General features: G+C 50.3%; 9 protein-coding genes and 1 long non-coding RNA gene across 22 annotated transcripts in view; 4 read left to right on the forward strand and 6 right to left on the reverse strand.

Annotated features, from left to right (window-relative positions):
• Positions 1 to 5,689: 5,689 nt before the first annotated feature.
• ATL1 (atlastin GTPase 1) lies at positions 5,690 to 40,067 on the forward strand. Its single transcript, XM_065686794.1, has 13 exons — positions 5,690 to 5,837; positions 18,076 to 18,323; positions 18,673 to 18,807; positions 21,799 to 21,903; positions 22,616 to 22,666; positions 24,680 to 24,736; positions 28,760 to 28,852; positions 29,784 to 29,922; positions 31,873 to 32,000; positions 32,673 to 32,729; positions 33,503 to 33,574; positions 34,573 to 35,004; positions 39,271 to 40,067. The coding sequence occupies exons 1-13, from the start codon at positions 5,804 to 5,806 to the stop codon at positions 39,379 to 39,381; spliced, it is 1,662 nt and encodes a 553-aa protein (XP_065542866.1). The 5' UTR covers positions 5,690 to 5,803; the 3' UTR covers positions 39,382 to 40,067.
• A 492-nt stretch (positions 40,068 to 40,559) lies between these two features.
• Positions 40,560 to 60,200, reverse strand: SAV1 (salvador family WW domain containing protein 1). Its single transcript, XM_065686795.1, has 5 exons — positions 59,910 to 60,200; positions 57,522 to 57,968; positions 48,324 to 48,594; positions 47,223 to 47,366; positions 40,560 to 41,740 (listed from the first exon to the last, which is right to left on the reverse strand). The coding sequence occupies exons 1-5, from the start codon at positions 60,001 to 60,003 to the stop codon at positions 41,539 to 41,541; spliced, it is 1,158 nt and encodes a 385-aa protein (XP_065542867.1). The 5' UTR covers positions 60,004 to 60,200; the 3' UTR covers positions 40,560 to 41,538.
• A 564-nt stretch (positions 60,201 to 60,764) lies between these two features.
• NIN (ninein) lies at positions 60,765 to 122,057 on the reverse strand. Of its 6 annotated transcripts, none has more exons than XM_065683834.1 (29): positions 121,862 to 122,057; positions 115,858 to 115,939; positions 108,535 to 108,704; positions 102,901 to 102,940; positions 101,327 to 101,517; positions 100,085 to 100,231; positions 99,317 to 99,484; positions 97,020 to 97,156; positions 95,481 to 95,621; positions 95,129 to 95,303; positions 94,152 to 94,262; positions 93,279 to 93,368; positions 91,827 to 91,980; positions 91,388 to 91,509; positions 89,481 to 90,007; positions 87,455 to 88,696; positions 83,133 to 83,258; positions 82,882 to 82,951; positions 81,760 to 81,975; positions 81,256 to 81,369; positions 79,567 to 79,689; positions 78,894 to 79,007; positions 76,944 to 77,090; positions 75,676 to 75,855; positions 75,014 to 75,163; positions 74,390 to 74,488; positions 70,303 to 70,494; positions 64,778 to 64,891; positions 60,765 to 64,537 (listed from the first exon to the last, which is right to left on the reverse strand). In XM_065683834.1, the coding sequence occupies exons 1-29, from the start codon at positions 122,042 to 122,044 to the stop codon at positions 64,328 to 64,330; spliced, it is 5,535 nt and encodes a 1,844-aa protein (XP_065539906.1). In that variant the 5' UTR covers positions 122,045 to 122,057; the 3' UTR covers positions 60,765 to 64,327. The 6 variants fall into 6 exon arrangements, with proteins under 6 accessions (XP_065539906.1, XP_065539905.1, XP_065539911.1 ...); XM_065683833.1 differs by having other exon boundaries at positions 87,455 to 88,768; XM_065683835.1 differs by lacking the exons at positions 60,765 to 64,537; positions 64,778 to 64,891 and adding exons at positions 66,734 to 67,179; positions 68,200 to 68,246 and having other exon boundaries at positions 87,455 to 88,768.
• A 9,697-nt stretch (positions 122,058 to 131,754) lies between these two features.
• On the reverse strand, positions 131,755 to 134,341 carry LOC136016767 (protein ABHD12B-like). Its single transcript, XM_065684411.1, has 8 exons — positions 134,263 to 134,341; positions 134,048 to 134,177; positions 133,754 to 133,794; positions 133,416 to 133,495; positions 133,156 to 133,238; positions 132,523 to 132,601; positions 132,234 to 132,358; positions 131,755 to 131,881 (listed from the first exon to the last, which is right to left on the reverse strand). Exons 1-8 carry the CDS (start codon positions 134,303 to 134,305, stop codon positions 131,860 to 131,862), a joined length of 603 nt encoding a protein of 200 aa, XP_065540483.1. The 5' UTR covers positions 134,306 to 134,341; the 3' UTR covers positions 131,755 to 131,859.
• Positions 134,342 to 144,487: 10,146 nt separating this feature from the next.
• Positions 144,488 to 157,800, forward strand: LOC136016370 (glycogen phosphorylase, liver form-like). The gene is made up of 22 exons (XM_065683444.1): positions 144,488 to 144,672; positions 144,753 to 144,838; positions 145,304 to 145,679; positions 147,328 to 147,429; positions 149,122 to 149,200; positions 149,486 to 149,589; positions 150,583 to 150,714; positions 151,288 to 151,399; positions 151,481 to 151,563; positions 152,419 to 152,562; positions 152,697 to 152,789; positions 153,041 to 153,187; positions 153,897 to 154,060; positions 154,147 to 154,261; positions 154,491 to 154,592; positions 154,666 to 154,813; positions 154,926 to 154,984; positions 155,324 to 155,465; positions 155,630 to 155,837; positions 155,917 to 156,051; positions 156,618 to 156,684; positions 156,886 to 157,800. Exons 1-22 carry the CDS (start codon positions 144,550 to 144,552, stop codon positions 157,072 to 157,074), a joined length of 2,910 nt encoding a protein of 969 aa, XP_065539516.1. The 5' UTR covers positions 144,488 to 144,549; the 3' UTR covers positions 157,075 to 157,800.
• On the reverse strand, positions 157,652 to 158,500 carry LOC136016371 (uncharacterized). The gene is made up of 3 exons (XR_010613579.1): positions 158,406 to 158,500; positions 158,113 to 158,237; positions 157,652 to 157,760 (listed from the first exon to the last, which is right to left on the reverse strand). It is a non-coding gene; the product is annotated as an uncharacterized LOC136016371 (long non-coding RNA).
• Positions 158,501 to 160,132: 1,632 nt separating this feature from the next.
• LOC136017463 (lysophosphatidylserine lipase ABHD12-like) lies at positions 160,133 to 165,845 on the forward strand. The gene is made up of 13 exons (XM_065685783.1): positions 160,133 to 160,266; positions 161,906 to 162,033; positions 162,495 to 162,597; positions 162,693 to 162,812; positions 163,116 to 163,146; positions 163,307 to 163,352; positions 163,439 to 163,568; positions 163,819 to 163,859; positions 164,118 to 164,197; positions 164,375 to 164,457; positions 165,012 to 165,090; positions 165,255 to 165,379; positions 165,720 to 165,845. The coding sequence occupies exons 1-13, from the start codon at positions 160,133 to 160,135 to the stop codon at positions 165,739 to 165,741; spliced, it is 1,122 nt and encodes a 373-aa protein (XP_065541855.1). The 3' UTR covers positions 165,742 to 165,845.
• Positions 165,680 to 178,853, reverse strand: LOC136016209 (glycogen phosphorylase, liver form). The gene is made up of 20 exons (XM_065683024.1): positions 178,068 to 178,853; positions 176,316 to 176,417; positions 174,545 to 174,623; positions 174,155 to 174,258; positions 173,030 to 173,161; positions 172,345 to 172,456; positions 172,181 to 172,263; positions 171,181 to 171,324; positions 170,954 to 171,046; positions 170,556 to 170,702; positions 169,422 to 169,585; positions 169,221 to 169,335; positions 168,890 to 168,991; positions 168,669 to 168,816; positions 168,498 to 168,556; positions 168,017 to 168,158; positions 167,645 to 167,852; positions 167,431 to 167,565; positions 166,798 to 166,864; positions 165,680 to 166,596 (listed from the first exon to the last, which is right to left on the reverse strand). The coding sequence occupies exons 1-20, from the start codon at positions 178,308 to 178,310 to the stop codon at positions 166,408 to 166,410; spliced, it is 2,568 nt and encodes an 855-aa protein (XP_065539096.1). The 5' UTR covers positions 178,311 to 178,853; the 3' UTR covers positions 165,680 to 166,407.
• A 2,770-nt stretch (positions 178,854 to 181,623) lies between these two features.
• Positions 181,624 to 240,768, reverse strand: TRIM9 (tripartite motif containing 9). Of its 8 annotated transcripts, none has more exons than XM_065685013.1 (13): positions 239,907 to 240,768; positions 207,532 to 207,627; positions 206,957 to 207,079; positions 199,312 to 199,422; positions 198,596 to 198,749; positions 197,062 to 197,207; positions 195,647 to 195,785; positions 190,156 to 190,344; positions 187,865 to 187,906; positions 187,199 to 187,222; positions 185,584 to 185,887; positions 184,656 to 184,818; positions 181,624 to 182,494 (listed from the first exon to the last, which is right to left on the reverse strand). In XM_065685013.1, exons 1-13 carry the CDS (start codon positions 240,720 to 240,722, stop codon positions 182,432 to 182,434), a joined length of 2,370 nt encoding a protein of 789 aa, XP_065541085.1. In that variant the 5' UTR covers positions 240,723 to 240,768; the 3' UTR covers positions 181,624 to 182,431. The 8 variants fall into 8 exon arrangements, with proteins under 8 accessions (XP_065541085.1, XP_065541084.1, XP_065541086.1 ...); XM_065685012.1 differs by having other exon boundaries at positions 197,062 to 197,219; XM_065685014.1 differs by lacking the exon at positions 190,156 to 190,344 and having other exon boundaries at positions 197,062 to 197,219.
• A 39,355-nt stretch (positions 240,769 to 280,123) lies between these two features.
• The window catches only part of TMX1 (thioredoxin related transmembrane protein 1), an 8,949-nt gene continuing 7,400 nt past the window's right edge, over positions 280,124 to 281,672 (forward strand). The window contains exons 1-2 of the mRNA XM_065685425.1: positions 280,124 to 280,318; positions 280,440 to 280,555. Of these exons, the coding sequence (XP_065541497.1) occupies positions 280,149 to 280,318; positions 280,440 to 280,555 (286 nt within the window). The 5' untranslated portion in view covers positions 280,124 to 280,148. The remainder of the gene's footprint in view (positions 280,319 to 280,439; positions 280,556 to 281,672) is intronic.

A 281,672-nucleotide genomic window follows, 5' to 3' on the forward strand; every position in this document is an offset into this window, starting at 1 on the left:
AGCTGTGAGCCAACAGCATGGAGAAAAAAATACTTCAGCCCTAGTTTTTATCAGATTGCTAAAATGTCTTTAATTTCACATACTCTAACAATCTCACACGGAAGGTACTCAAAAACACTTCGTGGGATTGCTTCATGTTTGTGGTGTGTTCGAATAATAAAATAGATCAGCTGCACAGCAATGCTGAGGCTGAAGACTTGTGAATCAACTTGAGGGCCTGCAGCTTTTCCCACTTACCGATTCCTGCAGTATACTGTATTTTACATCAAGCTTGGTTGAGAAGACAAAGTACGCTCTCAAGAAATGCTGCAGCATCTTCCCTATGATTTGAGATGCAGCTTTTTTCCTAAGTTTGTGGTTTGGGTTTTTCAGGCTGTTTTTTCTCCCCAGTGAAAACACACTCTGTTGCTATACCCTGTCTCTCCATGGCCACGAGCGAGGAGCCTGCAGAGGAGCTATTTCCAGGCTCTCTGTGGGCAGCTCTCTGCCACTGAGTCCAATTCTTCCTGTGACAAGCAGGATGCTGAACCTACTAAAGCTTCTTGGGGTCACCTCAGCAGCTCTTAGTGCTGTTAATGCTGCTTTACCTGCCTGGTGAGCTCTGCCTGTGGGACCCAGAATAAGAGGGGTAAGGCAAGTTTCATGGGGTCCCAAATGGTGTCTCACTGCTTGAACAGCACTTTGGGGCAGCTGGAGTGGCAGTTGCTGTGGACACATGATAGCAAATACAGAAGATGCCTGGAAGAAACTAAAGATCTTTGGTAAAGGAGCTCTGAAAGGAGCATACTATTTCTGTCACAAGAGCAGAAAGACGGAGAAGTCTTGGCAAGACAGATACAATGAATACAGCTGAGGGAGCATCTTTGGGCAAAAGAAGAAGGAGGAGATGGTGTCCAGGGCTGTTAGATGCTTCTTAATGTCCAGTGTGGGAATTCACTTGCTAAAGAAAGCATCAATATCCCATAAACTGAGGATCTCCCCAGGGGTTGTTGCTGAGATGCTCTGGGAAGACAGAAAAGACACTAAGGGGGAGCAAAGACTTTTCAGGCTCTCAGGAGACTTGTATTCCTTGCAGGCCAGGACAGTTAAATAAGACATAGCTCAGACCCTCACACTAGCCTTAACCAAGGCCCTTGTGCAAGGGTTTGTTTTTCGCGGAAGGAACAGGAGTGCTAGTGGCTATACATTATTTTTGTGTCCCCCTGTTTACATAGATGTGTCTCAGGAGACTTTGCAGCTGATTGTGCTGTTTGCATTCAAAGGAAGGAAACCAGCTGGATGCCCTTCCTTTCCACTTGCACGCGCGGGAGGGAAGAGGTGAAGCAGGCAGCTCTGCTGACAGCAACTGCTCAACACAAGGATGCAAGAAAATGTGATCGTTCAATTAAAAGCAGCATTTACAAGGACACTTGAGAGCACAGCCTGGGAACCCGGCTGCTCCCCCTTTTCCAGGGGCACAAACCTGGCTGGAACATACTGTGGGTATCTTGCTGAATCATGCAGGCAGGTGGATTCAGTTGTTTCTGCCAAGATGCAAGAGGAACTTGAACCTTTTCCCTGGATGAGGTGTATCTTCAGGGGGAAATCCTAGAAACAAACTTGGCATGTACAGATTTTGGCTTGGACTTACTAAAGCCACATTGCAAAAAACGAGACTGGCAAGGTTGTTTTGAATATTGCGTCCATCTGCCTGTCAGTGCAGGACAGAAAGAACAAATGAAAAACAATATTGGAAATAGATGGGAAGTCGAGTTTAGAGGAGATCTTACTGACATCTAAAGAGAGGTAAGAGCAAGGAAGAGAAATCTCGGAAGGTTGTAGTTAGTTGCGTAATGCTGGTATACCTGTGCCTGTGACCGAAAAGAATAACCTGGTGCTGCAAGGCAGCGAGGCTCCAGATACAGCATCAAAACACACACAGATGGGTCTGCCATATTATCTGAACCCACACCTGAGACTAGGATATTTTATTCAAATCCAGCAAAACCTTGCAAAAGCCCTGAGGATGCTGTTTGGGTGAGGAACCTACTGGAAACCGGCCTGATAACCTAACTCAGATGATGGTATTGAAGTTTTAGGCTGGTGGCTCTTTATCTATATGGCTTCTTGTATTATTAAGTAGTTCCTTCAGTTTGCAGAGCATCTTCCGGAAGGAAGGACCTTTGCACAGACTGATTAAACATGTAATTTAATTAATCACTAAGTTCTGCTTCCACTATGAGTGAAATAGGATGGCTCTGTTACAGCAATAGTGTGCAATCATGTTTACAAGACAAGCAAAGATAATTCCTTTGGCTGCAAACCCCATGTAAATGTAGGCGATCATAACACTATTCAAAGTGAGAAGTAGGAACAGCCGGAATAGAAGGATTTCCTCAGCAACAAAATTCGGCTTTACTTAAAAATATTTCAGTAAGAAAAAAAACAGAAGGATGCTAGGACAGCTTCAGCTTACAAGAAGAGTGGGGGAAAGGCTGACTCTGTTTTACCACTTTTTGGTATTTGCTAGGAATTGTGGCCTCTTCACCCATGAACAGGGATAGAAAAACTAAAACAATGACAAATCACCACCACAGAGTGCAACTGCTTGGGAGAAGTCCATGTAATGCTCTTCAAGTACAGTTGAGATCTAAAATCCTTTTACTTTCCCATGCAATTAAGCATAAGCAGTGAAAGAGTGAAGACTGAGAAGGCAGAAGTGATAATAATAACTTCACGGAAGAAGCAAACATATTCAAGAACCTTGTATAATCACCATAAGAACAGCTGTCACTCAGGGTAAGACTTGTCTGTGTCATGGCAAGAAAAACTTGTGCAGACAGCATGGTTTCCCTCAACAGCAAGTCCTGGCGAGTACTTGGTGGCACCTGAGAAAGAGCAGAGATTTTGTAGCGTCTCTTTCCCACCTCTTACATAAATATTGCACAAGGCAGCTGGTTTCTGTTTGTGAAGGGCTGAGGATATCAAAAGCAACTGTGAATGCTGCCTGGGTAAGTGGGCCAGTCAAATCAAGGTAAATTATGAAACTGCCCTGCACTCTGTGTGAGCAGTACACAGAATGGATTTAAACTCAGGTTCTCTCCTTTCAGCACTGTATCTCCTGGCACATCAGCCTGGGTGATCCCCTGCCTGCAGTCTATCTCTGTGGAGTATTATTTTTCATCAAGAATCTTTCCATTGCATGCCTCTTCAGCATGTCTGCTGTGAAATTAGCTCTTTGTGATCTGACAACTTGGGCACCAAGAATGTAAAGATACTTCCTAGGAAGTGCTGTTTGCAACTGGAAAAGTAAAAGAAGGCTCTGTCGGTGGAGTGAAGGGATGGATGGTGGGTGCAAATGAACAAATGCTGAGTCACCCCCCAGAAACAAAATCATCTGCAAAACCCCCTGACTAGGGATCAGAGGAAATAATGCAGGAAAAGGCCTCAGGAATTTATGCAGTCAATCCCCCCAGCACACCACAGGATCAAACCTCTCTGCTCTGCTTTTATTTTGATACCATGTGCCATAATGGAGAGAGAAAGGGAAAAAATGCCAGTAAATGGGGAGTACAAGCTTGACCTAAGCAGCAATTCTCAAAGGAAATGAGGAATACAAGACCTAAGCCCATCTCAGTTTAATTAGACTTTCAAATTAACAGATCTTCTTTTCCACCTTCTTTCTTTTACCCCTGTCTCCATTTCCCAGCTGCTTTTCTTTTAATCTCCTCTTTCAACCTATTTGAACCCCTCCAACAGTATCCAGCATAAGAAATCCCCCCTCTCACAATACCGCCGGTTGCTTCTCTGCCACTTCGAAGAAGCAGCAGGCACATGCAATTGCAGGGATTATTTATAAAAATCATAAGGGAGCTTCTGCAGAGGCCACGAGCGGCTGAGCTCCTCGCAGTCGCAGTGCCCAGCAGCTGTGGGTAGGAGGATTCAGCTGCCTGCCACGTGAGCCAGCACTTCAGCAAGCTGAAATTATATGTTTTGCTCTGATGCTGTAAACACAGCAAGGAAGCCAACGGGAGGCAGTCGCCGAGTATTGGAAAAGGCGCTTACAAATTAAGTACCAGCACATCAGTGGGAGCACAACAAGACATGGCTGTAGCATGGATGAGCTGCCTGGAAGAGAAAATTGATTCACTTGTGAACATTCTTCCTGCTTTCAGAAATGACGAGTGGATCCTGCTTGTTCCTGTGCACCCAGCAATGCTGGATGGCCACGGCTTTCCCTAACCGCTGGAGGTTAGCAGTGCAGAAATGAGCAGCACTCTCCCAGAATCTCTTCTTGCAGTCTTGGGCTCAGTTCCCTCTCATCCTTCCAGATTTTGGTCCACAGAATCCTCTGGTGACTGTCACATTTCCAGTTTAATCCATTGTTCCTTGAGCACTGCTGTGCTTCTGCCAAAGAGCAGCACAGGGGTGGGTGTGTGCCTTCAGAGACAGGTCAACTCCAGCAGCTTGTTGGCATCAAAAGTGTGGGCAAACTTGAGCCGAGGACAGTGTGGGTGGGAGAGGGTGAGCTCTCTGTGGCTGGCATTGCAGAGGGCTTCAACACTTTTCCTGGGTTTGCACAATGAATGCAGGCCTGGGCGGCTGCAGCTGGCAAGAAAGCACAGGAAGACAAGTTAAAATAAATGAGAACGTGCTCCTTGCATTCCTCCAGGTGGGAAGTTTTGGCTGAGGGCACAAGGGGCACTTTGAGTCAGCCAGGCATGCGGAGCCAGCATCACTGCTCCCCTGCCCATGTTTTGCACCTGGGCATTCCTGTTGCCTTGGGCTGAGTCATGGTCTTACATGGCAGAGTGCATAATCAATCCCAAATATGAGGGAACAAGCGTTTGTTGTTAAAGAGGGAAATCTGGAGGGAAGCTGCATGTTATCAATCACGCTGCAGCTAGACCTTCCCCTGGGTGCCCAAGCCTGGGTCCTCAAGCTGCATCTTTTGTGCAGCATCTGCACATGCACAGCATGTATCTCCTGCTGCCCACGGATGCTGCCAGCACAGGCAAGAATCGGGGGAGCTGGAGCTGACTTACCCCCATACGAGGGCAGGATCCATCTCAGCCCATGTGTCCCTGTGTGCTCGCTGCACACTGTAGGTAGGGTTCATGATGTGTTTGAGCTCTGTGTGTGCATGAGCTGCTGTGTGTAGCTTTCCTTTGGGTTGTGTGTCACACCTGGGTGCTGTATGTAAGTGATCCTACCTGGGTGGGTATTTGTGCAAGTGTCACCCTGGAGGGTATGAATGTGTGTGTCAGCCCCATCCCAGTCCATCACACACAGGGCAGCCCAACTGGGCTATGTGCCCAGTACCTCCCAACGGGTGGGTGCCCATGGGGGTGCCCCAGATGGGGATGCCTCCGGTGGGGGTGATGCCCATGAACGTGCTTAGTGTCCCCAGGTGTGGATGCCCCCCATGTGGGTATCCCTTTCCCCAAGCCCAGGGCTCTGGTAAGAGTGACCTGGGTGTGGGTGCACCCAGGCTGTGCTGGCTCCCCAGCCATGCCCCCATGGGTGTGTGGGTGCCCACGAGGGTGCTGGGTGTGAGGGTGTCGCAGGGTGTGGCCGCCCCGGGAGGTGGGTGTCCCTGGTCTGCATGCCTGGTGCCCGCGGGCGGGTGCGGCTTGGGCGGATGCCCCAGGGGCCGCCGTGCCGTGCCGTGCCGTGCCGTGCCGTGCCACGCCGTAGCGGCGGGCGGGGATGCTGCTGCCGGCTCCCCCGCCCGCCCCGCGCCACCGCGGCAGACGCAGCGCGGCTCGGAGCGCGCACGGAGCCTCCCGCAGCCGCCGCGGCCCGGGCAGCCCCGCGCCCCGCCATGGCCCGGAACCGCCGGGAGAGGAGCAGCTGGGGTAGGCGGCGGGGGGGCGGCGGCGGGGCGGCTCCCGCCGAGGGGCAGCGGGCCCGGGCGGGGCGGGCAGCGCCCCGGGGCCGCGAACAATGCCGGGCCTGCGGAGGCCCGTGGCCCGCTCTGCGCCGGGGCGGAGGGCGAGCGCACCCCCCCGGGCCTGGGCTGCCGGGGCGGGGCGGCGGTGCCGCCGGCAGGCGGGGGGCGGTGGGGGGCGGCTCGGCCGCCCCTGGAGGAGCTGGGCGGCCCGCGGGGGCAGAGGGCCGCCCTGTCCCCGCTCCTCCCGTGGGGACACACGGGCATCTTCCCTCCCTGTCTCCCCCTCCTTCCGGGGTCTGGAGCCGGTGGCGTGGGTGTCCGCCTGCCCCTGCCCTGCTGCCTGCGGTTGCTGCCTGCTCGCAGCGTGGCCTGGGAGGGGAGGTTTGGGCTGGGGGTGCCCGTCGCTCCGGGGGCCTCGCTGAGGTGCCGGGCGGGCCGAGGTGCCCCTGCTTTGCCACCGCCCTCAGCCTCACACGGGGTGGGCATCGCCGGCAGCCGCCCCTCCGGGGAGCCCTTCGGCTGCCCGCGCCCTCCGTGGGCCTGCCCTGACGGCCCTGTCCCCGCAGCACCTGCCCGCAGTCCCCGGGGGTGGGGTGTCACCTCAGCCACCACCCGCTCCAGCCGGGGACCAGGAGTCCTGCTCACCCCACCTATTTCAGACGGGGACGCCGGCCTTCTCCGGCAGGTCGCTCCTGCACAGGGGTGCTTCACATTTCTGGAGGCTGCAGGGCTTTCTCGGTGTGTCAGACCCTCCAGACAGGGGCCATTTCAAATCTATCCCTTCACAAACCCCACCTGAGCCAGGGGGAGCTGGCAACAGCATCGCCAGGGAGCAGAGCAGGGTCACAGGGAGGAGGAGGGTCTTCCTGCACGGCTGCCCTTCTTCTCCTGCCTGCAGTGGGCCTGGATCCACCAGCAGCTACTGCTGCTCCATTGATCCAAAGCTGGTCCTACAGGCTGCACTGAGCAAGCACAGGGGCTCCTGCTCGCTTTCGTGTTGCATCTGGTGCTTAGTTATGTACTGCTTTACCAACTTCCACTGACGTGCTGTCTTGTAGAAAATCACGTTTTATACAGCCATTTGCCGTTCTTTGAGGCTACTGAGGAGTGTAATTTGTCATTTCCTCTGAGTTGTATTCCCTTTGAACTCATCAGTGCTCATGGTATCTTGCCTCCTCAGGCAGAGCAGGTGAGCTGAGCTGCGATGTTTAGATACGCAAATTACATTATCATTTGTATAGATGAGAGTAGTATTTCCCATGGTAATGATTAACAGTTCAGGGACATGTTTGCAGAAGCGTTTGTATAATATAAAACGGAGTGTGTGATTCGAGTAAACAGAGCTGGTGGTGGTCTTACTGCAAGACAGAAGGGAGAAAATGAGCGGCACTCATTTTATTGGTGCTATTTTTAACTGTGCCTCTTGATAAAGGTCGCTAGACCCTTGGGTAAACTGAAGGGAAAACTTCCCAGTGAATATGGTGATGTTCTCAGCTTTGTCTCACAGAGCGTGTGACAGACGTGTCAGTCCTGTCTCTGTGTGTGTTGAATATCGCATACACGTACACACGCTGGTGCTTTCCCATCAGAGTTTGATAGCTTAAGAAAATGCAAATGATGCTGAAACGGATCTAAATGGAGAAAACATCGTCTTGGAAATTGTAGCCTTGGTCCAGCAAGACAATTGGGCACATCCCTCAGTCTGAACGTGGTTGCTAAGCCATACTTGAGTGAAATCTGATGTGTCACTGATTTGATGAACTCTTCCTTAGATTCTCTGTGAATTTTGCAAGAATCTGGAACCGTCCATGGATCCAAATGGATCTCTGTGGGATTAGCTGCTTTGTGCTGCAACCCATCCCCAGGTCAGAATCATACTCTGTCTTCCACAGAGGTTTACCCATTCCTAGAATGATTTCCTGCCACTTTGCCAGGGTGGGTGACACTGCAGGTAATACATTAGAGAGCAAAATGCCTGTATTTTTACTAGGAAAAAAAAAAGCCCCCTTTAATAAAAGTGTACATTTGTATAGCAGAACCTCATTGCCCTGAAAGATGTGTTTATATCCAGTGACTGCAGCATTGTCTGGTGACATCAGTCTGTGGGGTGACTATTCTACTGCTGCGTTTTTCAGCCTTGCTGGTGAAGGAGGAGTCCGAGGCTGTTACTCAAACTAAAGCAGAAAGTCCTTGCTGTGTTCTGAAAATGGGCTTATAGGTCATTAAAAATACACGCTATTTTGAAATGGATCAAACTTTGTCCTAGTTACTCTCTGGTTAGTCAGGCCTGAAAATGAGCAGCTGCTTAGTGCAACCCTCCTCCTTTGTTTCATAAATATAATTTGCCTTTTTAAAGATCACAGAGCAAATTAGGGTGACTGTATGGCACCCAGAAGAAATTGCCCCCGGTCAGCTCTCAAAGCTGGGTTACTGTCACATATGTACATCCCCGGGAGCTTGTGTAGGGGTGTGTAATGCACCAAGCATAGGGTTTAGCCTTGGGCAGAAGGTCAGCATAAGGCTGTGCATCATTTAAGGCTCTCTCACTGGGTGTGCTAAGTGGTGCATAAACCTCACAACTGCTGCTAGTTGCTGGATAAATGGCTGTGGGAGCTGCAGGTGAAAAAAAATCACGTATAGTTTCTCACTAAGAGTAGGGGGCCCTGCTTTTCCTAAAATAAGGATTGTTTGTCTCAGTCCTGATTGGCACAGTGAAGCCCAGCCAGCTCAATGCAGGCTTGGAGTACACTGATTATTTTCCTGAAATTCCTTGTGCTTGGCAGTTGCAGATACTCAGCAGCCTGCTCCCTCTGATCTAGTAAAGCCATTGGAGATCTCTGCTCCCAGTCCCTCGTTTCAACAGCACAGACTGAAACAAATTGTGTGAAATCCATCATGTTTCCCATCAGGGCCAGTGTTATAATCAGAATGACCCACTCATCAGGAATTCAGCTTTAAAACCGGAAAACGGATTAGAGAGGTTATATATACTTCTTGGTCAGGATTTTCAAACTGGACATGAGATTCATGAGAGCTCCAGAAGGGGCCTGATTGCCAGGAAGGGCTGAGCAACTGTTTAATGGAGAAAGGACTCCTCTCCAGCACGGGCCAGGCTGGGATCGTCACTGCCACACTTTTAGACTACAGAGCAGTGGGTTAAACTGGCAAGAAAAGGACGATTTTGGTAGTCTTCTTCCTTTTTTTTTTTTTTTTTTTTTGTTTTTAGCTGATAGTGCTAACATGTGTTCTGTCTTTGGTTTCCGACCTTTTATGGTAGATTTTTAATGGTGGATGTGCTTTAGGTGACCCTACTTGATCAGGGAGGTTGGACTAGATGACTTCTGGTGCTGCCTTCTAACCTCAACCATTCTGTGATTCAGTGGTTTTCAGATCCCACTTACTGGCATTTCTTTGTGACTCTGAATGCTGGGAACGTCCTGAAAAGTGAAAGCTGAGATGTTTCAGTCAGACAGACATTTACACAAAAAGCCACCGGATACGAGAAGGTTCACAACCACATTACCAGCTTGTAAATAGGAAAATAAAATGAAGTGTTAGGACTTGAAAGAAGAAACAAGACAACGTTAAAAGCTAAGCTTGGTTGTTGTACCTTTGGTTTTGAGGCAGCAGTGTTGTACAGAGGATTTGAATAGCATGGTCTGATCCATTGCAAGATAAGCAGGAGCAAGATCAGCCTGCCTTTCCCCTTTTGGGGGAAGAACGGAGATGCCCTAAACCTGCCTTGCAGCAATGGCATGGTGCTTCATGTTGCATCCATGCCATGAGAGGCTTCAGTGTTGCCTGAATAATGGACTTCTGCCTGCCTAAATAATGGAAGGGAGAAGCAGCATATGGTGCTGGTTGTATTTTGCTGCGTTTTCTCTGATAAGCCCATAAGTGAGAAACAGCACACATTAATATTGCTTAGGGCCTAGGTGATGCTCATAGGCAGCGGGCCTTATATGAACTTCCCTGCATCACTGACTGGAACCTTCTCCAGCAGGGAAGTGAGTCTGGTGCAGGTATCACCATGCTCTGGGAGGCACAAGATGTCCAGTGGGTAACCTCCGAAAGTCGCCTCAGTCCAGAGAGACCCCAGCTCCTCTGTTCCTGCCAGAAATGCTCACGTTTGCTGTAAGTTGAAGGAAGGTTAACGGTAATAAAGTAACAACACAAATCTCCCAAATGGGGTAGAGGTTCCAGAGAAGGTGCTGAACTCTGCCAGGCCAGTCAAATGTGTTTAAAGCTCTCTGCATACACGAACATTTTCTCCAGAGTATACTTGCTTTTCATGATAGATATTAAGTTTTTGTGGCACATTTACCAAATATTTTTTTTAGGCAATTGTAACAACAAAAGTGTGAAAATAATTTAATGCCAGAATTTACTAAATCAAGTACTGGTGGTGGAAGTAGGCTGGTTGCTGACTGTCCTGGGTTTACCAGGAGCCGTTTTGCTCCTTCTTAGTAACTGGTGCAAGCTCTGTGTTTTGACTTCCAGCCTGGGCAGAGAGCTGATAACACCAATTGTTTTTAGTTGTTGCTAAGTAATGTTTATTCTGGCCAAGGACTCTGTGAGTCTCATGCCCTGCTGGGGACGTGGGGAGGCCGGGAGGAAGCAGAGACAGGACACCTGACCCAAACTGGCCAAAGAGGTATTCCATACCACAGCACGTCATGCCCAGGATGTAATGAGGAGTTACCCGGAAGGGCTGGGACTGCAGGGTTGGAGGAGGGATGGGCTGAAGGAGAGGGCGAATCGAGTCAGTTTGCCGAGGTGAAAGCCATCCAGCTGGCCCTGGACATTGCTGAACGAGAGAAGTGGCCAGTACTTTATCTCAGCCCGTGGGAGTTGCATTCTTTTTGATTCTCCTCTCCGTCCCTCCAGAAGCAGGGGGAGGGCAAGAAGGGGGGGAGTGAGTGAACGAGGTTTGTGGTTGGGTTTAAACCATGACACTGACAAACAGAGCAGATGAAGGACCATGCAGAAAATGCATGCAGAAAATGCATGCTGGGAGTGAAGCCAGAGTTTTGGAGACCTATTCTTATAGAACTGCAGAATCCTAGAATGGTTTGAGTTGGAAGGCCCATTAAAGCTCATCCAGTTCCAACCTCCTTGCCATAGGCAGGGACACCTGCTAGACCAGGTTGCTCCAAGCCCTGTCCAACCTGGCCTTGAACACTGCCAGGGATGGGGCAGCCACAGCTTCTCTGGGCAACCTGTGCCAGTGCCTCACCACCCTCACAGTGGAAAACGTCTTCCTAATATCTAATCTAAACCTCCCCTCTGTCAGTTTAAAGCCATTCCCCCTTCTATCCCTACATGCCCTTCTCAAAAGCCCCTCTCCAGCTATCTTGTACCCTTTAGGCACTGAAAGCTGCTCTAAGGTCTCACCAGGGCCTTCCCTTCTCCAGGCTGAACACCCCCAGCTCTCTCAGCCTGTCTCTGTAGCAGAGGTGCTTCAGTCCTCTGAGCATCTTCGTGGCCTCCTCTGCACTGGCTCCCACAGGTCCATGTATGTCTTATGTTGGGGAGCCTCTTGCAAGATTACTTTCAGACATCCTATCACACCTGGTTCTGGCTAAGCTTAAATGTGGGTAAGTGAGCAGCACCAGGATTTGTACCTGATAAATAGATAGTGGCCTCTTGATAGCACTCTCTTACAACAGTCTTTTGACGAACACAGGTGGGAGGAAGGTTCCCTCTGAGAATTGCTCGCCTTGTGTTTGAATCAGCCAGTCTTGACACAAACTGGTGTGGACATAGCGTAACTAATGTGACCTTAAACTTCCTGAAACACTTCCTAGAAAAACCTCTGTCCGATCTGCTTTCTTCCAAAGGTAGTTGTGTGCCTGTCTCTCTGAAGCTTGTTAGTAATGAGCTCAGCCTAGGAATTTCACAGCAGTAGGCATTGCTGTTGTTTCAGAGGCACTGTAGCTTCATGTCAGTGGTGGTTTGTAGGTGTCATCGTTAAAAAGTTTCACATTGGATTTTGGCATCTGAGATGTGTCTGTTGTAACAGACAGGTTTGGTAGCTGGTAATCATCCAAGCTCTTGTTTTTGTCAGCACTTTTATGCAGGAAGCTCCCAGACCACTCTTGTTATCAGCATTATCATTCACCTCCTTGTTCTGTTTGCCAAAGGGAAGAGGGGCTGATTTGCCACGCTCAGGCTGAAGCTGCTGTGCTGCCAGTTGGATGACTCAGGGCTGGCGGGAAGGAGTGCACTCTACATCTTATCACTGCTCCAAAATAAGCAAAGGATGAGTACCAAGCCTGGCAGCACTAGCCACCCTGCTTGGCTCCCTGCAAGCATCGTGGGGTGCAGAGAAGTGGGGTGCTTGCCAGGAGTGCATGGAAGTGCAGATTGCATTGGGCAGAGGTGTTAACACTGCTGTGCAGCGGGGGTATAAGAGTTCACACTGGCATTGGAGAGGATAGTTTGGGACCTCAAAGACCCAAAATATCCATTTGGGGTTTGGAGACCCCAAATGACTACCAGCTGTGGCCTTTTACCTGCCAGGCTTGATTGTTGAAGGACAGGGCTAACTTTTTATGTGACAGTTTTCTTCACCTGTTTCTAAGCAATGCTCTGCAGCTCCCTGGGTGGAGGCCTTCATCGCAGGCTGTGTCATTTTCCTATCATTTCCACAAGCATCAGGAGCCTGCCTTGCACTGTAGTTCATGGCAGAGCTGTGACTGCATTTGTTCATCCTCTCTGGGGAGGTGCAAGTGGTTTCCCCCTTGGGCACGAGAAAGTCTGGGTCTGCCTTCCCTCCCATTCCCTGCTGTATTTCCCAGACCACTAGCCCCAAGCATAAGGACAGCATAGGAGGGCTGGGGCCTGAGGGAAGTACTGGCATGTGTACTTCTTCAGGGGTGCTCTGTCGCTCTGGTTTGTGGATGCCACCGGCTGGCACCTGGTGTTTCTCCTCCTCAGGTCTGGGGTCCTCTGACTCCATGGGGGTGTCACAAATCCCAGCAGAGGTGTGAGCAGCGTACAGGAGAGTTGCGTACCTGTGTGGTCAGCTGCGCCCTGGATGCAGATGTAGGTTATTCTGTAGGATATAGAAGGGGGTGGTAAATGTGTGAGTGTTGTTAAACCCAGGTCAGGAGGCTGTTGGCTAGGAAACTCCAGAGAGCGTGGTGCAGAGCAGGTGTCAGGGAGGGCTTTACCCAGCCGGGCTTCCCTGCTTTGTCCTCTCGAAGACACTGTCTCCCAGGAGCACCTCAGTCTAGACACCTTCTGGCAGCCCCCCACTGAGGGAATCTGCTAACTCACAGCTGTCCAGGCCAGTCTTGCACGGCAGACTCAGCGCTTTGGGATGCAGCTGGGAGCTACTGTGCATCCTTTGTGCAGGATTGATACGAGTTATTGCTCTACAACATCCCCTCTTCCCTGGCTGTCCAATATATATGCTTTGCTTCAGTGGTTTTTCATTTTTCCCTCATTAGCTGGATAAGATGCAGAGCTCTGTGCTAGCCTGTCTCAGAGAGGAGAGGATGTCTGGTGCATGTTCAAAGTGATGCTGCCTTTCCCAGCCTCCTCAGAGCTTTGCTGATGATCATTGTCTGGTTGTCGTGTGGCAGAGGTAGATCAGCATGAATAGAGGGAGCAGAACTCATGTCACAACAGCAGCCGTGTTGACTGTGATAAGTGCAGGGGTAGACTGCAGCTTGGAGAGAGATGTCTTTCTTTGCCAGTGCCGTTTGGGAGAACAGATAAGCTTCTTGGAAGCTGAAGCTCTCTGGAGAATGTGCAGAGGGATCAAGCCTGACTGTATGGTCTGTTCAGCACTTGGCTCATGGTATCATCAGTGGCACTGTGATACGTTTGTAATGTTAACAGCTGGGGTGAACACAGCTTCAGAAAAGATCCACACAGCTATCACTGCTGATCGAATTAATCCCTGGAGGGCTGCTGATAAGCAACCTAACCCGGTTGGTTCAGGGATGCTCTGTTCCAGGGAAATAACAAGTTGAAGCTTCTCATCAAATCTCTGTTTTGTCTCTTTGGTAGTTTCTGTTTTTCCACACAGTGAAGTAACTTGGTTCAAATACCCTCAGATTAGCAGCACTACATGACGTCTGTGTGTTTTAGTGGGCGGATTGGAGCCCAGGCTGCAGGCTCTGCTTTTCATGGGCAGTGCTAGGGTAGGTAAAGCTCCTGGCTCCTGCTCTCTCTTGAGACCACAAGAGCCAGGCTGGCAAATTGGCTTTCTCAGTGTCTGGTTAGGCAGCTTGTATTTGCACAGATGATGGGTCATGGCTGCATTTCATTCTCTGGAACGAAATGTACTTACTGCGCAAACTCATTTAAGGAAAAAGCTCACTTATTAGTTGGTCTCTGGAAAGAAGTCAGCATTTCTGTGACTTGTTCTTCCATAGCTAAGGAAGAACAGGCTTACACAAGCACTCACCAAAGGTACATTGCATAATTAGTGACATGTAATTTGCCTAATTTATTCTTCTGTAGGAGCTTAAATACATTAGACATTGGCTGTACACAGGCACAACATGAAATATTCTGGTTTAATTTCTTTAATTTTAACCAGAGCAGTTGAAAAATGCTTTATTTTTTCCTTAGTCTCTAATAAAGTCAGCATTATGTCCTGTGTTATCGGCTGTCTGCACAAATTGGGCTATTTCCTTGCTGCTCTCCGACAGCACAGTAGGTATGAATGCAAATTCTGACCTCCTTCACCTTTCCACTTTGAATCACCATATGGAAAAGAGATGTGGAGTCCACCCCACTTTAGAGTCATGGAAATGAGCTGTTATGAAATGGGGAAAAGGAACTGTATCCTGGCAATTTCAGAATGAGCAGCTTGAGAATTGACGTAATTGCAGGGCGCCAAGAAAGAGCCGGCAGAAAGGAGGAGTGAAGTTAGAAAATGAGTGAAAACAAGAGTGTGTTTAGGAAAGCTGAGGTCTCCTTCCTTCCCTTTTTGGCCAGATGATGTTTTGCCATTGCCAGGTACAACTTCCTTCAAAGCAGGCAACTAACTTATGCCGGAAAGGCCAATTAAAATAATTTATTTCCAGAAATGTGCAGCCATCCTATAAAATAATGTGTCTCTCCAGCGTGGCAGATAATCTGATCAGAAGAACATGGAAGTTTCATTACATGGAAATAAATATGAAAGGCAGAGTTTTGTCTGCAGGTGGCATACGTGAAAGAAGCAGAGCTAACAGGGCTGAAATTAGTTCAGAGATCTGCTTAATATAATCAGAGACCTCCTGTTGTCTCCGATGAGCTGGGAAATCAACATACCCTGCTCATAATACTTTGTGTCTTGCTGCTTGTGCTGTGCAAGCAGCTTGGTTTTCCTAGTGGTCATGTGATGGAAGCAAGGAAATCCCCTAGGAGATTATGGCCACTTTGGACTGTTACCTGTGTGTGGAGACGTTCTCCCAGAACTCTGTCAATACCTGCTAAAAAAATAGGGGTTCTCATGTTCTGAAGGGACAGCACAACCTCTTCTCCTCTGCATTGGTTGTTGCTCTTTCTGGCAGCTGAACTGGAGGGAGAACAAGACCTGAGCGATCCTGTCCAGGCATCAGGAGGGGTGATCTGGCACCAGCAGTCTCTCTCGTAGAAGGATGGGAGGGACTTTTCTCAGTCCCCTGTCATAGTTCTTGGAATGTTGACCAGGACTGTCAGTCCATTCAGCTGTGGGAGCTGGGGGCATCTGTGCTGCCTTGCCTTGTGCTTGAAGCCCACAGTCAGCAGGGTAGTTACCCATCTTGGTACCCAACTGGGTGCTTGGCTTCCTTTACTGCTAGCATGGGACGAATGAAATGCTGGTCCCTCTCTCCCTCTGTCTGTGTGCCTGGAGGTGGGATTTGTCTGGTCTGGGAAGGTGCATCAGCTATTTTACCTGTACCCCTGATGGCTTGGCTAGAGTAAGAAATGCTTAGATTTAATATGATTTACGAATGTTTTCCTGCCTCTGCCATGAATCACATCCTGTACAAGGCTCTCTCCACTGTTCTTTTCTGTGCAGCTGTAAAAAGAAAAAAAAATTGGACTCAGTTTGCTGAGAGGGTGTTGGGAAAACCACGGGAGAGGAGGTATTTCCTATTGTAGACTTTATATGGCACTTGCAGCATGGCAGTGCTTAAAAAGAGCACGTGAGTCTATGGCCCTTTGGCCCCTGTCCATACACATGTGTTGGGAAGATCAAAATGCTGGAAATGGTGTTTGGTGTGTGCAGCAAGCGGACTGACCGCTCTCAGAGGCCTTCATTTTTCAAGGCATTTGGCGAGGTGTGTCTGGATTTTGGGTCCATGTATTTGAAATGAAAAGGTTTGTTTTGTTTGTTTGTTTTTTTTTCTGGAGGCCCCTAAGCATTAACATGAGGCAGGGGTTGGTGTTTGAAGGGAGATCGGTACTGCTGGTCCTGGGCTGCTGCACTCTGGTGAGTCCAGCTTTTCAGAGTGTTTGGGACTTTTGTTTCGCTAAAAAACCTCCAAGCATTGGAAAGAAAAGATCTTTGTCTTTAAACTCTGAGCAAAGAAAGCTCGTAGTATATGTCCGAGGGCCACCAGAAATCCCCTAGCAACCAGGCTTAATGATCCTGATATTCATTGTGGGACCATAGGAAATCAGAAACTCGTACAAAAGCACTGCTGTTATTTAAAATATGAAGTTACTGCTGGAGGCTTCTTTATAAAGAGGCCCAGAATGGGCAAACCCTATGCCTCTTGGTATTTATAGCTTGTCTTTTATCATGTGCACACATATTCTTTGTGCTTTGAAATAGCTGGGACTGGCTGAAAACTGGGTCCCTGAGGTCAGGGTCTGAAACAGAGCCTGAGGAGGTTTAACTTGAGGCTACCATGTTTGGAAAGTTGCAGCCTGAGCCAACAAACCAGGAAGTTTTTGTAGAGATGTTGGGGAACTTTCCATCATACGCTTCCTTTCCTGCTGCTTAGATGTCATGCGGCTGTAGGTGAACTGACTGGCATGATTAATCACCTTCGGCATCTCTTTCCTGTGTTGGGAAGTTTGGAGACAACAAAAGGAAAATTACTGGAGCTGGCATGCTCTTTGCAAAGCCAGAGGCTGCAGTGTCTGTGGACAGCAGGTCTTAGAATGCATCCATCTCCTGTATTGTGTCAGGTATGCAAAGCAGCCCGAACAGACCATGAGGTCATTAAAAGCTGTCATCATCTCAGCTGGGTTGGCCTGGAGAATCAGGCAGGTGATACGCATGTGCCTAGCATGCTGTCGTTGCCACGCATGGGTACAGTGACCAAACACTGAGTCCTTTGCCTCCAGATGTTCCTGCTGTAGCCTCATGCTTGTCACTTCTGCCCGGTCCTGGCACGGAGATGAGACCCTCTTGTAAGGCATTATGAACACTACACAGCTTGGGCAGCAGTCACCTCTATGCCAGGGAGCAGCTCTTCAGGGAACCTTGCTTTTTCAAAGTGGGAAAGTGAGCAGTGCCCGTGCTTTGCTGCATGCTCTCCACTTGGGAGTGAAGAAGTGGCATTTATCAGGATGGGCATGTGTCTTAATGGTGTATGTGGTACCTGCTGGGGCTGTCTCAGAAGGAGTAGATTATACTTTAAGTATTAGTGCAGAATGCAGATCAAGCAGGATTCTGCTGTTGCTACAGAAACAGAAATTGCAAAGGATGCATAAAGGCAGTGTCCTTTGATACAGACATGAGGTACTTGGACACCTTGAATGTTTGAATGCTGAGATATCTTTGAGAGAGCCTTCAGGAAAGACCTGGTGGGGTGTATTTAGAGGACATCAGTCAGATGCTTAGATAGTGTGGTGGCAAGGATGACTGGGGGGCTTGGACTTCTCTTTTCTAGCAGAGAAAAATCTAATGGTGGTGTTATGGCAGTATTTGTATGTGTAAGAAGTTGTAACAGGCAAGAAAAGAGTGATCTGTCCTCCATGTCAACTCCTGTAGGACAAAAAGTAATGGATGTGTCTTGTCAAGGGATATTCCAGCAGGGAACTCTCTGCCTGTAGGCAGGCTGTGGACAGATTGCCCCAAAGTAGCATGGAGCCTCCATTGAGATGTCTGAGGACAGGTTCATCAGACATCTGCTCAGAATGGTGCTGTTTTGAGACGGGTATTTAGGCTAGTTGGCCTGTTATGACCCCATCCAGCCCTGCTGTCTGTGATTCTGCACTTTGCAGAAGGAACCTAACAGCTCTTGGTTTACTTGTTTACGCAGGCAGTTTTGCAGAGAAGACTTACGAATGGAGCTCAGAGGAGGAGGAGTCCGTGAGGAAGGCAGGACCAGTGCAAGTCCTCATTGTCAAAGATGACCATTCCTTTGAACTGGATGAAGCTGCGCTGAACCGCATCCTCCTCTCGGAGGCTGTCAGAGATAAAGAGGTTGTGGCTGTGTCTGTCGCTGGAGCTTTTAGAAAAGGAAAATCATTCCTAATGGACTTCATGCTGCGGTACATGTACAATAAGGTATGGCTCCAGCTGAGATGCCTTTTCCCAGGGGTATGGTGCTGCTGCGCATTGCTCCCATGTACCACCCAAGGATGAGCTGGACAGGACACTGGCTTGGTGCTCTAGAAATGCTCAAGCTTCTTGTTAGTGTGATTTTCACAAAATAAAGAGCAGCCACAGCCGTGTGCACCAGTGGTTCCCCAGTAGAATCTTGGCTTTGGAGCTGAGATGTGGTTGCTGCCCTGTGGGAAACCTGCCTTATAGAGGCTGCGCTGGCCCAGCACTGAGGTGAAGGCAGCACAGAATTAAAAGCATAAAACCAAGGTGTGATGAGAGCTCCAGCAACTTCTTTTGTTCCTACCTGCAGGAAGCAGTGGACTGGGTTGGAGATTACAACGAGCCTCTGACTGGTTTCTCCTGGAGGGGAGGGTCTGAGCGGGAGACAACCGGCATTCAGATATGGAGTGAAGTTTTCCTGGTGGACAAACCTGATGGTAAAAAGGTGCGTGCTTCTCTGTTGCATTGCTGTCTGTTGCTGCTCAGCTCGTTTTTCTCTTTGAGCTTTGATAAGACTCTTCTGCCTTGTCTTAGGTGGCTCAAATGCCTGTGTAAGTTTAGAGAAGGTCTTCAATACCATATCCCTAACTTAGCATAAATGGGAGTCCTGATTTCAGCTGGGATAGAGTTAATTTTCTTGCTAGTAGCTGGTATAGTGCTGTGTTTTGGATTTTGTCTGAGAATAATGTTGGTAACACACTGATCTTTTAGCTGTTGCTATGTAGTGTTTATACAAATCAAAGACTTTCCAGCTTCTCATGCCCTGAAAGTGGAAGGATGGAGTGGCACAGGAAGTTGGGAGGGGATGCAGCCAGGACAGCTGATCCTTGCTGACCAAAAGGGTATTCCATACCATAGATGTCGTGCTCAGTATATAAACTGGGGGGAGCTGGCCAGGGGTGGAAATTGGTGCTTGGGAACAGGCTGGGCATCAGTCCGTGGGTGGTGAGCAGTGGTACTGTGCATAGAATCACAGAATCATAGGTTAGGGTTGGAAAGGACCTCAAGATCATCTAATTCCAACCCCCCTGCCATGGGCAGGGACACCTCACACTAAACCATCCCACCCAAGGCTTCATCCAACCTGGCCTTGAACACCGCCAGGGATGGAGCACTCACAACCTCCCTGGGCAACCCATTCCAGTGCCTCACCACCCTAACAGGAAAGAATTTCCTCCTTATCTCCAATCTAAACTTCCCCTGTTTAAGTTTTAACCCGTTACCCATTGTCCTGTCACTACAGTCCCTGACGAAGAGTCCCTCCCCAGCATCCCTATAGGCCCCCTTCAGGTACTGGAAGGCTGCTATGAGGTCCCCACGCAGCCTTCTCTTCTCCAGGCTGAACAGCCCCAACTTCCTCAGCCTGTCTTCATACGGGAGGTGCTCCAGTCCCCTGATCATCCTCGTGGCCCTCCTCTGGACTTGTTCCAACAGTTCTATGTCCTTTTTATGTTGAGGACACCAGAACTGCACACAATACTCCAGGTGAGGTCTCCCAAGAGCAGAGTAGAGGGGCAGGATCGCCTCCTTCGACCTGCTGGTCACGCTCCTTTTGATGCAGCCCAGGATATGGTTGGCTTTCTGGGCTGTGAGCACACACTGAAGCCGGCTCATGTTGAGTTTCTCATCGACCAGCACCCCCAAGTACTTCTCGCAGGGCCGCTCTGAATCTCTTCTTTGCCCAACCTGTAGCTGTGCCTGGGATTGCTCCAACCCAGGTGTAGGACCTTGCACTTGTCGTGGTTGAACTTCATAAGGTTGGCATCAGCCCACCTCACAAGTGTGTCAGGGTCCCTCTGGATGGCACCCCCTCCCTCCAGCATATCAACCGAATCACACAGCTTGGTGTCATCGGCAAACTTGCTGAGGGCGCACTCAATCCCACTGTCCATGTCAGCGACAAAGATGTTGAACAAGACCGGTCCCAACACCGATCCCTGAGGGACACCACTCGTTACCGGTCTCCAGACGGACATCGAGCCGTTGACCACAACTCTTTGTGTGCGGCCATCCAGCCAGTTCTTTATCCACCGAATGGTCCATCCATCAAATTGATATCTCTCCAATTTAGAGAGAAGGATGTCGTGTGGGACAGTGTCAAACGCTTTGCACAAGTCCAGGTAGATGACATCAACTGCTCTACCCCTGTCCATCAGTTCTGTAGCCCCATCATAGAAGGCCACCAAATTGGTCAGGCAGGATTTCCCCTTAGTGAAGCCATGCTGGCTGTCACCAAGCACCCTGTTGTTTTTCATGTGCCTTAGCATGCCATCCAGGAGAATCTGCTCCAAGATTTTACCAGGCACAGAGGTGAGACTGACTGGTCTGTAATTCCCCGGGTCTTCCATTTTCCCCTTCTTGAAAATGGGGGTTATATTTCCCTTTTTCCAGTCATCGGGAACTTCACCTGACTGCCATGATTTTTCAAATACGATGGCCAGTGGCTTAGCAACTTAATTCGCCAGCTCCTTCAGGACCCGCGGATGGATTTCATCAGGCATCACTTGTTTTTTCTTGAGTTTTATTTATCTTTCTGTTATCCTTTTTTTAATTACAATTACTATTATTAGTAGTATTAGTATAATATTTTATTTTAATTATTAAACTATTCTTATCTCAACCTGTGGGTTTTACCTTTTTCTGATTCTCCTCATCCCACTGAGGGGAGGTGGGGGGAGGTAGGGCGAGTGAGTAAGTGGCTGTCTGGTACTTAGTTGCCAGCTGGGGTTAAACCATGACAGTGTGTTCAATGCAATGAGTTGATGTAATGTCTAGGTGCCCTGATATGCTCTCTACGTGTCCTTCTAACTCTGGGTATTCTATTCCCAAAGATCTTGAATCTAAGATCCTTGCAAACTACATCCCGTCCTTGGAGCAGTAGCTGCTATGAAATGGCATGTCTTCATTCAGGATGGCCAAACACAGTGCAGACTGGATTTTGGGACATCCTGCAAATTTGATTTACAGCAGGAATATTTGTAATCATCTACTTGTTAACAAAGAGCCCGACACCAAAGTGACGCAGAATTATTCACGGTGTGGTTTCTAATACTGGCTTAATGTGTTTTGGGTCAAGGAGTTGTGATGCTCTGCTGTGTTTGCCTTCTGTGACGTGAAGCTAATGCAGACTCCAGAAAAGACCCAGCCACACTGGCAGCAGGTATTTGAGGAGCAAAGCAGTTCCCTCCTCTGCCTTGCATAGCATTCATTTCACTGCCTGCTGGAGTCACTGCACTGTCTGGAGTGTCTGGGGCTGTTATTTTTATTTACCCTCTACCAATTTTAAGTCTGAGGCAGAAGCAGTGAGATTCCCAGTACAGAAATGCAGCTGACATTCACACCCCTAACCGCATCCCTTTGGCATTTGAGTGATTTTGCTTGGATGCAGATGATGAATGGGCGCATCCAAGCTGACATGGAGTTTTCTGCCTCTCAGGTTGCAGTGTTGCTGATGGATACGCAGGGAACCTTTGACAGCCAGTCCACCCTGCGGGATTCGGCCACTGTGTTTGCCCTAAGCACAATGATCAGCTCAATACAGGTAAGAATCACAGCAATCACTTCCTAAAAGTCAGTGGCAGAAACCCAGCAGCTTAGCACCTGCCTAACACAGCAGCTAGGCAGGGCCTTTGGTGAGCGAGCTAAAGGCCAGTGTGTTGGCTGCACTGAGTGCAGGATTCACATATAACTCCATCATCACAGGGAACAGTCTCATCTCCTCATCTTGCCTGTAGAGCAGGGCCAGCAGCAGTTCCACCCTTTGCTTCCAGCTATCAAAAAGGAAAGGACCTTGTTCTGCGGAATTGGGGGTGATTTTGTCTTGGTGCTGCTGGCACTGAGGAACCTCTGGGCTGGAGGGGCTCACACACCAGTAACCACATAGCCTGTTAGGGCTTCCCTTCCTACCGTCTGGCCTTTGCCCTTGGAGGCCAGCATGAATGTGGAAGGTGTGTCTTCATATAGAACTCAGCACATCATACCAATGGAGAAGGAATGTTATTTGAACCTGACAAGGTTCCAGGCTGGTGCTCCCATGCTGGAGTGTTTTGCTGCACAGGGAACAGCAATGCCTGTCTGACTGTGTGAGTCTGTCCAGCAGTATGACTGTGCTTGGAGCCTTGTACCAACACCACAGGCAGCTATGACATTGTGTCCCCATGGTAATGTTGTGGAATTGGACCACACGGACCCCTGTGTTGGCCCAAAGGACAGGCCATTTTGAGTGTTCTGAAGTTTTTGTTTTTTAAATGCAGGTTTATAACTTGTCCCAGAATGTGCAGGAGGATGATCTGCAGCACTTGCAGGTAAGACCCTTTACCCTGCTGCTCCGCAGAACTGGGGTGCCTGGATTACACTCTGCACTTGCAAACTGTTGCTCTGGAAAGGCATTTTCACATTTGGAGCCTCCATTTCTCAGTTCTCATATTGGTTCATGGGCATGGAGGAACAGTTGCTTGGGTTGAAACCTGTCTTGCTTATGCTTTTGTAGTGTGGCTTCTTGGGGGCCTGGGTCCTTTGGAAGGGCAGTGAGTGGAACACTTGCCAGGACTGTTCCAGGGATTGTTTTGAACCTGTGGAGCTGCAAAAGGCCCATGGCTGTGCTTTGTGCTGCAGCTGGTGGCTGAAGGGCACCGAGGTACTGAAAGAATAAAGACTGCTAAGTCAGGAGACAAAAGTGACTGCGAGTGGAGGTGGTGATGGTCTTCAGCTGTGTAAAGCTGCAAACTGGAAGGCAGTATCTTTTTATATGTATGCCCACACTGCATGGGACCAGTTGGCATGGGTGGTGCTGCAGTCAGAGGGGATTAAGTTGAGTTTTTAATGATGTGGTTAAAAGAGCATCAGACAGTGCACAGTACCCATCACAAGGCCTCTCAGTGTGGAGAACCCATCACAGTCTGCAGCAGACAGTCTGGGTATAGCCCAGACTGGCCTGTGTATCCTTCCACAGGGTTATGCTGGGGTTCCTCAGGAAGTAGAGAGCCATTAGAGGCCAGGACTGACCCATGGGACTGGAAACATGCAGTGATGTGTAGCAAGGAGCTAAAGCTACTAGTAATAGGAAAGGATCCAGATTAGTTTTAAAACCATAGAATCATTTTGGTTGGAAAAGACCTTTAAGATCATTGAGTCCATGTATTGGACTCAATTAAGACCACAGAGTCAACTCTGTATCTGTGGTACTCCTGCTGCCGAGTGTCCATCCACTGCTCTGTGGGTAGGGGCAGTGAAAGTGCTTATTTGACTTAAACGACAGGGAAACTGATGTAGAAGTTGCACTATTCATGCTGCAGACTTCATTGTTCATTCTTTGTACTGTTAGGAGAACCCAAAGAAATTAGATAGCCATTTGTAAGCCTGGATATTGACATCTGGTACTGGCTCAGTACAGGTGACCCCTAAGAGTAATTACATCCCTGACTGTTGGAGGCAAGTACCTAATGGGATTTTTGTGACACGGGTGTCCTGCCCATTTCCTGGTATTACAGAATCACAGAATCACAGAATCCCAAGGGTTGGAAGGGACCTAAAAAGATCATCTAGTCCAACCCCCCTGCAAGAGTAGCTTTCTCTTCTGTTTATGTGGTTGTTTGGCTAGGTAAGTTTTTCCAGGAGCTTAAGAAAAAGAGAAGAAAAACTTCAGCTGGAAAACTAGCATCTGAAGGCCTTCTGTATAATTTCAGTCAGTAAATGTTTAATAATAATGCCTTTTTAACACTGAACTTACCCAGTGCGACTCTGATCTTTCAGTTTGGATTTTAAGCCACTGTTGTTTAACAGCCTGACCCATTTTTAGGCATCTGTGAAATACATTATTGTGCCTTCAGTTAGAAATTACAGTCCAGAGAGACTGGAGAGCCTTCAGATTTTGCTGGGAGGCTGATCTCACGGTCTTTGCACAGTGGGGGTTTGCAGGGAAAGTACTTATTTCTGAATTAATTTCCGCTTCTTCCTGGGGTGTTTAAAGAGAGCAGGGGTTCCAGCAGTCCCCTGTAGCACGTGAAGTTCCTGGTTGGTATGAAAGCAATAGCAAGCAGCTGATTGGAGCCATTTTTCACAGATTTGGCAGCCAAAAATTCCAGGCTGAGATCTTTTGCATGAGGGCTCAGCATGGTGGCTCTCCATAACAGCTCTGTGTGCCTCTCAGATGTGAACCAAAAGCATACAGCTCACCAGTTTCTGTTCGAGCTCTGCAAATGGTGCTATTAGCGCTCAGTCAACAGCTGTCCCTTGCTGCTTGTGTGGCCCACAGCTCCCTGCCCGGCTGTGCACACTGACCTGCTAACACTCCTGTTGTTCTTTGCTTCTCCTTCCAGCTTTTCACCGAATATGGCCGGCTGGCCATGGAGGAGACATTCCTGAAACCTTTCCAGGTGAGTCTGAGGGTCCTGGCCAGCTCCTGTCTGCTGTGCCGTAGGTGGCTTGTCCCCAGGCTGGTTGGCTTCGCCACGAGGTGTCACTGCAGTTTGTAGGACGGGAGGAGATAGGAAGGCCTGGGAAGCACTTCAGCTGCCCGAAGGAAAGGCTTTGTGCTTCCTTGCCTCCAAAGAAGCTTCCAAATGTATCCAACATTTCTCTCTCCTTCCTCTCTGAATCCTTGCCATCCCAAGAGAAGAGCTCTGCCCTGTCCTGCCAGGCCTGGAAAGCAGTCAGGTTTTGCAGCAGGTTTGTCATGCCGTCTACTCAGGGACTCTGCCCAGCCTTTTCTCTGAGAGGTTTGAACCCGCCTGCCCTGGGAATCACTACGCCTGCAAAATGAAAGGATGAGGATTAGCTCAGAGCTCTCACGAGTGACAGCAGAGCTGTGGGAAAGCTTGGTTTAAGTGGGGCTTTCACTTTGAATAAGGGACATCTGTTCAGCCTGCAGCCTTCCAACCTGTGAAAAGCTGGCTTTCAAAAAAGGGAGAGTGTCAGGCAGATGCCAGCTTGCTCTGGACACGAGGGCTGTGAGCATCTCCAGGGGTGGGAGGATAGTTGGCTGTGACAGCCACTTCCAGGAAGAGAGTGAATATGAATGAAGAGACAAAGCAGAAGGTAGGGGAGCAGAAGGCACCCATGACAGGGCTGTGGCAGCTCACTGAAGCTCCAGTCCTTTGACAGATGGAGTCATGTTTTTGTGTGGCTTTGATTATGGCTGCACTAAACCCTTGTGCCCGGGAGGCTGGGAAGGTGGTTAAGTTTTGAAGCTTTCAAGGGTCTGTGGGACCAGATGTGAGCAGGGAGCTAAGGGGATGGAGGGAGCGATGCTGTGAGGTCCCCATGTGTCCTCACACTGCACTGGAGCTGCAAGGCTCATTGCATGATCAGGGTGGCAAATAGAAGGAAAACACCTTCTGTGGGGCTCTGGCCTTGTGCTGTACAAGTTGTTCCTTTAACCAGATGCTCTTCGACATTCCTAATGTCCTGGTCCAACTACAGCTGGCATCCATGATAGGTTAGGTGGTAGTTGGATGGGGGTTTGTGAGCTTCCCAAAGTGAAAAACAGCACAGAGCAAAACATACTGTAAAAAAGCAAATGGCAATTGGGAACGGGTTACAGCTATTTATTTTTGTGTTCCGACATATAAAGAGAATTGCTATCCTCACCACCATGCTGGCAGGCCTAAGGGGTTTATAGGGTGTCTGTGGTCAGGAAGTGGAAATAAAATTAAAAATTTAAAATATACAACAAATGGGTAAATCATGATTTTTTGGGAGCTTTAAGGTTATATTGAATGCTGGCATGGGCAGATGACTGATAAATGATGTGAAAGCTACCAGTAAAAATAGATGACTCGTAGCAGCAAGAGCTAGAAGTACAGAAAAAAGCCAGACATAAAATAAATATTCCTGTTCCTTATTTAAAAACTATTAGGATAATGAAGCCAAATATTTCAGTGAAAGTGAAATACTTCCTACTCCATCAATAAAAGGGAGGCTTGTAAGGGGAAACTTAAATATGCTTAAGTCATTAGGACTGGATAATAGGCTCTGATTTTACCGAAGACTGTAATTGCTGTGAAGTCACACAGTTTTGTGGATAGCAAGTCTTGTAAAACAATCCCATTATCAACTTTTAAAAGACCATGAGTTCAGTTGATAAAGGTAACTATCACCATAGTATGTTGCCTTATCTCCCTACCATGCTGATTAAAAGCAAATGAACAACATATCAAGTCAGCTTTGTGTGTTTTAATCCATTATATATGGATTAAAAACTCATTAACTGATAGATGACAGAGCACACTGAACTAATTTTAATAGGGAATCATAATACTTCAGAAGTGTTTCCTTCGGGCTTTCCCCAGGGTCTCTCTGATTCACTGTCATCTTTATTAATGATCTGGGGAAAGATATCAAATGGCTGCTGGTAACCCTTTTAGATGTGATAAAATGTGGTAGAAGGGTTGATGGGGATGTGGCCAGGTGAGTAATGGAGACCTCCTGTCCACACTGAAAAGTGGCCTTTTCCTGCAGAGCACTTTTTTAAAGGCAGCTGAGTGTTTTGTTTAGGAAGCAGGGGAAGGGCAATGGTGAATAAGCTGGGGAAGATGGGGCAGCATGCCACTCAATGAGGCTGGACAAAGTCAGACTAGCAATGAGGAGCACTGTTAATGAGGGGGCAACTTAATGGGTAGGGTGGCTTAATGAGAGATGCAGGGGCTTCTGTGGTAGCTGTAGGCTTCAAACCGAGACAGCTCTCTTTGCAGGAGAGAGTCTACAGCTTGAGTTTGTTGGTCAAGATTCAACGTGTATAAGTCAAACAAGCTGAACCTCTTTTGTCCTTAAAATATACAAATGTGTAAAGGAGGCTTTGGAAAACAACTCCTATAGGAAAATGCTGCCAAGCAGAGAGTGCAAAGAAAGTCTGGATAGTGAGGCAGTTGCATTGATCCGGCTGGAAAGGAAGTAAGACTTGGCAGTGGAAAATTAGCGTATCCCTTTGGCTCTCTCCTCTCCATGGTGTGTCCATGCACGTGCGCTGAGGTGTAACTGTGCTGCCCCAGGAGCCCTTGCCGTATGGTCATGATGCCTTTGTGAAGGCTGAACATGGTACAAGGAGTTTGCTGGGCTGAGGGTGGCTGTGAGGCATGGCAAAGTCAGCACGTCTGGAACAGTTCTGCTTCAGAAAGAAGAAAATAATTCCCAAGTCAAGCAGTGCAGGGCATGAGTTTGTGGAAAAGTCCTAAACATGGACATGCCTCCTAAGCATCTTATGGTGTCCAAAAGAACAGCGTGTCCTGAAACGCTAACTGGGTGCAGTTGCAGTGGCTTGTCATGCAGTTAGAAATGGCCAGCACACTGTTCTTTTTTTTTCAAGCTTTCCTGATGTTTTATGGAAGAATAATAAGAAGAGGAAATATTTTCCCTCCCTCCACTACATCTTTGTTCTAAACATAGCCAATTTTTAGGGGAATTCCAATGAAATAGATTCCTCTTGCTGACCTGCTTATTCATGTGTATGAGAATGGCACCTCTGCCAGGCCCTCCTGGGCTTTGGTGTTCAGGGCTTCCCCTCCTCCAAGCTGTGTATTCATTACAGGGGACATGGGTCCCTTGCACAGATGAGACACTGGAGACGTGATTTCTTCTGAAAACAGTTTAAAAAAACTTGATTTTTAAGATTGCAAGTTGACCGTGCTGGTATTTATTTATTTATTGCATAGGAACTTTGACTGCCTCAATAAAGATTACAAAAGCCAGTGATTTCTTATTCAGCCTCGTTATCCTGCATCTGTTTCTCATTAAAAGTCTGTCTGGAAGGCTGCCCAGTGGAAAAGACTGAAAAAATGAGCCTGTAAAATTCCCATAGGGTGGAACTAAATGTGGCTGGAATTAGGGAGCTCATTGCCTTTTGTCCTGGTTAGCAGAAATCTCTTTCTTGTTTTGCAGTTTAAATGATTGACGCTCTTTTTCAAGCTAGGGAATCAAACTGCCACCCAGCAAACCAGTACAGCAGTTTGCTTCCCACTTCCTCTTGTAGGACACAGCCACACATGCAGCGAGTCTGCGTGGTCTCAGTGCTGTGATGGGGTGTCCCTGCACAGGGGTGTATTTCCACCAGGAAAGGTGTGAGATGATGCTGGAGCTGGGCAGAGACTCAGGGCCAGGTCTTGCTGTGGTCTGAAGGTTGCAGCAAGGGTGCAGGGGTTTCTGCCACTGCTGTGGGCTCTGACATCTGCTGCGAGCGGTGGTGGCAGGGAGGGAAGCCCTGAAATCCTCATGAAGCTCCTTTTGATTATCAAAAGGCAGGGTTGGGCATCTCATACAGTGAGTCCTGGTGCTGTGATTAGCAGGAAACAGAGCAACGCCCTTGAAAGATGAATTTTTCTGAACTGGCTCTGGAGCAGGTGGTGACTTTGATTGAGTGGGTGCTGATTGATACTGACCCAGTTGTGTTTCTGTCTGTTTTCTAGTCCCTTATATTCCTTGTTCGTGACTGGAGTTTCCCTTATGAATTTTCCTATGGATCTGATGGTGGTGCAAGGTTTTTGGAGAAGCGGCTGAAGGTGCGTTCTTTCTGATCTGGGCTCACTTAATGGGCAGCGTTAACCTGGGGGCATGCTCGTGGGTGATGGAGAGTGAAGAGGCAAATCTGGCTTGTGACCCAGGGATGATACACTGCCATTATCTATGTGGATGGAGAGTGCACAGGGCATGAGAGTGAAACCTTGGTCTGGGGAAGAGCAGCACTGGAGGGTGTAAACCTTGGCAGGGAGCAGGCAATGGGGTGCAGAGCACTGGCACCAGTGAGGTTTCAGCTGTGTGGCCACAGCACTGCCTGTTAGGTGTGCACTGTAGTGTATAGAGATGCTGGTTATGGTCACACTTAGCCAGTGCTTTAAAATCACAGAAGAGGCATTTTCGGAGGTTGAATTTCCTTGCCATGTTCAGTGGAGGGCTTGTGCCCAGGCAGCTTGTGCCAGGCTTCTGGGCAAGCCTAGGCTCCGTGGGGCTCGTTGCTGGGAGCAGCAGGGAAGGGTGTTAGATATGGGAGTCAGCAGATTCCCAAGAGATCAGGAATGATGTTTTAGTAATAGGTAGTTGTAAAGTAAAAATGATGGGCAAGGGCTCCACTGGGATTAATCAGGAAATGCATGGGTGATTTGGTAGTGGAGAGACCTAATTAAATGTGAGACAAGAAAGGCCCTAGTGGGAAATCCCAAATGTTTTTGTATTCCTGTCATACATGGACATGCACATTTTCCAAATGATAATAACATGCCCTGGGGCATGTGGTCAGAGATATGCTAGGTCCTTGGTCACTGGAAGAGCCTTGACTTTGACCTTGCACAGCATATTCCTACTTCTGTGTTGCTTTTTCCTGCTGTAAGCAGCCACAGTGCTGAGTACCCTGTTCTACTGCCAGCCCCGCTGGCCCAGCATTACTGGTGTCCCTATCAGAAGGAAGCCCCTTGACCCCAGACTGGTCTCTTGCAGGTCTCAGGAAATCAGCATGAAGAGCTGCAGAATGTCAGAAAGCACATCCATTCCTGCTTCACCAAAATCTCCTGCTTCCTCTTGCCTCACCCAGGCCTGAAAGTTGCCACCAACCCTAATTTCGATGGAAAACTGAAAGGTATGAAGGTCAAGGTCTGGTTTTTTAAGCTGATTTCTTAGATTCTGTGCTCTGCTGGTTCCTGAAATTTTCTAGGTATTTTTCATGAAAAAACTTGCAGGAGAGGAGTTGGATCCTCCTCCCAGTGACATACATGTGGCTGGCTACTTCTTCCGAATCCAGCAGGCAGATGCGGAGGCCAAAAATGTGTGGAGGCCAAGACAGAGATGAAGGTGGATAAGGTCTGGGAGACTGAAAAGGTTTTGGAGCCACTGGCAATATGTACATTGGGGCAGATAGCTGGTAGGCAAAAAGGGAAGGGCAGGGCTGAGGGAGGAAGTTCATGGATGTGATGTTAACCCTGCAATTAACTCCTGTGCCTCACTTGGCGTTCAGCACAGATGCAGAGTGGTGCAGACTGGTTGCTGCAAGGCAGGCTGGTGCCTGTGGAGAGTGGAAGGCTGGTTACACATGCTTTCAAGGGAATGTTATTTCACTTTGAAAAGCTTTCCAAGGAGTATTTAATCTTCCTGACTTATCTGATCAGTGGTTTCCCTACAGGGCAGACTTAGTCCAACAGGTTAAAAAAAAGGGGAAGGTAAAAAAACTGTGGTAAGATTCTCCACCCTGAAAGGAGCCACGTGCTGTGGATTGTTTTAATTGTTTGTTGTGAAGCAGCTGCTTACCAGCATGTTGATTTTCCTCTGCTTTTGTCCGGCTAGTGATCAGATATGTTCTTCTGGCAATCTCTGTGCTAACCAGCAAGCAGGACAGTGAGGCAGCAGTGGGGAAGTGTGCTTGTGGAAATGGAGCCGATCTCTGTTAATTCCCTCCTTAATTTCAGGTTCTGATTAGTATTGAACAAGTGGTGTGTGCAGAACAGGTACAGGAGTTGTCAGCAGCTTCTTGACACCATCTCCTTGTTCCCTCAGAACTGTGTGCAGCTTTTTGTGGGCTGATGGAAGAGATGTAGGGAAACCTCCCCTCTCCTTACAAATACCTGGATATTGCATTGTTTTTTTGGCCTTCAGCCTCATAGAGTTTAATTTAAATGGCAATAAACAGATGTCAGCCACTGTGACTGTGGTATGGTTTAGTGTGAGATGTCCCTGCCCATGGCAGGGGGTTTGGAACTAGATGATTTTAAGGTCCTTTCCAGTCCTATGATTCTAAGAATGACTATTAGGAGGTGAGTTAGCCTCTGTTAAAGTGACACAAACAGCCCATGGCCTCCTCAAACAGTGCCTCATTCCAGCTCTGTTGTTTGGCAAAGGGAACAGGCTGCTAGGAGCAGAGGTTGTGCCTGTACCTGCACCAAGGGCTGTCTGATGGTGCAGTGTAAATGCACAGTCACTCACAGGAGTCTTTAGTATAGTTGTACTAAGCACCTAATGGTTTGCAAAGCTTTGAAATGCTTTGCAATGAGAATTTCACATATGGGTTCATAGAGGACCAAGAACTCAGGATAGAACATCTTACCTCCTGGCACAGGAGGTGGCAGGGATGAGAGCCAAAGAGCCTGAGTCCCTGCAGAACTTTTCCACTATGGGTGCCATGGAGCAGACCAAAGTGAAGGCACATCATGTATCTATGCCCTGCCCACTGAAGGTCGTGGTTTGCTAAGAGTGTATGTGTCTAGGCAAGAAGATGTTGCTCTCTGGCTGTCAGTGTTGTGTGCACATTTATCAGAGTCATCAGCAAAAGCAGGGTTTTTTTCCCCATATAGTCAAATTTGTGTTTGAGTGCGTATTTTTGAGACCATGAAGTTGGTTTGTGGATGTAGCACAACTGTATATTCTGTCTATGTAGCACAACTGTATATTCTGTCCATGGGTTAAGTAACAACTTAAATGGGGCCATGGTCATTTCTGGGTGCTCCGGCTTGACTCTACTGCTCTTTTTATGTCAGTGCACACTGAAGCACAGGTCTGACACTGGGCTGATACTGATGACATTGGGTTTTATTTCCAGAAATAGATGATGAGTTCATCAAGAACTTGAAGATTTTGATTCCCTGGCTTCTTAGTCCTGAGAACCTGGATGTTAAGGAGATCAATGGAAACCATATCACCTGCCGAGGCCTTGTGGAGTATTTTAAGGTATTGGCTTTTTCATCTGTGGCATGCTTGCACTTTGGCTGTAATTGAAGGGAAACAGCAGCAGGCAAGCCAGCACTCGATGGCTGGAGGAACTGTTCTTGGCCTAGCTAATAGTCCTGACTCTCACTGCCGCAGAAAGCAAACACCTCATGGTGGTGTATTTGACCACACAGTAAGTCCAAGAAGTGGGCAGGGCTGATTTCCTCCCCTGGAGAATTGGGGATGAGAGGGAGGCAGGCTGAGGGCTGTATTCCTGTTGCCTTTGGAAAAAGCTGATTTTTGTTGTCATGACTACTGGAACATTTTAGTGCAAGATATCAGTGAGTAATTGTCACAACCTGCTCTCCAGGGCTACCTGACTCTGGCTCCTTCTCCTTCAATGTAGGGTGGAGGTAGGTGCAAATCTGAGGGCAGAGGTACTTGGTGTAAGTGATGGAGCAAGAGCATTGAATGACTGACTCAGACCACCCAAGGAGTTGACCTTGAGCCATGTTAAGTAGCATTTTCTGACAGAGCATCCCTTGCCAAAGCCCTCTTGTGCCAGGAATGTCCTCCTCTTATGTGCTTCAACATCCAGCTTAAAGCTGTGCCTGGGACTGGGTGGGCGTGTTCGCATGTTCCTCATGTGTGCTGCATTCAATGTGATTTCATTTTCTCTGCACTGTTTTGCAGGCATACATAAAGATCTACCAAGGGGAAGAATTGCCACACCCAAAGTCAATGCTGCAGGTATGTGTCTGCGCTCAGCTGGAGGGCGTTCGTGCACCGTAATTGCTGTTGATTTCCAGTTAATTGTTAGAGGTGCCCATGTAGTGCAGTACATTGGGTCTTCCGTGATTTATTTCAAACTGCTTATTGTAACAACCTAAGGAACAGCCCTTTTGGAAGCATTTGGCAGTCATGAGTCTGAAATGGCTGAGCAGTTCCAGCAGCATGGCTCATGCACCTTGGCTGGCTGGGCACACAGCGGCAGCCAGCTTAGCTGAAATCATTCCCCTGCAGGTAAAAAGCATCATCTTTGGCTGCAGTGGGGCCACACATGGAGGTGACATGGCCCCGCACACAGGCAGCAGCTGCTGGGCTGCAGCTCTGCTCTCTGAGCCAGACAGCTTTGCGGGAGGCTGCAGCTGTAGCTGTTTACATATGACTGAGCTTTCTATCTGTTTTCTTGCTGTTTCCCACAGCTGAAGCCAAAGTTTTCGTTGCTCCGACTTGGAGGGTAGGAATCTTCTCTTCATGCAGGCTTTTGCCTGGGGATACTGAGGAGACTGGATATGTAAATAAGGGATGATCTTATTTGGCAATGGTCAGAGGCTGGGGAGAGTATACTTGGCTGAGACAGGGGAATTTAATGTGTAATTCTGTACATGAGCACTTGGGTCAGCACTCCTGGCCACATACATGCATGGACATGGGTACCCAGGCAGCCTGCTATTTGCAATTACACTTCCAAACCTGTCCTTCTGCAGCTAAACTTTGTACCCCTTTTGCCCTTCTGGCAGGCCACAGCAGAAGCCAACAATTTAGCAGCAGTTGCCACTGCCAAAGACACGTACAGCAGGAGGATGGAAGAGGTAGGTAGTGCTCAGCGTGTTGTTTCACTCAATGTCTCCTGGCTCTCCTGTCCTCGTGGGGAAGCCTCCCTGCCTGGGTTATGGTAGAAAATGTCCAGCATGGACATGCCCAGGACTGGTTTGCACATTCAGGGTCCCAAAGAGGTTCTCTGTTCGTGGTGGAAAAGGGGCTTTCTTGGAGGCCGGAGGAGAGCAATCAGGGTATCACAGCAGGACAGGGGAGGGGGATTGACAAAGAGTCTCTGTTTCACCTCATGACAGCTTTCTGCAGACCGCCTTGGCCTCTGCTGAATTTGCATCATCTTCCCAGTATTCCCCAGCATGGGTAGATGCAACCCAAAAATGTGATGTAGTGGGGTGGCAGTGCTGCGTGACTGTGCAACCCGTGCTACGGCTGGTGCTAATTAGGGGATAAAGTCATTATAACTGTCTTTTCACCTATGCCCTGCTCCATCGGCCCACCTCTCAGCTCATATGAGGTCTGGTTGTGATGTTTTAAGGTGAAGCTCAGCCCCTGCCTGTCTCCAGCCTCTTCAGGGCCCCACTCTGTTCATCAGTACTGGAGATTGCTGCCTGTTGGCAGGAGGAAGGTTTGGAGCTGCATGGCCAAACTGCCTGTGGACTGCCGTGGGCCTTAGAACCAATGCGTCCATGCTCTGAAGCAGAAGTAAAATGCTGCAGAGCTTCCAGAACTAGAAAACGCTGCGGTTTGCTCAGTGTGGCTCAGCTGTCAGTGTTGCCCAAGATCCTGGCTTGGGCTGTGAGTGAACTGAGTAGGGGAGCTGTGGGACACAGCTTCCCAGTGCAGACACGCTCTGCCCTGATTTTACCTGCACCCTGCAGAGCTGTCCCAAACACCAGGTTGTCATTCAGGATGTGGTGGTCTTTGGCAAACAGGAGCCTGTGGAGCCCTAACTCCAGTGGTTTGCGTGGCACAGCACAGGAGGACCTGTGGATGCTGAGATTTCTGGAGTGATTGGACTGTGTTTTCCACGCAGGTCTGTGGTGGGGACAAGCCCTTCCTTGCACCTAGTGACCTCCAGACCAAACACATGGAGCTGAAGGAGGAGGCTGTGAAGCTGTTTCGCGGGGTGAAGAAGATGGGTGGGGAGGAGTTCAGCCGTCGCTACCTCCAGCAGCTGGAGAATGAGATAGATGAGCTCTACATCCAGTACATCAAGCACAATGACAGCAAGAACATCTTCCACGCTGCCCGCACCCCTGCCACGCTCTTTGTGGTCATCTTCATCACTTACGTGATAGCTGGAGTGACCGGCTTCATTGGCTTGGACATCATAGCCAGTCTGTGCAACATGATCATGGGCTTGACACTTATCACACTGTGTACCTGGGCATATATCAGATACTCTGGGGAGTACAGAGAACTGGGCGCAGTAATAGACCAAGTGGCCGCAGCGTTATGGGACCAGGTAGGATAAAGAGCTTTTGATTTAAAACAAACCAAAACCAATCCCACCAATTTCTTGAGTTTCCTGGGGCTTTTCCTCCCGTACTGAAATGGCTTTTGCATTTAGGGTTGTTAGATTCTCCAGCTGGGCCTGCCTGGGCAGATCCAGCTGCTTGATCTGGTTGTGCTGTGATCAGTGAGATTAGACCTCTGCCCTGTCGTCTTCTTTAACCCATTCCTTAGACCTTTTAAATGGGAAAGCAGGGACAGAGGAAATAGTTTTAGTTGATTGTAAAGGGGAGGTGTCTTGGGGAGTGGAGATGGGCCTCACTGTGGCAAGGTAGGCAGTATGAGATGGGTTGCAGAGCAGGAGTGAACAGCAAGGCAGGAGCCGTGTACCACCCCTTCCTCTGCTTGAGGCCGAGCCTCTGAATCTTACCCAGTGTGAAAGACAAGCTGTGTAGATTGGGGTTGGGGATGAGAAAACTCACAGCAAGCTATTTTGTTCTGCCTGGTTTTTTTCTTCCCGTCTTATCCATCACCAAATACTTACATACAAATAGCTTGTGGAGCCTCAGACCTTGTGGGAATAGGCAGCTTTGCCTAGGCTCCCACTGGGAAGGTGTTCTTGGAGTCAGTGTGCGTGCATTTCATGTGCATGTCTGTGTATGTCAAAAAGGAAGATTGTATTTCTCCCCTGGTTCAGGGCAGGGATTTTGGATTTAAGCAAGAGCAGGACACAGCCAGCAGGAACCCAGAGACGTTGCCCATTTGCAACTTGCCCAGCTGGGGAAAAATAAAGAAGTGAAAGTGCCTGCGGCTGCTCCCTGGCCCAGGCTGGCCCCTGCGGTGCCCCAAGGGCGAGCTGTGCAGACGGGCAGTGCTGGCTCTGCTCCTGGCACTGGGGCTTGGGTGGCAGGACTCTATCCACCGTGATGCCCAGGGCTGGTGCCTGCCTGCCCCAGGTGGGTTCAAAGCCCTTTTAGCTCTGTGCCATGTGAGTGCTCAGTGTCCAGTTGGGACTGGCTGCAGGAGGGGTGGACAGAGCTGTGAGGGGTTTCTGCAGGAGGGGCAGCCTGTGTGGGGCAAGCCCTCTGGGAACACATGGCCATGGTGGCACCAGCAAGTGGCTGTGGCCAGGGGCGTGAGCACCATGCATGACACACAGAGATGCTATTGTTTTTCTTTCTCTGTCTTCCCCCTTCCCAACGCCTCTCCCCAGGGAAGCACAAATGAGGTAAGTGGCTCCTGTTCTCTGCATGCAACACCGCTCAGCTCCCATGGGCCAGATGGGGACAAGCGTCTTGGACCCAAATGCATGTTTCAGCCACGTTTCTTTGGGCTTATGGAGGACAGGGGGTCACAAGGGCTCTGGGCAGCATCTGGCATCCTGGCCCTGCACCAGGGCACTCGCTGGCGGCTGGACTCTGGCCTGGTTCCCTGGGATCCAGATTCCTGAGGAATGGTGTTAAAGTGGGTGCAGAGCTCCAGGCAGTGCTGGAAGCCAAGTGGGGAGAGATCTGCGTGGGGAGCATGTTTGTTGTGATGGGGATTTTCATCTTTCTCCCATCCGTCAGCTCTGTTTGGGGATTTTCCTGTTGTGCTGAGAGGTCAAACCAAAACACCAACCATGGAGGTGTCACACAGGCAGCCTCGTCAGCATCTAATGAAAACAAAAAAGACAGCCTTACTGCACACACACATTAATCCAGCATTGTAGCCAAGGACCACCCCAGTCTGACTGAGGTGTGTGACCAAAGACAGCTCCAGCTTTTACTGTGTCACCAAAGCCCGAGAGCTCCATCTGCCACTGTCAACGCACTGTTCAGCCACTGAGTTCTGCGGGGTGTTCCGTGGGGAGTTCCTCTTAAAAGAAAGCTGGAGCAGCTCTCACAGGTCCAAAAGGCCACTAAAAGATGTATGATTAAAAATCAAGCCATTCCTTCAGGCAGTGGCCAGCCCAGGCCAGCGCTGTGGTCCCTCGCTGAGCCACAGATGCTGAGCAGCTAACGGCTTTCTGCCCACTGGGTCCATGGGCTTTGCTCTGGCTCATGCAACAGCAAGAGGCAGAACAGAGTCTTTGCTACTGATGCGCTCTTGAACAAATCATGTGAAATAAAAGTCAGAGACTGGTTTAACATGAAAAAAAAGCCTAAAATACTGCAAGGTCCCTTATAGAATCATAGAATCAGGTAGGTTGGAAAAGACCTTTAAGATCATCAAGTTCAACCATTACACCAGCACTGCCAAGCCCCACTAAACCGTGTCACTGGGAGCCTCATCTACACAGTTTTTGAACGCTTCCAGGGATGGTGGTTCCGCCACTGCCCTGAGCAGCCTGTTCCAATGCCTGAGCACCCTCCCTGTGAATGTTTCCTAATATCCAGTCTAAACCTCCCCTGGCAGAGCTTGAGGCCGTTACCACTTGTTATTTGGGAGAAGAGACAGACCCCACCTCGCTACAACTTCCTTTCAGGCAGTTGTAGAGAGCGATAAGGTCCCTCCTGAGCCTTCTCTTCTCCAGATTAAGCCACCCCAGTTCCCTCAGCCTTTCCTCATCTGACATTCTCCAGAGCCTTCACCAGCTTTGTTGGCCTTTTCTGGGCCCACTGCAGCACCTCAATGTCTGTCTTGTAGGATGTGGAGGTGTATTTTCAAGAAAGAAACACAAGCTGCATGAATGTTCCTTCACCATATCCACTATGTTCCCAAACAATCCAAACACACATGCAGACAAGCTCCACTTCCATTTCCTAAGGCCCATTAGGTTAAGCACCACCCCAAACAGCCCCTACAGCCCCTACACCCTCTTCCTCCTTGCTGCAGCTTCAGCCTCTCCTGCCAGTTACCTGCTTCTTCCCATCCCATCCTGAGCTAATCCTGGCTCACCAACAGTCTTCAGGTCCCCAGCATGAGCTGGTGGAGTTTTGGTTGAGTTTCTTTTGCCTTCCCAACGAGAAGTTCATTTCAAGTTGAAATCACAGCGCCATGACAGCCAGTCACTTGAAGTCCTCTGCAGCTATACCTGGTATAGCTGCAGGTAGATTTTCTATAGAGAGAGAGGATCTTGACTTCTGTGCCATTTGCACCCAGTATAAAGCCCGTGTCAGCGTGAGAGACTGGTGTGTCACCACACAGAGTGGTGGTACTTGCCTGTCTCCACCCCTTGGGGCTGGAGCCATGTCTCAGCCCCACGACAGCTCTGATGTGAATTCTGTACAGGAAACACAACCCACATCCACGCTGGTGCAGCCACTGCAGCGGCTCCTGCTGCAACTGCTGCTGCATCCAGCTGTTGGCTGTCTCCCTGTGGAGATGGTTCTGAGGCCGTCCTGCAGGAGCCTGTGCTGCTGCTGTTTGTGAAGGCCAGGCTTCTCTGTCAAGACAGGAAAATTCTTACCTGGGGCCCCAGGGTGAGATCATGGACCTGCTGGAGTGAGTCCAGAGGAGGCCATGAAGATGCTCAGAGGACTGGAGCACCTCTGCTACAGAGACAGGCTGAGAGAGCTGGGCTTGTTCAGCCTGGAGAAGGGAAGGTCCTGGTGAGACCTTACAGCAGCTTTCAGTGCCTAAAGGGGGAGATATAAGAAGGCTGGAGAGGGGCTTTTGACAAGGACCTGTAGGGATAGGACAAGGAGGAATGGCTTTAAACTGACAGAGGGGTGATTTAGATTAGATATTAGGAAGAAGTTCTTCCCTGTGGGGGTGCTGAGGCCCTGGCACAGGTTGCCCAGAGAAGCTGTGGCTGCCCCATCCCGGCAGTGTTCAAGGCCAGGTTGGACGGGGCTTGGAGCAACCTGGTCTAGTGGAAGGTGTCCCTGCCCATGGCAGGGAGTTGGAACTGGATGAGCTTTAAGGTCTCTTCCAACCCAAGCCATGCAGAGTCTACAATCTGCAGAAAAATAATCTAGACAATCAGACATTGCATAGCAAAGCCTTTGTATGATGCAGTATGTGTCTGCCTGGTGGTGTAAAACAAAATGCTGAGGATGCAGAAATTTGAACTCCTGTGCATGAAACCTGTAGGGGAAAACCTCCTAACCCCTGCGAGTGTCTTACTCACACTCTGGGTCATCCTTGCTCCAGGGGGTTCCTCCCACAGCTGAGACACTTGAAGAATCAGTGAACGGTGATGTTTATTCTTCTCCCTGTTGGCAGTTAGATGCAATCACGAGTTAGTGCACAAAAGCAGCCGCGTGCCGCGGCTGGTTTGAACCTGCTGCTGCACAGACCCTGCTCATCGCACTCAGCAGGGCTGGGGACGCAACCGCTTTCTCTCTTTTCCCAGGCTCTGTACAAGCTGTACAGCGCGGCGGCAACGCACAGGCACCTCTACCACCACGCCTTCCCTGCACAGAAAGCAGAGCCCACAGAGGGCTCGGAGAGGAAGACGGTGTAACCCCAGCGCGTCCCTGTCAATGCATGAAGGAGGCCCGGAAACCTCATCCTCAGTCCAGCAACTCTCATCCTCATGCCCCTCACAAGCTCCTGCTGCAGAAGAGCGTGAGTGGAGAACCCATCTTGTGCAAGGTGGTTTGGTGCCGTGTGTGACAGGATGACCTCGGCATGTTTTTCATTTTGTTCATATGTACATGTGGGTACTGCCGCAACTACAAAGTGCTTTTAATTTGTAATAGCCAGCATACTCCCCAGCTCATCACAAAGCCTTATTTTCCCTTTAATTCGTTACAAGGTCACTAAAACCTCCTAAGTTACATGATACTGCAACTAAAAAAATCTTTCAGACCTTAGCTTTTCAAAAGCCAACTTATTTTCAGATACTTGAGTAAGTTATAACACGTAACCAAGTTTCTTCTTCCATTAACTGTTTAATTATAAAAACAAAAATGTATTAACTCGCTTTATCAGAAGCAGTAAGGGCACTTCTGCTACAGTATGTTAAGAGTTTGGTAGGGAAAGCATACTCTTCTGTTGGTAACCGATGCACAAAGCACCATGTTGTAGATGTACTGAGAATGTTTTGCTGTATTTCTGTATATACATTCATTATTGCGTATCGGAAGTGTGTTCAACAGTTCTATTATTTTATCGTCAGAACTATTAAAGTTTGCTGTCAGTTCCTAAGACTGGTGGTGCAGGAAGCAGTTGTTGACTAATGAGGTGAGAGCTTCTCCTCTTGGGTTCCTCACATTCTTGGTTTCCTTTCTGGTGTTTTTAATGGCAAGTTGGTGTTTGGAAGACACTCCTGGCTTGCCTTTGGCCCTGGGGTGACTGACCCCTGGAAGGTGCTTCTCTCACAAACAAGGTAGAGCCAGGTTTTACAAGTCTTGGGAATAACCAAGTCTCCAGCTGTTAGCAGAGGAAAAGCTTCTCAGGTGAAGCCAAGCTGAAGGAAGGGTTGCTGCTGAGGTCCACAGCCCCAGCCACCCTTCACCTCTCTGTCCTGATGCAAGGGACCCTACTGTTGACTCAGCACAGCCAAGCTTGGAGCCTCCAAACCCTAGATGGCTTCAGAGAGCCTGAGCTTCTGCCTGTCACCATCCTGATCAGATCCTTGCTCTGCTTGTACAGTTTGACATTCTAAAGGGCAAAACAAAAGAGTTGGACAACCCTCCATTCACTGAACAAAACAATTTTTATTGAGTTAATAGGATTTACAAGAAATGTTGGGTTGGTTTTTTTGTCTGCAACAATGTTTATTGCACTAAAAAGAATCCATAAATAACATTTCAGGACAATCAATGAACCAAATGAAAATACTGGAGAGGCTGACTGTACAATTACAAATTTTCCCCAAGTAAGGAAGTGTTACTACAAGACTAAAGCTCGTTTAAAAGTGATTTTGTGTCACGATGTGGCACAGCTGGTCAGGCAGTGCCGTTACCTTCCCATGTGACTGGGTCACATTTCATAAAACACAGTTCAGACTGGATTTAAAAAACAGAGAACAGTTTGCTTAGAGACCTTGATCTTCAGGAAGGAATTCCACCTCTAGTTTCTGTGAAAACTAGTAGTAAATCCAAAGTGGTAATGCGCTGAAGTAAAAAATAAGGCAACTTGGGCTTTGCTTTCTTGCTATGTTTCGCCTGGTTACAGCACTGGGCCTTACCGAAAGGGAACAGGGACTGTGTTCTGTCTGTTAAAGCTGTAAACAAAGAGCAGAGCTCTCGAGAGAGGGATAACATCCCAAGGGAAATACCCAGAAACAGTCACTGGGATTTTAACAACGTTTTGAACCCAGGACATTTCATGTAGTTGCATCTATTGCCCTTTAAAAGTAGACAGTCAGCTTCTAAATAATGCAGCCGGCTGCTAGGAAAAGATACCAGAATCAAGTGTCTGATTAAACCCCGCGCTGGTTTTCAGAATAATAAACTACTTCTTGTATGGAAAAAGGTTAACAAACATTTGTCATTTTTATAAACAATAGATAATACATGTAGAAAATTATTCAAGAGGATAATAACAAAGGTGCAACAACATCAACAAAAATAAGCTGCCTCTTCAACAAAAGCACTTTTTTCATAGTTTTAAGTGTGAAAACCTCTTAAAGCTCTTTGTGTCCTCATAAAAGTCTGTTTTAAAAGAGAGTTGCTTAAAAATTCTTGCCGTGCTGCTGGGCATACCACTGCTGCCTCTGCTTGCGGTGCTCCAGCTCGGTGAGGAGTGCCTGCCTGTACGCTTCATACAGCTTCACAATACGTTCCAGTTCTTTCATGAACAGCAGCTTCAGCATTCCCTGGTATGTGTCCAGGTCCGCCAGCTGGAAGAGCTCCCACTTCAGAATGTGGTCGTATCTGTTTTGATAAAAAGAAGAAAGGAGAGATTATCTGCAAACCTCTGCAAGCAACCATGCAGTGTTCCGGGTGTTTTCTTTAGAACTGGCCTCATGGTTGTACGGCCACTGACTGCAATCTACATCAGCATGTTTTATGTGAGGAAATAAAGTAATTAACACCAGAAGACAGGTAGTAGTGGCTCAAAGCAAGTCAGAAAACATCACTTACAGCTGAACTTACGAAGTTCAACCATGCCAAGTGCAAGGTCCTACACCTGGGTCGGAGCAATCCCAGGCACAGCTACAGATTGGGCAGAGAAGAGATTCAGAGCGGCCCTGCAGAGAAGGACTTGGGTTGCTGGTCGATGAGAAAATGAACATGAGAAATGAACATGAGCCGGCTGCTCTTGTGAGAGCTCACCTGGAGTATTGTGTGCAGTTCTGGTGTCCTCAACATAAAAAGGACATGGAACTGTTGGAACAAGTCCAGAGGAGGGCCATGAGGATGATCAGGGGACTGGAGCACCTCCCGTATGAAGACAGGCTGAGAAAGTTGGGGCTGTTCAGCCTGGAGAAGAGAAGGCTGCGTGGGGACCTCATAGCAGCCTTCCAGTATCTGAAGGGGGCCTATAGGGATGCTGGGGAGGGACTCTTCATCAGGGACTGTAGTGACAGGACAAGGGGTAACGGGTTAAAACTTAAACAGGGGAAGTTTAGATTGGATATAAGGAAGAAGTTCTTTACTGTGAGGGTGGTGAGGCACTGGAATGGGTTGCCCAGGGAAGCTGTGAATGCTCCACCCCTGGCAGTGTTCAAGGCCAGGTTGGACAGAGCCTTGGGTGGGATGGTTTAGTGTGAGGTGTCCCTGCCCACTAGAATGAACTAGACGATCTTAAGGTCCTTTCCAACCCTAACTATTCTATGATTCTATGATTCTAACTGCAGCATCACTATAATACAACAAGAAAAACTCCAGAAATAAAGATCCTATTAACTCACTATAATAAACAAATGCAGAAAATATCTTTTGGAAGCAATGAAACCAGCAATTCCAATCATGACAAGCCTCAAAGATTTAGCAATAAAACATCTTTTAAGAGTAACACAGAAAATAAAATTATTTCCACAGCTCACCCCAGTGCTCGCCAGCCAGTGCCTCACCACAGGCAGAATACTGAAGTCTTCCCTTGCCACCCACTGCTGTTCCCAAAGCGTTCTTGTTCCAGCCTTAACAAGTGCTCTTGGACTCTGTCCCCATCTTGGTTAATTAGCAGCAATAATCTAAGTCATGGTGTCTTAAACTGCAGGTCATGAATGCCATGGGACCCCAAAAAGGGGCAATGTTAGACAGCATCAGGGACTACTGAGTGGTGACAGAGCCAATTATGCCATAATTAACTGCTGCAAGTACTAACACCAGTGAGGGACATCCTAACAGCTCTCAGCTACAGGCAGTGATCTGTCCCCACGGGCAGGTGGCAAGGGAGCAATGCAAGGCCTAGCAACTATAAATCCTGCATGTTCTTACTCCCCATGCTGGAAAAGATAAGCTACTGTGAGCCTGGGGATGTTCCCTGGAGTTCAAAACGTCAGTGCCACCCTGAACTCCTCCCTTAGGAATATCCAGCTGAGATGGAAACAAGCTCAGCTGTTAAGTCAACCTCTTATTGTTGTATTTCTTCCCACTCCCACCATACATGAGAAGATACATTCACTTGAGTGGAGGCTGAAGCCAAAATATCAGTAAAATTAAGCAAATAAACTGCATTACATATTGCAAGGACATACTTGGAAGGCTGTGTGCGTCAGAAGCACCAAGACATGCAGGTGACTACCAAAGATGCTTCTGAGAAATTTTAAGAACTTAAATAACCACAACTTCCATAACCTTCCTAAATAACAGCTTCTATATTAATGTCATCCCAAGTTTTGACAGGGCTGCACTGCTAAAATCACTCTTCCCTAAAGTGAGAAAAAACCCCAACTTACAGCTGTTTTTTCAATATGGGGACCAAACTCCAGAGAGAGGTGGACTGCACACTGCTGCTTTGAACGTTTGCCAAGTACAGCTATCTTTGTATGCACTTAGTGAATGAGTTTACGTGAACACCATCTTTCCCTCTCTGCTCCTTTCCCACATCATGAACTCAGTTGGACCGAGTTCAGCTGCAGCAGGATTTCCCCAGGTTTGCCCTGTGCTGATGGATCCTTTCAAATGTTCAGGGCCAATGGCATATATTAAAACACATGCTGCAGCAAGGCTGATTCTTAGTGGAAGGGCTGTTTCTTGTTAAGGCAGCAACACAAGCAGAAAGGAAACCAAAACTCCATCACATGCAATAACATGTTTGCAGGTTTTCTGGGGTCTGCATCACAGATGATAATAAAACCTTGGTGTTTTTTAGCTCTTTGAAGCTCTCACTGCTGACAGTTTCTCAAGAAAAGCAGCACGTCAGGATTATTTTCCAGTGTTAGAGCTTCATTTTGCCTGCCAAGGAACAGGACAAGAAGTCTACTTAAAGACGAAGCCATCAGCAGAGCCTCAGTTGGAACTGGCTCATTCCAATCCAAAAGACTGAAGGTCTTAAGAACCACAGAGATGCGGAGGAACATGGCACAGAGTACCAATACCTGACCTAGACTCACATTTTTTGGAAGGACATCTAGTCACAGAGCCAGGAATCGAGGGGAGAAAACATGTTAGGTCATAATTCCTGCAGAGTGCAGAGCCTTCCCTCCTGAGTTAGAAAGCAGGAGCTTACTAGAGAGAACACATAGCCAGAATACCCAGTCTCCAGTGCTTTTCCCAGTAGATAGCAAGTATTTAATATAAAATAGGACACTTTTAACACAAGAGACACTGACCTGCCCTGAATATTTACAGCCAATTGGTTAGAGATAGAGGAAGAAAGTCCTGTGTTTGGATCCTGCAGTATGTAGCAGGCTTTAAACTGAAAAAGGGTAGATTTGTATTAGATATGAGGAATAAAATCTTCCCTGTGAGGGTGCTGAGGTGCTGGCACAGGGTACCCAGAGAAGCTGTGGCTGCCCCATCCCTGGCAGTGTTCAAGGCCAGGTTGGATGGGGCTTGGAGCAACCTGGTCTAGTGGAAGGTGTCCCTGCCAGTGGCAGGGGGTTGGAACCGGATGGTCTTTAAGGTCCCTTCCAACCCAAGCCATTCTGTGATACTATTATTCTTGGTTCAGAAGAGATGGGGGATGAATGTTAACCATGATCTCTCATACAAGAAAGGCATTTTTGGTCTCTTCACCCTGACAGTCCCATGCATGCAGTCCGACATACTGTGGGAACACCTACAAGACTGGGCTGCCTAACTTGGAAGGCTGGAGAAGCACCCAGTTCTAGAGTCAAGCAAAGGGTTAACTGCTAGGCAGGAATCTTAATTCCACTGCACTCAAATTCTGATAACTGCACTTCTGCTCTCAAAACTAGATGCCAGGAGAGAGGGAAAAAGGATGCTTCAAGTTATCAAAAATACCTTGATATAGGAAATTGTTACGTCAGCTAGACATCAAAGCCTCTTCACCGTCTAATGAGCCAAGTATCATCTTCTTTATCTTAACAGTTTGACCATTTTTCACTAAAATAGGATGTGTTATGGCTAACACCTACTAAACTCTCCATTAGGTTTTCTCAGCAGCCAGAATCCTTACCCTTTAGAGAAACTTGTTGAAACAAAAGCTAACATTACCTGTTTTTACTGTGATGAGCTACTTTACTCAACAAGAACTGGCCTTTGGTTGACTAAATCAAGCTACAGAGTCAGGGGTTACGTGACAAATAATAACAAAACATACCACAATGATTTCAGTGCAAAACTGCACTGATAATCAAGAGATTTTTAAAGTAAATTTCAAACAGCAGATTGCAAAAGGTATGCCTCTACTGCTGCTATGAAAGTGTTTAGCCACTTACTTCCATTTCTGCACCAGAACACGGGAGGATGTTCATACCGTTCTCATATTCAGCTTTTGGACAATACTGCTGGAGAACTTACAAGCATTACTGGATGTTCTCCTTAAGGTTTAAGCCAGTTGCTTTGGCAACAGAGAAGAGGTTCATTATTAAAATTACACTGAAAATACATAAGTGATCCTGATTTTAATAACAGTGAAAACTACTTATCAATTGTTCCTCAAGAAGCCCTCAAGATGAGGTGACACTAAGCCAGCTGCTACCACTCCTCCTCACTTTTCTAACAGAATATTAGCATAAATCAGAATTTAATTCCTCACAGAAGTGCTTGAGAATTACAATAATATTCCTATTACCACCAGCACTACTGTAATAGAAGGCTAAAAGGATACTAGAAAATACATGATTTTTGATTACTCTGAACAATGTAAATTCTATTTCAACAGCTTGAATGAATTAAATGTTTTAGGTTGTGGTTTTGCGGGTTTTTTTAATGTACCTAGTAGGCTGAAACAAATTTAAGACATTCCTGATAATGTTAAATTGTTTAAATTGTCTTAAATTTGCTTCTCAAGTTTCAGGAAAAGTACCAATGAGAGTCCATACAATACAGGCTGAAATATTTAAAACTATGTTGCCTGGACGTGCCAAAGACCTAAATAAAGAAATGCAGCTGCAGCCAAAACCTAGAAGGATTTCTAGGAAACAAGTCCTCCCATAGGTTGGAGGAACGTGTATATCGCGGGTGCCTAAGTGTACTGGTGGATTTTAGGCCAATTTAAATCTTTGTGGGCTACTGGTAAGCCCAGGAGCCACAAGAAGTAATAAAGCCCATTCAAATCATAGTTAATAGAAGCAGCTAAAAAAAGAGGATTCTTTAGTGGAAGTCACTGAAGATCACACACAGTCTGAATTTGCAACTACAGACTCACCTACTCATTGCTGTATAACTCAATTTCTTTACATTCCTCTTAGGAAAAATGTACATGATTCCATAATTAATTAAAATATTCTTTATTGCTTTTCTATTTAGTGTTACTCTTCTGCAGAACTGCACCCATTAGGAAATATAATTTGTTTCATTATGCTGATTCAAATCCTTTCTTGGAGGAGAGGCTCTGTACTAACACTTAGTTTTTAATTCAAGGGATTTCAGTCTGAATTCAAAATTCTTAATTGTGAAGGAAAATGTTTGTCTTTTTTAAAAAGGGGTAAGATATAGATTAAGAAGTTTGCACTCTAAAAATATTTCACATAGTTTATAAGCACATGGTGCCATTCTCACAAATACGCTGAAAGTAAATCACATCCTCAGCTCTCTAACATATCATTCTGCAAATCACGTGAACTGCCAGAAGTACTGTGATAATTTTAAGTAATGCCTAAACCAAAGCAAACCAATATGATGAATGTTTGGTACAACTTACTTGTGCTGTCAGCAAGAGTACCTGTGCAGTTAAGAAACAGGTACCAGCTAAAGTCAGTCATCTTAAGTCAAATTAATCTTCCTTCTAAGCAATGCATGCAGAGTGTGAAATGAAAAGGTAAAAAAAAGCGAAGCTCACTTTACAGGAGCCCTGGCATAGACCTGCAGCCAGTCCGGAATCTCTGCAGTGTGGTAAGGATTTGCAGGGACAAGGAGGGGCTGGCTTCTCTCCACTTGCTGTGGTTGATAAGTCACTGGGGGAGGCTGGTCGTAACGGGGAACACTGCACAAAAGAAGACAAAGTCCATAACCTTGAAGCAATAACTTAAACATACCGATATCATTAACTCATTAACATCAGTACACAGACTAATATATGCAAAGGCCAATGATGCAATCACAAATGGAGTGTCACCTCAGCAATGTACATTCCTCATATAGGGAGAGCAACTTTGTGCCACTATTTTTGTGCTTCATGCCAGTCACGACTGTATGTGTTGCTGCTATCTGTCAGCACACTGTAAAACTCACCTTGGACCTATTCACCTACTGCCCGTTACCTGGATACTAAAGCAGAATGTTTTTAAAGGCAAGTTTTACATTAAAAAGGCAAGTACTGATTCAGCCAAGTAATCCACCATTTAATACATCAGAATGAATGTATTCAGGCAGCAGCTGATAAGAGTTATTTCACTTGTAACAAAGGATATTTTCACATGTTTATCTTTTGTGCCACATGTTAAAAATCTTTCTTTTCCTGGGTAACAACAAAGTAGATTAAGTAGCAGAAATTAACTGTTAGATTTAGTGCATACTAATATCATTTTACCCTGAAATTCTGAGTAGCTAAAACACTGATTTTTGTTCTAGACAAGACTTAATTCATGTTTCAGACGGTATGTGCTATTTGTTCAGTCTCCTGGAACATCAGATCGAGTTTCTTTTCAGTATACAACTGAATTCTGTTCTCAGCAACTTTGTTGTTTTACTGACAGTTGAAGAGAATAGCTTCTCTGTTTTAGCGAGTTAGGAACAATATCCTGTTTCTAAACTTAAGACAGTAACACCTGAGACAGAAACCTAACAATTACAACTACTCCTAAAAATCTTAGTCAAGAGCCAGTAAAGCTTACTTCTAAAAATAAGTTTTTGGCACATTATATGAGACAAAAACAGTTCCACTTTCTTAACTGGCTTAAGAAAAAACCAACAGTCACAGAAGAGAAGGCAGATGTCTTACCTGGGAGCACAAGGGTGTTTATATTGAGCTCTTTTATTGATGTGATCTACGTAATACACTCCAAATTCTGCAGACTCAACCCTCTCCCATCCTGGAGGCAGTCCCTCACGCTCGAGTGGGTGGCTCCAGTGGGTTGTGTTAGTGTTATGATCTATATAGTATTTCCTTCCTCTAATAGTCCAGTCCACTGACCAGCCAGGAGGAAGAGGTAAATCTTCAGAACTACGATTTGTTAAGTTTCCTAGAGATGTAGCAGCAACTCTACCAATGCCTAAAAAGGAAAAAGGGAAAGCAATGTTTAGCTGAACTAGTAATACCAAACCCCGCCATTATGTGCAAAATCAACTTCCCCCCTCCAGGCACTCTATGAACACTGAACAATATCATGGCCTTTAGGGCGCATGCACTTCTATGTTAGTAAAAAAGGGCAACTGAGTCAAAATAGCTCTTCCCTTTTAAGTCTCACTTGTTTTGCTCTCCTCCAGCTCCAGATTCACTAGACATGTTCATTCAGAGACAGTTAAAGCATACTTGCTGTTTTCATTTAGAGACATACATTAGCATACATAACAGGGATGAAGCTGTTACTGCCATCTCAATTTGCTGAGCAGAGAGCTGATAATAAGATTACAAATGTTAAAGCTTTACATAAATAACAGTTTCTGTTAATGTTATTACAGCTGCATCAAAACTATTTATCTACAAAAACCCCACAGCTATCTCTTTTTTCTAGTTAGCCAGGTATTACAACTACATAAAAAATCACTGAATACCAACAAAGCTCTTCAGACTAACCAGTCAAGTAACAGGACCAGGTAAACTAATAAAGGAAGGAGATGTAAGTTAGCACTATCTTGCACTGAATGTTACTACTGAAGTGCATGCAATCATGGCTAAAAAGTGTCAGCAGTAACAAGAGAAAACAGAAGAGCTGGATCCATGGGGGATCCCACACAAGCCCTTCACTGCACACTGGGTGGGATATAACGCTGCTCAAATGCTGACCAGAGGAGATCCACAGACCTTTTCAGAGCAAGTCACAAAATCTCCCATTCTCTTCCCCTCATCCCCTTCCACCCCTTTCCTCCTTCATTCCCACAGATCTTGGAAGGAAGTTTTGTTGTCTAGTGGGCTGTATAGCTGCTTCTCTACATCTTGCTCTTCTTTCGAAGTGAGCCCCTATGGTTCAGAATGCTGAAGAGGAATGTGAAAAGAAGTCATTTCCAGTTTTTCCTGGTGCTGTGGGCTGCACTGGAAGGGCTCCTCCAGCAAAAGAACTAAATCCTAGGTTACATGTATTGGTGGTTTGAGAGCTGACAGGGATCAGTAGCTGATGAAGTTCCCACCTCTGTCCCAGAAACATAGCACATTCAGGATTTATCACTAAATAAAGATACTGTTCACCAGCATTTTAAAACATGTGATTTGCTGTAACATACACACAGGTTTTATATTTTAAAAATTAGCATGCTGGATGCTGAGAGATGTACTAAAGAAACTCAGTTCCATCTTTTCCTTTCCTCTGTACACTATGGATACTTAAGACAGCCAGTTGAAATAAAAGCCATAATAATTACAGAAAACTAAAAAACCCAAATCCAAACAAACGAAACACAAACCAACAGCAAACATCAAACCAACCAACAAAACCAACCACAAAACCCAAGTGATATAATCAAGAACTCCGCAGGTCTCTTTCCATTCCTGGGAAGCCTACTACCTACTGGAAGTGCTGGCCCAAATTCAGCTGTTTAAAATCCATTTAAGTAGTTACCTTCAGTTACCCCTAGTTACCTACAGTTAAAACAGTCCCTGGCTTTAAAGAAATACCAATTATCTTTTAATCCCACAATCAAATGCATCTATTCAACCACAGTATTCATCAGTTTGTGTGTTACTATTTCCCATCACCAGATCAAAGGGTACAGAAGACACTTTTCCTATTTTCTAATAAGTCAGAAAGTGACTCCATCACAAGCACCACACTTACTGCCTGGGGAACACACCCTTTCCCTTCCGATTTTCAGAAATAGCCTTTTTGTGTGATTATTTTTTTTGAGAGTGGAAGGAAAAGGCAAAGTCCATCTCAGCTGAAGTACTATTAAAAATAGGTTCCAAGTGTGGTCGTTAACCCCAAAAGACAACAGTAATACTGAAACTGCAGCAAAGTTCTTATATTTCTCAAGCAATTTCATGCTCTTGCTGGCTGACAAAGGCAATGGTCCTTCTCAACAACACATACACATTAGAGCACGCTAGCCAAAGGATGTCAACTATTTTAAAACCTTAATTTACATATGAAATGACAAACTGAAAACTGGATGGGCTGTCATTCTGATACAAGTCAGCAGTCATCAACAATAAAGTAATGGGGAGGCTCCAAAGCAACCAAATAATAAATAAACAAACCTCACAAACTTCCCCCTCAGTCTTTAAAACACTGGTGCTCAGCTACAGATCTTTTTCCAGCCTTTTCATGTTCTGAACTATTTGGCCTTGAAGTATTTCCTCTTGTAATAGTACTTACCTATTTTTTAGCTCTATAAAGGAAAGTTGATGGCTGTGTTCCTGTGATAGCTCCCATCTCATACTATGATTAAGCAACCTAGACCTTTACTTCGAATGAGAAAATACATCCTGGAGGCTTTCTGACCTTTGGCTAAACAAATTCAGTATTTTTTCCAATTAACTGGACCGCTGTGTTGTGGTTTTGTGTGTGTATAAACAGTGACTATTAAATCACCCCTACCAGAAGACCTGAACACACAAACTTGACTGGGGAAAGAACTTTCACAGAGGTATAAAAGTATTTTTCTGTTTACTGTTAAAACCTGCACATATCTGTATCTTTATTACAGTTCGTCCTACTTAAATTCTAGCATGATTCCAGCAGCAAATACATATATATTCATTCCCTGGGGTACAAGTTAATGCTTTCCAACATTTGGACATTGTTATTAGAAGTTGCACAAGCCATCCTCTGCACCACAAGTTCTTGACTCAACGCCTATATCTCTTCATACAATAAGCCTGATAAGATTGGAAGACGGATTCGGATAGTGAAAGCCAAAATCTAGGTTAGATAGAGAAATCACCTAGAAAGTAGGCTAAAAAGTAATGCTGTACCCAATGGAAGGGCAACACTGGCAGTTCTGTGTTTGCACAATCATTTAATTCTAGTTTCATTACATAGCTACAATGCTAGCTTATTTTTTTTTTTTTTTTAATTTTTAAAATGCAAGGAACAAAAATAACACTGGACCACAGATACATCACACATTTCTTTTGCTATTTTGACTTCACCTATGAAGGAGAGCCATACTCTTAAGATATAATTTATGCAGCTGTATCAGTTATCCGTTTTGAACAGCGTTCCAGGCTCTACAACTACCAAGCTCTAATTATGAAATCAAAAGCCAGATTTATAAACTGATGGTTGCAATATTTCAGGCTGTAATTATCATATATAGTCTTAATGGGCATTCTTCCCCTTAAAATCACAACTCATATTAAAATACTGTGCGCTGGAAGTTTGGAGACCTTAGGTAATACTTACAGGATCTCACAACCATCAACCCACTATGGCATTAAAATCAGCAATTAGGACAATTAAGCCATTTGTTTATATACCTGGAGTTACTAGAGATCAAAAAGAAATTGTATGTTGGTTTTCCATATAAAACTCAGCAGATGCTTCCTTCAAGGGAGAGTGGATACACATGCAAGAGACATAGCTCCTGCTATGATTCTGAACAGTAAGAGAACATGAAAATTGGCCTTCATATATATACACCTCTAAGTATCAGTAAGACTGAACACTTGGAAGAACACATTCTTATGTGATCTTTTCCAAAGCATGAATCAAAAAAGAAAGTTACAAGACAGCCTGAAACCATCTCCTGCGAGCACTATCTGTTGTGTATCATATTGCCAAAGCACAACACTCTTGAGTGTTTAAATTTGAGGTCTTTGCTTTAAAGCATTTTCATGGCAGCCCAAAGCTTCACACAGGATATTACTGTGTGCACCAAGGATATTTATTCCCTGCGTCATGGGCTGGTACAAGATTTACATAACACAATGCAAACTATCTACAGAAAACAAACTTAAAACATGAACCATTTTTATCAAAATACCTAGTGTAATCCCTGTGATTTTCCTGTCACTGGAGGATAAGCAAAAGCAGACTAGTCAAACCAGTTCACTGTGACTACTCGGGGTTTTCTTGTTCACGTACTGTTTTGCCTGTGTCAAGACAGAAATTCCCATTCTCCCCACTTTCCCAGGGAACAGACTTGTTTAAATTATCTGCTTTTTCTAAATGTTAAAAGTCTCCTTTCCTCTGCTTAACGATACGCACAGTTATTTACAAATTTCCCTGAGTGGCACTATCAAATCTCAAGAATGGTCCACAATGAATTTTTAATTTTTGCAATTGTGAATCTTTTCAGGTTGCCTTTTTAGACCTTGTCTAGCCTCACTTGTTCATTATGTTTCATAACGGTACATGTTTCAGGTATATTTTGGTTCAGCTGCTCCTTTTAAGTAACATCAATACTGAACACCATTTGTGAGTTTGCTTTTTCCTTCTCTTGTAAAATATAGTAACTTCAGTTTAAGGTCTTGAAATAATTTGTCAACCAGGCTGAGAGGCATTATATGCTGTCCCAAAGCAACAGAATCACAGAATAGCAAAATCCTCTTCAATGCAGTTTGCTTGCTTAGAAATATTGCTGTGTATGTTCTTGACACTTTGAACAAAAACAAGTGCAAAGGGACAGCAACCACTTATTGCTACTATTAGTAAAATTAAAAACACTCACAGTTTTAAAGTAAGGCCAGGCCCTAAATTCAGTCTTATTTTCAACTTCTTCAACAATAGGGTGTCCTAATACCAGAATCTAAACTTTAACTTTGAGCAATACAATGCAAATTCCAGTGCACTGTATTGGTGCAGAGTTCCTTCATTTAATATTCTTCTCTTTAAAAATGTATCTTAACCTAGTGACGTCACCAATATGACAAATACGTAGTATCTTCTTCAATCAAGGAAATTCTGTTTGGTTTGTTCCATTAGTATGGAACAAAAATCAGTAAGGGATACGTGTTAACGCTTTCACAACCCAGTGAAGGGGTTTCGTTGTAAAGAAACTGTGCCTGTAAAGAAGTCAAAGTTCCTAGGAGGAAAGGCTTCTAGGTTAGCAAAGGGCAGTACTTCAGGCTGCCTGGTAGAAAGCACAGGAGAAAAACCACATCACCACAGCAGGGAAAAGTGAAAAAAAAAATCCCAAAGAGAGCAGAAAGTCTCCCTTTGTTTATTAGATATAATGCTGATGTAGGCACAGAAGTTTCAGACTATGAACTCCCCACAATTAGCTTCAATGAAATTTTAAAGTGTTGAAGAACAGATTTAGCCAAACAAAAGGCCTTCAAATTCATTTCTCATTAAGTCAATTGTCTCAACAGCCTTTTTTCAGAATGCCAAAATCCTCTCCCTTCCCCTCAACAAACCAGGATGAAGAACAGGAAGAGAACATGAACCAATTGCTTAATTCTAAGGGAGTAAGTAATAAGAAAAAAAGCAACAGAAGTTCTAATAACTCTTATTTAGAAAGGTCTGTGGCTTCTAGGCCTTTCTAACTCATTCCAAAGCATCTGAAGGTACTTCCTGAGCAGAAGTATCTTGTTTGCAGAGGGAATGGGGCATTCCAAGTACACATATATTCACAAAATAGGAAATGACAGGAAGTACTTTGAAAGCTTCAAAAAGTATGCTACAAAGAAATTACTGCAAAATCAGCACATAAGAAGAAAAGGGCAGGAACTGCTATTTGTTTAAAAATTAGTTAAGTGTACACGCCTAAAAAGAAAAGCGCTGCAACTTTACCTCTAAATAGGTTTCATTTAATAATTTGTATTTCTTTATTTCGCTCTTATATTAAGCATGAATACCAGTTTGCAATTTTTAAGGGGTACATTTTAACATGAGATGACTCTACTTTCACTAAAGCACACTGGATTCTCTGCTCACAGGATTAATTGTTTTTCTCTTCCGATACCACAGTCAACTGCTTACAATGCATCATCAGAAAGTCCCTTTACACTGTGATTTTAATCTCAGCAATTTTCATATACACATAAGAATTTTTTAGCTTACCGCTCAAACAGGTACAAATAACTGAGGTCTTGGTTACAAGTTAGTTCCAATCTATACTGTAGATATAACTTCAACCACAGACCTCCCCAAACCTTTAACCTAGAAGAGAGGAAAGAGATGTCGAGGAAAGATAGGTAAAGTCTCTTAAAATTAAGCTTGAAATGGACACTATAAAAAAAAATAAAAATCAAGAAATGCCACAGAGGTAGCAAAATGTACAAAATCTGGAAATAACTCAAATACTACTTTTTTTTTTTTTTTTTGAAAACCATCTAGATTGCTAATTAAAACCAAATCTAATGAAAATAAGAGAAGGAGGACACCGTAGAACTGAAACATACTGAGACAGAAAACATGACTTCAAGGTGAAAGAACGTATCAATGCTATCAACATCAACTGCTGAAAAATCACGGGACTTTCTTAAATACTTTGCTGAATACTTTAAGTATGAAGCTCACAATAAAATCATGGTTTTAACTTCTCTCCAAATTATAAAGAATGGAATCTTTATTTTGAATGAAAGCTGAAATTCACATGCACCTCTTCACTTCCAGATCACTGCTTCTAAAATGTCATCCCAGCTGTAACCAGCACTAAATGAAGTATTACTCACCAACAGCAAGTACACCTTGTGCTCATCAGGGAATATTTCTGCAGCAATCAACCCAAACCATAACAGAACTGACTGAGGGCACTTTCTTATGCAGGGTGGGAGAAGAGGAAAAGGGCAGGAGGCAGCAGTTACACATTCCAGCTAACTAACAGAATTTACATTGAAACTGTGGGTGTTCAGCAATTCTGACGTCTCTTGAATAAGAATTTTGATTAAGTGAAATGTTTAAAAACAACAATGGAGATGGTAAGGAGAGTAATTTAGACAAAGACAACAAAAGGCCTGCCTCAGTATTTTGAAAATGCAGGGAAAAAGGCAACTAGAAATTACAGAAAAAATAGTTTATCTCTAGGAAAACACTGAAGGTTTGAAGGCAACGGATGGTTCAAACAAAAATAAGCTTAATGGTGAGATGGAAGAAGTAAGAAAATCTCAGGTTTTATTTTTGGCCACATAATTACTGTACAATTCTGGAAAAGATGTACAGAAGTTAAGTGCATTGGTCAATGTTCTTACTGCAGTGAAACTGAAAGAGGAAAAGAGCTCATATTCATGCCAAGATGAAAGCAAAAAAAAAAAAAAAAAAAAGAGGAGAAGGGAAACACTCTGCAGACAGAAGGCTCACCCTTTTTCTGTCTCTCCCTACAAATGCAGATTGAATACCCACGCATTACAAAACATGTATGGAATTTGTTCAAGATATTAAATGTAAAAGCACGAGAGCAAATGACAAAGGACCAAACAAACATCAGCAGCTCCTTTACAGTTTCAGGTAGCCAAGGGGCATGTTGACAAATGGGCAGGGGAGGAGGGCGGAAATCTGTTCAGAAAGAAATCCATGTTGCTACAATTGAGAAATACATGGCTGTTAAGCTCTACTTTCAGCTTGGTTTAAAAATTTTCTAGATTAAACTCAACTTTCAAACTAACAGCTAGAACTCCATTTCCACTTAACATCATTTGAGTTCTGCCCAGCAGCAGTACCATTCTTTTTAAGTCTTCCTCACACAGCTACTATGGTAATTTCAAATGTTAAATTGATGGACTGGTTTATGAAATCCTGCCCTCCTGTCTCTCCTCCCTACAACATCCCAGCACACAAACTATTTTTGTTTTCCAGACCAGGTAAGTGTTCAGTGACTGCTGGCTGAACAACCACTGACAGAGATGGAAGGCTTTCATGCAAAATCTAGATAGACCAGATATATTAGCATTTAGCAAAATAAACATGGATGGAAGTAGCAAGTCTTAAACTTTAGTATTTCAGAATTTACTGGCTGACAGCAGTAACAGCAGCACTACTCTTCTGTCACTTTTCATGGAAATGTGTCTGTAGTAAAAAACCCACACACCCAGGTTATAATTCCACGCACCAGGCCAGTAGCCTTAAAAATTGATGTTCTTCCTAGATTTATTTTTCTAGTCAGGTTTATTTTGCTAGAGACTATTTGCCATTTTGTTGACAGATTACAAGTAATGCTGAACTAACAACGTATTTCATACTGAGGGCACATTATTTACAGGTTTGAAATGTTTTGATTCAAACTCCTTGAACAGTTTTTGTAGTATATACAGTGCTGGAATACAGCAAAGTTTACTACATTTAAGGTCACCTTTCTGTAGCCAGCATTGTAATCCCAGACTTTTTATTCCACCAGTAGATTCACAACAGCACCAAAGAATTATTCTTCAGTGGCACCACAGATAGAATCAAATATTTCAAAAAAGTAGTATTTACTGGATTCTTCTTTCTTACGCTGTTCTTCCTTTAGAAAACAAAGCCAGGTTTCAGTGAAATTGAGGGGGGAAACAGGCATGTTTACAAACAATACTACAAGCTAAAAGAAAAAAAAGCATCAAGGACTAGGACGTCAATTTCAGCACTAATTATATGCTAATTTGCTAATTATGCAAAACATTCATGCCACCCTTTGACTACTTATAATTACTGATGTCAAATTAGCACAGTAAAACTAAACAGTAACATGGTGATAGTTAAAATACAGTAATAGTAAAATGAAACGGCAATATCACAGTTTGGAGCTGTTGGTTATTCTCTATGTCATGAAAATAGTAGATATCCCCTAATGAATAAAATCCCTTACTAGCTAGCAACTGATTCAACTTTGTGTAGAGGTGCTGCATATGTGCCTGGCATTAAAATAAGAACTTGCTTGATCTTAGCCCATATATTTCATAAATAAATCCTGGTTTAAGTATATTTTTCCTTCTGGATATGTGCACTCGAATTCCTAAGTCCACAAAATGTGAACACAGTGTACTTGGATCCCAGAAATGTAATTATTACAAAGCAGCTCTGTCCTATAGAATAAGCCCTAAAAACATGACCCCAATCGTGCAGATATAGCTCTGCACTTAAAGTCTTATCAAAAACATATTTTCAAAGAAGCAACAATTAATACTTACCTGAAGTGTGCCTCCCGTGATTCTGTGACATCCTCTGAAAGAGATCACTGTTGTGTTCATAATACCTGTAGTCCTCATGTACACGATCGTTTAAATGACGCCTCCTCTGGGCATCATAAAAATGGTCATAATAGTAACAATGGGCACCAGCACCTCCATTTTCCAAAACAGAATTAGCTTCTGTTAAAAAGGACTGTGAGGAAGAGCCATATTCCCTGGGGACATCAGCTAAACTTCTTGCAAGATAGGAAGGTGCAGATAATCTGTTGCTTTCACGTCTCATTATTTCATGAGGCGGCCTCTGCACTGGAGTTCGAAGGAAACTCTGGTTTCTGGAAACAATTCCATCTCCACCAGAAGCATACGCAGAAGTTGTTGAGTCAGGAGGACAGATATCAGTTCGTCTTGGAATGGTTGGACCATGACGGATAAATGAAGGCATCAGATCTGATATACAGCATGAAAGAGAAGAATGAACTTTGGCTGTACTTACACGTAAAGTATCTGGCTAGTCACAATACTGATTTACATAATGAAAATGAGAAGACTCAAAGGCTAGTACCCCTTTAAGGCACCCCTAATGCATATGCAAGCATAATAGTAATGCTGCAGTTTGTACTGGTGCAACAGAAACCATCACACCTTCTGCCAGCAACAAACTATTGCCAAAACAGTGCAGTTTTGCCAGTGTAACTGCATCTACAATAAACAAACAAACCAATCCATACCCCATCAAAAACCCCAAAAGCTATTCATGCTGTACTGCAGCTACACCAGGCTTCATTCCTCACTACTAAAAGGGTCAAGAAAATCTATGTGTCCTGGCCACCACTTCATCAGGACCATTGTCCTTATGAACTCGGCAGAACTAAAGATGTTAATGCCTCTAAATGCTCACAGAACCCATGACAGAATCAGGAAGAGAATATACTTTCTCCACTAATCACCAAATTCAGCCAGTAAAATGCTGTCATTCTTCATACATTATGTTCTCAAATTACCATGAAGATATTTCATTTTCTTGTTTACCTACAGGTTTTACACACCAACAGTGACACCCATTCATACAATCTCACTGTTTCTCTATTGAGGCATACATTAGTGTTCTCCCTACTACTACTTTTAATGTGATATAAACAAGTAGTTTTCTGTCAGGTGAGCTGATATAAATTATAACTTCCATTCAGAAGGAACTTATGTCTATTACTAAATACTTTTAATTTCAAAGTCTTGTAACTCAGGGTAAACATTCAGTGCATCCCAGAACGCATCATCAATAAATTTATAATGATCACTACAAAGCAGTCATATAATAGCTGGTCATTACATAATGGCAACTACCATAAATGCCTAAGAGGTGTTAACCCTTTACACATGCCCACAGTCTGCAAAAAAATGTGGATTTGTTGGTTTGTTTGGTTTTTTAAGGATTAAGCCAATGTAATCAGACTACTAAATGATACTGCCTGTTGAGTAGGGAACCAGCTGTTCATGCAGCGGACTTCCAGAAAGTTGGAGTGCCTGCTCCTGCCAGCAAATCAGTTGTTGCTGGTAGTGATCTCCAAGGTAATCTTGCAATTCTAGCACAATATGTTTCAGTGTCAGGTTGTTTTTCAAAGATTAACAGAAAGAAATCCAAATGCACTTTCGATGTGTACTGTACAGTATAACATGTATTGTATAGTTCAAGCAGACCTGTGGCATTAACGTCAGGTTAACCGTAAGAACATCAATGAAGCCCAGGTACATAGCAGTGACCTCATCAAGTTGATTCATGGTTTAAGAACCGGAGCACTTGCTTCCACAGGGATTTTATGCAACTGTCTCATACAGTTATCTCATTTTCAAAGCACACACCTTTTGGCAGTGCACACAGCCTAGATTGGGAAAACAGCCATTAACTTCTGGAAAGACAGAAATGGTCAAGGCCAGGTTGGATGGGGCTTTGAGCAACCTGGTCTAGTGGAAGGTGCCCCTGTCCACGGCAAGGGGGTGGAACTTGATGAGCTTTAAGGTCCCTTCCACCCTAAACTGTTCTGCGATTCTATGATCTGTTCCATTCACCTCAGCGGTATCTGCGCGGAGACTGTCTTAACCCCCATCTGCTGAAAGTGAGCAACTGCTGCGGAGAACCACTGAAGTTTGTTTATCGCGAACACCTATGAACACGTACATACCCTACGTGTCGGGCTCCCTTTTACATTCAGCTTTTTTCCAGGTTAAACCTCCCCCTACCAACCCTCGGGTCTCACAACAGGACACCCCATGGGAGTCCCCAGAGCCTCTAGGGCCAGCCGCAGCACACAAAGGACACGGCCCCCGCCGAAGTCCTCGCGTTTGTCCGCCCAGCCCGTCCCCCAGCCCGCCGAGCCCGTCCCTGACACTCACTGCGCAGCAGAGGGCTGGTCTCCTTCTTCACGTACTTGCCCTGTACCTCACCCGGTTTGGAGAGCTCCGTTCGCGTCTTCTTCCGCGACAGCATCCCACCTCCCGGCCCGCTACCACCGCCCGCATGCCCGGCGCCGGGCGCCGCTCCCGGCTCCGCAGGACAGGGCGGGGCAGGGCCCGGCCGCCCCGGCCCCCTCAGGCACGGCGGCGGTGGCTCCGCGCCCTCATGGCTGCGCGCCGGGGGTACACACACACCGTACACGGGGAAACGGGCCGGCGCGCAGGGGCTTCTGGGACAGCGGCCTCCGCCCTCCGGGGAAGGCCGCGGGGCAGAGGAGGGGAGCCGGTGCGCGCCGCCACAGCGCCCCCGCGCGGCAGGGAGGGCGCTTGCGCCGGTGAGGCGGCCCGGGGGACAGCGGGGGCCGGGATGCACCGGACCCACCGCCCTGCAGGCACCGGGGCTGAGGGACCCTGCCTGGCCGGGAGGGACGAGGTGGCACCGCGGGAAGCTCGGGCCCAGGCGGAGCTCCGTGACTAGCGGCCGTGCCTCCCACCCCAGTGACGAGAAGCGAGATTGAGAAGGGGAAAGGTGTGAAGCAAGAAGCACTCGGTATTTTCCCTATGAAGGCGAGGGCAGAGTGTGCCTGAAAGTGAGACGAGGTGTGTTGATTTCCTCTCAGTTTTCTACACTTTTCATACTTTCATAACAGTATAAACTACTTACAGTAGCTGCCAAACTGTCCTGTTATTATAGCCTTGTATATGCATTTGCAGACACTGCTTGAAGTACCTGAAACTTCTATGGGAAGATACTGAAGTATTCTGATGTTGGATAAAACACAAATGACACAAATATTGATAATACAGTATTTTTATATATTTATATATAATACATTCATTATAAATAATGTGTAGTTGGTTCATCTTTCAGTTTTACCTGATGTTGCAAGGACAGTATATTACACCAGAACAAAAAACTCTATAGAAAAAACAATACACAATTGTTCTCATTTACACAGAAGTCATTTGTCATGAAATGACAGCACCTGACACCAAACAGGAGACTTAACAGGTAAATGATGGAAAACCTGAGAGACAGTGATAGCATTTACTGAAAGTAAACAAAAGGATGCTTTCTCTTTGCAGAGCCAAACAGTTCCATGCTCTACCTTCCACATAATCTGGCCAAGTTAAAACATGGTAGAATCCTTCCCCCCCCCCCCTTTTTTTTTCCAATCAGGATTCAAAGAACTCAATTTTCTGTACATTTAAAGTAGTAATTACAGAACATGTGACAGTGTATCCTTTTAAATAATTCTAAATTGACAAGCAGCACTTCAACTGTGTGAATTCAGTACACATTAAACTTAACTTGGTGTCTCTCCCCTTCCCAAACTCCCAACCCGAGATATCCATGTGCCTTTATTTTCACAGTGATCCATAAAGCAAGAGTTGAAAACATTTAAAACATCTTCTGGTGACAAGGTAGGTAATATCTTAATTGACAAGACCAGTTGTAATGAGTGAGGCCTAGAAATGCAGTGATTTTCAACTGGTACAATACCAATAAATACTTTGGTATCTTTAAAAAGCCTATACTGCATAGGATACACATTCATGCACAAAAGACCACTAATGCTTAATAAATTACATGTTTCTATGGTTGTTTTCAGTAGTGTGGACTTTATAACCTAGCTGCTTATCTTCTGAGCTGACACAATGAACCAAGAAGCAATGTGATGCTTGTTTGTAAGCAGCACTACTTTTCTCTGTGTTCCCTTCTTTTGGGAAGGGATTATCCTGAATTATCGTGTAGCCACAAAACCAGTACAGTACAGAAAGGCTCTAGAATATGTAATTACAAAAGGCACTTCTGAGGATTAGTAAGTATTCCAGTGAAATTGATATTTTGTCTTAAGAAATATTTACCAAACATTTTCCTCCTCCTCTCTCCTGTGATTAGGTTAGCTTTTAGAAGCTAAGTGAAAGAAAAGTAGAGCAAGTTAGGTGAGAAAGGGAGGAGTCAAAAGTCCCTTTACTCCATTTTCCCCTCCCTATTCCAGCATCCCGGCTCCCCTTTTGCTACTGTGCTCTAGAAATGTCTGTATGTTTGGTTTAGAAAAGCCTGGTAACTACCAGGCGATTAAAAGAATTAGTTAAGTAGTCTAGCCTTTAAAACTGAGTAATGTGAAACTAATTGCACAATAGCTTAAGTGAAGTACCATTCCTTCTCACTGGCATTCAGACACCAGTCACAGGTTGAGTGTTAGAAGGTTACCTAGGTCAAGACAGGAAGTAGTGTTAAAATGTGCTAGCTAATAATATTTTTCCAAATACAGTGCTGATCATCTGAACCTACTTAAGATTGTTTCCTGGAAGTATTTTGAAATTTTGCTCAGTTACCGTATTGCTGACACACAGCAAAAAACTTTTTGCAGCCTCTGAGAAGTGGGATATATAAATCCCCGAATTTGAGATTACTTGGAAAAATGCACACTAAAAGCATTTAGAATAGCATAGCAGTGAAGTAGTTTATAGAGACTTTGTGATACTCCAATATGTTCTTCTTACATGATCATATTTCCATTTCCACTATATTCCCTGCAGAAAGGAAGGGAGGAGGAAGAGGAGGAGGTCATCATCCTGTGTGTCTAGTTCAGTCCCTCAACCCTCCAAAATTGGTAAATAACCACTTGGACATAGGTAGCATCCCCTACAGCCACATGCTGATCAGTACTGGGCTTGTAGGCAGTATTATCCCCGTTTCTGGGGGACTTTTGGCTCATTACAAGTGCAGTCAGAACTGTCACCTCACTAGTGGTCTCAGAGACAAACTATCTACTCTCCTCCTCTGTATTCTCAAGTCACGTGTATGTGAAGAGATCCCGTTTGAAGCATTGCCAGTATGGCCCCTTTCACTAGTTTTACTTACATTGTTTAAATGTCCTACTGGTCTGATGGAGTTGTAGGGCATTTGTTGTTGTAGGGCATTTAGACTATTTGCAGTAATAGGTTACATACAAGCATTTGAGCATGCAAGTTCTTATTCAGCTGCTTCCAATTCAGACCCCTCTCAGTCTTGAATGTGTTCCCAGAAAATTTGCATCTCCCCAGCCTCATGGGCTGATCAGATAGGACCTTGATGCTCTGCTACCTTCATGGCCACAGAACTTCTGCATATTTGTCTAGGAGTGCTAAGGTAATACTCATCCAAGTGCAATTTGTTTTGTCCTGCCTTTCCTACTGCATATTTATCTTCATCCACGGACATTAATATCCACATTTGTAACATTGAAGGAAACTAATTTAGGCTGTTATTCCCTGAGTTCTTCATAGTCACATTGAATATGTTTCCTCACAATTAATGACAAACTTAGATTCTATACTAGGGCCTAATGCAAAAGACAAGCCTTTCCAAATTACCACTCAGATTGAAACAAACACTGTGTTAATGGCAAAGGTCCACATCTGTGAGGCCTAATGACGTGATTTCACTGATGAAATTATTCAAATCCCCCTCTTCATTCTTCTTCCAGTTCTTTAATAAACATGTCCTGCTGCTTTACTGAATTTATAAATTATATAAGCAAAACTCCCATCTTCAGCTTAATGACTCTTCCCTTCTTTAGTAACTTATCTCCACATGCAAAAAAAAAAAAATAATTAAGGCCTCTACAATTTTTACATTGTCTGGCAGCACAGCTTAAAAAAAACCATGAAGAGTAGCAGTCTTCAGTTGCCAGCTGGGAAAATTCTTCAGATGAAGCACTGTTACACTTACTTGGAGGCAGTAGTCTATTTACATATTTTAAAGAAAACTTTGTTTTTCTCTGAGCTCTGCAGAAAAACAGCCATGAGGAATAACCCAGAAGCCCAATGGATCAAGTGGAGCATATTGCTTTACGGAAACCAAAATCAGTGCAGGACACAGACCGTATCAGGAAAGTCTTGCTTTCATTACCAGTTATACTGACAGTGTTGAAGACTCACCTATCAATATTACTGGCTTTGGAGCATGAAGTATTCTAGAAAGCCAAAAGTATTTTAAAGGTTTGAATTCAGTAATACAAGTTTGCATTAGACCTTGGCTTCAATCTAGGTATGAATAATTGATTCAGTAAATTCAGAATTTATATTTTAAATTAAAAAGAAAGTATCAAAATAAGTTAACCTAAAAAAACATATCTTGTTCTTTTTACATAGCAAAGATTAGTTTTAGACAAAACTTAGCAGAAAACCAGTTTGGGAATAAACAAAAGTTCTGTTTTGGCAGTGTCTAGTTTGGGATTTAGCTCTGTCCTCTCCTTGGAGGTACCTGTTAACTAAAATTCACCAATACAAAAAAAAGGCAACACAGTGAAAAGCTAAAAAATTATTTCAGTAAAGTGCACAAGACTGTGGCATATTGCATGTCTTTGCTATGACCTTATCTCGGATGCTGAATGAAATGATGGGGATGCCAAGTTCTTTACTATCCTATTGAGATTGGCAATTTTTTCTTCTAGTAAGTAGTTTTTCTTTTCAGCAGTTCTCTGCCGCTGCTCTGTCATCTCCAAAGCCTTCAGCAGTTGTGCATTCTCAACATAGAGATCCTTGACCATTGCATCTGCTTTAGTGTTCTTGGAAAGCTGAATTGTGAACAGAACAGAATTACTCAGCAAATTAAAAGGAAAATAAATTAAAAGCAAGAACAGTGCTGAAGAAGTAAGCCCAATTTGGAGTTTTAGGAATTTTTAGACAAATAGGCTGTACTTTAGCTCAGAAGCCTTAAATGAAAAGGGAAGTAACTTTATTCAAAGAATGACTTTGCAGCTTGTTATTTACAAAAGTAATGGGGACAAACACAGGAAGAGAGTAAGAACACCTACTTGTTCTTTCAGCTGATTTACTTTATCTTGGAGAAGCCTCTTCACAAGCCTTAGTTTCTGTTCAACATCAATCATGCGTTCTTCCATCATTTTTAGAAGCTGCTCATGACCCCCCTGTAAACCAATATTTACATGAGAATCAGTTAAAACTCATTTCACATTAATTTTTCTTTTCTTTTTTTCCCCAGTTTATGCTTAAGAAAATAGCTGGCACTCCCTATTTGAGTCTGTTTTAGAGAGTAGACTAAATGAATAAACTATTAGTGGAAGCAAAATATTATGGCAACACTTAAAGAGCACTTGCAGCATTAAAATAATTTTCTCAGGTACACTCGAGATTACCAGATCTAGGAGAAATCGATATAAAATTTAAGTTCTATCGTAACTGTGATAGTCAGATCTGGAAGTTTCCTTTTTGTGTTCTTGGGTGCTGCCATATTTCTTTTGAATGGGGGAAACAAAATGCCAATCAAAACCTTAATGATTTTAGAAAAAATTAAGGTGAAGTCATAAGGGCAAGTCTGACAGTACAACTCTCCCACACCAAAGCCCCTTTGAAATGAAGTAATATCCTAAAAAAAGTAAGATGCTGTTACTCAAACTTGATTATTTTTATTTTTTTTTTTTACAAGATTAGTTGTTCATAACCAATGTTTACCAAATAGAAACTATAAAGGTTTTCCTCTTTTTCTTCAGTGAGGTCACAGTCTAGCAACTTACTAGAGTGCCCATTACACCAATGTTTGAATGGATTTTTCCCAAATAAAACAGAAACACCAGAAACTACAAGAAAGGTTGGTTGTATCTGAGAATTTTAGACACTGACAGACAGGAAAGGGAGTCTTTAATGCTACCGTGTTACTCTAGTTCTAGGAAGTCACCTGAGAAGATTAACTTTGAGAGAGCACTAACCTACCCCAAAGGACATACCATCAAAACCAAAGCACCTTCACACATCTGGGAAGATAAATGAAAAACTGTGGGAAGATTGTTTCAGGTAGGTAGTTGCTCATCTAAACCACTGTAGAAAGATCCTCTTAGGGGACTGACTGAAGTCCACTCAACCTTTTATTTGTTATAACACCAGAAATTCCTTAAACCTATATAAGGGGCTATATGACTATTTAGCTTGTGAAAAATTGGAAAAAAGTTAGTCTACAGAAAGCAGGTTTACACTGTTGCTGGACTGGATATTTTCCTGGATTAAAAAAGTATTACTAACCAGAAATTGCAGGGGATTTAGTAACCAAGTTATCTTGAGCTATCATTCATAGTTTGACTGGAATTCAAAACCATAGCTATTACAAATTCATATGGGTTGCAAGAGCCTTGAGTGAGTAGTTAAGTGGAAACTAAGAATTCATAGTGGTCTCAACACCCATGATACCTGGGGGTTTTTTTGCCTTAAAGTTGATTTGAGAACGTTCTAACTTCATATTAGTTCACGTTTAAGGAGAGAAGCCAGCTGCAGCGTTAGCTCTAACATCATTAGAAAGTTAGAAGCAAAGAGATCTTTGAAAACAAAGAGCTGAAATGGTTCATGGCTCCCATCTAGGAAAAATCATAGGCCTTAAGGAGGTGTTTTGCTAACCTATTAAAGGATTAAAAATCTAGTTTAATTTGGTAATTTGAGACAAAGGGTAAAGAATGTTGTCCAAGAAACTGGTGTGTTAATTTTCCCTTTTCTGGCACTGCCTGTTTACTTTATGGCTACAATAAATAGAATATGCCCATGTACTATGCAAATTCTTTTCTTACATGTGCAGGTACATCTGCTAAATAGAAGCTGAATATCTGTACTTCAGTACATTCCTATTAGAAATCTTTTCCAGAAATCCTGATATGACAACCCTCAGTATCAAACACCTTGTCTAAAATTTGTTAAATCTTGTTCACAAAGCTGAAACTATTGATACTATTAAGACAAGAGACATTATGTTTAAAAAAATTTTATTTTTTTATTTACATCAAAAATGTCATCTTTCCCTGTTAAAAAGTTTATACATCTTATACAAAAATGGAGTATAAACACCTCAGGTTTTCTTCAAATCTCATATAAAATTAGTTCCATTTGAGAAAAAATAGTCTCTTTCCACACTGAACAACCCCATATTTTAAATAACATAAATAAAAAGGCTTTGCAACAAATTAAAAAAGACAGCTTATAAACTTGCACAAAATAGCTTCTAGAGAAATAAATAACACTGTGGAGACTTTTTTTTTTTTTTTTTAAGAAAAAGTACAAAATAATTTGATCCTCAAGTTTCTCAGCTTATGCCAGTTCATGTGTTTGTGTGTGTTTATCATGGTAAGGAATGAAATCATAAGCAGCCAAGCTGTCAGAGGTGCCCAATCCTCCGGTAGGAATCTGCATGCACTGCTCGCTGCTCCGGTAGCAAGGCCTAGAGAAAGAAGGCAAGTGGAATACTTCACCCTGATATCCATATTTTCTTTTAAATACTTATGTATACTTAAAGCAAACCACCAATACAAGCAAAGCAAGCAACACAAGACAAAAACACACACACAAGAAAATATGCAGAGTATTACATATTAGATTTCTCCATTAGTATTAGCACTACACATATGCAATTGAGGAGATATCCAGGATGCATTTTCTAAATGTAAGGACTCTTCAGATGGCTCATCCATGTTTTTGAGGGATTTAAAACCATCAGTGGCATTGATTAACAGCAATTAGTAGTTGTTTCTTAGAGGAAATTATCTGCCTCTCTCAATATATGTATATATAAAACCTCAGATTGCCAAATAACATTTCTGAAAAGTATAGTCCAACTGACCACCTTTGAAAGTTTATTTGTATTTAAACCTAGTAGTTAGCCTTTTCTAAGACAGGAGAACAAGCAGTTGGTCAGAGGTGATTTGAATTTTGAAACAGAGCTGAAGAAAGGGGAAGTTGAGCAACTCTAAGTACTTTGACAAAAATACAGGTTAGCAGAGGTTCTAAGAGGACTTAAGGAAAGACTGGGTCATTAACAGGTTCCCAAATCTAGTTGTTGAGCAAGGAATATGAGAACAAGTGTGTTGTTACTGTTCAGTATGTAAGAATCACAGCACTAGACAGAGCAGAAACAGTCATTGGGAATTCAGAAGAGTTCACACAGGTATACATAGCAGAAGAGGCTCGGGAGTTTTAAATTAGTGAAATTCGAACATATGACAGTAGCCTTTGGAGGACGATAGCTCAAGACTGACTGTAAAATGAATAAAAACACAGATCACCATAGCCATGATCAAAGAAGCAATGAAAATTGCAAAGCATGATGAACACAAGAATTCCAAAGTGGAAGGGGATGACTCTGAATACCTTATTACTCAGGATCTAAGAAAGCTGCAGAGTGCAAAGCAGTAGTAGCAAAACTAGGTGACTCAATTTACACATAACCTGATGTTGTACTCACTGGTGAAAAGGTGATGAAGAGGGATTAGGATGCAATTTTTCAAGATGCTAAAGGGAACATTAAAACGGACATAAGCTCAACTAAATGCTAACCCTGAACATCAGGACAATGCAGAAAAAAACAGTGAGAATTAAAGCGAACGTGCTTACAGAAATGTCAAAGTTGACACTTTGACTAAACTAAAACAAATTTGGCCTTGTTTATAGTTGTAGAATGCCTGTATTTAATAATGATTTTAGAAAGTTACTAGTAAAGCCCATAAAAAAAAAGTGTACATGTTATAAACTGGAATATTGATTCACTATAAGCACACAAAAACCCAACATGATAGGAAAAAACTAAATGGATTAAGTGCATTAGTGCATTGACACCAAATATTTGCAAAACCTCTTTGAAACTATTTTTAAATTCAAGAAGCTTCCCACAATAAAAGCTGTTACAGGAAATGTAGAAGTGATTTATCCGTAGAACTGCAAGTTCCAGGATGTGACTAGTTTGCAAATTGTTTCTCAGGCTTTCAAAGGCAAAATGATAGTCATCCCTCTTAATGCAATACACAGCACGTTCATTTACAGATGCTGCTGCTGTAATATGGCTTTTATTGATTTCAAAACTGAATGGCAGGCTTCACTTGCCACTGTCTGGCACCAAGCACATTAATCTGTGGTAAGGCACTTCTGTTAGGACTCAGCTTAAAGGCAGAGAACCTTACAATTGATTTACTTACTCTATATTAGTTGCTGTTCTTTTTTTGGGGAAACTTTTGATTTTATGCCTTTCTTAAAAAAAGAATTCTTACTCCAATTTTTAGAAACTTCAGAAACTGTTACTGTATATATGCTCTCTCCATAATACCTTTTTTTCCAGAATATCCTATAAACACATTCAGATATTTTTAGGCTTCAAAGACTTGGTCTTATGTTTTTAAAAAGTGTAACTGATATCTGAGTTTAGAAAGTAAAGTTCATATGTTGTTTGGTATTTTTTTCTTGTTAAGAGATAAATAAAAGTGTTAGTATTTTATCTAAGCTATTTAGAGCTTTATCTTTTCTCATAAATTGTAATACTATGTAAGACCTATGGCCTGAGCCAAATAGAGATTTAGACAAGGGGGAACGGTTTTAAACTGACAGAGGGAGATTAAGATTAGATATGAGGAAGAAGTTTACCCGGTGAGGGTGGTGAGGTGCTGGCACAGGTTGCCCAGAGAAGCTGTGGATGCCCCATCCCTGGCACTGTTCAAGGCCAGGCTGGACAGGGCTTGGAGCGACCTGGTATAGTGGAAGGTGTCCCTGCCCGTGGAGTTGGACCTGGATGGTCTTCAAGGTCCCTTCCAACCCAAACCATTCTGCGATGCTATGATTTGGTAAGCCTAGTCCCCAAACCTAATTTTTATATGGGAGAGACAAATTGTTCTACTTATTGCCTATAATTCAGTTTTACTTGCTAAACCCCACAAACACTACTAAAAGTGACTCTGTTCTATATGTGCAGTGGATGTAATCTCCCTTGGAATTAGATTGTTGAAGTTTCTGTATCATGGTAACATTGGCATTTCTGAGGAAAAGAGGTGTTCTCCAAACAACATCTTTTCTCATGGCCAAATAATGGAAGATAAGCTGACCTTATAAAAAGGATTAATTTGTTTGAATTCTGCTTTACTACAGCTGACAGAACTCCATGTGACAGCAACAGCCCAAACTAGTATTTTATGTGCAATGAGTATGTGCTTGTGCAATAGGTAATGTAGTGTATTTTTTAAAACGGTGGTTCCAGACATTGACATAAGGTAAAGAAAACAAAAAACCCCAACCTACATACACTTACTGAACATTGATCATAAGGAGAAAAGCCAGTTGTGTGTGGATGGGAGTGTTTTTTAGCTCAAAAACATTACAAGGATTTTAGAATGAAGCTATGGCTTAAGCTGAACATGCTAAATAAGAAAGGGTTGTTTTGTACATATGTTTGATAGAATGAATTTTAATTTTAATTTTTGAACTGGCATAAACAGAGAACGGATCTCATCAGAATTTGAAAAACCCAGGAAACTAAGCAGATACTCTTTTAAAGTTGTAACCTGTAGAGTAATGAGAACTTTACCTGTTGCATGTTTGTTTCAGAGGGTCTATTTTCAAGTTCTTCCTGAAGACGTTGACTCCTCCTCTCTGCTTGTAGTAGCTGGTGTTGGAGCTGCAGGAACTGTTCCTTGGGCACCATAGCACAGCCTTGCTGCTGGAGCTCCCGGGGGTGCGGTGAGTGGCTAAGTATCACACTGGTGTTTGAGTGGAGCATCTGAAGAGCAGAGTAAATCAGCCATCAGGAGAAAGCAGCACTGCCATACATACAAGATATCTTTTGGTGATGCTGGTTACTCTTGAACAATTTCTTGTATGAAAGAGAAACAAGCCTGAACTCGGTAACAGAAGCTAAAGAGGCAGTTTTTCTCTTTCCAATGACAAAAAAGATGCATCTTTATCTGCAATTCTGAAATCTAAAGGAATCTGAGCTTTGATTTATAATTTCAGTACCTAAATGGGCCTGCAAGAAAGCTGTGGAAGGACTTTATAGAAGAGCATGTAGTGATAGGACAAAGGGAAATGGCTTTAAAGTGAAAGGGGGTAGATTTAGATTAGATGTTAGGAAGAAGTTCTTTACCGTGAAGATGGTGAGGCAGTGGCACAGGGTGCCCAGAGAAGCTGTGACTGCCCCATCCCTGGAAACATTCAAGGCCAGGTTGGACAGGCTTTGAGCAACCTAGTCTAGTGGAAAGTGTCCCTGCCCAGGGGGGGTTGGAACTGGATTATCTTCAGTCCCTTCCAACCTAAACCATTCTAGGATTCTATGATTTCAGATTTGAACTAAAAATTCACTGAATTTCTGATAAAATCCTATCATAGTTAAATATGCCTGCGGTGAGCTTTAACTTAATAGTGCTTTTTAGTTTTAACCTTGATCTCATCAGCTCTTCTAAAAATAGCATCCACTTCCAAATAAAAACACTAGCACGAGGCAGGCTGAAGAGACTGTCCACCACTGCTGAGTATTTCTCATCTTCAATCCACAATGGAGAGAGAACATTCTCAAAAGCAAAATGAATTTTCAATGTCATGTATGATGACTTAAGTAATTTGATGCCTGCTGCTATAGTGTTCAGAATTCAGTATCTGGAACCCCATATATCGTTCCTTATGTTCACTACTAACTGTAGAAATGTTAACATATTTTATAATTTACATTTTGAGACATGCCACAAGCGGAGTTTGATACGAGTATATGTGCTACATAAGCAAAAGTATACTCAGAGGGGCCCTTGCAATACAGAGGGATGCATGTAATAATCTGAAGTAAGAAAATAAAAACTTATAAAATACATCAGAAAGTCTGTTTAATGTAAAGGCAACAGACACTAACAAATAGTTTGTGTGTAATGGTGGTTGTTAAAATTACGTTAATAAAGAAGCTTTTGTTGGTAAAACTAGGCATGTCACATGGGACAAAAGGATCACACTCTTCATAGTCCTTGCTACAGCAAAGATTACAGCTCAGGACAGACTTGTCCCAAACAGTTTAGCTTCCCCACATCATTTCATTGAATGCTGCTGCCAAGCAGTGCTGTGACAGTTACTGGGTCGAAGTGGCTACAGAAGAAGCATTTCTGACATTGCCTTACTATAGTAGCATTGCAACCATGACAGACCAAGTTAGATAACTGTCCCAGCATTAGATGATCTCTCAGAGAGTATTAAGAGCTAAGATAGTTGCGTGAAACCATTTAACATTTTTCTAGACTAAGGGGAAACCCAGGTAAGACTAGCTCACATTGTAAGAGTTAATAATACTAATAAAAGACCAGAACTGTACAGTAAACACTCCTGGTATTTCAGACAGGCTGATTTGCAGCTTGAATTTGCATAAGAGTAATACTTGCTTCCCATAAAGGTCACCAGTTGACATCCTCATAAAATTCTCACCTGTTATCTGAAAACCATTACTCTATTCCCTTAGGAAAAGGCACATAGGATTATGTTAGTGATCAAAATTTTCCTTTCACAAGTGATATAATTAAGGTGTCAATTTGTAACATATTTCAGTTACTGAGGCCATCTGTAATGTAAACAACTAAGCATTTTTCATTATGGCACTGCTCTTCTGGCCATGTTTGCCTCTACATCTCTGCTGGCCCAGGTAAACAGGAAATATGTTAAAGTAGTTTAAAATAAAACTATCTGTATTTTTTTTTAAGCTGTAAGAAGGTTCTCTTGAATCAACTTGTCTGTAAAGGAGCTATTCTTTTACTGACAATATAAACAGTGAAATTAATGAGGTTTTGATGGGGTTTGTTTAGGATTTCCCTGTAAGGTTGTGATGTACACGAGTATCTAACGAAACACCTGAAAAAACAGTCAATGTTAACACTTTTTAAAAATAAATACCATTTACTTGGCTAATGAAAACAATATAGACTTACTGCATTCTTCTGTGGAAGAAAGCAGAACAGTAACAAACTTGTTAAACTATTAGAGATGACACTAAGTGTAATCACATTTCAGTTAGTATTATTAATTAATAAGTAATTAATTAAGGAAACATTTGACAGTGGTGAAAAAGCATGCAGATCTCAGAGTAAATATGCAAACACCTTCAAGCCTCACAGTCAATGGGTTAAAAGGAAGGAGTTGAGCCACTTTTCATTTTCTTATGTTGAGTTTAATTCTCTTGGATGCAGTTGGTCATTTCTCTTCATTTTCATGGCAATGCCTTAGAAGTATGCAACTTCTTGGCATACAGAGCCAACTTGCATGATATATACTAACAACAAAGAGTAAAAATTTTACATTGAAATTGGTTGATGGGGCTTTGAGCAACCTGATCTAGTGGAAGGTGTCCCTGCCCGTGGCAGGAGGGTTGGAACTGGACAAGCTTTAGGATACCTTCCAACCCAAACCATTCTGTCATTCTATGAAAATGAATAGTGGCTTCTTTACTTCAGAGATGCACAGAAGAAAAAAAAAAAAATCCATAAAAGAAACATGTTATCTTCATGCTGTGGTAGTACATTGAAAATGATTGCTCTACCTTCGCACACTATTTCAGAAAGAGAACTGCACCCTTCTCTGCTAGTTCCAACCACTGAGTTCTAGACAGGTTAGCCACAAACAAAAGGAGAACAGGCACAAAAGAGAAAGTTAGAAGTCATAAAGTGCTAAGTGAATGTTATACACACCTGCTGGGAAAATGTTATCAGGAGTAACAAAAGTCCTGCATGTTTGAAATACAAATTTTAGGAGAAAACACAATTCCATGCTTAGTGTTTATATTGAAGAGTTTAACAATGTTTGGAGTTTTCCCAAAGCTCAATTAAGAGCATATAAACAAAAACAGATGGCACATAAACAATCTTTTCAGTAACATGTAAAAAAATCTGATTTTTTCTAATAAAGTTTTCACAATTTTATAGCTAATTACATACTATGTTCAGCATAATGTTTCCCACTTGCTCTCTTGATGAAAAACATGAAGTCTTTTAATAAACAGTGTTGTAAAATCCTCAACTAGAAGATGCTTTGATTTATGGAACAAGTCAAAATTGTGATGTTTGGGATTTTTTTTAGTATTATGTTGTAATCTCAAATTCAGGACCTCAAGTTCAGGCAAGACTGCTGAGAAGCAACACGGAGGTCTAGCCTAATCTGAAGGGATACGCTAACATAGCATAGTTAAGCTTGCTCATTCCTGTAACCAAGGCAAGTTGGGTAAATTGTTGCCCTGTCATGATCTAGATAGGGTAGCAAGGCTTAAATTCAGCAAATTATTCCTCTAGTAGGAACAGGTTTGTACATTAAGAGCAGCATTATACAAATATTAGTTAGGAAACTTGAGATGACATGTTTTAGGAAGGAAGAGGAAAGAGAGCCTCAAGCACAGCAACAAATTTCTTTGCTATTTGATTTGATATCTGAAGCCTTACATGAATTATGATAAACCACAACATGCTTCAAAGAAGCCAGTTTGCCACACTAACATCTTGATCACGAAGATGAGATTAGGCACTGGGGGAGATTAATTCTCCCGGTTTCCTTTAAGTTTTCACTTTTCCTACACATCTAAAAGTTGTTTTTAAATAAATTCATAGATTCAGGGAGATACTGAGAAAGCCCCACACTATTTAGCACTGATTGACAAGTACCTCCATTAACTGATCATCCAGTTTGACTTGCTTTTTCCTTAGCCCTTCATTTTCTGAGCTGGTTTCCAGTTCACGTTCAAGAGAATTCATCTGACTGATCTGTTAAAGACAAGAAGTTTCCTTAGGAAGGTAGTAGTTCCTTATTTTATCCACCTCCCCCCCCCCCCCCCAGTATGCAAGTCACAAACCATTGCACGTGAAGACAATTCAAGATTAAAAGACATAAGTATTTGGACAAGTCTAATGCTTTGCTGAAAGTGATGTCTAAGACAATGCTATGCAGCACCGCTGACAAGTTGCAAAGAATAAGCAGGGTTTAATCTAGAAGTGGTAAGGTAAGCACTATGTATTGCAGAGCACTTGGAACAAGCCACATTTTGTTTGTGGTTCTCGTGTTCCACCATTGAACTGTTAGAACCAACTACAAGGCATGCAGCACACTGGCAGGACTTCCACCCTGTATGCTCTGCAGAAACAGAGAAGACAATCAGCTCCTTGGGACAGGGATTCACAAGAGACAGAAAGCTAAAAGCTCAGCGAAAAAGAAAATTCACTGCTTACCACATTAGTTCTTAGAGATGGAAAGTACTGCATTGAGTCACATATTTGCCCTCTAAAACTAACCTTCCTGTTTGCAGATGACAGCTCCTTCTGAAGCTGTTCACACTCTCTCTTCAAGCTTAATTTCTCTTGCTCTATGGCTTTGATGATGCCCAACTGGCTTTGATGCTTTTGGTGCTTGAGGGAAAGGATAGTAGATTCCAACTGTCGGATCTAAAGAGACAGGCCAGAGATGAATAGATGTTGAAAGATGTTCCAGACTATTCCAAAAGTCAAATTGCATCTGCTTCATCTAAAATACTGAGTACCAGTGGACTTCAGACTCGTTACAGATTTTTTGACATTTTAGCTTTGACCATATCGTCCTTATTTCCGTTCCTCCTCCCCATAATCTGCCTAATACTGTGAGCCAAGAAACGCACAAGAAGAATGCCAGGAATATTAAGATTTTTTTTTTTTTTTTATAAATAAAAAAATTGAAGTGTGTTAACTGAAAGTCAGACCAGAAACTTAGACAGGAGTTACCAGGATTTTCTTTTAAATAAAGAGCTGTTGAAGACCATCATAAGCATGTCTGCTAATTAGGTGCAGATATAAAGAAACTCTACTCCATTACACATTCTTTCTGCAAATGTTTCTATTCAAAGCTAATGAACAACATTCCCTTCCTTTATAACCCACTGCTAAACAAGAATCACTAAAGACTGCAAGCTTGCTCTGGTTACCTTCTCTCTGGAGTGAGTCAGGTCAGTTTTAGCACTCTGCACTTCTCTCTGCAGCCTCTCATTCTCCTGCCTGAGCAGCTGCTGCTCCTGTTTCGTCAGCTGGTCCAGCTCATCCCAGTGTATTTGCCGCTGTTGGTCCTGCAGCCCTGAGGAAGGCACAGCCAGTTCTAGAACCCGATTCTTAAGACAGACAGAATTGCAGGGTTAGGCCTTAAACAAAGAACCAGACATTTTCTCTGTTCAGGTCGGTTTATAAGTAGGCTTTCAGTAACTGCAGACTCTAAAGTCATAGGATTCCAGTCTTCCTCCCAGCCTACACACCATTTTCCACTAAGAAACCCAACACGCTAATCACAGCACAAACCCAAAGTGCTTCCCATTGCTAAAATCATAGCTAATAGCTCTGCACTAGAATAGCTGATAGGAGTGCACAGAGTTCAACACTACAAAACAGCAATTTGCATTCCGTTTCACAGCCTTATCAAGCACATAATAGAACTCAGTATTATATATTATTCAGTAATAGCTGTAATTTAGTTCCTGTTGTACAATTGTGAAACAGCCTCTTTTCCAAGTGGACAAAAAATATTCCTTAATTACATGGCAAACAAGCCAAATTACTAACTGAATTTATAATACCAATCCCAACACTACTGTCTACAACCTCCTTCAGTTACAGTTCCTCATCAGTTGAGGCTGATATAATACCATGCCTTTCAAAACCAAGTGTGACTGAAAATTAAGACACCCCCCCCCCCCCCGTCAATTACTGGTTTGACTGTCAATGATTATAGCTTTGATAGGTTATATTCATACACTGTCCACAGATTCATAGCCTCAGGAGACACGCTGACCATCCCTTGTCCTTAGTTCAAAATTTAAAGTAAGGTTTCTAAAAATAAGTTTAAAATCTGCACATTATATACAATCCAACAAGACTAATTATAGTTAACTATAATTATAGATAACATAATTATAATTAGCCATTTTAAAATGGAAAACTACAAAATACAAAAACCAACATTAAAATAAGGCTTTTTTGTACCCACCTCCTTTCAGCTTTTTTTGGTAATTTATATATCACTTGTTTAGAAATAATAAGAAATCAATAGTTGCACAACTCAGTCTGCCTGCTCAAGCCTGCAGCACTATGTGTTCTTTTAGCAGATGAGCCATTGTAAAGAAGTTAGCTACAGAAAAGCAGCAGCCAGTGTCTGTAACTCTGACATGCAAAGTTGACTGACTTTGAGGCACCTGAAGTCTGTTACCTTTTCATTTGCATTTTGCAGTTGCTTGTGTAAAGACATCACTTCTTGTTTAAGAGTTTCCTTCTCCTGTTGCATCACCTGTAAGTCTGATTTTAGTCGGGACATTTGGAGGTTTGTATTTTGCAGTGTTTCATCTAGACTCTGAACCTGTAACGAGCAAGAAAGCAGCTTGGCATTTGCTGGACCAATATTTCTTGTAACCTTGGTCTGCTTGGATGTGCATGCATCACATATCACACACATTCAGGGTCTCTGATGGAAGGAGAGAAGGAAAGGAATGAATAAGTTACAAAGCTGACAGCCCTCTTTAAAAATGCCAAATGATTTTAACTTTCTGTTCCCAATCAGTAGCGATCCACTTTGAATTCAGCCACAACACTGCATTCAGAGACACATTCTTGTTCCAGCCCTGAATATTTACAGTGATGTGCTGGGAAGTGAGTATTTCTCTTGACTTATTTATTCTTCCTGGCAGCCCCTGGCCAACAAGAAAACCCAAGCGTCGTCGGCCAAGCAGATAGCCATTCGTTGCCCTCTCCTGCCCGGAGAGAGATGAGCCACTGCCAGAAAAGAAGACAGCAACCGTAGAACCTCTGCAGTATTTTAGGAATAACTGGGCAGAATGAATTGGCAAAAGTAACGTAGCCGTAGATGCAAAACAACATAGCTTATTCCTGGGGGAAAAAAGTCCCTCACTGCATTTAACAAGGTTCCTCTTGCCCTTTAAGAACATCACTTTGAAAGCCCAATCAAAGCAGCCATTCCTAGCTGCATGACATCTTTGCACACATTAGAAGATGGCTGCTTTTAAATAAATAAATAAAAAAAAAAACAGTACAAGAGATTATAAAAATGCTTTTGATCTGGGGCTATAACAAAAATCACTGTTCGTGGTGGTGCATGCCACCCCTTCCCTGCCTCCTGGACCTCTCTGCTTTCCCAGGAATTCAGCCTTTGTACAGATGTAAAGAGTTGGGCAGCTGGGCACTCCCTGACCTTACCAACAACTCTGGTTGCGTAGCAAAGGTAGGGAGCAGCACACAGAAATGTGGATGGTTGGGCATTCCCCAATCTTACCAGGAGCTCTTTTGGGATGAGCAGTCATTCCCTGACAACCTGGAACATAACTGTTGTGCGACTGGTGACACTGACATAGAACTGAGGCCAGGGTGGAAATTCACTGATGACTAAAGCCAAGGCCCTAAGAGAGAGAAACCCTTTGAGCTATCCTTGACCACAGTGGGCTGCAGCAAGGTATCTCCCTCTGACTGGAACGCCTCTCAGAGTTTGTAAACTCTCAAGTTTACAAAATAGGAGGACCATTTACCTGGGCCATTATTTCTGCTCATTGATATTCAACCCTTCACCACTTGAGGAATGCTGAGAAAGCTTGTATGAGTACTTTCACTGCATCTGAGAGAATTTTTTAACAGGATCCTTTATATACATATATATATATCTTTACATGCGTATGTATGTACATATATATGTGTGTGTGTGTTGGTTCAAGTATTTGATTACAAGTGTGTGTGTATTAGCTTTAATAATCCAGTGTTAGAAATCTTGTGATTCACTTTAAAACTGCAGACTGCTGCTTAATGACACTTGGAACCCTTTAGATGAATACCACTGACTAAGTCTGAGACTAAAATGCACCTAGGCTCTGTTAAGCAGTTGAGAAAGCAAGGGGGTCCAGTCTGAACCCCATGACTCAACAGGAGAGTCTCCCTTATCCTTTGTGCCTTCAGTCTCTGTATCAATCATCTTTAGATCGATTTTACCTCTGTTTTCCTCTGTATGCTTCATCCATGTAATAAGTAATAGAGTGAAACTTGCCATCGAATTCTTCTAAGTCGTGCCTTTATAAATCATATTAAAATTGTTCTTGCTAATACCTTTGATGGTCTTTGAGAGACCCCAAACCACTCATCTTTCACAACATCTTTATACCTTTTCTTGTGAAACTGTGAGCTGCGTTTTCAGTGTATGACTCTGCTGTTCCCAGGACTTCTGTTCCTGCTTCAAGCTGCCAACTGCATTCTCTAAGCAGCTTGCTTTAGCCACCTGAAATAAGATTACACTGGTAAACCCAAGTCTTTCAGGATATGCTTTAACTCAATTTGACTTTGAGAGATAAGCTAGAGTTACAGCTATGCAAAGAAAATGCATGAGAACAGAACCCTCTCCCTCAGCTCCCAGCCCTGAATCTCCACACAACAGGATCTTTATTTACAGTGTGCATACTAGCTATACTGCTCAAGTTCAGAGTTACAAGATGTAAGAGTTGCAATAAAAGTGCAAGAACACTGTCTTCCTTGTCCTGCTGCAATGTGTATTGCCAGGCCTGTGTCCCTTGCAATGTCTGGAATTTTCTGTGTAATCAAATTACAGTAAAGCTGCACTCCAGAATTGAAGCTTTTTCTTTAAGACCAGCTAGGGGGAAAAAGAACCAAAACAACAGAACAAGGCAGTGGCAATTAAGCCTTTATCTGGCTTGAAGGGAAATAAAAAAGAAAACAATCCAAAGCAGTTTTACAGATTAGGGTGACAGATAATGATACAAGAATTTTAACAGCCCATCACAGCACATAGATAGTGATGTGAATTTGCAGTTCTTTCTTACCTTATCAATACATCTGTTTAATTCCTCACTCAGGGCTTCCTTTTCTTTCTGCAGCTTTTCATTTTTAGAAACTAAGCTTGAAACTTCATTCTGAAGGTCAGAGAGATCAGGACATCTGGGCAGCTGTGGAAAAAAAAGCCCTCAGTTACATTTCTGTGCTGTTTCAGATTTTGCATGCAAGTGTTACACAGTCCTCTCTTAGAGACCAAGCATCCCACTCTGCATAGAGTAGAAGACAGAAGTGTACTCCAATTCAGTACAAATGACCATATGAATATCCTTCATATGATCCAAGGCATCCTTTCTGCAACAGCAGTGCTAAGGATTCCTAATTGCCCTGTGATTCCTGGAATTTGCATTAGGGCTGGTTCTTCTCTGCCTCTTCTATGAAAGGGGGAAAAAAAAAACCCTCAGACTTTACTGTTGACTTCTGATCCTTTTCCCATTTGACAAAGTGCCTTAGCGTAACACATTCCATTCTCCAGGTGAGACCTCATAGCAGCCTTCCAGTATCTAAAGGGGGCCTAAAATGATGCTGGAGAGGGACTCTTCATCAGGGACTGTAGCAATAGGACAAGGGGTAGTGGGTTTCAACTTACTCTGTTTAAGTTCAGATTAGATGTAAGGAAGAAATTCTTTACTGTGCGGGTTGTGAGGCACTAGAACAGGCTGCTCAGAGAAGTGGTAAACGCTCCATCCCTAGCAGTGTTCAAGACCAGATGGGACAGAGCCTTGGGCAACATGGTCTGCTGTGAGGTGTCCCTGCCCATGGAAAGGGGTTTGGAACTAGATGATCTTAAGGTCCTTTCCAACCCTAACTATTCTGTGATTCTACGAACACTACCTTCTCCTATGCTGTTCTGGTTTTGCCCACTCAATCTTCTGTCTTTAATTACACTCAAGCCACAATCCACTCTCTACTGAATAGGTCTCATCTGCTTTTGCTTTTTAAGACCATTATCTGTTCTAAGCATTGGATACATCAAATGAGTGCTTTACACTCTAAAGAGAATTACTTTATGAAGCCCTAATCAAGAGAGCTAACTCATTTGTAGGCTTCATTATCTGTGTTTATTAGCATATATTTACAGCCAATTGAACCATGCTTAGACAGGCGATAACCAGGCTCTCCAGGAAATTATCCTCAGAAGCTGTGAGATGTTGAAGTCTCCAGATGGGTTTAACAATAGGAATTCTCTCTGAAAGGATGTGCTGGAAGAGACCAGTCCTTAAACTGAGCTACACAGGACCAGGTTAGATGGGGCTTTGAGCAACCTGGTCTAGTGAAAGGTGTCTCTGCCTGTGGCAGGTGGCTTAGAACTAGATGCTTTTTAAGGGTTCTTACAACCCAAACCATTCTGTGACTATGTAATATGCAGTTCTATCCCATCTGCACAAACTAGAAAACCCTTATCTATTCCTTAATTAGAGCCTTAAGTCTTTGTCTTCATTATGAAAGCCTGCCTTTGTAGATCCACTACTCTGGAAGACATTCTGGCAAGGGCTAAGTGAAACCAACCTTATCTAAACAATTATGCATTGTACCCAGAGACTGTTTCAAGAGGATTTATATTGCCCTGCTGTTATGACTTCTTTAGACAAATAACTCTTTCCAACTCTGACAAGAGAGCAGGACATGTTTAAGAGGCAGCCAGCATTCTCTCATGGCACTCAAATGAGCTTCCATACCTGTTTTGTCTTCTCAAGTTCCTGCTTGAGAATGTGGTTCTCCTGCTCCAGCATGCGAGCTTGAACCTTCATTTTCGACAGCTCCGTCTCCAAGGAAGACACCATATTTGATGACTGCAAAAAGTAAAAGGCTCAGATTTCAACACAGGAGACATGCAGAGTAACAAAAATTAACCAGAGGATGCTGCAGCCACTGACATGCTTGGAGCTGGGATGGCACTGTACTGCATAGAACAAATGCTGGAAAATGCAGATAAATCTTTAGTATCACTAAGCCTCATTTTTAAGGCAAACCTGAACACTTCTGCCTCCCTGCTATTGGCTGCTGCCAGACTTTCCTTCCACCCCGACTACCACATGCATGTTATGTTTGCAGCTAGTACTTGGAAGTTTAGCTTTGAAAGAGCACAACACAGCTCAGGAATGGGATGCTAACTCCATGGCACCTGCACAGTCCTAGAAGTTCAATTATTTCATACTGTTAGAGATAGTGTAATCTTCTACCTTTACTTTGGAGTTTTCCAGTTCCTCTTTTAGTACCAGTCTTTCCTTTTCCCATTCTTCCAGGGTACACTTTCCCGATTCTCTTTCCTTTTGCTTGAGCACCCTTGCCAGCTGTTGATTAAGATCCTGCACATCCGCTTGATTTTTGGAGTTCCTCTGGCTTAGTTCTGTATTTTCAGAGTCCAGCTGCTGGTTTCTGGTCTTCAGATCTGCTACCTGAATCAGGAAAGCAGTGTCAGTTACGTCTGCTTTTACACTGGGGAGTAAATTGAATGTGACTCTGAACGGTGGTGCGGAGCTGCTACCTTTACTCTATGTAACAGTCATGAGCCCAGTAGCCCTGCTTACTTTATTTCCCTATAGCTCTTTTAACTTGCTTCATGCTCTAATTTTAGGCCAAATCAAGTAGAATCATATTTAGGAGTAGGAGTACTCCTGATGACCTGTTGCATGCATGGTCAGCCTTGCAAACAGAATTTCTCATAACTGGCCTCAATTATATCAATTATAACAGCAGTCATCTGGCTCACCACCCTGTTCCTCCTTCCCTTTGCCATGTGATGTATATTCTGAGGGTTGTGCTGGTGAGCTAGTAGATTACTCTGAGCAAGTAGAATTTTACTAAGCAATACTAAGAGGAGAGAGAATGTAAGAGCTATTTAAACTTTCTATTTTGCCTAGCATAAAAAACCAATCTCAAAATAGCAGTCTCATGGATACGAGCAAAGGGTCATGGCTGGCAGCATTCCTAGACCCAGCTAGCTGGGAAATAAGTAGAGGCTGAGTCACGTAACCTTTCTCTCTCCATGGGCTACTGCACAGTATTACCCATGGAAACTACAGAAGAAATATTTTAACATTATATTTCTATTAAATAAACTTTCCAAGTTGACCGTGGAAAGTACTCTCAAGTCTGTAAGATAGGTAGTTACAGTAGCATTGCAGTTTCCTGATCAGGTCAAACAAGCCTCACATTAATCCCACATTGTTAATGAGAACAGTTATCAGAGTTTAAATATATATTATATAATGGTCATTTCTACTGCCTCTGTGACTGTGTAAGGAACAGCTTTTCTACAGTGATAATTTCTACAGAGAAGGTTATGGGCTCAGCCTGTATACCTGCTTTTTCAGGTTGTCAACCATCTTCTGTACAGCCACTTTCTCCTTTCTCACAGCTTCTATCTTTTGCCTAAGAAAAATGAAAGCTCATTAACAGAAGCCAGATTAACTGCAGAAAATAAGGCCATTTCAAATTTCACGGTATATCCAACACATGTAGGAGCTTTGAAAGAAGGGATGTAACCACCGTGCCTGCACTGCAGCAAGAGCCCAAAGGCATACATGCAGTACATGCCCCACTGAATTCTTACCGCATTTCTTCTTGGGACCCATTTAGCTCCCTCAGTTTCAGGCTGGAAGCACTACCCTCCTCATTCAATAAAGTCACTTCATTTTTCAGAATAATATTTTCTTCCCTGAGCTTGTCAGCTTCAAATCTGTGACAGAAACGAGACAAGTGAAAACTGGTTCTGTATATCATCTAGGCTCACAGCGACAAGATTTACCAAAAGCCTAAGCTACCTGTACTATTTCAGACTAAAGCTACAACTGAATTATGTATGAACAGTATATGGATTTTATGTTTCATTTAGTAAGAGGGCTCCCTAAATCACCCAAAAAGGGGCTTTTTTTGTGCACGTTTTTGTACAGCTGAAGTTGGTTAAACTCTCAGATACCTAATAATAGTTTCACACTAATGTTGTACTATACCTTTTAGCCCTTAAGTTACAAATAACATAACTTTAAGCAACTTAACATCACAATATACAGATTGCTAGGAGAGCAATCTGTTTCAAGAGTCTAGTATGCTGGGAACAGCAGCACTGGAAAATGCCTTTTCTGTCCTGAGGCAATTGTAAGGAAGTAACTTAGCCATGGTGTAATACCTGGAAGAATTTCTTGCAGGAGACTGGTGCTGAACAATAATTAAGCTACTTATAGCTACTTTCCTGTCCTGGTTTTGGCTGGGGAGGGTTAATTTTCTTCCAAACAGCTGGCACAGTGCTGTGTTTTGGCTTCAGTCTGAGAACAATGCTGAATAACACACCGAAGTTTTAATTATGGCTCAATAGCACTTACCCTGATCAAAGACTTTTCAGTCTCTCATGCTCTGCTAGTGAGGAGGGGCACAAGAAGCGAGGAGGGAGCAGAGACAGGACACCTGACCCAAACTAGCCAAAGGGGTATTCCATACCACAGCACATCATGCCCAGTATAGAAACTGGGGGGGGAGTTACCCAGAAAGGACCGACTGCTGCTCAGGTCAGGCTGGGTATTGGTCAGTGGGTGCTGAGCAATTGTATTGTGCATCACTGCTGTTTGTTGGTTGGTTTTTAGTTTGTTTTTATTTTTTCCCTTTTAGTTTAATCTTCTCTCCCCTTGTTATTTCCTTTATAATTATTAGTAGTATAATACTGTACTGTAGTTATTAAACTGCTCTTATCTCAAAACTCACAATTTTCCTCCCCATCCCACCCAGTGGGGAAAGGCAGAGGAAGGGGTGAGCAAGGGGCTGTGTGGTGCTGGGTTACCAGCTGGGTCATTTTTGATGCCCAACATAGGGCGCAAAGGTTTGAGGTAACAACAGATCTGACCAGAGCCTGTCAAAATAAATTCACTATGAACATTCACTGCATTGGTTTAATAGTCACAGATCACAATGTTGATTTATTTGCTCTCAGAGTTGCACTATGTAACACCTTACTTCCAGTATGCGCTCCCTGCATTGATGTTTATCACCCACAGTGCCTGGGCTGAGGTTCTTGGTTTTGTTGCATTTTTTAATAATGTCTTGTAACATGATGTTATTGCTGGTCATGAAGCTAATTGCATATGTACTCAGCATTGCCATCACCTCTATACTTTGGAAGCCATCTAATGGGAACTATTAATAATTATACTGCTTGCCTTTTCTCCTTGGGAGTGCCAACCTACGGATGAGAACTTCCTCCCACACCTTCCCCACCAGCCTATTTGAGTAGCATTTGAGAATTTCAAATATTTTGAATATCCTTTGGGTACTCTTGAACCAACCTGGCCTTTTTGCTGGGAACCAGCATATTGCTTATGGTTCAGGTATTGTTTAAGGTTAAACAGCTATTTAAGAATAGTACCATAGATCTTCCTCAAGGCTGAATAGTTATGAGTGGCAGGGTGTGTGAGATAGTATGGGCAAGTACCTAGGTCTGTGGGCCCCTCCAGTGCTTTGGAGCTTCACCCCTTAGCAAATACAAAATCTTGAAAAACTAGTAAAACCTTCAGAAAAAGTACACTGTCATCCTAGCAATACCAGAGAGGTACAAATAACTGCAGCGTGCTGGTACCTGGCCCATGCCTACAGAGCCCTGCTCAATACTATCCAGCACCTCCAAGAAGAAAAGAAGGTCTCTGGATCTGATGGCAAAGCAACAGACACCACAGCTACTCCAACCCTGACAAAGACCACAGCAGCTACTCCAACCCTTTGATGAGTACTGCAGCTACTCCACTCTGGCAACAGATGCTGCAGCCACTCCAACACCAGCGGAAGACACTGCATCTGAACCAAAGAACCAATCCATGCCCATATCAGTCATTCCTGTACAGAAAAAGAAAGGGACATGGAAGTCACCTTGAATAGTGAAACAGGACAAGCAGGGCCTTCACAAGAAACAGATGAAGTGGTAGAACCAGAGGTAAACTCACAATCCCTGTCCCTAAGTGAGCTGCAGGATATACTAAAAGATTCCAGCCGTTGTCCAGGTGAGCATGTTATCACCTGGCTGCTACAATGCTGGGACAATGGAGATAGTAGCCTGGACTTAGAGGGTAGAGAATCCAAGCAGCTGGGATCACTTTCTAGGGAAGCAGGTGTTGACAAGTCAATTTGAAAAGTGACACAATCCCTCAGCCTCTGGAAGTGACTCCTATCAGCTGTGAAGGAACAGTATCCCTTCAAGGAAGATGTTGTAGGTGATAGAGAGGGGTATCCAGTACCTGAAGGAACTGGAACAGAGGCAAGCTCCAGAACACCTTCAATACATTGAGAAAAGGAAGAAAATAATCCAGGTCCTTCTGAAAGCTGGTTTGCCATAAAACAGAGTAAGATCAAGGGACCTGCGCAGGAGATCCATTTTTTGGAAATAAAATGGCTGCATGGATGTCATCACATCCCAAACTTTCAAACACTGGAATACACATTTAGCAAAGGTCACATGGTTAGTTACCAGAGGATCTGCCAACTGGGCTGTCCAAGCCGAATCAAAACTTCTACATACCATGGAAGGGGGTAAAAGTTCCTGTGGTGCACATAAAGAATTTGCTGGAGAAGAGAGTCTGGGTTATTCCTGCCTCAGGCAAAGGCAAACCCACTCATGGAATCACTTTTGCTCAAGGATGTGGGTGCACTTGAATGGTAATGCAGAGGATGGGAAGTCCGGTGTGTACCGCAAGGAGATTTTATTCTGGGTTAAAATAGCCAATTACTTAAACTGTATGATGCTGTGTAACATTAAATATTAGTGCTTTCACTGCAGCAACCCATCACTGTGCTGGACACCTTGTGGCACCCATCTCCATTGCTTCAGATTTGAGGATGTGAACCTAACTCCCCTTTGATCACCACATTAATGAAGAATGATAAAATTGGACAAGTGGAGCAGTGATGGAACTAAAACAAGCTTCAGCATGCAACAATCCAACACCACACACTATCCATACTTCCTGCCTAGAGAAAACTGTTATGACAGATGGAGCCCCAGATCATGGAACTCAGACTTTTGTAGGGATGGCCCACAGACTAAGGGAGTGATCTCTGTGTGTATATATATATATATTTATACATCTAAAGACAGTAAAGGTGATGGTGGGAAGTGTGGGACCTGGCATGATGTGAATGGGATGAAATACGGAGTGGATAGTGTCCTGGTGTCAGCTGGGATAGACTTAACTTTCTTTCTAGTAGGTAGTATAGTGCTGGGCTACAAATTAGTCTGAGAATAATGTTTAAAATATGACATGGCCTCAAAACCCCCCAAAAATAATAGAGCAGTTATAAACAAGTAGGTAAAACCTATTATATTCTCTGTATTATAATGGTATTTACCATATTACATACCTAATGGGTTCCTAACAGTAAGTGCTCCTGCTGGGGAAAAAGCTACCGTATCTCTTGAGTATTAACTTAAATATTGGAAAAAATGAAGCGTTTTCAGCATTCCAGGTAACATTCAGTACTAGCAGGGTGCAAACTGAGTGATGAAGTGATATTAGTAAAAGGTAAAAGCATTCTGGAAGTGTTACCATAGTATTTTGTACATAAAAATACAGGGGTTTCTGATGTACCATAAACTACACACCACAAAGGTGACTACGTCCACAGACAGAACAGCTGGAAGGTTGCTCCGGTTTTACCATTCGTGTTAGATCATGGTCAGAGAGGAGTAAGTCACACATTTCAACTGTCGTTATCCACTATTAAACAGCCTGCTTGCTAGTAATTAAAAGTCCAAGGCACTAATCTCTAATCAGAGTTAAACTACAGTGGTTAATGCAGCAGCCATACAGCAGGCAGGTGGCTACAAAGCAAAGAGTGGGATGCCAGGTTAGTTTCTAAGCAGCACGTTTCCCACAAAGTTTTGGAAGTGTACGTTACCTCAAAAGATCAACTTTTTGCTGCAGCTCAGTGCACGTGCTTTGTAAGCTGTGCTCCACTGTATGCCTCTCCTCTCTCTCTTTGTGGAGATGCACGTCATTTGGGTTAACCAGAGCAGCTTCCAGTGCTGCTTTCCTTCCTTGAATCTGACACACCTGCACCTTGAAGGCATGGCTGCCTGCTCTGGCTTTAACACATGCTTTCTCCAGTTCTGAATCCATCTCAGTCATTTCCTCCAGGTCTGTAGAATCAGCCTCCAAAGGTGAATGGACATTCAAATCTGTTCCCTTGTCTGCACTGTTACAATCGCTGGGCAAGCCTTCAAAGATGGGGTCCATTTCATCTGGCAGCTGAGATTGTTCTGAGCTGGAGTAGGAGCAGCCAGGACTGGGAGGCTGCACCATCTCCTGCTCCACTGCTTGCAATTTGTGCTGCAGCCTGACGATCTCAGCAGCCATTCTGACATTTTCCTTCACTGCTTGCTCATGCACTTTCTGCAGATTCAAGAGGCCATCCACATCATCTCCCAGAGGTGCCATGCCACTAAAAGCAGCAATTCTGCTCTTTGCTTTTGCATACTCATTTTCCAGGACCCTATAATGATTCTGTAGTGCAGAAAAACAACGGGTCTCACACTGCAATTTCTGTATTCTCCCTTGAAGATTTAAGATTTCTAAATTCATCTCGGCCTTTTCTGTTTCTGCTCTTACACAAATGTCCTGGTTTAAACTCTCCAAAGCAAGAAGTTTGGAATTGAGGTCTTCTTTCTCTTGCTTATATTCACTGCGAAGTCTCTCCAGCTTTTGCCTGAACAGCTTCCCATTTTCCTCCACCACAGATATACGCTCCTCTTTGCTCTTTAGCTCTTTCTCATGGTCATTTTGGAGTTGTGTTATTTCATCATTCAGCCTTTTCTCTTGCTTCTCAGCAGCACTCCTCAGGTCCCACAGCTCCTTCTGAAGCTGCTCCCTCTCACACACAAGCTTGTTCACTTCTTCTTTGAAGATTTTCTCCAGGAGATCTTTCTCCTGGGTGAGGGCAGAAGAAATGGCCTTCTCATTTGCCAGACTTTCCTTCAGTTGCTCGTGGGCTTCAGCAGCCTTCTGAGCAATTTCATCCTTTTCAAACTCCCACTGAGATTTCGCCTCTCTTTGCTGTTCAGCAAGTTCACGCAACTCTCGCTGGTAATGTCCTTCCAGATTTTGGATTGTTTCTTCATATTTATTCACAAGTGTTTGTGTGCTGGCAGAAAATGGAGTTTCTACATGAGATGCTCTTCTGTTACAGCCACTTCCCATACTTTCAATTTTTTTCCTAAACATGGTTAGCATAAGATATTACTAAACTCTGGGCTAACTCAACCAGATTCAAATGGCTTTTTAGGCTGAATAAAATAAGCTGACCAAAAAACCCCACTTTTTCACTGAGTTTTAGATGAAGTACTACGTGATGGGGGTTTCTGAGAGCCAAAGTTAAATTTGAGGCAAGTTGTTGAAACTTTCAAAAATAAAAACCTAATTGCCTTGGAAAAGTGCAACTCATGAAATATCCTCAGGAAAGCTTTTGTGTACAATATATGCCCTTCTATTCTTGCAATAAGTAGGGGCAAATGTTCTTACCCCCACCACTCCCTGTCATCTCTGGAGGTTTTCAGTTTCTTTTAACAGTTGATCTTAGCTAAAAGCATTTACAATCCAACCTGTTACCTCTTCAGAAAACAGGTCTGAAAACCCAAATGTTTTAAAAGTACAAAGCAGGGATTTGTAAAGCACAGAGGTCCTGAGCAGAGGCTCAAGTTAATAATGTCTGGTTATGCTTTAAAACTGTTGTTGCCTCTGGGTGAGTTAAAAATCAATATGAAGTATCTGCTTAAGAAAGGCTAGAAGAAAAACACATAACAGCACTGTACAGTTGGTGCACTTTAATTAAGTATCAGGAGTCAATTCTGCACTAGGTTCATGGTCACCATGCCAAGCCACTGAGGTCAGCGTACACCACCACTGTCCCTACCAGCAGTGACACTTACCTTTCCTCCTCCAGGTCCTGCTCAAGCTTCCTCAGCAGCTCTTGCTGGAGCTCTTCCTTCTCCAGGGCATGCACCTCAGCCATCCTTTTCAGCTGCTCATGAAAGCCACGTTCCAGCTCTACCTTCTCTTCCTGCAGTGTCTGCACTAAAACTCTCATCTTTTCTTCCACCCAGACACCATTTTGAATCAGTTCTTCCCGTTCTTGACTAAACTTCTCATTTATCTGATCCAGTCTGGCTCTAATGTCTTCTTCATGCTCCTGCCTCAGTAGTTCTTGCAGATTGGCTTTTTCCTCATCAAAACGCATTTGTAATTTGTTTTTCTCATCATTGTGCTTACAGTCAAGCTTTTCCTGCTGTTCTCTGAGCACTGCTGCCTCTCCTTGCAGTTCTACAATTTGATTTTTAAGACCAGTTATTTGCTTTTCCATGACATGCATCTCTTCAGTGTACTTCTTCCTCATATCCTCTTGCTCCTTTTCAGAGTGGATTTTTGTCTCATCTAGCTGCTTTTCGTAATGGCTCACCTACAAAAAGGAAACCAGATTGGATTGGCTCATTTTCAACAGAATGTTCTACAGAAATGTCTTCTCAACATTTCTGCACAAAATATTTCCATATATTCTATAGAATATTTTGATTTGCACATTAGCATCTTACATTGATTTCCCCTGCAAAGAATGCTAATGCCTAGCTTAATTGCTTACTTGGTGGGTTAAAGATGATTATTACATAGAAGTCAGTGAAATGCATGCTTTTCCATTAAATGAATTTGTGAAAAGAGAAGTCACTAACAACTCTGAAGACCTAAGTTTTGCGAATTGCAAGTGGACTATATTTCACTGCTTACTTTTGGTGCATTTTTCTGGTTTGGAGGCAGATTTTTTGCGTGTTTTTCTGTTTGCCCTTTAAAAAAAACCCAAACCAACAAACAAAACTCAAAACAATCCAAACTGATAGGAGACAAATACTTAAGTAATTATTTCAGGATGATATTTTATCAGTCCCCTTTCCCCACTCCCATCCCAGCTGCATCACAATAGTTTCAGCGTACTTGTATTACACCATATGTGAAATGAGTATTTATAGTCCTATAACAATTGTATCTGATAGACACGGGGGAAGCCTGATGGGACCCCCAACTTCTGCTCCTGGACTGACTCCCACAGAATGAGCCTGGCCACCTCTACACCAGTGCACCTCACCTGCAGAGGAACACTGTGACCCTGCCAGGGATGCCAGCACAGGCTGGCAGTGGGTGCGCTGTGCCATGTCCAGACCTGTGCCAGCTCACCCTAGCACCCCAGGCATTACACTGGGGCCTCAAAGACCACCCAGACCCAGTCTTTCTCCACACAGAACCAATTGAGATATTTCTGCAAGCATGGCAAGGATAACTGCAGATGGACACACAGGAAACAGGAAGCTGACTGCCCATTTTCAGTAGCATGCGTATCATAACAGCAGTTTCCATACTCCCACAGTACAGATCACATTTTGATGCCACCAGACTGCACAAGCATAGAATTTAGCAATGCAGACTGCAATGCAGACTCCTGCCAGAAGCCTTTCTAACCCACAATTATCCCATGCCAGCAGGAATGAAGCGGCTAATTCAGATGCAGCGGGCTTTCACTACAGGAAATGCAATACTTCCTCGGAACAGCTCCCTCCTCTCTCGTTAGCTGGTGGGTGTCATGTGTGTGTATCTACCACAGTATTCATTCAGACTTCTCCAGCACACCTCCATTGCACAGCAACGTGAAGAGGGAGGAGGGAAGCTAAAGGCTCAGCTTCACACAAAGATTATAATTTGACCAGGAATTAAAAGTCCTTCTTCAAGACCATTACACCTCTGAAGAGACTGAAAAAAGTGTGAAGTTTCATTTTAAGTTAAAATAGCTTACTGTGTCTTCAAGCTCCTGTTTGAGGTGATGCAGATCCCTGTGATGTTGCTCCTTCATTTGCTCAATAGCCATTTCTGCCTCTATGCTCATATTTAGTGGGTTGCAGTCTTCTGAACCAAGTCCTTCAAAAACAGTAATTATATATATACATTCTTGAAGGCCAAAGAGATACATTCTCAACAGAATGGTTTCATCAATTTAAATTTGTTTAGGCAGCTAACCTGCAGCTCTTATGTTCCTACTGCACACACAGACAAAAAACTGCAAACATTTATTTCAGCTTTGAAGACAGTACAACAGCCATATTCCACGTTAAACAGCAAGACAGAGGTGGTGTTTCAGTCTCACTGTGAGGGTTTGGGAAAGTTTTTACTAATTGCCTCTAAGATGTTATTGTACCTACAGCAGAGACGTTGGTTATACAGGAGATGTGCTTTACCTTGGTCAGGCTCAATACCACTATTGCCATGACTTTTCATATCAATGTCAAACTCTTCCGACAGCAAGCTCTTCAGCGAAGGCCTGAGCACTTTGCCTTGGGCACGGTACTCCTCCAGCTCTGAGTGCAGCTCATCTATCTGGTCTTGCAGCTCCTGAAAGAGGGGAACAAGAAGCCTGAGTGAAAGCAACCAAAGACAGCTCAGCAGCTGTACATCCACACACTCCCACAATGAGGCATTTAGAAGGGAATTACGGTAGGTAAAGACTTGTCAATAATCCTGCCATGATGCCAGAGTTAGTCATCCTCCTACCTGCAAAACAACACCCTTCTCCAGGTTCCAGCATGTGCAAGCAACAAATATGTTTTTTACTGAAAGAGCAGAACTTTCTTCAGACAGCCTGTGTATATTTTACCTCTAAAGTATATTGTGCTCCAGGACCTTTCACTTTATTCCTTCTTCCTATGACCTTTTTTTAAACAGCAGCTTAGGAACATTTTCAAACAGTCAAGGAGCACCCCCTCAAACTCCATCTACTTGAAAAAATCAAATCAGAAGGAAGAAGATCAAATTTGGAAAGAGATACCGTCATTACGGCATGTACCATCTGGTACTTCTGCCCTCTTGCCAATGGAATATCCTGAGTGTTTGTGCCAAATGCCATGCGCTCACCTTGATAAACAGCATTTACTGAGGAATGTGAATCCCTGAATGTGTAAACACAGTTCTGAAGATTGGAAAGGTTCAGAAAATAAACCTCAAATCCTGATTCATATCTGTCAGTACTCATGAAAATCAGTTGCATATTCAAGCAACATCTTATCAAAATGCATCAATTCAATGAATATTTATAGACAATTTTTGCCTTTAAACTGCAACTTCCTAAGAGAGCTACTGTTCTGTTTCAGATTAGAAAACCTTTCGCCAAGGCTGTCCTTTACTGAATGAAAAGGACCATGCAGAACCAATAAGCCAAATGCTGGTAACCATTGTACTCCTCAGAAAACACGTATGTAAATAGATAGCTTGCAGGCCCACCTTAAAGAAGCATTTCAGCCATACAAGATGTGGGGAGGAGAAGACAAGTTTTACCTTTTCAGTTTTAAGAAAACACTACTGTTTTGGAAACTAGCAAAACTGAACTACATCTTATTTCTACTGCAGAGTTCCTGCAACTCTGGATACAAATTAGGACAAAGATTATTTCATAAATCAAAAAAATGCCAGTGCACAACTGTGCAAGAAGTTGGGCTTGATGTACAGCTGGGGAATGAAGGAGGCTCCACAGACCCCATCCCAGCCCTCCCTTAGCAAGCCTCATCCTTTTAGCTCAGCCAGGAAAAACACTCAGCAGCATTCTATTGCTGCTCTGTGCTGATGTCTGCAGTGAGGATGTTCTTGATAAACACGGGCAGACGGGTGCCAGGTCTCCAGCCCTGGGCTTCACTTACTCTGCACTGCCGCTGGTACTCGCTTCTCATCTGTGCCAGTCTCTCCTCCTGCAGGAAAAACTCTGTGCTGCTAGGATCCAGGTCCCCAAACTGAAATGGCATAAACACAATACAGTTACTCTTATACCCATCACATCACCTGCTCATCACAACCTGGGTGCCATCCACAAACATCCCGGCAGCCTGCACCTCCTCCCCTCTGGTTTTTTAATCTTATTTTAAATACAGAAGCTCTGCTTCACTGCTGGTACGGGATAAAGAGCAACCTCCTTAGCAGATACTAGCCATAGCTCTCACGCTAACTTTGACTTCAGACCTCAACTTTCTATCTTAGCATATGCACATCTCAATTTAATAAATTATTCCAGCTTTAAAGAAGTCTGGAAGACAGCTTCTGGGTGAGAGTCCCAGTACATGAGCCTCTGCCTATAGAAGCACACACACACCAGAATGCCTTTGAAAAAGCTGTTATTCTCATGAGTTTATTGCGATACAACCATGATCAGCTGTTCTCACTTTTCACTTAGGATGCAGCAGAGATACACCTCATGTATCATCTTCCCTAGAAAGGGCCTGCATGTTGGGTCTATCCAAAACATTGGGCTGGGGAATAAAATCGCCGCAGATCTGCAGGACGATTGCTTCACTGTAAGGCTCCCTGCTGTTAATTAGTGTAAAACTACAGCTAAGATGGAGTATCTCTAATTTCCTTAACTGGAAGTGAGGCAGGCAGTCCACGTCAAAAAGCAGGCTGTGCCTTGGTACTGTCTGGATAGGGACCACAAGAGCCTCCAGCTATTAAACTGGCAGCTTGAGTGTAGTAACCAAAGAGCAATTTAATTCTGGAAGCATACTGGGAAAAGGAGGATTTACCTTCTCAGTCAGGACGTTTTCCAAGTTCCTCTGTAGTTTGCTTGCCAAACTTTCATACTTGGACAGTTTTTCTCCCATTTCCAATAGCTCGCTTTCCAGGCGGCTGTTTTTCTGCAAACAAAAAACCACCCCAACAGCCTCAGATTTTGAAGGAGGAAAAAGCCATTAGCACACTCTCCCAGTCAAGTCAGAGCACAACACTGCTACAAACTTCAGCCAAAGACAGAAATTGTGAATCCACGCACATACAACCCTCCTGCTTGCAGCAGAACAGCAAGTGTGTGTGCTCTGGCTCTTCTCACCTTTCAGCTGGCTTCTTTAGAAAGAGCACTACACAATGACCCTGATGCTCACAGGACAGCCACCCCCCCTTCCAAAAGCTGCTCACCTGAACATTAAGGGTGCATCAGCTCCCTCCTGTGTTTGTAAGACAACACCACTACTGATTACATTTTGTTTTTATACTGAGCAAAAGTTAATTACATGATCAGCAGCAGACAAAAAATCTAGAACAGGAACTGAATCTGAGAGGTCACGGGTGAGTAATACCATTGCATTAGGCAGCAGTTAAATTATCAAAAGGGACAGCAGCAAGCTTGTTTAAGAGGGGTTTTGTGGGTTTGTTTTTAAAACAATAATTTAGACTTTGTCAAGACATTAGCTCCTCGCTGGAGAGCCAAACAGCCAGCAGGGCACACAGCCCTTCTGATAACCATACACATGCACACTCCGCACTTGATGGCAGCGGAAACTTGAACTGGAACTGTATCAATCAAGGAGTAACCTATCAAGGTGACCTAAAAAACCCAGTTCTCATAGATATGACTTTATGTTGCTGCTAAAATTACTTTCAGATAGCTCAGCATGCACTGCAACACATCTCAACAAGAACCATACTGCAAATGGTGCTCCCCTTGTCTTTTGGGGGCATCCTTGTCTTTTGGGGGAAAAAGAGGGCTGCATTTAGTGCCCATTACCTTCAGGGAAAGAGCCAGGCGGTCGCGGATGTAGTTCTCATCATTTTTCAGCTTTTCTATCTCCTGCTCCAGATCCAGCCGCTGTTTGTTAGCCTGCTGCAGGATCTGCTCCCGCTCTCTCTGGAGCTCATTCTTTAGAGCTGCAATTCGTTCCTTGTACTCCTCATCCAGCTTCCTACAAAGGTATCGGAAGTAAGAAGAGCTCTTAAAAGGAGCAGTCAGCCAGTGATGCTGGAGGTGAAGCTCAGTGGTAATCAGCAGGTGTAAAGCTGCTAACCTCCATCTCTGAGTCCCTGCAACACTGTGGCAATGATACCAAAGAGAAGGAGAGGGATGAACTGGGATATCATACCTGAGATTGTACTCATTCCGGCGCTCAATTGCAGCGTGGTGGTCATCCACTTCGGAGGCCATCAGGAATTTCAACTTTTCAGCTTTTTCCAAGTCCAACCGCAGCTTCTCTTTCTCTCTGGCCACTTGGTCAGCTCTCTCCCTAGAATAAGCACAGCTGGTCTGGATTAGGTCATCCCTCACAGCTCCCCCAAAGAAGATACTTGCAAGAGGCTCATCAGAGAAAAATAGCCCAGAAAGCTCTCCAAGGGTCTTATCAAATGCATTTAGTCATTAGGTATGAACTTGCACACACAGCTCTGGACATCCCCTCCTAGGTCCACAAGACCTCAACACTTGAACTCCTCAGCTGTGGTCTAGCCCTCCAAACTGCAGTGCTATGCCATTTTGACAGGCCACTTTCTGCCCATTTATTTGTTCTCTTGTTTTATTACCTTTACCACTTCACCCTTACACTACAACCACCCAGGTTTTCATCACAAGTTGGTAAGATCTGCTACACTGAGCAGTTTTCTTGATGACAACAACACATCTCTCCACTGAGTAAACATAAGTTATTTACGCATGTAGATGCAAACACACCAAAAACCTCATCTCTTCATACAAGCAAAGCAGGCGACTTGCAAGCACAAGTGGTGAGCCAACAAGAAACAGGACTTAATGACCTTGCAGTCTTAATGACCAGTGAAAGTCATCTGTGGTGTTGCATGGAGGTGAATGCATAAGCTGATAATTATCTAAGCTATTCAAAGATTTACAGTACAAACAAAATACCACTAGCAACTGGAGTTCATGCACATGGCAAATGGATGCCACAGTTACACAAGAGGAATGAACCAATGCAAAACTGAGGGTGCAATGCTTAGAGTGGCGGTCTCCAAAGTGTGGTGGAGAAGGGGATCCATTGGTATCTCTATGAAGAAATATTTGAGTTCAGTAGCACATGCATATAATATCTACATTAAACATACAAACAGGGGAATATGCTTCTCATCTCCTATGCTGTCCTAATAGAGAGGCCTGCATGGCAAGTCCAGTGCAAATTCAAACTGTGTTGACTTTCAAAGGAAAAAAGCGGGGGTCCAAGGTGGTTTTGTACCTCATCCACCCCTTTATCACATGGCAAAACCTATGTAATGGTGCTGCAAGAAATCAGTTATTATTAAAGGTACTGCTTATCAAATTGCACCAGCCTCCATCTTCAGTTTTGCATTCCTTGGCCATCGATAACTGTAGATTGCAGTGACCATTTCCAGACCGCAGAGCAGGGCTCTGGGAACAGCTTGCTGCCTGGCTTTTATTAAGTCTATTTTTCGGCAGTACTTGGGTTTAAGTGTTCTACCCACGCAAAACAAGAGCACTGAAAGTCTCTGACCGAGCTAGCAAAGAACCTTGCCTTCCAGCGAAAGGGCAGCACCACATCAATGCCCCTCAGAGAAGTGCTGTGAACCATCATTAATCAGCTCCTACTTAAACTTCTGCTTGGCCAAAGGGAGAGGGCAGTGAGGAAGCAGCAGAGGTGGCAATGTGGGTGACTTACAGCAAGTGTCTGATCTCCATTTTGAAGCTTGCCAGGGCTGCCTGGTGGATTCCATTCTTGGTTATTAATAGCTCGTTTTCCAGAGCCAGCGTCAGCTCTGTCAGGTTCACCTTCCCATCCAAGTTGAAGTCCAAAGCCTGCAGAACACCACATCGTTAGAGCAGAACAAGCATTCTTGCCCTGCAGGAGCCTGAAGACATTTGTGTATGGAGTGACAATAAAATGAGGAGGCTCAGAAGAGACTAATCTGTCACAAATGCCTTTGGGGCAATAAACCAGACATCTCTGCCACTTTCCTATGTTAAAGAGCTGCTGACAGGTGTGGAGATGGAAAGTGTCTTGGCTCTGCTGCAAGACCAACAGGAAATTAAGCCTATGCATGATTAAAACTACTAATTCTCTAGAGGACGTAACTACACTGTCCTTCTTATGTCTTCAAATGCTGCAAGAAAGTGGTTAAAGACGTTCATGTTAAACAAAATCAGCTCTTGCAGTAGAAACACAGAAACAAACTTGTAGAAGGTATTTGATAGCAAGTATCCCACCTCTTACAGAGTAAGGAATCATACACAATCAATCATACAGAACTGCTTGGGTTAGAAAGTACCAGAAAGCTTATCCAGTTCCAACCCCTCCCACAGGCAGGGACACCTTCCACTAGACCAGGTTGCTTCAAGCCCTGTCCAGCCTGGCCTTGAACACTGCCAGGGATGGGGCAGCCACAGCTTCTCTGGGCACCCTGTACCAATGCCTCACCACCCTCACAGGGAAGAACTTCTTTCTAATATCTAATCTAAATCTACCCTATTTAAGCTTAAAGCAATTTCCTCATGTCCTATCCCTACACACCCTTGTCAAAAGTGCCTCTCCAGTTTTTGTGTCAGCCCCTTTAGGCACGGGAAGCTGCCTTAAAATCTCCCAGGAACTTTCTCTTCTTCAACTGCTTTTCATTTCCTTCAACTTAAGTCTGCAGGAACACAAAGTGAAGCACAGAAGGGCTGGCAGCAGGGCTGAAACACTGCAAATACTGATAACAAAGGAAGTTACAAGAGTAAAGCAACAAGCAGAAGGTGTATCACACAAGTCCACTGTAAGTAGTACCAAGTTATCAAACTGGTCTACAAGTGGGTTTTAAAGCCTGAGTGATGGCAGAGTTTATTACCACCTGGGTGTCAATACCCACACAGCCATTAAATGCCAAAAGAAATCTGCCATTATTGCTGCTGGGAACCCTGCGATCATCTCAGAACGACACGAGTTTATCATCTCCCAGCCACAGCTTCTAGTGAGATGGGCAGGCAGAATGACTTCAGGTGGTTGATTTGCAACCCCCGTTACCCTTTACTCTGAAAATAAAACACTACGGACTAGGCAAGGCTTCCAAGCTCTGTCCCTCCACTCAGCACAGGCAATAATTCAGGCCATCCCAGTGCTGAAAGGTTTACAGGAGCAGCTGTTCAGTGAGGTAAAGGATTTAGATTCACAGAAGCACAATCATTAGGTTTGTAAGGGGCCTCTGGAGATCACCTAGTCCAACCCCATTGCCAAAGCAGGACCACCTAAAGCAGGTTACACAGGAACGAGTCCAGGAGGGTTTTGAACTTCTTCAGAGAGACTCTTTGGGCACCCCACCACCCTCAACATAAACCAGTTCTTCCTCAGGTTGAGGTGAAACTTGTGTTTTAGTTTATGGCCACTGCTCATCCTGTTGCTGGGCACCACTGAAAAGAGTCTGGCACCATCCTCCTGGCACCTGCCTTTGAGATATTTATATGCACTAATCAGATCCCCTCTGTCTTCTCTTCCCAAGACTAAACAGGCCCAGCTCCCACAGTCTCTCCTCATAAGAAGGATGCTCCAACCCTCCCAATCATCCTTGTGACCTCCACTGCACCCTCTCCACAGCTCCTTGTCTCGTACTGAGGAGCCCAGAACTGGACACAGTACTCCAGATGTGGCCTCACCAGCATCAACTACAGGAACTCAACCTGCTGGCCACAGTCCTCCCAACGCACCCCAGGATACTATTGTCCCTTCTGACCACAATAGCACACTGCTGGTTCATAGTCAACTCATCATTTGCTTTCTACGAACATAGGTGACCTCTTCAAGCTAAGCTGGAAGTCACGTTACATTTTTATCATTAACTTCTAGCTCTCTGGGATTAGACTCTTCTCACTAGCACTGGGAGTCCTAAGAAATGTAAAAAAAAAAGTAATCTGGCTACAGTTCAGCATCCTACACTGGGGTAAGAAAACCAAGGCAAACAGAAGAGGTGAGATGCAGCTGTCAGTTACCTTCAGGATCTCCTGGCTGTTCTCTATGCCCTCCTGGTGCCAGCAGTCAAGGACACCCTCCACACAGCCATAGCCCATCCCATCATCCAGGTTGGAGAAGAGGCAGAAGCCAATGGTGCTGGACATGGCAGAGTGGGTGATCATGCGCCTCCCGCTTTCATCAAAGGACTGTGGAGAGAGGGGAGAGGATGTGATGGGGCACAGACAGAGCCAGGCATCTGCCCACCCCGTGATAAGAAAGGCTTGGAAATGTAATTTCACTAACAGTATTCTGGAGATTAAGGATTAAGTCTGCTCTTCCTCACTGCCAAGCAAATACCCAGCAGGAGTGCTGCTACTGACCTCCCAGCACCACAGCACAAGCAGGCACTTCGGATTTAAAATGAATATACGGAGGAACAGCTTCAGAGCTGTCCTCAGTGCTCCAGAAGTGTTTTGCATTCTCAGGTTTTGGTTTCAAGCATCACCTCCCCTAAAAAGGCTGCAGGAAGCATATGCACAGGTGCTTTTGCTATAGCCCTCAGCTTCAAAGCAAAGATAGGTAGAGGATTCCAAACTCTTTCCCCCCGCCCCATCCCAAAATAGTTAGAGAATATATGTGGGACCTGCATGCCCACAGTCTTCAGCCTGCCCCATCTGGGGGACAGTCACAGCTGCCCCACCACAGAGACAAATGGCGAAGAAAAGCAGGAGGCAAGCTAGGAGCTATTTCCTCAGGACTCCCCCCCTGCTCTTGCCTCTACCCTAGGATCCACCTCAGTTCCCCACCTGCATGGAAAGGTGTCGTTTCAGTTGTCTGTATGGTGTAGATGCTGAAGGTGTCAGCGGCTTTCCATTTTTAAACAAGCCATAGAAGAAGTCCTCTATGCTCATGGTGCCATCTTGCTCCAGGTTATGGAGTACCTCTTCAAGCACCTGCAAGTGGCAGGGGACAGAAATCACATCTGCTATTGCCAAAACCACCATGGTAACAATTTGGCAGAGCAGAAAACACCCTATTCCCAAGGCTCTGCCAAGGAAAAAGGCAAAGCAAGAGTTGCCCACTACACTGCATCAGTCTAACACTGGTACAGCAACCTTCATGTAGAAAATTGCAGATCCACACACACTATGAAAATCCTGCCTGTAGAATGATATAAGCTCCTGGTCCTCTTGAAGCCTCCATATCTTGTGAGGCATCATGAAGACACCTCATTTCGTTCTGCTCTTGAGACAGAGTGACCTCAGGACTCAAGTGCAAGGTGATGAGACAGACCAAACCCCCAGCAGCTTGAAGTGACTGCGCAAAGCACACAGTAAAACACTGCAAGGTCTTAATAAATCTGTTTGATGCTTCGGGGCAGTCTGCTTTCTGCAAAGCAAGACCAACCTTATTAGGACCAGAGATGTTAAGATTATTTCTTCACTTAGTTTATTCTTTCCATTTTGTGCCTTAATACCCTGAAAACATTTCGTTATGAATGCTACGAAGGAATACTTGCTCAGAAACGCGTTTCATGAAGGAAATGATTACAGTTTGTATTTTAAAATACAAATCAGTCCTTTTTCCTTTTTTTTTTTTTTTTTTTAAAGAAAACTCACCATAAATCGGCAACAAACTTCTCTGCTAAAGAAATAATTTTCTCATGAATTTTTCCTGCAGGACAGAAACAGCCTGCAGGCCCTCAACAAAGTCAAAAGCAACCAGCTATGAATATTTTAACTCATATTTACTGTCTAGCTCGAAGATTTTTGGGATTAAGGAGACACGTTTGGAATCTAGAATATGTTTTAAATTCCAGTTTACTCTGTGACTGCATGAGAAGACACGCACACTGCATAGTAAGGCTGGCAGCTGCCTTCTACCAGAGCAGCTTCCCATGTCTGGTGGTTTGACACCAACAGCCTCACTGGAAAACCATAAGCACTTGTGCTTTAGGCTTGCAGTCACCCACAGGACAGACTTTGTGGGGGCCACGGCAAACCCAGACGCACACCCTGGAGCAAGCAGGTCTGCACGTGGCCGCTCACCTCCCCAGCTGCTGCTTGGAGCCCATACTGCTCACAGATGGAGACAAGCTTTTTCCGGTTCAGGTGGCCATCCCTGGTGATGCCAAGGTGCTCACAGACCTCCTGCAGTTTCTCCTCTATCCAGTCCGGGCTGGGCAGTGAGGCACCAGGGGAGGCATTCAGGTCATCAGGGTTCCAGAAGCGGAGCTGCCCTGGAAACAGGGGAGAACTGCTCTGATTTCCATCCATCCACTGCACACAGGTGATGACCAGAAGGCCTGGGGGACTTGCTGCTGCAGTGGGCACAGCATCCCTCACTGTTTGTCAGACCCCCCCAGGACCATTTGCCTTACCCCATCCGTCTCAGAGTACACTCATTATTTTGGGGTATGGCTAGTGGACTCTATAAGAAGAAGCAGATCCTGCTCAGCACTCAACTCATGTATGCCACCACAGCTGAGGGAACCCCACATACCAGTGAGGATGGGACCATGGCCAGGAAGACTGTGGAAAAGTGCACTGTGCCAACCTGGGCTGGCAGCCAGGAGAAGCACACCCCTGCTGCCTTGGCTACTGGCATGGATGGAGAAGGGACCCAGCCCCTCCTCTTCTGGGCAGTTATAAGGTCAAGGGAGAGGACTGAGCAAGTTGCATACCCATACCGAACCATGACTAAGTCAATGGTTGCTTGTCTCCATAAATGCCAGCCCACAAGCGGTGCTTCCTAAACTCCCATGCCCTTCGAGTGTAAGCTGTAGTGTGTGTTTTGATCTAAAAATACTTCCACACACTTCTTCAGGGGAAGAAAAATAATAAAACAACTAACTCAAAACCCAATAGCCTTCCGCTGCACACACTTCCTCTGCCTCCAGCAAATGCCTGGAGTGCAGCCTCATCCATCCACAAATGCCACTAGACACAAACCAGTCAGAGCGTGACACCTCCCTGCATCCGCTACCTCATCCTGGGGCTGAAAAAGCAACTTTCTGAGGAAAAAAAAAAGAAAATAAAAATTGGTCCCTTTGGGTGGAGTAGGTGTTAGAGAGCAGCTGAAACATAGAAGAGGTGTTGAAGTGATTAAAAGCTGCATGGCTTAAACATATCTTCACAAGCTGCAGGTTGTGCTGAGGGCTGGTGCCAAAGCCCAACTGTCACCCCGACCATCACCCGGGGGGTCACCCTGCTCTCCTAGGACAATTAGGAAATATTTATTGACTGGTCCACACTGACACCTAGTGCCTACCGTCCTCTGCTACAGGAGCCCCTCAGGCAGGAGCAGGGACCAGGACCTGAGTTGTGCTGAGGCCAGGGAGACCAGGAGCACCTGTAGCAGGATAGCCTCTGCATCAGGCAGCAGGAAGAAAAGAGGGCAGAAGGGCTAAGGCACAAGACTTTGACCTTCAAGAGGCCCTGCTTTTCCTTTAATTCCCAGCTAGAGGCTTGCCTGCCCTGTATGCACCTTGTCAAACTCTGCACCACACCAAGCTGGGACTGCTCAGCACACCCAGATGGCCTGAGATTTAGTGTGCCCCTCTGATTCATCTTCAAAGCTGAAAAGAGAGTAAGCACATACAAGTACTGCTGCTTGCTCTTACCCTCAGCCTCATACTCCTCGCTGTCTCGAGTCTTCCAGTGCTGGGGAGAAAACAAAAGATTCCCAAGTTATTATTATTGCAAGACATCGCCCATATGAAAGAGACTCTGCAATCAGCATGAGCTACAAGGCTCCAGCAACGCCGCCAGGCTTTCATCTCCCCACTCCCCGCAGGCTGGGCTGGCAATCCATGGCTCTTTGATGCTCTTTTTTTCTGGCACGCAAGGTTCTTTCATGGGGAGAAACCACAGCTGCAGAAAGATGCCTAAAGCCCTGCAAATGACCCTTGAGAGGTGACAGATCAGAGTCCGGCAGGTTGATGGGGTGGAAGAAGAGATTTGCCCTCCAAGGAAACCATGCTGCTTTGTCTTTAGAGGTATCAGCGGTCAAGATAAAAATTCAGGAAGAGAGAGGTTGTTCAGCCTGGAGAAGAGAAGGCTCCAGGGAGACCTTAGAGCAGCTTCCAGTGCCCAAAGGCAGCTAACAAGAAAGCTGGAGCAAGAGCATGTAGGGATAGGATAAAGGGGGAATAGCTTTAAGCTGACAAACAGGAGATTTAGATTAAGTATTAGGAAGAAGTTCTTCCCTGCGAGGGTGCCAAGGCACTGGCACAGGGTGCCCAGAGAAGCTGTGGCTGCCCCATCCCTGGCAGTGTTCAAGGCCAGGTTGGAAGGAGCTTGGAGCAACCTGGTCTAGTGGAAGGTGTCCCTGCCCGTGGCAGGGGGTTGGAACTGGATGAGCTGTAAGGTGCCTTCCAACCCAAAGCAGTCTGTAGTTCCATGATCATGGGCTGCATATAGCCACTACTTGAGTTTGGGCTGTCCCTTCCTTCCAGCATCCTATCTTCCCCTACTTTGGCACATGCTCAGCCAAGCCCAGTCCAAACCACCTCCACCAGCTGTATGTCGCTCTAGGTCAGGAGACAGAACCATGCTGCCAACAAGCTCTCCACTGAGCTAGCTGCAGAAGAAAACCCCAGCATACTATCTGCTGGTCTTAAGCCATCCTGCTACCTCTGTGGCAACACCACATCAGCTCAGGGGCACTGGGAGCAGGGCACAAGTACATCGTTTAAAGCGATTTCCTCATGTACTACACGTTGTTATGTCTCTACCACCCTTGTCCCAGCCAAGGGTATTTAATCACACACAGTGCTCAGTGATATTAACTTCTGATTTAGCTGCGGCAGTGGCAGATGTCACTTCACTGTTACAAGTGGATACTTCTGCATGCATGTGACTGATGGATTTGAAGTCAAAGTCACCCAGGACATAAAGAGGCTCTAAATCATCATATAAAAGTTCAATGTATCTCATTCAGATTACAGCTAAAAGCCATTAATCTACAACGTTACCATGGAAACTGGATTAGGTCATTAGACTTTTTTTAGCTCTGCTGCTCACTCCTGTGTCATCTCCTGGGCCAGGCAAGGGCTGTTTGCTGCTGCAGCATCTCAGTGTACCCCTCTGCTTTTGGGGAGGGTCACAGGGCAGGAATCAGGGAGACCCTTAGATGGAGCTAGGGGGTTTCACCTTTGCTTTCCGAGGCAGGCAGTCACAGCAGCTTTGCTGGATGTTCTGGAGAAAGCCAAGAACACCTATAAAATTGCACTAGAAATCTACAGATTTTGGCCCAAACAAGTGCTGCCCTGCCAGCACCACCATGGAGGTGTTCATGTGGCTGATTCTTGGTTTGCCTGATAAACCACCAGGGTGAACACACAAAAAGCAGGAGCAACTGGTACCATTGAACTACCATGTGCAAAGACAGAAAACTGCCTGTGTTCCCAAAAATGCATGAGCTGGCACCAGCCCAACCCACAGGTGCCTGTGTATGTGCAACAGCCAACTTTGTACTGAGAGAAGGAATCTTTGGGTGCCAGACAGAGCTGCCACCCCACTGCCACTCATCCTTATCTTTGGGGGGCTCCGAGGGGGAATCTGAGCAGTGATGCTCAGAAGTGGGACCCACTGCTATGTCCAAGCATTTTTGCACAAGCAACATGTATTTTTATACAGAATCAGATCTAAACCATTTAGCACCGGACCCTCTCAAGTTGGGACTTACAAAACCAAGAACCCCAAACCACAACACAAGGTAACTCTATGAACACCAGCAACCTGAAGAGGCTGAACACAGGAGGGCTGTGCATGTGTGTGTGTGCTGCAGGCTGGTAACCCCCCCGACACCGACCCTGGGGAGCTCGTGTGACCTCCCTCTCCATGCCAGGGCCTCACTATGGAGGGCAAAGGGGTCCCTTTATGCAGTGGGGGCTCAGGGTCAGCCACCGCCAGTGGGAGGACAAAGCAGATCTGGGATGGGTGCAGAGGGACAGTGCATCCCCATGTCAGGCACAGCATTGTTTCCCTGGCCCCAGCAGTGCTACAGCTGGATGCAGGTCACACACATCCAGGCGGAGCAGAGATCCCAGGAATGCATTATCATCCGGGCAGGCACGTGCTTGGCCGGGCTGAGGAGCAGATGGCCGTGGCTTTCAATGCTCGCCACCCTCCAGCTTGGAGCCCAGGCGAGCATCTGCAGCCTGTGCTGTTTGCTTGAGGTGGCCTCTCCCCATAATAAGGCAGCAACCTCTCTCCCCCTGCCATCTGCTTCAGCAAGACAGGCCTTTGTTCTCTGCCAGAATATATTGCTAATTAAAATGACGATCAGGAGCACACGCTGAGCCTGTTCTGCTTTGCACGTGGCAAGGTGAGCCTGTGCACCAATGATGATGGACCCCATTTTTCCCCTCCCTGCATGCTTGCACAGAGGTCAGCGCCCTGGTCTGAGCGGCCAGAGCAGAGACCCCTTTTGCCAGCAAATCTCCACACCCCACTTTGCCAGTTACCTTCAGTTGCAAAGCACCAGAGTCACATCAATAATGCACTTGTCTGGGGCAAGCACTGTCCTGAGCTGTTTTTTGCAGATCCTGGCCTTACAGGACATTTGTACATGCAGGACCTGAAGACAAAAAACTTCAAGCCTGACCCTCCCAGGAGGTTTTGCACCGAAAGGCCATGCCATGCTGGAAACCACTCTGTGCAGAAGCAAGCACACAGATGTCTGGGGAGTGAGCGGCTTTGGCGGGCAGTGAAGGGATAGAGCTGGGACATGACAGCAGTTTCTACAGCCTGCAAGTAGGACTGACCTTTCCTAGAGCAGAGGCAGCATCTGGGGAAGCAGAGATGATAGAAGCCCTGCGCTGAGGTTTGGACACAGGGGTGTACACCGGGGTGTGCTGCTGCGAACCCACAAGCCAAAGGGTGCTGATGCTCCACCACCAGCTTGCAGTTGGTACCCCATGGCCACCAAGCCTGCTCCCCATCCCAACCCTGCATCACCACCACTGAGCAGATCATCACCAGGTCTAACACAAGGCAGAAAGAAAATGAAAGCAAGGTCACAGTGCTTCCCAAGCCCACAAAGATTTGTATCAAGAGGTTGGAACAAACAAGCTAAGTGGTAGCCAGGGCTGGAGAGGCACAGCTTTAACCACCACAAGCTTTCACACTGCATTTCTAGAGGCTTTCATTGCTGCAACTCCATTAGCACCACATTCATAACAGTGCCAAAGCCACTTGTTTCTCACCAACCATATTCCTAGTACTATCCATGGGGACAAACTCATGTGGATCAAACGGAAGCTTGGCATCCCTATACCACCCTCTGCCCATGGCCAGGTCAATGCTGAATTCACACCCAGGTGCTCATGGCTTTGTCCAGTCCCTAGAAAGCCACCAGGGATGGAGGTCACAGAGCACGTCCAGGCAGCTGATCCCCCACACACAAACCAGCCCTCCAGCCTCTCCTCTCCTGTTTACAGAGATGAGTAGGGGCAGGAAGCCTCTCAGACAGGGTCTGAGCCCTTTTAATTGGCACTGGTTGAAAGCAAGCACCAATTAAGCCACACTGCCCCAGTTCCCAGGCCAGCAAAACCCCCTGGGCTAGAGGCAGCCTTGCAGAGTGCAGGCGACAACATGTTTATGGTGCAACAGGAGAAAACTGGGCAAAAGCTGCTAGTTGTGGTGAGCACCAAGAAGTCAACGCATCAGGAGTCTCCAACACTGTCCAGCACTGCAGCCCCAGGACCCCGTATGCCTTCAAACAACTGGTTTCTGTGCATACCAAGAGAATCAACTTTGAGATAAGACAGTAATGCTGATAAAGTTGACAAGTGGGGAATTTAAACAAAATTAGCTTGTGGTTTGCTTAAGTTTCAAGAGAATTAACCATCCCATCCACCCCAGAAGGTGCAGCCAAGTGTTCCCATCAGGAAACACAGTGTGGTTATGTACTGGTTGAGTTAATTGAATGACCTTGTTAAACAGACTAGCCTTTTACACCTCCTTGACAGTTAAAACCGAGGAATAAGATTAGAGGGACATCTTCCATCAGAACATAGCTTCCCTTGGGGTTGTGGGGAGATTAACATTGATTTCAAGGTCAGGGCAACCCATGGGGCCAGCACCAGGAGACAGATGAGCATCCCTGTGGTGGTGAGCAAACATCACTGAGAATAGGGTAAGGAAGCTGGTTATGGTGGAAAAGCCTTTTTTCTAAAAAATAAAAGTAAAAATTAAAAGAAATATATATATGTATAAAAAAAAAGTTTTTAAGCTCAGCTGCACAGGAATAACACTGGAAACCTGGAAATTTCTCCCTTACTTCCCCGTGCAGTGTTGGGTGCAATGGCTGCAGAGCCCCCCCAGATCTTTAGGAAAGCACAAGTGAAGCCAGGAGACAGATGAGGGAAGAAAGCAGCACTGTTTCCTCCGTCCCAGTGGAAAACTCCCCCTGTGCACTCCTGAACATGCAGCACTAAATCAACAGTGCTTGGTAAACTGGGGCAGGCTGGAATGAGCCCAGTGCCAGAGAAGTGCTGCTGTGCCTGTATGCTAATGCACACCATCAAGCCCAACCACTCTTCACCTTTTGCTCTTCTGTTCTGAACAAGCAAGAAAAGATTCTGGGCTTGAAAGCACTGGCACAAAGAGACACGAGTTTTGATCACAAAACCAGAGAAAATCTGGATTTTGGAGCAAGCATGGGGGCTGGTGAGAGCCATGCAGCTTTGGTGCGAAAGATTTTTGCTGGGAAAATCTAAAGTAGAAGACTGAAAGAAGCAGCTGGTGGCTCTGCATTGAGGGCACCATCCCAAGGCAGCCGCCTGCTGCAGAGCTCTCTCACTCACCACCCCTCTTCCCAATCCTCTCTACCGGAGAGCACCAGAGCCATGGCCAGGTTTTTGCAGATGAGATAATAGATGAGGACGTGCTCCTTCTGCTCACTTAGCTCCCAGCCCACACTTCATTAGCCACAGAAGCAGCGTCACAGCCCTCACTCGATTGCTGGTCCACACTGCAGCCAGGAGCGGAGGAAGACCAGTGGCACCAATGCACATCACCAAGCACCCAGATCCTCCCCAGCTCCCCACAGCAGCCTGCCTGCAGGTGGGAATCTGGGGCTGCAGCAAGGGAGGTGCTGCCGGGCATGGCTGATCCCCGGGGACAGGCAAAGAGGGAGACCATCACCTTTGGAAGGCCCCGAGGACACCCGAACCACCTCAGGATGGCATGGGGGCAGTGATGTCTGGGGATGGCGAGCTCCCACAGCACCCAGGACCCTTTCCGCTCACCTCCTCACAGCCGCTGGAGGCAATGCGTGGGGGACGCGCTTCCTCACTCAGTGGTTCAATGACAGTCACCTCAGCAAAGTCTTCCACGGACTCCTGGAACTCCGGCAGGGACCTCCGGCCATAGCGCTTGCCGCCTTTGATGTACTTGGGCTGCGCTTCTGGGGAGGAATCTGCGACATTCAGGAACAAAACATTATCAGTAACGTGACTTTTGCTCCCGGGTCACACCGCACAGCACTGGCTTGGTTGCAGCACTTTGAGCTCCATTGCCCCTGGGCAGGCAACAGTGGCTGCTCCTTTCCAGGACCACTACCCTCACAATCCCATCTGGCCTTATGGGTTGGAATGGGTCCTGCTCAATGAAAAGGCTGTCACCAAGTGAAATCAGGGCTCCATCTTCCTCATCCTTTCCCAATTCCCAGATCACGTTTGCTTTGTTAACAGGATTGGGCAAAAGAAACCCAAAACCCCAACCTTGCAAACAGCTTTGGACAGAAAGTCCATTAGGTCTCTCCTCCTTGCACTGATCTTCATTACCAGGGATGGGCAGGTTTAATTAGGGACAGCATTGCACTGAGGCAGCTCAAGTCTCCAGATTATGCAGACACCTGGGCGACTGCCGCTGCTTTTGGTGGATGTAAATCACAGCTCGATTAAATGTGTGGCAAGTGGAAGAAAAATCGGGCAAGTTTGGAGGCAAACGTCTCTTGGGGGCCAACACAAGTGGCTAATTCAGGCGACAGCGGGGCAGGTCCCAGCTTGTGCTGTGCAACTAATGCCAACTGCAAGATCTAAATAACCCTTTGGAGTCGTCATCTAATTAGAGGGCTCCACTCACATTCCCTGGCTCCAGCTTCCCAAAGCAAGCCTTTTGCCTTTGGGGACTGAATTATCCAGGAGTACTCACTGATAAGGATCAAACCAAAAAACACATAAGCATGTTTTGGGCTATTTTCAGTGAGAATCATTCAATGTCTGGAGCAGGGGCAAATTAAACCGAGGACCAAATTAACCAGGGATTCAATTAGGGAACGGCTCTCTGCCACGCTTTGCTTCCGCGTTTGCTAACCCTGCCATTGAAACCCCCCCAGGACTCGATCATCTTCATTTTCCGCCACTTGCAGCGCGCTGAGGCAGTGGCAGGAGCAGCAGCCTTTTGAAATTTGATTTGCAGAGCACTCTGGTACAAAACAAATGCACAGTGCAATACTAATAAGGCGCAGGGAAGCTGTTCAGTCACTGACAAATGGCACACAGAAAGCAGAGAGTCTCTGAACCCCCCCTGCCCAAGTGCCTCCTTGGATAATATTCCTTTAGATATGGAAGAAAGCTTCAAGCTTGTTAGAGGAAAAATATTCTGCAACTTAGCTATGCAATGAATTATAAAATACACAGGCCTAGGAGTCCTTTGATTCCTCCAGCCTTGCACTCCATCCATCCATATTGCAGCTCTAGGGAACAAACCCAGCGGCCCATGTTTGAACAAGGCCATTTTAACAAGATTTGCTGCAGCTGGGACTCGCACATGAAAGTTGTGTGATGAAGTGTGCCGATAGAAAAATCGCAGGGAGACAGGCTGATTAAGTAAGAGCCCGAGAACAAAAGCAAACCTTATCACTCCTATTAAAGCTTGCCTGGTGGTGAACAATCTCTATCGAGCAGCTCTCTCTGAAATGCTAATGTTTGTGGCTACTCATTCACCCCTTTATTTTCTCCCTGCTGCCATCTCCCTGCCCTTGCAGAAGAGGGCTGGGGGGGCTTTGGGTTTTTGAGAAATAGCTTTTCCTCCTCTAGGACAAACACACCTCCTCACCCATCTGTCTTTGGAAAGATGTGGGGGGAAAAGAAGCTGTCATTGAGCAATAATGAAGCTATGGCTAAATTTCCTTTTGGGTTCCCCAATGCCTCAGAAGGGCTCCATTTCCAATGCTTCCCAGCCTGACAGTGTGGTTTAGCTGCAGCTGAAAATCCAGTTTTATGTGGAAATACAGGTGCCTTCAAACTATGCATCCTACAAGTGCTTTGCCAGCAAGCAGAAATGGGAACATCTCCCCCCTTTTCCATTTTAAGCATTTGGAGGCTGGCAACTGACTTCTGTCCCTCTTCTTTGGTCTCAGCACCTGGGTGTGCTTGTTTTCCTGTGCAATTAAAAAGCTGTGAAGCCTGAGAACATCCCCAGGAGGGAAAGGTGACCCTTCACAGCTTGAAAAGAGCAGAAACTTCACTCCTGCCTTGCAAAGCCAACTTCAAAACAGGCTGTGCCTGAGCCCAGCTGCAGAACACCCTGCTCAGGCACCCTGAAGTGCCGTTTCCAGAGCCAGAGTGCTTCGGTTAATACCGCATTACAGCTCTTCCCCTGCTAGCCCCCATGCACCTTTGTGCTGTTAGCTGCTGGGTACCCAGTGCAGACCAAAGCAATAGCATTACGGGGCCATGGCATCGGATTGGCATAACAGACAGCAGCCTGCAGCCCCATCCCTGGGAGCACAGGCCCATCTGTTTTGCAGAAAACCCCGTGCACCATCATCTCTGGACCAGCTGTGCACGGATACCTCCCATGCATGCAGCATCCTATAAGTCCTTCCATCTTCCTGCTTTTCTAACCCAACCCCCCAGCAAAGCAGCTGATGCCCTTAGTACTCTTGCCATTCCCAGTATTTAGGGAAAGCTGAGCACACATGCCAGCAAATAGCAGCAACCCAAGCTCCCCGAAACGTAAAGTTCACCGATGAGCTGAACTGAATTTCTCATTTCCAGCCAAAAGAGGAAAGAAAGAGCTGCTCAATCCACACATTCTTTCAAAGGCACACAAACAGAAGGGAGATGACAAAAAAAAATTAAAATCAAAGCTTTCAGTGAGGCAAATGCCCGTGAGACAGCCCCGTGTGCTATTTATCCCAAACACTGTAAAATATGTATCTCGGTATTGGACACCAAGGGGAGGCTGCTCTTCCTCAGGCCTGACCTCTGGTACCCCCGTCTGCAACCAGCAGCAAGAAGAGATGCTGCTCCTCGAAGACCCCTCTCTATTGTGTGGCTGACAAGCACCAAGAAAGGGGAAAAAAGAGAAAAAGAAAATAGGAGGAATGCTCCCTCCTTCCTACAGCCCTCGGCAATGCATGGGCTTAGCAAAACACACTCCAGAGCTAATTAGACACTGGGGTCTGATCTGCCCCCCTGCACTGCCCGCCGGCTGGGGTAAGAGCAGAAGCTGCCAAGAGAGCAAGCCTCTCACCTCCCTGACCCACTGCCCAGGGGGTTGTGGCCCCCAAAGATCCTGAAAAACAAACCAAAACGAAAGCATTTCACAAGAACTCCCCTGATTTAAGCACTGCAGACAAAAGCCATCAATGCCCTGGCTTGCTCCCCCCACCCACCTCGACAGTGAAATGCCTCCCTGCTTGGAGATTTACACTCGATTTTCTGCCTTTCTCTGCTAGATGAGTATTTTCAAAATCCTACTCTGCCCTCAGATGCGCGGGGAGGAGAGGGGGGGCTCTCCTTGATGCCAAATAGCATTTTCCTGGGCCCAGCATCAAAGCCACCGAGTGCAGACAAAAGGAGGTTTAGGGAGGAAGACCCTCGTCCTGCAAGCCCGTTTAGAGATGAATTTCTTTACTGCTTAAGATCTGGAAGGGAGGGATCCTCCTCACAGCAGCAGCCAGCCTTCCAGTGGGCAAAGCGCATCACAGCTGGGATCTGCTAAATCCTAATCCTCCCAGACAGCAGGTACTGCCTGAACTCCTCCTACACCCTGCTTCACACTGGGCTCAGCAGGAGCAATGGCTGGGCACCACAGCCCCACATCAATGCATTTTGGCCCAGAGGCATTACCTGTGCCTAGGTCACCCTGTCTGGACAGCGACATTGGTTTTATACCTGTCCCCACCCTGGTCTGCTTGTGGAGCAGGAGCCAGACCTCTGCAGCCACGTGAGCAACCTTCTGCCTGTGGACGGGATTCTTGCAAGAGCATCATCCCCACCAGATACGCTTCTGGAGGGCAGTTCTGTTGTCTCCATGTGCTGGGGAGACAACAACCCAACAGCCCCTCACGACCGCAGCAAGGATGGCGTCAAACTGCTCTTTAATTTGTCTTGGGTGTTCCTGTAATCCTGTGCTCCACCCTGGTAATCCCTTCCCATCCAGGCTTCCACAACACACAGAGCTGACTTTTTATTTGCCTCATTTCCCTCCCCATCACCCACAAAACTGATTTTTTTTTTCTTTCCAAACCTTTAAATCTATTTTATTGTCCCCAGGCCCCCCTCACTGCTACAGTGGCCCACGGACAAAGAGCATCGGCAGCAGCAGCCCACAGCCCAGGGCTCCCAGGAGGCGCAGGCTGAGCCCCAGCCCTGCAGCAGCATCTCTCCAGAGCATCTAACCCCAGCAATCCAGGCTGCCTCTGCTCAAGGTGCTGCTGGGGGTGATGGGTTTCCCCAGCAGTCACTAAAACAAGCGCTATTTTAAGAACATTCAGGCCTTTATCTGCTTTTCCCAGCGTTTCCCCCATCCCTCTGCCCAGCCATTCCACTTCCCAGCAGAACTGGGGTCTGCCCGACTGGCTGATGCCCAGGTTTGCAGCTGGGTCCGTCCCCACACCCATACAGCTGGATCTGACTCCACGTCCTCGAAGGGATGGAGCTGATGACAGCAGCGCTGGGAACTCTGCCTGCCTTGGTTTTCAGGGCTGCTCCCCAGGCTAAGTGCCTGCAGCACATCAGGGCCATCCTCCTGGCAGCCTTCCCTTCAGAAAGGGAGTTCAGCTTCTCTGTCAAGAATGAAACCACTCCAAAACAAATACATCAGCTGCTCTCTGCAAGCCTGACTGCTTCTCACCCCCTTCAAAACAAGGAAAACCCCATCAGTCACTTCTGCAGGAACTGCTTCTGCATTCCACGGCAGTTTTGGTTCCGTGCCCCCAGCCTGTGGGTCCCACCGTGACCCCAGGGGCTGCCCCATCATCCAGAAGTTCCTTGTGCCAAGCCATCCTCCCTGAGCAAGCTGCACTGCACCCACAGGGACAAGGATGCTTTCCCCTGCCAGGCCCCGTTGCCCGTGTCCACAGGCTGTTTGGGAGCTGCTGGTTTGGAAATCAAAGACACCAGCCCTCCAATTGTCCCCGGGGGGCCTTTCAATCACCCAAGTCCCTGGGTAAAACTACATCAAGGTACAGAGCCACTTCCCTGCAGAGCAAACTGCAGATGCAGCAAACAGCTTTAAGATCTGTGCGCCTTCCCCCCCCCCCCTTAAATTTTCATTTAAATGATACGATTTGAAGCTCTTAATTTTTGCCAAGCCCGGGGCGGGCTGGAACACCAGCATTTCCACAGTCTGACAGTTTGACACCAACAGCACAAAGCAGCTTGTTCTCCAAATCTCAAGTTTGATCTAAATTAAAAGCAGCAAAGACTTTGGCGTTAACCGACCTGTCAAAATGCATTAAAAATGAATGCCTCCCAGGCCTGCCTGGTGCAGGCTCCCTACCTGCACTGCATGCCCTTTGATTACCTGCCATGCAAGACCCAGGTGACAAACGTGTCCCCAAGGAGGGCTCTCCAGCTCCAACACAGCCTCTTGCCAGCTGCGTTTGTAATTTCCCCTGCAATAACCCCAAATTTAGCCCTTTCTAGAAGATTTATTTATATTTAAATCAAGCCGGAGCTCCTCAGCCACATGATTCCCCGATCAAAGCAGAGTGCTGGATTAGTTCTGGTTCACTGGGGTGCTGGGCTGCCTCCTGCTCTGTGCCAGCTCCTCTCAGAGGGGCTGGAAGGGATCACAGCAGACCTGACCTCTTACCAGGCATAGGTGAGGCTCCCCCCTTGCCCCTGAGCATCTACTGACCTGTGCTGGGAAATTGCATTAAGGGATGCCGGGTGCAAGTGCTGTCATCGCCCACCTCCCTCTAAGCATTAAGAGCTTTGGAAATGAGGGGTGGAAAATAAAAGTAATCCATCAATTGCATCTCTTGGGCCCTGCGGTTTTTGCAGCCTATTTAACGGGGAGAGCTGTAATTTTGCTGAGAGGCTGAGCTCTCCAGTGGAGGATGCTCCAGCTGAGATTGATGCTCCTGGAGAGAAAACCTGGAGTTTCCCCTCTCCGTCCTTGCTAAGCTGTCTTTTCCTTTGGGGATTTCACAGCCCCGCTGCTCCAAAGGCAGGATTAGGGATTTACATACAGGTGTGACAGCAGGCAGACCAAAGCCCCCCAGCTCCAGCTGGAGCCACAGGGGCTCAGCCCTCACCCCACAGCTCCCCAGTGCTCCCAGCACCACCAGCCCACATGCACAAACAGGGCACCACCAAGCCTGTGACCCCATTTCCTGGTCTAAAAAGCTACATTTTCAAGGCACACTGAAACAAAGCAAGATAAAAACCAGGACAGCGAGGAAGAGCAGCAGCCACTGTTTCTCCAACCAGCCCCAACTTGGTTGGTCAGAGGGCTTGACTTGTTCAGAACCCTGGGAGAAAGAGTCACTTCAGAGTGAACTTCTGCAGGTCTGAGCTCACCCTGCTCATCTCAGACGCGAGGAAACAGCACGGACTTTAAAGAAAAATAATGTAAATCAGTGCTAGATGGGTGTGTGTGTGTGTATTTCTGCATCGAGCAGCCCATCTCTAGGAGGAAATCTTGCAGAGAGCTTCCCCTTACAACCTCCACAACAAAGAGCAGCACCCGAAGCCAGCACAGGTTTCCAGCAAGGCACTGCTGTCCCCCAGGACAGCCCCTCAGAGGCACGGCAGGAGCACAGCAGCTACCGCTAGGAGCACAGCAGCTACCGCTGGCTCAGGCCTTCTGCTGAGCTGGGGCTTCTGTGCCACATCACATCACCGCAGAGCTGAAGCACTCGAGTGGAGAGCAAGGGGATGTGCCAGCCCTGGCCGGGAAAAAAGCACCCACAGCGATAAAGCGGCCATTTGGTTGCCTGCCCCTAACTATCTGCTGCAGCTGGAGAGCACCCAAAGCATCCTTGGCCACTGGCAGCGTTATGGGATAGAGAGGCCTCAGCACATTTAGCAGCCTTGAGATGTCTTGAGCATCTGAAGTGCCATTAGGGGTCTGCGCACAGACATCACATGCCTCTCCAGGCATTCAGATTGGGCTAATGGGATATAAATATCTAATAGCTCAGGAAATGCTCTTGTAGAAGGCTCCACAATAGACTTTAACTCTCCATTCTCCCCTGGTCTGGGCATCTAAGCAGAAGAGCCTACCTTGGCACCCAAAAAAACACTTTCTCTTCTAAGCTCCTCTGTAACAGCCACCCATGTCTGCTTTGCCAATGAAAAACGGACTGGTTTAGATAATTCAGTATTTACCTGGTTCTTGGAAGTGCTCTTCATTTGACAGGGTTCTGGATAAGATGAGGATAAGTGCTTCTTTAAATTGATCAAAGTGGACCTGTGGGGGGAAAAAGGAAGAAAGGAAGAAATCAACTGGTGCAGAAAATTAAACATCATGCTAATAATCCGTCAGGAAGACAGGCAGCAACGCAAAGCACTCAGCCCACCACGCTGAGACAAGAGTATGCCTGAATCTGCCAACCGCCTCAGCAAGGGACAAGACTGCCCCTCAGACTTGGGGCCTGGGGAAATGGCACACGCAGACACAAGCAGCATCTCTGAGCATGTGGAAAGAATGACTGCTATCACAGAATGACTCAAAGCCACTGCTTTAATGCATTGGTTGGGGTTTTCTTACAAGCAAGACAATGAAATAATACATCCACAGGACCAGGGAGCATCTCCTGGGGATGACCTGGCCAGGGCCGGTGGCTCCTACAGCGAGATACCAGTCCTGACCGGGGATGAGCTATTGAGCTGTGGAAATGCTCCACTGCCCTACTAAAGCTTCAGAAACCACTCTTCTGAAGTGGATGGCAGTGTCCTTCCCAGGGCAGCCCCAGCCTGGCGCTCCAGCCTGCTGCTGCTCCAAAGAGGCTGGAATGGAAATACCACGTGTGGAGCACAGCTATGGGAAACACGAGCAGGGATGATCCTACCACTGGGGCTTCCCCCCCCCTTTCCCATCTGTGTCTTCCTAGAAAGCCTCCTGCCTCACCACTATGAGCAGTTGCAAAGGGGCTACAGCATCCTCCACAGCTGCGCTGGGGAATGTCAGCAATTCCAGCCGTGGGGGACAGGAGCCCAGGGACAGCTGGGGAAGCTATTTGACATGGGTCAGTGGCGAGACAAAGCTGGCTGCTATGATTCCTTTTGGCTAAATAAATCTTGGAGAGAATTTTACACTGAACAAGAGACTTCATTTAAAGAACCCACCAAGGTTGCCCTTGCTGGCAAAGCTGTTGCTGCGAATCCAGCGTGAGGAGCAGTCAAAGAGAATGCTAATGCTGTGGGGGAGCAGCATTAGAAGCAAAGTAAAGTCAGGTCTGAAGTTTGCCAGCTTGTTCTTAGGATCGAACCAGCCCAAAAAAGAACATCATGCTCCCGGGCAGATGACAGTGGACCTGGGGGCTCAGCCATGGGCCCCCATGCAGGGGAGCACCTCACACTGCAGTGCACGTGGTGCAAATCATCTCTGTGGTTCAAAATGCACGCTCCCCAAGTAATTAAACAGTTAGAAATACGTTCAGCAAGGAAACTTGTTAAGGATGCCTTCACCTGAATACTAATTGCTGCTATTCACTTCCAAACACCGGTGTACTTCAAAAGGATGTTTTACAGAGATAGGAGAATTTGTCCGATGCAAAAAACTTGACATTTAGACTAAATGAGCATGAATAAAAGATGAGGGTGTTCGAATAACAGGTCCCCTCCGCTGGGATCTCCTCAGGAACAGGGACAACAATCGCAGGGACAGACACAGCTGGTCCTCAGATGAGTGCTGGCACTGGGTTTGAATGGGACCCCATGGCAGCAAGAAAATAAAGAATCACTTTGCATTGCTCGTGTGAACACACTTCATGAGTACAACCACCTATGCAGGTGCAGACAGCACCGCTGACATGTAACCTGCACCGCTTAACAAGCCTCATAACTCACGTTTGCCAAGAAGCACTAAAGGGGAAAAGAAGGCAGGAGAGGGGCTGAGCCCTCACTGACACAGCTGCACACAGGACAGATGGCTCCGGCACCAAGCCCATGGAGCAATTTTACCATGACCACAATGTCCAAAGGAGCCCGTGGAAGATTAGGCTGTGGGGCAGGACGTGACCAACCTCCAGACCCCCCTGCCCATGCCAGTGCCTTGGTCAGCTACACAGCAGGATTTAAAATGCAAATCAGCAGCAGAGAGACCCAACAGCAGGCACCTGAACAGGCTCAGAGAGTCCCACAGCATCTGAGCAGCAGCGCCCAACTCTGGAGACACAGCCCAAGGTAGCAGAGGGGGGTCTTTTCCTTTAGGAAAGTTTCTGGCCTATCCCAACAGCAGATAACCAGGTTAGGTATCTGTGGTGCACATCTGAGGTCAGATGCTGCATGTGTGTACAGAGTGCTTAGGGAAGCACAACTGTTTAAATCAGAGCTGTGCTCAAGTACAAGCCAGGCAAGGCAGCTTGCCTGACAGCAAAGCCACAAACACTACAGCCACTCCTATTTTAAAGAAAGTCTCATACACTTGATGCCAGCACACCTCCAGCACCCATGTGCTGGCACAGAGAGTGACCCTCCTGCCTGGAGAGCCCATGCCAAGGGGGGTATGGGCACCCTGAAAGTGCAAGGGGCACTTCCAGGGATGTGACAGCCCGCATGGGCAGGCACAAGTTAACAGCAACAACCTCTGGGTTTTGCTTAGAGACTATTCCCAGCACAGGGCAGGTGTAACAGCCCTGGGGAGGAGAGCACTAACTGCAGCAGCACTGCACAAAGCACCATCCACTTACAGAAAACAGCCTCGAACACTCAAGCCAACCCAAAAACTTGACAAACACAGGACAGAAAGCACATACCAGCAAAACACTGTTGCAGTGTTTGAAGTTTAATAGTATTTTCAATATGCTGGACTAGATTTGGACAAGATTCCAAGTTGTGCATCTGTTCACAAGGACCCTGAACAGCAGGGCTGATCCAATCCAGCCCAAACACAACAGAGCTTGGGAGGCAATGACATGGAACATGTTTGTGCCAACTCAAGAGTCATGGATCAGGGACAGGATACTGGCAAACCCCACAGTGAGACCAGGGTTCTGCACAGTGCTGCAGGCACATTAAGTCCCCAGAGAGGAGAATTTTGCCCAAGAACAAGTAAATCAGAGTCAAACAAGACTAATACACCAACACAGGCATAGCGAGCTCAGCCCGGCTTCCCCACAGTAATCAGAGACCAGCCAAGCTGCCAGCTACTGAGCAACCCCAGCATCTTTGAGAAATCTCGACGCCAGGCTTAAAGCAAGTTTCCTATGAAGCTGTGATTTATTAGCACTAAAAAGAGAGCGTGCATGTGCCAAGCTACCTGCTGCTTCTCACTATTTGTCCCTGGAATGCAAAGCAGCAGTCTGCAACCCCAGACTCTGGGGCAAACCAGCATTAGTGTCTTCTTCAAGCTCCCTCTCCTTGATCTTCAAGCAAAGTCCTTTTCCCAAAGCCCTGTCCCTGCTTCCAAACCCCTTCTAGCAGCAGCAAATGCACGGCTGCAGAAGGAAATGTCAGGTGGGGAAGACACAGGAACAGGGCCATCACGCAACCAAGCCTCCTGCCTGGCATGCAAAAAGATGCTGCATGTAAGGGGAGCAGCACCACAGCTGGCTCAGAGGGAGTATATTTGCAAGGCGTCATCAGCCAAAGCATCGAAAGGAGCTTACAAGCAAAGCAAAGCCCCATGCCACAGTGACCTTGCTGCAGGCTTGTTAATGCAACAGCACCAGGGCAGGGTGAAACCTGAACTCCCTGTCCCTGCTTGAGGACGGTCCTTGTGCAGGGTCTGGAGGTGCCCGACTCGCCCCATCCTCGCAAATCACATCACCACAGTCATCCTGCAGCCCACGAGCACTGTCCCCAAGACACCATTCTGCATTAGCTAATTAATGGGCAAAACCTCTCGGAGGCCAGACGAGAAGGACATGCCTGTGCTTATCCTCTCAGTCCTGCAGTCAAGTGTGAGGGGCCAGAGGAAACAGCCTCCCCAAAGAATCTTAGGAATTGCTGTGATGGCATCGCCTCCACACGCAATTGCACGGGGAAAGCGGTCCTGGGATGGTTTGGCTCTGCAGCGAGTCAGGGCAGGATCTGCACACCCCCGCCGCAGCTCAGAGATAGCGCGCACCCATTAATCCCCACAGCATCGCACCGAGTGCGCCAGGGATGCAGCGCATCCAGCCCCTCACCGGGATGCTGGCTCAGCTCCCGGTCCAACCGAGCAGCCCCACCACGGAACATTCATCCCCAGAGCAGAGCAACCAGCACAAAAGCAAGCGCGTGGCCCCACCGAGTTGCCCCTCAGCAGACAAAACCGTCCCTCCGCCGCCCCCCTTCCCAGTGCCCTCCCATAAAACCCAGGCTCTGGAAGTGAAGGCAAACAAAGGCTGCTCCCACCACACAGAGGGACCATCTGCGGCAACGAGCTGGCAGGGCAGGTGCATGGAGCCTGCACTCAGGGAGCAACATGTTTGCTGCTATTCTCCCGATGAGCTCCCTAGGAAACCCACAGGATTCGATAGCTATTAAATCAGGCTCGCGCTTAGACATGGGCCATTGCTGCTGCTAATGAGCACAAATGCCAGGGAGATGGGAGGAAGCGCAGGAGATGGATTCTTCTGACACGATTCAAGTCACAGGTTGTAAACGAGAACCATTCCCCCAACACAAAGTGGGGGGGGAATGAAATAAAAATGCTCCTCAGGATGTCTTGTGCCATGGGACAGGTCACAGGGATGAAGCTCCTGGCTGGGACTGGGCAAGCATGACCAGCACTTGGGATGCTTTAGCAGGAGCTTTTTGGTGCCACTGGGCTGAGCATTTACAGCATTTAACTTTGCTTTCCTCCCACTCTGAGCAGGCCACAGGATGGGCACTGTTGTTTTAGCCCTGACCAGGCATGACAACCACATCTCTTCCTTACTGCTCTTCCTTCGCCTCTAGCCCGCTATCCTGCAAGCAGCAAAGCCAGAGAACAGCATCCGAGCAGTGGAAGCTCAGGATGTCCAAGCAGCACAGAAAGCCTCCAGTGCACAAGCAAGTGCCACACTGCAACTTCAAAGGTCAGAAACCCCTGCCTGGATTCATCCGCTCTCCAGCACTGCTCACTCTTGGCAGAAGAGCTACTGCTCAAGGGCAGGCAAGGAAGAGGATGCTTTGTTCATTAAAGGAGTTGTTTTGTGAAAGCTGCAGTTTGATAGGAAACTGGAGCTGGGATGGCTGCTTAGCTCATGTCTATCGAGAGCCCTAGCTGCCTGCTCTGCATTTTCTGATATCAGTAAGCAGTGATGGGATTTCAGGGTGATTTTGAGGGAAGCATCCAACACTCTCTGAGCACAGTGTGCCAGGAAAGTGATAATGCACAAGCACTAGGACATCCATGCTGAACATGGAGGTCCCCCCAAGGGCAAGCAGCTTCCTCTCAACAACCTGGCATTCAACTCTGTAAAGGTACAGACCACAACTGAAAAAGTCACTTGGAAAGCACGGTGTGCTCACTGGCCACAGCTCCCCTCCACAGGCTGGTGAGATGCTGCAGCCCTGCAGGAGCCATTGGTCCCCAAAACCCAGCATCAGGTAACATAGACAAAGGTGGCTCAGCCAGCGACTGCCGGTGTTGGACAATAGCCTCTTCTTGAGAGAAACGTGCATGACTGCATGTGGCTCCACCAGTTTAACTGCAGCTTCAGTCAAGGTAAATCACAGGCTCAAGGCCCGGCTGCACCTCCCCAGCCCTGCAGTTTGTGCAAGCACCCGGTGAGCTGGTTTGGGGAGATGACCCAGAAGCAGCACTAACCAGTGCTGGCGGCACACACGCGATGTTAACAAGCATGTGCTGGGCCCAGCACCAGTGTGAGGGCAGCAGGGACCCAGCACTCAGCCTTGGACACTGGGACAACACACCATGCATCAGCACAACACCGGCACGCAAGGCTAAACATACAGTGGTTGCTCCTGAGAGCACAGAACACCTCCAGTCAGGGAAGACACATCAGTGAGCAGTTTCCTTCCCTGTTATCAGTAATCCCCCCCTCAAAGCTGCCCTGCGCCCACCCCGCTGAACAGACACTGCCAGTCCTGCAGCCCCAGAGCCTCAGAGGTGCTGGACATTCATAGGTTACAGACGTGCAGCCTCTTTCCATCACCCTCCCATGCACACAGGAGCAGATGCCTGCCACTGCCTTGCTCCCAGGCCCCCCATTGTCCCCCACCATCACCCCAGACTTACCCTGCCTAGGAGGTTGTCTTGGAGGAGGGTCTGCTGCAGCGCTGGGGCTACCTCCTCCAGGTGCAGCACATGGCAGAGGTCAGTGAGCTCCTCCTGCCCCAGGGACCCTGTGCCTGTGCTGTCAAAGCTGTCAAAGAGCTCCTTGAGGCGAGCTTCATACTGGTCCTGCTCAGCTTCATCCATCCCATAGCCTGCCGCACTCACCTGCAGGGAGAGATGGGGCCAGTTAACATCAATCACGGTGCCCACAGCACAGTCTAAATTCCCCAAGGGCTGCCACAGGGGCAGTGCACGAGTCTGTTTGTTCGCAGCGAGTGAACCTAGCGCTCTACCACTGCTACAACCTCTTCCATCCCACTAGGTGAAGGCAGGACTTGCACAGCAGAGAGACCACGGGGACAAGCCTGCAGAGCCACCCCACACTGTCTCCATCAGTGTCTCAGCTGGAGCAGCTGAGGAGCTGCAGGGGAAAATTGCTCCCTTGAGCCCTTCTGGTTCCCAGGTGTCACAGGTGATGCTTTGCCCACCTTAGCGAGAAGATAAACAATGATCCCAGCAGCCACAGCTCACCAGTGGCAGGGAGGAAAGCATGGGGCTCTCTGCGTGCAGAGCGGAGGGCAAGACACCCCAACCACTGCCTCTGCCCTCATCCCAAACACTTCAAGCGAGCCAGCCACCATATGCACCTCCCTCCATGAACACAAAACACATCCTTGTGCCAAATATGCTCATTTTGATGCTGGCCTGACTTCAGGGAGCCCCAACACACTGTCAGCCCTATTGATGCCAGTGTGCAGCATCTCTGCTTTCCTCCACAACCCCAGTGTGCCCCCGCTGCATCACTACCCAGTCCCATGGCACTGCTCTCCTTCAGGTACCTTGCATCAAACCCTGTCTGAAAGCAGAGAGCTGTTTGACAGGGGACACTGCTAGGATGGCAGCAAACCCAGACCCAGAGCAGAGCTGAGCCCAGCACAGAGGCAGCTGAAACATACCTGGTCTCCTGCACCAGCAAACAAAGCCAAGGTGGTTTCCTTACCACTTGCCAAGAGCTTCACCCTCCCCTCCAAGTCAACAATTTCTCATCTCTCTCATCCCGTTGCTAACCAGAGCATCACAGCCCCAGGAACTGTTCTGGCAGGGAACAGGGAGGGAGATTTCCTGTCTGAAATGAAGGATTCAGCTGGCATCCCATTACCCAGCCTCGCTGCCTGGTTCCCCACTGGCTTAATGCAGCAGCAGCGTAACCCAGTGCCATGACACAGCTCTGGCATGCACAGCCACCGCAGCAGACACGCACAGGCACTGCAGCCATCATCGACAGGGCATACCAAGGGGCAATAGGCATTGCAGGGACCCAGTGCCCCAAGGATACAACTGGATACCCTGGGATGCTCAGCCAGCCTCAGACCATCATGCAAGAAACAGTCAGGTCTCTGCATGAGCTTTGTTTTGCCAATGCTGCTGCAGGTCACCTCATCCAGATTTCCCAAAGACGAAGCTCTATCCAAACCCCCTCGATGCCCAGCCCTACCATAGAGCTGCCACCTCCCACTATCCCTCTTAGCATCGCAGGGTGCCTGCAGCTGCCTGTGTCACTGACAGTGCTCATGGACATCCCAGAACAAGTGAAGCTGCCCCAGCTGCAAGGTGCAGCCTGACTGCACACCCTGTCCACTACTGCAGCCTCGAGGAACACTGATCTTCTAGAACATTGTGAGCCATCACGTCAGCTCACACAAGCACCCCATGGCAGAGAGGCAATTAGAAAAGCCTGTCCAATGTGGCTGGATAAGTGGGAAGCATCCAGGGCAGCACTGCAGCAGCTGTGTCCTTGATTTTGCCGGCCACAGGAGTAGATGACAATGCAGAGCAGCACCAGACTCCCGCACCTGCTGAGGGATTAAGGGCTGGTGCCAAGCAGCATGCAGCGTTACGGACAGAAATAGCCCAGCCTGGCTGTCCTTCCTCCCTTGCCAACATGGGCAAGGATGGCAGCGTCACAGAACATCTCCAGAGAGTGGACACAATCCCACCCCCATTCCCACATTGCCCCACCTGAGCCACAAACCCTTGGTGTCCCCTGGTTTACAGCCCCCCCAGATGCCGCTTGAACTGCTTTAGCAAAGCACCCAAGCACTACGGGCAGAGGTGAAGGTACAAATGCATTTGCATTCAGCTCAGGGCACAGAGGAGTTGTCGGCACCCAAAACCTCAAGTGCTTGCTAGCAAAAGGAAGGCAACAAACTACTTTCTGTTCTCAAGCCAGCAACCCCATTTCCCACCCACACCCATGGCCCAGCACACATGGGGCTCCATAGTGTTGCTGGGTACCAGCATCAGGAGAGCCCTGCCCAATCCAGAGCTCACAGCTGAGCCTGCAGCAAAGGGGAAACCGACCCATGGAGCTTCCCAGGCATTTCTGAGCTACTTCAGGGTCAGCCACCTCCTGCCCATCAGAGACCTCTCTCTCCAGTACCTGACCCTACTATCACACCACCAGAACCAGTTCCCCCAGTCAGACAGCACAAAGAGCCTAACTGCCACCTCCCAACATGTCCCCAAGCACCCATGCTGCTGGAACACTGGGATCACGCTATCTCAGAGCCATACCATCAAGCAGCCCCCAGAACCTATCCTAGACGAGTCCAGATGGGCTGAAGGACCCTGGGGACCCCATAAAAGAAAAATACAATCCCCAAAAGAGAAGAGCATCGGGTGCATGGCCCCTGCCTGGGGCAGACCTGCGCTACAGCCCTGGTGAGATTTTCGGCCCCGCCAGCCTCACATATCCCCATGGCGAGGGATGGTCAGAGCTCCACACAAGCTCAGTGAGACCCAGCCACCCTCGCGCAGCCCGGGGAGGGGATTCCATACCTTCGACATAACAAGCATCAGGAATAAAGAATGACAACGCAACGCTCTTCGCCTACCTGCAGTCAGTCAACAATGGCAAGCTGCTGGCAGCGAGGAGATCCTGCACGCATCCTGCACAACCTCCATCTTAGGAAGCCGCTCCAGCAGGCAGCCGGCTGCACAAGGTGACCCAAGATGCCTACTCCCAGCTGAATTATTCAGCAGCGCTTTGAGAGGGGGGGTGAAAAAAGCCCAACCCTCCTACCTGATGATCTCACAGGCTGCCTGGCATCACCCAGCAGTCAAAATAATGAGGTCAGCGGCATCAGAGCCCCAGCGCACAGCCACCCTCTGCACCCGCGCACTGGAGCTGCCCTGCAGCGTAGGGGATGGGAGACTGGCAATGGAGAAAGGGCTAAGGGGGGGGCGGTGGGGGGGGGCGGTGGGGAGGAGCACAAGAGGCACACAAAGCCCGAATTAAACCCCAGCCTTTCATCTCCACTGCAGATGGGCCAGCAGCTGAGATGCAGGAGGGCAGCCCACACCCGGAAGGATAATAGGGGTGGGCAGCAGCTGAGTGGGGGCTCCCTGGTCTCCACATAGGGCATCACTTTGTTCAGATTTATAGCTGCCCTTCTGTGTCATGTTAAGTCTCCCCAAACGACTGGCTTGAGCAGACAGCACAGGAAGGTGCAGGTTTAGGAGAACTACTTGGAGTCATAACCACATTGTTGTTTATTCCTGTTCTCCCTAGAAGTCCCTAGAAGCAAAGCGCTCAGGGATGATAAGCCGAAGTTTTCACCAGCATTTCTCCTTCCTTCCTTTAAATCCACCCCCTCCTGAGAGCCAGATAACCTTCACAGCACACAATGTGGGGGCCTGATACGACTGAATTTGCAGCTAAATTTAACTCAGTATAGGCATAAGCAGGAATTACCACTTGGCATATTAAATTCCTGGAATCAATACCAAGCTCGAAGCTTCAGCTTCTGACCAACGAGGACACAGATTACCTGGTCAATCAAGGCACCACCAAGTAAAAACAACCACAATTAGCACAACGCCTTTTGTTTTGGGTGCAAAACAGTATTAATGCAAACAGCATTCATGCAAGCTGCTCAATGGCACAAGCTGGGGATTTTAGGGATGCTCTGCCCAAATGCCCTCATGGGCTGCCATTACCAACTGCCCCTCTCCGGGGCTATGGGCTACCCTGCCTCCATCCCAACCAGCGCTCCACAGAAGGCAGCAGCCTGGAGCAAAGAATCTCCTTCAAGAGACAGCATGGAAAATGCTGCTTTGCTCCTACTTACTTGATTGCCTCAACTCAAATGAGGGCCTGGCAATTAGATGCAGGTAAGTGCCCAACAGAGCAGCATCATGTGGCCACCTCCAAAACATGAGCACCCATTCGAGATGTAACCATTTGGTGGCATCCACCCCATGCTGAAGAGCAAGGCCAGGCATAAGCAGGTTAAAAGCAACTTGCCTTTCTCCCTGCACTTGCACCAACTAGGGTGATGTGAACGCAACTGGCAAAACCCCACCAGGACCCCAATTTTTAATGGTAAGATTTATGACAAGATGTCCATCAGCCACCAAAACCAGACCTTTAAGCCCTTGATGGAAACTCAGAGCTGAGGTTGTCTCATCTAACTCATTATCTCTTTCCCCTAATGAACCATCTCATCCACAGCAGCTGCAGCAATTCACTCAGTACACATCCAACACACACCCCCCCACACACACACACACTGCCTGGGTCAAGGTGATTTCTGAGCTCAGCCCACCCTGCAACACCCATCCACAAAGGGTCACACCAAGAACCCAAGGAGAAGGGGAAAAACAAAACCCAAAAGGGCAATGAAGCACCCAAGTATCAGTAAATCACTTGACAGCACACCCGACTCTTCAAGGGTCACCACTGAAGTCAAACTTTACAGCTGGCAGCTCCTCCTCCCCATTGAGCATAGCCATAATTTTTTGGCACTGGCTGCTTTGCACCTCAATGCCACCTCTCACCGCGCTCCCCAAAACACACCAAACCCTCCAAAGTTGGCAGAGAAAGGAGATTCTGTTAACCAAGCTCCACTCCAGATTAGCAAAGCAGCGATGACATACAAAGCACTATCGATTTATGTAAAGAGCTTCAAAAGAAGGCACTGTTTTGAATATTCACACCACCCTGGTATTTGCATTGTAATAGGGCCTTTCAGTCAGCAGCCTTCCCCTCCATAAAGAAAAACAATGCACCCATCTGGTTTGGTTTTGCAAACCCGGCTGGAGTTGCGCTGCAGTAACTGGGGGAGCAGTAACTGGGGGAGCCTGCGCTCCATAAAGCCCAAGGCAGAGGCACAAAGCTGATCATTTCAGAAGTAACCAAAGCAAGCCGGCAATTTAACCGGTGGTACCCCGCACACCAGGAAGTCAGCGATACGGTAATTCCTGCGGAGCTCAGCCCCGGGCTGGCTCCGATAAACCCGCTCCATGCTGAATCACGTCGGTAATGCCGCGCGCCCATCACACTGCAGGGACCGGGCCTTTGCCATCATCCGTTTTGGTGAGCAGATGGGAAAGACGGGCAGGATAAACACACTCACCCAAACTGATACCCACTTGCACGGCAAACCCCGGGTGCACCCTACTCTGGGGGCTGACCCCCCCAGGCTGCGGCTTTGAGTTTAATAGCCTCAACCCCATCCTTACCAGGATGCGCCAGAGGTGATGGGGCCCACGGTCTGCGGCCAGACAGCAGATGCTGTCTGCCGCCTTGGTGACAGCGGGGACTTCGCCTACGACAAAACAACCGCTGTTACAAATTCCTCCAGCCTCAGCCTGCTGCTTCTCAAACCCGGAGAGAACTGGCCCAGCGCCGGCTCCCATTTCCAGCATTTTGGGGCGTTCAGAGCACCCAAATACCAGTAAATCATTTGACAACACACTCAGCTCTTCAAGGGTGGCCACCAAAGCCAGCTGCCCGGGGACAGGGGTGCACCGCGGGATAGGGCTCTGCCACCGGTGCCGCTGCCACCACTGCGGAGGTCCGCACTGCCGGGGCGCGATGAGTTTGCCGTGGCTCCCCCACTCCTCAAAACCCCATCACCACATCGCACCCTCCGCCTACGGGACCCCTCTCCCTTCCCCAGCACCCCTCAACTCTCCCCTCGCACCTACCTTACCGGCTGGCCCCGACGCCGCCGCCCCGGGCCGGCGCCCCGCACACACGGGTGGAAGGGGCGGGCTGCGCCCCAGCACCGCCCGCAGAGGAGGGACCGGCGGCGGTCAGAGCCTCACCCCCCCCCCCCCCCAGCTCCGGGGCTCGGTGGACCCCTCTACCGCGATGCTCCGCTATGTCCCCACCCCCGACGGCGCGGCCCCGTTGCCCTCCCAGGCTCACTCGGCGCAGCTGCCGGTGCCTCCGGCGTGGCGGAGCGTTGCGAAGAGAGCGGAACAGAACGGAATGGAAAGGAGGCGGCGCCGCGTTCAAATGCAGCGGCGTTTATTGGGTCACGGAGTAGGGGCGGCTCCGGGGGTGCGGGGCGGCCCTGGGGCGGGAGCGACCGGCGGCCTTTGTGCAGCGGGGCCCCGCAGGCACCACCCGGTCCCGCCCCGTGCCGGGCACCGGCAGCGCCCCGCGCCCCGGCGAACGGCTGCGTGGGGTTCGCCCCGTGTCCCGCACCGCCGTGGTCCCCGCTGTCCTTCCCCCCTGGGTGGCATCACATTAGTTCTGACCACCCCGCACCTCAGGGGGCATCATCCCGGCTCCCCACTGTTCTGCACCCCTCGGGACATGGCCCTGCAGCCCCTCAGTACATAAGAAACAAACAATGGCACATCTGGACTGCCCCATGCTGAAGGTCATGGCATGATGCACCCCGCTGTCCCCTACCTGGGGGACACGGCACCCTGTACCCCTGCCATCCCAGGGCCTGCAGAGGTGGCATCCCCCATGGGTGTCCTTGTGTCACCATGCTGCACCTCATGGCACCCAGCCCTGCCACTCACTCCAGCACCCATGGTGGCTTAGCACACAAACCCACCTGTATCCTCCCCCTACTTCGGGGAAAGGGATCACCCTCTGCCCCATAAGCCATTCCATAGGGGGTGCGGGTCTGGCGAGCTGACACACCCCCCACGGGCACCTCAAAATTCAAACCCTTATTTTAACCTCGGCAGCCACCATTAGAGTTTGGAGCCACCAGCCGCTCACACTCCAACTCAGCACCAGCAGCACAGGCTGAGTGGCAGGAAGCCAAAGGTCCTGGAGGGTTGTGCCTTGTGGATTCTCTGATGGCTAATAAGGGGTCTCTCTCTCTCTCTCTCTCACACACACACACACACACACACACACACACACACACAATCTCTAACACTGCAATCTGCTCTCACACAATTGCATAAGCTTATTTTGCTCATTTTGCAAAAATGCCAGGGGATGTAATAACTTTGAAGCCTTCTTCCCTTTTCTAAGGCATCTCTGAAATCGGTCTGCAGGTTCAAGATGTTTATGGGGGAGGAGCAAGGGGAACACAAAAGCCTCGCATCCATATGCATGCACACATTGCAGGTTGCATAAGCCTTTGATAGGAAACCAAACTAAAACCTCCACGAGGCCCTGCAGTGGAGATGTGGGCTGGTTTGCCACACAGCCCCACCGGCTGTGGGGACACTATATGTGAGCTAAGAAACCATGGTAAGACATTAGCCTGCTGCAGCAGTACGGGTAACTCTGCTGCCCCAGTGTCTGCACATCACTGCCAGCTGCCCTCAGGCCAGCACCATGGCCATGGGACATGGCAGCACCAAACACGTCCCCCAAAGCCCTGTCCAGGGATGGGGCCATGTCACAACAGTGATGGAGGCAAGGAAAAAGGTGACTTTACATGGAAGGGGGCTTTGACGAGAGGCTTTGCTGGACAGATGTTACCTGCCATGAGCTTTGGTTCGGGAGAGGGCTTTTTGTTTTTGTCTTTAACATTTACCATTTTCCCCCAATTCTTTCTTCTGCTCTGACACTTGCTGAGGGTTTCCCTGTCTTTTGTTTCTCTCCCTCTTTCCGCATTTGCTTTTTCAGCCCCAGTTCAAATACTTTTTCACCATGTATTGTGCCGAAGTTGAAACCATCTGGTGCTTTGTTTCGTTGCAAGCCCGGCGAGTGCCAGGACCTTTATGCGCCTCACGCTCCTCCTTGCCGTGACAGCGCCGGTACCTCACTAATCCAAGCAACAACCCCCCAAAATCTCCGCTGTCACTCAACAAAGCGACTTGCCACGCATTTGCATGTGTGCAGCCAGATGGGCGGTGGGGACAGGCAGCACGCTCAGGGTCCCTGTGTCCCCAGACAGCCCACGGGGATGTACAGACCCCCAGCTTGGCAGTGCTGGGCTGTATCATCACGGTGCAAATTCCTGACTCATTTCTAGGGCCAGCTGTTAGCAAAGGCATCCTGATTTTATTTTTTCCCCCCTTTTCCCACAGGAGGAAAGCATGTTTCGAGGAGCCATGGAGCCCTGCCAGACATGGACCCCGACAGCCTATTTTTGGAGCCCATTTCCAGTGAGCAGCTGCGTCTGAGGATGGCATTTGAGCAGGAGCCTTGCAAGCAAGCCTGGCGGACGGAAGCCCCTGCTCGTCCCACCACATGCAACACACGCCACAGAACACACGGGGCATGCGAGACAACCCGGGACTGCTGGACATGGGCTGCCTCCAGCGGCCCGGGTGGGCTCCGCCCCGCAGCCAGGCTCGAGGGCTGGCACGGAGCCACCCGAAAACGGGGTCAGCAGCCATGGGTCTGGCACAAGCAGTGGGTGACTCCTCCTTGAGGCCCTGCAGAAGCACTCTCCCCGCAGGGCTCTCCCTGCCCTGTCACTCTTCCCTCCCCATTTCCCCTGCACAATGGGGCGCTTTGTTCTCCCGGGAAAGGAAAGGTCCGGCTGTGGCCTCGGGAGCTGGGGGGTGCTGAGAGCCGCTCCAGCCTTCAGGGGTTTCCTCCCGCTGTGCCCTGAGTGGAGAGACACACTTCACCCCGCCCCCCGCCAGGCCAGGGGAAAGCAGGGCCATAAACCAGCAAAAACATTAGCAAAAACCGAGGAAAGGCTCGAAAGGAACATGAAGAATGAACACAGCGGGCATGTACGGAAAGAAGCCGTAGGAAAATCCCGCCGGAAACCTGCCGCTCTCACCGCTGGCGCGGGCAGAAGTTTGGGAGGAAGCAAGCCCAAACTCCGCTGGTTTTGCACAGAGCAATGGCGAGCCCCCTCGGCGGCGGCTCATTGCTGCCATCGCATGTCCAGCCCCTGCTGGACGAGCCCCATTTCCCCCCCCACGCTCGGGACTGAGCCAGCGCAGCCTCTCACTCGGAGGAGTTCCCCTCCAGCCCGGCAGATCCTCGTGTTTGCGACGTTCGCTGGGCTGGTTCCTTGTGGCACGGAGCGTTTGCGCCATCCCGGTGCACGCGCGGCATCTGCCGTCATCCTGCGCTGATCCCCTCCAGCTCCTGCAGCCCAATAAAGACCTGCAGGCAGTTTAGGCTGCACCCTGCCCATCCCTGCAGGCAGCAAAGTCCATCTCTCCTGTCCTCTTCATGGCAATGTGCTGCTGCAGCCCAGCTGCACCCCCATCACCCACCACAGGCGAGGGAAATACAGGGCAGAAGCAAAAAGCTCTCATGTATAAAACCAGCCGGATGTGCTGGTTGCTTCCACTTCTCCTCCTGCTCTCCTGGAGAATGCACTGCCTGGACACAGGTCACGCCAATGGGGGCATCGCCTGTGTCACCAACCCAGCCAGCATGGCCCACAACCAACATGGCCTTGCAGGTGATGCTGAAGCAGGACTTGGGGTGCAGGTCTTGCCAGTCCTGAGGCATCAGTGTTGGGGAGTTAAGGGATAGGGCTATGTACCCCCAACACTGCCACATGTGATGCTCTTGGGCATAGGTTGCATGTTCCTGTCCCAGGAGCAGCACCCAGATCACAACAGTATCCCCATCCCCCAAGTATCCTGAAGCATCCTCGAGGCAGTGGGACAATTAGAACGTTTTTCAGTAGTTTTTATTACTTACAACAGTAAGGTCAGTGCCATAACAGGTTCCTGGTGTGGATTTAAGTGCTTGTGGTTGCTGCATGCAGCAGCTGCCATCACTTAATGTTCAAGAAGTCTCTGTAACAAGATGCAGTAAATCTTACACTGTTATTGCTGACCACGCTGTGCTGCTTCAGAGCCTGGTTTCCGATCCCTAGATGTGGGACTGTGCTGCGCTTAAAGCAAAGCGGTGTACTCAGGGCAAAGGGGAGATGGGACCTTGCTGCAGTGCCACAACCTCATGACACCCAGGCTGAGGACAGGTTTGGGGCAGTGAAGAGCAACTGGAGTTCAAAAACTGATGCCTGTGCGCAGCGTAAGAGGGGAAGGAGGAGGGGAAGACACCTGCATGGCTGTGACAGGGAGGATGCACCCCGAAGAGGAGGCTCAGGCTCATTCTGTACCCCCATTTCTGCAGAGCAGCACTTACTTCACCAAGGAAGGCAGCTCTGGGTTGAAGGAGATGTAGTCATGCCCCAGGCCCAGCTTTTTGGGCATGGTAATGAACTTCACCTTGGTTTTGTCCTTGTAGGCGCTTCGTGCTGTCTCAAAGAGCTGATGTAGGGCGGGAACTCAGTTAGTGGCATGTGGAGAGGACCCCGTACCCCCTGTGGTATTCCAGGGATGGCCACCCCCTCTCCAGCCACTTCAGCCCTCCAACCCCAGGCTCAGACGTTGCCCACCCACATTAAAGCCCACGCACAGGGACCGGTCCCCACCTTGCGTCCCAGGAGCGGGGGCAGGATGGCATCATCTTCTGCGTGAAGGATGAGGAGCGGGCAGGACAGCACCTGCACGCTGTGAACAGCAAGCGCAGTGCTGAGGAGTCACCCTGGAACTGATGGGCCCAGGGGAGCCTCCCCAGCCCCTGCCAAATCTCTCACAGCTGCCCTGACCCCCTGGCACTGCCCTTCAGAGTCAGAGCAGCCCAGCAGGAGCTACAGGCGGCTGCTGAAGCGCTGCAGGGTAATGCCCATGCCACTTGCCCTGGCATGGCAGCACCAAGCACCCTAGAAGTTTAAACCTGGCTACGGGGTGCTCAGGCTTCAAAAGCTTCAAGGCTTTCAGTAAAGGCTGTTGAGGTGTGTGTGCTGCGCTGTGGTGGGCCTGGAGCATGTAGGGCTCACATAGAGGATGGTGCTTTGTGGATTTTACGCAGTGATAATACTGGTACCTGAAGCTGTGCAAATAAAAAGCCACTCCCAAAGCACGAGTGAAATGAGCAAACCTAAATCAGAACACAGGCGTTTCATGGCGTGACGTGTCCAACCCACCTCTCCTCAACCAGGCGGTCCCACTACCATCCCCACAGCCCCACAGGGCAGCGGTGCCCATTCCCACCAGCCACTCACTTCTCATCGCTGCGGAAGAACATGTCAGCCAGAGCGAGCGAGTCCAGGATGAGGTACTCGAAGCCCGGGAAGTGGCGGTAGATCTGCCAGGGAGAGAGTTGCGGGGTTGGCTGGGAGCTGGGAGAGTCGGCTAAGCTTTGCCCTTGACCGATGCACCCTGTCCCTGCAAAGGGGGGAACGCCCAGGCAGCTGGGGCTGCCTCTGAGAGCCCTTGATCTGTACCCACGGTGGGACCCTGCGGGCTGAAGCCCTGGGCTCACCTTGGTGAGGGGGATGTGCGCGGCTGCCTCGCGGATGTTGGTGTAGGGCGATTCCAGGACAATGGCGTCAACCTGGCCTCCTGAGGTCAGAGTGCAGCGAGAGCAGGCATGGCTGCGGGGGAATTTCTCTCCCCAGGCATCAGCCATGAGACCAAAATGCCCCCTTCCCTCTAAGAAGCATGGGAACGGTCACTTGTCCCTGCCCCAGGAGCTGACCCTGATGCTTTAGCAGACAGTGACCCCCAGCTCCTCAGTGGCCCCTGAACTGTGGCACACCAGGGACGTGCAGAGCCCAGAGGACAACTGCACAGGGCCAACCCAGCCACAACGGCCCTTACCTCGCTCCTCCTGCAGTTTCCTTGCTGCATTTGTGGCAATCCTGTGAGAAGAGAGGTGACAGTGAGAGGCAGCAGCGATGACGCCCCAGGGGTTGCACAGCAAACTCAACGCCCGCTTTGCCTGCTCGGCTTTGCCTTGCAGATGCTTCCACCAAGGAGCTGCTCCAACCCCTTGTCCATCCCCAAGTGGCATCGCTCCGGCAGCAGTGTCACAGCTCAGGGACTGTCTGCAGACTCCAGTGAGGCAGCACCCATGCGGCGAACCCCCCATCTTTTGTCCAGCCCCACACCTACCCTGTCCCCAGGGAGTGTCCCCAGAAGAGAATGAGGCTGTTCCCACTCCGTGCTTTGGCCCAGTCATAGAGTGCCAGGACATCCATGGTGAAGCCGTTCTCCGTGGGGTGCCCGCTGGAGTCCCCATAGCCTGCAGGGGACATGGCCAGGTGTCACACCCTGGGGAGGCTGGCCTCAGGAGGGTCACTTAGCAAGAGGCAGGGGGATGACTTTACCTCTGTAGTCAAGGGCCAGGATGTGGAAGCCAGCAGCACCCATTGTCTGTTGGAGGAGCAGCACTGTTTTATGCGTGGGTGGAGGTTGCACCCTAGGACCCCCAGCATGGTGGGGGTCACTCTGGCCAGGGTCTCTCTTGAGTGCCCCCAGTGGCACTGCACCCATCACGGCTGCAGATGCTGCACCTCCTGCTCATTAGGATTTTCTGGGGGTGGGTTATACACTGTTTGGGGGGAATCATATGGAGGGGGTAAACTCTTTAGAGGATCCCATGCCTAAGGTTCCTCAGCATTTCCCTCAATTTTCTTGTTTGTGTTTTTAAGGGGAACAAGTGAACTGCACGGAGGGGCAGAATTTCTCCCTCCTGCTTCACTGTTGATCCCGACCTGAGTCTCCCAGAAGACCTCTTACACTTCTCACACTCCCAGCGTACCCAGCATGCAGCATAATCAGACTCTTCTTGTGAGAAAGTTCCTTAACATCGAATCATAGAATAGGAATCATAGGGCTGGAGAGGACCTTAAGATCATCCAGTTCCAGCCCCTCTGCCACGGGCAGGGACATCTCACACCAGACTGTGTCACCCAAGGCTCTGTCCAACCTGCCTTGAACACTGCCAGGGATGGAGCACTCACAACCTCCCTGGGCAACCCATTCCAGTGCTTCACCACCTTCACAGTAAAGAATTTCTTCCTTGTATCTAATCTAAACTCCCGTTTAAGTTTGAAGCCATTACCCCTTGACATTTACGTAAAGATTTAAAGTCAGGTCCTGTCAAACCAGGGCTGTGGGCAGGTGGGTGCGGGTTCCCCATCAGCACACGTTGCAGTAACACAGCCCAGGCCAGCCGCGAGCTGCTCTGCCCATGCCGAGGGAGCAGGAGGAAAAGCGGAAGCGATCAGCACATCCGGCTGGTTTTATTCATGAGAGCCTTTCTGCTTCCACCCCAAGGTTTTCCCCATCCCTGGTGGGTGCAGGGGCTGCAGCTGGGGCAGCAGCAGCGCACTGCCATGAAGAGGACAGGAGAGATGGTCCCAGCGCCTCGCTTTGCTGTCAGTGGGGATGGGCAGGTGCAGGGCCTTATTGGGCTGCAGGAGCTGGAGGGGATCAGCGCAGGATGACGGCAGATGCCGCGCGTGCACCGGGATGGCACAAACGCTCCGTGCCACAAGGAACCAGCCCAGCGAACGTCGCAAACACGAGGATCTGCCGGGCTGGAGGGGAACTCCTCCGAGTGAGAGGCTGCGCTGGCTCAGTCCCGAGCGTGGGGGGGGAAATGGGGCTCGTCCAGCAGGGGCTGGACATGCGATGGCAGCAATGAGCCGCCGCCGAGGGGGCTCGCCATTGCTCTGTGCAAAACCAGCGGAGTTTGGGCTTGCTTCCTCCCAAACTTCTGCCCGCGCCAGCGGTGAGAGCGGCAGGTTTCCGGCGGGATTTTCCTACGGCTTCTTTTCGTACATGCCCGCTGTGTTCATTCTTCATGTTCCTTTCGTAGCGCTTTTCTGTTTGTTTCTTGGGGGGGTGGAGTGGTTTTTTTCAATGTTTTTGCCAGTTTATGATGACAAGGACATCTTTATCTCTGGTGGTGACATTGGTCACTTCGTTCGCAGAGCTCTCACTGCTGTGGAAGTCAGAGGCTGCACAGATGCGTGAAGGTAGCACTGTGCTAACTTCTATCCCTAGGCTGCATGTGAGGGCACCAGAGAGGATGTGTCCTGAGGATCCCATTTGGATCTCAGCGAGCCACAGGCTTTAGTGCTGGGGCTGAGTTTTTTGCTGCTTTGAGTGCCCTGGGCTGCCCCATGAGGGATGATGGGGAGGAATTTGTTGTACCGTTGTGTGCATAAACCAGCCACCAGCAAAGTTCATGGCCTTCTTGCCAGGGTTCAGATCCCAGCAGCAGCCAGACTCCATCAGTGTCATCTTGGCTACAAGACTCCAGGGGAGACTGCCGCACAGAGCAGGATGCGGAACCTGCTCGGCTCAGAGCAGCAGCCTGCAGCGCAGCTGCACCATGTATGCGCAGTACTCCTGGCCTGAGGATGCCCGTGTGCAGAGCTGCAGCAGGACCTGGACTTCTCCCAGGGACACGGCCCGGAGGGTGCACTCCAGCAGCACGCTGCCTAATGCAGTGCAGCTGAAGCAGGACCAGGCGAGGGCGAGTCCAAAGTGGCTCTCCTGAAACATGGACAGAGTGGAGCTCAGCATCAGCTCACTCTCCAGATCTGTGCAGATCAGTCCTCGGTATCTGGCCTTTTCCAAATAGTTTCTCGCCATCACCTTGTTTGCCCCTCTGTGTACCTGTGGGCAAGCAAGAGACCCTTGCTTAGCTTGTGCTTTTCTTGGCATCCCCGTAATAGAGCTGGCAGCTCTGTTTGTGATTTCAAAGGGAAGTGTGTGTTAGGTTTTCCCAATGCAAAGCTGATGTGATTTGTTGTTGAGTGTTAATGAAGCAAACCAGGAATTAATTGGAGAATATCAAGGGGCTATTACTAGATGCTTGCATTTCTTCTCTCTGAAAATCAAAGCAAGGACTATATCCTGGATCAAAGCAAGGACAGAGCATCTTCAACACATCCTCACAGCAAGGAACTGCCAGCAAGGAGCAGCTCAGGACAAGGAACTGCCAGCAAGGAGCAACCCAGGACACTGCATACCTCTTACATTTGTTTAGGCCAACAACCGGGGGCAGCCCAGCAAGTTGCCGCACATGAACTGATCCACAGCGAGTGTCCCTGCGTGCAAAGCTGGCCTTCATCATGTTGCCAGGAATCATCCTAGGTCTGCCCTCTTCCAGGGGGCTGAGCTAAACCAGGGTTGATCCCACAGCGGTGCTGCAGACACAGGAGGTCACTGCAGCTCCAGGGGTATCCAGTAACTTCAGCTGGTGTCCCCATGTTTTCGGAAGCAAGCCTCTGGCTTGTTCTGTCTCTGGCTATTTGGCAGCTCTGTCTTCTGCTGGAGAGTTTTGCGGGCCTGATTGTTTGCCCCTTGAAGAAGTGGGGTTAAAGTGCAGGGATGCTGGAAACTGGGGATCAGGCCCTCCTCCTTGTACAGGATTCTCACAAAGTCCGCTAAGAAACCACCGCAGGCTGCAAAGCACCATCTGTGCTGGCCACAGAAGGTCTGCGAATGGGGAGCAGCAGGTTCAGGTGAGTACAAGGATTCACAGCAGGAACAAAATGCTCTGCTGTCTGAGTGACCCGTGCGCCCAGCTAGGCACTGGCTGGGCGTCCCAGCTAGGCTGTCACGCACGCTGCTCCTAGCAGGGGGGCTGGGGGCCAGAGTTATTCTTTTGCATGCAGGAAAGTCCACGCAAAGACAATAATTGATGTTTTGACCCTAAATCTCTTGTTTCCAGCAGTGTCCCCAGTGCGGGCTCATGTGCGGTTCCAGGGCTTGGGCCAAATCACAGCAGGTCATTTTCAAAACATCACGAGCCTCCTCTCAGAGAGGACCCCTCTCAGAAGGCTGGGGCTGGTCAGGGCATAGACCCCCGTCCCTTTCTGCCACGTGTGCAGGTGAGGGGCTCTGGGCAGGCGGGCCGTGAGCTGGGCTGGGCAAGTCACTGTGCCAGTACGGATGGACTGAGGGACATTGCCACTGCTGCTGCAGGGTGTCACTGAGAGCAGGCTTGATGAAACGCACAAGAAACTCAGCATGAATTCAGCATTGCCCACAGCAAGGCTGGGCAAAGGCAGAGCAGTTTGCCTGCCCAGGGCAAGCAAATCCCATAGCCACATGGGGGGCAATGAAAGGGTTTTAGCAAGGTCATGCTTGAAAAGAACACATCCTTGTTTTGTTTCCAGGCTGGAGCCTTTGAATCAGTTCTGCCTGCTGAGGAAATACACTGCCCTTGTGTTTGCGTGAACAAAGCCAGTGGCCGGGGCCATCTGTGCACCCAAGTGACAGTGCATCAGTACTGCGGGGTTCAGCTCCTGGCTGGCTCTTGCAGTCATCATAGGGAGCACAGGGGAGATGATGTGGTAGGATGGTGATCCCAAGGAAGCAACCAATCCCACAGACACAGGGCTTGGCCCTGGAATGGTGCAGACATAGGCTTAGCTGCGTACCGAAGGGGCTGGTTAGGTCAGCACAGTGCCTCAGTGGGACAGGCAGCATCCAACCTAAGCCCTCAGGGCTTGTCCTTCACGGGGACATCCCTGGTGCTACTCCTGGGGACCCTGCCATGCCCAGACCTCCCCAGACCCCACAAACTCCCATAACCCTGCGGCAGGTCCTTATTGCAGGAGGCCACATGTGCGATTTCACCTTGATAAGGAATGACTTGGGCTGGATGGGAATAAGAACAACCTAGGCTGAGCTGATAAGGCCTCAAATCTGGCACTCCCAAGACTGGCGGTGATTTCTGCAGCACCCAGAACAGCTTCGCTGTTGTTATCAGTGCTACCAAAAACTAAGTGGCTTTAACAGAATCCAACCAACTGCCAGGCAGCAGCCCAGCTCTGGGACTCGGCGAGGGGCAAAACCCACTGCATCATCCCCTCCAGGTCTTGGAAGGCTGCAGACAGCCTGGCTGCCTGGCACAGAGGACATGAGGCTTTTTCCCAGCTGAATTCTCCGCTGCCTCCATGCCGGCCTGATCCACAGTCCCTTCTGGAGCAAGGCTTCCTGCTGCCAGCTTCGGGTGACACATGTGAGTCTGCTGTGCTGCTGCATGGGGACTGGGGGAAAGGATGGCAGATGAGAGAAAGGAGCACAGCCTGTGCTCCTCACAGGCCAATACAGCTCTGCTGGGCTGGACCCTTGAGCATCCCAAACCCACCACATCTCTCTGTGTGCATTGAGAAGCCTGTAACTCACCCATGATCCAGCCAGGGATGGGGATCCTTTTGGAGCTGTACGTGGATGTCACCACTGCAGAGGGGAGACACCCGAAAGTGTCCCCACCTCGGGTGTCCTCCCTCCTCAGGTTCTGCCTGGGGTTTTCCCTGTGCTGCAGTGGCAAAGGGCTGTGTGCTTCCCCCAGCAGGATCCCCCGGGGTCTATGATTAATAGTAGCGGGTGCAGTGGGAACTCTGCCTCTTCCAAAGATGCAGGGGCCCCTCCTCAGGCCCTGGAATTAACTCCGATATCAGTAAAGTCTGCCCCAGAGATCATCTGCTCTGCAGATGCCAGCCCAGAGAGCGGCCTGCCTCGCTCGTGCAGAGATCATCTGCTTTGCAGACCCCAGCTGCCCTCGGGCACATGCTCCCCACGTGCAGCTCCTCTCCCAGGGCTGCTCCATTTACCAGTTTACATTTCACCCTCCTGCTGCAGACCCCGGTTTCCCCGGCATCACCGCAGTGAAGGAGAACCAAAGCCCCCGTACGCAGCGGGAGCGATCGCCGCCTTCCCATCCCTTGCTTCCCCCACTGTCTGCAGCAGGGGAGCAGGAGCCGTTCCTAAGGGCTCGTTTCTAGCCCGCAGTTCACACCAGGAACTTTGCTCACCAACTGGCCCTGTGTGTGTGTCCTGCTGACAAGCGTAGGCTCTTCCGCCTGGTACTTTATGCGCCTTTATGTGTGTTACTTGATGTCAGGCTGAGAGCACATCCTTCTCATGGGAAGCCAGAAGAAGCTGACCTGGACCCATGTCAAATGGGCAGCAGCGGTGGTGCAGTGTTTGAGGAGGGGTCATTCAGACCCATGCTCTGCTCCTGTCGCCTGCCTTGGCTCAGTTACAGTTCTTAGCAGCAAAGATGCTCCGGCTTTGCTCGTCCTCAGAGCAGGCCCGGCAGGAGCGAGTGGGTGATGTCAGGTGGGCAAAGGAAGAACGAGGACAGGGATGAGGACATGAGTTCATGTGGGCACTGATGATGGCCGGGAGCAGGCTCAGGAAGGAGGCTCCCTGTGGTGGCTCCTAGGCTGCTCCGTGGCACAGGGCACAGCCAGCTCCACAGTCGCCCATCTCCCAGGAGAGCCAGCTCCTGCAGGACCCCCAGCCATGGCCCCGTCTGCTCTGGTCTCCCCTCACGCTGTGGTGCAGGCTCCGGTCTCAAGGGCAGGTTCAGCCCGGGCTGCAGCTCCAGACAGAACTCCTGCATCCTCTCCCTGGGAAGCGCTGTCTCCGAAAGTCAGGCTCTCGTGACTGGAGCCAAAAGCCAATTAGTAACAGTTTAGCTTCATCAACTTCCTGACCGAATGCAAGTTTTAATTAAACATCCCATTTTAATTAGTCAGGCATCACATACGGTAAGCTTGCCTCAAGATTTAAAGGCTGTAGGTCTTATGCTTTAATTAAAAGAAAGAAGCACAGGACTTCAGCATCTGTGACAGCTCCTCATCATTTTGAGGGTACAAGCAGAACAGCTGGGAGCAGCAGCTTTTCTTGCTGTGGCTTATTCCTCTTCTCTTTTGCCTCCTATGGATGCTCCAGCAGAGGAACTGGCTGTGAGATTACTTGGTTGGAAGGAGAGAAGAAATGGGCTGGTTGCAACATTTGGGGTATCAGAGCAGGTACTGGGCTCTCAGTGTAATGCCAAGAGAATTTTGGGCTGAGTTTTCTGTCTTAGGGTGACAGGCAGCACTTAGCACATCCATGCATTGGGCATGTCTGCCAAGAACAATCATAGTTCCTAGATTACTGTTCTGCTTCCACACCAGTGGTGGAGACCTTAGCGTGTTCGTGCCCTCCCTTCTTTCCATCTATCCCAGAGGGGTATTTTTCATTAATAAGAGCACATCTGCTGCCACGTTAGCCGCCCGCCTTCCTCTGTGGGGCCAGAGTGGAGCTGACAGAGGCTCTCTTCTCATCTCACCCTCCCTGTGGAAATCAGTTCTTGTGTTCTGTAGGCTTTGCAGATGGCTGGGTCTGGATCTCAAACTCGTGTTGCAGCACCAGGAACGGCAGCGCAACACCAGAGGTCTCAATGAAGAGCAGAGGTGAGCAACAGATACAAGGCATCTTGCATCCATTACCAGCATATGCTGGGCATGAGCAGCATCCCTTCTGCTCTATTAGCTGTGATACAGGGCTTTCTTCACTCAGTTTCTCTATGTCCTCAGCCTGGTGGTTCCTGAGGAGGTGGAGGAATCCCAGAGGGAGGTGGTGAATGGTGAACACTGGCATGTCTGTCTTTTCTGTCCTGGGCACCAATGGCTCATCCACGTCTTGTCCGGAATCTCTATGTCTTTTTTTCGCTGGCTGTGTCAGCCTTTGGGCAGTGAGGATGTGGCTGGAGGACAAGGAGCTCTGCTGAGAGGAGGTTTGTGAGGGCTGTCCCTGGCCATGGTATGGGATGTCTCAGTAGACATCCCCTTTCCCTGTCATGCTGTCACCCCTCTATGTTTCCAGAGCAGGAGCAGGCTGTGTTACACACATACAAATGCCCAGCTGCAGCAGTCTGAGCAGGAAAAGCCCCAACAGTCTCTCACATTCCCTGTGTAGCTGACAGGAGGCTATAGGGTATGCAGCCGCCTGGCCTCAGGTGCAGAGGCTGCAGACAGGGTCTGCCTGGTGCCTGTTTGGAGACCTGTCTGAAACGTGCTTGTGCCTCCTGTGCCTCCATGGAGGTGTTGAGCAACAAGGGCTGTTTTCTGGCTGAGCAGGTTCCCCACAGGCACCTCCAGAGGAGGTGTTCTGCTTGGGACACTGTGGAAGGAACCTGGGCTTTTTCTGGCAGGTACTAGAATAGCAGTGTTGAAAGACTCATCTTCACCAAGTCTCACATTCATGCAGTTCCCTTCCACATTAGACACTCTCCATGGCAAAAACACGAGGTGCTCCCTGTTGTGCAGGTCCTAAGGCTCGTCTCTGCTGAGCAGGCATTGCTTGTTTTGTTGCAGTGCGTTTGTTTGATGGGAAGCAGAGCGGTGCTGGTGGCTGGGCTGTAGAGAAGGCTGTGGCTGCAGCCAGCTCTGCAGAGGGTGCAAGAGAGTCTCCCATGTTTGAGCCCCGCTGCTGTGAAGACTCTGGGCAGTTTCATGCCAGGTACGTCGTTGTGCTGCCGTGTTTCACCAAAATGCATCAGAAAACAGGAAGAAAGCAGAGAAGCTCTTGGGGAAACCTCAGCTTCATCTGCGGGGTGGAGGAACTCGGTGGAGCTTGTTTGGGGAACAGCTCCTTCTGCTTCCCCCCCACCTCACACCTTGAGACCACAGTTCCATCCCTCGTGCCCTGCTGGCTTCACACCGAGGCAGTAACTGCATCCTCCATGCTCCGGCTGAGACGTGCGTGCTGCAGCTGTCCCCCCGCTGCTCCTCTGTGGTGCCAGCAGCCAGGGTTACACTAATTTGTGTTTAGTTTCCTCCCCAGTGCCGGCCCCCCCGATCCTGCAGCTGGAGGAGTGCTGCACCCACAACAACAGTGCCACCTTGTCCTGGAAGCAGCCCCCCTTGTCGACGGTGCAGGTGGAAGGCTACATCCTGGAGCTCGACGATGGCAACGGCGGCCAGTTCAGGGTAGGTGCTCAGACGTGAACCAGTCCCAGCAGCGAGAGGTTGCTCCTGGGTCTCGTGTTTCCCTGCCATGAAGTGACCAAAGAGTTCCCCAGGCTTCTTGCAAGTCCCCTTTCCCTGGAGACACGAGACTCGGTGCTGGGGTGCCCAAAGCCAATGGTGTGGACAAGCTGCAGGCTCTTGGTGGAGACAAGGTTGGTTGAGGGAGTGGAAATACCTTTCCAGTGGCCAATATGACTGCCAATCGCAAAGAGCACATTTGAAGCTCCATCTTCTCAGGGTGCTAAATATTTAATGCCAAGGATGCTAATAGCCATGAAGGAGTCCTGGTTTGCCAGATGCCAGCAAGCAGAGGTGTTTAAGGCCTGAGGGCTTGGAAATCGCGGTAATTACACAATTAAAATAGGAATTTTCTCTGATCCGACACGCTGATAATTATCCTGGTGTGTTCACATCCACCAAGAACGGGTGCAGGGACCAGCCCCTTACGTTTCCTGAATTCATCCACAAGAAATTCAGTCAGGCAGGAGCCAAAGCAAAGCTGGGGCAGAAGAGAGGTGACACGGGTGGGATCTGGAGAGAGAAAGGGGCAGGAGGATGGGCATGAGGAGACCAAGGCTCAGCACAGCCATCCTGGCAAGGGCAGGGCAGTTCCCAAGTGCTGCAGGCTTCTCTCATCCCACCAGCAGCAGGAAGGGGCTTGCATGTGCGTGGTGTTCCTGCTGCTGGGGTAAGAGAGGGCTGCTCCAGATGATGGCACATGGCTTGGCGCCGTGAAGGGGAGCATCTCTGGCTTCTCAAATCGTTCAGCCATTCTTCTGCTTGAAAGCACTGAGCTAACCAAGTCAGGCAGCACAGGGCTCCCCACTCCAAATGCAGCCCATCGGCAAGGGGGTCTGAGGTGCCCAGGAACGGCCCTGGGTGCAGAGGAGCCAGGATGTAAGAAGGAGGGATGAGGGATGGCATGTGGAGTGAGGGGGGAATTACCTGGGCTGAGTACAGAGCAGAATCTCTCCAGGGGGCAAGCTGCAGCGTGCAACCCCGTGCAATCATCCCAACACCAGCCCCTGCCCCAGACCCACTCAGGACGAGAGGAGGGAGCCAGAATCAGGTGGGGAAGAGAGAGAAAATGATTGAGATCACGAGATGCCCGAGGCTGAAAGAGCCCAGCGCTGCTGTGATGCATCACCAGCACATGGGATCCCTTGGGAGGGTCTTTCTTCCATAAACGGGGCAACGCTGAGGTATGAGTGCTGCTGGGGCCGTGTCCGAAGGGAAGTCCTGGACAGTTCTCTTAGGACTCGCTGCTGGGAAATTGGCGCCTGCTCCACGTTTTCTCACGATGCCTAAGGAGAGGTTTTCAGTGTGAGGCCTCTGAGCTCATCATGGGCTGGGGTCCAGCGCTAAAGAAAAACAGGCTAATCACTGCATTAAGTGCATTTATGTCTCAGAACAATGCTTGTCCTTCCCAAGGGGGAGCATACCCAGAGCACCGGAGATACGGAAAACCGCATCCTCCCTGCAGCCTGTAAAACCCAGCCTGGAGCTCTGGGCACAGCCCCGGGCCAGCGGACACCACCCCGCGCCGGGTGCAGCCCAGCTCCCGCTGCCCGGGAGAGCGGCGCTGGATGTCCCAGCCTGCCCAAACCCACCCAGGGCTCTGCCCCGCGCCTGGCAGCTCTCGGAGCGCTCTGCGGGCACCACTCGCACGGCTGCAACTCCCACCGGCACTGGAGGGCAGGTCCCGGCCAGGAAATACCTGCTGCAGGCACCCAGCCCCTCTGTCGCCGACCGGCGAGGAACCCGTGCCCAGGCTTCCACCTGAACAACAATCCTTCAGTCTGCCCCGTGAAGAATCAGGAAGATGGGGCACATTCCCTTTTGCCCATGTTGCACGTGTGCGGTTTGGGCTGGTTCCTGAAGGTTTGGGGAGCTGCTGCAGCCCTTTGCCACGACCCGGCTCAGTGCGGTCCTGCTTGGACCTGGCCAGCGTATCGCTGGGGTGGTTGGGTAAGCCCAGGAGCAGGGGTGGCCCGGGGCAGCGGTTGGGTTGGGATGCTCTTCGGCTGCGAGTGGGTTCCGCTGTGCAGAACCGGGCAGGGAAAACACCCAGCGCTGGCAGGCCTGCGCAGGCACGGCTGGAGGAAGAGGAAGAGGCGTCGCGCTGCATGCTCAGGTCAGCTATTCTTGCCCTCGGGAGGAGCCAGGAGGCAGGGCCGGGCTCCGAGGGCAGGGCAGGGCAGGGCAGGCACGGAGCCTGCCCGGGGAGGCGGCTGTGAAGGGCCCGGAGCCGACCGGAGGAGATCCCGCGCCGCTCCCACAGGGATTCCGGAGCGCAGGGACCAGTGGGGAGCCGAGGGGAGGCTGCTGGGCACGGCTGGGACCGCGGCACCGTCCCTCCGGGCCGGCAGAGCGGGTTTACCCCGACCGCGGCGGGAAGGGTCTTGGGCGAGCTCCAGAGCACCGGGTGGAGCCCCCGCCGCCGCCCCGGGGAGAGCCGGGACCGGAGCGGACCGGACCGTGCTGGCGCGGGCCCCGCTCGCTCCCCGGCTCCCTGCCCCTTCCCTTTGCCCTCCCCTCCGTGTCCCCCGGGGTGCCGGGCCCCGGCACCCCTCACGTTGCGCTGCTCCCGCCCCTCCAGGGGCGGCCCGTGCCGCGGCCCCTCCCCGTCCCTGTCCCGCTGCCCGGGGCGGAGGCGGAACCCAAAGGTGGAGCCCGTGCCCAGCCCCGCCGCGGCCGCGTCCCCCGAGTGCGTCCCCCGCAGCCCCGCCGGGATGTCGCGGCCGCTGTCGGACCAGGAGCGGCGGAAGCAGATCAGCATCCGCGGGATCGTGGGAGCCGAGAGCGTGGCCGAGCTGAAGCGGGGCTTCAACCGGCACCTCCACTTCACCCTGGTCAAGGACCGCAACGTGGCCACCCCCCGCGACTACTACTTCGCCCTGGCCCACACCGTGCGGGACCACCTGGTGGGGCGCTGGATCCGCACGCAGCAGTACTACTACGAGAAGGACCCCAAGGTGGGAGCGAGCGGGTGCTGGGCGGGACCTCCCGTTGCAGGGCGGGGGTGCGAGGGAGCCCCCCCCGCCCCGTTTCCCCGAGGGGGGTCCTGCAGTGCGGGAGTGGTCACAAGCGCGGTTACAACCGCTGTAACCCCTTGGGTGCGAGCCGTCCCTCCGTGAGCTTGCCAGAAAAAGACAGGAATGGGGGGCTCGCTTTTCCTTTGGTCTGGGGATGTTCCCCTTCGCGCTGCTGAGCAGGGGGACTGGACTTTAACAAGGAGGAGGCCGCTGTCCTTTGCTTTGCAAAACAAAGGGAGCGCGGCTTGGCTGGGAGCTGGGTGCAGGGCATGGGAACAGCGTTTGTTGCCCCACAGTGCTGGCGTGGGTGAGCTCTACCAAAAGCAGCTGCAAAGCCTTCTAGGGTGAATTTACGTGAAGGGCTTGAACGAAGCCGGCTGCAAGCAGATCTTGTCTGAAAGAGGCGCAAGCCTGATGTGTGCCGCAGGGATCCCAAGCGAGACAGACCTGGGTTTGTGCAGGAATTCCTGCTCGTGTGAGCTGGCTTGCACCCGCCGAGCACAGGGCTCTGGCTGCTTGGGGATTAAGCAGTAATCCCCTCCTGCAACCTGGATGGCTCTGTCGCCTCCAATTTCCTTCCTGGGAGGGTGGCCTGGCCAACACCTCGCTGGGCTGGTGCCAGATCACCCAGTTCCAACCGCCTGCCACAGGCAGGGACACCTTCCACTCGACCAGGCTGCTCCAAGCCCCGTCCAACCTGGCCTTGAACACTGCCAGGGATGGGGCAGCCACAGCTTCTCTGGGCACCCTGTGCCAGGGCCTCAGCACCCTCATAGGGAAGAACTTCTGGATATCTCATCTAAATATTGACTCTGTCAGGTGAAAGCCATTGCCCCTTCTCCTGTCCCTGCATGCCCTTGCTTCCGCTTTCTGGTCAGCCCCCTTTAGGCACTGGGAGGCTGCTCTAAGGTCTCCCCTGAGCCTTCTCCCATCGCCTTCCCCAGCCCGCCCCTGTGCAGGTCCTGGGGAAAGCTGTCAAGTCAGCGACTTCCTCCAGGCTAAATCCTTACTTAAAACCTGCTGGTGCTGACACAGGCGACAGCTTACACAAGCTGCCGCTTCCTGGACACATCCTGCACCCGTTGTGTCAGCAAGAGGGGAGACGAGAGCAAACCCAAGGGGGCAGCAGGGGAAGCCGGTGACCCTGTGGCTGCCACACAGCTCTGTTCCCAGTGGCTCCCTTGTTTTTCCAGTTGCTTTGCAGCTCATGGGGACATTGGGTAATGTCTCCTCTTTAAAGGTTACCTTTGTACCACGGCAGCCCCCGGTGTGCTCAGGCCGACCATCATGGAGCTGTCCCTGCTCTTGGACCGGGCACCGCAGCTTGTCCCGACAAACCGCGTGGGCACTGCCAGCTTCCTGGGGTGGGAAACAGCAGGGCCAGGAGAGCAGGGCAGGGGCTGCAGCACGGCTGCCTCAGGGCCTCCAAGGAGCCCCAGCCCTCAAGTTCCTGGTGCAAACCCCCCTGCCCTGTTGGCAGCCAGGGTTCTCCTCTTGCTCGGAGATAACTCCCAATAGCAGCTCCTGCGGTGCAGGGGAGGCTTCTCCAGGCCTGGGGAAGGTGACCTGGGCTGGTTTTCTCTTTCAGAGGATTTACTACCTCTCCCTGGAGTTTTACATGGGGCGGACGCTGCAGAACACCATGATTAACCTGGGGCTGCAGAATGCCTGCGACGAAGCCATCTACCAGGTGAGCATCCCAGGCGGTGAGGCCCCGGGGCAGGAGGGCTCCGTGCTCTCTGGATCCTGGAGATGTCCGTGTTTTACCACGCTGTCTGCAAACTGCTCCCTGAGCAGCAGGTGATGCCTTAGTGCATGAATGCTGCTCCAGGACCTGCTTTCACAAGGCCCGGTGCTGCAGCCGGCACTTGCAGCCTGAGCAAGGCTGCCCAGTCCCACTGCTGTGTGCCGAGGGATGCAGTACAGCTCTGCTGAGCCCATGAACGGCCAGGAAACTCCTGGTTCTAGGCATGAGGCCGTTAACAGCCAGAATCAGTGGCAGAGGAGCCTAATTCAGCCTCACCCTGGGGCTGGCACCATGTGGCACTTGGGTTGTCAAAGGTTTTTGGGTGGCTCCTTTTCCCCCTACTTTTCACCCCTTGGACCAGCGTGTCCAGTGCGTGTCATGTGCAGCTGGGGTGTGTGCACAGCAGCAGGAGCAGCTTTTGTGCAAACATGATCAAGGGAGAGGAATTTATTTTGGGGCTTTTTTATCTCTTACCTGTTGATCTTGGCAGCTGAGCTGGGGGTGCGGGTGAGGGGAAGAGCCCGGGATGCTGCCTGGTGGTAGCCTGGGGAAGCGGAAGGTGTGAGGTTGTTTGGAAATCACCCTCTTTGCAGCCGATGGCAGGTGAAGCTCTGGGCAGAACCTTCCTTAGCGCATGTGCTGAGCTCCCCGGACACGAATGCCAAACGTTTCTAAAATAAAACGTTTGGTAGAACAGAAATCACTTGAGATATTTGTGTGGGCACTGGGGGCTGCCAGTGCAGTGCGGGGCTGGGAGAAGGCGCTGTCTCTTACCCGTGAGCAGTGCAGGGTCTGGCTCTCCTGCATGGTGGCCGTGGCACTGGGGCTGTCCCTACCTGCTGTGACCGTGGGACACCAGGGCAGATGCAGACCAAGGGGTTTCCATGGGAAAAGGTGGCTCAGCGCTGAGAAGGCGCCGTCTGATTTCCTGCTGAGCAGCCCGAGGTGCTTTGCGTCGGCAGAACCCCTTCCTCCCACAGCATCCCAGACCGGAACCTTGAGATTTCCCTGTGAAAGTGGTGTGCTTGCTTGTCTGGGTACCTCTGTTAAAGGGCAATGCCTGGGGCCGTGGGGATGGGCACCTGGGTTACTGTGCCAGAGGGCAGTGATGCACCTGGGTGACTGCCCCACAGGGGTGCTGGGGGAGCGGGACCACAGCACTGCCCCTGTGGGGCTGCAGCCGTGGTGCTGGGGCACAGGGAGAGAGAACGGGGCTGGGAATGAGCCCTGGGAGAGCTGCCTGAAAGACCTGGGACCAGCACCCTGGTTATGGCTGTGCCCTGGTTATGGCATGGACAAGCCCCCAGGCGCAAGGAGCTTGTCCATGGCAAGGTCACTGGTGCGTGCGTCCCTTGTAAAGGCTGGTGGAGGGACTTCAAACACCAGAGCTGGTCCCTGCCACAGCGTGAACAGCCCTGGAGGGGGAGGGAGGCTGCTCCGGGTGCAAATCACAGTGTCCCACCTGCAGGGATGGGTCTTGCAGCGTTGGGTGTCTTTCCACCTCTCCTGGAGGCCACCCTAAGAGGGACGGCAGCAGTGGGCGCAGAATAGCACCCACGGGTGCGTGCCAGCAGTGCATCCGCTCCCCGGGGCTGGGCACTGAGCGTGTCTGGCCCATTACCTTCTCCTTTGTAGCTTGGGCTGGACATGGAAGAGTTGGAGGAGATCGAGGAGGATGCTGGTCTCGGCAATGGTGGTCTGGGCAGGCTTGCTGGTGAGTGAGCCCCCAGATGGTCTGATTGCTGGGGAGACGGGGCACAGCCCCAGGGCCTTTGCATCCTCTGCAGGGGGTACCTAAACCAGGGGATAGGGGTTTATCGCTCCAGCCTGTCCAGCACCGGCTGAGAGCTGTTGGGTGGCCGGGCAGCGAGCAGCCGCTGCTGGCCCGGGCTCGTATCCCTGCGGGGCTTCTGGCCATTGCTGTCCATGGGAGAAGGACCCACTGTCTCCCGGGGCTGCCCAGGGAAGTGCCCCTCGGTGCTCTCCTCTCTCCCGGCAGCCTGCTTCCTCGACTCGATGGCAACGCTGGGGCTGGCAGCCTACGGCTACGGCATCCGCTACGAGTACGGCATCTTCAACCAGAAGATCCGGGACGGGTGGCAGGTACGGATGGAGGCGCGTGGCCCTCACCTTCCCTTGGCACAGCCAAAGCCCTGAATCCGGCCTCCTGCCTAGATCAGGCTGAGATCGGGGTGCACAGACACTCTCTTAGCTTGGAGACTGCAGGAGCTGCCGGGGCTGTGGTGTTTAAAACTTGTCAGGCGCTTTTCGAGCAAGTTTAACTTCTTAAACTGGTGCAAACAGGGATGGAGAGGTCGCGTCCGTGCTCCTCCTGGGGTGAGGATGGTTTCACGGAGGTTGCACAGGGATGGTGTGGGGAGGTCTGGTGGAGGCCAGATGCAGCCCCCGAGCCCTGCTGTGCTGCCTGACGTCTGGGTTAAAGCACCAGAGGGTGGAAGAGGCTGTTGAGGAAATGCAGTGGAAAATGTGGTGTGCATCTGCAACAGCTGTGGCGGGAGGCAGCCCCGAGTGCCCGAGGGACCCTGTTAGCACTGCCAAAAGCTGTCCCCACCGCCAGCAAGCGGAGGCCTTTCCTCCTTGGCACGGCATTCCCTAGCTGCTACGTCCCGATGTGGCTCATCTGCCCTGGCCCTCACACGCTGTCCCTGCTGCCCGGAGCTCTAACCTGGCCGTGCCAAAGGTGATCTCTACCCTGAGCTCTCCCCAGCACTGCTGGGGCAGGGATCAAGCCCAGTTCGTTAGCTGGCCTGCAGGCTGACACTGACATTAAGGGGCTGGTGGCATCTTGGCCACAGCCCGGCAGTGTTAGCGGTGCACTGAGGAGCATTCATTTCGGCCCCACCTCCTCATCCCCATCCGTCACCCCTCTGGCAGGGAGACCCGGGGCTTCAGGGTGGTTGGGGCAGAGACTCCGGGCTCACCCTGCGGCACCAGAGGTCAGGTTTAGGGCAGACGGCGTCCGGAGCCTTTGGCTCCTTGATGCAGCCAGAGCCTTTCCCAGCCCCGCACGCGGCACAGCCTGGGGAGGTCCCTGGGGCTGGGCGGCCCCACCATAGCTCCCGCTCCCTCCGGCAGGTGGAAGAAGCCGACGACTGGCTCCGGCACGGCAACCCCTGGGAGAAAGCCCGTCCCGAGTACATGCTGCCCGTGCACTTCTACGGCCGCGTGGAGCACGCTGCCACTGGCGCCAAGTGGGTCGACACCCAGGTACGGGCTGGGGCATGGCCTCGGGGGGGGCAGCGCGCGGGGACCCCCTTGCATGGCTCGTCCCGTCACTTGGGGGGCTGCACCCCTGGCACGGGTCCTGCAGCATCTCTGCTGGGGAGGGTTGCATGGGCGAGGGTGCTTCGCTGAGGTGGAAGAGGCGGTGGTGAAGGGAAGTGGGGAGGAGATGGACATTAGGGATGGGGACAGGTTTTGGTGCTCCACATGTGCAGCCAACCTCTGAAACACCCAAAAGCACCTCCAGCAGGTCTGTGTGCAATGCACAGCACGGTACGATGGCGTGAATGAAGCTGCTTCTGACCCTCGCAAGCCTTTCTCCATCCTCTGAGTGCTTCTGGCAAACACCAGGCACTGGGCAGACCTGAGGGAGCCGGGACGTCCCCATGGCAGGGGCTGTGGGTACAAAGCATGTCCCCCCCATGAAGAGGGATGCAGCCCTGAGCTCAGTCCTGGAGGAGGGTCTGTGGGATGGAAGGCTCAGGCGGGGCAGGGGAGACCCGGAGGGACACCAGCCAGGGGCAGAGCCCGGCCCCAGCTGCCCTGCAGGTGTTGTAGGTGGTGCTGGCGCTGCCCTACGATACCCCCGTGCCCGGGTACTTGAACAACACCGTCAACACCATGCGGCTGTGGTCGGCTCGAGCACCCAACGACTTCAACCTGCACGACTGTGAGTGGCTGCTGGTGGGGTGCCAGCGGGGTGGGGTGGAGGGGGGTCCCGTGCCCACCTTATCCCTCTGCTCCTCCACAGTCAACGTCGGAGACTACATCCAGGCTGTGCTGGACAGAAATCTGGCGGAGAACATATCCCGCGTCCTCTACCCCAATGACAATGTAAGTCACGATGCAGGGGGGAGAGTGTCCCTGGTTCAGGGATGGCTCAGGAGCACCCAGACAGAGTGTGGAGTAACCCCGAGACGCTGCAGACATGCGTTCCATTGTGTTTCGAGCTGCCTGTAGTGCTTGGGTGGGGGTTGCTGTGTCTCACCAGGGCTGCAGTAGAGACGACTGTCCCTGGGCAAATCTGTGTTCAGTGAGGTAAACGGGAGTAGGGGATGAGAATGTCCTGCTTGCAGGCACAGGGGAAGAAGCTGAAGGGCAGCTGTCCGCGCTCTGCAGTCTGTTTTGGACAAGCCTTGATGGGGTTTTTCCCATTTAAGCCTACCCCAGCCTTCCCAGCTGTCCAGGAGAGCCGGGGGTACCACAGCTCCAGTGGCGAGCTTGCCTCTTACGGATCCTGTTTTGCAGACCAGCGGGTTGGTGTTTTGTGCTGTGTGAACGGTGGCTTTAATTCTTGTCTCGGAATTAGCTCCTCGGTCTTGCAGCCCCTGCAGCTTCCCTTCCTGTCCCGCAGCGCCTTTCCTTGTGGCCAGAATTTTCAAGCCGGGGAGAACAGGTTTTGAGGATGCTCGGGGGGGACTCCACCTGTTTGCAGTGGCAGGCACATCTCACACCCCTGTGCTGCAATCTGGAAAGCACGGAGAGACGCTGGGCTTAGAGCTGCTGCCAGAAGCGGCGCAGGAAAAGCAGTGGGGCCTCCCACTGCGCTGCGTGGTGCACGTGTGCCGGTGCACGCGTGCCGGTGCGGGTCCCTCGTGCAGGGAGGCGCAGGGAGGCCCAGCTCCCGCAGCACAGGCACTGCCTGGGCCGCGCGCTGCAGCGCTTCAGCGCCTGCTCCTCTGCTCGCAGTTCTTCGAAGGGAAGGAGCTGCGGCTGAAGCAGGAGTACTTCGTCGTGGCTGCCACCCTCCAGGACATCATACGCCGCTTCAAAGCATCCAAGTTTGGGAGCGCAGACAGTGTCCGAATCGTGTTTGATTCCTTCCCTGACCAGGTACAAGCCCACGTGCCCCCAGGCCTGGAGGTGTTTTGTGGACCCTCTCTGGGTACCTGTGCCCAGCTGATGGGCAGTGGGATGCCCACGTGTCCCCCGCACATCCCCACACGCCACCGCTGCTCTCCGCACAGGTTGCCATCCAGCTGAACGACACGCACCCCGCCATGGCCATCCCTGAGCTGATGCGGATTTTCGTGGACATCGAGAAGCTGCCGTGGAACAAGGTAGAGAGACCTGGCTTGGCCGCTGGTCCCCTCCGCTTGCGCTCACCTCTCCGCCAGCCCATGGCGGAGGAGCTGGGGAAGCAGTTTTGTAGCTGCTGCCGGCGTGGGGAGCGATGTGGAGCGGTCAGGATGGGTTCAATGGGTACGGACTTGGAGGAGTCGGCTTGGCCGTGCTGCTGACCGTGCTGGGAGGACTGTGCACGGGTGCTGGCAGCCAGCCTCGCTGCTCAGCACCAGCTCTCCCCTGGCAGGCCTGGGACATCACCAAGCGGACCTTCGCCTACACCAACCACACAGTGCTTCCCGAAGCCCTGGAGCGCTGGCCAGTGGACCTGGTGGAGAAACTGCTTCCCAGGCACCTGCAGATCATCTATGAGATCAACCAGAGACACCTGGATGTAAGTCCCTCGGGCAGCAGAGGAACCCTCTCCAGAGAGGGGCGCAGGGATGGCATGTGTTGTGCTGTCAGGACTAAGGGCTGCACAGACCAGTGATGTTGGGTGTGTGGCCAGGTGGTTCTGTCTGCTGTTTTGGGAGGTTGGTGTGCAGTTGCCATCCTGCAGTTACCGGCTATTTTAAAGACTTCACGCGTTGCTCCAGGGCCTTACCTGTTGGCCTTTCTTTGCTCCCTAAATGCAAAATTTCTCCTGGGAAGGGATGAGGTGGAGGGTGCAAAAGAGGTGGAGGTTTGGCCTCCTGGGCTGGCAGCACGAGGCTTGTGCCGAAACAGCTCCGCTGGCCACACGTGCCCAGAAACCCATCTCTATGACTGTGGGGGCTTGGGATGTCCTTATGTCTGGAGACATCCATGCTGGGGAAGGGCACCTTTGGAGGGGGTTGGCACTGTCACTTGCAAGTAAAAGCCGTCACTCTGCAGCTCACCATGTCGAGTGCATTGGAGACATTGGGGCTGTTCAGCCTGGAGAAGAGAAGGCTGTGTGGAGACCTCATAGCAGCATAGGGTGGAACTAGATGATCTTGAGGTCCTTTCCAACCTTAACCATTCTATGATTCTATGACATTGCTGTGGCCCTCTCCTCAGGAGCAATCGGGTGGGGAATCCCTAAATGCCAGCACCCCTCACCATCTCTCTGGCCTTCTCCACAGCACATTGCATTCCTCTTCCCCAACGACGTGGACCGACTTCAGAGGATGTCCCTGATTGAGGAGGGAGGTACCAAGCGGATCAACATGGCCCATCTCTGCATCGTCGGCTCCCACGCTGTCAACGGCGTGGCAAAGATCCACTCGGAAATAGTCAAGACTCAAGTGTAAGCGTGGTGGCGGGATCACCCTTGGCTTGGTAATGGTGGTGCCAGGAGGCGAACCTGAAGTTGTCCCCTCCTCGTCCTCACAGCTTTGAGGACTTTGCAGCGCTGGAGCCGGAGAAGTTTCAGAACAAGACCAACGGCATCACCCCGCGGCGCTGGCTCCTGCTCTGCAACCCGGGGCTGGCGGAGCTCATCGCAGAGGTAATGCTGTGGGGGGAGCGTGCTGGCCCCCAGCCCTTCCTGACCCTGGGGACACTGCTCCAATCTCAGCCCTTTACACCTTCTAAATGGTGGAGATGTTTTTGCATCTCACCCGGGTGCTCTGCTCCTGCTCCCCAAGCACTGCTGGTTCCGCCAGCCGGGAGCAGCACGCCCATGAAGGCGCCTGCGCACATCCCGTGGTCAGCGCGTGCCTGTGCTCCTCTTGCAGAAAATAGGGGAGGACTACGTGCGGGACCTGAGCCAGCTGACAAAGCTGCACGAGTGCGTGGACGACGAGCTCTTCATCCGGGAGCTTGCCAAAGTGAAGCAGGTGAGGGGGTGGCCAGGAGCTGGAGGCAGGGGGAGCACAGGCTGGCGCTGACGTGCTCCCTGCCCTCGCCCAGGAGAACAAGGTGAAGTTCGCGCTGTACCTGGAGAAGGAGTACAAAGTGAAGATCAACCCTTCCTCCATGTTCGATGTGCACGTGAAGAGGATCCACGAGTACAAGCGGCAGCTGATGAACTGCCTGCACGTCATCACCATGTACAACCGTAAGCCACCGTGCGCCCCAAGGGGACGGGCCCCCCTGCGGGCGCATGAGCATTCCCAGCCCCTGGGATGCAGCTAAAACGGAGGGTGACACCTTGCCGCCGTCTTCTCCAGGCATCCGGAAGAATCCTGCAAAGCTCTTTGTGCCCAGGACAGTGATCATTGGGGGCAAGGTGAGCTGGGTCAGGAGTTTCAGGCATTTTGGAGGAAGTCCTTGACAATGCCCTAGGGAAGTTGTTTGCAGATGCCTCATGTGGCCAGGTCCATGAAGCTCTCCAGGAAGTGCTGGGGCAGCACTTGTTGGCTTCAATCCAAGCAAGGCACCGAGTTTTGGGGCTTGCACAGGCATGAGGTGCTTTTGGTCAGGGAAGCCCCTGAAAGCTTGGTGGTGCAACACATGGGTTGGATGAGGTGAGGGAAGAAGTCTTGAGCTGGCCCTTCCCTGGGCAGGTGGGCAGTGGATGGACCTCCCCTGGCCAGGCCTCTGGGCTCACCTGTGGCTTTTCTCTTAGGCTGCCCCAGGATATCACATGGCTAAAATGATCATCAAGCTCATTAATGCTGTGGCTCAGGTGGTGAACAACGACCCCATTGTGGGCAGTAAGCTGAAGGTCATCTTCCTGGAGAACTACAGGGTCTCGCTGGCAGAGAAAGGTAGCCCACGTGGAGCACACTGTGGGGAGGGTACACGGGCCCCGTGGCTGTCCAGCAGCCCATGGCTCCATCACTGCTCGGAAGGAAATCTAACATTCTTCGACATGCTACAAATGCAAAGCTGGTCACTGTGAGCCCCTTGTGTCCACGTGTTCTGTTGGCAGTGATCCCTGCTACTGACCTGTCGGAGCAGATCTCCACAGCAGGCACCGAGGCGTCGGGCACAGGGAACATGAAGTTCATGCTGAACGGGGCTCTGACCATCGGCACCATGGACGGAGCCAACGTGGAAATGGCTGAGGAGGCTGGAGAGGAAAACCTGTTCATCTTCGGCATGAGGGTGGAGGATGTCACAGAGCTGGACAGGGAAGGGTGAGGGCTGGGGACACCGTGGGGGTGCTACCACAGGCAGCTGGAGCAGCGTGGTCCCATATGAGCCCTTCCCTGCCAGGTACAATGCCCAGAAGTACTATGACCAGCTCCCCGAGTTGAAGGAAGCCATTGACCAGATTAAGAGTGGCTTCTTCTCCCCAGAGGAGCCTGACCTCTTCAGTGACGTGATCAACATGCTCTTCCACCACGACAGGTGAGCCCTGGGATGCCATCCATCCCCTGGGTTGGGTTCCCCCACCAAGCTCCTGGTGCCCGTGTGGAGCAGCCCCCTGCACCGACCATCCACCCTCTGGCTGGTATTGTCCAAGTTTCCAGCTCTGACGCTGTGCGTGTGGTCGAGCAATTGATGCTTCTCTGGTACAAGAGACGCGTCCGTGTCCAGCACCTTATGCTCGGCCCATTAAAGCCTGGGGTACGTTAAGGCCGAGATGCATTTGAGTGCACAGCCCTCACCAGATAGATGCTTTTAAGTGTCTCAAGGGCTTTCCTGGCCAGAGCATTAGGCAGCCAAGGGCCACCACACCTGCACTGGAGCCATGTCTCCCAGCGTGCCCTCCCAGAGCACACGTGCCGCAGCACCCACGGGCTTGCCGGGCTCTGCGCAAACAGGGCTTGGGGAGGGTGAGCTTTTCTGAAGTGCTCGTGTTGGAGGCAGCCCAAGACGCGGCAGCCCAAGCCCCGTGTGCTGCAGCCACCGTCCGTGCCAAGCTCCCACCTCTGCATTCCTGCTGCCGCCGACTCCTTTCTTTGCTGCTACAGGTTTAAAGTTTTTGCAGACTATGAGGCTTATGTCAGGTGCCAGGAGAAGGTCAGCGAGCTGTACCTGGTGAGTGCCGGCCTGGGGACGAGGCGGGGGAGCTCTGATGGGGGCACCGCATCCCCTCCCTGGGGATGGGTCTGTGCATGTACATGAGTTCCTGGTGAGGAGGCTCCTGGATGTGCTGCTGCAGGGAGTCCTCCATCCTGGGGCCGCTGTAGCACCCATGGGGGCAAGCCTCCAGCCACAGTCCCACCTCTCTCTTTGCAGAACTCCAAGGCATGGACCAAGATGGTCATCAGGAACATCGCAGCAGCCGGCAAGTTCTCCAGCGACCGCACCATCAAGGAATACGCCCGGGACATCTGGCACGTGGAGCCCTCCAACCTCAAGATTCCACCGCCCAATGAGCCCCGGGACACGGCTGAGCAGAGTACGCCCAACGGCACAGCAGCGTAGGGGCACGGAGCTGCTGGCAGCGGGAGCTGAGGGATGCGAGCACAGACGCTGTGCAATGGTCTCTGTCTCCGCTGTGTGGTGTCTGTGCTGCTGCTGGCTTTCCTACGGGTGGGGAAGGGGTAATTTTTGTAACGCAAGTGTCGTGCAGAATGCGAGAACTGTTGCCCTGTTGTGGCACTGGAGTCCAAGGGGCTCTTTGCTGAAGCCTAAATTAGGGACTGGGCGCGTACCAGCACTAACGCAAAAACTGGGTGTCAGGGGTGAGGTGCTGGGGCTCAGACAGTGACAGGGTGGGGAGCACCACTGGACACAGCTGTCTAAGCCCTTGCACGTGATGCTGAAGCAGTACTTGGGGTGCAGCTCTTGCCTATCCTGAGGCATCAGTGCTGGGGAATTAAGGGGTAGCTGCAGTACGGCTGTGTACCTGCCCCCCCCGTCACTGCCCACTATGATGCTCCTGGGCACGGTTTGCATGTTCCTGTCCCAGGAGCAGCACCCAGATCACAACAGTATCCCCATCCCCCAAGTATCCCGAAGCATCCTCGAGGCAATGGGACAATTAGAACGTTTTTCAGTAGTTTTTATTACAACAGTAAGGTCAGTGCCATAACAGGTTCCTGGTGTGGATTTAAGTGCTTGTGGTTGCTGCATGCAGCAGCTGCCATCACTTAATGTTCAAGAAGTCTCTGTAACAAGATGCAGTAAATCTGACACTGTTATTGCTGACCATGCTGTGCTGCTTCAGAGCCTGGTTTCTGATCCCTAGATGTGGGACTGTGCTGCGCTTAAAGCAAAGCGGTGTACTCAGGGCAAAGGGGAGATGGGACCTCGCTGCAGTGCCACAACCCCATGACACCCAGGCTGAGGACAGGTTTGGGGCAGTGAGGAGCAACTGGAGTTCAAAAACTGATGCCTGTGCGCAGCGTAAGAGGGGAAGGAGGAGGGGAAGACACCTGCATGGCTGTGACAGGGAGGATGCACCCCGAAGAGGAGGCTCAGGCTCATTCTGTACCCCCATTTCTGCAGAGCAGCACTTACTTCACCAAGGAAGGCAGCTCTGGGTTGAAGGAGATGTAGTCATGCCCCAGGCCCAGCTTTTTGGGCATGGTAATGAACTTCACCTTGGTTTTGTCCTTGTAGGCGCTTCGCGCTGTCTCAAAGAGCTGACGTAGGGCGGGAGCTCAGTTAGTGGCATGTGGAGAGGACCCCGTACCGTACCCCTGTGGTATTCCAGGGATGGCCACCCCCTCTCCAGCCACTTCAGCCCTCCAACCCCAGGCTCAGACGTTGCCCACCCACATTAAAGCCCATGCACAGGGACCGGTCCCCACCTTGCGTCCCAGGAGCGGAGGCAGGATGGCATCATCTTCTGCGTGAAGGATGAGGAGCAGGCAGGACAGCACCTGCACGCTGTGAACAGCAAGCGCAGTGCTGAGGAGTCACCCTGAACTGATGGGAACTGTCCAGGGAACTGATGGGCCCAGGGGAGCCTCCCCAGCCCCTGCGAAATCTCTCACAGCTGCCCTGGCCCCGTGGCACTGCCCTTCAGAGTCAGAGCAGCCCAGCAGTAGCTACAGGCGGCTGCTGAAGCGCTGCAGGGTAATGCCCACGCCACTTGCCCTGGCATGGCAGCACCAAGCACCCTAGAAGTTTAAACCTGGCTATGGGGTGCTCAGGCTTCAAAAGCTTCAAGGCTTTCAGTAAAGGCTGTTGAGGTGTGTGTGCTGCGCTGTGGTGGGCCTGGAGCATGTAGGGCTCACAGAGAGGATGGTGCTTTGTGGATTTTACGCAGTGATAATACTGGTACCTGAAGCTGTGCAAATAAAAAGCCACTCCCAAAGCACGAGTGAAATGAGCAAACCTAAAACAGAACACAGGCGTTTCATGGCGTGACGTGTCCAACCCACCTCTCCTCGACCAGGCGGTCCCACTACCATCCCCACAGCCCCACAGGGCAGCGGTGCCCATTCCCACCAGCCACTCACTTCTTCATTCCCCAGGCCACTGGGGAAAAAATCACAGCCATCACTCGAGCCGCCCAGGAATCACCACACCACGCTGCTTTTATGCATTTTTTCCAAAGCAGGATGTTGTTGGGTTTAAATTAGTTGCCTGGAACCCCAGGGCCACTCTCAGCCCAGCTTAAGAGTGGGGAGTGAGCACAGCCCTCGGCCACCTCCTCCCACACGGATTCCTAGCCCCACTGGCACTGTACATGCCCACATGTTATAACAGCTTGCACAACACGAGGCACCAATGGAAAAAGTACCTGAGTGCCTCCTCTGCAAGCCTATGGCAGGGGCATCAAATGGGTGCTGTACCAGTGCCGCCCATGCAGTGAATGAAGCGCTGCTCTTGGTCTACAGCCAACTTTCAAGCGCAGGGGTGAGCGCTTACACCCATGTTTGCACAATGCCTGGTGCAGGTGAGCACTGACGCGTACAGTCCAGGGGGATGTGCCCACCGAGGGGCATCTCTGACACCTGGGACGGCAACAGGCCAAGGAATGGCTCCACGGGGATACCAAGGTGACATGGGGACACAGCCACAGCACGGCAGCATGAGGGTCGGGGCACAGCCATGGTATGGGGAGCCGTGCCCACGGCCGGATCCACACGGAGCCACAGCCTCAGTATGGCATCCTGACCTCAGCAAGTGACAAGGCTACGCTAAGAGGACACAGGAGCATGGCCACAGCCCACGCGGCAAGGCTGCGGCACAGAGGCAGGCCTGCGGCACCCGGGGCACCGGGGGCACGGGGCCAGGCGGGTGAGGAAGCAGCAGCAGGTTCCCCCCTCCGGGGGGCAGCCGCGCTGGCTTCAGACCCGCACTTCGGCCGTTACCCCGGCCGCGGTACCCCGAACCCTCCCCTCGGCAGCGCCGCCGCGCCCCGCGCCCCCTGCCCTGCGCGGCCTCGGCCTGAGCGGTCCCGGCATCGCCCCCTGGGCCGCGGCGGCGGCCTCGGGGCCGCCTCGGCCCCGCCCCGGGGCGGCCGCGCTGGAGGCGGGGCCTGGAGGGAGGCGGCGCGGGGCGCGTGCCGGCGGCGGAAGCGGCGGCGATGTCGCGGCGGCGGCGGGAGTGGGGCGGCGGCGGCGGCGGCGGGGAGCGCCCCTGCGGCGGGGCCGGGGAGGAGCTCGGTTACCGGGAGGGGCGCGCGGCCCGGGCGGAGCGCGCGGCCCCGGCGGAGCGGCGGTGAGTACCGGCCGCGTGCCGGCGGCCTGGGCTGCCGGGCCGGCGCAGGGGCGCTGCCGAGCGCCGCCGCCGCGCTCGCAGGGACCGTGTCCGCCGGGTCCCGCTGGGCCCGGTCGTGGCCACGCTCTGTGCCCCTGCGCCGCGGGTTTGTGCCCTGTGCTGGGGCCATGCTCCTGTGTCACCGCGGCGTGGCCTTGTCACTTGCTGAGGGCATGACCCTGTGCCTGTCCCCCTGGCATGGCCGTGCCACCCTGCACCAGCCGTGATGGCTGTGGCTCCGTGTGGATCCGGCCGTGGGCACGGCTACCCATACCATGGCTGCGCCCCGACCCTCATGCTGCCGTGCTGCGGCTGTGTCCCCATGTCACCTTGCTGTCCCCGTGGAGCCGTTCTTCAGCCTGTTGCCGTCCCAGGTGTCAGAGGTGCCCCTCGGTGGGCACATCCCCCTGGACTGCATGTGTCAGTGCTCACCTGCAGCAGGTATTGTGCAAGGACGGGTGTGAGCGCTCGCCCATGCACTTGAATATTGGGTGTAGACCAAGAGCTGTGCCTCATTCACTGTGAGGGCACCTCTGGCCTGTTGCTGCTGGTGAGACTGCTCAGTCTGAAGTCTCAGGGTGTGACTGGGGCTCGAGGAGCTCCCCATGGCTCCACCATGGCTCATGCCACCCTGTACGTCAGGCTTCTTGGAGGGGTGCAAGTGCCCAGGGGACTCTGGCACCCTGCCCTGGCACCCCTCTTGCAACCCTTTCTTGGCATCTTGCAGCCCTCCCTAGGGCAAGCACTGGACTCAGTCCTCTTCAGCAGGAGTGATGGTGATGCCAGGCATATGCTGGCAGGGAGTGAGCTGTGCTTGGGCGCCTGTCAGAAACCTCTGCCCTGAATCCCCCGGCGCTGTGCCCAGACTAGTTTCCCCATCACCCAGCACCATCAGGCCATAAGAGGTGTTGATGCTGGACAAGCTGCAGCTCTTGGCTTTCCCCTCTCTCTCAAGAGGCTGGGGCTTCAGCTGGTCAATGGCTTGCTGCAGAGGGCATAGCTGGGGCAGCTGGATGTGTGCCCTAGCCCTTGGGAGCATGATGCTGTCAGAGGTGGTCACTCTCCCTCCCCTGTACTGGTGGCACTGCAGGACATCGCTCTGGGGATTGGTTTCTCCCACAGGCTGTGGGTTTCCCAAGCCCCTTCCCCAGATTTCCTCCTTGTCCCTGGAGAACCACAGAGGTTGTTGGTGCTGGGCCTGGGGGCACCTCTGTGACCGTGTCTCAACAGTCGCAGCTCAGGGTGTTGCCACAGAGTATGGGCCGCTCCTCATTGCCGGTTTGGCTTGCAGCTCCTGGCCCTGGTGCTTGCCCTGCCCTTCTTCCCGTGGGAGGCTGTGTGGGGCTGGATCATGGCCTCTCGTGATGCTGTGTCACAGTGGGGCTGCTCCGACAGCTTGACTCCATGCTCAAAGCCAAACACAATGCTGGTGTGGGTAACCAGCTCCCCATGGCACAGGAGCACAAACAGCAGCCTCCGGCCCTTACAGGGAGCAAGCCACCGCCTTCACAACCAGGGTTGGGAGCGGGAACCCCACTCTGCTGTGCCCCAAAGCCTGTGGGGTGGGAAGGGATGTGCTAACATGATGCCTTCTTTGCAGGGGCTGGCTGCGCTGGTGTCCCCGGCTGCGCACTGTCATCCTGGTCACGCTCCTCATCTACATCTCTGTGCCCATCCTCATCCGCCTTTTCCCTGTCCTGCTCACCAAATTTGTCTACCTGAACTTCCGTGAGTGCCCCAGGCTGGCAGAACCACCCCGCTCAGGATTCATCAGGAAGAGAGTTGGGGGTTCCTGAAATGTGGGTGGGGTGCACCCAGTGCATGGGTGGCACCGGTACAGCACCCATTGATGCCCACTTGCCATGGGCTTGCAGAGGAGGCACTGGGGCGATTTCTGTTGGTGCCTCATGTTTTGTAACCTGTAATAACATGGTGCTGTCCACCCTGTTTACTGCCTGAAGTTGCAACACGTGGGCATGTACAGTGCCAGTGGGGCTAGGAATCCGTGTGGGAGGAGGTGGCCGAGGGCTGTACTCACTCCCCACTCTTAAGCTGGGCTGAGAGTGGCCCTGGGGTTCCAGGCAACTAATTTAAACCCAACAACATCCTGCTTTGGAAAAAATGCATAAAAGCAGCGTGGTGTGGTGATTCCTGGGCGGCTCGAGTGATGGCTGTGATTTTTTCCCCAGTGGCCTTTCCTTTCTTCGTTGATTTTCGTCAGCCGGAGCTGCTGGTGAACAACACCATCAACCTGTACCTCACGACCGAGCCGGGTGTGGTGGTTGGCATCTGGTGAGCGGGGCAGCCCCAGCATCCTGGGTGGGCACAGCTGGGTGGCTGCTCCAGTGTCCTGCAGCCCCCCAGGGTAACCCCACTCTGCCCCCCAGGCACACGGTGCCGGACAGCAGAGGTGCCGAGGCGCGGGGCAAGGACCAGAAGTGGTACGAGGAAGCGCTTGGCGATGATCACCCCGTGATCATCTACCTGCACGGCAATGGGGGGACCAGGCGAGTACCTGTGAGCACCCCTGCCTCTGCCAGGAGAGGTGGCTGCTCCCACACAGCATCTCTGCTGGGGTGAGAACTGGCAAACTCCATGCAGCAGTGCCGCCTGGCCAGGGCTGCTGCAGCGGTGTCTGACGCCACGAGTCAAGGACAGTCCCTTGGAGTTCAAGGGAAATGCCAAACCCCACTCAGCTCAGAGCACCCAGCTCTGCCCTCCTGGGAGGAGGTCACCCCAGTCCCTTGGTGCTGGAGGGGAAGGTTCTTTGAGGGTCCCTGCCTGAGCTCTAACCTCGTTTTCCCCATCAGAGCTGCAAGGCACCGCGTCCAGTTCTTGAAGGTAAGTGGTTCCCTGTGAGGGGACTGGCACCTGCTGGGGGTAAGGCTCACGCTGGCCCCAGGGACTCAAGAGAGACCCTGGCCAGAGTGACCCCCACCATGCTGGGGGTCCTAGGGTGCAACCTCCACCCACGCATAAAACAGTGCTGCTCCTCCAACAGACAATGGGTGCTGCTGGCTTCCACATCCTGGCCCTTGACTACAGAGGTAAAGTCATCCCCCTGCCTCTTGCTGAGTGACCCTCCTGAGGCCAGCCTCCCCAGGGTCGTGACACCTGGCCATGTCCCCTGCAGGCTATGGGGACTCCAGCGGGCACCCCACGGAGAACGGCTTCACCACGGATGTCCTGGCACTCTATGACTGGGCCAAAGCACGGAGTGGGAACAGCCTCATTCTCTTCTGGGGACACTCCCTGGGGACAGGGTAGGTGTGGGGCTGGACAAAAGATGGGGGGTTCGCCGCATGGGTGCTGCCTCACTGGAGTCTGCAGTCCCTGAGCTGTGACACTGCTGCCGGAGCGATGCCACTTGGGGATGGACAAGGGGTTGGAGCAGCTCCTTGGTGGAAGCATCTGCAAGGCAAAGCCCAGCAGGCAAAGCGGGCGTTGAGTTTGCTGTGCAACCCCCTGGGGCATCATCGCTGCTGCCTCTCACCGTCACCTCTCTTCTCACAGGATTGCCACAAATGCAGCAAGGAAACTGCAGGAGGAGCGAGGTAAGGGCCGTTGTGGCTGGGTTGGCCCTGTGCAGTTGTCCTCTGGGCTCTGCACGTCCCTGGTGTGCCACAGTTCAGGGGCCACTGAGGAGCTGGGGGTCACTGTCTGCTAAAGCATCAGGGTCAGCTCCTGGGGCAGGGACAAGTGACCGTTCCCATGCTTCTTAGAGGGAAGGGGGCATTTTGGTCTCATGGCTGACGCCTGGGGAGAGAAATTCCCCCGCAGCCATGCCTGCTCTCGCTGCACTCTGACCTCAGGAGGCCAGGTTGACGCCATTGTCCTGGAATCGCCCTACACCAACATCCGCGAGGCAGCCGCGCACATCCCCCTCACCAAGGTGAGCCCAGGGCTTCAGCCCGCAGGGTCCCACCGTGGGTACAGATCAAGGGCTCTCAGAGGCAGCCCCAGCTGCCTGGGCGTTCCCCCCTTTGCAGGGACAGGGTGCATCGGTCAAGGGCAAAGCTTAGCCGACTCTCCCAGCTCCCAGCCAACCCCGCAACTCTCTCCCTGGCAGATCTACCGCCACTTCCCGGGCTTCGAGTACCTCATCCTGGACTCGCTCGCTCTGGCTGACATGTTCTTCCGCAGCGATGAGAAGTGAGTGGCTGGTGGGAATGGGCACCGCTGCCCTGTGGGGCTGTGGGGATGGTAGTGGGACCGCCTGGTCGAGGAGAGGTGGGTTGGACACGTCACGCCATGAAACGCCTGTGTTCTGATTTAGGTTTGCTCATTTCACTCGTGCTTTGGGAGTGGCTTTTTATTTGCACAGCTTCAGGTACCAGTATTATCACTGCGTAAAATCCACAAAGCACCATCCTCTCTGTGAGCCCTACATGCTCCAGGCCCGCCAAAGCGCAGCACACACACCTCAACAGCCTTTACTGAAAGCCTTGAAGCTTTTGAAGCCTGAGCACCCCGTAGCCAGGTTTAAACTTCTAGGGTGCTTGGTGCTGCCATGCCAGGGCAAGTGGCGTGGGCATTACCCTGCAGCGCTTCAGCAGCCGGCTGTAGCTACTGCTGGGCTGCTCTGACTCTGAAGGGCAGTGCCAGGGGGTCAGGGCAGCTGTGAGAGATTTCGCAGGGGCTGGGGAGGCTCCCCTGGGCCCATCAGTTCCAGGGTGACTCCTCAGCACTGCGCTTGCTGTTCACAGCGTGCAGGTGCTGTCCTGCCCGCTCCTCATCCTTCACGCAGAAGATGATGCCATCCTGCCTCCGCTCCTGGGACGCAAGGTGGGGACCGGTCCCTGTGCATGGGCTTTAATGTGGGTGGGCAACGTCTGAGCCTGGGGTTGGAGGGCTGAAGTGGCTGGAGAGGGGGTGGCCATCCCTGGAATACCACAGGGGGTACGGGGTCCTCTCCGCATGCCACTAACTGAGCTCCCGCCCTACGTCAGCTCTTTGAGACAGCGCGAAGCGCCTACAAGGACAAAACCAAGGTGAAGTTCATTACCATGCCCAAAAAGCTGGGCCTGGGGCATGACTACATCTCCTTCAACCCAGAGCTGCCTTCCTTGGTGAAGTAAGTGCTGCTCTGCAGAAATGGGGGTACAGAATGAGCCTGAGCCTCTTCTTCGGGGTGCATCCTCCCTGTCACAGCCATGCAGGTGTCTTCCCCTCTTACGCTGCGCACAGGCATCAGTTTTTGAACTCCAGTTGCTCCTCACTGCCCCAAACCTGTCCTCAGCCTGGGTGTCATGGGGTTGTGGCACTGCAGCGAGGTCCCATCTCCTCTTTGCCCTGAGTACACCGCTTTGCTTTAAGCGCAGCACAGTCCCACATCTAGGGATCAGAAACCAGGCTCTGAAGCAGCACAGCGTGGTCAGCAATAACAGTGTCAGATTTACTGCATCTTGTTACAGAGACTTCTTGAACATTAAGTGATGGCAGCTGCTGCATGCAGCAACCACAAGCACTTAAACCCACACCAGGAACCTGTTATGGCACTGACCTTACTGTTGTAAGTAATAAAAACTACTGAAAAACGTTCTAATTGTCCCACTGCCTCGAGGATGCTTCAGGATACTTGGGGGATGGGGATACTGTTGTGATCTGGGTGCTGCTCCTGGGACAGGAACATGCAAACCGTGCCCAGGAGCATCATAGTGGGCAGTGACGGGGGGCAGGTACACAGCCCTACTGCAACTACCCCTTAATTCCCCAGCACTGATGCCTCAGGATAGGCAAGAGCTGCACCCCAAGTACTGCTTCAGCATCACTTGCAAGGGCTTAGACAGCTGTGTCCAGTGGTGCTCCCCACCCTGTCACTCTCTGAGCCCCAGCACCTCACCCCTGACACTCAGTTTTTGCGTTAGTGCTGATACGCGCCCAGTCCCTAATTTAGGCTTCAGCAAAGAGCCCCTTGGACTCCAGTGCCACAACAGGGCAACAGTTCTCACATTCTGCACGACACTTGCGTTACAAAAATTACCCCTTCCCCACCCGTAGGAAAGCCAGCAGCAGCACAGACACCACACAGCGGAGACAGAGACCATTGCACAGCGTCTGTGCTCGCATCCCTCAGCTCCCGCTGCCAGCAGCTCCGTGCCCCTACGCTGCTGTGCCATTGGGCGTACTCTGCTCAGCCGTGTCCCGGGGCTCATTGGGCGGTGGAATCTTGAGGTTAGAGGGCTCCACGTGCCAGATGTCCCGGGCGTATTCCTTGATGGTGCGGTCGCTGGAGAACTTGCCGGCTGCTGCGATGTTCCTGATGACCATCTTGGTCCATGCCTTGGAGTTCTGCAAAGAGAGAGGTGGCACTGTGGCTGGAGGCTTGCCCCCATGGGTGCTACAGCGGCCGCAGGACCGAGGACTCCCTGCAGCAGCACATCCAGGAGCCTCCTCACCAGGAACTCACGTACATGCACAGACCCATCCCCGGGGAGGGGATGCGGTGCCCCCATCAGAGCTCCCCCGCCTCGTCCCCAGGCCGGCACTCACCAGGTACAGCTCGCTGACCTTCTCCTGGCACCTGACATAAGCCTCATAGTCTGCAAAAACTTTAAACCTGTAGCAGCAAAGAAAGGAGTCGGCAGCAGCAGGAATGCAGAGGTGGGAGCTTGGCACGGACGGTGGCTGCAGCACACGGGGCTTGGGCTGCCGCGTCTTGGGCTGCCTCCAACACGAGCACTTCAGAAAAGCTCACCCTCCCCAAGCCCTGTTTGCGCAGAGCCCGGCAAGCCCATGGGTGCTGCGGCACATGTGCTCTGGGAGGGCACGCTGGGAGACATGGCTCCAGTGCAGGTGTGGTGGCCCTTGGCTGCCTAATGCTCTGGCCAGGAAAGCCCTTGAGACACTTAAAAGCATCTATCTGATGAGGGCTGTGCACCCAAATGCATCTCGGCCTTAACGTACCCCAGGCTTTAATGGGCCGAGCATAAGGTGCTGGACACGGACGCGTCTCTTGTACCAGAGAAGCATCAATTGCTCGACCACGCGCACAGCGTCAGAGCTGGAAACTTGGACAATACCAGCCAGAGGGTGGATGGTCGGTGCAGGGGGCTGCTCCACACGGGCACCAGGAGCTTGGTGGGGGAACCCAACCCAGGGGATGGATGGCATCCCAGGGCTCACCTGTCGTGGTGGAAGAGCATGTTGATCACGTCACTGAAGAGGTCAGGCTCCTCTGGGGAGAAGAAGCCACTCTTAATCTGGTCAATGGCTTCCTTCAACTCGGGGAGCTGGTCATAGTACTTCTGGGCATTGTACCTGGCAGGGAAGGGCTCATATGAGACCACGCTGCTCCAGCTGCCTGTGGTAGCACCCCCACGGTGTCCCCAGCCGTTACCCTTCCCTGTCCAGCTCTGTGACATCCTCCACCCTCATGCCGAAGATGAACAGGTTTTCCTCTCCAGCCTCCTCAGCCATTTCCACGTTGGCTCCGTCCATGGTGCCGATGGTCAGAGCCCCGTTCAGCATGAACTTCATGTTCCCTGTGCCCGACGCCTCGGTGCCTGCTGTGGAGATCTGCTCCGACAGGTCAGTAGCAGGGATCACTGCCAACAGAACACGTGGACACAAGGGGCTCACAGTGACCAGCTTTGCATTTGTAGCATGTTGAAGAATGTTAGATTTCCTGCCGAGCAGTGATGGAGCCATGGGCTGCTGGACAGCCACGGGGCCCGTGTACCCTCCCCACAGTGTGCTCCACGTGGGCTACCTTTCTCTGCCAGCGAGACCCTGTAGTTCTCCAGGAAGATGACCTTCAGCTTACTGCCCACAATGGGGTCGTTGTTCACCACCTGAGCCACAGCATTAATGAGCTTGATGATCATTTTAGCCATGTGATATCCTGGGGCAGCCTAAGAGAAAAGCCACAGGTGAGCCCAGAGGCCTGGCCAGGGGAGGTCCATCCACTGCCCACCTGCCCAGGGAAGGGCCAGCTCAAGACTTCTTCCCTCACCTCATCCAACCCATGTGTTGCACCACCAAGCTTTCAGGGGCTTCCCTGACCAAAAGCACCTCATGCCTGTGCAAGCCCCAAAACTTGGTGCCTTGCTTGGATTGAAGCCAACAAGTGCTGCCCCAGCACTTCCTGGAGAGCTTCATGGACCTGGCCACATGAGGCATCTGCAACCAACTTCCCTAGGGCATTGTCAAGGACTTCCTCCAAAATGCCTGAAACTCCTGACCCAGCTCACCTTGCCCCCAATGATCACTGTCCTGGGCACAAAGAGCTTTGCAGGATCCTTCCTGATGCCTGGAGAAGACGGCGGCAAGGTGTCACCCTCCGTTTTAGCTGCATCCCAGGGGCTGGGAATGCTCATGCGCCCGCAGGGGGGCCCGTCCCCTTGGGGCGCACGGTGGCTTACGGTTGTACATGGTGATGACGTGCAGGCAGTTCATCAGCTGCCGCTTGTACTCGTGGATCCTCTTCACGTGCACATCGAACATGGAGGAAGGGTTGATCTTCACTTTGTACTCCTTCTCCAGGTACAGCGCGAACTTCACCTTGTTCTCCTGGGCGAGGGCAGGGAGCACGTCAGCGCCAGCCTGTGCTCCCCCTGCCTCCAGCTCCTGGCCACCCCCTCACCTGCTTCACTTTGGCAAGCTCCCGGATGAAGAGCTCGTCGTCCACGCACTCGTGCAGCTTTGTCAGCTGGCTCAGGTCCCGCACGTAGTCCTCCCCTATTTTCTGCAACAGGAGCACAGGCACGCGCTGACCACGGGATGTGCGCAGGCGCCTTCATGGGCGTGCTGCTCCCGGCTGGCAGAACCAGCAGTGCTTGGGGAGCAGGAGCAGAGCACCCGGGTGAGATGCAAAAACATCTCCACCATTTAGAAGGTGTAAAGGGCTGAGATTGGAGCAGTGTCCCCAGGGTCAGGAAGGGCTGGGGGCCAGCACGCTCCCCCCACAGCATTACCTCTGCGATGAGCTCCGCCAGCCCCGGGTTGCAGAGCAGGAGCCAGCGCCGCGGGGTGATGCCGTTGGTCTTGTTCTGAAACTTCTCCGGCTCCAGCGCTGCAAAGTCCTCAAAGCTGTGAGGACGAGGAGGGGACAACTTCAGGTTCGCCTCCTGGCACCACCATTACCAAGCCAAGGGTGATCCCGCCACCACGCTTACACTTGAGTCTTGACTATTTCCGAGTGGATCTTTGCCACGCCGTTGACAGCGTGGGAGCCGACGATGCAGAGATGGGCCATGTTGATCCGCTTGGTACCTCCCTCCTCAATCAGGGACATCCTCTGAAGTCGGTCCACGTCGTTGGGGAAGAGGAATGCAATGTGCTGTGGAGAAGGCCAGAGAGATGGTGAGGGGTGCTGGCATTTAGGGATTCCCCACCCGATTGCTCCTGAGGAGAGGGCCACAGCAATGTCATAGAATCATAGAATAGTTAGGGTTGGAAAGGACCTCAAGATCATCTAGTTCCAGCCCCCCTGCCATGGGCAGGGACACCTCACACTAAACCATCCCACCCAAGGCTTCATCCAACCTGGCCTTGAACACCGCCAGGGATGGAGCACTCACAACCTCCCTGGGCAACCCATTCCAGTGCCTCACCACCCTAACAGGAAAGAATTTCCTCCTTATATCCAATCTAAATTTCCCCTGTTTAAGTTTTAACCCGTTACCCCTTGTCCTGTCACTACAGCCCCTGACGAAGAGTCCCTCCCCAGCATCCCTTCAGGTACTGGAAGGCTGCTATGAGGTCTCCACGCAGCCTTCTCTTCTCCAGGCTGAACAGCCCCAATGTCTCCAATGCACTCGACATGGTGAGCTGCAGAGCGACGGCTTTTACTTGCAAGTGACAGTGCCAACCCCCTCCAAAGGTGCCCTTCCCCAGCACGGATGTCTCCAGACATAAGGACATCCCAAGCCCCCACAGTCGTAGAGATGGGTTTCTGGGCACGTGTGGCCAGCGGAGCTGTTTCGGCACAAGCCTCGTGCTGCCAGCCCAGGAGGCCAAACCTCCACCTCTTTTGCACCCTCCACCTCATCCCTTCCCAGGAGAAATTTTGCATTTAGGGAGCAAAGAAAGGCCAACAGGTAAGGCCCTGGAGCAACGCGTGAAGTCTTTAAAATAGCCGGTAACTGCAGGATGGCAACTGCACACCAACCTCCCAAAACAGCAGACAGAACCACCTGGCCACACACCCAACATCACTGGTCTGTGCAGCCCTTAGTCCTGACAGCACAACACATGCCATCCCTGCGCCCCTCTCTGGAGAGGGTTCCTCTGCTGCCCGAGGGACTTACATCCAGGTGTCTCTGGTTGATCTCATAGATGATCTGCAGGTGCCTGGGAAGCAGTTTCTCCACCAGGTCCACTGGCCAGCGCTCCAGGGCTTCGGGAAGCACTGTGTGGTTGGTGTAGGCGAAGGTCCGCTTGGTGATGTCCCAGGCCTGCCAGGGGAGAGCTGGTGCTGAGCAGCGAGGCTGGCTGCCAGCACCCGTGCACAGTCCTCCCAGCACGGTCAGCAGCACGGCCAAGCCGACTCCTCCAAGTCCGTACCCATTGAACCCATCCTGACCGCTCCACATCGCTCCCCACGCCGGCAGCAGCTACAAAACTGCTTCCCCAGCTCCTCCGCCATGGGCTGGCGGAGAGGTGAGCGCAAGCGGAGGGGACCAGCGGCCAAGCCAGGTCTCTCTACCTTGTTCCACGGCAGCTTCTCGATGTCCACGAAAATCCGCATCAGCTCAGGGATGGCCATGGCGGGGTGCGTGTCGTTCAGCTGGATGGCAACCTGTGCGGAGAGCAGCGGTGGCGTGTGGGGATGTGCGGGGGACACGTGGGCATCCCACTGCCCATCAGCTGGGCACAGGTACCCAGAGAGGGTCCACAAAACACCTCCAGGCCTGGGGGCACGTGGGCTTGTACCTGGTCAGGGAAGGAATCAAACACGATTCGGACACTGTCTGCGCTCCCAAACTTGGATGCTTTGAAGCGGCGTATGATGTCCTGGAGGGTGGCAGCCACGACGAAGTACTCCTGCTTCAGCCGCAGCTCCTTCCCTTCGAAGAACTGCGAGCAGAGGAGCAGGCGCTGAAGCGCTGCAGCGCGCGGCCCAGGCAGTGCCTGTGCTGCGGGAGCTGGGCCTCCCTGCGCCTCCCTGCACGAGGGACCCGCACCGGCACGCGTGCACCGGCACACGTGCACCACGCAGCGCAGTGGGAGGCCCCACTGCTTTTCCTGCGCCGCTTCTGGCAGCAGCTCTAAGCCCAGCGTCTCTCCGTGCTTTCCAGATTGCAGCACAGGGGTGTGAGATGTGCCTGCCACTGCAAACAGGTGGAGTCCCCCCCGAGCATCCTCAAAACCTGTTCTCCCCGGCTTGAAAAATTCTGGCCACAAGGAAAGGCGCTGCGGGACAGGAAGGGAAGCTGCAGGGGCTGCAAGACCGAGGAGCTAATTCCGAGACAAGAATTAAAGCCACCGTTCACACAGCACAAAACACCAACCCGCTGGTCTGCAAAACAGGATCCGTAAGAGGCAAGCTCGCCACTGGAGCTGTGGTACCCCCGGCTCTCCTGGACAGCTGGGAAGGCTGGGGTAGGCTTAAATGGGAAAAACCCCACCAAGGCTTGTCCAAAACAGACCGCAGAGCGCGGACAGCTGCCCTTCAGCTTCTTCCCCTATGCCTGCAAGCAGGACATTCTCATCCCCTACTCCCGTTTACCTCACTGAACACAGATTTGCCCAGGGACAGTCGTCTCTACTGCAGCCCTGGTGAGACACAGCAACCTCCACCCAAGCACTACAGGCAGCTCGAAACACAACTGAACGCATGTCTGCAGCGTCTCGGGGTTACTCCACACTCTGTCTGGGTGCTCCTGAGCCATCCCTGAACCAGGGACACTCTCCCCCCTGCATCGTGACTTACATTGTCATTGGGGTAGAGGACGCGGGATATGTTCTCCGCCAGATTTCTGTCCAGCACAGCCTGGATGTAGTCTCCGACGTTGACTGTGGAGGAGCAGAGGGATAAGGTGGGCACGGGACCCCCCTCCACCCCACCCCGCTGGCACCCCACCAGCAGCCACTCACAGTCGTGCAGGTTGAAGTCATTGGGTGCTCGAGCCGACCACAGCCGCATGGTGTTGACGGTGTTGTTCAAGTACCCGGGCACGGGGGTATCGTAGGGCAGCGCCAGCACCACCTACAACACCTGCAGGGCAGCTGGGGCCGGGCTCTGCCCCTGGCTGGTGTCCCTCCGTGTCTCCCCTGCCCCGCCTGAGCCTTCCATCCCACAGACCCTCCTCCAGGACTGAGCTCAGGGCTGCATCCCTCTTCATGGGGGGGACATGCTTTGTACCCACAGCCCCTGCCATGGGGACGTCCCGGCTCCCTCAGGTCTGCCCAGTGCCTGGTGTTTGCCAGAAGCACTCAGAGGATGGAGAAAGGCTTGCGAGGGTCAGAAGCAGCTTCATTCACGCTATCGTACCATGCTGTGCATTGCACACAGACCTGCTGGAGGTGCTTTTGGGTGTTTCAGAGGTTGGCTGCACATGTGGAGCACCAAAACCTGTCCCCATCCCTAATGTCCATCTCCTCCCCACTTCCCTTCACCACCGCCTCTTCCACCTCAGCGAAGCACCCTCGCCCATGCAACCCTCCCCAGCAGAGATGCTGCAGGACCCGTGCCAGGGGTGCAGCCCCCCAAGTGACGGGACGAGCCATGCAAGGGGGTCCCCGCGCGCTGCCCCCCCCGAGGCCGTGCCCCAGCCCGTACCTGGGTGTCGACCCACTTGGCGCCAGTGGCAGCGTGCTCCACGCGGCCGTAGAAGTGCACGGGCAGCATGTACTCGGGACGGGCTTTCTCCCAGGGGTTGCCGTGCCGGAGCCAGTCGTCGGCTTCTTCCACCTGCCGGAGGGAGCGGGAGCTATGGTGGGGCCGCCCAGCCCCAGGGACCTCCCCAGGCCGTGCCGCGTGCGGGGCTGGGAAAGGCTCTGGCTGCATCAAGGAGCCAAAGGCTCCGGACGCCGTCTGCCCTAAACCTGACCTCTGGTGCCGCAGGGTGAGCCCGGAGTCTCTGCCCCAACCACCCTGAAGCCCAGGGTCTCCCTGCCAGAGGGGTGACGGATGGGGATGAGGAGGTGGGGCCGAAATGAATGCTCCTCAGTGCACCGCTAACAATGCCGGGCTGTGGCCAAGATGCCACAAGCCCCTTAATGTCAGTGTCAGCCTGCAGGCCAGCTAACGAACTGGGCTTGATCCCTGCCCCAGCAGTGCTGGGGAGAGCTCAGGGTAGAGATCACCTTTGGCACGGCCAGGTCAGAGCTCCGGGCAGCAGGGACAGCGTGTGAGGGCCAGGGCAGATGAGCCACATCGGGACGTAGCAGCCAGGGAATGCCGTGCCAAGGAGGAAAGGCCTCCGCTTGCTGGCGGTGGGGACAGCTTTTGGCAGTGCTCACAGGGTCCCTCGGGCACTCGGGGCTGCCTCCCGCCACGGCTGTTGCAGATGCACACCACATTTTCCACTGCATTTCCTCAACAGCCTCTTCCACCCTCTGGTGCTTTAACCCAGACGTCAGGCAGCACAGCAGGGCTCGGGGGCTGCATCTGGCCTCCACCAGACCTCCCCACACCATCCCTGTGCAACCTCCGTGAAACCATCCTCACCCCAGGAGGAGCACGGACGCGACCTCTCCATCCCTGTTTGCACCAGTTTAAGAAGTTAAACTTGCTCGAAAAGCGCCTGACAAGTTTTAAACACCACAGCCCCGGCAGCTCCTGCAGTCTCCAAGCTAAGAGAGTGTCTGTGCACCCCGATCTCAGCCTGATCTAGGCGGGAGGCCGGATTCAGGGCTTTGGCTGTGCCAAGGGAAGGTGAGGGCCACGCGCCTCCATCCGTACCTGCCACCCGTCCCGGATCTTCTGGTTGAAGATGCCGTACTCGTAGCGGATGCCGTAGCCGTAGGCTGCCAGCCCCAGCGTTGCCATCGAGTCGAGGAAGCAGGCTGCCAGGGAGAGAGGAGAGCACCGAGGGGCACTTCGCTGGGCAGCCCCGGGAGACAGTGGGTCCTTCTCCCATGGACAGCAATGGCCAGAAGCCCCGCAGGGATACGAGCCTGGGCCAGCAGCGGCTGCTCACTGCCCGGCCACCCAACAGCTCTCACTCGGTGCCGGACAGGCTGGAGCAATAAACCCCTATCCCCTGGTTTAGGTACCCCCTGCAGAGGATGCAAAGGCCCTGGGGCTGTGCCCCGTCTCCCCAGCAATCAGACCATCTGGGGGCTCACTCACCAGCAAGCCTGCCCAGACCACCATTGCCGAGACCAGCATCCTCCTCGATTTCCTCCAACTCCTCCATGTCCAGCCCAAGCTACAAAGGAGAAGGTAATGGGCCAGACACGCTCAGTGCCCAGCCCCGGGGAGCGGATGCACTGCTGGCACGCACCCGTGGGTGCTATTCTGCGCCCACTGCTGCCGTCCCTCTTAGAGTGGCCACCAGGAGAGGTGGAAAGACACCCAACGCTGCAAGACCCATCCCTGCAGGTGGGACACTGTGATTTGCACCCGGAGCAGCCTCCCTCCCCCTCCAGGGCTGTTCACGCTGTGGCAGGGACCAGCTATGGTGTTTGAAGTCCCTCCACCAGCCTTTACAAGGGACGCACGCACCAGTGACCTTGCCATGGACAAGCTCCTCGCGCCTGGGGGCTTGTCCATGCCATAACCAGGGCACAGCCATAACCAGGGTGCTGGTCCCAGGTCTTTCAGGCAGCTCTCCCAGGGCTCATTCCCAGCCCCGTTCTCTCTCCCTGTGCCCCAGCACCACGGCTGCAGCCCCACAGGGGCAGTGCTGTGGTCCCGCTCCCCCAGCACCCCTGTGGGGCAGTCACCCAGGTGCATCACTGCCCTCTGGCACAGTAACCCAGGTGCCCATCCCCACGGCCCCAGGCATCGCCCTTTAACAGAGGTACCCAGACAAGCAAGCACACCACTTTCACAGGGAAATCTCAAGGTTCCGGTCTGGGATGCTGTGGGAGGAAGGGGTTCTGCCGACGCAAAGCACCTCGGGCTGCTCAGCAGGAAATCAGACGGCGCCTTCTCAGCGCTGAGCCACCTTTTCCCATGGAAACCCCTTGGTCTGCATCTGCCCTGGTGTCCCACGGTCACAGCAGGTAGGGACAGCCCCAGTGCCACGGCCACCATGCAGGACAGCCAGACCCTGCACTGCTCACGGGTAAGAGACAGCGCCTTCTCCCAGCCCCGCACTGCACTGGCAGCCCCCAGTGCCCACACAAATATCTCAAGTGATTTCTGTTCTACCAAACGTTTTATTTTAGAAACGTTTGGCATTCGTGTCCAGGGAGCTCAGCACATGCGCTAAGGAAGGTTCTGCCCAGAGCTTCACCTGCCATCGACTGCAAAGAGGGTGATTTCCAAACAACCTCACACCTTCCGCTTCCCCAGGCTACCACCACGCAGCATCCCGGGCTCTTCCCCTCACCCGCACCCCCAGCTCAGCTGCCAAGATCAACAGGTAAGAGATAAAAAAGCCCCAAAATAAATTCCTCTCCCTTGATCATGTTTGCACAAAAGCTGCTCCTGCTGCTGTGCACACACCCCAGCTGCACATGACACGCACTGGACACGCTGGTCCAAGGGGTGAAAAGTAGGGGGAAAAGGAGCCACCCAAAAACCTTTGACAACCCAAGTGCCACATGGTGCCAGCCCCAGGGTGAGGCTGAATTAGGCTCCTCTGCCACTGATTCTGGCTGTTAACGGCCTCATGCCTAGAACCAGGAGTTTCCTGGCCGTTCACGGGCTCAGCAGAGCTGTACTGCATCCCTCGGCACACAGCAGTGGGACTGGGCAGCCTTGCTCAGGCTGCAAGTGCCGGCTGCAGCACCGGGCCTTGTGAAAGCAGGTCCTGGAGCAGCATTCATGCACTAAGGCATCACCTGCTGCCCAGGGAGCAGTTTGCAGACAGCGTGGTAAAACACAGACATCTCCAGGATCCAGAGAGCACGGAGCCCTCCTGCCCCGGGGCCTCACCGCCTGGGATGCTCACCTGGTAGATGGCTTCGTCGCAGGCATTCTGCAGCCCCAGGTTAATCATGGTGTTCTGCAGCGTCCGCCCCATGTAAAACTCCAGGGAGAGGTAGTAAATCCTCTGAAAGAGAAAACCAGCCCAGGTCACCTTCCCCAGGCCTGGAGGAGCCTCCCCTGCACCGCAGGAGCTGCTATTGGGAGTTATCTCAGAGCAAGAGGAGAACCCTGGCTGCCAACAGGGCAGGGGGGTTTGCACCAGGAACTTGAGGGCTGGGGCTCCTTGGAGGCCCTGAGGCAGCCGTGCTGCAGCCCCTGCCCTGCTCTCCTGGCCCTGCTGTTTCCCACCCCAGGAAGCTGGCAGTGCCCACGCGGTTTGTCGGGACAAGCTGCGGTGCCCGGTCCAAGAGCAGGGACAGCTCCATGATGGTCGGCCTGAGCACACCGGGGGCTGCCGTGGTACAAAGGTAACCTTTAAAGAGGAGACATTACCCAATGTCCCCATGAGCTGCAAAGCAACTGGAAAAACAAGGGAGCCACTGGGAACAGAGCTGTGTGGCAGCCACAGGGTCACCGGCTTCCCCTGCTGCCCCCTTGGGTTTGCTCTCGTCTCCCCTCTTGCTGACACAACGGGTGCAGGATGTGTCCAGGAAGCGGCAGCTTGTGTAAGCTGTCGCCTGTGTCAGCACCAGCAGGTTTTAAGTAAGGATTTAGCCTGGAGGAAGTCGCTGACTTGACAGCTTTCCCCAGGACCTGCACAGGGGCGGGCTGGGGAAGGCGATGGGAGAAGGCTCAGGGGAGACCTTAGAGCAGCCTCCCAGTGCCTAAAGGGGGCTGACCAGAAAGCGGAAGCAAGGGCATGCAGGGACAGGAGAAGGGGCAATGGCTTTCACCTGACAGAGTCAATATTTAGATGAGATATCCAGAAGAAGTTGTTCCCTGTGAGGGTGCTGAGGCGCTGGCACAGGGTGCCCAGAGAAGCTGTGGCTGCCCCATCCCTGGCAGTGTTCAAGGCCAGGTTGGACGGGGCTTGGAGCAGCCTGGTCGAGTGGAAGGTGTCCCTGCCTGTGGCAGGGGGTTGAACTGGGTGATCTGGCACCAGCCCAGCGAGGTGTTGGCCGGGCCACCCTCCCAGGAAGGAAATTGGAGGCGACAGAGCCATCCAGGTTGCAGGAGGGGATTACTGCTTAATCCCCAAGCAGCCAGAGCCCTGTGCTCGGCGGGTGCAAGCCAGCTCACACGAGCAGGAATTCCTGCACAAACCCAGGTCTGTCTCGCTTGGGATCCCTGCGGCACACATCAGGCTTGCGCCTCTTTCAGACAAGATCTGCTTGCAGCCGGCTTCGTTCAAGCCCTTCACGTAAATTCACCCTAGAAGGCTTTGCAGCTGCTTTTGGTAGAGCTCACCCACGCCAGCACTGTGGGGCAACAAACGCTGTTCCCATGCCCTGCACCCAGCTCCCAGCCAAGCCGCGCTCCCTTTGTTTTGCAAAGCAAAGGACAGCGGCCTCCTCCTTGTTAAAGTCCAGTCCCTCTGCTCAGCAGCGCGAAGGGGAACATCCCCAGACCAAAGGAAAAGCGAGCCCCCCATTCCTGTGTTTTTCTGGCAAGCTCACGGAGGGACGGCTCGCACCCAAGGGGTTACAGCGGTTGTAACCGCGCTTGTGACCACTCCCGCACTGCAGGACCCCCCTCGGGGAAACGGGGCGGGGGGGGCTCCCTCGCACCCCCGCCCTGCAAAGGGAGGTCCCGCCCAGCACCCGCTCGCTCCCACCTTGGGGTCCTTCTCGTAGTAGTACTGCTGCGTGCGGATCCAGCGCCCCACCAGGTGGTCCCGCACGGTGTGGGCCAGGGCGAAGTAGTAGTCGCGGGGGGTGGCCACGTTGCGGTCCTTGACCAGGGTGAAGTGGAGGTGCCGGTTGAAGCCCCGCTTCAGCTCGGCCACGCTCTCGGCTCCCACGATCCCGCGGATGCTGATCTGCTTCCGCCGCTCCTGGTCCGACAGCGGCCGCGACATCCCGGCGGGGCTGCGGGGGACGCACTCGGGGGACGCGGCCGCGGCGGGGCTGGGCACGGGCTCCACCTTTGGGTTCCGCCTCCGCCCCGGGCAGCGGGACAGGGACGGGGAGGGGCCGCGGCACGGGCCGCCCCTGGAGGGGCGGGAGCAGCGCAACGTGAGGGGTGCCGGGGCCCGGCACCCCGGGGGACACGGAGGGGAGGGCAAAGGGAAGGGGCAGGGAGCCGCGGAGCGAGCGGGGCCCGCGCCAGCACGGTCCGGTCCGCTCCGGTCCCGGCTCTCCCCGGGGCGGCGGCGGGGGCTCCACCCGGTGCTCTGGAGCTCGCCCAAGACCCTTCCCGCCGCGGTCGGGGTAAACCCGCTCTGCCGGCCCGGAGGGACGGTGCCGCGGTCCCAGCCGTGCCCAGCAGCCTCCCCTCGGCTCCCCACTGGTCCCTGCGCTCCGGAATCCCTGTGGGAGTGGCGCGGGATCTCCTCCGGTCGGCTCCGGGCCCTCCACAGCCGCCTCCCCGGGCAGGCTCCGTGCCTGCCCTGCCCTGCCCTGCCCTGCCCTCGGAGCCCGGCCCTGCCTCCTGGCTCCTCCCGAGGGCAAGAATAGCTGACCTGAGCATGCAGCGCGACGCCTCTTCCTCTTCCTCCAGCCATGCCTGCGCAGGCCTGCCAGCGCTGGGTGTTTTCCCTGCCCGGTTCTGCACAGCGGAACCCACTCGCAGCCGAAGAGCATCCCAACCCAACCGCTGCCCCGGGCCACCCCTGCTCCTGGGCTTACCCAACCACCCCAGCGATACGCTGGCCAGGTCCAAGCAGGACCGCACTGAGCCGGGTCGTGGCAAAGGGCTGCAGCAGCTCCCCAAACCTTCAGGAACCAGCCCAAACCGCACACGTGCAACATGGGCAAAAGGGAATGTGCCCCATCTTCCTGATTCTTCACGGGGCAGACTGAAGGATTGTTGTTCAGGTGGAAGCCTGGGCACGGGTTCCTCGCCGGTCGGCGGCAGACAGGGGCTGGGTGCCTGCAGCAGGTATTTCCTGGCCAGGACCTGCCCTCCAGTGCCGGTGGGAGTTGCAGCCGTGCGAGTGGTGCCCGCAGAGCGCTCCGAGAGCTGCCAGGCGCGGGGCAGAGCCCTGGGTGGGTTTGGGCAGGCTGGGACATCCAGCGCCGCTCTCCCGGGCAGCGGGAGCTGGGCTGCACCCGGCGCGGGGTGGTGTCCGCTGGCCCGGGGCTGTGCCCAGAGCTCCAGGCTGGGTTTTACAGGCTGCAGGGAGGATGCGGTTTTCCGTATCTCCGGTGCTCTGGGTATGCTCCCCCTTGGGAAGGACAAGCATTGTTCTGAGACATAAATGCACTTAATGCAGTGATTAGCCTGTTTTTCTTTAGCGCTGGACCCGAGCCCATGATGAGCTCAGAGGCCTCACACTGAAAACCTCTCCTTAGGCATCGTGAGAAAACGTGGAGCAGGCGCCAATTTCCCAGCAGCGAGTCCTAAGAGAACTGTCCAGGACTTCCCTTCGGACACGGCCCCAGCAGCACTCATACCTCAGCGTTGCCCCCTGTTTGTGGAAGAAAGACCCTCCCAAGGGATCCCATGTGCTGGTGATGCATCACAGCAGCGCTGGGCTCTTTCAGTCCCGGGCATCTCGTGATCTCAATCATTTTCTCTCTCTTCCCCACCTGATTCTGGCTCCCTCCTCTCGTCCTGAGTGGGTCTGGGGCAGGGGCTGGTGTTGGGATGATTGCACGGGGTTGCACGCTGCAGCTTGCCCCCTGGAGAGATTCAGCTCTGTACTCAGCCCAGGTAATTCCCCCCTCACTCCACATGCCATCCCTCATCCCTCCTTCTTACATCCTGGCTCCTCTGCACCCAGGGCCGTTCCTGGGCACCCCAAATTCCTTTTGTGAGGGCCTACAGGTGCCGTGGGAAGCCCTGTGTTGCTGCCCCCTCCCCTCTTTTGCTGTCTGATCTCAGCACTCACACTGGGAATGGGGAATTGTCACTGCTCCTCATGCACACAAAGGGAGGCAGGAGTGTGCTTGGGAAGGGAACGGGTCAGGAAAAGACTGGGTGGGACGTGGGACTGCTGGATTTGGTGTTCATGGCTATGCTTTGGTTGGCTCCTGTAGAGCCCTGCAGGCATAACACAGCATTTGCAACGACCCATCTCCCTCCTGGGGCATCTCCTGCTCATGGGATGGGAAAGTTCCTATCCTTCCTGCTCTGCAGGTGCTGGTGCCTTGCCGGCTGCGTCACCTCTGTAGGGAGAGGGTGTGGCATAAGCTCCCTGCACCCCTTGGTCATCTCCTGCTGCTGCGGCAGCACTGTGTTTCAGCTGGCTTCTGTACCCCCCTCACTCCCATGAACCAAGTTCTGTCCATCCTCTGCTGCTGTCTCCCAGCAGGGACAGGGAGGGATGGGCAGTGTGTTGCACTGACCTGCACGGGGGTGGGATGAGATGGGAACCAAAGCAGGGGCGGTGGTGGTGCAGTGATGCTCTGTGAAGCTGTGCCCTTCTCTCATAAAAGTCCTTTATTAGAACAGCAAACATGACACTTCTCTTCAGTACAGCGGCTGTATGCAGCTATCATCGCGGTACAGGGGGACGATGTCTTACAATCACTGGGAGTCTAATAAGCACCATGAACATCCTAAAGAACAGGGGATAACGGCTGAGAGGAGCCCCGGGTGAGCCGGCCACGGGGGCTCGTCAGGAATTCACCAAAGAGCTGCTCGGCGTTGCCCCGCAACACGGCTCTCCTGCAGCTGAGAGAAGCTCCTCGGTGTAAGTCAACAAGATAGCACCCATCCAATAAATTAGGTAAACTTAATACTAGAGCAACGAAGGAGCGAATGGGACCATCCTAGAGGAGGGCATGCTGGAAGGGAATGGTCTATTTACACTTGTCTTCCTGCTGGACCGGTACTCCCGAAGCACCCCACCTGATCCCAGATCCGGAGCTGCAGCTCTCCGGCCAGGCTGGGTAGGCCGGTACCTGCCTGGCAGCGGCACTGCTGCCTCCCCAGCTCCGCACCACACCGGGACACGGCGAGTGACCGAACAGTGAAGCATGGGGCCACGCGCATGCAGGCGCCCTCGGCACGGGGACGCAGCTGGCACCGGGCATGGCGCCCACAGCTGTGACTCCTTTCCTGCCTCTGAATTACCAGAAAGTCCCTACCAGGGTAGGCCGATGGGAGCTGCTGCCGGCAGCAGGCGCGGGCAGGGCGGCGGGGGCGTATTCCTGAGTGCGTGGCAGGGCTGTGGCCAGCTCTCCTTCCTCCCCATCCCCACCCTCATCCTCATCCCTGGGCTCCCCGTCAGACCCTCCCTGCAGAATGCATTCTCCGGTGAACAGAAGGACACTGTCAGGATTTTAAGGCTAGGCTTTATATGGCAACTATAAAAAAATAAACACTAATCTCCAAAGAGCCAGGCAGGGGCTCTCTGGTCTATGGCTGTGGCGTGCGGGCTGATGCCGGGCTGTGGGGAGCTGGGGGAGACCCTGCCAGCACCCAGAGCACCCAGAGACAGGGCAGCCACTCCCTGCCCCACTGCTGCGCCCCATGGAAATGCCTCTTGGGGACAAGGGACAGGGTCGGGTGTTTGGGTAAGGACACAGGGACTGACTGGTAATCCAGGACCCACCTCTACACATGACTGAGGGTGCTCTGCAAGAAAGGCCACAGGGGAAAGAAATATCTTGCAAAGTAATGGGGCTGGTGTGGGCAAAAGCTTTCCCATGGTGGGGGCCCCTCCTTGGTCCCTCCATCCAGCCCCATGGGAGGGGAAAGCGCTTTGCCAAAGGAGACGAAACTGCCCCCCTGAAAACCCCAACTCAAATCAACGAAACCAAACCTACAAGCGGACACAGAGGAACATCTCAGGCTACTTAGGTACTTCATCAGCCAAAAGAGCTAAACAGCGAAGCGCACACACACAGGACAGCGCAGGAGGGTGGAGGTCAGAGGCGGCCAAAAGCTGGGTTCTTCCTTCCCGCTTTGCCTCTCTGTCTCCGGCTGGCGGCTGAGCAGGGACCCGGCGGCTCGGCAGCAGCCTTGTCCCACAGGAGGGAACGGGCTGGCTCCTCTCATCCTGAGAAGAGGCAGCCGGCTCCAGGAGCATCCTCATGGCATGGCCGAGCGCGAAGTGTAGAACTCGGGGACCGGCAGGCCGGTGTGCAGCGTCACCTGCAATGAGACACAGGGCTCGGCTGAGTCCCTCCACGCTTGGCAGGACAGCTCAGGGCTGGCACACTGTTCCCAGGGAGGGCAGGAGCAGCACCCAGGCAGAGGCAGGGTGCAGCCAGAGATGTGGGGAGCCCACTGCTCCTCCTGCCCCACTGCACATCCTCCCCGCAGCAGTGGGGGCCTGGGGGTAGGGTAAGAGAGGCTGTCCCCAGAACTGCAGCAGTGGCTCCATCTCGCTGTTACATGGCTTGCCAGCACTGCTAGGTCCCTGTGAGGTGGGATGCTGGTACCAGTGGTACCAAGCCCCAAGTATCCTGAGCTGGCTGCAGACAAATCCAGCAGTTGGCTGCCAGAGAGGTGGGACATGGCAGCAGTTGGATCCTTCTGCAGATGGGATGGACAGAAGGGGATGGAAGAGCCTAAAGGACCCTGAGCTGCTCAGTACAGAAGGAGACCTCCATGAAGCCCCTGAGCTGAGCGTGTGCCATACAGCAGATGGGACATGGCCAGTTCCTGGTGCGAGGAAGCTGAGCAGCAGCAGGGTGCTGGGGCAGGGCCATGCTATGGCATGGGGAGATGCTCAAGCGCAACCTTTAATGGTCCCTTCCAACCCAACCCATTTGCTGAGTCTATGAAAATGGGAGCTAGGCACTTGGCCCGGCATCATCTGTGGATGGGAAGTGACGCAGCACAGACTGCAACAAAGGGATAAAGGGAAAGGGAGAGGAATACTGGAGACCTGACACTCAGGGTGTCTAGGAAAGCCTTGGTCTGTAAGGGATATGGGGAGGCTGTTCTTGTGCAGACTGACTGGATGAGGGGCCAGTCCTGCAAATACTCATGCAGGCACCAATGAGCTGCGCATGGGTAATTCAGTTCCCTCTGCAAATGCTTTAGTTTGGGATGAAAGCACAATTCCTTCTTTTATTGGAAGAGCGGCATTTCCCCCTTCAGACAGAGTTATAGAAAACTTTGTCCAAAGCAATTATTTCCCTCCTAATTACAGTTAATTATTCATAAACCTTTGAAGAAGGATAATGAGTGACTTGGGTTTATTAGCAGCCTTTTATCAGTATCCCATGGGATTTCTCCGTTATCAGGGGATTTAAGCTCTGCCTTACCCAGAGAACTGTCAGAAAGCAGAGGGGCTCCAGGAAGGTCCTTGTCTGTTAAGGCTGTGTAGAGGATTTTTGCAGGAATTTAACCCACAACGAAGTGGGATGTTTCTACCCCACCAAATTAATACTGTAACCTCTAAGACCAGCTCAGACAAGATGGTCTTCTTTAACGTCTCCTGATTAAACACCAGCTCAGCCCCAGTATGTTGCACATTGGCCAGCCCTTCCCCAAGCTGGCAGCCTCCCTGCCTGCAAGGCTCCTGCGGTGGGAATCTCTGGCAGGGATGCTCGCAGGGTTTGCAGTGGTAACGACCAACCTCTGCCCCAGTGCTGCTGGACAACTGTTAGTGCCTCGGTGACAGCAATGGTGTGCCTGATACCCTGAATAGAGCATGCCCTGATCCAGAATCCTAACTTAGAGAAGCCACTCGGTGCCTCTGCCCTTGTACAGAGGTGGTGCCTTTGACATCCGCTGTGGAAGACCATGCCAAACTGCTCAACACCCCGAGGTCATCTGTCATGTGCAGCATGTCCTAGGATGTGCCTGGGCACTTGTGCAGTGCTGGAGGTACAAGCAGTGGCAGAGTGGATGTGCCAAAGCCAGGCTCGGTGATCGTGGAAGATTTAGTGTGGGGAGATGATAGCAGGGATGTGATCAGTGAGAAGAAAGATGAAAGATGGAAATACCAGACAGGCCCAGGCAGCCACCGCTTGGTGATGTTCAGGATAGCTGATAGCTTGGGAAAGAGGAAGAGAAGAGGGGTTTGAAACTCCCCAGAGGGAAAAAGGTTTTAAAAGGTGCCCTTCTCCCTGGTAATGCTCCTGACTGGAGAGTCCTAGGAGAGCTGCAAGAGCTGATGAGGCTCTTGTTGGGTACCATCATGAAACAGTTATAAAACTGTTGCACAAGAGCCTTCCCCGCGAAGTCCCCACGCTGCTGAGCATCACCACACACTGCAGTGCCAGCAGCACTGGAGAGTGCCAGCAAGCTCACCTGCAGGGTATGCTGCTGTGGTGCTCCAGAGCATGGTCAAAGCACGTACCTGCACGTTCCTGTTGAGGCTGACCGCGGGGAAAAAGAGGCCCTCCAGGTTCTCAAAGGCAACAGGCCCTTGCTGATCCTCATTGATGGAGAACGTCAAAGTCCTCCTGGTCAAATCCAGCAGCACTCCCACCGTGGCGCCTTTCGTTATCCCACCCTCGGTTCTGTGGGGGCAAGGAGAAGATCAGAGCATCTCTGTGGCTTAACATCCTCTGTGCTCCCAGCTCAGGGTTCAGGCCACGATGGACCTCAAGGGCTGATGATGCTGAACTTCACAGCTCACGCAGGGGCCAGGCCATGACCCACACCCATCCCAACTGGGCACCATCCCTGGGCACCTCCTCCTCCAGCCTCCTGCAAAGGTGCTCTCTGCTTGCCATGATGTCCCTCTGAGGGCAGAGCTGCCTACTGGCGCAGGCACAGCAACACAACCATGGGCGAAAGCAAGTGGACCTGGGGAGCAAAGCTGCAGGGCCCCTTCCGGCCCTGCTGACCCATCAGGGAATGGCCTCTGAGGCTGCAGGAAGGTGATACCAGGCTCTCCTCAAGATACTGCAAGCTTCAGAGCCCCCAGCCCCATTGTCCATGGGGAAAGCGAGCAATAGCTTTGGCACAGTGGTAAAGGCAAACACTACTCCCTTACTGCATGAGTTGCAAGGCTTTGGTGCTAACGCAAAGGGGGTGCTATACAGGAGTGGTGCCATGCGCGCTCAGGGGAAGAGTCAGCATGGAAAGAGTTACTGTAGGCAGGGAAGGAATATTGGAGCAAGGCAGAACCAGGAGGCAGGGACTGTCCTTTGCTTGGGGCAAGGGCACATCCTCTAACAGAGGTGATGAGGAGCGGTGTCACTGGAAAAGCTACAGAGTCTTACTTGGGCTGAAGGTGGGCTGTGGTCTCTGGGAGGAAGACCCTGTTCCAGACCACGTACCTGTTGGTGTGCGAATTGTTGTGCATGAACCAGCTCCGGTTATTGTCCACGTACATGGCCCAGGCCTTGTCGTCCTTGCCCAGCATGGCATCCTTCAGGACATCAATGCGTGCCACACCAAAGGCCGGGTCAGGGTGGTTATCGTAACGATCGATTGACAGCTCCCAGTAATGGAGCCCTTTGGAAAAGCCCGTTTTCCCCAGCACAACCCTGTCATCATAGCTGTTGCAGGTGACAGTCAGGTTGTCATTAGAAAAGATGATGTCAGCATGGGCAGAGGCAGGATCGAAAGAAAACCAAGCAACTGGAATACACAAACAACATCAGGTTAGTGTGGAGGGAGCAGAGATGTAGGTGGCTGAGCCATGCGGAGCAGACATGGAACAGTGCATGCTGCATGCAGGGCCGACACGGAGGGCGAAGGCTTGGGCTGCTGCCCACTGACATGGCAGCAAGAAGCAGGCAGGGAGCTGCACAGCGGAGGGGTGCTGGCTCAGGGAGGGCACCTTCCATCATGGAAGGGTGCTTTGAGCTTGTGCGGCTGCAGCCTGCCAGCGTGGCTAAGATCTTATGGCCAGGACTCGGTGGGTTTTGTTCTCGCTGGTTCCCAGTGCCTGTTTGTCTCCATGCCCTCCCACTGTCTGCGAGCCCACAGGATCCTCACCATCGCCTAAAACTTGGCCCTAGCAGAAGGAAACGTGATCCCAGCCAGGTCCCCAGGCTTTAGCTAACATACACTTACTCTTACGACTAAAGGTTAGTCATGCAAACAACAGTTTGCAGGGTCAGGCCCACTGTGGGGTGGAGGCTGAGGGACTTTGACAAGGGCATGTAGGGATAGGACAAGGGGGAATGACTTTAAACTGAAAGAGGGGAGATTTAGATTAGATATTAGGAAGAAGTGCTTTACTTTGAGGGTGCTGAGGCCCTGGCACAGGGTGCCCAGAGAAGCTGTGGCTGCCCCATCCCTGGCAGTGTTCAAGGCCAGGTTGGACGGGGCTTGGAGCAACCTGGTCTAGTGGAAGGTGTCCCTGCCTGTGGCAGGGGGTTGGAACTGGGTGAGCTTTAAGGTCCTTTCCAACCCAAACCATTCTGTGATTCTATGATTTTACAACTGGCACATAAACTGTGTGTGTATTTGAGGGCTGGCAGTCCCAGGAACCAAAAGCACATACAAAGGTCTACATTGACAGAGATGCTATGCCACATCGAGAATCGTCCCTGAGGAGCAACTGGCCACACGTAAGACAAGAGCTAGCTCATGGGAAAGCTGGAAAATGCACAAAAACCTCCATGACTTGGTACGGCTGCTGGTTTAAATGCACAGGACTTGGTTACTGCAAATCTGACAGATACAGCGTCATGTCCTGGACAAGACAGAGGCACAGGGTTTCACAAGCCACCAGCCCGGTTCCCTAGGTGGTTTTCTCCAGCGGTCACTGAAACGTGAACTGACACATCCACAAAACACTCTTACGCCTGCAGGAGTAAATACGGCTTGAAAAATGAAACACTCTGGTGAGATTGATTCATTGGTTTATTGGATCGTTTCACAGGACAGCTCACATGCACGCGGGTGCCCCGCTTTTGCAACTCGACAGAGGTGATTCCGTACCTGCCACCATTTTTTTAATGTCAACTGTGGTCATTCCCAAGGACAGGCATGCAGGAGAGAAAACAGCACGTAAAGGTGGGTAAAGAAGGGAGCGAGAAACATCTCTGCTTGCCTGCTTCGCACGGACCTGTCAGCGCTTTGCATGAACGGGGGCAGAGACTGAGGGAGGGTGGGCTCGGGCTGCGGTGAACTGCCCAAGGTAAGAGTCCTGGAGGGTGGGACACGGGAGCGAACTCCCAGGGGAATGAACATGCAGGCAGTCTGACAGGGACAGGCAAGGGGCTACCACCAGCTTGCTCCAATTATCTGCAGAGGGGCTAATCACCTCCTCGGCATTTGGCCCGTGTTCAAGCACCCTTAATGAACTGGAGTACATATTGCTTTGAGGAGGACGAGCAGTTCTTAATTACCGGGCTGCATCCAGAGCACTGACTTCAGGCTTTACTTTAAAACTGTATGGGGGAAAACTTAAAAGGCCTTTATATTGTATGGCAATCATCATTCCTCCTCCAAACTTGCCTACTGCCATGACATCCAAGGGCACTGTGCAAGTAGGGTGTACACAAGAAATGCTGCTCAGTTACCAAAGGAAAGTTAAATATCAAACAAGAAAAAAGGATGAGCAATGTGGAGTAGGTACCAGTTAACTGTAATAAATATACTTGCCTAATTGAGAGTAAGGCGTTCCTTGAATGTCAAAATTGCATCCTATAAAGAGATACTACATTTCACACATCACAACTAAGAAACAACAACCATCTAACAACCACCCGTGAGCATTTAACCATTAAGTAAGCACCCAGCCAGCCACAGGAAGCCTGATTCATTAAAAGCCAGAGAGCATGGAAAGGGTCACAAATGCAACCGGTGAGTTTGAGTGTGGACTGTTGGCTGTTTTGTTGAGTCTCACCTCTGGGAAGTGTGGAGTAGCTATTTTTTCATTGCCAAATCCCATCACAGCCACCGTGAGCATCAAGTCCTGGTTGCCAACTGCCCAGGATGCCAAATCATTAGATGTTCCTCCGGAAAAGAGGCAGGAAATTTTAGCCTTGGTAAATATTCTCTACATTGACTCTCAGTTGAATCACTTAAAAACCAGTCCTTGGAGGACAGGGACTGATGAAAGAAGAGCAGCCACTGGTGTGTTCAGTGAATAGGGACCATCAGGCTCTCCCAGGCTGCCTCCTCTGTGTGTGTGTGTGTGGCCTGGGCAGAAGTGGAGCAGGGGAGGGGGTCTCCAGGGGCAGATGCCTGGCTGCAGACCCCCGATAGCACCCAGAGGGCACTGGGCTGTAGCTTCGACTGCAGCTGCGCAGGCAGGATGTGTTGGAGTGCCCTTCATCCTCCTGTGACTGGGCTGTGCCTGACCCCTGGCTGCAAGCACCTCCTGGGAGCCAGAGACTGATCCAGGAGCTTGTCCTTGCAAGGAGGAGTGGCCAACATGAATCCCCATGCTGGCACTGCATGGGAGGGCATTCATGTATTTTAAGGATTCCCCTGTGGGGAAGCGTCTGGCTGCAGTTGTGTGCCCTGCCATGCTGCTGGTGAGTGCCAAGCAGCACCTCCAGAGGTTGTTTTAATGAATCGAGCCCCGTGCCCCTATTCAAAATGTCTTTTCAAGGTCTCTGCATTGCTGTGATACAAGTTCACCTGAGCGTGAAACAGCACGGACACACGGGCACGTTCAAAACCCCACCACCCCAGAGCATGGCTGCAGAGGTCCTTACTGCACATACAAGTATTGCTCACGGCCATCGCAGTGGATCTCGGTACACTGGACACAAAGTAAGAACTGTCCGTAACAAAACAGAGTTCAAGCCATTAGCGCACAGCAGTATGATGAGGAAATAAACATATAAAGCACAAAGAAAAGAAAGTTGCAGGATCCCAGGTTATTCTGGCAAGGGTCATGCTGCGGCATTCCTCATTCTGGGTTAAGGGATGGAAATCAATCAGGGGCCCCCATTCTTCCTGGGCTTACACCAGAGGAAGCCATGAATTAACTCCACTGGAGCCCATGGAGTGGTGTAAATCCAGACTGGTGGAAGAATCAGGGCCCGGGATCTTTAGCAACGGAAGGTGTGCGAAGATTGGTTAGAAAGCAGCTCAGAGATGCTCTGTGCCTGTGGCTCCTTCGCTGGCTGCCTGATACTGTCACTCATCCTGCCTGTACTGCCTACCTCCCACCACAGCCCCTGAGGACCGGGCGCAAAGAGGCAAGCAAAGTGCTTGTGAGTGCTGCCAGACGGGCAAGGGTTCACCAGAGTGGTTTCCTCTGCTCTGCAGAAAACAGGAGTTCAATATGATCCCATCTGGTTTTGCACAAGCTGAGCCCTATGCTCAAAGCTGAGTGGACAAGAGCCACATCTTCCAAGTTCTTAAGCAGCCAGACTGCAAGGGATTTAAGCAGCCAGACTGCCAGGGATCTGTGAGCTGGCCTTAGCTAGACCTTGCTTGCATCTAGACTTGATTCTTTCTTAAGAAAGGTCTAGATTTAATTGAGCAAACTGATTTCATAAAACACATCTTGCAGCAGAGGCTGCGTTTCCCGGTTGTACAGGGAAAGCAAACCATCGAGGTGTCCTCACAGGTTTCTCCCACTCTGTTCTTGTGACTGTCCTTGGACACAAGATCAACGTAAGCTAGAGATGGGGGATGTGCTCTGCTGGCGGGCTGTGCGAAATGGTTCAGCCAGGCTGGCCCTGCCAAGAACAGCACCCACGTAAGGAGTTACTGTGCTGTTCCATCGCCCCACACCTACCCATGCTGGTATGTACAGATGAAAACACCACGAGAACTCCCTCTGCAGCAGGAGCAGGCCACTGACAAAAAGAAGGAGCTTCCCCTGCTATCCGCATGTCATGGGAAAAACAAACACAACGGAACGAAACAAACAAATACTTTGGAGATGCCCAGAAGCACAGACCAAGAGGAAATGCCAGAGGCACTCAGCTCACCAGCTGAATTCAGGGACTGTAAAGAAGAATGCAAGCTCAGCTGGTGGGCCGAAGATCTTAGCTCAAAGTAGGATCTCCCCGGAAAGCTGGGTTGTAGATTAAGGGTGGAGGAGAAAGGACTCATTCTACGAAGCTGCGATCTTTCCAAAGGCACTGGAAAAGGGAGGGTCTGTTCTTCTGACTGCGTGTCTAAACGTAAGATCAATGCAAACTAGAGATCAGAAATGGGATCTGCTGGGTGGTGTCACTCCATTGCCCGAGACCAGACCTCAGACCAGAGCACAGACGCTTCGGCACGCACGGACCCTGCTCTGCTGCAGCGAGCGTGCGTACGGTGTGTGGAGCAGGAATGTCTGGTGCTGTGCAACCCAGCGAGACCCTTCAGGAAAGCCTTGCCTCTGACAGTATCAGCAATAAACAGACTTTCATCTTCCAAAACGTTCCCATGCCATCAAATTCAATATGCTTGTCTTTAAAAGTGAGTCCTGCACCTCTTCACAGTAATGCACCTAAAAAAATTCACAAGTTACCATGCACACTTCCCATCGTGCTTTAACACATCTCATACCTTTTTGTGCACAATTATTAGTGGAGTAAAAAGTAGTCACTCGGTAATGCTGAAAGGCATTTTTGCAGGGCTGTCCTAAGCTATATTACCCTAAATACCACCAAGCACCCACCTTACTCAAAGGTTGTTCGGGATGTTGTGTTCTTGGTATCCCTTTGTACCTGTCAAAACACATCTGAGCCTTACAGTAAGAATTTAACTCGTGATTCACAGCACAATGTCAGAGCAGAGGCAATCTCTTGGGTCATGGTTTTCTGTTCCCCACTACCATGAACAGTCACCTCCTGCAATTTCTTCCCTAGCCTTGTCAAGGGATATGTGAACATGGAAATTTAGAATCCACCATCCTCAGATAAACTCATAAACACTGTGTCCCCAGCCTTTGTGTCTCAGCTGTGAATATGAACTGAGCTAGAAATCATGTTAAAACAAATAAAAGGAAGCATTTCTTTGCACATTGGGTTTTAGCTGCTGCAACGAGCTGCTGTATGAGGCTGTGGACGCAGACTGTCAGTGGGTTCATAAAGGTTAGATAAACAATTGCACAACAGGTCAATAATAGAGCTCAAGGTTAGGGAGGAACATACCCTCTAACCAAGAGTAAGAGAAACTACTACCAAGAGTAGCCATGCTCATGGCTGTCCCTACCTAGCATCTTACGCTCCTATAGATCCCTGCAGACTGTTTTCCCTTCTGTTGTTCATCCCTTTCCAAAAGCTGCTGGTTAAAAAGACTTGGCTGTTGCTGAGGATCACTGCATGGCTGGTAAGGAACTTAAAGTTGAGCCCAGATGAGGAACTGGGCTTGAAAGAAGAGCAAAGTTTCTGGTGCTCAACTAGGCTGGGGACGGGCTTTCAGACTGGGGTACCCCAACTCCTCTGCTGCATCCCCACGGTGGCAGAGCCAGCTGGAAGTGGATGCTCGTGGCACTGGGTTGAGTCTGGGAACCCAAGAGAGGGGATGGCAGGGCCCAGGGTGTGACAAGACACATGCTCCTCCCTGACCCTCTGGTCCTGGCTTGTCTCCCACGTAAGCCAAAACCAGGCGTGCCTTGAAACTCTGCAGCTATGCCTAAAGCTGGAGACTCAGCAGTTGAGAGAAGGTAGAGCCTCAGCTCTTCCCTGCTGCCTGTTTGCAGGCAGCACATGCCCAGGAGAGCGTGGCTGAAGGCACAAAGCAGCCAAATGGAAGGGCCAAGGTGTGGGGAAAGGTGAGAATGGAGCAGCAGGTTTTGGCAGGAGGGAGGTCAAACCTCTGCACCAGCCAGGAGTGCAGATCTGGGCCTGGGGAGCAGGCAGGGACAGTCCCCTCCAGCACTACTGAGCTCCTCTTCTCCATCTCCACCAGGGCGACTTGGTCCTTCATCCCACCATCCAGCGTGCCGGACAGCCCACGGCAAAACACAACACTGGAGGGATGCAGAAACCATCTCAGAAATCTTTGTAGAGAAAAGCAGCCCAGCAGCCAGCCCTCCTGCAGACGCTGATCCCACCGCAACTGGGAGTCATCTCTGTTCCTTGTCATGGCCCATTAGGTGCCTGTTCCTAGGGTGGCTGTTTGCAGCCCACCAAGACCAGCAGACCAGAGCCAGGGGCTTCTGCAAAGCCTTTCACAGGCTGCTCTTACAGCAGCCAAAAATGCACCAAGCAAACACTGCGTAGGCTGAAAATGGGAACATGCCAGGAGGAAAACAGACTGTGTCCCACAGTCAGCAGGAGACTGGGCAGAGGCTGGAGCATCTGCTGGATGAGGAAAGACAAGAGGGCTGGGCTGCCCAGGGAGGAGGAGCTGGGGGAAGACCTGGGGTCTCCTAGGGGTGAGCACAGCCGAGCAGTGCTGCCTCTTCCTGAGCTTTCTAAAGTGTCTAGGCCTTGGCACAGCACCACCTTGAAAACCATCTTCCAGACTCATTTCCAAGCCTACAGATGAACTCCATTCAGGTGCTGAAGAAACAGTGAGGTTAAGCCAGGCCCCATGTCCCAGTGCTTGCAGTGATGGTCCCGGGGGCACTGGCTAAGACATGACAGGGCAAGAGATACTGGTAAGGCTGCAGTGGAACAGCCTGACATCAGCCAGGGAGAGGACACGGTTCAAGGTAAGGACCATTGCCTTCAGCTCTTGCTGCCATGTGGCTGTGATGATGATGATCTTCATCCCAGAGGGCCCAGCACATGGAAACGGCTCCAGGACACAGACCTTCTCCCAGCCAGGAGCCATCTACCTCTGATGCTGGCACCAAGCACCATCCTTGAGGACTAAACTGCAGTTTCCTCAGCTGGAATATGCAGTTTCCTGTCAGATGAGCAGAAGATGTGCCGGAAAGGTGCTCTGTACCTTGCTGTAAGCTTGTGTGTGCGCTGGCTTCTCATGGGACATTCCTGTGGGACATTCCTGTGGGTGCTGCCTGGCTCACCTTGGCTGTTTGGCTGGGCAGGACCACAGAAGCATGCCTGCAGAAGCCCAGACACAATTTTATCCTCTTCTTATCCTGGTTCTCTTCAGATGCTGAGACCCTGCAGGACGTTTCACTCCCCGCTAGCCTCTACAGCCCATTTCACTGCTCACTAAAGGCAGAAGAAAGACTTCAATTAAATTCCATAGGCTGCAGATAAGGATCTTGTGTGCTAGGACTAGAAGCCAGCTTTGAAGTAACACCCTCCAAGCAGAATTTCTCATAACCACTTCACAGCAGGACAGCCGTGTTCACAGAGATGTTCTCTTCATATCAAAACCATCTCTTTTTTTGTCCCCTCTTCCCACATGAACAGTTTGCAGAAAGCTGCAGAGCATGGCTGAAGGGAAAAGCTAAGCCTGCTTCAGACAAAACAGCTTTTAAAGGCCTGATGCTGGTGTGAAGGCAGAAACAAGAGCTGTGATGCATGTGGTGGCTCTGTTTAACAAGTCACTTGAATATGCGGAAGATGCACATAAAAGTAATGTATTTAACTTTGAGTCCAAACAGCTCAGGTGGCCTCAAAGAGCAGAAAATGCTCCAGGCCCGTTTGTCTTTTTCTCCTTCTTTCTTTAGTGTTGGAATAACAAATGCAAAAGCCCATGCAGTGAAAGCGCTGAATGCAGCAAACTTTCATCTTATACTCAGAAGAGTAAACTTTTGTTTGCTGGCACAGACCAAGGCATCAGCTCCAAGCACAGCCTCGCCTGCTGGGACCATGAACAGTTATTTTCTCCCAGGTTCTGTCATGTTTTGGAGCTGTGTAATAGGCGAGCTTGGCTTGACAGTGAAAACACCTATGAGAGGAAAGCAGAGCTGGAAAGATCATAGTTAGGACCCTGAAACTCCTGGCTGGGACAACTTCGAGCCCAACTGGTTTTGGTTAGGAAACTGTGTCTCAAATGGATCTAATGCGACACAGATGTGATGAGAAGCCAAAGCCCTGCTGCCTCCTGCAAAGGCTGGCAGGGTAGTGAAGTGGGTGAGAACTGCTGACCTTCAGGCTTTGGGAGAGGTCCTGGCCACGCCAGTGTGGGGCTGGATCTGGGTTGTCCTGTCCCTGGATGTCCAGAGGAACACTGCAGCTTCCTTGGCACTGGTCCTCAGCTTTGCAAACACACACAGAGCTCAGACATGCTAAGGCCTTTGTGGCCTGTGATTTGCATTTTCTCTCTCTTGTATGAGAAGGTTTGTCACAGGTTTTCTATCCACCTTGCATCTGTTACGGGTGAGTCCCATTCCTTGCTGACCTGTCCTGCCCATGCACCCAAACCTAGTAAATGCCCTTTCCAAGCTGGAATGGGTATCTCCTGCAGATGAGTGCTGGCAAGCGACAATGCTCTGTATAGCCTTCTTCTGCTTTCATCTTCTATTCTTTCAGCAGAAACCCCTTTTTTCTCCTTGGCCAAAGCCATCGGAGATGCTCTGTGGCAAGAAGGCTCTCATCTTCCTTCCACCCCACCAGCAGCCCCACGAGCTGTGTGTGTTCCCCCTGACCCAAGACTGCATCTGCCAGCAGCTGCTGGGGCTGCAGGAACATGCTGCTGCTCTGGAGCCAGCTGCTAGCCAGGTCTGGTGATGCTGCCGCGATCCACGATCTTCACACGGCTTGAAAAGAGAGATTTTAGCCTGGGAGTAAGGAAAAAGGATTCCATCAAGTGTGGAAAACTCCCAAGGAGAGGTTTCTTGCCTGGCAGCAAGGCCACAGGGCAGCAGACATGCTGGTGGGAGCTGGATCCTTCCTTCACAACTGCATCTGTTTCCCATCTTGTCTTGGAGCCAGCCTTAGGCTTCTCCACCTGCGTGTCAGAAGCAAGCCAATTTTCCGAGACGGATTAAGTGCCTGGTGTGACAAATGTACTTAAAGTCAGAGGGGGAAACTCCTCTGCAACCTGCAAGGGAGTGTTCAATATTCTGAGAGCCTGCAGTGCAGGGTGATGCAGACGATGCTGGCAGGGCTGTGCACCACATGTCAGCAAAGACACCCATGTGGCTCCACGGTCCCTCTGCTCTCTGTTGTCCACTGCCAGGGGCTGAAGGAGACATAGTGTGGTTAAGGCACTGTGCAGCCGTGCACAGCCCTTAGTGTTCCAGGAGCAATGTGACAGCATTTTGTTTTAAATGGAATTAGTGAAAACATCTGAGCTTCCCTTTGTGTAATACAAGGCCTGCTACACCCAGATTTTAAACACCTCTCTGCAGGATGCCTCTCTCTGTACCTCTCTAAAGCACATCTTCTGTAAAGGAAAGTGGTGAGGGACAAGTTCTGGCACTGTCCAAGGCTCCTGACACAACCTTTCCCCTCCCATCAGTGCTGGCTTTCCTTTCCTGCGGCGATTGCTTAGGTACTGGAGGACCAGCAGAGCAGTTCCTTGTATTGCAATGCTAAGCTTAGGTGTGCTGGATGGGCCCCATGCGTGCGTGTGAGCAGTGTCCGAGCGCGCTGGGCTGGAGCTGTTGCAATGCCTTACCCTCAGATGTCTGGAGGACCAGGGTCTTGCTGTACGGGCTGACTCCTGTTTTGTTGAAGGCTTTGACACGCGCGCTGTACGTGCTGTTGAAGTGAAGCCCATCCACCGTGCACATGGTCTCCTTGCCCACATACACCTCCTGCAAAGCAAGCACAATTAGTGCCCTGATCACAGAGCCCCAGGGGCGTGAGAGCAGCTCCCAGCAATTGTGATGCACAGGGTTCAACTGTGCTCTGCTACCTGGGCCAGACTTACAAGCACTGTGTATGACTTATGCAGAGCAAAATAAACCTCTCATTTGTTCCTTGATAATACTTTGGGCTGCATTAAAAGAAGTGTGGCCAGCAGGTTGAGGGAGGTGACTCTCCTCCTCTGCTCCACTCTGGTGAGACTCCACCTGCAGTACTGTGTTCAGCTCTGGGGCCCCCGATGCAAGAAGAACATGGACCTATTAGTGCTGGTCTAGGAGGCAACGAAGATGCTCTGAGGGCTGGAGAATTGACCTGCTCTTGGCAGGAAATGCCACCGGTACAACAGTCATCACTCCCAGCTTGCTTAGCAAATTGCTGCCTGACATGGTCAGCTCAGTGCTTTTGGGCAGGAGAATGGCTCAACGATTTGAGAAGCCAGAGATGCTCCCCTTCATGGCACCAAGCCATGTGCCATCGTCTGGAGCAGCCCTCTCTTACCCCGGCAGCAGGAACACCACGCACATGCAAGCCCCTTCCTGCTGCTGGTGGGATGAGAGAAGCCTGCAGCGCTTGGGAACTGCCCTGCCCTTGCCAGGATGGCTGTGCTGAGCCTTGGTCTCCTCATGCCCATCCTCCTGCCCCTTCTCTCTCCAGATCCCACCCGTGTCACCTCTCTTCTGCCCCAGCTTTGCTTTGGCTCCTGCCTGACTGAATTTCTTGTGGCTGAATTCAGGAAACGTAAGGGGCTGGTCCCTGCACCCGTTCTTGGTGGATGTGAACACACCAGGATAATTATCAGCGTGTCGGATCAGAGAAAATTCCTATTTTAATTGTGTAATTACCGCGATTTCCAAGCCCTCAGGCCTTAAACACCTCTGCTTGCTGGCATCTGGCAAACCAGGACTCCTTCATGGCTATTAGTATCCTTGGCATGAAATATTTAGCACCCTGAGAAGATGGAGCTTCAAATGTGCTCTTTGCGACTGGCAGTCATATTGGCCACTGGAAAGGTATTTCCACTCCCTCAACCAACCTTGTCTCCACCAAGAGCCTGCAGCTTGTCCACACCATTGGCTTTGGGCACCCCAGCACCGAGTCTCGTGTCTCCAGGGAAAGGGGACTTGCAAGAAGCCTGGGGAACTCTTTGGTCACTTCATGGCAGGGAAACACGAGACCCAGGAGCAACCTCTCGCTGCTGGGACTGGTTCACGTCTGAGCACCTACCCTGAACTGGCCGCCGTTGCCATCGTCGAGCTCCAGGATGTAGCCTTCCACCTGCACCGTCGACAAGGGGGGCTGCTTCCAGGACAAGGTGGCACTGTTGTTGTGGGTGCAGCACTCCTCCAGCTGCAGGATCGGGGGGGCCGGCACTGGGGAGGAAACTAAACACAAATTAGTGTAACCCTGGCTGCTGGCACCACAGAGGAGCAGCGGGGGGACAGCTGCAGCACGCACGTCTCAGCCGGAGCATGGAGGATGCAGTTACTGCCTCGGTGTGAAGCCAGCAGGGCACGAGGGATGGAACTGTGGTCTCAAGGTGTGAGGTGGGGGGGAAGCAGAACGAGCTGTTCCCCAAACAAGCTCCACCGAGTTCCTCCACCCCGCAGATGAAGCTGAGGTTTCCCCAAGAGCTTCTCTGCTTTCTTCCTGTTTTCTGATGCATTTTGGTGAAACACGGCAGCACAACGACGTACCTGGCATGAAACTGCCCGGAGTCTTCACAGCAGCGGGGCTCAAACACGGGAGACTCTCTTGCACCCTCTGCAGAGCTGGCTGCAGCCACAGCCTTCTCTACAGCCCAGCAGCCACAACGGCTCCCAGCAGCCATGCCCAATGCACCCTTCTCACTGAAGCAAATACCAGTGGGGTCATTATTTGCCGATGCTCATTATTGTTACAGAGGAAGCATGTGGTCAGTGCCTTCCTGTGCCTGAGCACTGAGAAATGCTGGTGTGAGCAATGGCTCCAGAGTCAGGAAATCCATCCATGGTGGCAATGAAGAGCCATGCCAGACCCGCAGTGGGATGCCTCTCCTCCAGGCAGCTCATTTGCACCAGCAGAAGGTACAGGTCCATGTTCAATGCCCCCCTGAGCTTCCCTGCGTCACAGCCCATTTGCATCTCCTGTCAGCTTCCCAGGGCTTGACAAGTTGCAAATTGCTCACAGGTTGCAGCAGCTCTCTGCTTCCTGCAAAGTGATGCAAATGCAGCAGCTCCGCAGTGTGGGAGAGTGAGCACAGAGGGAATGCGGAGCGAGGAGGAAACTAAAGCTGAAATGAAGGTCTCAAACAACAGTGAGGAGATGGGAGGGAGGGAAAGAGCCCAAGCTAAGTGGTGTAGCTCTTTGTGCCTTTGTGTCAGGAGGGACACTGTGGCTGCCTGCAGCAGGCAGCTTGCTCACTGGCCCAACCAGATTCTGCTCAGCATTGAGCAAGTGAACGTGTGTGAGCAGAGGTTTCAGAAGTGCCTTGTGCTGCTCCTGAGACCCTGATCCCAGCCTGCATAATGCTTTCTATTGCGTTGTCACGCAAAATCAAGCTCCTGGCACTTTGGTCTAGCACACAGCTGCCCAGGGATCCTAGACAGGGTGGCAGATGGCCCGGGGGTGCAGAATACACAGGATCAGGAATAACTCTGGGTCTGGGGCTTGCTGGGAGATGAGAAACTCTCCTTTCCTGCCCATTCTCTGTGATGAGTTGCATAGAAGCACTCAGCATGAACAGCGACAGGCTTTTGAAAGGTGCTGGAAATGTTCTTACCTTTCATCTGGACAAAGTCGAGCTGATGGATGGACTGCAGCAGAGGGGCATTGTCAAGGTTCAGGTCGAAGTCCGTGGTCATCCGGGGTGTGAGCGTCCCCTTTCCCCACTGGTCCTCAGTTAAGTGCACTCTCCTGATGAGAGCGTCGGAGATCTGGTGGCAAGGAGCAGCCTCAGCTACCAAGGGCTACACTGTATGCTGTGTCATGTCCCTACCCTGCTTTCCTTCTTCCCTGTGCCTCCCAGGCTGCCACGTCTGCCCCTGGGACATCAGGGGCTGGGACATCACACATGGTTTCTAGCATCACCCTTCACTACAGGCTCAGATTGGCAGAGGGACCCCAGGAACTTTGGGGACTACTTTAAAGCCAGGGTCTAGTACCAAAGGGACCAGCCCAGGAATGAATGGTGTGATGCACTTCTCAAGTGCTGTATGCCCATTTTTTGCTGGAGAGCCATGAGACAGCATGTTGTGATCACTGCTCCAGAGATACACCACCATCTACTGCAATCCTCTCTTTCTCTAGTCAGAGTAAGAATGTCCCTGGCTTGGTTCTGCTTCTGTCTTGCTGCAAACCTGGAGGTAATGAGAGGTTGGCCCTTGATTTTACCCTTGGTGTAACTCCCCAACTCTGCTGCGTTACCCCATGGCTCTGAGCTGCGCAATGCCCTTCCTGATCCCCTCGCAGCCCAGACGTGAGCAGCTCCACACCAACCTGCAGGAAGCCACTGGGGTCGTTCTCCTTGATGACCTCCAGGCAATACTCCATCAGGCCTGTGGTCTGGCGCAGCTTGACCGTGCAGTGAGAAATCTGGTCTCGCACCACCTGCAATGGCACAAGGAGAGCAGCATTGCTCAGAGCTGTGGGGTTTTGGGATATAGGGAGAAAATGGGCTTTGGTGCTCCATGAGCACAAGGACAGGGTCAGGGCAATGCAAAAGGAGACAGAAGACTCATGGGAACAGAAAAAGGCCAAACTGGCCAAGGCTCAGACACCAAATTCCAGATCTTTGAAAATCTGGTGAAAAACAGCAAGCCTTATTTAGCTCAAAATTATTAACTCGTGATTATTCAAAGCAGTAGGGCAGTTCCATGCTCTGTCTTTAATTAAGACAGCTTCCAAATGGCAGCTTATGAACTCAGTGCAAAGCAAATGCCTACCTCCATAATGCACAGCTGCTGCTGCAGCCTCTGTGGGCTGCCCTATCCATCCTCGGCACAGAGCCAGGCTGTGGGGTTGGCTCCGAATATTCTGGTATTTCCAAGAGGAATTAATGCACCACCTCCCTCAGCTCTGACTGATGTGTTTGAGAGAGACAGTGCTCATCTCCCATCAGCTGAGATGGGCCATGCTGCAGGATTGCCTCATTTTCTCCACTGGCTGCAGCGGAATCCTGGGGATGAGCTCAGAGGGAGAAACATGCCAGTGAGAGGAGATAAATCCACTCACTTTGTGGCAGGGCTCCCTGCAGCATGCTGAGCTCTGCCTGGAGCTGCCCAGGCTGCATGCTAAAGCACATCTTCTTGTAGCCACGGATAGTTCCCCCAGGGGGATGTGTTTCAGCATCCCAACAGCAGAATCCAAGCAAGTGTGTGGTTTGGCCTGAGCCTGCAGGCTCTGCTGACCTTCCCTGAAACACAGCGGGCAGGAAGGGTTCAGGCTCCGATGCCACGAGGGTATAATTTGAAGGTTGGCTGGTCCCTCACACTGAATCCCCACAGAAAGAGGCAGTGCAGGTCTGCACCCAGTGTCAGTGAGACTTCTATCACAGGAGATTGGCAGAGCAGCTCAGGAAGAGAGATTTTATGCTTTAGAGGAATGTGCTCGTGGCAGATTGTTTTTCCCTTGTAAGAGCTTTAAAGCTGGGTAAAATTCCCTGCTAGGACTGAACAAAGCTATGCAGCTCCTGAGACCGCAGCTATTCAGGATGATACAGACAGTGAAGATGAGCATCTGCAGCTGCAGTGTGATGGGAAAAGCTGCAAGAAGCAGCGATTAACATTTCAGTGAACCCCAGTGCCTGTGTGCCCACCATTCCATAGGCACAGCAAAATGAATGCCCTGGGCTCTTCCTGTGAGCATCCCTACTGGTGTGAGGGATGGGGAGGTGAAACGAAGCACATGTCAGCCTCCTGTGGTGAATAAACCTGGGCTTCAGGAGGGGCAACGGCTCCTGCAGAGCAATCAATCACATCCTGTGTTGTTTAATTATAATTTAATCACCTCTACTTAATCATCTAACAGGAAGAAAACAATTACCAGTCTTGCAACTTGGGACAATGTATCTGCTTCTGTGAAATGCCAGGAAGCATTCTCCTAGACAGCTCCTGTTTTTTAGGGAGCATCCACTCCCTGCTGCTATTGAGCAATCCCAACCTGATGTTTCCAGCCTGGCGCACAGTGGGGCTGGAGTAAGCCCAAGCCATGGGACCCGGCTGTGTGCAGGGTGGACAAGGCAGCAGAGGGAGCTCTCATATTGCTCCTCTGGGCTAAGATGTGTGTACAGAGGGTTGAAGAGATGCTGGATTGCTCTGAGACAGGGCTAGCGAGCAGCACAATAGACACACACTGGTTTTGGCCTCAAGCACTGTCATTAGAGAGGAGAGTTCATTCAATAATCTATAATGCCAGTTTCTGACACTTGAGTGCACTGGGATGGCTCCGCTGGGATGCAGCGGAGGCAATGGCTAGTCCTGGAGATCTGGATTGCCACGCTGACCTTTACTGTGAAAGAGTGAGCAAGCCCCATGACTTCCTTTCTCAGCAGGGATGGTCAGTCCTTTGGAACAGGATCCAGAAGGTGCAAAGCCTTACAGCAATCCGCAGCCCCTGCCATGCAATGCAAAGTAGTCCTTTGCATTAGTTTAGTCTCCTGCTCAAGAGAGAGGGTGATGCTCTTGCAAGGGTTGTGTGGATGTTGGGTCTCCCAGCTGCAGACGGTGATGTGACACTGAGTGTGAGACAAGCCCAGAGTGTGGGCTCCAGCTTTGCTCTGAGATCATATCCCGACTGCACTGGCTGAGCCAGAGCAAGGTTTTGCATTCCCTGCCTGCTGGGCTGCAGATGGGCAAGTGCAGATCCCACCCTGAACACCCAGAAAAGCAGCCTCCTTCTTCCATGTGAGATCCCTCTCTGGGGAAATGCACACACCATCAGGAAGACAGCGAAGATGGGATTGGTAAACAATCTTCTTATCTGCTTTGCAGCTTTAATCTCTGGTTTGCCCAGGATAATGAATTTGTGAGCCTCCCCCTGCCTTAGTAGATGCTTTCGAAGCATTACCAGCAGAATTGCCATCTGCTCCCTCCAGCCAGATGTGAGCCTCCAAGAAACACCATTTGCTCAGTGAACACAGGCAGCATGTCCCAGGACAGCTCTGGACACGTGGCTGGCTCCCTAGCACCCGCTTGGCCAAGAGACAAGGCGAGAGGACCTGCCACCACTGCTCTGGTGTTAGCTGAGACCTGCGGGGCTTCCTGGCACTGCCTGGGAGGATGGAGCTAGGGCATGGAGATGCCAGCCCTTGCTTTGCCCCTCTACCCTGCTCGCTCCTCAGCAGCAGGGTGAGGAGAGGCCAGCGCCAAGGAGGCTCCAAGCTCATTAATTACCCGGCTTCCTGGCAGATTATCCCTGCTAATAAAGGTCTGGTCAGGAGTGGAAGCGCTTTCTGCAGGCTGCCACTGAGGCTACGTAAATCTTCATGCATGTGGGTGCAAACAAGAAATTCCATTCAAACATAACATTTGTAAAGGCGGTCGAAGGCCAGAACAGAGAGGCTGTGGAGTCTCCAGCCTTGAAGACATTCAAAACCCAACCAGAGGCAGCCCAGAGAAGCCTGCTCTAGGTGCTCAGAAACTGCACCCAAAGCAGTGGATGCAGCTCTGCCCCCGCCTAAACCTTTAGCCCCAGAAATCCTGCCCTTCTGTAACTGGGATCCCCTTCGGGGACCAAACACCTATTAATCTGAAGCACTAGAGCATGAAAGAGCAGTTTAATTGCAGCATCTACACAGCAGGCAAGCCAGAAGGGGAAATGGTGATGTTCCCCTCATCACCAGCAAACTTTTCAAGGCACGAAGAGTGATCTCTGGTTGGGACCTAGTGGGGCTTCATGGCTTTACAGCTTTTGCACTCTATACAAGAGAAATGGGATGCAGACAGGAACGTTGATTAGGGAAAGGAAAGGTTTTAAGAATAAGACATAGACATCTCCCACACCTTTGAAGGCATGGTCTAAACTCAGCGAGGCCAGTGAAGCCAAAAAGTTTTCCATATCGCCTTAAGTATCCTGTGGTTCTCCTTGTGCATCTGGGATTTCCACTCTTTGGGGTACCTCAGCTCTCTGTTACCCCAGTAATGAAGAGTATTTCGATGAAGGGGGCTGAAAATGAAATCTGGAAGTTCCTCAAACCCCTGACTCATGCAAACAAATAAGGCTGTGTTGGGCAGATAACCAGGAAACCACACTGCCATGAATCGTGTAGGGAGGTAGAGAGTTTACAGACCTCTCCTGAAACTATGTTGGTAACCCACCACACTGAATGGTGGCATCTTCTGGGAAAGGGCTAAAGGCTCAGGTGGGAAAGGGATCTGGGCAGCTCCATACATTTTGTTTGTGGTAGTTTCTATCAAATGCTTTTTTTTTTCCCTTCGGCTGCCAAAGGAGGCAATGGCCAGAACCTGACTGCTAATTACAGCCTATAAAAAGGACTTTTGCTGTGCACTCACAGCAGTTCACTACTACCTTAAAATAGGACATTTATTTCAAGAGCTTTTATTCCCTGTAAGATGACATTAACTATAATTTACATTTTAATATAGCTCCTAGAAGGCAGTAACATCTGCACGCGTCTCTACTTACATGTCTTCCTCCCCTTCCTCCTCTTTTTAGTACTTGGCTGATAACCGATTTTCAAGACACTCAACCTCACTTGAACCTCAGCTCCCCAGTGCCCGGGATGAGTCCTGCTGGGAATGTCACACGGAGGACATGGAGCCTCCTTGCGCACACCATGGATAGGGTTTGGTCACCTGCACGGCTGTGGGGATGGAGGGCACTGTTACAGAGCATTGGTGCTGTGCTTTGCTGCAGCGCTGCAAACCCAGATGGAAAAATCCCTGGGACAGATCCCGACAGTTTGATTGTGCTGAATCCCACAACCACGCATCCTCTGAGCAGAGCACTTCCAGGTGGATGTTTCCATGGTGACCTGCCTCTTGCTACTGGGGGAGGAGGCTCAGGCTGGAGCTGGGAAAAGCAGAGCTGCTGCATTAAAAACCCTGTGCGATGCTGGTGGTGACACGTCCTGAAGGCTTGCACAGCTTGTTCTGATCAGAGGCTTCTGCAGGCACCAACAAGTACGGGAAAGTGCAATATGGAGACCTGATCTCCAGTGCAGAGCCACTGGAGAAGATGGCACATAGATGTGTGGGGGACAGACTTCAACAGAACAAGCGGAAAGCTTGAGGGACATCAGAAAATCAGGGACATCCCTGCAGCTCAATCACAGCTCTGCTGAGCAGCTCAGTGCCCAGTTCCCAGTGCTGATGTCCTTCCCAAGGTGGTCAGATACCATGGCAGGGGGAAAATAGTGCAGAGTGTGCAGGGATTTGTATGATAAAGCAGAGGTCCAGTATCTGCATCTTTGGGAAATAATGTACATTGTAGTGAGTTTATCAGACCTGTGTGTCCTGTCTGGTGTTTCCATATAGAAATGGTGCAGTGCAGGAAACTAGGCCTGTACTTCTGGCCTGTCTCTCATCCTTTCACATCAGTCCTGATCACCAGAGACCTAATTCAAGAGGGACACCAAGTTCCCTTGGGCTTCCTGGAAAATCCTGACTGTAACCCCTAAAGAAAGGTCATGGACCAGCATTTCATCTCTGGAGATCCAGCACTACGGACAGGAGCCCTTGGTGAGCATTTCCCATATAATTAACGCCCCTGGGAAGTGTGACAACCACTGTTTACCTGCAAGGGCTTTGTGGCCAAAGCACCATGGTGAAATCACAAAGCAAAGATATCCTATGACTTGAAGACCAGAAGAAGACCAGAACAGCACACCAGCACTGCCAGGAGCTTAAAGGAGGTGCATGCAGTGCTCAGTCCACGTGTGCTGTGGAGATATTTCTCCCTGGGACAATGCTGCGGGTAAGCCTCTGTGTCCCCTGCACAAACCCACCTGTGCTGTAGGACATCTTCCCTTGGGGAAGACCATACTGATCCTCTGAAAACCAGGGTCAGCAATGAGGAGCAGGACAGACAAGGAGGTCTGTCCTGGAGGTGGAGCAGGTACCTGGTCCCACTGCTCCTCCAGATGCTGGAGGACATGGCAGTGGCAAGTGGGTGGACATGCCAGGCTTGTGGTGGCCTGGTGTGGTCGGGAGAGCCTGTGCATGCCCAGTGAGGACAGTAGGGATGTACCCAACAGGACTGAGGCTGTCCTGCACCCCCTGTCCTGTCTGCAGCTTGTGAAAGCAGGCAAGACCCTCTCTGTCCCTGTCCCCAAACCAGAGGGTATGGAGATGATGCTGAAGCAGCAGACAGTGTTCTCAGCCTGACGATGCTGAAGTCACAGGAGGCAAATCTCAGTGTGCAAGACTAGCTGGCACTCAAGTGGGTCACAGCTGCAAGACTCTCCCTGTATAAGTGTAAGAGCAAGCACTGCTGCGTTTATTACTTATCCCTCCCAACCCAGTAAGAATTAAAAGGGAAAACCAAATCATTTCAGCCTAAAAATCTGCCCAACACTCCACAGGCTGCAGAGCAGAGGGGAGCAGACCCTGGGTTTTAAACACCTCCTGCTGTCATGCTACCGATAACTGGATGCAGGCTTGCGTACCACATCTGCCGGAGCATGCAGGGACACAGAGCCCTTCCTACCCATGCAGCTCCCTTCCCATGGCACATTGGGAGGTGCAAGGGCTTGGTCCTTCAGGGAGGGTGGCTTGGGGGCTCATTTTAAGAGTCCAGTGTAAAACCTAGGGGCTGTTTCTTCTTTTAAGGGCCAGACCTACTAATGGGAAAGGCCAGCTGATAACAACAGTGGATGGGGTTGGGATGTACATATAAGTGTGCTGGTAAGAGCAAGCAATGGGATGCAGATCCCTTCCTCTGGCCAAAAAAGTGAAAGGCCTCCACGGGTTGTGCTGAGCAGGGAAATTCTTTGTGCTGCTCGGCTTTGTGAGAGTTTAATTAACAGTGCCCTGAAGGGGAAGAGGGAAAAAGAGCTCACCAGGCAGTGGGGGCCTTCTCTACACCTAGAAGACAGGCTGGCGGCACGGCATGCCTATTGGGGGTTGTGCTTTATCGAGCATTGATGCTCCCACAAAGCTGCTGTTGTCCATCTCCTGATGGAAATGCTCACAAGCCCTTGTACTGTGGTGCCCATTGTCTGCAGGCAGGCTGGAGACTTATGGCCTCCTCCCTCATTTAGGCACATCCAGGAATCCCTCCGGAGGGATGGTGGCCAAAAGCAAGGCCAAGGGGATGCAAGTGGAGCCAGAGAGAACACACGGATGTTTCTAGCCAGAACAGTGAAATGCCATTGGAAATGCCCATCCTAAAGCACAAAGTGATAGTGTGAAATGCCTCAGCTGGCCCATATCAGTGATGGTCAGGGTGCAACTACCTTGTCCCACAGACACTGGGCACTGCTACTACACCCACTCCACCACTCCCAGGTGAGAGCTGGCCCTTTGCTTCCATTCTCATCCCTAGATGATCTGAAAAGAAGCAGTGTCATGACTGCAGGAACGACACAAGTCAGGAGCCCGTTCTCACACTGAGCTGACCTCAGTGCTCACGTTGAGAGCTGCATCTCAGCTCCCCCAGCACCAACAACTCACTTCTCAATGCAAACACCACCCTGAGGCCATGAGGTGCTCACCAAACACAGAAAACAGAGCAATTCCTTCTCCTGCCTGATGATGGAAGTGCCGTCTCATACCACCAAGTGACACATAAATTCAGCTGAAGCCAACAGAAGTTACAGGCACTCAGCATCTTGCAGGATCATGGTAGTAGCTCAGAAGCTACATAGCACATGAACAAGGTCATTTTCCAGCCTGTGGATGCTGTACCCATGACTGCTGACATAAGGAGTAGTAATTGGCCCAATAGTAGAGTAATTCAGTGAGAGCCATGACCTGGAGGAAGCCTGTCATGCTGTGAGCAGGCTGGGCATCTGCAGCAAAATGAAGCAAAATGGAAACTAATGCGGAAAGCAAGAAGAGAGGCTTTCCACAGACCTCCCCTCTCCTCCTATGGTGCTTCACGTCAATAAACAGCACCAGTTCTCATCCTCATCTGGTGCCAACCCTGCAGAAAGCACCACTCAACCTGGTGGGTAAGGGCTCACCTTCAGCTTGTGCTCGTGCTCCTTGTTGACCCGGGACAGCAACTGGGCTTTCCTTCTGTTGAGGGCATCAATGAGGGCATCACACTGGGCCACCAGGCAGGCCTCGAACTCCACACTGTTCTCCTGTGGGTCAGAGCAGAGCATCACAACCCTGGACACATCTCCATTTCAGCTGGGAAACCTGATTTTTTACTATGATACCACATGGGCCATTTCTACATGTGCTGCTGCACCACTGCAACTCATAAATCCACAGCATTAGCATGTGGGATGCTTACACCCTTGGCTCACAGCAAATGTGGTGGGAGCAGGTGGGGAACAGGTCTGGTCTGTCCTGCCACACCCTTGGATCTACCCATGGCAGAGACTGGGGTCTCGCTGCTCCCTCCATGACACAGGCAGCTTTGGGAGGAGCAGTTTTTGGGAGGGTGCAGGGGAGTAATATGAAAACTCAGGGGTGAGCCCCTTTGGGATAGCACCCACCAAATAAAGGTGAGGAGATGGGACAGGACTGCAGAGAGCAACTCATCCTGGTGGGAAGGGGCTGACTGTTTCCCAGCCAGGAGATACAGTACCTGGATTTGCTGCACCATGTTGCGGAGCTGGACCAGGAACTCTTTTGCTTCCTTGGCTCTGTCTGACAACCCATTCAGGGCTTGGGAAAGCTGGCTCTGCAGGGAGAAGAAAGAGCGAGGTTATTGCCATATCCTAGACTCATCCTCATGCTGGAGAACCTGATATGTGTGTGATTTGGGCTGGGGATAGACTAAAGCTCAGCACTGCCTTCCTGGGGTGTGCAGCCTTCAGCAACCCACCAAGATGTTCTTCTGTCCTTGCTGCCCTGCGTGTAAGGAGAGGAAAAGGCCGGTTAGCCATCATCATGGATGCCCTGGGTTTGGGAAGCAGATATTCACCTCCTCCACGGGCTTCCCTGAGTGATCAGGGACAACCCACATCCATCCAGGGTCTAAAAGTGAGCTAGTCACTACCTCCTCTGGATCTGTGCTCTCCAGGGAGCCAGACACCAAAACCCCTGTAGGATCTGACCCATGTTTGCTGCAGGTGATCAGCAGAAAGGCTCAGGTCAGGTTACCCGAATCAGACTGAAAATCTCCCTGAAAGGTAAAGCTGGTTTCTCCATTGCCAAGCAAAATACTTCTCCCTCCTCCTCCTGTGCTAGGGATGGGAGCACACACCCACAGCCTGCTCTTGCCTGTGCTGAGCTGAGCAGGAATCTTCCCCTCTTGCTGTGATTTCAGTTAAGAGTTGATCACCCATGACAATTTACCTCTCAGAGGGATTTTGCCTCTTTTGTGGGCTGCAAATTGCCCGTGAACACCACACAGGTTTTAAGGTGTGATCTTTCTTTGTGGCAGACACAGAAGGGAGCCCAAATCTCCAAAAACCTAATGTGTCATCTCTCCTGTGATCGGGATGTTGGCATCAGGCTGGCACCTGCCTTGTGCCATGCTCCCCTGGATGCCAGCATGGAGAGAGGGAGAAGGTGAGATGGGAGAGAGGAGTAAAGGGAGTGATGGTACAGAAGGGATGCAAGGTCACCAGTGCGCGGTGCCTGCTGAGATGGTGCTGGGCTGAAATTGAGAAGGAGAGGCATTGCTATCAGAGACACAAGGTAGCAAATGAATGGCAACCATTCAATGGCCCAGGAAATGACCTTACTGCTGCTTCCCCAAGAGATGTTAATACAACCCTAGTGATTTCTGAAATTCCTGTGTAATTTATTGTGCCCAATCATTAGGATGCAGAGCTAATCAGCAAATGCATCTCTAATAAAAATGGGATTACTAAATCAACTCAGTAGGTCTCTCTATCTCTCCTCCTTCCCCTCCCTAAGCCAAAGCTGGAGGAGAGCTGAGGCCAGAGCCCAAACTGCTCCCCCAGTGGCAGCCCCATGCACCCCAGGGACCACCCAGCCCTGCCTCATCCTCTCCACTGCATCCACGTGAAAGCCTCCATCACCCTGCCCCATGCTTGCCCTCTGCAGCCACACATGGCTCCAGCCCTCCCAGATTCAGGAAGATGTCTTACACCCAGCAAGGTGGTATGCTGAGAACTGCAGGGTCCTGGCCTTCGGCAACACGGGCAATTGAGAGAAAATCAGCAGGACTTTGTTATGTTTACAAGCTCCTCATTGAAACTGCAGCATGCTGAGGTTTTTTCCTTTAAGAAAGTCTTTGGAAGGCTTTTTGTTTTCCTACCAATAGACATCCCAGAAAGGGGATCTTTATATCAAAATAACTCTTTGAGTCTTTCCTCACGGGCATGCATTTAAAACGTGCTCTTGAAATCTAGTAAGAGCTCTGTGGTGCCAGTGCGCACTGCCCACATGTAGCTCCTTCACTCTGAACTCTCCCAACCTCACAGCACAATGTCTTCCATGGCACAACAAGCTTTGAGCCTGTCCACAAAATGATGGCCCATCACCTTCAGAGCATCTCTCCCTGTGGTCTTACAGTGCATCCCACTCCTCAGCTCAGCCCTTCCCTCTGCTCAAGGTGCTCTCAATGCCACCAGTGCCTGCAGGTGGGGGGCATGAACTACTCAGGAAACTGTATCTTCTCCATAATTGTAAGGTTGGTGAGGTGCACAGCGGACACCCTGCCCCGTGCCTTGTCCCCAGCACGGAGAATGGGATGCCCAGCTCACAGTGATGTGCTAGCATTGCCTGAGCAGACCTGGTGTTCCCATACATAGGGTTCTCACCGGACATAGGAGCTCTAAGGGTTGTTTTTTCATCAGCATGAGCTTTGTGCTGATCTCCAGGAAGGGTCCCCATCATGACAAGACTCTCCCGGAGTTCAGACATGTTCCTGGACACATCCCCTTTGAAACAAACATCTGCCCAGCTCTCCTGCTGCATCCCTGCTGCTTATGGGAAGAGTCACCCCGCTGGGGACTCTGAGCTGCAAGCCATCACAGTCAGCCCATTAAACAAGGTTAATTAATGCTATACGACAGTGGAGTGCGCATGGGAATGTGTGCAGGGACTCACGGGCATGCCTGAATGTATTCATTAAGGGCAGTGCTGCAGGCGCAGTGACAATGTGATTCATAACCATATGCCACAGAAAAACAAAGCCCTTCTGGTTTCTGTTATTATGTTAATAAGTCAGAGGCTGCAGAGCGAAATTAAATGACTGATTGGGTTTGTAAATTCTACAGGTACCTCCAATGACCCCTGGAGCAAACCCAAGCTTTAATGCAGTCTGTCACCTCGGAGAAGGATTTAATCACCAGACACAGAAGGCAGAATCACAGGTTCTGCAGGATCTATATGGAAGGAGTAGGAGACGGACACTCAGGAGGAGTCCTCCATCTGGGAGCAGGGGGTCAGAAGGACCTCAGACCTTGTCTTCTGTAGGTGCTCTACCAGCTGTCAGGAAGCAAGATGCTGTTAATGTTTCTGACACACACTGGAGGGATTTCCCCTCCCTGTGAAAAGCTGGAACGTTGCGCTTCGCATCTCCATGTGGAAACAAAATCATTGGTGCTTCTTGGGGGGGGAACCCAGTTCTGGGGACCACCGTCCCCTCACAGCACAGGGGATGGTGGATGGAGACCTGTTGTCCTTCAGTGTGCAGCGAGCCAGCCAGCCCACATGTGCTGGACTGGAGCAGAATCCCACCACAAGCTAGCACAGGCAGAAGAATTAATGAGTGTGAAATGAAGAAAAATCCCATTTAATGGCTCTTAAAATCAAGTGAATTTGTTCTTTGCGGAAAGCTGGCCTCTTTTTCAATGCTCTTGTTTCAAGGCAGTATGAAGAGACCTCTGTAACTCACATTAACATTAATGGGAGCTAAGCATTTAAATCTGTCCCCAGAGCACTTAGGAGAGAATCCATCCCTTCTTTGTGCCCACTAATAGCTCTGTAACCCTCCTTCCCAGGCAGGCTGACAAAGGGATTTCTGTCACTCTTTGATTCTCCCTTGTCCCAGAGCACGGATGAGCACAGTTGGGCAGAAGGCTGGTGGCTCAGAAGGGCTGAGCGGGCTCCAAGAAACAGAGAAAAGCACCATTTTAAATGCCGCATCATTTCTCAGACAGAGCTGATCTGGTTCTCCTGCTGTGTAACACAGCTGCCAGCAATGGAGCTCCTCCAGGTTTACCTTGAGGTGAGGAGGTAGATGGGCTTGTTATTTTAGGAGGCACTGGGTCCTGCTTGGCATTGGAGTCACAAAGCCAGCTCTGTGTGACAGCTCCATCTGGCATACCGAGAAAAGCCCGAAGTTAGCTAGTGCTGGCCACCATCAAGAGCAAGGAACAGTTGCTCCCATTTCAAACCTCCACTTGCTTTCACGCTCTGACACTAGACAAGATGGAGTAGTCAGGAGAGACACCATTCTCCTGCTCTGCTCAGCAGAGAGGAGGGCTCCTCTGCAAGCCAAACATAATTGCTAGCCCAGGTCACACAGCCAGCTGGAAGCCCTGCTCTGAGCTCTGTCCCCAGCCAGCAAGGGCTGCATCCATATGGAATCCTAGAATGGTTTGGGCTGGAAAGGCCCTTAAAGCTCATCCAGTTCCACCCCTCTGCCACAGGCAGGGACACCTTCCACTAGACCAGGCTGCTCCAAGCCCCGTCCAACCTGGCCTTGAACACTGCCGGGATGGGGCAGCCACAGCTTCCCTGGGCAACGTGGGCCAGCGCCTCAGCACCCTCACAGGGAAGAGCTTCCGCCTAATATCTAATCTAAATCTGCTCTCTGGGAGTTTAAAGCCATTCCCCCTTGTCCTGTTCCTATATGTCCTTGTAAAAAGTCCCTCTCCAGCTTTCTTCTAGGACCCTTAAGGCATTGGAGGGCAAGTTTGTGTGTGATAGGGAAAGGTCACAAATTCAAACAAGATCAAGAAAGGACATATCTGTTCAACCCCAGTGCAACACCTTCTGTATAATGGTAGCCTTCCACCCTCCAGCAGTTCACAGGAACCTCCTGAGATTGGCATGGCTTTCAGTAGCCTGTGTAAGCCTCCTTGAATTTCTTTTCCACAGATCTGTCCTGTCTCATTATGGACTAACATAAGCTTCAAGACCAGAGAATGGCCACGAGGGTAAGGGGGCTAAACCACCTCCTGTATGAAGATAGGCTGAGAAAGTTGGGGCTGTTCAGCCTGGAGAAGAGAAGGCTGTGTGGAGACCTCATAGCAGCCTTCCAGTACCTGAAGGGGGCCTACAAGGATACTGGAGAGGGACTCTTCATTATGGATTGTAGCGACAGGACAAGGGGTAATGGGTTCAAACTTGGGCAGAGGAGAGCTATTTAGATATAAAGAAGTTCTTCCCTGTGAGGGTGGTGAGGCACTGGCACAGGGTGCCCGGAGAAACTGTGGCTGCCCCATCCCGGCAGTGTTCAAGGCCAGGTTGGATGGGGCTTGGAGCAACCTGGTCTAGTGGAAGGTGTCCCTGCAAACGGCAGGGGAGTTGGAACTGGATGCTCTTAAGGTCCTTTCCAACCCAAACCATTCTGTGATTCTATGATCATCCGGAAAGTCCTGTAACAAGGAGTTCACAGCTTAAGCGTGTGCCCTGTAAGAGCTACTTTCTCTGGGTGGTGCAAACTCTGCCTGATTCAAAGGCCACCTGCCCCCAAGATTTCAGATGTCTGCACCTCCTCAATAGTCACAGATGTGCTAGGTGCTGTCCCTCACCCCAAGACAGAAAACTCAGCCCAAAATTCTCCTGGCATTACACTGACAGCCCAGTACCTGCTCTGATACCCCAAATGTTGCAACCAGCCCATTTCTTCTCTCCTTCCAACCAAGTAATCTCACAGCCAGTTCCTCTGCTGGAGCATCCATAGGAGGCAAAAGAGAAGAGGAATAAGCCACAGCAAGAAAAGCTGCTGCTCCCAGCTGTTCTGCTTGTACCCTCAAAATGATGAGGAGCTGTCACAGATGCTGAAGTCCTGTGCTTCTTTCTTTTAATTAAAGCATAAGACCTACAGCCTTTAAATCTTGAGGCAAGCTTACTGTATGTGATGCCTGACTAATTAAAATGGGATGTTTAATTAAAACTTGCATTCGGTCAGGAAGTTGATGAAGCTAAACTGTTACTAATTGGCTTTTGGCTCCAGTCACGAGAGCCTGACTTTCGGAGACAGCGCTTCCCAGGGAGAGGATGCAGGAGTTCTGTCTGGAGCTGCAGCCCGGGCTGAACCTGCCCTTGAGACCGGAGCCTGCACCACAGGGTGAGGGGAGACCAGAGCAGACGGGGCCATGGCCGGGGGTCCTGCAGGAGCTGGCTCTCCTGGGAGATGGGCGACTGTGGAGCTGGCTGTGCCCTGTGCCACGGAGCAGCCTAGGAGCCACCACAGGGAGCCTCCTTCCTGAGCCTGCTCCCGGCCATCATCAGTGCCCACATGAACTCATGTCCTCATCCCTGTCCTCGTTCTTCCTTTGCCCACCTGACATCACCCACTCGCTCCTGCTGGGCCTGCTCTGAGGACGAGCAAAGCCGGAGCATCTTTGCTGCTAAGAACTGTAACTGAGCCAAGGCAGGCGACAGGAGCAGAGCATGGGTCTGAATGACCCCTCCTCAAACACTGCACCACCGCTGCTGCCCATTTGACATGGGTCCAGGTCAGCTTCTTCTGGCTTCCCATGAGAAGGATGTGCTCTCAGCCTGACATCAAGTAACACACATAAAGGCGCATAAAGTACCAGGCGGAAGAGCCTACGCTTGTCAGCAGGACACACACACAGGGCCAGTTGGTGAGCAAAGTTCCTGGTGTGAACTGCGGGCTAGAAACGAGCCCTTAGGAACGGCTCCTGCTCCCCTGCTGCAGACAGTGGGGGAAGCAAGGGATGGGAAGGCGGCGATCGCTCCCGCTGCGTATGGGGGCTTTGGTTCTCCTTCACTGCGGTGATGCCGGGGAAACCGGGGTCTGCAGCAGGAGGGTGAAATGTAAACTGGTAAATGGAGCAGCCCTGGGAGAGGAGCTGCACGTGGGGAGCATGTGCCCGAGGGCAGCTGGGGTCTGCAAAGCAGATGATCTCTGCACGAGCGAGGCAGGCCGCTCTCTGGGCTGGCATCTGCAGAGCAGATGATCTCTGGGGCAGACTTTACTGATATCGGAGTTAATTCCAGGGCCTGAGGAGGGGCCCCTGCATCTTTGGAAGAGGCAGAGTTCCCACTGCACGCGCTACTATTAATCATAGACCCCGGGGGATCCTGCTGGGGGAAGCACACAGCCCTTTGCCACTGCAGCACAGGGAAAACCCCAGGCAGAACCTGAGGAGGGAGGACACCCGAGGTGGGGACACTTTCGGGTGTCTCCCCTCTGCAGTGGTGACATCCACGTACAGCTCCAAAAGGATCCCCATCCCTGGCTGGATCATGGGTGAGTTACAGGCTTCTCAATGCACACAGAGAGATGTGGTGGGTTTGGGATGCTCAAGGGTCCAGCCCAGCAGAGCTGTATTGGCCTGTGAGGAGCACAGGCTGTGCTCCTTTCTCTCATCTGCCATCCTTTCCCCCAGTCCCCATGCAGCAGCACAGCAGACTCACATGTGTCACCCGAAGCTGGCAGCAGGAAGCCTTGCTCCAGAAGGGACTGTGGATCAGGCCGGCATGGAGGCAGCGGAGAATTCAGCTGGGAAAAAGACTCATGTCCTCTGTGCCAGGCAGCCAGGCTGTCTGCAGCCTTCCAAGACCTGAAGGGGATGATGCAGTGGGTTTTGCCCCTCGCCGAGTCCCAGAGCTGGGCTGCTGCCTGGCAGTTGGTTGGATTCTGTTAAAGCCACTTAGTTTTTGGTAGCACTGATAACAACAGCGAAGCTGTTCTGGGTGCTGCAGAAATCACTGCCAGTCTTGGGAGTGCCAGATTTGAGGCCTTATCAGCTCAGCCTAGGTTGTTCTTATTCCCATCCAGCCCAAGTCATTCCTTATCAAGGTGAAATCGCACATGTGGACTCCTGCAATAAGGACCGGCCGCAGGGTTATGGGAGTTTGTGGGGTCTGGGGAGGTCTGGGCATGGCAGGGTCCCCAGGAGTAGCACCAGGGATGTCCCCGTGAAGGACAAGCCCTGAGGGCTTAGGTTGGATGCTGCCTGTCCCACTGAGGCACTGTGCTGACCTAACCAGCCCCTTCGGTACGCAGCTAAGCCTATGTCTGCACCATTCCAGGGCCAAGCCCTGTGTCTGTGGGATTGGTTGCTTCCTTGGGATCACCATCCTACCACATCATCTCCCCTGTGCTCCCTATGATGACTGCAAGAGCCAGCCAGGAGCTGAAACCCCCAGTACTGATGTGCTGTCACTTGGGTGCACAGATGGCCCCGGCCACTGGCTTTGTTCACGCAAACACAAGGGCAGTGTATTTCCTCAGCAGGCAGAACTGATTTAAAGGCTCCAGCCTGGCAATAAAACAAGGATATGTTCTTTTCAAGCATGACCTTGCTAAAACCCTTTCATTGCCCCCCATGTGGCTATGGGATTTGCTTGCCCTGGGCAGGCAAACTGCTCTGCCTTTGCCCAGCCTTGCTGTGGGCAATGCTGAATTCATGCTGAGTTTCTTGTGCGTTTCATCGAGCCTGCTCTCAGTGACACCCTGCAGCAGCAGTGGCAATGTCCCTCAGTCCATCCGTACTGGCACAGTGACTTGCCCAGCCCAGCTCACGGCCCGCCTGCCCAGAGCCCCTCACCTGCACACGTGGCAGAAAGGGACGGGGGTCTATGCCCTGACCGGCCCCAGCCTTCTGAGAGGGGTCCTCTCTGAGAGGAGGCTCGTGATGTTTTGAAAATGACCTGCTGTGATTTGGCCCAAGCCCTGGAACCGCACATGAGCCCGCACTGGGGACACTGCTGGAAACAAGAGATTTAGGGTCAAAACATCAATTATTGTCTTTGCGTGGACTTTCCTGCATGCAAAAGAATAACTCTGGCCCCCAGCCTCCTTGCTAGGAGCAGCGTGTGTGACAGCCTAGCTGGGACGCCCAGCTAGTGCCTAGCTGGGGGCACGGGTCACTCAGACAGCAGAGCATTTTGTTCCTGCTGTGAATCCTTGTACTCACCTGAACCTGCTGCTCCCCATTCGCAGACCTTCTGTGGCCAGCACAGATGGTGCTTTGCAGCCTGCGGTGGTTTCTTAGCAGACTTTGTGAGAATCCTGTACAAGGAGGAGGGCCTGATCCCCAGTTTCCAGCATCCCTGCACTTTAACCCCACTTCTTCAAGGGGCAAACAATCAGGCCCGCAAAAGTCTCCAGCAGAAGACAGAGCTGCCAAATAGCCAGAGACAGAACAAGCCAGAGGCTTGCTTCCGAAAACATGGGGACACCAGCTGAAGTTACTGGATACCCCTGGAGCTGCAGTGACCTCCTGTGTCTGCAGCACCGCTGTGGGATCAACCCTGGTTTAGCTCAGCCCCCTGGAAGAGGGCAGACCTAGGATGATTCCTGGCAACATGATGAAGGCCAGCTTTGCACGCAGGGACACTCGCTGTGGATCAGTTCATGTGTGGCAACTTGCTGGGCTGCCCCCGGTTGTTGGCCTAAGCAAATGTAAGAGGTATGCAGTGTCCTGGGTTGCTCCTTGCTGGCAGTTCCTTGTCCTGAGCTGCTCCTTGCTGGCAGTTCCTTGCTGTGAGGATGTGTTGAAGATGCTCTGTCCTTGCTTTGATCCAGGATATAGTCCTTGCTTTGATTTTCAGAGAGAAGAAATGCAAGCATCTAGTAATAGCCCCTTGATATTGTCCAATTAATTCCTGGTTTGCTTCATTAACACTCAACAACAAATCACATCAGCTTTGCATTGGGAAAACCTAACACACACTTCCCTTTGAAATCACAAACAGAGCTGCCAGCTCTATTACGGGGATGCCAAGAAAAGCACAAGCTAAGCAAGGGTCTCTTGCTTGCCCACAGGTACACAGAGGGGCAAACAAGGTGATGGCGAGAAACTATTTGGAAAAGGCCAGATACCGAGGACTGATCTGCACAGATCTGGAGAGTGAGCTGATGCTGAGCTCCACTCTGTCCATGTTTCAGGAGAGCCACTTTGGACTCGCCCTCGCCTGGTCCTGCTTCAGCTGCACTGCATTAGGCAGCGTGCTGCTGGAGTGCACCCTCCAGGCCGTGTCCCTGGGAGAAGTCCAGGTCCTGCTGCAGCTCTGCACACGGGCATCCTCAGGCCAGGAGTACTGCGCATACATGGTGCAGCTGCGCTGCAGGCTGCTGCTCTGAGCCGAGCAGGTTCCGCATCCTGCTCTGTGCGGCAGTCTCCCCTGGAGTCTTGTAGCCAAGATGACACTGATGGAGTCTGGCTGCTGCTGGGATCTGAACCCTGGCAAGAAGGCCATGAACTTTGCTGGTGGCTGGTTTATGCACACAACGGTACAACAAATTCCTCCCCAACATCCCTCATGGGGCAGCCCAGGGCACTCAAAGCAGCAAGAAACTCAGCCCCAGCACTAAAGCCTGTGGCTCGCTGAGAACCAAATGGGATCCTCAGGACACATCTCTTTCCATCTGGAAATTTGCAGACCTGGGGGCAGAATTTTGCACAGGCTGGACCACACATTTGTACCTAGCGCTCCTTTTCCTTCCCTCAGAACAGGCTGGAGAGGGTCCACAGAAGGGCCACAAAGGCAATCTGGGACTGGGAAATTGTGTGAGGAAAGGCTGAGAGAGCTGAGCTTCTTCAGCCTGGAGAAAAGAAGGCTCAGGGAGACCTGATCACTGTGGAATCATAGAAAGAATAGCTAGGGCTGGAAAGGACCTCAAGATCATCCAGTTCCAACCCCCCTGCCATGGGCAGGGACACCTCACACCAAACCATCCCACCCAAGGCTTCGTCCAACCTGGCCTTGAACACTGCCAGGGATGGAGCACTCACAACCTCCCTGGGCAACCCATTCCAGTGCCTCACCACCCTAACAGGAAAGAATTTCCTCCTTATATCCAATCTAAACTTCCCCTGTTTCAAATCAACCAGGTTGGAAATGACTTTTAAGACCATCAAATCCAACCATTGCCCCAGCACTGCCAAGGCCACCACAAAACCATGTCACTGAGGGCCTCATCTGCACGGTTTTTGGACGCTTCCAGGGATGGTGATCCCACCACTGCCCTGTGCAGCCTGTTCCGATGCCTGAGCACCTTCTCTGTGAACAAATGTTTCCTAATATCCAACCTAAACCTCCCTGGTGCAGCTTGAGGCTGTTTCCTCTTGTCCTGTCCCTTGTTACCTGGGAGACCAATCCCCACCTCACTACAACCTCCTTTCAGGTAGTTGTAGAGAGTGAGGAGGTCCCACTGTGTCCCAGTATTTAAAGTGTGCCTACAAAGAAGACAGAGACTCCCTTTTTACAAGGAAAAGATGAGGGGTGATGGACACAAGTTACTCCTGGGGAGATTCCGACTGGACACAAGAGGAAGATTTTTCACAGTGAGAACAACCAGCCATTGGGATAATCTCCTTGGGGAAAGGGTGGATTCCCCAACACTGGACTCTTCAAAGATTCAGCAGAACAGAGTGCCGAGACATCTAGTCTAAGTTGTGCTTTGCCTAGAAAGGTTGGACCAGATGATCCTTGGTGTCCCGTCCAACCTGGTATCTATAATTCAACATCACTTATCTACCAGCGCTGTGGAGATCCTCCCATAGTCAAGGTACACCTCCCAGGTACCCAGGCACGAGGTGTAAGCTAAAGGAGTGCTCTTAGGCTGAGGAGACATGCAGATGTTATAGATACAAACACCAAAGTAACACGTGCCAGCAACAAAAGTACATGGGTTGTAATGAGGCTGATGGGAGAAAGCTAGAAAAGGCATAGTGAAGATCCTGGTGCAAGTCAGTCCATGCAGAGCTACAGCAGCACACAGCTCCCTTTAACGACTGTCCTGAGCCATGTCTTGAGGAGTGCAATCGTAATGCTGGTCGATTACCACTCGTGACCCTGCTGGGAGCACAGTGATCTATAGTTGCTGTCATGCAGCTGGTGGCATTTCCAAACCACCCTGGAAGCACAGGGCTCATTTGCTGTGTGTCAGTGCTGTTATGATTTGAGAGATGAATGAGGCTGGCGAGAGGCAGCAGACAGTTTGCAGTTGAGCAATGACTCCTCCAGGCTCCCTCCTCTGCATGGCACGGTCCAGCAGCAGCATGCAGTGTCCTGAGAGGGTGGAAATGCGTGTAGCTCTCTGGGACCAGCACTTACAGTCATGTCCCTGAGCAGACAGGCTGGTTCTTTGCTAGAAGTACAATTTACAGGCAGAATAAGCACACAATTCCACCTACGCTCTTCTCTGGAGAAGCTGGGAACACACTATCTTGCACACACTCTCCCTGTATTTGTGAGAAAAGGAGGTTTAAGCATCCTTTGCTGTTCCCCAGCCCTCAAGAGGGCTGAGTGCTGGAGCACACCCCTGGGTAATGGAGGGCAGCCATGAGGGGACTGTCACTGCAGGCACGGGGGCTGTTACACTGGCTCTGACCCCATGGCAGACAGTGCCTGGGCCATGCCCTGCTCCTCCTGGGCTGCCACTGGCTGCGGTCTGGATCCCGTTTCCCCTGTGACTGGAGGAGCCAGGCGGGACAGCACCCACCCCTCTGCCTGCACCCCTCCGCCCTGGGTGCCTCCTCTCATCTGCAGAGGGGCATTCCCACAGGCACGGCTTCCGCCAGGCTCCCCTGCTTCCGACTGCAGCTGCAGCTAGCACAGGGGCAGGGAAATGAACTGAGCAGAGCTGAATCCCATTAGAGAGATCCGGAAACAAGAGAGGAGATGGGAATGTGTCCAGGTTTCTGAGAGCTCTGTGTGCCCTTGTGCCAAGAGAGGAGAATCACAGATGAGGAGGACAGCATGTCCGGTCCTGCTTACGGATGCTTTGGCCAAGCCATGGTGTCAGAAATCTGCAGGTGAGAGCTGAGCACGACACGGTGCAGCACAGCTTAGCATCGTGCCACAGTCCCTTTAGCACGCCTGGTGCTTGGGCTGACTGGACTGGGTGCAGCTCTATGCTACACGGGCTGTGCCTGGAGAAACCTCTTGAGTGGCACCAGAGAGATGCACTGTGTCCTCCTGCTTGAGATGAGCAGACTGGGGCTGAGCCTGACTGGCGGAGGTCTTCCCTGAGAGTATGAGTATAGCTGTCAATCTCCTAACATCACTGGGGCTGCCTGCTGGAAACAGGCACATCCTGGCCCCACCAAGAGATTTCCTTTCTGTAGGCATGACAAAGGCCAGGACACATTGCAGACAGACTACTAGGAAAAAATACCCAGAAGACAAGTATGTGCTGAAGGAAAACTGCAGAAATTTGGCTTCTTGATGTGCTAGGAAGTAAGATGCATGTTACCCCGAGTTGCTGCTAATACTGCTTTTCTTTGCTACCCTTACCAACGGAGAACCAGCCCTGAATGAGCATCCAGGAGGGAAACAGAGAATGTCTTACTGACACAGAGTTACCCACCAATCTGCTGCGCAGCTCTTAAGGAAGTCAGTGCACGGCAAATACTGAGAGTAATAATGCTCAGCAGTGCAAGGTAATCAAGGCAACTGATCTAGTTATAATCAGCCTCAGCAAGCACGGAGTTCAGCTTCTGGTGGAGTACTCTGCAGGTCAGAAGGAACTGGCTCATCAAGCAAGATCTTCCTCACCTCAGGCAGCCTCTGAAATAGCGTTATTATTGTTTTTAAAAAGTAACAAAATCATTGCACAGCCTTAATTAGAGAGACTGGCAGCGAATAGAACCAGGCACTGCATTTCCTGAGAAGGCGCTTAGCAGCTAATCTCTTCGACAGCTGATCCCTCCTTAAATCGCTGCTCCTTGTGGCATTTTCCCTTCAGTCTGAATAAGCCTCCAAGCCCTGGCTTCTCCTTTGCATGGTGCAGAAGACAGAAGGGAACAGGTATTAAGCACTCAACTTGTATCCTGAGCTCCTGGGGCAGCTCCAAGTGAAGTCCCAAGCACTGTCCTCTGAGATGCAGTGGTCATGTCTCTAGGTCATCCCTCCAGCAGCCTCCCAGTCAGTGAAGTGGCACACACAAGACATCCCAAGCAGACAGCTCCAGGGATCATCCCTGGGCACATTAGAGAGGGAGCTGCCTCTATAAGGGATCTGGAATTAAACAAAGGGCAGTGGAGGAGAATGAACAAGAAGGACTTAGACCTGTTGGAGCAAACCCAGAGGAGGCCAGGAAGATGCTCAGAGGGCTGGAGCACCTCTGCTATGGAGACAGGCTGAGAGAGCTGGGCTTGTTCAGCCTGGTGGCCCAAGATGTAATGTGTTGAAAATCACCAGAGCTGTGCCCCATACTGAGACAAACCTCTCAGATTCTGGTCTACATTTTCCTGGCAAGATCCTCTCATTATTTTTCTTGCAATTCCTTTAATCTATCTGTGCATTGTGAAAATATCCAGCAAACTGTCCATTTCCTACAGGTCAGATTCAAGTTTGCTGACAGAGTGATCAGGATAGAGGTTTGGGTTTGGTATCTCTCACAGTGAAGGAAAGGCAACCTGCTGCTGTCTACCTAGGAACACCTCCTAGGCCAACGATTCACTTGACCTCCCTTCTCCTTCGGGACATTTTTCTCCATGCTGCATGGAAAAACATGTAAGCAAAGATCCAGATTATGATCTCATGGGCCAAGATCTGTGTCCTGTATAGAATACAGGTACTGTGGATGCACAAGCATGCAAAGAAAACCAGATCATAAGCCTGCAGGCAAAGCTGCCAGGGGATCAGCACACACTTCTTGGGGTACAGTTAGCACAGGAGCACACAGATGCCTATTCACTTGTGTGCAAGCACCGAGCATCTTCCTCTACACAGTCACCCAGGCAGTGCATGTGGTCCGGGCATCACCCAATACCCAGGAAGGTGCACACTGCAGATCTTACACTTTCTGCCTTCAAATTATGCTCCATCTGCCTTCAGTCCAATTACTGCCTGCACACTCAGCCTGCTTCTGTGGTTACTCACACTTTAGCTCTTCCATCCCATTATTGCATTAAGTCTGTAAATCTGATTACTTCATTTGGAGTTAAATTTAAACCTGATTAACTGCAAAAACAATGATTTTTACCAGTCTGGTAAACCAGGACACAGTCCTGGCCCAAACACAGGAGAAAGCAGGTTGAAAGCCCTATGGGGCAATTCCTCTTTCTGGAGTGAGTGCATTGACAATCCTTTTGTCTTGTCCTACAGCCTTTAATAACCATCTGTGTGTTGTAGTCTGGCACAGTCATAAACAGGCTTGACAGCTAGCCAGCATCTTGACTTTGCTTCTGACATTTAACTGCCTAGAAATGTAAACTGCATTGCACCCTTCAGCTCTGGGCTATACCCACTGAAGCACTAAGGCAGAGGAATACACTCAATCACTGCAATCAGCCAGCATTCAATGCACTCACTGGGGCTAGCACGAGAACAACAGCAACTCATCGCCCCCATCACTGGTGATCATGAAATTCAACCACAGAGGGAGCTCAATGAAACTGCCTTCCTACTGAACATAGTCCTGATATGGCATCCAGAAGGCCTGGCATCCAAGCCCTGCTCTACCAGAGGTGGCCAGCATGATGCTGGGGAAGTCCACTTCTCCCATCTCCTGCCAGTGTAGACCAGAAAGCTCTGGGGCAGCTGGGTGGGTGGGCACTCAGCCTAAGGAAGCCTCATGTGCTTCAGACAAAGGTAAAAGCACAACTTTCAAACAACAGCAGCACACAAGCAGACACCAAACAGGTCACACAGCCTTAGCATCCTCGTGGCTCTGCATGTTGTCAGTCCTGTGTAAGTATCTCACCGGCCATCTGAGCTGAACTGGCAATACACTGTGGCTTTCAGAGATGGTGCCTTAGCAGCAGCTTCTCATTTCACAGCCCTTTGCTTCTTTGGCTGCTGACCAAAACTGAGATTTTACAGAACATCAGCATGCACTCATGGACTTAGCTGAGGGGAGTTTTTCAAAGGCACAGATGGGAGATGGCATCTCATTCCCTTTGGCTATCAACACACAGGCCTCCCCTTCAACAGGAAGAAGTATGTATATCCCCCAAGTACCTCCACTGGGGACTGGGATGCAGGGCTGCATCATGGCCTTACGAACAGCCCATCTGCTGGTATTTCCTAATGAATCCCTGATGCTGCAGCCTGAGGATGGGCTGGTGTACCCAAAAGTTTGCCTGCCTTTCCCAACTGAATTAGTGTAACAAAAGGTATCTCCTCTCCCAAGGTGCCTCTTATCTTGGGAACATCCAAAGTCCTACACAACTACAAGAGCGTTGCTTTTCTGTGTATGTTCCTTCTGGCTATTTGCTCTTAACCATCTGCCCCTGCAAAAAGCAGTCTGGCATGTGCTGAAGCGCTGAAAGGGTTGCACCTTAAAGGTCCCTTCCAACCCAAACCATTCTATGACTGAATTACTACAGCCTGCTGTTGGTCTTTTCCATCATTGTCTCAAATCTAAATGCTCTCAGCCTTAGGACATCTTTCCCAGTCTGATACTCCCTGATGGGATACTGGCTAATAGCTGTTGAAGGATATGGTATTGGGGTCATTCCTTCAAATACAAAGCCTGCAGCAGCCCATTGTCGGCTTGAAGACTGTCACAGTCCCTCTCTCCAACCTCCTCTTCTCCCCTCTGTGCATGCCCATGCCCTGCAGTCACTCCATCTGCTCTCCCTGCATGCTACAAATGTGGTTTGCAACTGCATCGATGCCAGAGTGTCCCACACTGTCACCGTACTCCAACTGAGGCTGTGCCAGCATGAATTTCCTCCACATGCAGCTCACATCACCCTTTTGGAGTGCTTCTTGTGCTCTCCTCGGAGGTCTTTAACTGAGTGCTCTGTGTGCCGGACTTGACCAAATAATTGCTGGGCGTTACCATCTCTTCAGGCAAATACAGCCCAGAGTACACAGAAAAGCCCTCTCTCCCTGCTTTTCTGACATATTTTAAAGAGAATGTGGGTTCTTTGTTCCTGTTTTTCTCTATATGTTGCTCTTGGTTCGTGCTTTAAAGCATGTGTTTATTGGTGAGCACCTGATGAGCATAACATTAAAACAGTAAATCCCCCGAGAGGTTCTGCATAATGAGGATGCCCAGAGCCATCTGAAACACACTTTGGGGACCTGAGCCTTTCCAGCAGCTGTCCTGAGCTCTCCCTCACATCTCTAGGAAACAGCAGTGAGCTCCAGCTCTACCGCAACCCCCATGTGATGGCCAAACCACAGGCAATACCACTTGGAACAGCCATACTCTGTCACTGAAGTATATTCAAGGGAGCTAGAGCGGACATCACTGCAACACACTCGGCTGCAAGGTGTGAATGCCGCTCTCACTGTCACACCTGAGCCCCTGTGCAGCAGGGCAGCTCTCCTGGGCACAGCCAAACAGCCCATCTGACTTACCCAGCCTGGCTGTGCCAGCCAGTTTGTTCAGCAGAGACAGTACCTACGCTGGGAGATCATAGAATCATAGAATCATAGAATAGTTAGGGTTGGAAAGGACCTCAAGATCATCTAGTTCCAACCCCCCTGCCATGGACAGGGACACCTCACACTAAAAAGATCTCCGCTTTGTCACTGGCAGACATGACTTCACTAGCAATAGAACATCAGCAAATTATTACTGCTTTCAGTAGGATTGCTGGTGTCACACAGCAGCAGCAGAAGGGGAAAAACAAAATCAAGATCCATATGAACAGTCTTTCTGCTTCACTCCTTTCCTCTCCAGCAGCTGGATATCACCACTTTGGATGTTTGCTTTCAGCCATGAGCCTCTTGACTCCAGACAGCCCAGGCAAGAGATAAGTAGTATCTCTTGGCACTACCAAAGCTTTTCTCATGCCTCGTAAGTTACAAGGACTGTAGGCCTGGCATTACTTCTCCTGTCTCTTAAAAGAAGCAGAGGCCAGAGAGACTTGCCACAGGTTGAGCTTACTAAAGAAACCATCTTCTTCAGTTATTGTTGCTGCTTCTGGGCAGAAGGCTGGACGTGAGCTCTCTGAAGTCCCTTCTAACCTTAAGTTTTCTATGACCAAAGCTGTATTACTCAAAAAAGAGCTTTTGCCTGCTGTGAACATCTCTGCCTAAGCAGAGACGCTCCCAACCAGTCACCTAGTGGGGTTTCAGTGTGGGGACAAAGCAGCTCTTCAGCAGAGCAAGGCCACTGCCAACCCCTTGGGCTTCATGTAGTCCTACCTCTACATATGTGATTTCTCCAAGAGCAGTTCCTCTTTCTCCTTTGGGCAAAGGGGAGGCTCTGCAGGCACACACTGAGCTCCTGTTCATTTAAACCAAAGACTGTTGCCACTACTGCGCACAGGGGAGGGCTCTTTCTGCTCTCCAAAAAGAAAAACGAGGACAGATGCAGCAGAGATCAAAGGGCAGGTCCAAGGAGCAGGATTTCATATTTCCATTGATGCACCACTTTAGAAATACTTCTCATCACCATGGATACTGGAGCACTGGGAATGCAAGTCTCACTGAAGCAACAGCAGAGACACTCGGGTGGCTGCTGCCAGGAAAGCACTTAAAGCAGAGCGAGGAGGCTCAGATCTCACCTCAAGGGCAGGAAAAACACAGTTAATCCAGCCTTTCTCCTCTGTTAACTCCTTCCGCCAGACACTTGAGTCTGAGCAGCTACACCTGGATCCAAGCTTCCTAAGTTAGAAAGGGTTGGATTTGGGATTAATCCCAAAACGTGACAGCAACCAGACTGCATTTGGTGCTGCAGATACCCCAAAAGCCAGTCTGGATTATGGAGACTTCAAAACACGGAGAGAGCAGGATTTCCAGGGAAGGATGGATATGGAAAAGCATCTCATTCTTAGACTAAGAGTAAGCAGAAGTCCTGCTTCAGACAGGGAGCAGACTGTGTGTGTGCTAGATGCTCTGTCCCCATACCCGATGGGCACAAGGGGCATTTTGCAGGCCCCTCACCTTCGTCTGGCGGGGTGCTGGAGATGGTCTCAGGCAAGCAAACTCAGTAGTGCTGCAAACCCCAAGCTCCCTAGCAGCTTCCAGCAGTGAGATCAGGCTGGTTGTCATGTCTCCAGTAAGCTCAGGACACGCTCCCGTGGCTGCCGCACTTTGCTCCAGAGTCCACGAAACCAATCCCTTGGGACATGCCATGCTTTTTTACCTCTGGGGACACTGAGCAGAAACCAACCCTGGTACATGCATCAGCCCGAAGTCCTCAGGCCTCCCAGGCTGCGCAGAATATGCCACAGTGAAACCAATGGAGCAACTCTCTGTGTGTCCCATTTGCTCAAGAGCACTGGAAGGATTCCAAGAGGCAAAACCCCTTGATCCCTGGTCTCCCCACTTGCCCACTTGAAGGCCTATAATCCCTTTTGGAAGCAGTGCAACATGGCACAGCACAAGCAGCCAGTAGAAGTGGTTTAAAACCAGGTCCTCCAGGAAGGAGCCTACCAAAGCCAGCAAGGTGCCCAGAGAGAAGGCACAGGAAGGTGTGAATTTAGCAAGCGCCAAGATTGAAAACCTCTGAGGAATTCAACCTCCAGCTCTCCTAATGCAATCCAGGAACAAGCTCTTTGGAAACCCCACTCCTTCGAGTTCATATGATGTGTTTGAAGTGCCCACACTAAGATTTTCAAGGAAAATGAACCACAGAGAGAGGTGCAAAGAGAGACAAACGTACTTGAAGGCAGGATGAGAGTAGGAAGGGTGTAGGCAGAGGAGGGTGGGAGTCGTTATCGGAAGGCTAACCAAATGAACTGGATGGATTATGAAAAGAATGTAGACCCATTAATAAAAAAGGAGGAAAAATAAATCAATAATTCTAGAAGAGCTGAGATAGTGAGTGCTTTTAAGAAAATTATTCTTTAATAAGAAAGGACGTATGGCTAATTAGGAAGTAATGAAGAATTTATCAGTGAAAGAATGTGAGGAAGCGAGGGGGTTCCGTACCCAGAACTGAAGGAGATCCGAAACGCTGGAGCTGAGCAATACATCTTAGTGTCAGGAGAAAAGCAGTTAATGGACTCACTGAATCATTCATGGTTATTTATGAAGAAGAGAAGAACCCAGGAAATACCAAGGGATGGGAGGGGGAATAATTCACATTTACTTCAGTAATAGGTTGTGGTTTTTTCCACAGGAAGGAAGTGTTCCAAAGACCTTAAAAAAACCCAGCCTATGGAGAAAAGGTGCCATGGACACAGTAAATACCTCTAAAAGTCTCTAGAGAGTAATACTGTGCCTCAGTGTGGGGAGGACACACCTGGATATTGGACTCTCGCATCCCCTTTCAGCAAAGGCATCACCAGCAAGGCCAAGGCTCACTCGCAGGGAGCCCAAGCCTCTCCAGCTGTGTTGGAGGGCCTCAAGAAACTCGGCTTCTGCAAGGACTTCAGCTGTGTGGTTGGGATCCAAGTGCTGTGATTCTCTAAACACATAAATTAAAAATAATCATCTTCGTATCACCTCAGTCTCGCAATAAATAGCGATGCTTCCTTGCAGAGCTGAGGCTACCTGCTTTTTAAAAATACTCTGTAAGGAAGAGGTAGATTTATGTATTTATGCACATGCAAAATTGCCAGTGCAGCAAGTTGTTACATAAGCTTTTATAAAATACCTAACAATTGCATATAAATTTTCAGTGTCACATTCCACCAACCTCACACTGAAGGAGTGAATCGCTTCACGTTACCACAGTTATTCCCAATGGCAGGGACCACTCTGCATGAAGGAAGGAGGAAGACCCTGGCCTTAAATTACACACTTGACACACATTTGGGATATTGCTTGTATTCAGAGATCTCTTGGCTCCTTCAAACTGTAACTGCAAATCAACTTGGAGATGCCAAACCAAGTAAACTGTCTATTTAAACTAAATGACTGCAATATAATAAATATTGATTTTGTAAACATTTTGCTGAGGTTAAAAGCTTTTCACAGAGACAGTCATTAGGCACATAACTCTGCTCCCAATCCCTGCTATGCACAATTATTAATAGGTCATATATTATAGCAGAGTCTCAGGCAATCTAAATCAGCACAGCTCCCCTGAACTCAACACTGCAGCACATACTCTCGCCAGGTGATGATGTTGGTCCTGTAAGCTTCATTGTATTTAATTTAAATCAAATGTCTTTTGGGTCAAGTACAAGTGAAGTGGATGTTTTCTTAGATTCAGGAACCCTGCTATGATGTAAACTCTTTTGGAATGGCATAACACCTGGTGGCTGCATAAATACAAACTCTACTGGCATGTTTTTAAATTATTCTCATTTTACTGTTTATAACATACCAGGTGATGAAAACCACATCCACTAGAACAGAACTGTTCCATGACCTACCAGAAGACAAGACTCTGAATAAATCACATGGCCTGGTACCCTTCAGACAGCCTTGGTGAACTCTCTGCTGGAAACCACCAGTCTACATGCTGGGTGAGGAAAAACTCCAGCATCCCACCCTTCCAGACCCAGCCTCCTGATTAAATGTGAGCTCAACATGCTTGTTTTCTGGCTAGCAGCTTTCTTCTCATTTGACAACACGGAGTATTGCCTCCAGCTCAATGATAAAATCCCAAGAAGCCCTTGCAGGACTGGGGGATGATGAAGCCCTCAGACTTTTGCAACTGACACAGTCTTTATTGGGTGCTGGGAACAACCACTGCATGTGGTTCATATCACATGTCGAGTGCCAGACAGGTGCCATATCTGCAGCTGGGCGACCATATCTGCAGCTGGGCGACAGAGAATGAAGAAGGGACAAATCACTATGGTCAATGGCATTCGATGGCATGATTCACATAAGGCTTTAGCCATATCTTGAGATTACCAAATTCTGCACATTTTCATTCCAGACCCATCTGGCATCAAACTGCTCACAGAATGGTTTGAGTTGGAAGGGATCTTTAAAGACCATCTAGTAGAACCCCCCTACCACAGGCATCTTCAACTAGATCAGGTTGCTCAGAGCCCCGTCCAACCTGACCTTGAATCTTCCAAGGTGGGGCATCTACCACTTTCCTGGGCAACCTACGCCAGTGCATCACCACCCTCAGTGTAAAAGATTGCTTCCCTATATCTAGCCTAAATCTCCCCTCTTTTAGCTTAGTCCTAACACTACAGGCCCTACTAACAAATCTGTTCCTCCCTCTCAGACCTCTCTGGGGCCCCAGGCTGGTTTGCAAAACCCAAGACTTTTGGACCTGACACAACTCATGACAACTGTAATACTTCACAGTTTTAGTGAAGCCATTGTGGCATACGTCAGGAAGGGCTTTGTCCTACCTTACACAGCCTTCTGCAGTTGTGACATAAATTATTCCCCTAACTTTCCTTTTGATGCATCACAAGATGAACCGAGATGCCAAATGCTGACTGCATGTGGTTGTGCAGAAAGATGATCTGCGCTAATTGTCACAAATGACCTTGCACAGCGTCATCCTCCTGTCATCGCCTCTGCTGAGTTGCAAATGATCCCAGGAACTGAAACAGCTCCATAAAGGTGTCCCACTTCCCCTCTCAGCAGAAAAAACATCACGTAATTGTAGGAGGTGTTACCCCAGGTCACAAAACTCATGGTTGCAGTGGACTGCATACTCCCCTCACATCTATGGGAGTCACAGGAAAACCATGTTCAGGGAGGAAGACACTTGGGTCGATGAATCCATGTGGACTTACTCCAGCTGAGAAATAGGGCAGGATCATGAGATAAAGAGCACGTGCTTCTAAACTCAATCTCACTATTTACAGTGCCTCCCAAGGTCCTGAGCACAGCCAGACTTTGCTTCCCAAGTGTCCACTCTCAGGTGAAAACTGACCATGCAGTTACCAGCACCAAGATAGATAGCTACAAACCCTGCAGACCAAACCTGTGAGGCATGAGCTAAGAGCCAGCTAAAGCACTACACAAGCAGCTCCATGAGCTTTGGCACTTTGACTTGTTTAAGTCTCAGGATACCACCGTGAAGATGTGGCTTGCTTGTTCCTCATCCTGCTTCACTGCACAGCACTCTCACTTGCTATGTCCTAATAACTGTGCTATAATTGACCAAAATACCTTTTGCCCAAGCAGAAACTAGGTTGTTTCAAAATGAAATTCACCTGCATTGGTTCTCACAGTATGCCAACTTGCTCAAATCATAAAATAGCTCTAGGTCAATCACAAACAGGGCTCAAATGAAGTTTCGGTCTCATCAGGTAGTGCTTCTTACGCTCCCTCCATCACTAAGGGAAAGAGGCATATTTCTCCTGACAGCAGTTAGGAAAGGAGTCAAACTTAGCTCTACTAAATAAATGGCACTCCACTGTCTCTCAATCCTCTCCAGCTGCTGAAATGCTGCAGCTGCAAGGTGCGGAAGGACAAAGCAACTGAGAGCATGGGGTGGGATCTTACCTCCTTTTCCCCTTCTTCCTCTCACTTTTCTCCCTTGCAAGGGAAGCATTCCTCCAGGCTTCCAACAACTACGGGGCATCCCAGCAGTAGAGCAGGGTGGTGGCCTTCCCCTGGCACCTACCTACCACTCACAGCTCAGAAAGGGATGAATGAGGCTCATCAGCCACATTTGGCACATTTGCCGAAAGCAAATAGTGGGGCTCAGCAGCACAAGGCAGAAACCTGCTGCAAGATGCAGCTGATCAGCTTGCGGCTTGGCAGGGTCTGCCCACCGGAGACGTGGGCAAGTCACCTTCCAGCCAGAACCGGAGGAAGGATCCTTCTCAGAGCTGCTTGCAGTGTGCCCTTTGCCATCTGACAACTCGGCACCGCTGCAGGAAATCAATAGAGAGCATAACCATTGCCCAAGTCACAGATGGATCGACCGATCGGTCATCTGGTTCATAGCTCCAGAAGCACAGCACGATACACACAGTCGATACAACCAAATAACCTTCTTGCCTCTCAATCTGGGCTGTCATCTGCCATTAGCAGAGCAGAGGGGATGGTACAGTGCTCAGCTCCCCTCCACCCTGCTGAGCAGCCAGAGGGCAAAAATAAAAATGATTCAAACCCACAACTCTTTGGGCATACAGGATCTTTATTTTTTATATATTTTTAGCCAACAACAAATTTTAACTGCTGAGCTCTGGGGGAGGTGAAGAATAATCTCATAGGTGAGAAACTGCGTCTATGCACTTCTCTGATTCACCAAGCTGTGGGCTGCTGGCAGCACAGACCTAAGCAAATACTCTTTGGGCCCTCATTTCCACTGAATTCAGTATCAGGATGGAAGAAGTGCTGCTGCAGGATGGATACAGGACAAACTCAGCCATGTCTGAGTTACGGAGCTGAGTGGGTTTTATGCAAGAGTGCAACCTGAACCACTGCTGCTGCCCCTCACAAAGAGCTGGCTGTAGATTAAAAATGGCAGAAGAAGAGCCTAAACTACAAAGGAGCACCAATAAAATATATGTTGGGACAATCTGAGGCATTTTGACTGCTTCCTTAGACAGCAATACTAAGACTTTACTGGCTTTGCCATGAAAGTCAAAGCTTGCTTTACACTTCTGTCTTGTACCCTGCCAAAGAAAGAGCACTGTGTTCCCAGGAAACAGTAGCATCTGTCACAGAGCCAAGGGACAACGCCAGCTCTCACCCAGGATGCAGTTAATTTGATGTTGTTTGCACATCAAGGACTCTCACCAGTTTACCATTTCAGGCGCCATAACTCAAGAAAGCATTTAAGTCATGCCCTTAAATCTCTGTGACTTCAATTTAAGACTGCACATTTATGGAAGTGTTTTCCCAGGGAGATAGGCTGATGCTCTCATTATGTTCTTGATGGGATTTCATCCAGCCCTGACAGCTACGATGCCCTCTGCATTGTTAGAAGTTCTCAGTACATCTCCACATGTAGCAGGCGGTGCTTGGTTATGAATTTGTATTACACCATGATCAGGCTGCTGGGCTGGAGGAAGGGAGCTGTGCTAAACATACATTTCTAAGAGGCAATTTTGAACAAGCTAGGGCAGTCTGAGGCAGGGGAAAGGACAGACAGGGAGGCTATGCAATTATTTGGCCAAGAGCACAAGGCAAATCCTCAGCAGAGAGAGCCGACCTCCAGTCACAGCCACAAACCCAGCCCTCTTCTTCCAGCATCCTCAGGGAAACAATGGCACAGTTCCTTCCCTCACTTCACTAGAAGCAGCCAGAGCAGCACCTGACAGCATCTTCCCATTCCTCTCCTGCTTCAGGCTGCATTAGTAGGTGCTTTGGGTAACACAGCCCAGCCCTGCCAGGAAAGGGAGAAAGGGAACAGTGGGTCTGACCCCAAAGTAGTATGTCTGTGTCTTGAAATCATCTAATAAAGAAATGATCTATTTCAAAGCTTGACACTAATCCCCCCCTTCTTCCAGCTTTACATACTCCATTGGAAAGACCACAGCAAAAAATCAGAGAAACCTGTTTGGAAAAGGATTATGTCCTAACAACACCCTGGAGTCAAAATCAGACCTCTGAGTCTGCCTCTGCAGACAGAAAGGCCCTTCCTAGGCAGAAAGCCAATCAGTACAGTGAAGCCCCAGCTAGCAAAGGGACAAAGACCCTGGGCAATCAGTGCACTGAGTGCTAGGCCAGGAGCCGCAGTTCCTTCCATTGCCTACAGCTGATGCCTGCAGAGGTCAAGAGGTAAAGAGCAAGGAGAGGAGAAAAGTAGTGAAGTCAAAAGAATTACTGAATTAATGCCTCTTGAATCAAGGGACACTGATCATGTGTGAAGACAGAGGGATTTCATCAGAGAAGAGCCCAAGAGCTGCAGGTGGAAAGCAGCTGCAGTTTCACAGCTTGGGCTTAAACAAGTGATGCTACAGATGCATTGTGCACCCTCAAGCTGTAAGCCATCATTAATTCACACACACTAACAACCCTGCTGCAGGGCACCATGACAAGAGAAGGGCCAGCCACAGGAAAGGGAAAAGATGGAACCCAATGCAAGGGCCTGACACCCCAAAAAAGGAAAAAAACCAGCATCACTGGTTAAAAGATGTGCCACAGTTTATGCGAATGATTTAACTGGTATTTGCTGGGGTGCTTAGGCATTACACCTCTTCTCCAAGCTGGAAGAAGCAGCAGCCCCATGTGGGCACCCAGGTTGGGATCTCTGTGTGAGACACCCGAAGTCACAAACCTTGTCTTCCACTCCAATGGCTCAGTGCTTCCGCATCTGCTCCAGTGGAGCCCTGCTCATTTACACCAGCTGCAGATCTGACCTCCGGCTGCTGGGCAACGGCAACCGTGGCTCCAGCACGCTGCAATTCGGGCAGCAAACACGCATGCCTTGTTAACATCCAGTGCCTACCCTTCTTTTAAATCCATCAGCTAATATAAGGTTAGTAAAGGGGAAGTGGCAGCTCACACTGATGGGAAATCCCTCAACTGTCAGGACCCTTCCAGAGCAATTTCTGTTGACTGTGTTACAGAACTGAGTGTGCACCTATAACCACCCCTGTATTTCTGTTACACAGGGAATTTAATGGCTAATCAAATGCAAAAACAGAGCCCAAAACCTAGTCCATGCTGCACCTGCTGTGCTTTAATCTGGCGTCATTCTGCACAGCCAAGGACCTCTCTGCTCTTGCCCGTTGTTGGCTCAAGAAAATTTCAAAACAAACTTGGTCTTATTCTTCCAAGCCAGAAATTCAGCTCTTATCTGAAAAAGTCAGGGCCCCATTGAGCTTTTCCAGTCAGCTCCGGGTCAGGCTGTCCCCCAAAGCAGCATTCAATTCTGAAGGCTCCAGAGAGCTTTGGTACCATTGCTTTACACTTCACAGTAACTGGGCTTCTCCCGCACAAGCCTCTGCCTCTCCTTCTAGGACACTACCTGAGCTAGGGTCACCGGAGATTTACACCATGAACTCTCTTTGGCTTATCGGTTTGCTCTAAATAGGTATTTATCCAATTTGTCCCAGTAGGACTACCTGAATGAACAGGGAATGAGCTGGCTTATTTATAAGCCAATTTAACAGGTAAAATGCATACCACAGCCACGGAGAACACCTCATCCCCAAAACAAACAAAGCAGGGAACAAGGCTCACAAAAGAGCAGTTTTGAGAGCTGGGAGTTGTAATGTTTTAACTGTTTTCGTTTTTTAAATTACTTTTTCACACAGCTGGGAAGAGCACGTACAATGTGAAAGCACTCAGCTTTGAATAAATATGTGTGAATGATGCAAGTTGATCAAGGGAGGCAGAAAATTCCTTCAAACTTTACGAAGGTTGAAGAGAATGAAAAAGAGATTGAAAATGAGAACTGAAAACGAGAATTGAAAAAGAATGAAAAAGAGAATAAAAAAAGAGAATGAAAATATCTCCAAATGGTATGAACTGCATCTCTAGAAGGTATGCCGCAAGACTCCTCAACAGGATTTTGCAGTCATATGCGAACAGCCTTTGTCAAGTGACACCAAGCAAAATTTTCCCTCTGAAAACCTCAGCTTTTGGGTGCTGATTTATTTAGAAGAGTAGGAATAAGCAATGCGGAGCAGCCCCACGAGCTTCTTTAGCATGTGTTCCCGACAAAGATTCACCCTGCACTGCTGTCAGCTCTCTTAGTGCAACTTGAGAAACCTGGTAAATAAACAGCAATGCGTTTTTCTCACTCATGTCATTTACTTAACACCAGGTTCAGTGTTTGCTCTGCTTGCTAATTCTCCTGGTTTTTCAGGCTAGGGATGTGGAGACAGCAGAATCACTGGATGACACACTGATACCTGATGAAATTTCCACAAGAAAGAGACAAGAATTAGTCCTGATTTTTCAGCCATCTCACTTGCGGTTCTCTCCACCTGCACAACAGTAAATGCAGCAACAAGTACCAAGCCAGTGGGATCCTTCATTCATAAAGGGGCCAAGAGAATTAAAAAGAAATCAGATACAATAGTGTGGGGAGAACGGAAAAAGTTTGATATTTACAGAGCAGTAACCTTCTGGGTGAAGAAGGTCCCTCTAGACACCAATCTGCATGTTTTGATGCTTATAAGCCTTTGAGAGAGCCTGAGCACAGGCAGTGCCACACGGCATGGTCCTGTGAGGTCGGCTGAGTTTCAGACTTCCCACCTGAAATGATGAAACTGCAGTGATTTACACCTGCTCTGATAACAGCCCTGGGCCCATTTCCATTTGCAAATACTTGAGAGAACATCTCCTGGCTTCAAGTGCCACACAGGCTCCAAAGGCACCTCACAGAACTTGCTGTACCGCATTACCTTTGATTAGCATGGTATTTGTGGTTGCTCCTTACTTCATTAACCGCTGTAAGTGCAGAGGAAAGAGCCACCTGGCAGAAAGCTGTTTTCTAAATGAATCCATACAAGAAGGCAGCATCACCACCAGATCCCAGGCAGACAGAAGCTGGTATAAATCCATGGACCTCAGTGATATTTCTTCACTTTTATCTGACTTCAAAGCATCTCAGCCTGTTTGCCACTCTCAGGTTTTGGCCACAGAAAAATGGAGCCACCAGGCTGTTTGGCATTGCTAGAGAAGGGCAGGAGGGACAGGTGATGGAGCAAGGACAGTGGGACTAAGGACTCCATCAAGCCAAGGCTTGGGAAAGAGCATTGCTTGCAACAGGAAAAGATTAAGGATTCTCCCTGCTTCTGTTTTAAAGGCAAATATTTTACTTTGCAAATGCAAACAGGTCTTCATCGTACAGTAACTCCCTGGATACTTCCCCAAGCACTGAAGGCTACAGGAATTCCTGTGGACCCAACAGCAGTACATTCACAATGCCTCAAGGAAGCGACTTCCCACAGAAGTTTCTCTGGCAGCTAACGCAGAGGTGCAGTCAAGCTAATGAATAATGCTGTCTGCTTGTACCTGTCTTGGCTCTGATGCCTGCTGTCCCCTGGGCAGAAACTAGGAGGCACTGGTAGAGTTTTCCACCCATTAGTTTACCCCAGATGTGCAAACTGACTGGAACAAAGTCATGTCTGGTATACACAGGATTTTTGATTTTTAAAGGAAGAGCTGCCCCAGCATCCCTCATCCTATCTGTGCTAGTGACAGTGTGGATGAGCTGAGGTCTAGATAACACCTCCGCTAATTAGCCTCTCTACTAACAATCATTACAGCTGATTCAACACAGTGCATAACCTCAGTTCACAGCACTGGTCTCTACTGCAATCTGCAGAGACACTGCAGGAGTCTGCAATGTGAGGACTGTTTGTGCCTTCAGCTGGGAAATCCCATCCTGGGCAGTTAAATCCCATGTAAAAGTATAACTGAGAGCACAATTTAACTTCCAAAGTCAAGACCTGTTTTGGCTTCACTACAAGAGCAACTGGACAGGTTGCCTAACCTCCTCCCCTTTCAGTGACAAGGTAAAAGCAGATTAGTCCCACCCCAGGGCCTTGATTTAAGCAAAAGGAATGTGAAAGAGATGCTAGTGGAGAAAAGAGAAAAAGGCCCATAAGCTTCTGTAAACAAACCCCATGATCCCAACCCAGAGCAGAGGGAAGCTTCTTGCTCGACTGCCCAAAAAGAGAGCAGAAGCTTCCATCACCATTCACCGTTTGACCACTGAGCTCTTCAGCTTATTTCTGCACATGGTGAACCCAGGTGCATGTTTGCTGCAGTTGAGATACTGATCTCAAACAAAAAAGCAGCCTCTGGCAGGCACGAGCCACCCCAGGGTGGGTGTCCCCATCTCAGAGAGGGTGTCCAGCCATGAGGTGAGGAGACCAGGGACTCCGTAGATTGTTGCAGCACTGTGCAACAACCCGACACCCTTTGAGAGACAAGCAGGAATAACTACACTACATCACTGTCTTCCCATTGCCTAACCCAGAAAGCTTTCAAACCTGCTTAAAAGCTTCTACCAGAAACCACCAGCTTCTGGAAGACCTTTCTAACAAGCATCAGCAAGAGTAAAATCCTTTTAAGACAGCACTTGATCAACTGATGGATGGGATTTCACGGCTGTCAGAGATAGCTGGGGACTGCACTGCATGATCCTGGAGGTCCCTTTCAGTCTGTTTGTATTGGCATGTATGCATCTATCTATCTATCTATAGAACAACATTAGCAAGCTACTCGGCCTGCACTCATCACACACTTCTCAGCAAAACCAAGAGGGACTTGAATGCTCCAAGAATAAATGATTCAGCTCCATCTTGTGTTTCTGATTTTGACATACTAAGCAGGACTCCAGCTTGTCAGGATAAAATCCAGACAGCTGCAATATATGTACAAAATTGGGACAATTCAGATTAAAACCCCATTTTCCTCTGTGTTTCTCTGAACACTTCCCCCCTCCCAACAACTGTCCTGAAAGGAAGAGAGGAAGTGGGAGGATTTCCCACAATCTGTGTTCAGCTCAGAAACCCCAGCTCCCTGAATTATGCTTGATTGTGCCTTAGCACAGATTATTTTGAAATGATCATCTGCGAGAGCCACACAATCAGCACCCTGTCAAAGGAAAGCAAAAACTGGGACAGCTCCTGACCAGGTCTGTAAAAAGGCCTTTGGTCTCCTTTCCAAAGCAAAGCACGCTGCACTTAACAGCAATCGCTCAGGGCTCGGCAATCAGGTACTGATGCATGAATGCTGCTTTCAAGCACAACAGCTCATCAAGGCACTCTGGGGTCATCACAGGCTGCAGCGAGAATCAGTCTCCCTGGGTCAGAAATTGAAGGCAGGCACAGACATATCCCAAAGAGTATTTTGCACTGCGAGGTGGTGTAATCGCAGAAGAGAATTCAAGACCTGATGACTCTGTCCTTTCACGTGAGCTGCACGTACTCCCTACAACCACTCGTCACAGCAAAAAGATGAGACAAAAAGGGACAGTCACCATTTCGGCACATCTGTCTTGCTGCTCAAGGCCTGGTCCCTCAAAAAATGACACCCAGATACTTTTGCAAGAGGTTCACTGCTCAGATCCACAGGTGGTTTGGTTCCTGATGCCCAGCCCCAAGGGGGACTGGCTTGAGATGTCAACAGCCTCTCCCCTTGACTTTGTTATGTGGCATCTGAGGGAGCAATCTGAGCTCTGGCCATGAAATCACTCCTTCAATTATATAGTACTGCCACATTTGACTCAACAGACTCTTTCTCCCTCCCCTAACAAGCAAACATCAGGCAGCAGCAGTAAACACCTGCAGAAGCACAGGCTCCCTCAACGCAGGTGTGACTTCACTTTCTGATTTCCAAATATCTGTGAGAAATCGCATGAATATTGTCATTTCAAGCAACATTACAGTTCCCTGTCCGATAGCTACCTCAATGAAATACACGGCTAAAGCTCTCCCCCATGAAAAGGTGTTTTGGAAGCAAAACTAAGCATTCAAGGAAGAATAAACCTAATCAAGAACACAAGGACTGAACCTGATGTATCTGAGTACTTGCATATGAAGGTGTCCAGATGCTCATATGCCTTGCTGCACGTGAATCAAAGCAGGAAAGTGAAGCCAAAACATTATGAAAAGGCCTGGTACTCATTAGATTTCCCTCGTTTTGGGAAAACACCAAAGGCTGGATCCAGCTCTACTCCTGCTCTGTATCAGCACAGACTGAACACATTCATCCTCCATCAAGAACTGGGCCAGTAGGACCAGGCTCTGGCAGACAGGCTGCTCTCACACAGCAAGCCCTTACTGGGTTTCATAACAGGCAAGAGGAGCAAGATGCTCCCAGCATCCGATGGCTCATGCCATGCTAACATGCTGGTGGAGAGCCCCTGTGGTCCTGTGAGCAGGTCAGCAACTACCTGTGCTGTGGTGGACCCCGGCAGCCCAATACCCGCTGGGTGCTCCCACTGGGGGTCCTATCTGCTGACAACTTTGGGAGCAGTGACTGTATCTCGTGTAAGGACAAGGGCATGGGGCACCAAAGCTGCTCCAGTACATGGGGTTCATCTTTGTAAGAGCACTGGAAAGCTGGGGAGGAGGCACTGAGGAGGGGGTCAGGACAAGCCCTTTTCAGCAGCAACAGTCACCACCATGCTCTTTCCTCCCACTATGCCATGTAACATGGTTACCCTCTCCTCCCAGCCCTCTCAAGGAGCATCATTACAAGTGATGGCCTGAGCCTGCATGTACCCAAAGACCCAACACAGAACACAGAGCTGCAGCCCAGCAGTTTACATGCTCCATGAAGCCACACAGACTCTGCACAGCACAACAAGAACAATCCTGGAAAGCGATCGGGCCAAGCCCCTTTTGACAGGGATGTCGTGCACTTCCCCATCTCCCCAGCAACTTGTCACAGGTCCCTCCACCTGCTCTTGCCTGCACAGATTTGCTGGAGCAGAGGACAGTTATTTCAATGTTCATCCAAGGGGTGATGCCTGTCCCCTTGTGTCCTGTCTGCCTGCATTCCAGTCACTTCTGCCCCAGTTCCTTTGGTGAGGGGGTCACTGGCGCAAGGAGGAAGGGAGACAGTGGGGTGGATGGAGTCAAGCTGAAGCTAATGATGCCTCAAGCGACAGGACCTTCTCTTCCAGCGAGGACGTGTGTGGGAGTGAGTACGCTCAAGAGGAGCTGATCAGTATTCAGTGAAAGGCTCTGCCACCGCACTGCCCGCTCGCGTCCCTCCTCCTCCCAATGACTCCGTGTGCGGGAGGAGGCAGCAGCCCTTCCTCAGCAGCACCCCAGGGCACCTCACTCCCACGTCCCTGTCCTCCCCTGTGGTGGATTTCATGCCTCCTCCTCACACAAGCATCCCTCCATGTCATTTCCCCAGCTCTGCAGCACTGATGTCCCTGATTCACCCCAGACCATCAACCCGCTGGCTCTGCCAGTTCCTTTGGCGGAGCCTTGGCTTGTGGGCACCCGCCAGCACGGCATGATTTGGGGACTCACAGGAGCATCATCTGACAGCCTCCCTGTGCTGGGGAGCAACTTCCCTCTCAAGCAGGGATGCAAAACGCAGCCCTGGTGTGGGAGAGGATGAGCGGCAATGCTCCAGCCCTGCCAGCATGGGGAAGGCAGAACACGTGGGGCAAGATGTGCTGGACGAACAACCCTCCACCGCGGGGCTCAGCCGGGGCAAGCCACCAACGGAGCTCACCTTGTGGAGCTTCCACATGGCGCCCAGGGCCTTGACTTCGTGGCTGGAATGCTTGCCCTCCTCCAGGCACTGGTAGCAGACGGGGCTCTTGCACTGCACGCAGTACATGCTGTGGTTCTCCAGCTCATGGTCGGTGCAGGTGGAGATCTTGCGGGGGCTGAGGCGGCGGCTGACGCGACCCTGTGCCGGCGGCACCAGGCGGTGCTTGGCCAGCGGGCCCCGCGGCGGGTGGCACCGCAGGCGGCAGGGATCGCAGTAGAAGACGTCGCACTGCTCGCACATGACGGCCGCCTCCTTGGGCGCCTTCTCGCAGAGCTGGCAGCGCAGAGCCGCCGCCCTGCCCTGCTGGTAGCGGTCGATGACGCCCTCCAGCAGCCGGTTGCGGGGGAAGCCCCGCAGCCCGCGCTCGTCCAGCACCAGGCTGCGGTGGCACTGCGGGCAGGTGAGGCAGGCGTTGCGCGGCGGCGGCGGCGGCGCCAGGGCGGCGGGGGGCGGCGGGGCGGTCGGCGGGAAGACGCGGACGCCGTTGGGGGACTTCTGGCAAGGGGTGGTGGGAGCGCTGGCGAAGCCGCCGTAGGAGCCATAGCCGCTGTCCGCCTCGCTGTACAGGCTCATCTTATCCAGGTCCAGGTAGTCATAGTCGGAGACGGCCGAGCCCGAGGCGCGACGGCTCTGCGGAGACTCCGACTCCGGGGTCTGCACCAAGATGTTGCGGGCGCACGCCTGGCACAGGTTGTGCGAGCAGGGCAGGATGATGGGCTCCCGGTAAAAGGAGCCGCACACCGGGCATTTCAGCTCCTCTTCCATTTCTTCCATAGGGAAGGGAGAGCGGCGGCACCGGCGGCGGCCGCGGCACAGCGACAAAACCCACCCGCACCGCCCCGCGCCTCAGCGCCGACTGCCGCCGGAGCGCCCCGCCCCGCGCCTCGCCATTGGCCCGAAGCCGCCGGGGAGGGCGGGACGCGCGGTCCGATTGGCTCCGCCCCCATCCCGCCCCCCGCGGGCCGGGCTGCGGGGGCGTCGCCGGGGGGCTCCGGTGCGGAGCTGCCGGAGGGCGGGGGGGCGTGGGTCAGGCCCGGGGGCTGCCGCTGCTCCCCCCGCCGCGGCTCCCTCCCGGGAGCATCCCCACGGGCACGGCCGCCTCGCCTTCCCCCGGTGGGGCCTGCAGCACTGCCCCGGGGTGCCCCCAAGATGGCGGCATCCCTTAGGCTCCTGCACTGCAGCGTCCCCAGCCCCACATCCTGGCCTGCCAGCTGTGTTGGGTCAGCGCCCGCAGGGTACTGTGGTGGTCCGCATGGTCCGCATGGTCCGATGGCCACAGGATGCTTTGCAGCCTCTCTCCTGTTGCTTTTTACTGGACCCAGCGAGTGAGGCTCGGCTGTGGGGGGCTTTGGGGGGCCGCAGAGACTGAGCCGTGGGGCCCTGGCTGCAAGAGGGAGCCCCCATCCCAGGGAGAGTGCAGCTGGGTGGGTGTTTTGCGGAGGACAGGGTGTGTGTGCAATACAGGGGGGGCTCCAGCATGTCCCCTCAGACCGCAAGGGGTGAGGTTTGTAGCTGGGAGTGCTGGAGGTCTGCAACCCGCTGAGGGGCTGGGTCGTGAGGCTGTGGTAATAGTGATTAGAATAGCCACATGTATCTAATAAATGCAACAGGCTCAGTAATGCTATAGCTTCTTATTAATCACCTCTATAAGATGAGTGTGTTGATATGCAGGCTGGCACGCTGTGGTCCCTGAGCCTGGACACAGCCTGAGCATCCCATGGGATGCTGCTCCGGCTGTGGAGAGCAGGGAGGGGGCCTGGTGGGACTCCTGCAGCTGGCTTGTCAACCATGCATGCTCTGAAGGTCATCTAAGGTCTTTGAAAATACCCTGGCAACATGCAGTGCAGCATAGCGGTTCCTTCTCAGCCAATGGAAAAATAAGACTACTTGGAATGTCTGTGTTATCTCATTCCCCTCTCTCTCTGCACACGTTTGGGGCTGCCCCTTAGTGCGGTTGCTCTGTGCCTCCCTCGTTATCTCTGGATCTCTCTTGGGAGAGGACCCATGATGTGAGATGCACAGTATGAGAGTACAGGGACAGACAGCCCAGCCTGTGGCTTCAAACGGAGCTCAGAGGAGCTGCAGATCCTCTGTGAAGCTGCGGTGGGAGCAGCAAGGGCCTGAGAAGGTTGGCTTCTGGTCCTGTGAGTGGGGCACAGGACCCAAAGGAAAGGATGAGCTCTTGCCACCATTCACAGACAGTTACTGAGGGTGCAGGGACACTGCCTTTGGGATCCTGATACTCCAACAGCATGGGGTGACACAGGGAGGTTGGTGGCAGAGCTGGGGAGACGTAGGCAGGCTCACAGCAACTGCCCAGTAACTGTGAGAGGGGGAGGGCTGGATGCTGACAGGCCCCTGTCATTGAGGGTTTGACCAGTCTGGGGCCAAGGGCAAGACCTGGGACTTGGGCAAGCTGGAGCCCTGGGACTCTGGGCAGAGGGGTGGGAGAGCCCCCGGTGAGGCTCATAAGCCCTCACCGCCCTGACAGTGTGCGATGGTCCCCACTGGTGGGGATGATCTCCAGGATCATCCAGGAGCTGATTTGCTTGGGGCTGGAAATGTACGGAAAAAATGGGACAGTCACAGAATCATGGAGTGGTTTGTGTTGGAAAGAACCTTCAAGCTCACCCAGTTCCAACCCCCTGCCATGGGCAGGGACACCTTCCACTAGACCAGGTTGCTCCAAGCCCCATCCAGCCTGGCCTTGAACACTGCCAGGGATGGGGCAGCCACAGCTTCTCTGGGCACCCTGTGCCAGCGCCTCAGCGCCCTCACAGGGAAGAACTTCTTCCGAGTTTCTGATCTAAATCTCCTCTCTGTCAGTTTAAAGCCATTCCGCCTTGTTCTGTCCTTACAGGCCCTTGTCAAAAGCCCCTCTGTAGCTTTCTTGTTGGCCCCTTTAGGCACTGGAAGCTGCTCTAAGGTCTCCTTGGAGCCTTCTTTTCTCCAGACTCAGCAAGCCCAGCTCTTACAGTCTGTGTCCATAGCAGAGATGCTCCAGCCCTCACAGCTTCTTCATGGCCTCCTCTGGACTTGCCTGAACAGGTCAACATCCCTCTTGTGTTGGGGGCCCTGGTGGTAGATGCAGTGCTCCAGGTGGTGTCTCACAAGAGTGGAGTAGAGGGGGGATTCACTGGTGCTCTCTCCTCTGGCTGCTTGTTACACACACATCCAGAGTGCTGGGAACTGGTGTAGGTCCCTCTGCTCCAGCAATCGAGGCTATTTTCTGGAATAGCCAAACCACATAATGCACTTGCCACCACTCTTGGCTGCACCAGTTTCCATGGTGGGGAGATGGCAGAAGTACTGAAGGCACCCCAAAGCTGTCTGTCCCCAACTCGAGGGTTGTATGCCTGGACACAAGGCTGCCTTCCCCCTTTGTGAGGAGCCGTTTTTGCTGAGCCACGCCGTTAATCTGAGTCTTATGCAGATTAAAGGGATATGGTGTGAGTGGTGATGGCAGCAGGGACCTGTTGCTGCCATGCTTATTTTATCTCTCTGTGGGTACCTGGGTGACTCTGCAGCCCAGGACTGCTGATCCTGAGCTGTGGTGTCTCATAGGCAAGCATGGGGACACACGAGGGAGAGCACTGCTCCCTGCATGCCTGCCCGTTAGCTAGCAGGTAGGGTAGGTACAGAAGAGATTTGAGTGGGTTTTATCAGATTGAGCCTTGCAAGGTCCAATCCGTTGCAGGCCCAGTTAAAGGCAGGGACATGGAGGGATTATTTCCATCCTCAGTGGGTTTGTGCAGTTCCTGGTATCCAGTGAGCAGGTAGAATTTCAAGCTCCTGCATTGCTATTCTGAAAGAGGAGAAGCCCAGGAGCTGAGATGCACAAGGAAGGTGCTGCCATTTCTCACCCTGATAAGGAGGGCAAGTGAAAAGGAGAAAAGGACTTTCCAAGTGTTTCTCACACAGCAGCTTTGCGCTTTCCTGTCTGCTTCTCCAAGCTCATGCTGGCTCCATATTGATCACTGGCGCCGTGGCTTCCCATGGACTCTGCTGAGCATTCCTCATTTTCTCCCCTTTGATGTCTGCTCAGAGTTGTTCGTTTGTTTCCTGCTCTCATTCCTCTAGCTGCCCTGTTGCCAGACTGAAGCCATCATTCCTTGTTTGCTCTGCCTCTTCCTTCCTGTGGCCATCTTTCACCCTGGCAGGTATGTGATGCCATTTCTGCTGTAGTGATATGCTGGTCATGTAAATAGGAAGAAAGAGGAAAAAGCCCTACAAAGAAGAATGCAGCCAGTGCATTTGGTAACAACCCTTCCTCGTAAACATTCAGCTGTTTTCTTTTTGGCACAGCAGCTTATGTCTTCACTTTCATCTCAGCATGAGGCAAGAGTCCCCGTGCTCTGGCTGTGTATTATTTACAATGATCAGCCCTGTTACTGCCCCGAGAACTGTGCAGCATGCAGCTATGAACCTGCAATAATTACTTGACCCAGCTTCCACATCCATTTATCTAATGTCGCTGCGCAGCGATTACAAATTAAAGGAGCAAGAAGTCATCTTGTTCTAAGCTGGCTCTCGCTTTTGTCATGTGTCTTTTGCCAGGAGCCTCAGCTTTGGAGATGCCCCGGATCCCACCGGAATGGTGCATCTCTGTTTCCGCTGCATCCAGCCTCTGCTCTGGGGGTTGTGGAAGATGTCACTGGGCTGAGATAAATTACAGTCATTGGGACTCTATGTAAGTGCTGTTGCATCCTTGTGGTGATTCATAATGACAAGAGGGACTGTTATCATGAACTGTTATCAACTGCCTGCTCCTGGCCATCCCCCTCCATGCCCCGCCTGGTGTGTTTGCTTTGTCTGCTGGAAATGCAGATTAGAAATCAGTATCAAGCTCAGAAATATCGACAGGAGCAAGATGGGGTGGTGGGCGATGCCGTTTGGATTGTCTATGGTAGATCACGACAAGAGCGTAACACCACTGCAGCTTTGTTCAACCCATCAGAAAACCACAGTACCTGGGCTGTGACGCAAGGGCTGGAGGTGGCCTCTGGTGTTGGGACCAGCTCCCATATCTCCCTCCAGCCTCTGTCCCAGCCACCTCCTTTGGCTCATGGCATACAACTGCTGCATTGCATCTCCTGAGTTGTTCCTTGAGAAATAGAAATATGGGGAAAGAGAAGATGGGCAGATACCGTGAGGCCCCAAGGGACCATGAGCAGGGAGGTGGAAAGGGATGGAGAGCATGAGAGCCCCTCATCCCCTCCAGTTCCATGACAGGATGGAGGTGAGGTCTGGGATAATGACCAGGACTTGCCCAGTGCTGGGAGCTGGAGGGAAGAATTGGGTGCAATATTCTGGAGTTATCTTGGAGAATGGAAAATCCTTATTGCAAAGTGGCACGAAGGATCTGAACCTTGGCGTTTCTCCATGGAAATTCTGCAGTCTTTAATTCCGTTCAATCCCCATGAGAAGGAGGTGGTGGTGACACAAAGGTGGAGGTGGGCAGCTGAGAGCAGGTCCCCAGCCCACTGCAGCAAGACCCGCAGGGGATGCAGAGCTTCTGGGCAGGACACCACAGGCACAGAGGGCTGGGAACTCTGCCCGCAAGGCAGGGGCTGTTTCCTCCATTGTATTAACTAAGTATGTTCTTACTGTTAATATTACCTTGATGACAAATAACTGAACTTCACTTGCTTTGGGCAACAGTGGTTTCTTAAACCTCCACTGTTTTACGTTTATGCCTGTGTATGTACAAGCACACGTTCGCTACAAAATCTTCCCCCAGAATCTCCACCAGCAAAAGGATTACGGGACAGAAGGAAGGCAGGACTTGGGTAATCAATAGCATTCATGTCTTTGGAACGAGGAGCAGTGGGATGCAAAGCTGAAGGCTGACTGTCGCTAATTAATCTGCCAGCATCATCCCTGCAATGATGATCGATCTCCATCCACTGGGCAGAGCAGGAGCCTGCCTGCATCTCCCCACAGGTGGGTCTCAGCAAGGTGATAGGTTTGCTCCCATCTTTGCCCCCCCCCCCCCCATATTGCGCAGGGTCCTCAGGTCCAAGGTAGGGTTTCAAGGGGAGAGGTGGACTGGACAGACAATGACATGCCTGCATATAGTGTGTGTGCAGGCAATGGGTAGCCAGGAGGGTGAGTTTAAGGTTGATTTATGAGGCTCTGAGCTGTGCTAGAAATAATACATGAGAGGAATGAGCTGAGACAAAGAGATCTGCAGTCTCCTTTGTTTATCGCACTCCCATAGCACCCTGAGGAGATAAATATCAGTGGATGAGAGGTCAGGGCTCCCTTCCTGAAAGGAGGGAGTCAGAACATGGTTGGGGTGCCCCAGGGCCTTCCCCAAGGTCCCCTGTGATGCTGGAGAGGCCTCAGGTGTCTGATGCAAGCAGATGATCTTCGACTGCCACATGGGAAACCTGCTTCAGGCTCTGGAGATGCGTGGTACTTAATCAGCTACTTGGGGCCTCTCCAGCCTTTTGCACTGGAACGCTGGTGTTTCCCTGTGCGTACTGGAAACGTCTCAGCAGACATAGCCTAGGGTTCGAGTTGCCTTTTTATGACTTTAGGACATTGGCAGCTGATAATTCATCCCATCATGAACCAACACACCCTGATCGTCCTTCCCCTCAGTCATTCTGAATGGATGAGCTCTTGGCTGACAGCAGAAATCCTTGTTTATTAGTCCCTGCAAGCATGTGTGACCTTGAAGGCCATATCCTCGCTGTCCTTCCACTCTCCCAGGTCATTCAGACTATTCACATATCCTGCTGCTTCTCGGTGCTGAGGACACCTCCTGGCTTTGTGTCGTTAGCGCATTTGCTGGGGTCGCTCATCTTTGGCACCAGCAGCAGCAGAAGTGCTGGCGAGATGTCTAGCAGGGTCCCAAACCTGAAACTCCCAGGGCTCCAGCAGCCTCCCAGCACAATTTTCAGAGCTTCGTACTGGTTATGTCATTTATTCCAAGCACTACTTTAGGTGCAGTGGAGAATCTCAGACAGGTGAAACCACCTCTCATTTGCTTCTGAGGTCTCTTCAAGGAAAAGTGCTGCTGTATTATCGCAGATGAGCAATCTTCGTTTTGAACCCAGGTGGCATCTCTGCCCATTTTATCTCACTGTTGCCACTTTGTTTGAACATGAGGGATCAAGAAGGACTTTGTGCCTGTAGCCAGACAGGAGCCCACCTCTGCCCTCACCAGCCTCCTCCTCAGGCTTGAACTATCCCAAACACGGAAGGGTGAGGAACATTAACAGGGAAAATGGGGCTGCAACAACCATGAGTGAGAGGGGCTTTAAGAACATGTTCATGTTACCTGGACGCCTGAAGGTCCTTGCACAGAAGATCCCAGAAAGACTGATCATCGGCTTAGATGCCACTGTAGATGCTAAGGATGTGTTTTTTTATGGTTCCTCTAAGGGAAGAAGACAAACCTCAGTTTGTTTTCACTTGGGAGGGGACAAAGTACACCTTTAACTGGCTCCTGCAAGGGTATAAACACTCCCCCACTGTTGCTGACGATGCTGAACTTGCGTTAACATGTGGGATGCAAGAAATACTTTGTGCCTGTAGCCAAACCTCCAAGATGTTGAATGCTTGATGCCCATTTCTCACAAACCAATCTCCCCCTGCCTGGGCCAAGTTGCTTTCCGTTGCTCAGAGCCTGTTGTAGCAGTCTGAAGGCTGTTGCCAGCTCTGTTCCCTCACTTCTGGCAGCGAACAGCAGCTTCCTGGGGCAGTGATGAGGTTTCCTGGGGCTAGATGGATTTTGGAAGCTAGAGGAGAGCTTCCCAATGGCAGAACACTCAAAGTCAGAGTTTTTCCTGTTGTGCAGGAAACAGGTAAAGCTGCTGGGAAGTGGCGAGTTAAGAATTCCTTATCAAGGTGGTGACTTGAGCGCCATTGAGTCTGCAACTCCTGTTTCAGACAAGCAGCACTCATCGAGTCACAGGAGATTTGCCCAGTTTTGAGCTTGGGGCTGAATCAACATCAGGAAGAGACTTTTCACTGGCCTTGGCGGGCCCTGAGTCAGGAGCTACTTGAATCACAGGTGGAGTCAGCATCTGACTGCTTCCCTCTCCCCAAACAACAGCACTCAGGGCTTGGCTGGCTGATGAGCAACATCTCCAGACTTACATACCTGCTGCACCTAGAGAGTTACTCAGTGCCAGCCACACAGAGTGGGTGTTAAATAAACCCTTGGTTTGTAACTGCTTAAACCCCTCTGAGTAACCTGTGGAGGTGGTTGAGGCTGCTGCATGCTCTGGCAGCTGTGTCTCTTTGGCAGGGAGGCCAATGAGAACATCAGCAGTGTATTTAATGATTTTTTCCCTGTAACAGACTTTAATTACAATCACTGAGCACATGCTTTCCTTATTAAAACCAGCACTTCAGTGATAGCATTGGGATAAAGCCCCTAAATGTTGAAGAACTGTTGTTCTTTGAGGACTTCTTGGCAGTGATGCCAGCAGTGACCATAGGTATCAGCAGGCGGCTGAGCCCTGGGGGTCAGTGCCTCTCTGTCACCTCCTGGAAACATCTTCTGAAAACCATTTCTGGAAATGAGATGCTCCATCAGGTAACTCCCAGCCTGGCGATACGCCCGGACCCCAGAATGTGTAACTGCTGCAGGAGGACTGTGAAAGAGAAGCTAAACACTTAAATGATGCCTCAGAGTGAGAGGTATTGAAAATTCTGTGAATCTAACTTTGATGGTTGCTTTCAAAGTGACATTTTTTAAAAAATTATTTATTTTTCACTCTGGGGAGCCTGTGGAAAAATTCAGATTTTAACTGAGAGCAGAAACCATTGATAATACATGGGAAGAGCTAAGCTGCAAGTATAAATTGTGATGCCCCTTTGTCGTGGTTTAAACCCAGCCACACAGCTCGTCCATTCACTCCCCCCCCTTTTCTCCCACTTTCTTTACTTCCACCCCCCCCACCCCCTCCCACACACACTCCTGGAGGGCTGGGGACAAGAATGTAACTCCCACGGGTTGAGATAAGAACAGCCCAGTAACTAAGGTATAACACAAATCACTGCTGCTACCACCAATGATAATAATGAAATAATGATAAGGGAAATAACAAGGGAAGAGAATACAATACCATTGCCGAACGAGTTCGACCCCCAGAAGAGAGCCCATGCCCTTCCTGGGTAACTCCCAGTTACCTCCCTGGCCATGACGTGCTGAGGCATGGAATACCTCTTTGGCTAGTTTGGGTCAGGTGTCCTGTCTCTGCTTCCTCCTGGCCTCCCCTTGGCCCTGGCAGAGCAGGAGACTCACAAAGCCCTTGGTCAGAGTAAACATTACTGAGCAACAATTAAAACCAATCGGTGTTACCAGCTCTGTTCCCAGGCCGGAAGTCAAAACACAGCACTGCACCAGCTACTCAGAAGGAGAAAACTGACTGCTACTGCTGAACCCAGGACACCCTTTGACCATTGCCTTCGATGCTGCCCACTTACTCATCTCCCCTGAGATTAATGTCTGTCTTCTCTGGACTGTGACTCACTTTGGAAAACAGCATTATTAAAGTCATCCCACCCAAAAAATCTGTCCTTCCTCCCACAGGCTGGGTTTGTCTTCCTCCTTTCTCTGCTGCCTAAAGCCTCGGCTGGGGAGCATTGAGAAAATGTGCTGAAGGGGTGATATTCCTTGTGTCTTCAGCATTGAAAAGGAAACTCCAACCAAAATGTATCAGTTTCACAAACAATTCAAGGCTCCTTTAACCATAATAGGGTCCTGCCACAGGGGACCGTAATGGTGCAGAGCCCTAGCAGGGTGCTTATGACAATCAGCGTGGGTTTTGGCTGCGCTGAACTAGCAGTTGGGGAATAACAAAATCAAACGGCTCCTGTGTGTGAGAACACGCACGGCAAAGCACCAGTGAGGGGAGGCACGCCGGAGCTGGCCGGAGGCGCTGGGTGGCATCCGGCAGGGGCTGCTCCTCTCCACCAGCAATGTGCATTGTGCCCAGGTCTTGGCTGGGCACCAGGGAGGTTTCTGTGCCTCCAAGCTGCCCGCTCAGGTCAGTCAGCTACAAAGCCTTTAAAAGCCTTTCTGTCTCACCCCTGAGGTCCTTCCGGTGACTGCTCATTTCCCAGTTGCTTCCCCAGATCTCTTTGGGTGATCTGGCATGTGTGCACCAAACCCAGGGTGCATCGGTCTGCACTGGCTGTGGGAGAGGAGGCTCAGGGCAACCCTGGATTTTCTGAGCTGTTAAGTGGTGATCGGTTCTAGGATGTCTGCAATGAATTACCATGTTTCTTTGGAAAATAACTGGAAGGCTAATGGGATCATTTTCTCCCCCAGCAGAGATTCAACGTACACACACGCACACCCCAGAGTGGCTTCCCATTAGGTTTCATCCTTGCTTCTCACTGGGAAGGTTATCCTCAGCAATGCCCCAGCTCAAAACCCCCACCTCTGGGGATGCAGATGGCAGGGCCACGTCTTTCCCAACACCATCCCTCGGTGATGGCTCATGGGGTGCTTTATACCCCTCGCTTTCTGCGTCACCTCCCACTGCCAGAGTGGCTGTTCCCTACCAAAGGGGTTCAGTGTCTTAGCTCTAGCCCTGCAGATGCAATGCAGGGTCCTTCCTTTGCCTCTGCAGTGCTCCAGCTCCAGAGGCTTTCCAGAAGCCAAGCCCAGCTGCAGCACAGCAGGCACCGCAGCATGGCAAGCCTGCAGCACCCGGAGCTATTCCATGCAGCAGAGCGTGGGAGCAATGCAGTGTCCATGGGCACAGCCACCCTCCATCATTTCTCAGTGTGCTAAATGGCTGAGAGGCTCAGGAGGGCAGCAAAGGCATTTTGCATCCTGCTTCTCAATTAGGAGAGCTGTAAAAGCTGCCCTTTATTGGTGCACCAGGGTGACATCCCCGCTGGTGAGCTCCAGCAGCTCTGGCTATGGCTCCTGCAGTGCCCGGGGTGCAGCTTAGGAATGGTACCAGAGGTAATTGCAGGATATTCCTCTTTTCAGACAATGCCTGCTTGCTTTGAGCAGAGCATGGCTCATTCATCATGATCTAAACCCATTCAACCTCTGCTAACCTCTGCAGTACAGCCTGCTTTGTTGAGATGTCTAAATAAGTAAAACTTGAGATGGTAATGAGCACCTGCATTCACCCAGGCATTAGAGAGCAGCTTCAGGAATAGCTTCCCCATTACAGACCAGTGTGCAGGACCGTTTCTTTTCAAGCCTCATTCCACCCTTCTCAGCTTATTGCTGACAATCTGGGGGAAATCAGTTGAAAAGTTTTTGGCTGTATCGAGTGGGAGGCCAAAATCTAATGTATAGCTGAGCCTGGTGCAGACTTCTTCTGGCTGCCATGGTAACCAAGCTAACTAAAAATAAGAAGTATTCCCATAAATGTCAAAACACACCATGCTTCTGTGACGTACGGGGTATTTGACCTGAAATCTGTAATCATTATGTAACAATGTTTAACATCACAGTAATTACATGGGGAAATCGTCTCCAGGTTAGACGCTTTGCATAACTCTGGTAGTCAACCCAGTTCCCGGTATTCTTTGGTATCTCTGCTGTTAATGTGATAATTAGAAGCTCAGCGTAGCTGTTTAACATCTGATGTGCAGAGGGAGACGCTACAGTCATGGAATCAGTGCCACTGTCCATCTTCTCTGAATAACCACTAAATAAACCTCTATCAGGGGCTTGGCAAAATCTGGCCTTTTGGGAGATCTGCCTGTGCGGGTGGCAGCACTGCATGGACTCAGACAGCCAGGATGCAGGCAAGACTCGGTGGGCACATTTCACTGCCAGACATGCAGGTATGTCACCAGCTAGCAGCCCACAGGTGGAGGCACCCCTGTGGTGTCTTTGTCCAAGGACTCAATGCATCTCTTCCTAGAGCAGACATCTGAGATAAGGCAGGGCCTTGGAAAGCGAGCCTGAGGAGACTTCTCACGTATAGATGTCTTCACGGTGGACATCTAATGATAAGTGGAATGAGACAGATGGGCTGATACCCACCTGCTGAGTTTTTCTGTTGCTCTGAGTGGCTTTCAGATGAAGCTCATGGCTCCAGGACACTCACCCTGCTTCAGAGACTTCGCAAGAGCCTGGGGTTGTCTCTGCCGAGGTCAGCAGAAGGTACCACCGTGCCTCACCATGGGTTTGCTGGTGCTCATTGCTGCTGTCTGTTTTCCCTTCTGGGACACAGGAGGTGGGTTCTCACCAGAAGGAAGACAAGGGTGAAGAGGAAGGGTGTTCTGTAGAGGTGCTGTGGGAGACAGCATTCTCCCTGGTGCCATCCAGCCTCACATCCCAGGTTCTGCCAGCTGAATAGCAAGCGCTGGCAGGCAGAAGCTGACCTAATGCCATGGTGGTGGCCATTTGTGGCACAGGCAATGATGAGACAAAATGCCCCACCTTGTAGTGGTGTGACAGTACCTACCCTGGCGCTGCTGCTGTCCTGCTGCTGGGTCTGATGCCCCGTGTGCCTCCCCTGTAAGTGGGGCAGGCAGAACAACTTGTTAAGGAAGTCTGGCTGTCTGCTGGGAAGGCTTGGAGAGGCTTGGGAGACTTGTATTCCTCTCAGCCATTGCCTTTCAGCAGCCATATGGGTTTGCTCACTGAGCCAGCAGGTCCTAAACTGAAGACAATGGGAAGGACAGCAGCAGGGAGACCCTTCACTGCTCCCATGGCTGCCTCTTCGGGCTGGGGTGGTGGCTATGGCAGTGGTGGAGCTCCAGCCTTGGGTGGGATCGGTGGCATTGATCCCATGCTCACCCTCCGCAGAGGAATTGCTGCTTCCAGCTCCTCAGCAAGTCTCCCTCTCCTCCCGGCACAGATAACGTGGCGTGGGTGTTCCACAAGCCTGTTGCCATGCAGTGACACACTCGGATGAATCAAGGAGGTGGTGGAAGTGCTGAGCAGATGTGAGGGAAGCAAACCAGGCGTGTTCCCAGCCCTGGCAGCCCACTCCTCACGAAGACTTGCCTCTGGCTGCCAAAGTCACATTTTTCATCTCAATAAAAGGACAACACGGTGGGAGGACACAGGCAGAAACCAGCATCTCCTCCCAGCTGGCAGACCACTAATGGGTATCCATAGGTGTCCGGTGTTGTTGCTCTTACACACCACTGCTGCTTCCTGCTATTCTGCTACCAAGGTTAACTTCAGAAAGTTGGAAATCTTTCTTCGTGGGTGTTACTGCCAAACACCAAAATATTCCCTTTACATTCAGGAGACCCAGCAACAAGCACCCAGCCCAGCCTCATGGCTGGAAGAAGATGTGCATCCCAGCTGGTGCAGACATGGTGAGAGCAGATGCTGCAGTAGGTGAGCAGTTGATCTGTGCAGCAGAGGATGTGGAAACAAAAACTCATAGAAACACAGAATGGTTTGGGTTGGAAGGGAGCTTAAAGCTCATCCACTTCCAACCCCCTGCCACAGGCAGGGACACCTTCCACTAGACCAGGTTGCTCCAAGCCCCATCCAACCTGGCCTTGAACACTGCCAGGGATGGGGCAGCCACAGCTTCTCTGGACAAAAAGCAGGAAAGAAAAAATAAGATTCCATATGCTTTAATTTGAAAGTAATTAATAATGCATCTCACCGCTATTTAACCTGAATATCAAATTTAAGAGTCCAGACTAATCACAGTTAATGTGGTTCTCCACTGCACCAACCATACGTTACTAAAGCAATTAAAAACTTTCGCATTCTTAAATCTAAATTAATAATCCCACAAAAAATTCTTCCAAATACATAGTTTCTTAAATGAATTGAAAAGTTGCCAAATCTATCACAAATAAATGATTAATAATTTATTATTAATAAATAATGGCGCCAGTGCCTCACCACCCTCACAATGAAGAACTTCCTAAGATCTAATCTAAATCTTCCCTCTGTCAGTTTAAAGCCATTAACCCTTGTCCTATCCCTTCGTGACTTTGTCAAAAATCCCTTTCTTATCCCTGTATGCCCTTGGCAAAAGTACCCCTGGATACTAGGAAATCAGTGCTCCACAGTATGCGACTTCAGGCTTACAAACAGCCAAGAAGATACACATATAACTACCCACAGGTCCAAGAGCAGCCAGGTAAGCCTGTCTCCTGGCTGACAAGAGAGCACTGACCAGCCACAGCCCTGCTCCTGGAATGGCTGGGTTGTAGAGGGCCAGGACCTGCTGGACACTCTTCTGAGCTCTGAAAGCTATTGCCCTTAAGTCATGCTTCCCCCCTGCTTTTGGCTTTGATTTTTAGCAGAGAAATATCAAAGGCTCTTTCCAAGAAAGCAAAAAGGACATCATTTGTATGGAGACTTCAGCCGCCCACTTCTACAACTGTACAGTTTGAAAGGGCTGCTAAAATGCCAGCAAAATGAAAGGTTTGGGGACTTGTGTTTGTGCCTTAACGCAGAGCAGTTGGGAGCGGAGGGTGTGGAGAACAGGATTACAGAAAATCAATGTACAAAGAAAAAGGGAGAGTTAGAATGAGCCAGTTTGGTCCTTCTGGACCTTGGAAAAGCCCAGGTGAGGAACACATCCACCTTGATGGGCTCCTGCAATCACTGGCTGTCCTGGAGCCAGTGGTGAGTGCTGGCTGCTTGGCCCCCAGGGCTCCAGAACAAGGCACAAGTGATCAGGACAAGACAAGGCAACACTGAAGCATTTTAACATGTAAGAAAGGGCATTTCTCAGAGTGCATGGGTTTGTAGCATCACAGCTAACAACTGCCGGTCTAACGGCCATATTCAACAATTTCAAAGCATTGGGGGATGTTTATATTAAAAAAATCAAAGAAAATAACATGGTAAGCCATTCTGTGATGAAATAGCACTCTCAGTGGTGGTCTTAACAGCACCTGTATAAGGTTGGATGTCAAAATGTATGTATGCTTTAGCATCATAGAATTTCATCTTGAAACAGCTAGGTGTAACAGAAAGAGATGCTGAGAAGTCAAAGTCTACTGTCAGTGTATTAAAACTTGACAAAATTGCAGGTTTGTTGGGGTTTTTTTTAGGAAAAACAATGTATTTGGAATGAAGCAGTGCATTAAACAAGTAACAACTACACAGTCATTCCTTTATCATGGAAGAGGATGGATATGTATCGTATAAAAATGAGTATTTATTATTCCATCCCTAACAGAAGACAGAAATACAGACAGGGAAGTCCACATTTGTTTGAGACTGTGATGCAGTATGAGCAGTAACACCAGTACATCCCTAGCAACCAGCAGAGACTCTTCAGCATGGCATCATGCCATGCAAGCCTTTGCCATAGAGCTGAACTGTAGCAGCAGGGACCAGGCCTGATGACCCCCATTCAGCTGGGATGAGTTCTCCATGGTGCCTTCAGTGGAGGACTGCTGAGATCAAGAGACAGAGGGGAAGATCCCCACTCCAGCAAGAGCATCCTGCAAAGGAGCAGCTCCAGGCCCCATGGGGAGATATTCAAGGCCCGCCTGGACAAGTTCCTGTGTGATGTACTGTAGGTTACCCTGCTCTTGCAGGGGGGTTGGACTAGATGATCTTTTAGGTCCCTTCCAACCCTTGGGATTCTGTGATTCTGTGATTCTGTGACTTGGCGTGTGCATAGACTCCAGGTATGTGGGGAGGCCATCTCTTCCAGAAGAACTTCCCAAACTCCATCCATGCTCAGCACAAACGGGTGCCATTGCTTCAAACAGAGCAAGAGTTCCCTCTTCCATGGACTTGTCCAGCCTCACCTGCAGCTCTTGGAAGTGTTTTGTAGCCAAGCACTGTGTGAAATCTGGGGTATTTTGGAGTCTTCCTGCTGGGCTTGAGAGGTCCCTGCTCAAAGCCCATCAGGCCACTGGTGTTTCAGATGTGATCAGGTGTAAAGCAAAGCCCAGCCCAGCCTCGAGTTCTCCTCATCACAGATCCCACAGGCAGATGTGGGAGCTCCCAAATATCCTGGGACATTCCAGGAAAGGTCCTTGTGCACTTGGCAACACTTTACTTTCACTGTCAGTTTTTACTGAATTCTCAATAACCTGCTATTTCGTGTAACATTTCAGCTTTTATTCCTTCCTCACAAGTGGCTGGCCTGGTCTCGCTGAACTTGTCCACAGAGGGAAGAGACCTGGCATGGGAGATGTCCACTGTGGTTGCACAGAGTTCGGGGCAGTACCATAAGCCACTGATAAAGGTCTCTCAGTGGGAGGAGGTCAGCAGTGTTTGTGATGCAGAGTGATGTTGGCTCCCCCCAGAAAAGAACTGAGCTCCTCAGTTCTTCTGACCAAATTTAATATCGTCTGCCGATTTCCAGTGCTCAAGTGGACCTTCAGTCTGAAGTTTATTTGCATTTTAATAAACGATCTTTGATGGAGAACACCTTTCTCTATTCATCACCCACAAAAGAAGAGTGAATTGAAAATTATGCAGGAACTTAATGCATCTGAAAGGAAATTGCAGGCTATGGCTTGACTTCACTGAGAAATATGAAGATCAAATGATCCTTGTCTGCAACAGACATCAAAAACAAGCAGCATTGCTTATGCTGAGACAGACAGCACAAGGCAACAGCTTTCATTAAAGACGCTCCTGAATGAACTGTGTTTATGTTTAGGAACATAAGAGTGGCCGTAAGTGGGGGATGAGCAAAGTGCGACCCTTCTCCAACCAACGTCCTCTGGTGGGTCAGGGACTTGGATCTGAATTGAGACGCTTCCTTGAAGGCCCTGTGGAGGCTGTGAGCTCAGCTGGGGTGAGGTGAGGGCTGGGGAAGGAATAGGATGGAGCAGAAAGGCTGCACAGGGAGGTGGGGAGCACAGGAGGATGGGAAATGTCCCGTTGTGCTCCGAGGCTCAGTACAAACAGGTTCCATCACAGCAGCTCACTTTGCAGGATGAGGCCCAGGAGGGATGCAGAAGGGTCTTCCTTGCTCCCTTTCTCCTGTAATCCTCTTTGGCAGATGCTGCAGCTACATCTGTGCCCAGGAGCAGAGGTTTGCTGGAGGAGGAGCAGGAGGTGGGCAGACAAAATTACCGAGGCAAAGGCAGTCAGAGAATAGGATCCCAGCATCTGAGATCTTCATTGTCTTCTCTGTTATTGGGCTCACAACAATTAAGCACCATGCAAGCAGGTCAAAGCCATCTCTACAGCTCTGCTATCTGCAGCTGGAAAAAGGCTCCTCAAGCTTCCTATTTATAGCTGTTTAGCAGCTGCTTTGCTGAACCTTTGCACTGACATGGGGTGATGAGCACAATGGGGAGTCTTGGCTATGGCTTCCAAAGCTGATCCTAGGGGATTTAAATACCTCCAAGTGGCACTGATGGAAGAGGTCTGTGTCAGACCTGGACTGTCTTGGGAGTATCCAGCCCATCAGTGCAGTTCCACAAGTAATGCCAGGCAGGCCTCGCAACCCTTGTGATGCTGGCTTTGTCACCTCTAAGGTGGCAGGCATGTCCCCACGCCACACACACTGGGTGTCATCACCTCTGCCCTCACCAGCCCCCTCCTCAGGCTTGAAATACCCTAAACACAGAAGCGTGAGGAACATTAACAGGGAAAACCAGACAACCATGTATGAGAGGGGTTTTGACAGCTTGTTCATGTTATCTGGAAGCCTGAAGGTGCTTGCACAGAAGATCCCAGAAGGACTGATCACCAGCTTACTCCCTGCATCCAGTCATAGGGCAACTCCCACTGGATCTGCCCGGTAAAAAGATCTCTCCTGAAGTGCCACCTGCACTTACTGAGAATGAATGGAGATTTTCTGCAGATGATCTACAAACTTCCTACCTAGAATAGGAGGAGTACATTGCATCAGACACTGCCAGCATCTCAGCCATGGTTCTCCAGGCCGTGATTCCAACCGTGAGGAGCAGCCCCCATCTTCCCTGCACCACTAGCAACGTGGGATCCCTCATTGCCCACTCACTCAGCCTCCAGAACAGGCCTTGGAAATCAGCAGCGGTGTCTCTTGCTGAGTTGGAAATCTAGAGATTTGGCTCAGGCCATTCCATGAAAAATGTTTATTCTTATGGCTAGGAGGAAAATATCAGCGGGGAGAGGAGGGGAAGGAATGGATCATTTTTGGCAGATGTCTCCACACTGCCAAAAGCACTACCAAAAGCATTGCCAAAAGCACTCCAAGCACTGCCTGGCTGTGGAAAGAAGTCATGCAAGCTAAGGGTAGTCTTGCTGCTTATCTAAATAGTTAAATAGAGCAAAACTGGCATGTTACATCCCATGGCGGCAGAGAGAAGAGCTACTGCAGATGCCTCCCAAAAACATTAAACCCAGAGCATCCCCAAAGAGTGGTCTCGAGAGCTGGATCAGTGATTACTGCATCTCTGCAATGCAAATGCGATCCCGCTGCCATTGACTGCTGAGGCTGCCTCCCGGGATACCCATCACACAAGGGATCCTTGCCAGACCTTTGGTGGGGACAAGGTGCTGTCAAGGCACTAAAGACCACAGCGGGCAGCGAGTCTGGGCCATTTCCTGCAGGATGCTCTGTGTCTCCCCACCTGGTGCTTCATGTAGAGGATTTATGGGTTTGAAAAGACTAGGGATCAACTGAGGAATAAATAAGGCATTTGCCTTTTAGAAAGAGGATGATTCTAGAAATGAGAAAACCAGAAAACCCTTCCACACAACAGTTCCCAAGTATCACTGAGTCATTATTATATGTATAGTTATTATTTATAGGAGAAATTACTTTTCATGTGAAAATTCCAAGCAGCCATAGGAAGCTTTAATCTATAGTCAAAGAAATATGGCAGCAACACCAATGGTGCTGGTATTAATTGCTACACACTGCTCTTCCCATCCACATATGCACTTCCTCAGGCTGCCAGCCCAAGCCAGCTTCTGGGGCAGATCTGGATGATCGCTTCCGCAGAATGCCTTTTAAAATATATGGCAATACACTCCCAGCAGAAGGTGCCATCTTTCAGAGAGCTCCAAAAGGGCAGCAGAGAAAGCTAGAGCCAGACAGAAGTCACTGTTGGCCCTTCAGAGCCTGGTCAATACACCTCAGGGTTTTACAAACGAAGGGAGGCTCTTGCAGAGCAGTGACTCCTTGATGGATCTCAAGGATGGCTCCTACCAAGCTTCCCTCCTAAATGGTTATTACAGAGGGAAATGATTCAACTTCCAAAGGTTTGAAGCACCAGAAAGATGCTTCCTTCCTCTAACACATGGAAGTGGGGGCATGCAATGCTCCCGGTTCCCCCACAAACTCTTGACAAGCTCTCCAGACCCCTCTCGTGGCACAGGGACATGGGGGACCACAGGGCATAGGGCAGCCAGCGGACACCGAGAGGCTGCTGCACAGTGGGGACATCAGTGTGTCGGTTAGTCGAGGTCTTACAGGCAGGCTCTGTTGTGTAAGCCAGCCGGATACCCAAGGATGCGCTCCTGAACTGCAATGGATAAAAATATCCTGGGAATATGTGTTGCTCCGACTAAAGCATTGCTAAAATAGAAGAATGCGCAAATCCCTTTTTAGCTGCTCCTTCTGAGCATCCTGCCTTTTCTCCTGCAGATCTCTTACCAGCTGATCGCTGGTGGGTTTATGTCTCACAGCCCTCATCACCCCCTCTCGCTGTGGACATGGTACCTGTGTGCTACCTGTGCCCGGGCAGATGCTTTTCTTACTGTGATGTTGCTTTGTGTGAACTAGAGTGGGCATAAAGAGTGAGGTTAAGATATCACTTTGCTCGAGTTGGTAAATTAGTTGTTAAAGGGTTGGGGTGAATGGTGGATGTGCCATTTCCCCATGTCCTGGCTACTGTCCCCTGGCTCTGTTGTTGCAGTATTCACACTGTGAAGTCTTCCCTTGTAGGATGGTAAAATAAAATCCCATTTTTTGGATGCCTTTATGTTTGAAATCCAGTCCTCCAGGTCTGCTGCTGTCTGATCTGGCCATAAGATAAATTATGCCATCCCTGCACATAGAACCACAGGATGGATTTGGTTGGAAAAATTCTTTAAGCTCATCTAATTCCACCCTCCTTGCCATGGGCAGGGACACCTTCCACTAGACCAGGTTGCTCAAAGCCCCGTCCAGCCTGATCCAACCTGCCACCCCATGTCAGGCTGGGGAAGGGTTGTGCTCTGCGCACGGCAGAAGGGTATGAGCCACCTTGGTAGGCAGCTCAGTCACACAGGATGATTGGGAAACATTATGAATCCTTTTGTATCCCACAATAAGTATATGTCACCCTGTCCTTTTGCACGCTTCTGCTGACAACAACTAAACATGCACACATTGTTAACAGCTGATTAAAATTCATTGGGAGCTGCCACTGCAGGCGGCTAAAATAGAGGCTGCTCTTGATACTAAGCCAAATAATTTGAGTATTTCATCTCGGTGATCATGTAAACAAACTGTCAGACATCCAGATGCAAGCATGGAGAAATACCCATGGACTGTAACAGTGACAGGGCTCAGCACACATTCGTTTACTAATCTGATTGTTGTGAATAAATTAAACGACAGTGTTAGAAGTATATTCCCTGGGCTCATGTTCTGCTATATTAAGATGTGATGATTTTGCATCTTGGATCACTAAGCAAATAGAGACGTGCCTCAGTGGTCAGCTGAGCCAAAGCCAGATATATGCAGCCCTTATTTTCACATCATAGAATCACAGAACGGTTTGGGTTGGAAAGGACCTTAAAGCTCATCCAGTTCCAACCCCCTGCCACAGGCAGGGACACCTTCCACTAGAGCAGGTTGCTCCAAGCCCCATCCAGCCTGGCCTCAAACCCTGCCCAGGATGGGGCAGCCACAGCTTCTCTGGGCAACCTGTGCCAGTGCCTCACCACCCTCAGGGAAGAAATCTGTAGGTCTCCAAGTAGGGGATAATGCTCTGTTGTGGCTCTGTTGTGAGGAGCCAGTAGAAGTGTTAGGGAAACAGCCGTGCAAATAGAGCATGAAAAAAACAGTGGCTTTGTAGCGCTCTCCCTCAGATGTAGGACTATTTTCCATTGGAAAATGTGTATCTTGGATTTTAAGGCTGAGGCACCATGCTGTGCAGTAGTTTTAATCTCTTGAGCAAGGGCTGACAATGGCCAGCAGTTCTGCACGGCACAGCACTGTGATGGAAGGATGTCACCCTCTGAGAGCCAGCACGACTGCAAGGCTCCGTGTGATGGAGTTTATCACATCCCCTGCAACTTGTTACAGCTGTTCCTTATCTTCCATTAAAAACATGCAGCTTATTTCCAGCTTGAGTTTTTCAGACTTGAGCTTCTAGCTGTTGGATATCATTATGCACTGTTTTCATTAGATCAAAAAGGTCTCCAACACAAACCTCCTCCCCCTGGGAACTGCACCGCGCTGGGACTGCACAGCCTCTGAGTTGTTTGATGATGTGTGTATTCAGCTGTTTTCCTCTCAATTTCCCAGCAGTTCTTTTCTAGGATCCCCATTTGGAAGATCGCTACTGCCAAGTACCACCAAAGGGGGTGATAAGATCAGAGGAACAACGGTGCTGTTCAGCCCATGGTCCACAGGTTTCATGTCTCCAACTATGGGCCTAAGAGGATGCTCTCACAGAATTGCAATATATATGATTTATTCCCCAGCACCTGCCTGTTTCCTCACCTGTCCGTGGTTTGTCTGTTTGCAAAGTCTCCAGAAGTCTCATAATTTTTGGCTTTCCTGAAGGTCTTCAGGAAAGATTTCCCCAGATTTGCTCTACATCGCACAGAGGCTCCCTGCGGACACAGTGCACTGGCAAGGTGCTGCGCCCAGCCATTGCCTCTCCTGATGCAGGCACTCCACACATCACGCTGCGACCCAGGCACGCTGCTCCAGCAGTGGCTTAGAGCCCAGATTTCTTCAAAGACTGCTCCTGGCATTGATGCGTTGCCTTTTGGCAACTTGAATCCAGCCTCAGTTCCTAATCCCATCTGCCTCGTGGTGAAGAGGCGCCACTTGTCTCCAGGTTGCTCCTGCCCAGTGTTAAAAATGGGCTTGTCAGCCCCAAACCCCATCTAAACCACTAACATCTCCCAGGCAGCACTGTCCCAGGGCCAGCCCTGCCATCCTCTGCACAAACTCGGGTGCTGTTTTCACAGGAGCGAGCTCTGGCTCTGTAACAGCTCTGCAGACACACGTTCTGCTACAGCACTGGGTTGGAGTCCACCCGTCTCCTCTAACACCACAGGGTTTGCAAAGCTCCTGCTGCCTGCCAGCTGGCTGTGCACAGCGTTTCTACTCTGCCCACTGGCCTCTGGCCACAGGGATGCAAGGGAAGTGCCTGGCAGGCTGTGGAGAAGGAGAGTGATTCCTGAGCTATGATGGAATCCTGGCGGTGCCAGCACTGACCTCCCTGCTGCCTTCATGGGAAGTGGGATCAGCTCCATGAAGGAAAGAGACTTGAGCATAAGGGTTCTGGAAAGAAGAGAGGGGACCATCTTAGCCTGGGGGTGCCAGGATGGCTTCAGGGCTCCAAGCGGAGACCAACCTCCCCCAGTGGCTCTTTTCCAGCCATGGTCTGCCAGGGCTGCAGGCAAAGGATGTAGCAAGAAGGAAGCTCCCAGCAGCAGGGACCTGCAAAGATGGCAGTAGCTTGTGGACCATTATGTTCAGTAGCCAGCAAGGAGACCATCTTTCTAATCCTTTCCTGTACTCATTTCTGTGTATGGCCCCAGCTGCACCCAGCCAGCCTGGTTCACCCTGAGCCCAAAGGGGTCAGGGGGACAGAGACAAGTGCTCCCACAGGGACCATGCTGCTGACACACATCTTGGGTACATACCCTTCCCCTGCTCCTTCTCCCATTGTTTGTCCCTGTAAAATGGAGAGCTTTGTGTTCCCAGTGCTGGACATGGCCAGCCCTTCCCCAAGCATCTCTCCAGCCACAGGGAAGCCCTTGTCACTCAGCCTGGACAGGGAGGGCACACCGTGCAGGAATGCTACCATAGCTGAGACATGATCCTCTGGCCACTGCATGAATCACTTTACAGCCTCTCCCCTGCCCTTTGTTTGAACAGATCCATTAGCATTTGGAGCCGTGTGGCCACCTTAACCTCACACACGCTGGCCTGTGCTCTCTGGAGCAGGGAAGTGCCCTTGCTTGCCCCCCCCACGCAGAGGTATGTAATGTGGTCCATCAGCCAGAGCTGCTGCTCACTGGCATTGCCTCATCTTCAGAAGTGCAAGGACAATCAGCATAATGACTTCATCTACAGTGGAAATCCAATTACTGCAGGGAAGCATTTCATTAGGGTGGATTTTCTCTGCAGCTGCACATGGAGAGCTTGCCTGCTGAGCAACAGGCTCGCTGATGTTGGTGCCAGCATGGGGGACTATTGCTGTGCACGTGAGGTGGTGACAAGGTGCACAAAGCAGGACATCACACCCCAGCCATCTCCTGTGCCTTTCCCCCCAACCATTCCCAACTGTCTCCTCTCCCTTTCTCACTCCCAGGATCTCCAGCTGCAATCCAGGGGGCATTGCCTGCCTCGAGCCCTTTCTGTATGGGCTTGCAGGGGGATTTTGTTCCCATGCCACTCTGAGATGACAGCAGATGCCCCAGGAAGCGCAGCAGCTCTACCCAGAAACACTTTGAACCATCTCCCCACCACCCTGGGGATGCAGTTTGACCCTCCTCTGTAGCAGCTCTGATGGAGGAGAGGATGACTTGCTGCCATGGTGCCTAGCCTTTCTTTCCCAGACCCTGTAAATCCGGCTGCTTAAAGCAAGCCTGGCCTTCCTTCCCCACACTTGTGCTTTGGCTCTCTAGTAAAACATCTTTAAACCATTCCCTTTATTGCACAAATTATTCACTGAGAGTTTGCTGCCAGCTCATACCTGTTTTGAACTTGGTAAAATTGGCCTTTTAAAGAGGTCGGTACAATCATTAGTGATCTGCACCACATTTCTGCTGAAGCACAACAAGTGCTGTATGAATAAGACTTGGAAATGATCAAGCCTGACATTATCATAATGCAACTGGCAGAGAAGCAAGGCGAGTAGGAGACGCTGCTGTGGAAGACGCGGCAGCGAGCGGCATGAGACACGTCTGCGCAGGAGGTGCCTCTCGATTCCTGGGACTGCAGCTCAGGCACTGCGAGGGAAGGGAAGGCACTTGTGATGGATTTTGCTAAAGAGCAGAGTTCACCTTTGTGGCAGTGACAGATCGGCTCCTGCTATCACTGCATTGCATCATGTTTCCAAGAAAATGAAACCGTCTCTGCTGGGGAGTATTTTATTGCCTGCTTGTTTACTTGCTTGAAGATGCAGTTTTGATTCTACAGTGTGTGCATGGGAGAAAAGCATAAATACATGAAAATGAGAGGCAAGGCTGAGCAATAGGGAAGACTGGTCTTCTATGGACCCATTTTATCAAAATCCTTCTTGTCTCCTCGGTCTCTGATTTAGATACTTTGATAGAAACCCTTGGGTCCCACTTTTCCCGTGTTTGATGTTTGACCTTCAGACTCTTCCACATGGCTTGCATCTCTGCTTTTGCAGGAGGGGAGTCCTATACTCAGCAGCAGAAGTGTGCTGCTAATACTGTGCATAACAAGATGTCCCCATGCTGCTTTACGGCAGGTAAATACCCCATCATATTCCAACCCCATCATCTAATTCAGCAGCAGAGATGGGACTGTGCAGTAGCCTCCTCAGCTCCCGGTTCGAGCTCTCTGTTGGGGCTGCACAAGAAGTTAGCTTGTGTCTGTGGGTATTGGAGACCCACGTGTTTTTTCCATACCAGGATAACCAAAAAATGATGCTGGTAGTGCTCTCCAGAAGTGCCCAAAAACCCATTTAAGTGTGATAATCACCACCTACCTGCCATGTTTCTGATTCACCCTATGGCATTTAGCTTTATTCAGCGTATTCTAGCTGAAGGAAGCATTTGTGATGATTGCAGTGAAAGCTTCCCCATGCCCACTTAGCTGTCCATTTTCACTCATTTAGCAGACTGAGCTCTATCAGAGGCACACACTTTGCTCAAAGACACTGTTTTCTGCCCCAGCATTACATTTGCTACCTGCAGGTGAGCAGGTATATGCCAGGGTGGACTCCTAGGAGAGAAGCTGCTCTAATAAGAGAATGTTTCTCAATGACATTTGCAGGCAAAGGCAGGCAGGGATTTGTGGGTGAAGGAACATTTTGCATCAGCCTACACAGCAGTTACAGCACCCTCGGGAAGCAGTGTGTGGGCAAGCCGTACAGGGCTCTTCACAGCAGAAATGCAGATATATGTGCCAGGGAGAACACCCTCTGAGGAACAGAGGGCAGAGCTCTTATTACAGAATCATTGACTCAATTATTCCCTGAAAGCGTATTAAAATGACTGATTTTTTTTTTTATTTTTTTTTTTGCATAGGGATGAATAGATCCTTATTTTGTTACTGCAAATGGGATTCCATTTTACTTCACAGAGGGGATGAACGATCAGCCAGCTCTTGCTCTGCACGTAGTTCAGAGTAACCCCTCGGACCTTCAGCAACAGCAGAGAGCAGTGGAGGAAAGTACAGGGTGACTGGAAAGATCTCTTGCAAGTGACCCAGTACATTCATCTTTGTCACAGCCTGTCAGTCACAGCTCCCCACGGCTTGGCTGTGAGCATACCTGGTGAATGCGTTGGGAGACCTGCATGTAGGATTGCAATTCCCAAAGCAGGAAAGGAAAAAAACTTAGTTATGAAAATAGCATGAGCAGCTTTTAGAAAACCTTACAATGTATTGTGAGTGTGGCAAATGCACACCCACTGTATGCAACATCAGCAAGCAAAAATGTGATTATAAGACATTCCCACAACCAATAGGGTAAACATACAGCACGAATGAATGACATTGCTGCCACCATGTTCCTCCTGCCACTTGCAACCACTCAGTACCCCAACACCGGGTTTCTTGGTGTCAGCAGAGGACAGAGGGACTCATACTGTCATGGTCAGCCAGAAAGGACTTTTTGGCTGGGTTTGCAATTAGACTTACTCTGTATGCTAAATCTGGGCTTTTTGTGGCCATGAAAAGAAAGTCTAACCAATGAAGTCCAGAGTGAGATCCAAACTCTTATGATCTCAAGGAGTTTAGATCTCAAAATTTGTTTTGGGCTCCATGCAAGTTTCTGCCACCCTTATCCCAGCCTAGGAGAGCAAATACCCATCAGCACCACCAGCAACAGGACTACTCAAAGAGGGACTTTAGAGCAGAGGTGTTAAATACAAAATCTTGATGTATGGTTCATACCCTTGTGAGCCTGATTCAGAGCCCATCAGTGTCAATGAGAAGATATTTGGCTAGATAAGGATGGTTCCTTCTGGAAGAACAGGTTTTGTTCTGTTATACTATCACTGTGCTTCCCATTTTGCTGGAAAATATAAAAGTCATAAGGAAAGATGTTCCCCTGTGCTCAAAGATGACAACTTCAGGCGTGCTGTCTCCCTTGCTTAGCTTCAGCAGGGTCGGGAGTGTTGTTCTCTGCGTTGTTAGATGCTCTTGCTGCTATTTCTGTGTTGCTCTGCTTGATTCTTTGATGCTAAGCACTCCATTTGAGATGTCTTGTTTAAAGAAAAGATACCTACTTTCTTTAAATCCTTTTTTCCAATTAACCAGCAGTGGGGTTTTTGCCAACAGCCAGCCAGCCAGCCTGTCTCCCTGCGAACACAGAAACGTGTACTGCTTTCAGGATGCTACAATGCTACTTGTGGCAGTGCCTGGCACAATGTGGTTTGGTATCAACAGCAAGGACATGACTAGAAGGAGAAGCTGGCATCCATACCCACACAGGGAAGGCTGAAGTAAATGAAAAAAGGATGTAAAGAAAAGGAGTGAGGTGATCTCCCATCAAGAGGAGGGCCACAAAGATACGCTGAGAACTGGAGCACCTGTGCTATGGAGGCAGGCTGAGAGAGCTGGGCTTGTTCAGCCTGGAGAAGAGAAGGCTCTGGGAAGACAATAAAGCAGCTCCAGTGCCTAAAGGGGCTGACAAAAAAGCTGGAGAGGGGCTTTTGACAAGGGCATGGAGGAACAGAACAAGGAGGAATGGCTTTAAACTGACAGAGGGGAGATTTAGATTAGGTATGAGGAAGGAGTTTTCCCCTGTGAGGGTGCTGAGGCGCTGGCACAGGGTGCCCAGAGAAGCTGTGGCTGCCCCATCCCTGGCAGTGTTCAAGGCCAGGTTGGACGGGGCTTGGAGCAACCTGGTCTAGTGGAGGGTGTCCCTGCACGTGGCAGGGGATTGGAACTGGATGAGCTTTAAGGTCCTTTCTAACCCAAACCATTCTGTGATTCTGTGGTTCTGTGAAAGAATACCTGGCCACCTGGGGACATGCAGAAAATCAGACGCCCCCTCTGCCCATGGCCCTTTTGAAATCAATACCCAGGAAGATAATCTAATCTAATCTAATCTAATCTAATCTAATCTAATCTCATCTAATAATCCAACATAATCTTCCAGAGTATCATGAACTGCATCTCGCAGTGATATATCTGATAGCAGCGAAGTAATGGGCCTGTTACAGATTATGCTGTCTGTCTGAAAGAATTATTTTTGTTTTCAAAAGCAACATTACTTCCTCACCATATAGTCCAGAAAAGCTTTCCTAGCCTCAGATACTGCAGAGAAAATGCAGGTCTGATCTCTATAGCCTGGGCAAGGCACGCTCTGCTCTCCTCTGCTACGCAGGCTGAGGAAAAGAAATATGTTCACATGCAGAACCAGCCACAATAAAGGCTTTCTGGTTCTTCTTGTCTGGTTCCCGCTTCCAACATTACATAGATACATAGATAATGAATCTCATAGATATATAATCTGTCTTTGATTCTGAAGAGTTTAAGGATATTATGGAAATGATTTGAAATGTCAGAAGTACTGAGTCCTCAGTACAGGAAAGACATGAACCTGTTGGAGAGGATCCACAGAAGGGCCACAAAAATGATCAGAGGGCTCGATCACCTCTCCTACGAGGAACGGCTGAGAGCGTTGGGCTTGTTCAGCCTGGAGAAGTCTCAGGGAGACCTCATTCTGGCCTTTCAGATCTTAAAAGGGGCCTATAAGAAAGATAAGGAGAGACTTTTCAGCAGGGCCCGTTGTGACAGGATGAGGGGTGATGGTTTTAAGCTAAAAGAGGGGAGATTCAGGCTGGGCATAAGGAAACAATTCTTAATAAAGAGGGTGGTAAAACACTGGCACAGGTTGCCCAGAGAGGTGGTGGATGCACCATCCCTGAAGACATTCAAGGTCGGGCTGGATGTGGTTCTGGGCAACCTGATCTAGATGAAGATGTCCCTGCTCATTGCAGGGGGGTTGGACTACATGAGCTTTGAAGGTCCCTTCCAACCCAAACTGTAGATACATAGGTGATACATACTCACGGTGACAGGGAAAATGCAAGGTATTCTGACATCTCCCAGCCTCCTGAATTTTCAAGGATAGAAACGGGGCCTGAACTGGAATGCTTTTATTGATTGAGTACAATGACTTAAATATGGCTTATGTTCTGTCTTGCCTGAGCAAGCCCTGTGCACATAGCATCAGCTGGAGCTCCTAAACCAGTGCAAGAACACCTGCACAGACCTTCCTCTTATACAGCGACATTTTACAAGAAAACAGTACTAATACCATTTTCCCCAGTATGTCTTTGGACACCTTTAGGCAGGCTCCTGTGCTGGCCTCAGGGCAACAGGTTTCTTGTCACTAAAATACAGCAAAGGGGTTCCAGTCAGCACAGTATTTACTGTCTCTAGGAACCAAGAGCAACTTCCAGACTGGTACAAAGTGATGTAAAAACAGGAAGTCACATAGGGGGAGGGGCCTGAGGAGAAGTTGGAGTTTAAATACATGAATATTGAATTCCGTTGGTAGGGGAATTCCTCTCATACACAGAGCCAGGCAGAGGGCTGGAGGAAAATAAATCCTTTCTTTTCTTGGAGGCATACTCACAAGACGACTCTGCTCTGAGACACTGCTCATGCAGGACAAATCCTTGCCCCAGAAAGCCCATGAACACAGGGGATGGGAGCACGAAAACAGCAGTGTACAGAGCGCACAGCAATGCTGTCAGCGTGATGGCAGCTGTGTACTGCAAAGGCCTCTTGACATCTTGATGTGAAGGGGAGAAAGACAAATGGAAACCACCAGAATGGGAAATTGCTCACTGGCAGGATGCTAATAATTTTAAAGATGTGATAAACTGAGCTGTGAAGGGAAAGACAGCATAAAGATGCTAGGCAGATGACCTGGTTTCAGCTGGGATAAAGTTATTTTTCTTCCTATTAGCCTGGCACAGTGCTGTGTTTGGGCTTTAGCTGGGAGAACAACACTGGTAACACACCAATGTTTTAGTTGTTGGTAAGTAGCACTTACCCTGATCAAGGACTTTTCAGTCTCTCATGCTCTGCTGGTGAAGAGGGGCACAAGAAGCCAGGAGGAAGCAGAGACAGGACACCTGACCCAAACTAGGCAGAGGGATATTCCATACCACAGCACATCATGCCCAGTATAGAAACTGGGGGGAGTTACCCAGAAGGGACCGATTGCTGCCCAGGTCAGGCTGGGTTTTGGTCAGTAGCTGCTGAGCAATTGTATTGGGCATCACTTCTGTTTGTTGTTTTATTGTTGTTGTTTTCATTTTCCCCTTTTTATATATCTCTCCTTGTTATTTCCTTTACTACTATTAGTAATGGTATTATATTGTACATTATTTCAGTTATTAAACTGTATATTCTTTTGATTCAGCCAAGGGCTGGTGAGAGAGATACCAAGAGACGGGATGGGGTCAGGATGCAGGAGACAGAAGATGGTTTGGAAAGAGAGGAGAGCAGAGGGATAGCTATTGGCACTTGGTCAGTTTATCAGCTCCTCTTCCCTTAAATGTCAAACATGGAAGTAGAAGAAACACAGGTTTGAGGGGTCCAAGGTGTTATTAGTAAAGTCTGCAGAGGGGTTCACACAATGAGAGTAGCTCAGCTCACCCGCCAGTGCGTGCTGGTCTGCTGGAGCTCCCTGGGCTCCACTGATGGGACAGGAGCTTTGACACTTCTCCCCACATGTGTATCCTGATCCTGGACCAAATCCCACCTGGATATCCTCAGGGATGTCCTCAGACCAAAGAGGCAAAGCAGAAGAGGAAGATGAAGCTGATCAGGGCTGCAAGGTGGCCTTGCAAGAGAAGAGTGGGGTGAATCCTCAGGGGAGCAGAATCTCTTTGACACAGCACTTGATAGGGAAAAAGAGATAAAAACTATTTCAGAATAGCACACGAAAGAATTAAAGGAAATGAATAAATGTGAGACAATATTAATTGTCTGAAAAACAATCTGTTTGACTTTTGGTTTATAAAGATCTCTCCACTTCAGTTCCCATGGTAACTATTGCGCAAAACCACACTTTTCCTAATCATCTCCGCAGAGTTTAAAGCAATTTTGTAATCCAATCAAATGTAAAGAAGATAATTTGGGTCTTGCATTGAGAAAACTGCTACCTAATGAGCAAACAGTGACTGGGAGAGGCCAGATTTACAATGACGACCCTAGAGAGACACTTAATTACTGAATAATTAGCAGTTTCTTAGCACATACAGGAAATGCTGATGGATAGCAGTTGTAATTCCATGGTCTTCCAAGCAGTCTTCTGAAGTGAGAAGCAGGTAACACAAACTGCAGTCAGGCATGGGCTGCATAACGGCAGAAGCTGAGACTGAAACTCTCTGCTCCCACTGAAGCTCTCAAGAAGCCAAGCATAGGGTTTTGCTGAGGCAGCTCAGGCACTGGGGAGTGGAAGGATTAAGTTGTTGGATAGGACTGTGTTTTCCAGTGGGGCTTCTCCGAGCACAGTCCCCTGTGGAGTTGGGGTTCTGCTAATTCTGCAGCGTGAAAGCCTTGTTCACAGGCACCAAGCCCAACCTTGCTTTTGGAACTCAGCGGCACCCTTTCTGGGCTTCAGTTTAGGCAGGTAGGGTTGAATTGTTTCCCCATATACAGAGGATTTTTGTGTAGGAGGAAGCACTGATGCATAGATTGCCTTCCTGGAATGAAATCCAGAGCTACAGAAAAGTAACTAGTGCTTGACTTTAATGCTTCTAATGCTGAAGCCGAGAAAACTGAGTGGAATCGAAATGCCAACTTTCCCAAAAGGACAAAGCCAGAAAACAGCCCAATAAATTAGGCAGGATCAGTTTTGCTTCTTACAGCAGTACAAAAGGCAGCCCTAGGCCTGCCTGAGACTTTCAAGGTCAGCCTGATTTCACCTTGGGCTTCAGGACAGTGACTTCATGTCTCCTGCTTCACATGATTACACAGAGGAAAGCTCTCTGCATAATCGCTTGGCATTTCCTAAATGCAGGCCCTGTAAATGAGGTCAGGGCTCTGGTGCTGTACCTTATCCAAGGACTGCAGAGCTTGGTTCGTGCTTCGAAATAATTACCTGGCCAGCACTCTGCTATCTTCAGGTGGTTCTTCAAAAGGGCAGCCTGGGGCAAGCAGACTCTGTGCTCCTACTGCTCCTTCATCTGGTTTAGTGTTCACCTCATTGTCAGGGCGTGTAAGGGGACTTAAGTAAAAAAAGAGAAAAGAGAAAATACATGAAAGTAGAGCTGGTTCAATTTGCTCACATTTCAAGCATAGATGAATTAACATTCTGCAAAAAAAGGAAAAAGAGTGGGTGAATTTGGGTGGAATTTTTTAAAATGTTTTTGACCACTTACAGAATGGCTGAATTTGGAAAAATTGTTCATCTCTGTGGCTTAACTTTGGGGAAAATGTTGAGACATTCAAATGTTTCAGTATTTTTCCTTTTTCAGCTCAAAAGAAAGCAAAAACCAAAGGAAGCAGAGTCTACTCCCACTCCTACGCGTGGGATCTGATTTTCTGCAACACAGATGTCATCAAGAAAAGGGTGATTTCTTGATTACACAGACATTTTTCGCTTTATCATCTTTCACTCTTCATCAAAACCAAGCAGCTCTGTGGGCAGGAGAATGTATCAGCCTTGTTTCCTGGGCTCAGTGCTTCATGGCTGAACATCCTCTTGGCTGACAAGTGTTCTTGTCGATCAAAGCTTTCCCTGTGGTTAAGATACTTGTAATTCCTTTTCCCTCTGTCAAACAGTAATGAGGGCTTGTGCTTCAGCCTCTTTCTGTGCACCAGTAGTACTCACTCCAGCTGGACAGTGCTTTTCATGATACTTACAGAACTGGATATTTTTGTAACCCCAACTTTGGTCAAAATGATGAGCCGTATTTTCATGGTGTGTTGGTGGGAAGGACTGTAGATGACCACAAAATCCCCTTTACTTGAGATCCTCAGGGAAACAACCTAAAACCACTAGGCCTTGGACAAGGAAGTCTTCTACATCAACACCTTGAAAGACGACATGGTGTCCCTAGCAGGAAATTCAGGTCATTCCTAACAGAAGGAGGTTTTCTTCCATCGTTCCCTTCCCCGTTCAGAAGCAGCCTCAACTCTGCCGCCGTGTGGCAGCGCTGAAAAAGAGCATGAATTAAAAAATCACTACTGAAAAAAATCACCCCATCGGTGCGGAGTTCACCCCACCGGGCAGGAAAGTCCCCGCTCTGCTCTGGGGGTTGATTGTACAAAGAGCCATTTGCACCTGCTGACCGCCGCCACCAGAACTTCAGCCCGCAGAGGACAGGGTGTCTTGCAGAACTGCTTGGGGCTTTCTCGTAAGGTGTGGACAGTTGGTGGGGTTTGCCAACAGGAAGGCTGTGTGCACTATGACAGCGGTCCCTGGGCTCGGGAGAGTTTTGACCAGTGATCCTACTTTCCCCTTTGAGTGGTGGTACAACTGGAGGCCTATGTTGGTTGTAAAGGCAGGAGACACTGCCCTCAGCAGAGATCTCAGCAGACAAATCTCATCCTCCCTACAAACACCATCACTGAATTTTAATGCTAGCACAGCACCTCCAGCACGCAGGATCATGCATTTTTCTCACTTCAGTACATGAGGAGGTGTGTACAAACTCTGACATAAGAGAAAACATTAAAGACCTGAAGTAAAACTTAAAACATATGCTGACCTACAATTTAACTCTTGCCACCTGCACAGGGAAAGAGCCATGCACAGAAGCCAGAGGACCCCTCTCCTGTCAGGAGAGCACTGCCAGGATGGTATTGGAGGCACCTCAAGATCAAGATCAGAGCCATGAGGCCATGCAGCCTCATGAACACATAAGGATCTGGCATTGCTCCCATGGAGGTACAACATACCTCTAAGGAAGCATGAGGGTAAGAAGGGGATTTGGCTGTGGTGACTACTGGAATAAACCAGCACTATCTCTCCACACTATGCACATTTCTAAAAGTAAGTCAAAAAGCAACAACTTTTTTTTTTTTTTTTTTTTTTAAATCTCAAGTCACAGGAACAGAGCAGGCATAAAGGAAACATGAGTAGTATTAGGAGTTCTGTTAATATCTTAAAGTCACTCAGAGCCATCTTATGTTTTCACAGGGTTGGAAAGGGTTGTTGTCTGGGTTGCAAGGGACCTTCAAGACCCTACATTTCCACCTCCCCTGCCCCAGGCAGGGACACCTTCCACTAGACCAAGTTGCTCAAAGCCCTGTCCAACCTGGCCTTGAACACTGCCAGGGTTGGGGCAGCCACAGCTTCTCTGGGCAACCTGTGCAAGCACCTCATGACCCTCACAGGGAAGAACTTCTTCCTAATACCTAATTTAAATCCCCCCTCTGTCAGTTTAAAGCCATCCCCATTGTCCTATCCCTACAGGCCCTTGTCTAAAGCCCTCTCCAGCTTTTTTGTCAGCCCCTTTAGGCACTGGAAGCTGCTACAAGGTCTCCCCAGAGCCTTCTCTTCTCCAGGCTGAACAAGCCCAGCTCTCTCAGCCTGTCCCCAGAATAGAGACGCTCCAGCCCTCAGAGCATCTTCATGGCCTCCTCTGGACTCACTCTAATAGGTCCACGTCCTTCTTGTGTTGGGGGCCCCAGAGCTGGATGCAGTACTGCATGTGGGGTCTCATGAGAGCAGGAGAAGGGGAGAATCACTTCCCTCAACCTGCTGGTCACACACCTTTTGATGCAACCCAGGACACATGGCTTTTTTGTTAGTTTGGCTGTCTGGTTCTTATAGAATCATAGAACAGTTAGGGTTGGAAAGGACCTCAAGATCATCTAGTTCCAACCCCCCTGCCATGGGCAGGGGCACCTCACACTAAACCATCCCACCCAAGGCTTCATCCAACCTGCCCTTGAACACTGCCAGGGATGGAGCACTCACAACCTCCCTGGGCAACCCATTCCAGTGCCTCACCACCCTAACAGGAAAGAATTTCCTCCTTATATCCAATCTAAACTTCCCGTTTAAGTTTTAACCCGTTACCCCTTGTCCTGTCACTACAGTCCCCGACGAAGAGTCCCTCCCCAGCATCCCTATAAGTCCATTTAGGTACTGGAAGGCTGCTATTAGGTCTCCACGCAGCCTTCTCTTCTCCAGGCTTCCCAGGCAGCCAACTTCCTCAGCCTGTCTTCATACGGGAGGTGCTCCAGTCCCCTGATCATCCTTGTGGCCCTCCTCTGGACTTGTTCCAGCAGTTCCATGTCCTTTTTATGTTGAGGACACCAGAACTGCACACAATACTCCAGGTGAGGTCTCACAAGAGCAGAGTAGAGGGGCAGGATCACCTCCTTCGCCCTGCTGGTCACGCTCCTTTTGATGCGGGCCAGGATACGGTTGGCTTTCTGGGCTGCGAGCGCACACTGAAGCTGGCTCATGTTCATTTTCTCATCGACCAGCACCCCCAAGTCCTTCTCCTCAGGGCCACTCTGAATCTCTTCTTTGCCCAATCTGTAGCTGTGCCTGGGATTGCTCAGACCGAGGTGTAGGACCTTGCACTTGTCATGGTTGAACTTCATAAGGTTGGCATCAGCCCACCTCACAAGCGTGTTAAGGTCCCTCTGGATGGCATCCCTTCCCTCCAGCACATCAACCAGACCACACAGCTTGGTGTCATCGGCAAACTTGCTGAGGGCGCACTCAATCTCACTGTCCATGTCAGCGAAGATGTTAAACAAGACCGGTCCCAACACCAATCCCTGAGGGACACCACTCGTTACTGGTCTCCAGCCGGACATTGAGCCATTGACCACAACTCTTTGTGTGCGGCCATCCAGCCAGTTCTTTATCCACCGAGTGGTACATCCATCAAATTGATATCTCTCCAATTTAGAGAGAAGGATGTCGTGTGGGACAGTGTTGAACGCTTTGCACAAGTCCAGGTAGATGACATCAACTGCTTTACCCTTGTCCATCAGTTCTGTAGTCCCATCATAGAAGGCCACCAAATTGGTCAGGCAGGATTTCCCCTTAGTGAAGCCATGCTGGCTGTCACCAAGCACCCTGTTGTTTTTCATGTGCCTTAGCATGCCTTCCAGGAGAATGTGCTCCAAGATTTTACCAGGCACAGAGGTGAGACTGACTGCTCTGTAATTCCCCGGGTCTTCCATTTTCCCCTTCTTGAAAATGGGGGTTAAATTTCCCTTTTTCCAGTTGTCGGGAACTTCACCTGACTGCCATGATTTTTCAAATATGATGGCCAGTGGCTTAGCAACTTCATTCGCCAGCTCCTTCAGGACCCGCGGATGGATTTCATTCGGTCCCATGGACTTGTGCGCGTTCAGATTTTTAAGATGGTCTCGAACCAGATCCTCTCCTACAGTGGGCCCAAGGTCTTCACTCTCACAGTCCCTGTGTCTGCCTTCCAAGACCTGGGTGGTGCAGTCAGAGCCTTTGCCAATGAAGACCGAGGCAAAGAACTCATTCAGAACCTCAGCCTTCTCCAAATCCTGTGTAGCCAGTTCTCCCGAGATCTTCCTCAGGGGGCCTATGCTGTCCCTAGTCCGTTTTTTGTTTGCTACGTACCTGTAGAATCCCTTCCTGTTATCCTTAACATCCCTGGCCAAGTTTAATTCTAACTGGGCCTTAGCCTTCCTAACCTGGTCCCTAGCTTCCTGGACAACATCCCTGTACTCTACCCAGGCCGCCTGTCCTTGCTTCCACTTTTTATAAGCCTCTTTTTTCCTTTGAATTTTCCTCAGCAGCTCCTTACCCATCCAAGAAGGTCTCCTGGCCCTCCTGCTGCACTTCCTTCTAGTTGGGATGCAGCACTCCTGAGCTTGTAGCAGGTGATCCTTGAATATCAACCAAGAGTCTTGGGCCCCCCTGCCCTCCAGGGCTATATCCCATGGAACCTTACTAAGCAGGCTCCTGAAGAGGCCAAAGTCTGCTCTCTTGAAGTCCAGGGCGAACTTCCTACACTCTCTTCTCACTGTCCTGGGGATCTCAAATTCAACCATCTCGTGATCGCTGCATCCAAGGCTGCCCTGGAGTACCACATTCTCAACGAGCCCTTCCCTGTTGGTGAGCACAAGGTCAAGCATGGCACCTCTCCTTGTTGGCTCCTCTATTACTTGCAGAAGGAAGTTGTCTTCCACACAATCGAGGAACCTCCTGGATTGCTTGTGCCGTGCAGTGCCATCGTTCCAACAGATATCAGGGTGGTTGAAATCCCCCATGAGAACAAGGGCCTGTGAGCGTGAGGCTTTTCCTATCTGTCTGTAGAGTGCTTCATCCACAGGTTCTCCTTGATCAGGCGGCCTGTAACAGATCCCCACAGTAATGTCTCCCACGGCTGTTTTCCCTTTAACCCTGACCCACAAACTCTCTGTAAACTGCTCACCTGTCCTCAGACAGAGTTCCATACTCTCCAGCCTATCCCTAACATAAAGGGCAACTCCCCCTCCCCGCCTGCCAGGCCTGTCTTTTCTAAAGAGCCTGTAACCTTCCATTCCAACACTCCAGTCATAGGAGCCATCCCACCATGTTTCTGTGATGCCTATTATATCATACCCCCATAGATGTGCACACATCTCTAATTCCTCTTGTTTGTTCCCCATGCTACGGGCGTTTGTATAGAGGCATCTGAGCCCAGCTCCAATTGAAGCCAGCTCATTGGCTGGAGCAGCTAGAATATATGTACATTGTTCTGAGCATTTATTATAGGTGTTAGCAACTGACTGGGTGTGTTGGGATGGAATGATGCCCCCCTCCCCCAACACTAGATGTTTAAACTAGATGTTTAAAGCCTCCTCGACCAGTCTGGCAAGCCTCCTACCAAAACTGTTCTTCCCCTTCATCAGACCAGCTCCACCAGCACCCAGCAGATCTGGCCTATGTTCAAGACACCCAAACCCCTGACTATGACACCACCCTTTTAACCATTTATTAACCTGTCCAATCCTCCTAGCTTTTTTTCTTGGTCCTCCCATGTGTCCTGGAGAATTGATGAAAAGACTATCTGAGCTCCAGGGCCCCTAACCACCTCTCCCAGGGCTCTGTAGTCTTTCTTTATGGTCCCCAGTCTACTACTACCTATATCCCTAGCACCCACATGGATCACCAGGAGAGGGTAATAGACTGTGCAACTTACTAGAGCAGGCCGCCTCTCTGTAACATCCCTGATCCGTGCCCCTGGTAGGCAGCACACCTCCCTCGAGACGGGGTCAGGCCGACAGACGAGTGCTTCCGTCCCTTTTGAAGTAGTCCCCTATTACTACAACCCGCCGCTTTTTCTTTGTAGCACCAGTAGAGATCTTCCTCGTTAGCCTCCTGCAGGACAGCGAAGTGGTTCTGCATGGGGACAACAGATTTAGGAGGAAGCCCCTTGCCTTTAAGTGTTCTTTTCCTCCTTCTTTTGTTATTTTTCTTTGTTGCTAATTCCCAGCTTCCCGGCTTGGTGGCCTCCTTCTTTCCTTCATGAGCTGGAGGGGAAGCTTGAGGCCCCCGCACAGTTTGGGACTGGAGCAAGCAGCCCCGCTTCCTCTCAGCTACCCTGACATCTTGCAGCCCGCTAACAGCATCCCGCAACTCAGCCCCTGCTACAGGAGGGCCTCCCCCGGGGAGCACCGAGTGCAGCCCTGCCCATCGTGCACCTTTTCCTCCCCAGAGCAGTGCAGGCACCCTCTGCACCCCGGGCTCTGCCCTGCAGCCTCCCCTCTCACCGGCTCTGTCTGGGTGCCTACGCTGCCACCGCCGGGGCAGCCAGAGCAGAGCTCCCAGAGCGGGCCCTGGCCACACGACGGGTGCTCGCCATCCCGCCCGCCTGCCCGCGCAAACCGCCTCGCCGCGCTCCTGGGGCAGGTTTTTACCCGGCCAGGGCTGGTGCCGCCCCTCCTGGCTCCGCCCCCTGTGAGTCCCTGCTCGCGTCCGCGGAGCTGCCGGCTCCTGGGCAGGCCCTGTCGAGGGCTTGAGGCTCCCTCCTCGGTGGCTCCGGCCGCTCTGAGGTGAGGCTCCCGGACGCTGATCTCTCCCCCGCTCCGGTGTTGGAGGCGCCCTCTCTCGAGCTGCTCACCTTAGCCTCTTTATTCTTCTGTGAACCCTGAAGGACGAGGCAGACATTTCTCCAGTCTGCCTGGGAGGGCCAAGACAAATGGGCTGGAGAAAGAATGCATAAAAGATATGGTCAAGGCTTGTTCTTTCTTGTTCTCAAACGCCTCAAAACTTTATAAAGAAGTGAGACAATGTCAGTGTAATAATAACAGAGAGTAAAAGTAATTCACAGCAGTCATTGCCCTTAAATTACTTCTGGAACCAAGTGCAGGAGGTATGAAGTCATACTTTTCACCGTCTTTCACGCCGTCTCCATAGGAAAGTTGGTATGCCTTTGAAGCTACGCTTTATTTTTAGACGCCTACCAGCTCCTTTCTTCTTGAGCCTAGGAGCATTAAGTGTCAAAATCACTATCCAGGAAGATAATCTAACCTGATCTGATCTAATAATCCAACATAATCTTCCAGAGTGTCATGAACTTCATCTCACAATGAAATATCTGATAGCAGTGAAGTGATGGGCCTGTTACAGATTATGTTGTCTGTCTGATTTTTTGTTTCAAAAGCAATGCGTTAAATATGGCTTGTTTTCTGTCATGCCTAAAGGAGCCTAAATTCAGAGCAAAAACACCTGCACAAGCCTTCCTCTCACAGAAGTGACATTTTACAAGAAAACAGTACTCTTATAATTTTCCCCAGTATGTCTTTGGACACCTTTAGGCAGGCTCCTGTGCTGGCCTCAGGGCAACAGGTTTCTTATCACTAAAATACAGCAAAAGGGTTCCAGTCAGCACAGTATTTACTGACTTCTGGAACCAAGAGCAACTTTCAGGTTGGTGCAAAGTGATGTATACTCAGCAGGCCTGCAGGGTTTTACATCTGTGTCATTCTGGAGTAAATAAATACTTGGAGGGCAAGAGATGGTCCCTTTGTGTTGCAGTTGAGTGTGCAAGATAGCACTTTGGTCCCTTTATACACACGGTTTGCTCTATATTCTATGGCTTGTGTATCTTTTGCACTGAAATGCTATCAGCAGAAGAAATAGTAACACCTATATTTCTGGCTGCCCAATATTCCCCACTGCAAGCCCCTGCTTTCAGTCTCCTCACATTTCTCCTGAGCTGGAATCATGCCTGCTGATGTATTCCAGGCCACCTCGCTGTCTCGGAACCAATATGCTAGCAGGCTCCTGCTAAAATCAGTTCAGCGGTTTGAGACTGAAGCTAGGGAAGCAGGAGGCTTGCCTCATGCAATGCTAATTCCCACTGGCCTGTCTCTGGGTGTATCTTGCTCTTCCTTTATTTGGATCAGAAACTGGGAATTTGGTAGTTCAGCCACCCTTGCTTCAGGAACAGGCCTTTGGCACCTCCTGCCAAACGTTGCCAACCTTCAGTTGCACGATGCTCCTATGAAAATGGGTATGATGATAGAAGCAGAATCTAATCAAGTATCCATTGGGGCTGGCCCTGTGATCTGAAGAGCAGCCTGGAAATGAACTGGCTTCTACGCTGATGGCATCTTCTCTCGCTGTACCTCCAAAAGGGAATGGCACCACTTCTTGTGTGTGAAGAACTGAACCCACAGCACGATCGCTCAGCCCCTGAGGAGAGGGGTAATTCTGCACCTAGTGCAGGCGAAGGAGGTCAGCAGCACACAGGGGAGGCGGCTGAGGAGAGCTGGGGCCTAAATACGTGAATATCGGATTCCGTCGTGCGCACAGAGCCGGGCAGGGCGCCGGAGGAAAACAACGACGTCCCTTCACGGCCCGTCACCGCCGGCGCCGCGCTCAGCCCGAGCGCCACCGCACGCAGCAGCCCCGCTGCCCTGCCGGCCCCGAGCGCATGCGTGGCGGCGCAGCCAGCGGCGACGTTCCGAGGGGGAGCGCGGCGCGATTGGCTCCCTCCTCCCTTCTTCCGCCTCCGCGGGAAGGCGGAAACCAGTACGGGACAAGATGGCGGTGATGGGGCGGTCGTGCGCTCTGCTGTGCGCCCTGCTTTGCGCTCTGCTGTGCCTTCTCCTGCGCCTGGCGGCCGCCTCCGCGCTCGGGAAGCGGAGCCCGGTGAAGGTGCTGTCGGACGGCATGTGGCGGGAGCTGCTGCACGGAGAGTGGATGGTGGAGTTGTGAGTCGGCGGCGGGTCGCTCGGTCTGACGGGGAGGGTGCGAGGGGTGTCGCCGCGGCCAGCTCTGAGGCCGTGTGGGACGGGGCGGTGCTGTTCGGTGACGGAGTTGTGCTGCCCCCAGCTATTCCCCTTGGTGCCCCGCCTGCAAGAAGCTGCAGCCCGAGTGGGAGAAGTTCGCTGAGTGGGGGGAGGACCTGGAAGTGAACATCGCCAAAGTGGATGTCACGGAGCAGCCGGGTGAGCGGGGACGGTGGTTCCTGAGGTCTTCTCCGGGGCTTCGGGCTTCTCGTTGCCCGTGGAGCGCCTGGTGCGAGGGTGTAGCGGTTTAACCCCAGTCAGAAACCAAGGAGGAAGTCTTGAAATCAGGGCAAAGTGTATGTGCCCCAAGGAAATAGGATTAATAGGAAATTTGAAGGATGAGGCACTGGCACAGGTTGCCCAGAGAAGCTGTGGCTGCCCCATCCCTGGCAGTGTTCAAGGCCAGGTTGGACACAGGGGCTTTGAGTAACCTGGTCTAGTGGAAGGTGTTGCTGTCCATGGCAGGGGTTGGAACTGGATGGTCTTTAAGGTCCCTTCCAACCCAAACCATTCTAGGATTCTAAGATAGAGATCACTTAATGTTTCATAGGCAACTACATTAAAAAAAAAAAAATTAATGTGCTTTTTCCATACACATTTTAAAATCATAGTCTTGCAGTAAACAGAACCAAAAAGCTTTCCAGGAATCCTTCAATATCTTAGCAAATATTAAAGGAGAAGAATAGCTCAAACTGACAGAAAATGGAGTTGTTTTGGGAAGCTTTTCATTTGGCAATGTTAGGTTTATGGTTGGACTTGATAATTGTAAATGATTCTGTGATTCTACTGAAGGCATATTGCTGGATGTATACTAAAAACTACATGAAGGGAACAAGTGAATTTCTCTGAAGGGTGATTTGGAGGGTTTCAAGGGGATTTTTGGCTGTACTTTTTAAGCATCATACAGAGCAAAAATGTGGTTTTAGCTTTCCTTGTGGTATTACCTCCCCTTGTTCCTGCAGCTGAAGCTCACTTACCTGAATTGCCTTCCTGTCTGTGTGGCGTTTGTAAAAATGACCTTCTCCATGCTGATGCTGTTCTTTGAAGTAACTTTGGTAACTTCTTCCCATAACTTTTAAAACTTGCCTTACTTGGATTATTTTCTGCAAACACTGGAGATTGCAGATCATGTGGGAAAAGGAGTGCATCTCTCAAGAGCTACAGCTAAAATTGTCAAGTAAAACAGTTATCCATGGAGAGATTTTGTAGCTCTTTGTTCACGGACTTTTAGACTGTGTGCAGTACTTTTTGTATGCACAAGTTTGTGTTTGATCAC

The sequence above is a fragment of the Lathamus discolor genome, chromosome 6 (genome assembly GCF_037157495.1).
Source record: "Lathamus discolor isolate bLatDis1 chromosome 6, bLatDis1.hap1, whole genome shotgun sequence".
NCBI classification, from domain to species: domain Eukaryota; kingdom Metazoa; phylum Chordata; class Aves; order Psittaciformes; family Psittacidae; genus Lathamus; species Lathamus discolor.

Bases quoted from the DNA above. Each gene is read 5' to 3' on its own strand.
- ATL1 (XM_065686794.1), top strand. From the start codon at position 5,804: ATGGCCCGGAACCGCCGGGAGAGGAGCAGCTGGG. The intron at 22,667-24,679 runs GTAAGACCCTTT...TTCTCCTTCCAG, and splicing joins ATGATCTGCAGCACTTGCAG to CTTTTCACCGAATATGGCCG. The intron at 28,853-29,783 runs GTGCGTTCTTTC...GGTCTCTTGCAG, and splicing joins TTTTGGAGAAGCGGCTGAAG to GTCTCAGGAAATCAGCATGA.
- SAV1 (XM_065686795.1), bottom strand. From the start codon at position 60,003: ATGCTGTCGCGGAAGAAGACGCGAACGGAGCTCTCCAAACCGGGTGAG. The intron at 57,969-59,909 runs GTGAGTGTCAGG...GCTGTATATCAG, and splicing joins GACCAGCCCTCTGCTGCGCA to ATCTGATGCCTTCATTTATC. The intron at 41,741-47,222 runs GTGAGCTTCGCT...TTATCAAAACAG, and splicing joins TATGCCAGGGCTCCTGTAAA to ATACGACCACATTCTGAAGT.
- NIN (XM_065683833.1), bottom strand. From the start codon at position 122,044: ATGGATGAAGCTGAGCAGGACCAGTATGAAGCTCGCCTCAAGGAGCTC. The intron at 91,981-93,278 runs GTAAGTGAAGCC...CCCCTCTTTCAG, and splicing joins AGTACCAGCGGCAGTGCAGA to GAGCTGCAAGACCAGATAGA. The intron at 70,495-74,389 runs GTACTTGTCAAT...TCTGCTCTTCAG, and splicing joins TGGATGATCAGTTAATGGAG to ATGCTCCACTCAAACACCAG.
- LOC136016767 (XM_065684411.1), bottom strand. From the start codon at position 134,305: ATGGGTGCTGCTGGCTTCCACATCCTGGCCCTTGACTACAGAG. The intron at 132,602-133,155 runs GTGAGTGGCTGG...TGCTGTTCACAG, and splicing joins TTCTTCCGCAGCGATGAGAA to CGTGCAGGTGCTGTCCTGCC. The intron at 131,882-132,233 runs GTAAGTGCTGCT...ATCTTGTTACAG, and splicing joins GAGCTGCCTTCCTTGGTGAA to AGACTTCTTGAACATTAAGT.
- LOC136016370 (XM_065683444.1), top strand. From the start codon at position 144,550: ATGTTGCACGTGTGCGGTTTGGGCTGGTTCCTGAAGGTTTGGGGAGCT. The intron at 144,673-144,752 runs GTAAGCCCAGGA...TCCGCTGTGCAG, and splicing joins CGTATCGCTGGGGTGGTTGG to AACCGGGCAGGGAAAACACC. The intron at 156,052-156,617 runs GTGAGCCCTGGG...TTGCTGCTACAG, and splicing joins ATGCTCTTCCACCACGACAG to GTTTAAAGTTTTTGCAGACT.
- LOC136017463 (XM_065685783.1), top strand. From the start codon at position 160,133: ATGTCGCGGCGGCGGCGGGAGTGGGGCGGCGGCGGCGGCGGCGGGGAG. The intron at 162,598-162,692 runs GTGAGCGGGGCA...TCTGCCCCCCAG, and splicing joins GGTGTGGTGGTTGGCATCTG to GCACACGGTGCCGGACAGCA. The intron at 163,353-163,438 runs GTAAAGTCATCC...TGTCCCCTGCAG, and splicing joins CCTGGCCCTTGACTACAGAG to GCTATGGGGACTCCAGCGGG.
- LOC136016209 (XM_065683024.1), bottom strand. From the start codon at position 178,310: ATGTCGCGGCCGCTGTCGGACCAGGAGCGGCGGAAGCAGATCAGCATC. The intron at 176,418-178,067 runs GTGGGAGCGAGC...TTTCTCTTTCAG, and splicing joins ACTACGAGAAGGACCCCAAG to AGGATTTACTACCTCTCCCT. The intron at 167,566-167,644 runs GTAACGGCTGGG...CTTCCCTGCCAG, and splicing joins ACAGAGCTGGACAGGGAAGG to GTACAATGCCCAGAAGTACT.
- TRIM9 (XM_065685012.1), bottom strand. From the start codon at position 240,722: ATGGAAGAAATGGAAGAGGAGCTGAAATGCCCGGTGTGCGGCTCCTTT. The intron at 199,423-206,956 runs GTGAGCCCTTAC...GTGCCATTGCAG, and splicing joins AGCACGAGCACAAGCTGAAG to GTGGTGCGAGACCAGATTTC. The intron at 182,495-184,655 runs GTACGTGCTTTG...GTCTCATTGCAG, and splicing joins GCCTCAACAGGAACGTGCAG to GTGACGCTGCACACCGGCCT.